This window comes from Ovis aries, chromosome 11, assembly GCF_016772045.2.
Source record: "Ovis aries strain OAR_USU_Benz2616 breed Rambouillet chromosome 11, ARS-UI_Ramb_v3.0, whole genome shotgun sequence".
NCBI classification, from domain to species: Eukaryota; Metazoa; Chordata; class Mammalia; order Artiodactyla; family Bovidae; genus Ovis; species Ovis aries.
Genome location: NC_056064.1, coordinates 9,166,021 through 9,406,598, shown reverse-complemented (window position 1 = coordinate 9,406,598; position 240,578 = coordinate 9,166,021). Strand labels below are relative to the sequence as shown.

General features: G+C 43.8%; 5 protein-coding genes, 1 long non-coding RNA gene, 11 other non-coding genes and 3 pseudogenes across 31 annotated transcripts; 16 read left to right on the top strand and 4 right to left on the bottom strand.

The window, feature by feature from the left end:
* Nucleotides 1–15,660: 15,660 nt before the first annotated feature.
* Nucleotides 15,661–44,188, bottom strand: RAD51C (RAD51 paralog C). The gene is made up of 9 exons (XM_004013178.6): nt 44,007–44,188; nt 41,774–42,032; nt 40,296–40,462; nt 38,028–38,161; nt 30,240–30,371; nt 24,393–24,459; nt 23,623–23,683; nt 17,902–17,962; nt 15,661–17,294 (listed from the first exon to the last, which is right to left on the bottom strand). The coding sequence occupies exons 1-9, from the start codon at nt 44,122–44,124 to the stop codon at nt 17,178–17,180; spliced, it is 1,116 nt and encodes a 371-aa protein (XP_004013227.1). The 5' UTR covers nt 44,125–44,188; the 3' UTR covers nt 15,661–17,177.
* A 12,074-nt stretch (nt 44,189–56,262) lies between these two features.
* On the top strand, nt 56,263–56,427 carry LOC114117093 (U1 spliceosomal RNA). The gene has a single exon (XR_003590884.2). It is a non-coding gene; the product is annotated as a U1 spliceosomal RNA (small nuclear RNA).
* Nucleotides 56,428–57,674: 1,247 nt separating this feature from the next.
* On the top strand, nt 57,675–57,838 carry LOC114117060 (U1 spliceosomal RNA). Its single transcript, XR_003590852.1, has one exon. It is a non-coding gene; the product is annotated as a U1 spliceosomal RNA (small nuclear RNA).
* Nucleotides 57,839–74,916: 17,078 nt separating this feature from the next.
* Nucleotides 74,917–201,429, top strand: TEX14 (testis expressed 14, intercellular bridge forming factor). Of its 8 annotated transcripts, none has more exons than XM_027975350.3 (33): nt 74,917–75,093; nt 88,499–88,635; nt 136,302–136,416; nt 140,268–140,433; nt 141,212–141,345; nt 143,238–143,319; nt 143,873–144,003; nt 145,110–145,223; nt 146,136–146,259; nt 147,547–147,725; nt 153,638–153,789; nt 154,901–155,091; nt 155,868–156,018; nt 165,996–166,921; nt 169,798–169,904; nt 172,476–172,601; nt 172,803–172,891; nt 173,747–174,016; nt 174,860–174,960; nt 177,042–177,170; nt 178,577–178,643; nt 183,037–183,118; nt 185,038–185,100; nt 185,619–185,746; nt 186,771–186,979; nt 188,229–188,325; nt 189,654–189,728; nt 192,625–192,702; nt 193,662–193,761; nt 197,300–197,392; nt 199,278–199,387; nt 200,597–200,648; nt 201,065–201,429. In XM_027975350.3, the coding sequence occupies exons 1-33, from the start codon at nt 75,038–75,040 to the stop codon at nt 201,099–201,101; spliced, it is 4,671 nt and encodes a 1,556-aa protein (XP_027831151.2). In that variant the 5' UTR covers nt 74,917–75,037; the 3' UTR covers nt 201,102–201,429. The 8 variants fall into 8 exon arrangements, with proteins under 8 accessions (XP_027831151.2, XP_042111237.1, XP_042111243.1 ...); XM_042255303.2 differs by having other exon boundaries at nt 165,993–166,921; XM_042255306.2 differs by lacking the exon at nt 74,917–75,093 and adding an exon at nt 84,618–84,753 and having other exon boundaries at nt 165,993–166,921.
* LOC114117105 (U1 spliceosomal RNA) lies at nt 75,370–75,513 on the top strand (annotated as a pseudogene).
* On the top strand, nt 81,406–81,569 carry LOC114117038 (U1 spliceosomal RNA). The gene has a single exon (XR_003590833.1). It is a non-coding gene; the product is annotated as a U1 spliceosomal RNA (small nuclear RNA).
* On the bottom strand, nt 83,809–84,584 carry LOC101102994 (DET1- and DDB1-associated protein 1-like). The gene has a single exon (XM_042255310.2). The coding sequence runs from the start codon at nt 84,303–84,305 to the stop codon at nt 83,988–83,990; it is 318 nt and encodes a 105-aa protein (XP_042111244.1). The 5' UTR covers nt 84,306–84,584; the 3' UTR covers nt 83,809–83,987.
* On the top strand, nt 84,848–85,011 carry LOC114117049 (U1 spliceosomal RNA). Its single transcript, XR_003590844.1, has one exon. It is a non-coding gene; the product is annotated as a U1 spliceosomal RNA (small nuclear RNA).
* Nucleotides 97,433–97,647, top strand: LOC114117126 (small nucleolar RNA U3). The gene has a single exon (XR_003590911.1). It is a non-coding gene; the product is annotated as a small nucleolar RNA U3 (small nucleolar RNA).
* Nucleotides 105,023–105,236, top strand: LOC114117131 (small nucleolar RNA U3). The gene has a single exon (XR_003590916.2). It is a non-coding gene; the product is annotated as a small nucleolar RNA U3 (small nucleolar RNA).
* Nucleotides 107,387–107,600, top strand: LOC114117127 (small nucleolar RNA U3). The gene has a single exon (XR_003590912.2). It is a non-coding gene; the product is annotated as a small nucleolar RNA U3 (small nucleolar RNA).
* On the top strand, nt 118,026–118,240 carry LOC114117125 (small nucleolar RNA U3). The gene has a single exon (XR_003590910.2). It is a non-coding gene; the product is annotated as a small nucleolar RNA U3 (small nucleolar RNA).
* Nucleotides 122,013–122,218, top strand: LOC114117132 (small nucleolar RNA U3). Its single transcript, XR_003590917.1, has one exon. It is a non-coding gene; the product is annotated as a small nucleolar RNA U3 (small nucleolar RNA).
* LOC114117129 (small nucleolar RNA U3) lies at nt 125,404–125,617 on the top strand. The gene has a single exon (XR_003590914.2). It is a non-coding gene; the product is annotated as a small nucleolar RNA U3 (small nucleolar RNA).
* Nucleotides 127,987–128,218, top strand: LOC114117128 (small nucleolar RNA U3; annotated as a pseudogene).
* LOC114117130 (small nucleolar RNA U3) lies at nt 135,303–135,516 on the top strand. The gene has a single exon (XR_003590915.2). It is a non-coding gene; the product is annotated as a small nucleolar RNA U3 (small nucleolar RNA).
* Nucleotides 159,339–164,465, bottom strand: LOC132657386 (uncharacterized). The gene is made up of 2 exons (XR_009595437.1): nt 164,175–164,465; nt 159,339–160,339 (listed from the first exon to the last, which is right to left on the bottom strand). It is a non-coding gene; the product is annotated as an uncharacterized LOC132657386 (long non-coding RNA).
* Nucleotides 201,430–213,151: 11,722 nt separating the features above from the next.
* LOC114117021 (serine/threonine-protein kinase VRK2-like) lies at nt 213,152–214,190 on the bottom strand (annotated as a pseudogene).
* A 1,699-nt stretch (nt 214,191–215,889) lies between these two features.
* On the top strand, nt 215,890–220,889 carry LOC106990625 (serine/arginine repetitive matrix protein 1). The gene is made up of 3 exons (XM_027975538.2): nt 215,890–217,453; nt 218,098–218,198; nt 220,779–220,889. The coding sequence occupies exons 1-3, from the start codon at nt 215,890–215,892 to the stop codon at nt 220,887–220,889; spliced, it is 1,776 nt and encodes a 591-aa protein (XP_027831339.2).
* A 6,621-nt stretch (nt 220,890–227,510) lies between these two features.
* SEPTIN4 (septin-4) lies at nt 227,511–239,121 on the top strand. 8 transcript variants are annotated; one of them, XM_060395118.1, is made up of 13 exons: nt 227,511–227,634; nt 228,304–228,397; nt 232,495–232,788; nt 233,177–233,270; nt 233,929–234,015; nt 234,486–234,609; nt 237,266–237,400; nt 237,514–237,631; nt 237,721–237,822; nt 238,022–238,118; nt 238,212–238,374; nt 238,534–238,633; nt 238,899–239,121. In XM_060395118.1, the coding sequence occupies exons 4-13, from the start codon at nt 233,261–233,263 to the stop codon at nt 238,956–238,958; spliced, it is 996 nt and encodes a 331-aa protein (XP_060251101.1). In that variant the 5' UTR covers nt 227,511–227,634; nt 228,304–228,397; nt 232,495–232,788; nt 233,177–233,260; the 3' UTR covers nt 238,959–239,121. The 8 variants fall into 8 exon arrangements, with proteins under 8 accessions (XP_060251101.1, XP_014953942.1, XP_014953943.1 ...); XM_015098456.4 differs by lacking the exon at nt 228,304–228,397; XM_042255302.1 differs by lacking the exon at nt 232,495–232,788 and having other exon boundaries at nt 227,548–227,634.
* The last annotated feature ends 1,457 nt before the right edge of the window (nt 239,122–240,578 follow it).

Here is a 240,578-nt window from a genome sequence, read left to right as displayed (position 1 = left end):
AGTTGAGTGTGACTTAGCTATTGAGTAACAACTCTATTGGTCAAAGCAGTTACAGGCACATTACTTTCAATAAAAGGGGACAAAATACACCCCATCTCCTGATGGGAGGGGTGTCAAAGAATTCATCTTGAAACTACCATAGTGACATTTACCTGTATAAATTTATGATAAAATTTATCAATTTAAACTTGGAAGCTCAGGGCACTTCCCTGGTGGTCCAGTGGTTAAGAATCCACCTTCCAATGCAGGGGACAGGGGTTTGATCCCTGGTCAGGGAACCAAGATCCCATGCAAATGAGCTTGTGTGCCTCAACTAGAGAGCCCACCTGCTGCAAACTAGAGTCCATGTGCTCTGGAGCCTGCATATACCACAACTAGAGAGAAGCCTATGCTGCAAGGAAAGATCCCACATGCCACAGCTAAGACCTGATGCAGCCAAAATAAATAAATAAATATTTTAAAAAATAAAATCAACTTGGGAGCTCAGAAATTTGAGCGTCCTAAAACCAAACAGATTATTGGATGAAGAAGTCGTGATATATATACACACACACGTGTATGTATTTATACACACACACACATACATACATACAATGAAATATTATTCAGCCGCACACAAAAAAAATGAGGAAATCTTGGGAACTTCCCTGACAGTCCAGTGGTTAGGACTCTGAGGTAGGGGGCAGGTTGAGGAAATCCTGCCATTTGCAACAGTATTGATGGGCCTTGGAAGCATTATGCTAAGTGAAATATGTCACACAGAGAAACACACTGTACAGTCTCTCTATATAGAATTTAAAACAAACTCATAGAAAATGAGGTCAGATTTGTGGTTACCAAAGACAGAGTGTTGGGAGAGGGGCAATTAGAGAAAGGTGCTTGAACGGTACAAACTTCCAGTTACAAGATAAATAAGGATCAGGGAGATAATGCATAGCATGATTATAGTTAACACTGCCATATGATGTACATGAAATTCAAGAAAGTAAATCCTAACAGTTCTTGTCCCAAGGAAAAAATTTTTTCTTTGTGCTTTAATTGTATCTATATGAAATGATGGATGCTAACTAAACTTACTGCAGTAATTTACAATATAATGTAAGTCAAATCATTAGGCTGTAAACCTTAAGTTTATACATTGATGTATGTCAATTATATAAATAAAACTGGGACTCTTTTATTCTTTTTATTCCTACTTTCATTCCTCAGTAAAACAGGTAAAGGGACTTCCCTGGTGGCCCAGTGGCTAAGACTCCACACTCCCAATGTAGGGGGCCTGGGTTCAATCACGGGTCAGGGAACTAGACCCCATTACGAGTTCACATGCTGAAACTAAAGATCCTACATGCCACGACAAAGACTGGAGATCCTGGGTGCTCCAAGTAAGACCCAGCATGGCCAAGTAAATATATAAATTTGTTTTAATCTGGGGAAAAAGAAATTTGGGTGTTCAAAATTACTATGGAAGTATATTAACTGACACTAACAAATCTCAGAAGGAAATGATATATAAAAATCACAATGACAATATAGAAGTTTACAATGAGAACTATTACTTCCATTGAGACCAGACAATTCTATCCATCTGGCTATAACCAAAGTATTAATAATTGGGAAATCAAACTATCAACAGGTTGATAACTGATGTGCATAGAATCAGAGTTCATTATGATTCAAATATCTAAAGCATCATATTAGGACCCTCATTCCTGTGAACAGGGCTTGAGTGGTTAAATCAAAGTTAGCGCCATTTTGATCCTCCTTTTTCTACCGTACTGTATAGGATGTTAACACTTCTGATGGACACACTTAAAGAATATGGCCCCAGGCCATATTTTCTCAGGTTAGAGTTTCTAACCTAAGCGTTACTGATATTTTCAGTTCAGTTCAGTCCCTAAGTCGTGTCCGACTCTTTGCGACCCCATGGACTGCAGCATGCCAGGCTTCCCTGTCCATTCTGTGTTACTGGGGGCTGTAAGGTACATTTTAGGATGTTTGGCCATATACCTGATCCTTATCCACTAGAAGCCGGTGGCACCTGTTCTCAGCGTTGAGATGAGCAAAATATCTTCACAATGCTAAATGTCCCCTGGGAGGCAAAATCATTCCAAGTAGAGAACCACTTCATTCATATAAGAGCAAAGACTGGAGTTAAATAGGCTGTTTCCTAATAATAAGACTTTGAGCAAGTCATAAATTATAGTGTACATCCCTTGTTTTTGGTTGCCCAGCAGCTATATCCCTTTCCTAGCAGCATCTCCATCTCTTTTAGGCAATCACCCCTCTTCCACTGTAGGCAGTTTTGGTAAGCCTCTGGGCCTCCTCTTGCAGAAGCCAAAGATAACTGTACTGATTTTTTTCCCCAGATGCTATCACATCCTGGGGTCAGACACAGACCTAAGTTAGGTCAACAGAATACTCTCTCCCCAACTTTGAATCTTGACCAAGAAATAAGAATAGAGAAGGGTGATAGTTCATTCATCTCTGCGGACTCCTACAGTGAGACTCTCCCTGCTGTCTGGGGCTCTGGAACTAACCAGGTTTTACATTCCCAAGTGGGCTTATTCTGCCTTCCTATTGTTTCTGTAACATACAATTAATATTAGGGACTAAACAACAACTATTAGTAAGGGCTCTTGAAGATTACATAGTTTAATTCTGAGAGCAAATTTATATCTCTAATCTCCAAGTTCTTAGAGAACCTGCTGACACTTGAGCGTACCACTTAAGGAATTAATAATTTGGCAACTGACTAGATACATAGTCATTATGAGTTAGTCTTTGAGAAAGGTTCTGACATTAAGAGAAATGAAGCAGAAAAAGAAAACCAATTTAGGGGAAAATGGGTTTGGTTTTATATGTGTCAAATATTTGATAAAATCATGACACTGTTAATTTAAAATAGATTGCAGCAGGTTTGGAGCATGGGTGATAGAGCTTAATATGTTGATTTGGGACACAAAAAAGGATTTAACATGTCAAGCGAAATAAGGAACTACAATAATTCTTTTGAGGTTATAGAGACAAAAGTGGACATCCAAAGGGATTCATTCACTACAAACAGAAGCCAATTCAGGCTGATTTAAACAAAAAATATTTAATATTTATTAAATAAATGAATCAGAAAAAAACCAAAATTCAAGAAGAAAAATGCGTTAGCTATACTACTACCTACCATATTCCACCAATTGTCCGGTATACAACTAGCTTTTAGAGTTTGACTGATACAGGATGGAAAACAGGGACTTGCCCCGTGGTCCAGTGGTTAAGACTCTGCCTTTCAATGCAGAGGGTGTGGGTTCAATCCCTAGTTGGGCAACTGAGGTCCCACATGCCATGGAGTACAGCCAAAACTCAATCAAACAAACAGAGAGTACATTGACATTGTCCCCTAAATGTCTTCTGAGGTATCACCTAGTGCCCTCTTTAATCACAAGCCCTCTGCCAAACTCAAAACTCAAGGCCCTGGTTTACATATCAATAAATTCCAGATGGAGAGATTTAAATATAAAATAAAACTTGCTGACAGTTCCATAAGAAAAAAAAAAGAGAATTTAATAATCATGGAGTGGGAAGGTCGAAATAGGACACATAAACAAAATAAAAAGTAAAAAATTGACTACATAAAAATCTAATTTCTATGAGGCAAAAAAACAAGACAAACTGAGGAAAATATTTGCTGTATCATGAAGGCCAGTACCTTCCTTAAAATGGAAAGAATTCCCACAGATTAATAAGACCAACCACTTAATAAATAAATGAACAAAAAAATAAGAAGAGCAAGTTCATAGAAAAGGAAATATGAGTCAAAAAGCATTCAACCTCATTTTAAAAAGAGAAAAGAACAAGAAAATGTTAATATCACACTGTGCGATGTCATTTTAATAAACATCAAATCGGCAAAAAAGATAAACTACTATGTTGAGGGCATAAACAGCCTTTCTCAAACAACACTGGTAGAGGTATACATTAGTAGTATCTCTGGAAGATATGTGTGCAACATCTATCGAAATTCTAAATGTACATATACTCTTGACAAATTCCTTATATCCTCCCAAAAAACCTAAGTATCCATCAATTTCAGACTGATTAAGTAAAAGGATATTTGTACAATGGAATATCACACAGAAATTTTTAATTGAGAAAATTCTATATGTATCAGTACAAAAATAGGTGCAGATTTGAGTGTTGAAGTCTGGGGTTAAGATTTAGGTGTTGAAGAAAACTATATTTTAGATACATGTAATAGCTCTAGAAGGTCACACAAGAAACTGGTAAAATGATGATTGCCTCCTAAGAATGAACTGAGCAACTGAAATACAGGGGAGGAAAGAAGACTTACTTTTCACTGAATTTCAAATCTTCTACAAATACTTCTCAGTAAAAAAAAAAATAAATAAATAACAAAGACCAGAAAAACATTTTTCTCTTGAAGAACTAATGATAGCAATTATATTTCACATCATTAGACTATGAGTTATATAAACAGTTATGTTTTTCTCTTTGCCTTAGTTCATATGACTTAATATAAATTCTCTTTACTTTGCTACTTCACTTTTAAAAAATCTGTGTTCATTTTTAACTTTTGAAAGTAGGTAGGACATAATTTCCATAAGTTCTCAAGCTCTTCTGAGTGAATCCAACTTTTATGTTCTCACAAAATAAGCTACACGTAAAATCACTATCTGAGTATTGGTGTATTTGAAAAACCCCACATCTTACCATACATAATGAGAGTTAAAAGGACAGCTGAAACATAAAAAGGCCTAGGTGAACTAAATCTGAAAACAGACAACAGAATATATTATGGTCAAAAACACATGAAAACTCGTCAACATGTTTTATGCCAAAATCAGTTCTGAGGGAGCAAAATGTTCTATAAATTTTAACAGTAACAGTAAATTTAGGCATTGATGTTAACTAAAAATACTTATTATGAGCAGCCAGCTTCTCTCCTGTAACTCAATTTTTTTTTTTAAGTAATAGAACATTTCAACATCATGTCTCAATCCTGAAATGCCATGTATTGGAATGGAAACCCTAGAATTATTGATTTTGAAAATTAAAAATGTGTAAATGTCATTCTTCTGTATTTCCAGAATTGTTCATTTAAAGTGAATATTCAATAAACGCCTCTACAAAGACAGAAACCACAAAATTTTGACCGATGAATTTAACATTTAGTCCTATCTTGTTTTAAAAATAAAAGAAAGGAATGAGAAAATAAAGGTGTTTAAATTGATATGGCTTATTAATGTCTCAGTTAGAATTAGGCTCTAGGTCTTCTGACTTTAATCCTATGTTCTTTCTACTACACTGTATTGTAATTTTATCACTAGTAACTGGTTGTAAACATTTTTGTAAGAACATTATTAAAAAGAAAAAACAAGGTAATTAGAAAATTAAAATAGCTGACCTAGGAAATGAAAATAAGTCTACTAGGGTTAAAATTTAAGCTACTAGGAACAGCTTTAAAATATTTCAAGGACAAATCAACTGTCTTAAACTTAATAAACATTAAAAATCAATAAAAGTTTCAAGGAACAAAAAGTGTTGCTCATATAAACTTATAAACCATTAAAACACTATTAGAAACAACCCAAATGTCCATCAAACAGATGAACAGATAAGCAAAATACATTATATACATACATACAATGGGATATTACTCAGCCTCATAAAAAGAACTGAAGTTCTTCTACATGCTCCAACATGGATGAATCAAGAAAACATTAAGCCAGACACAAAAGGAAAAATATTGTATGATTTCATTTATATGAAATATGTATGATAAGCAAATCACAGAAATGGAAAGTAGATTAAAGATTACAAGGAGCTTGCTGCTGCTGCTGCTGCTAAGTCGCCTCGGTTGTGTCCGACTCTGTGAGACCCCATAGATGGCAGCCCACCAGGCTCCCCCGTCCCTGGGATTACAAGGAGCTTAGGGGAGGAAATAATGAAGAGCTATTGCTTAATGGGTAATCTGTTAGGGGTGATGAAAAATGTTTTAAAAATAGTGGTGATGTTCCTACAATTATTAAAAATGCCACTGAATTGTACACTTAAAAATGGTTAAAATGGCAAAATTTTAAGTACTATCTATTTTACTCCAGTTTTTAAAAGTAAAAAAAAATTTAACAGATGACTATTACACATATTTATTTTATAATTAAAAAATGTTTAGAAACACCATCCTATGTATGACCAAAGATTCTAAATCTTGTTTGAAGGACTTGCCTGCTGGTCCGGTGGCTAAGACCATACTCCCAGTGGCAGTGGCCCAGGTTTGATCCCTACTGAGAGAATTAGATTCCTGCATGCCACAACTAAGATTTCGAGTGCTACAACTAAGATTTCAAGTGCTACAACTAAGTGCCACAAAGACCTTTGTTGTTGTTCAGTTGCTCAATCACGTCTGACTCCTGGCAACCCCATGCACTGCAGCACGCCAGGCTTCCCTGTCCACATCTCCTTGGAGTTTGCTCAGACTCACGTCTGTTGAGTTGATGATGCCATCAACCATCTCATCCTCTGTTGCCCTCTTCTCCTCACGCCCTTAATCTTTTCCAGCATCAAGGTCTGTTCCAATGAGTCAGCTCTTTACATCAGGTGGCCAAAGTATTGGAGATTCAGCTTCAGCATCAGTCTAAGACCTGGCACACCCAAATAAATATTTTAATTTATTTGAAATATTTATTCATGCAACAAGTCATTGTGAAACATGTGTTATGCAGTAAATGGATGGCTGGATTGATGGATGAAAGGAACATAAGTACACAGGCCAGCTTATCACACCTACTTAGAGTTGACAAAAAGATCAAATTAAATGACGTAAGTGTTTCAAAAATCATAAGGCACTATATAAGTATGCTTTAAGTTATACATTGGGCCCCCAGTGTGGACGGGGGAGCCTGGCGGGCTACTGTCTATGGGGTCGCACAGAGTCGGACACGACTGAAGTGACTCAGCAGCAGCAGCAGCAGTGGCTCAGTGGCAAAGAATCTGCCTGCTAATGCAGGAGATGCTGGAGATATAGTTTCAATTCCTAGGTTAGAAAGATCCCCTGGAGGAGGAAATGGCAGCCTGCTTTCTTACCTGGAAAATTCCATGGACAGTGAGGCCTGGTGGGCTATGTCCACGGGGTTGCAGAGTCAGACACCACTGAATAAGCACATGCACACAAGTTATAAATCTCCAAATTGAAGCTAAAAGTCATCAGTTCAGCTCAGTCGCTCAGTCACGTCCGACTCTTTGTGACCACATGAACCACAGTACGCCAGGCTTCCCTGTCCATCACCAACTCCCAGAATTTACCCAAACTGATGTGTATTGAGTCGGTGATGCCATCTAACCATCTCATCCTCTGTTGTCCCCTTCTTCTCCTGCCCTCAATCTTTCCCAGCATCAGGGTCTTTTCAAACGAGTCAACTCTTCACATGAGGTGGCCAAAGTACTCGAGTTTCAGCTTTAGCATCATTCCCTCCAAAGAAATCCCAGGACTGATCTCCTTTAGGATGAACTGGTTGGATCTCCTTGCAGTCCAAGGGACTCTCAAGAGTCTTCTCCAACACCACAGTTCAAAAGTGTCAATTCTTCAGCACTCAGCTTTCTTTACATTCCAACTCTCACATCCATACATGACCACTGGAAAAACCATAGGCTTGACTAGATGGACCTTTGTTGACAAAGTAATGTCTCTGCTTTTTAATATGCTGTCTAGGTTGGTCAGAACTTTCCTTCCAAGGAGTAAGCGTCTTTTAATTCCATGGCTGGAATCACCATCTGCAGTGATTTTGGAGCCCCCCAAAATAAAGTCAGCCACTGTTTCCCCATCTATCTGCCATGAAGTGATGGGAACAGATGCCATGATCTTCGTTTTTTTGAATGTTGAGCTTTAAGCCAACTTTCTCACTCTCCTCCTTCACTTTCATCAGAGGCTTTTCAGTTCCTCTTCACTTTCTGCCATAAGGGTGGTGTCATCTGCATATCTGGTGATTGATATTTCCCCTGGCAATCTTGATTCCAGCTTGTGCTTCTTCCAGCCCAGCGTTTCTCATGATGTACTCTGCATATAAGTTAAATAAGCTGGGTGACCATAAGCAGCCTTGATGTACTCCTTTTCCTATTTGGAACCAGTCTGTTGTTCCATGTCCAGTTCTAACTGTTGCTTCCTGACCTGCATACAGGTTTCTCAGGAGGCAGGTAAGGTGCTCTGGTATTCCCAACTCTTTCAGAATTTCCACAGTTTATTGTGATCAACACAGTCAAAGGCTTTGGCGTAGTCAATAAAGCAGAAATAGATGCTTTTCTGGAACTCTCTTGCTTTTTCTATGATCCATTGGATGTTGGCAATTTGATCTCTGGTTCCTCTGCCTTTTCGAAAACCAGCTTAAAATTTGGAAGTTCATGGTTCACGTATTGCTGAAGCCTGGCTTGGAGAATTTTGAGCATTACTTTACTAGCCTGTGAGATGAGTGCAATTGTGCGGTAGTTTGAGCATTCTTTGGCATTACCTTTCTTTGGGATTGGAATGAAAACTGACCTTTGCCAGTCCTATGCCACTGCTGAGTTCTCCAAATTTGCTGACATACTGAGTGCAGCACTTTCACAGCATCATCTTTTAGGATTTGAAATAGCTCAACTGGAATTCCATCACCTCCACTAGCTTTGTTCGTAGTGATACTTCCTAAGACCCACTTGACTTCACATTCCAGGATGTCTGGCTCTAGGTGAGTGGTCACACCATCGTGACTATCTGGGTCATGAAAATCTTTTTTGTACAGTTCTTCTGTGTATTCTTGCCACCTCTTCTTACTATCTTCTGCTTCTGTTAGGTCCATACCATTTCTGTCCTTTATTGCACCCATCTTTGCATGAAATGTTCCCTTGGTATCTCTAATTTTCTTGAAGAGATCTCTAGTCTTTCCCATTCTATTGTTTTCCTCTATTTCTTTGCACTGACTGCTGAGGAAGGCTTTCTTATCTCTACTTGCTATTTTTTGGAACTCTGCATCCAAATGGGTACATCTTTCCTTTTCTCCTTTGCTTTTCACTTCTCTTCTTTTCACAGCTATTTGTAAGGCCTCCTCAGACAGCCATTTTGCTTTTCTGCATTTCTTTTTCTTGGGGATGGTCTTGATCCCTGTCTCCTGTACAGTGTCATGAACCTCCATCCATAGTTCATCAGGCACTCTGTCTATCAGATCTAGTCCCTTAAATCTATTTCTCACTTCCTCTGTATAATCATAAGGGATTTGATTTAGGTCATACCTGAATGGTCTAGTGGTTTTCCCTACTTTCTTCAATTTAAGTCTGAATTTGGCAATAAGGAGTTCACGATCTAAGCCACAATCAGCTCAGATAATATTCTGCAAAGCCGTAATATTCTGCCAAAAAAAAAAATTTCAATAAAGGATAAATGTTTGTAAAACCAAGAAAGAGTTACTTTTAAAAAGTGTTTGCATATTTGAACAATTACAGGCATATCTCATTTTATTTCATCTCGAAGATACTGCCTTTTTTACAAACTGAAGGTTTGCAACAACCCTTCATTGGGCAAGTCTATTGCAACACTTTCTGAACAGCATTTGTTCACCTTCTATCTCTGTGCCACATTTTGGCAATTCTTATAATAGCTCAAACTTCCTTATTATCGTTATGTTATGCTCAGTGATCTTTGTTAACTCTTGAGATATTATGACTTGCTCAAAGCTGGCAGTTTTTAGTAACAAAGTTTCCTTTTAGCAATAAAGTATTTTTGTGTGTGTGTCTTTTTAAGGCACACATTTCCCATTGAGAGTTTTGAACATAATTGTTTTCCAAAATATTTTTTATGTCAGTTACAGAACTTCTCCACTTGAAACCCCAGTTCCTGACCCAGAAATGCTCCTCTTTTCTGTGAGAATGAATGTGCCCCACAGGGACCTGGCGCATCATGCACTTTTCACAAGGCTGGGCAAGTACGAATAAATCAATCCTTGTGGGACGGGATATGCATTTGGAATGCACTTTAATTTTCAAGATATATATGAATACTCTTTCAACTTTGTCCTATAATACTAAAGGAAAGGAGAAAACCTATACATGAGCACTAAAAAAATCTGATCTTCTCCAGAAATCAAAACAAGTAAGTTATTCTTCAGAATCAAATATGTGACTGTTAGCTGGTGATACTTTTTTTTTGTTTCTCATTCTTTCTTTTGAAAGTTAGTCACTCAGTCCAGTCTGACTCTTGCAATCCCATGGACTAGCCCACCGGACTCTCTGTCCATGGAATTTTCCTGGAAAAAATATTGGAGTAGCTTGCCATTTCCTACTCCAAGCAATAAATTATTTTTAATTAAGGTATATCCATTGTATTTTTAGACACATGCTTTTGCACACTTAATAAAGTGTAAATAAAACTTTTTATGTACTGGGAAACTATAAAAGTTTGTGTGATTTATTTGCTTTATTGCAGTGGTCTGGTACCAAACAGGAAAAGGAGTACGTCAAGGCTGTATATTGTCACCCTGATTGTTTAACTTATATGCAGAGTACATCATGAGAAACACTGGGCTGGAAGAAGCACAAGCCGGAATCAAGGTTGCCAGGAGAAATATCAATAACCTCAGATATGCAAATGACACCACACTTATGCCAGAAAGTGAAGAGGAACTCAAAAGCCTCTCGATGAAAGTGAAAGAGGAGAGTGGAAAAAGTTGGCTTAAAGCTCAACATTCAGAAAACGAAGATCATGGCATCTGGTCCTATCACTTCATGGAAATAGATGGGAAACAGTGGAAACAGTGTCAGACTTTATTTTGGGGGGCTCCAAAATCACTGCAGATGGTGGCTGCAGCCATGAAATTGAAAGATGCTTACTCCTTGGAAGGAAAGTTATGACCAACCTAGATAGTATATTCAAAAGCAGAGACATTACTTTGCCAACAAAGGTCCATCTAGTCAAGGCTATGGTTTTTCCAGTAGTCATGTATGGTGTGAGAGTTGGACTGTGAAGAAAGCTGAGCGCCGAAGAATTGATGCTTTTGAACTGTGGTCTTGGAGAAGACTCTTGAGAGTTCCTTGGACTGCAAGGAGATCCAACCAGTCCATTCTAAAGGAGATCAGTCCTGGGTGTTCTTTGGAAGGAGTGATGCTAAAGCTGAAACTCCAGTACTTTGGCCACCTCATGCAAAGTGTTGACTCATTGGAAAAGACTCTGATGCTGGGAGGGATTGGGGGCAGGAGGAGAAGGGGACGACAGAAGATGAGATGGCTGGATGGCATCATCGACTCAATCGATGTGAGTTTGAGTGAACTCCGGGAGTTGGTGATGGACAGGGAGGCTGGTATGCTGCAATTCATGAGGTTGCAAAGAGTCAGACACGACTGAGTGACTGAACTGAACTGGTACCAAACTGCACGTTTGTTTTTTTTTTTTTTCAAACTGCACTATTTTAGAAGTATGCCTGTACTACATATTTTACAATTAAGAAAAAGTAATACTCTTCAAAAAATAAATAAATAAAGCTTTCAAAAACCTAAGAAAATATCCTCTTTTTTTTCAGTTTCATACATGGGAATAATCATCTATGAAAAGTTAAGAAAAGAGTAAAATATCCCAGTGGTTTTGAAATATTATGCATGACCCAAGGATCATGATTTCTTGAATCATGTTGCCACATAATTTAAAAGGGCTGAATAGTGGCTTCCCCCAAAATGTTTACAATCTAATCCTTGAAATTTGTAAATGCTAATTTACATGCCAAAAGAGACTTTGCAGATGTGATTAAGGACCTGGAGATGGGGATATTATCCTGAATTATCTGACTGGGCCCTAAATGTAATCACAGGTGTCCTTTTAAGGGGGAGGCAGGAAGAGACACTGTGAGAAAGACAATAGAAACCCAGAAATAGAGACTGGAAGATGCTATGCCGAAGTCTTTGAAGATGGACTATGAGTCAACGAATGCAGGTAGCTTCTAGAAGCTGGAAAAGGCAAGAAAACAGATTTTTCCATAGACCCTCCCAAAGGAATGCAGGCCTGCTGACACCTTGATTTTATCCCTTTGTGATGACCAACCTAGACAGCATATTAAAAAGCAGAGACATTACTTTGCCAACAAACATCCGTCTAGTCAAAGCTATGGTTTTTCCAGTAGTCATATATGGATGTCAGAGTTGGACTATAAAGAAAGCTGAGCGCTGAAGAATTGATGCTTTTGAACTGTGGTGTTGGAGAAGACTCTTGAGAGTCCCTTGGACTGCAAGGAGATCCAGCCAGTCCATCCTAAAGGAGATCAGTCCTGGGTGTTCATTGGAAGGACTGATGCTGAAGCTGAAACTCCAATACTTTGGCCACCTAATGTGAAGAACTGACTCATTGGAAAATACTCTGACGCTGGGAAAGATTGAAGGCAGAAGGGGATGACAGAGGATGAAATGGTTGGATGGCATCACTGATTCAATTGGCATGAGGTTGAGTAAACTCCAGGAGTTGGTGATGGACAGGGAAGCCTGGCATGCCGCAGTTCACAGGGTTACAAACAGCCGGACACGACTGAGTGACTGAACAACAAATGATTTCAGACTCATGTTCTTTTAAGCCACTAATTGGCAGTAATTTATGACAGCAGAAAAAGGAAATTAATACAAGTCATAATTTCAATTTCGTAAAAAAATTTTTTCATCATATTTATTTTGGCTGTGCTGGGTCTTTGTTGCTGTACAGGCTTTCTCTACTTGTGGTGTGTGGACTTCTGATTTCAGTGGCTTCTGTTGTTGCAGCCTCTGGAACAGAGGCTTAAAAGTTGTGGTCCATGGGCTTAGTTGCTACATGTGGGATCTTCCCAGCCCAGGGACTGAACCTGTGTCTCCTGCCTTGGCAAACAGATTGTTCACCACCGAGCCACTGGGGAAGCCCTAATTTCAATTTCTGTTAAAAGGAACATATATGCTTATTAGAAGTGTTGTTTATAACAGTAAAATTACAGTAATAACTAAAACTCCAAAAGAAAATTTAAAAGTACGTGTTAGTTGCTCAGCTGTGTCTGACTCTGTGACCTTTCAGAGTGTAGCCCACCAGGCTCCTCAGTCAATGGAATTCTCCAGGCAAGAATACTGGAGTAGGTAGCTCCAGGAGTTGGTGATGGACAGGGAAGCCTGGCATGCTGCAGTCCATGGGGTCTCAGAGTCAAGACATGACTGAGTAACTGAACTGAACTGAACTGAGGTCATAAAGGGTCTTCCCTGGTGGCTCATTCCATGAAGAATCTGCCTGCAATGCAGGAGACCTGGTTGGGGCTTCCCAGGTGGCACTAGGGGTAAGGAACCCACCTGCCAATGCAGGAGACGTAAGAGACATGGGTTCGCGGGTTGGGAAGATCCCCTGAAGGAGGCCATGGCAACCCACTCCAGTATTCTTGCCTGGAGAATCCCATGGACAGAAGAGCCTGGCAGGCTACAGTCCATAGGGTTGCAGAGTCAGACATGACTGAGGCGACTTAGCATGCACACACATGAGGTCGTAAGAGCAGTGTCCTCATGATCGGATCGGCACCCTTACAAGGACAACTGAAAGCTTGCTCACGTGTGCTCTCAACCTCCAACCGTCACGTGAGAATATAGTGAGAACAGGAGGTGGAAGAGATCTCTCACTACATCAGAAACAATGCAAGCCCCATGATCTGGGACTTCTAGCCTCTAGAACTGTGAGAAAATAAACTTGTTTTAAGCCACCCAATATATGAGATTTTGCAATGGCAGCACAAACTATCACTACAGATTTTAGTATTGAGAAGCAGAGCATAGCTTTAAGGAATACCTAAAATGGGCAAGAAGCTTTGGGAAGTAATGGAGGTTGGAAGAGTTTGGAGGTTGCAAGCTAGAAATATGGATATTAAAGGTGATTCTGGTAAGATGTCAAACAGAAATAAGGAATGTGTTATCAGGAACTGGAGAAAAGATGACCCTTGTTATAACACGGCAGGACACAGGCTGTATGGAATTTAGAACTTGCAGGTAATGAAACTGGCTGTTTAGCTGGGGAGTCTAAGCAAAGTATTGAAGAAGTGGCTTGATTCCTTACTTAATAATAAAATGCAAAATGATACACATGAATTGAAGAAGAAATTGATAAGCAAAAAGGAACCAGAACCTAAAGATTTGGAAAATTCTCAGCCTATCCATATTACAAAAAACTGGATAACATGTTCTGAAGAGGAACATCAGGGGTGTGGCTGGACCATCACCCCATAAAAAGCTTATGGGATTATAAGAGCAGAGACATCGCTAGTTTGAACTGTCAGGGGCAAAGATAGGACAAAATGAAGGCTGACTTCTTGGATTTGACAGAACTTGAGAGCTGTTTTGCTGCAAACATCAGGTATTCTTTAAGAAGGAAAACTAAACGTGAGGGTCATTCAGAGGCCATGAAGACTAGTGCCTCATTTTCAACAGGTCAGATGGCCTCTGGCCAGAGTTCAGGGGCAAAACTCCCACACAGAGCTGTGGGGTGATACTGCCATGCCAGCAGGGCTGGAAGGCAGAGTATCAAACCAAAAAGGATTGCTGTCAACCCTTAAGATCTAATGGAATTTACCTTGCTAGGCTTTGGACTTCCTTGGGACCCATCACCCTGCTTTTGCTCCTGTATTTCTCTCTTCAGAATGTCTATTCTATCATTGTCCTGTCACTGTATTTTGGAAACATGTGTCAGGTTTCACATGTTCACAGCTGGAGAATTTTGCCTCGTAAAGAATTATACCTGGGGACTTCCCTGGTGGTCAAGTGGTTAAAAATCTGCCTTGCAGTGCAGGAAACAGGGGTCAACCCCTGGTCAGGGAACTAAGATCCTACACGCTGCAGAGCTACTGAGCCTGCACGCCACAACTAGAGTTCATATGCTCAGTGAAGATCCCACGTGCCACAACCAAAACCCAATGCAGCCAAATAAACAAATTTTTAAAACTGTACTTGGAATCTCACATCTGTCTAATTTAGATGATATCTTTTAAAATGTTTATTTATTTCGCCATGTTGGGTCTCAGTTGCAACACGTGGGCTTACTTGCTCCACGGCATGTGGTACCTTAGTTCCCCAGCCAGGGACTGAACCCACATATACTGCATTGGAAGGCAGGTTCTTAACCACTGGACCACCAGGGAAGCCCCAAGAGGATATGTTAATGAGACTTTGTACTTTACAGTTGATGCTGGAATGAGTTGGGGCTATTGGGATGACATGTATGTATTCTGTGTCAGAAAGACATGAATTTGGGGGGACCAGGGGCAGAATGCTATGGACTGATTGCGTCCTCTCAAAATTCATATGCTGAAGCCCTACCTCCAATCTATTTGAGGACAGGACTTTAGGAGGTAATTAATGTTAAATGAGGTTCTAAGAGTGGATTTCTCATTAAGAATGGTGGCCATATAAGACAAGGAAGAGAGAATGATCTTTCTCCACACATATCCACCTAGGAAAATCTTTGTGGCACACTGTAAGAAGGCAACTGTCTGCAAGCAAGGGAGACAGCCCTCACCAGAACCAGACCAGGCTAGGACACTGAAAAACCATGAGAAAATTCTGTTGTGTAATTCAGTGGCATTTTGTTATTATAGCCCAGGCAGACTGAGTTTATAACTAGAAAGATAAATATCTTTTCAGCAATAGCAACAATTTTGAAAAGCTATGATATGTAAATTTTATTTTAAAAGTTGCAAACAAAAGAAATACACTTGGCTTTGTCTATATTCAGAGTCCTACAGTTCTTTTAAAGTACAGTGTTAATAATGCTTTATAAAATGAGCTCTTACAGTATCTGATGCCTGGTAACACTGATATTTATCACTTAACAACCCCCTTACTCTCCCCTTACTCTCCTAATGTTATGATTTGACTAGACAGAATATAAAATGACAAGTAAATTTTTACAATGACTGCATTAATTATAACAAAAATATATGCCTTAAAGTACTCAAAAATAAGATAGCTACACTCAGTTATCCTAAAGTAATCAATTGAAATTTGTCTTAGATAATTAGGATGCCCATAAACCTGATTTTCCTGGGATAGTCCTGATTTATGTCCTGGTATAATGGCTAGCAGTGCCTTCTTTTGCTTCTTAAAAAGTCTTTGCAAACTATAGTTAAGATTGTGTATAATCAATTACAGAATAATTACTTGTTCAAAATTTTATGAATTTAGTGTTCAGTCTGGGACAGGAAATACCAACTGTCACTAAAATCTGGAAAATATGGTTGTCACATTATATAATATTCAATCACTTAAATAATTTTCTTCTCTAGGAGTCAAAGTAAATCTTGTAAATGAATTAAGAAGTGCTAAGATGAACCAGGTACCAAAACATTTTTAGACTTTGAAACGACTCAAGAATTCAGATTTTTAATTTATTCAAGCAGTGTTAAGATTATTCAGAGGAAAATGTCAATACACCTAGAACTGGATCACATCATGTTTCAAAAATACAGAAAGAAATGACTGTGAGCTTATCAACCTGAATATTCTGGAAGATGTATGTTCCAGTCAATGTTCTAGATGGGATAACCTAAGTCTTTCCTTTAACATTATAAAATAACATTAAAAAATGAACCAATGACTTCAATTTTAGGATTGAGGTCACTAAAATCAGAGTGGTCAACTAAAATTTGTATCCTACCCATCAACTGAATGTAATAATATGCTGACTCATGGTGCTGGCTTTTCTTTATAATAGAAATAGGTCATTTTTAAGAGTTATCAAAGCTACATTTAAAGAGGAGAGCACAACGGTGATGTGAAAAAAAAAAAATCTTTTCTTCCTAGAAATGTCTAGGCAACTGGCAAAGAAATGAGGGAAAAAAACAGTCTGAATAATAAATTCAGATTAGCCACACGAGATCACCTTTCCACATTTGCAAAACACAATACCTGTAACATCTCTACTCAATGTTATTAACAATGAAAACAGGGTCACATATAACTATAGAACACTACTTAATTTAGAAGAACTCTTTCAGAGAATCATATTTGTTAAGTAGTTTCACTTAGTATAGACCTGATTTGTTCATTCACCATTCACTTAATATATAGACCTAACTCATTCACACCTTAGCGTGTTTATACTCTAAAGTAAGAGTCTACTACTTGTAAACATTGCATCTCTCATAGCCTTAATACATATGTATACTTTGAGACTACTCTTTGGATTCCTGTTCTTCCTCTGAGTCCCGCGATCGCTTCCGGGAATTCAATGAACCTTCTGTTTGCAATGAATATGCAGTAGCAACAACAGCATCTCTAAATCCCTGAGGCTGCAAGATGAAAAAGTATACAAGTATGCCTTAAGAACATCTGAAATAACAACTGGTCTTCCAAATACTTTAAAGTAATAAGAGACCTACTTTATTCTTGGGATAGAAGTTATCAACCACAGTGAGTGAAGAGGATAAACCTCAAAGACAGGTGTCCAAGCCAGGACTATACTATTTTTATCTAGAGTCTCTTATGTATTTACTTATACATACACATATGCAGAAATAATAGTGCATTATAAAAATAATCTCTAAAGGGCAATCCTAACAAACTTTATGGTAGCTTTACTGGAAGAAGTGAAAGGAAGTATCCCACACGCCACAAGGCACGGCTGAAAAAAATCTTTAATACCCTGACATTACCCAGGACATGGAACACACTATCCTACAAATAAGTATTTCCTCTGTTCTTAAGAATAAATTTCAGTTCAATTGTGACTATTCTTTATATATACTACTATTTTGGGGATAATGTTCTAAACATCAAAATCTGTCCTCAAATATGTTCACTGCCTACAGAAGTTAATAGAAGCAATTTGTAAATGCTTTCTTCAAATAATTACTGCCCACTAACACCAAAATCCCACTCTAATCAAGTAATACTGACTGTGATCTGAAATGGTACTGTAGATTCCTTCTGGCTTGGTGATTTGTACAATGTCGCCAACCTGCTTAGAGAAAAATAAATACAAACACATGTCTTAATTAATTAGTTCAGATGACTGAGTTCATAATTTAAATTTATAGTTTTTCATTATAATTCTATTATTTTGTTGTCTAAGAACACACAAAGAAATATAAAAAACATTTAATTAAAACAATAACTATGTATATAATATATATAACTATTACATGTAATAACAATAGAATTGTTTGCATAACTGAAATTTTAAAACAACCTAAAGACAATGACTAATTCAAATAAATTATTTTATGCACAAGATACTGTTACATGTAAAATAAGGTGGAAGAAAATATTTAATGAGATGGGAAAATATTAATAATATACAAAGTATAAGTTATACTGTATGATCCCACATTCATGAGTAAGCTTGCATACATATTTTACAGAGAAAAATTACTAGACGACTACAACCACAAAGTTAAGTTGCTATTACAAGGTAAAGGTTATTTTTTTGTTTGATTATCTGTATCTTTCAAACTTTCTACAGTAATTGTGTATTTTTCATGTATGAGAAGCATTAAGAATTTCTTGGTATGCAACTGAGGAACACATACTCATTATACTAATACAATCAATCTAGGAAAACACATTCTTTCAAAATGAGTATGTTCAGAAAAATCATTGTCATAACAGGACAAGGTCTGATTAGGTACAATTTTATTGTGTACTCTAAAACTGAAAGCTCAAAGTGGTTGAGAAATAAAATTCTAAATTCTTATTAACTATGCTCAAATACCATAACAGCAACAAATATAGCTGACCCATGAACAATGCAGGGTTAGGCATACCAATCCCTCTGCAATCAAAAACCTGAATGTGCACGCATGCCAAGTCGCTTCAGTGGCGTCCAGCTCTTTGCGACCCTATGGACCATAGCCTGCCAGGCTCCTCTGTCCATGGGATTCTCCAGGGAAGAATACTAGAGTAGGTTGCCATGCCCACCTCTAGAGGATCTTCCCAACCCAAGGATCAAACCGGAGTCTCTTATGTTTCCTGCTTTGGCAGGCAGATTCTTTACCACTAGTGCCACCTGGGAAACCCCCAAAATCCAAATACTCTGCTACAAAAATGAACTGATTGAGCTATCCAACAGCAGGAAGGTGAGAGAGACTTAGGACTCAACTCCAGTTCTTTTAATTCCACATATTGTGATCTCGCTGGCTTCCCTCATAGCTCAGTTGCTAAAGAATTGGCCTGCAAAGCAGGAGACCCAGGTTCAATCCCGGGGTCAGGAAGATCCACGGCAACCCACTGCAGTATTGCTGCCTGGAGAATCCCATGGACTGAGGAGCCTGGCAGGCTACAGTCCATGGGGTCACAAGAGGCAGACACAACTTAGTGACTAAACCACCACCACCAAAATGAAAATACAGAAATTATATTTATCGAAAAAAATACATCTATAAGTGGACCCATCCAATTCAAATTCCTGTTCATGGGTCAACTTTACGAGCAAAAACTTTTAAAGCGCCTTTAAAAAATTACTTTAGAACTGATATAACTTATTCACAAAAGCTCAGGGTAGAAGCTACAGCTCAAGTGTCTGACAGATGACTAGATAAACAAAATGTGGTATAAACATACTATGGAATATTAGTCTTAAAAAGGAAAGAAATTCTACCATCTGCTGAAATGAACCTTGAAGACATTACACCAAGTCAAATAAAGCCAATCACAACAAGAACAATATTGTATGCTCCCAATTATATTAATGAGTGCCTAGACTAGTCAAATTCACAGAGACAGAAGGTAGCATGGTGGTTGCCAGAGGCTGGTGTGGGGGGAGAACAGGTAGTTACTATTTAATAGGCATGGAGTTTCAGTATGGAAAGATGAAAAAGTTCTGGAGATGGATGGTGGTGATAGTCGTACAATAATATGAATGTACTTCACGCCACTGAACTGTACAGTTACACGGTTAAAATGGTAAATTTTATGTTATGAATACTTTAACACAATTTTTAAAAACTGATATAACTGTACACAATGAAGATTCTAAGTTAAAAGAAAAATCAGACTCTCTTAAAAGATTATTTGTTTACATATAATATAATGTTGATTTGTTTTCAAAGATAATATATGAAGGCCATTTTTGTTTATCGTCTGTTATTCTCTCAGTTTTGAAACTGCCCTGCTCCTCAGGCATAATTCAAAAAAGAAGCAATTAGAGACCATCATCCACTCACTAGTTTTTAGGTTTGTTTTTTCAGGATGAAAACAGAAGAATTAAAAATGTCATCTTTGTAATTTCAACTGTATGCATAAATAAAATAACTGCAAAGTAATATGTAACATAAGAATGTTATGTTAAGGAATTATGTTAGTTGTGTTAGGGAGTGAAATCATCAACTTTTATGATGCTTTAGGGTTGACTGTCTATCTTTAATGCAAAACAAAACAGGAAAAATAGAGGCACCTCCTTAAAATTAAAAAATCACATTTTGATCCAATAAAACAAAAATTAGCTAATCTTCTGAAAAATGAGTATCTAAATCACCTCATATCACCATATGCCCAAAAAGGTACCCAGTATATCCGACTTTCCTGAGAAAATTATTAAAAAGGAAATAAGCTTTTAAGAAGCATTTACAAGTTTTATTAAGAATACTAAAGTCAAAGGGACATTACGTATTCAGGTGGAAAAATCTTCCTCGAATTTCTAGGTAAAAACAAAATTTATTTCATGTCTGCATCTCAAGATATCTTTTTAAACAACACACTGAACTGAAGAATCACTTGGCTCATGGCCCCAGCTGAGATGAAGCTTAACATATGGCTGAACTGCATAGTTTAGGTCAGGAAGAAACAAGACAGAAGCACAGTTTGTGCTCTAAAGCTGAGACACATATGAAACAGTGTGTGGGGGTGTTGATGTATTACTCCACTCTACCACCAGATCTTCTTGGCAAAGCACAGTATAATTCTGAACAATCTTGGCCTCATATTATCATGAATATGCAAATTGGAGGAAAACCCACACAATATACAGGACAGAGACAAAAGTATTTCTTTTAATAACTGTTGAAATGTTATTCTGTTACTAGCCAAACGGTAAAAATTCCGGTGAAGAACAGGGACTGAGGCATGAGATGGGACACTGAAGTTCAATCTCAATATAAATCTGGCTAGTCAAGGTTTTCATTTTTCTGCTCAGACTAGAGGTGTTCATTTTTATAAACTATTTTCCCCCAGCATGAATTTATATTTCCATCCTTTTAAGATACTATATTTTAAAAAGTATACAAGATTTCATGCCACTTTAATAACTTAAAGATATCTAACTTCAAACAATGAATAAAACAATGTTGATTTTATTAAATGAAGTCAACTACTTCTGATTATAACAAAGTATGCATACTACTTATCATATATCCACAGCCCAGGAAAAAAAGGTTTGGAAAAAAAGGTTTTTACCTAAAATACTTAGTACAATAAAGAACAGTTAATATTCAAAAAATGGTAGCTGCTACTTTTTAATCTTCCTGGGCCTTGATCTTCTCACTGTTAATGATGATAGCTATAGAGCCTTCGAAGAGTTACTGAAGGACTCGCAGACACAGAGAAAAACTGAGTGGTTACCAGTGGGGAGGGGGAGAACAGCAGTATAGGAGTAGGGGATTAAGAGTACAAACTATTATGTACAAAATAAGCTACAAGGATATACTGTACAATACAACGAATATAGCCAGTATTTTACAATAACTTTAAATGGAGCATAACCTTTAAAATTTTTGAATCATTATACTGTACATCTGTAACATATAATATTGTATATCAACTATAGTTAAATTTGGTTAAAAAGAGATATTGAATGGATTATATGCAATGTTGTATATAAGGTACACAGTTAAACACCTAGCACAAGCAAGCCACTCATTAAAATAGTATGAGATATAAGAAAAACATTCCTAGAGCAGTAGATTTCCGTTAAATCTATCTATTCAATGTCAGCGTTCTACACCACTAATTTCTTGGGAAGGATTAGTAAGAGGCTGAAGCCATAAAATGGTTAACTCTGAAGAAAGTAAGCATGATTTTCCTACCATGCTCAGTTGTGTCCGACTCTTTGTGACCCCATGGACTGTAGCCTCCCAGGCTCCCCCTTCCATGGGATTCTCCAGGCAAGAGTACTGGAGTGGGTTGCCATTTCCTTCTCCAGGGGATCTTCCCGACCCAGGGATTGAACCCGGCCGGGTCTCCCACATTCCAGGCAGACGCTTTAACCTCTGAGCCACCAGGGAAGCCCATGCTAACTTCTAGGATTTGACAAAGGAAAACTTCTCCTTCTGATGAGTGCATAAACAGATGAAAGAAACAAAGAAAAAGATGGAAGAAGCATCTTTCTTTACTCCTATTTTTCTCTCTTCTTAGATGTATTCTGTTATTGAGTATTTTAATACTAGAACAGTAGAAGACCACTATAGTATACTTGCTCAGGGGGAATTTCTAAAAACATTTAAATAGTGAGATGTACTTTACAGAAAACCTCAATCTGGAAAAATATAAACAATACGTTCAAAAGACTCATCTGGAGAACTGTTGCCAAATCTTTACAATAGGGTTTGTCGCTGAGAAAAGAACTGCTTTTGTGAATTCAGTATACAATGACCTATTTATAGAGTTGGGGGATGGGAGTCAATGGCAAAGCACTATGCATTATGGAGGGAAAAAGTTACCTGAAGTCTTTGGAAATGCCATCTTTCAAAGCAACGAACTGTATGAACTAGTTACAAAAGATGTACAGAGATGTAATCAGTTCTGCTATGAGCTCAGGGTCAGTAAGACCTAACTTGGTCAGGCTTGATTTTTTTCACTTTGTACAAGAATGAAGAAATGCAGATAAAGAAATAGTATATCTGACCAAACCCAGTATGTGTTAAAGCAATCCTTTTTTTCTTTATCCACATGCTGTCTCAATTTCCCCATTTTACTGGAGCATTCCCAAACCAAGTTTTCTTGGTTATACCAATTAATTTCAAAGCAGAGAGGCTGGCATAAATCTGACATTTCTAGGCTTCACGGCTTTCAATTGCCTATTTTGAAGAAAATGAAAAGTGGTTTGTTCACTTGCTTAGTAGCTTTAAAAACAAACACAAAGGTTTCATGCTGCCATAGTTTTATTTTCAAGAATAATACTTGTGAAAGGCAAGTAAGTAACTGGATAACAAAAGTAGGATAGGGAAATAGAAAACGAGAATAGACATGATTTCATATAAGAAATATATTAAGAAACTAAGAAAAACCATCCTATTTTCCACATAAATTAAAGTCCTAAGGCTAACCTCAAAAGTTTTCCTTTTGTCCTAATTTTACTCTTCTTTCAATCCGTTCCAGGAACACAGAGTACTCACCTCCCTCTGCATGGTTAATAAATGGTACTTGATTTCAAAGAGCTTTAGAAGGTGGCATTCTTTGGCCACCTACTCATTTCAGGTGCACCCCATCATTTAAATATTCCAAAGAACTTCCTATGTAGCTAACTGTGCGGTATAACAACATGTTTTTATGCCTGCTTTGGGTGATGAAGGCAACAGAAGCTTTAGTTCATGGGGCACTGTAAAGAGCATCTAGCTCTAAGGAATTGATAAATGTTCAGTGTAATTTACCCAATATTTAGAATCACTAACCTGTTTCTATACTGACCTTTGCTTTTGGTCCCAATGAAAGATAATCCGTATTGTAGCAGCATGTCCCCAACTTTCCCCTAAGGGAAAAAGAACAGGATAACTGAGTAGATTGTAAGTCTCTCAGAACGCCTCTGACCAAAAACAAGTTTCCTTTACTCAATTTAACATAATGAAAGTATATTTAGTTTCAAAAAAGCCAGGTACATGGCTAACATCCTGAAATTAATAGATTTTTACCTATCCGTGGAAACACTGCAGAGCATTATCGCCACCCTCGACCTGCTTTCAGAAAACTCAATCTATTTGTCAATCTTCCTTATCAACAGGCTTACTGACATATTTTGATCACCAGAAGAAAAGCAAAACCTGACAGAATATTCTTGAAGATTTTAGTAGAAATAAATCTTGAAGCCTTGTGTCCTAATAAAACCATGAGTAAGGTTAGAGACAGAGTCATAACCTGAGTTATTCATTACAGTGTGATTTGTATTTAAATGGATTCACCCCTTCTCCTGCTTAAGAGTGTGTGATTTCTGAGAACAAGAATCATCTTATGAATATACTATGGACCTGACACAAGAGTTGCCAGAGAGTAGATGCTCAATAAATGTTAAACAATTGAAAGGATGAGTCAGTATCTCAGGGCACTGTGTTCCACGCTAAGATTTATCAGCAAATAAGAGAGAGTCTTCTCTGCTTTCATGGAACTTACAATACTCAATAAGCATCATACCAAAGAGGTAGAAAAAAATGTATTTAACTACAAATGTTGGATTAATTGCCTACCCAGTGCAGGAACCAGCAAGGCCTGATTTCTATCAAACTTTGTTGTCATCTGATTGGTTAAAATTACCTACAAAAGCAAAATATGAGAAAATTAGGTGAGTCTCCCCCCAAAATTACAAGGTCTAAAGACACCATGTGTAAAAACTTAATAACTAGGAGCAGTGGAAACAAGGGAATCTGTATTCTTTATCACTATTGCCTCTCTAGAATATATTTATTCAAAGGAATATAAAATCCTTAATAAGTCTCTGGCAGGCCAGTAGTTAAGACTCTGTGCTTTCAATGCATCTTGGCCACAGGTTTGATCCTTGGTTGGGGAACTCAGATCCCACATGCCGCATGGTGTGGCCAAATTAAAAAATAAAATCCTTAATAAAATTAACTCAGTGTTTATACTCTTAGGGGAGAGACAGTATTACCATTTATGATTTTACAGGAAAAAAAAAAAGGAGACCAAGGCAAAGAATGAGAAGAGATCTAAAATCATATAGAGAGCACAGTATAATTAAAAGAACTAGGAAAGAATAAAATCCAGTAACAGATCAAATGACCCCAAATTATAACTATACTAGACTGCTCAGATAATAGAGACACAGGTATTGTCTTATTCATAGGTGGCCTCAAGGCTAACGATATTGCTAATTCTTTTACATATAGTGGCCTACAGAAAAGATAATATATTTAAAAAGATATCAATTTTATTTTTTTGGTTTATTTTTTGGCTGCACCACATAGCCTATAGGATCTTAGTTCCTCAACCAGGAATCAAATCTGTGCCCCCTGAAGTGGAATCTCAATTCTTAACCAATGGACCACCAGGGAAGTTCCACAAGATAGCAATTTGAAACCAGAGACAAAAAGTGTTTAAGGCTAACTGAACACAGTTAAAAGTCAGATTATCTGGCACCTTCTCATCCAAACTTCTCCAGAAATGGTTATTTTAAATATTGTTCCAATATAGATCTTCTCTCCAGAAATAAGACAGATAACTACTGCAAGCTGAAACTGGTAAGAACTTCTAAAAAAGCCATGAGAAAAGATCAAAAAAAGTCACCAATTCTTTAAGAAAACTGAGAAAGAAAAGGCTATTTGGCTGTTCCCACCATAGTGATCAACACCCTAAAATTTTTATCTACAAAGGAGAAATCTGTGATCTGATTTCAGTCGGGTACAAACTGGATGACAGCACCTTCCTCTAGTCTCTCTCCTCTGAATGGCATAGTGGTCTTCCCATGTGTTACCTTACTCCAGGTATTTTAGAACAAGCTAAGTAGGAACTTAAATTGGTAATTAACTGAAATATATGTCTAACTGGCATCTACAACACGTTGCATAATACTCTTTACATACTACCAAGTGTTTAATCTTTAGCAAGTGGGATATTTACTTACACCAATATGCCAGGAGCCAGCATGGGAGATCCCACCCATGACAAGGTCATGCAGGACTCGAGGGACTCCCTGGGCCATCCCACCCATGACAAGGTCATACGGAAGAGTCCTGATTAAGCAAGGCCTCAGGACTTGACGGACCCACTGGACCTGCTCGAGCATCTACCCCCAAACCAGAATCTGTCTGTCTTACTATTCTATGTCTTTCACTAGCTCTTCTGACATTAGCAGAGGGCTGTCCCCCACCACCTTTCTCTGCTAAGAGTTAACTTAGGGCTTTAGTTAATAAATCTCCTGGGCATGAAAGGAGTGTTTCAGACCCCCTGGTAGCATTCTAGCTTACTTGGCAGGTTTATCTAGACTCTTGCAACATTGTTGAGCCTATGCTTGCTGCCAAGTTCTCACATCCCTTTTTCATTGTGTTCCTGGGAGTGCATATAGTTGAGATGTAGCAATAACAAGCAGTAGCTTTAGCATTAGCAACATTAGACTTTGAGTTAATAAGTTCTTTCTTTGCTGTAACCTGCTGAATCTTTGCTCCATAAAAATGTAACTCTGTACTTTAAGGGTGACGCAGGCTAAAAATTTAAGGGAAAATTATTGTTCTGGCTGACCAACATTTATCAAAAAGAGGTCATGGAATATCAATAGGCCTCCAGGACAGAAGATGATGTACAAAAAATAAGACTCTTATAAGAAGGAACCTGATACCGATAAAAGTTATTACTGATGGAATGTTGAGTTGACTCTGCATTTTTCACCTTGCTGTATGTACAACTCGGGGTATAAAAGCCCCGAGGAAAATAAAGTAAAATGGGCCTCGCTCACTGAAGGTTGGTCACCTCATGTTGTTCTTTCCTTATCTCTTTCTCTATCTTTCTTCATTCGCCGACGTCGTCCCTCCTGAGGATATCCCTGGACTCTGCTGAGGCTGGACCTCGGCACCAATACCTTTTGATTAAAGGTGCACTATTCAATTCTGCAACCATTAGCCATATAGCTTTTAAAAACTAAATTAATTAAAACTAGAAATTCAGTTCTTCCACAGCATTAGTCACATTTGAAGTGCTCAACAACCATGCAACTATTAAATCAGACTGAGCATTTTCATCTTTACAGAAAGTTCTATCGGACAACATTGCTTCACAGACTATTACACATCTTACACATTACCCACGACACACCTCGAGGCAAATGTAAACAGACATGTTGGCTTACCAGTTGTTCAACATCCCCGAATCAGAATTTGCATCACTAGCAAATATTTATAAAATAATTAATACTCCTTCTGCAAAAATGTTGGGTTTACCATGATACAAATGAAAGTTATTGTGTAATTATTCCAAGCTCTTAAAGAATGAGTCCTGGGACCTCCCTGGTGGACTAGTGGTCAGGATTCTAGGCTTTCCCGCAAACTGTGATGGATGGTGCCAAGAAGAAAAAAAAAATGCATCTTAAAGTAGTGAAGTAATAATCACTTTGAAATTATGAACTTCAGTGCTTTAAGAATACTTCTGCTGTCCAAATGTCCTTAAATGAATGAACAGATAAACAAAATGTGGTATACAAATCAAATCCAAAATTATTCAGTCATAAAAAGCATACTGATACATGCCACAACATGGTTGAACCTTGAAAATATTATGCTAAGTGAAAGAAGCCAGACATAAAAGATCACATATTGTATGAATTTATATAAAATATCCAAAGAAGACAAATCCATAGATACAGCAGACTAGTGGTTGTTAGTGGCTATAGAGAGGGTGCAATGGGAAATGATGGTGAACGGGTATGAAAGTTCTTTTTGGGGTAGTGGAAATGTTCTAAAATTAGATAGCTGTGATGGTTGCACAGTTCTGGATACACCCAAATGCACTGAGCTACACTTTAAAAGGGCGAATTTTATGGTATATTAACTATATCTAATAGGGCTGTTAAAATTTTTTCTGCTAAAAAATAAGTGTATCTCTAAAAGGTAAACTATACCTCAAGAAAAAAAAGTCTATCTTCTATTTTAGCCACACACACAAAAAAGGTATAACTGGAATCTAATCAGGAGGAAACATCACAGAAACCCAAACTGCAGAGATATTCTCTAAAAGTACTGGCTTGTATTCTTGAAACACAGCAATAGCACAAAAGTAAAGAAAGGCAACTAAAGCGATATGACAAGTTAAAAGCAATATGTGATTCCAGCTGGCAAACTGAACTGGGGAAAAAACTGTTATGAAGGACATCACTGAGATAAGTGACAGAACTAAAATATGGATTAAATATTAAAGTTGCATAATATTAAATATCCTGAATTTGATAACTATACTCTGGATACCATATGAGACTACTCTCATTCTTAGGAAATATATACTGAAGCATTATTAGACAAGTGGGTATGATGTGTGCATATATTTTTAACAGTTTAGAAAAATATACACATAAACTCTGTGTGTGTGTGTGTGTGTGTGTGTGTGTGTACAGAAAGAGAGTGGGGAGAGAGAATAAGAATGAAAAAGCAAATCTTGGGAAATGTTATATGGGAATTCTTTATACTACCCAAATCAGCAAAATTAATTTTATCTTTTCCCCACTGAACTATAAACAACAACAAAAAAGAATTCCCATTCACTGATGTACAGAACATACTTTGGAATACACTTTCTGGGAGCAATTTGCTAATACATAACAAAATGTTTAAAAATAGAGATATCCCTTTTGGCTTAATATTTTCAGAAGTAATTGGACACATGGACAAAGAAGCATATATTAAGTTGTTGACTCTAAACAACGGGTGACATTTCATGTTGTCTAGACTACTCTTTTTTTTGCAGTGGTGGCAGGGAGGAGCTGCACTTCACAGCTGGCGGCACCTCAGCAACCTGACCAAGGAATGAACCTGCGCTAAGGCAATGAAAGCCTAGAATCCTAACCACTAAGCCACTAGGGAACTCCCTAGATTACTTTTTTAATCAGAAAAGATGAAGCTCTCTCTTAAAAAACAAAAGCAAAAACCTAAGCAACTATACAACCCATTATCCTTGAGTGCCCCCTACTGGGGACTCTTCACTAACACAATGCTAAATTACAAATTGGGCTTCCCAGGTAGCTCAAGGGGTGAAGAACCCGCCTGCCAGTGTAGGAGAATGGTTTGATCCGTGGGTTGGGAAGATCCCCTGGAGGTGAAAAGGGCAACCTTCTTCAGTATTCTTGCCTAAAAAAACATCCCTTGAAAAGAGGAGCCTGCCTGATGGGCTACAATGGGGTCACAAAGAGCTGGACACGACTGAACATGCAAGAAATTAGAAATTAATGACAAGAAATAATTCAAGACAGGACACCATGTTCTGAGCATATGCAAAGAAAAAAAAAATTCAAAATTCAAAAAAAATGTACATTTTTGAAGTGTGTGTGTGTGTGTATCAGTTGTGGGATGAAGCTGCAGAGAGGGAAGTGCAAAAAGGCAGTTAAAAAATAAGTTTTTACCTCACTCCTTTTTTATCTCTTTACTTCTGAGCTCATCTTTACCTCTCTCCTGACATTACATATCTGGAAGAGTTAGCTCCTCCTCTAAATATCTAGGCCGTTTACACAATTTTTCTACCCAACTGAGTGTGTGATTCTACATTATGTATTAATCAAAGACTCAAGAATAAAAGAAAAATGGCAATGTTGGAAGAGCTTACCTGAGAAACATCAAGTATATTACAAAGCAAACAATGTAATTATCAAAGGTGGCATTTCTTTATCAAACAAAGTCCATTTTTATAATTCAGCATCTTAATTATGCTTTTTACTTCCCAGGAAAACTGATACACAACACTCCGACTAGATTTAACTTGTTTTACAGAAACCAAACTGAAACAAAACTACATTCACAATTGTACACTGGGGCTTCCCTGGTTGTCCAGTGATTAACAATCCACCTGCCAATGCAGAGGACACGCATTCAACCCCTGGTTTGGGAAGATTCCACATGCTGTATGGTAAGTTAGCCAAAACTACTGAGCCAGCACTCTAGGGCCTGCAAGCCACAAGTACTGAAGCCCACGCACTCAGAGCCTGCGCTCTGCAACAAGAGAAGCCACCACAATGACAAGCCCTCACACTACAATGAAAAGTACCCCTGCTTGTGGCAACTAGAAAAAGCCCATGTGCAGCAACAAAGACAGCCAAAAATATGTATAAATATTAAAAAAAAGAACTGTACGTCCATAGTATTTGCTGTCAGTCAGACAAATTTTATATTTTGCTATTTCTAGATTTTAACATTTAATTTTTGGGTTTTTTTTAGTCATATTGCACAACATGCAGGATCCTAGTTCCCTGACCAGGGATCAAACCTGTGCTCCCTGCACCAGAAAAGTAGAATCCTAACCACTGAACCACCAGGGAACCCCTTACATTTGAACATTTTATATAATCGCGACCTTATAACAAAACTTCCTTTACTAATAATACTTACAGCTAATCTGTGGTTGTTTGCAAGGCTGATCATCTGTTGGGCTAGGCCATTTAATAATCGAGTACGAAGGGACAAGTCATCTAGGTCATGACGAAATGGAAAAGCGATACCATCCACTATCACTAATCGAACCTAATTACAAAAGAGATAATGATATTAGGTTTGGTATTTAAAATAAAATAATAAATGGCAATCACAAAGCAGAGTGCATTACAGAGAAAAAGAAACAAAATTTTAAAGTTCAGCGTTGTATTTCCTACTTTCCAAAGACTTTATTTTGGTCAGGTAGAAAGCTATTCAGTGCTTTCTGCATTAGTCACCAAAAGTTAGAATAAACTCTAGTTTGATAATTTATCATCTTAAAAGAACAATTCAATTAAAAAAAGCAATTACAATTTTCTCATAATTTGCCACTATACCCAGTTTTCACAGAGGTGGACCAATAAAAAATACTTTTAAAATCTTAGTAAAATCAATTTTTCAATTAAATGTCAATTTTATCTTCAGGATTCCTTTTATGTTAAAAAAAACCCTCTCAAATATCAAATTATTAAAGATTTTTCAAATGCTTAATTTTTGGTATATTTTTCTTTAATTTAAAATACACTATAGGGCAACTAACCATTATAGAATTCAGCAAGAGGCAAGTTTGTTTTGAATTCTAATCAACAAAGTTTACTTACAGATGATAAACATTTTCATGACAGTTTCATTTCTAATAGGATCTAAATAATGGCTCCTATGGTGAAGTTAGAATAATATATAACCTAAGATCCAAGAACAAACAGAATCTGGAAACCAATCCAATTGTAAACAAAATATGACAAAACTATGTATTTTTTATAAGGACTAGGCAAAAGGAGCAGCTTTTGTGAAGCACTGTCTTAGTAAGCTGTTTTTATATATTTCATTCATTACTTCATTCAACAAATATTTGACACCTACTATATGCTAGTCACTGTTCCATGGACTGGGGAACAAGAGACAAGATCCTTGATCTTTTGGAGCTTATGTTCCAGTGCAGTAAGTAAGTAATTTGTATGCAAACAAAAATATGAATAATTTCTTTTTTTAAACTCAATAGATTACAAAGGATATAACTCAGCACCATATGATCCAGCAATCCCACTCCTGGGCATGTATCTGGAGAAAACTGTAATTCAAAAGACACATGCATCCCAGTGTTCATAGCAGCACTATTCAAATAGCCAGGACAGGAAAACAGCATAAATGTCCATCAACAGATGAGTGGATAAAGAAACTGTGGAGTATATATCCGTGTATAATGTGTAAACATATACATTCAATGGAATATTACTCAGCCATAAAAAATGACATAATGCCATGTGCAACAATACAGATGGAACTAGAGATTATCATACTAAGTGAAGTAAGTCAGAAAAAGACAAATATCATATGCTATCACTTATATGTATAATTTAAAACATGACACAAATCAACTTATTTACAAAATAGAAACAGACTCACAACATAAGAAAAAACATGGTTACTCAGGAGGAAAGTAGTGGAGAGATAAATTAAGAGTATGGGATTAGCAGATACAAACTACTATATATAAAAATATTTAAACAACAAGGTCCTACTGTATAGCACAGGGAATTAAATTTACTATCCTGTAATAAAACATAAACAATAAACTGTGGAAAATTCTGAAAGAGATGGGAATACCAGACCGCCTGACCTGCCTCTTGAGAAACCTGTATGCAGGTCAGAAGGCAAGAGTTAGAACTGGACATGGAACAACAGACTGGTTCCAAATAGGAAAAGGAGTATGTCAAAGCTGTATATTGTCACCCTGCTTATTTAACTTACATTGCAGAGTACATCATGAGAAACGCTGGGCTGGAAGAAGCACAAGCTGGAATCAAGATTGCCGGGAGAAATATCAATCACCTCAGATATGCAGATGACACCACCCTTATGGCAGAAAGTGAAGAGGAATTAAAAAGCCTCTTGACGAAAGTGAAACAGGAGAGTGAAAAAGTTGGCTTCAAGCTCAACATTCAGAAAACGATGATCATGGCATCCGGTTCCATCACTTCATGGGAAATAGATAGGGAAACAGCGGAAACAGTGGCTGACTTTATATTTTGGGCTCCAAAATCACTGCAGATGGTGACTGCAGCCATGAAATTGAAAGACACTTACTCCTTGGAAGGAAAGTTATGACCAACCTAGATAGCATATTCAAAAGCAGAGACATTACTTTGCCAACAAAGGTCTGTCTAGTCAAGGCTGTGGTTTTTCCAGTAGTCATGTATGGATGTGAGAGTTGGACTGTGAAGAAAGCTGAGTGCCGAAGAACTGATTCTTTTGAACTGTGGTGTTGGAGAAGACTCTTTAGAGTCCCTTGGACTGCAAGGAGATCCAACCAGTCCATCCTAAAGGAGATCAGTCCTGGGTGTTCACTGGAAGGACTGATGTTGAAGCTGAAACTCCAATACTTTGGCCACCTGATGTGAAGAGCTGACTCATTTGAAAAGACCTTGATACTGGGAAAGATTGAGGGCAGGAGGAGGACGGGACGACAGAGGATGAGATGGCTGGATGGCATCACCGACTCAATGGACATCAGTTTGGGTAAACTCCAGGAGCTGGTAATGGACAGGGAGGCCTGGCATGCTGTGGTTGATGTGGTCGCAGAGAGTTGGACATGACTGAGCGACTGAACTGAACTGAATAAACCATAATGGTAAAGAATATGAGAGAGGGTATGTATATATATGCATAACTGAATTACTTTGCTCTACTCCAGAAACTAACACAACATTGTAAATCAACTACGTGTCAATTCGAAAAAATGTAAAGGACATAATTCAGGAATAGTCAGATGGAACAGATGCATAGAGAAGGTATGGGGAAGGGACACAGAGCTTCCAAGTTCTCTTACAGGTTCACCAACTCAGAAGTTCTGTATAAGATAATTTATGATAATGACAGGGGCTATAAAGAAACTCAAACCAGGTGAAATGACAAATAAATAGGTGGTGGGTTGAGGCAAACTTAAGACTAGATGTGAGGAGACATCAATAAAAAGGCAGGCAATAGAACTGACTTCTGGTGGAGAAGGAAATGGCAACCCACTCCAGTACTCTTGCCTGGAGAATCCCCTGGACAGAGGAGCCTGATGGGCTACAGTCCATGGGGTCGCAGAGTCGGATACGACTGAGTGACTGACACACTAAATTGAGGACATACTTGATGGTGCAAGAGTACACTGTATCTACTCTCCCATCTCCTGCAGAAAGCAGAATGGGGCAGGCAGCACCTAGAAGGCAGGATGGCGCCCCCCACCCTCATCCCTTCTGGAAGTCTTGGGGCCTCAGTGCCTGCAACAGCTGGCCTCGGGCAAACAGAAGACTAAGTTGTTTATAAAAAATTATTATTTTAATATATTAATATATTTTAATTATTATTTTTAATAATAACATTATTATTAATTAATTATTAAAACAAAAAAAAAAGAACTGACTCCAGGATACGGACCTCTAGGAGAGAAAGACAACTCACATATATTACGAACAGGAAGGTCAAAGGCTCTAAGACACAAACAGGTTTGGTATGTTTAAAGGGTCAGAAAAAAAGTAGTGAGGAGGAGCGATAGGAAGTGACAGAAAGGAATAGTGGTGTGCTGAGGCCAAATGCTACAGCTCTTGAGCCAAGAGCTAAATTTTTACAAGTTTTACAAATCCATCATCAAATATAGTCTTCTGTAACAAACTATACAAATTTATGAGTAAATGAATTACATTAAAATATGGATGATAAATACTGAAAACCCACCCCTCCTACATTTTACTATTATCTATGCTCTTAAGGTTACTTACATCTGTTTTACCTTTATAGTGGAAACACTACATAATGATGCGCATGGTTTCTTCTCTACTCCATGTCCAGTGACATACTTGAAATCAGCTATGATAGGAGTATTTTCTACATGGAAACCAGCAAGCAAATAAGCTACAGATCAAGATTTGATTTGTTTTGCTATCTAGACTTCTAATAAAGTGATGGAAAAAAATGTCATAATCAGATTGATCTTAAAAATGTGTCTGTAGGGAACAGACTAGTGGTTGCCAAGGGGGAGCAGGATGAGGGAGGGGTGGTCTGGAAGTCTGAGACTGGCAGATGCAAACTATCAACATTATACGTAAGATGGATAAACAATAAGGTCTTATTGTATAGCACAGGGAACTATATCCAATATGCTTTAATAAATCATAATGGAAAAGAATATGAGAATATGTACAAGTGAATCACTGCAGTACAGCAGAAATTAACACATTATAAATCAACTATATGTCACTAAAACTTTTTCTAAATTATTGTGCCTATATCTATTACACTGCGAACTACACTAAAGAATTGAGGAAATATGCTACTACTTCTGGAAAATGAATTCAATAACTAGGAGTCATCATTAAATCAAAAGAAGGAAAATGCTGCACAGGAAAATACTATATAATTACATGTTTGTGTTCTGGGGTATTTGTAAGGAGTCCCAAATACCAAGGGCATCCAAAGACCTCTCTGCTCAAATCAGAGCAGGTACATATCCTAATCTATAATGGAAGAATAGAAATAAGTCTATTTCCCTCTCCACAGTACAGATTTTATTGAAACTGGCTGAATTACAAACATCTGGACCTTCTGCTAAGTAGTAACTGTCACACTGATGACTTTTCTCCTCCAAGTTTAGAGAGCAAGTTCCTGAATACACTCTGGTGAGTTTCCTTGATCTATCAATACGGAGATTATACTGAATAATGGAAAGTCAATGAATGACAGAGTTTGAGAGGGTAGGATAAAACAAGCACTGTCAAAAAACAAAAAAAAAACCCAACTCAAGTTGTCATTCAACAGCTGAAATTAAAAAGTTACCAACGTGAATTTCTTTTCTTTTTGGCCTCACCCTGTACCTTGTGGAATCTTAGCTTCCAAACCAGGGATTGAATGTTAGCTTTCTTAGCAGCAGAAGGGCAGAGCCCTGACCACTGAACTGCCAGGAATTCCCCAGAAAATAATTTATAACCAGAAATAAATGGTAACTAGAGCTTATCAATGAATGTGGTTAAGCTGCAAGATAAGAGATTAATACACAGAAATCTGCTGAATTTCCATACACTAACAACCAAAGATCAGAAAGAGAAACTAAGGAAATAATCCCATTTGCTGTCTCATCAAAAGAATAAAATACATAATAATAAACCTACCAAAAAAATAAATAAATAAACCTACCTAAGGAGGCAAAAGATGTATACTCCAAAAACCATAAAATGCTAATGAAAGAAACTGAAGATGACACAGATGGAAAGATATATCATGTTCTTACACTGGAAGAATCAATATTGTCAAAATGACTACGCTATCCAAGGTCATCTACAGATTCAATGCAATTCCTATCAAATTACCAAGGGCATTTTTCACAGATCTAGAAGAGAAAAAATTTTAATGTGTAAGGAAACAAAAAAGGCCTCAAATAACCATAGCAATCTTAAGGAAAACAGAGCTGGAGGAATCAGGCTCCATAACTTCTGACTCTACTATAATGATACGGTAATCAAAAACGTGTGGTGCTAACACAAAGACAGACTTATAGATCAACGGAACAGGACAGAAAGCTCAGAAATAAACCCATGCGCCTACAACCAATTAATCTACCATAGAGGAGGCAAGAGTATTCATTGAAGAAGATAGTCTCGTCAATAAGTGGTGCTGGGGAAACTGGGACAGCCACATGTAAAAGCATGAAATTAGAACATTAACACCACACACAAAAATAAACTCAAAGTGGATTAAAGATCTAAATGTAAGACCAGATGCTATAAAACCCTTAGAGGAAAGTACAGGCAGAACACTCTTTGCCATAAATCGCAGCAATGTCTTTTTGGATCATTATACCTCCTAGAGCAATGAAAATAAAAATAAACAAATGGGACCTAACTAAACTTAAAAGTTTCTGCATACCAAAAGAAACCATAAACAAAATGAAAAGACAACACACAGAATGGGAGGAAATATTTGCAAACGATGTGACCAAAATATATTTATCTTCAAAATATACTAACAGCTCATGCAGCTCAATATTAAAAAAAAAAAAATCAAAAAATGGGCAGAAGATATAAGTAGAAATTTCTCCAAAGAGGACATAAAGATGGCCAAAAAGCACATGAAAATATGCCCATTACTAGAGAAATGTATATCAAAACTTCAATGTGGTAATCAGCTCACACTGGTCATTATCAAAGTCTGCTGCTGCTGCTAAGTCGTTTCAGTCGTGTCCGACTCTGTGCGACCCCATGGACGGCAGCCCACCAGGCTCCCCCGTCCCTGGGATTCTCCAGGCAAGAACACTGGAGTGGGTTGCCATTTCCTTCTCCAATGCATGAAAGTGAAAAGTGAAAGTGAAGTCGCTCAGTCGTGTCCGACTCTTAGCAACCCCATGGACTGCGGCCCACCAGGCTCCCCCGTCCATGGGATTTTCCAGGCAACAGTGCTGGAGTGGGGTGCCATTGCCTTCTCCTTATCAAAGTCTAGGAAAAATAAATGTTGGGGAAGATGCAGAGAAAAAGGAATCCTCCTACATTGTTGATGTGAATGTAAATTCCCATCCTAAACCAATATCCTAAACTTGTACTCTAAAGAACTAGAAAAAGAACAGCAAACTAACCCTAAAGAAAGTAGAAGAAAGTAATACACATTAAAGTGGAAATAATAAAAACAGACAAAAGAGAAACAATTGGAAAAATCACTGAAATCAAAAGCTGATTCTTTGAAAAGATCAACAAAATTGACAAGCCTTTAACTAAAATGACTAAGAAAAACAGAGACGATGCAAACCACTCCAATCAGGAATGAAAATAGGGACATCACTACCAACCTTATAAAAATAACAATTGAAGAGAATATAGTGAACAACTGTATGCCAAAAAATTAGATAACCTAGATGAAATGGACAAATTCACTGAAAGAAACAAACTACTAAAACCTGCTAAAGAAACAGAAAAATCTGAATAGATTTACAATAAGTAAACAGACTGGGAAGTGACAGTCACTCAGTGGTGTCCAGCTCTTTATAACCCTATGGAGTCTAGCCCACCAGGCTCCTCTGTCCATGGAATTCTCCAGGCAAGAAGACTGGAGTGGGTAGTCATTCCCTTCTCTGGGGGATCTTCCCAACCCAAGGCTCAAACCTGGGTCTTCTCCATTGCAGGCAGATTCTTTACCATCTGAGTCACCTGGGTAGCCCAAAAGAGACTGAATCAGTGATCAAAAGCCTTTCAATAAACAAAAGAGCAGGAACAGATAGCTTCATCAGTGAATTCTATAAAATGTTTAAAGAATTTATACCAATCCTTTTCAAACTACTCTGAAAAGTAGAGAAGGAAACTTTCTAACTCATTTTATGAATCCAGTATTACACTGATACCAAAGCCACAAAAAGACATCCCTAGCAAAGAAAACCAAAGAGACCGGTGACAGACACAAAATTCTCCATAAAATACTAGCAAATGCAGTCCTTTAGTATACTGAAAGGATTACATACCATCATCAAGCGAGATTTAGCCTTAGGAGTACAAAGGTAGTTTAATACGAAAATCAATCAATGAAACACGCCAGATTGACAGAGCAATGGCAGGCGGGGGGAACCCACATGATAGTCTCAACTGACTCAGAAAAAGCATTTGATAAACTCTAACACCTTTCATGATAAAAGTAATCAACAAATTAGGGATAAAAAACAGCCTGATGAAGATGGAGCCATACCTTTGAGTGTTCTGAAAGGAAGTCTGAAAGCAGATAAACTTGCGCCAGTAGTTCTGTGTAGTCACGACAACGAAAATAATAAATATGGGAAAGAATATTTTCAAGAGTGAAATCCTGCAAAGCCTTTGGGTGCTCTGAAATAAGTAACAAAACAATCTTAAAATAATTAGTTTTACCTGTCATCTCACAAACTATAATTTCAAAATTCCTGACCTCTTATTTTCACCTTTTCCACTGTTTCCTTATATATTATGCTATCCAGAAATTGTTTGTACATATAAAGACTAGAGTTTTAACATCTATGTTTCCGTATTTGTTACTGCCTTCCATTGAATAGAAGTATCATAATGGAATTTCTTTCTTGTTTTTTGCATAAGACTCCAAATTAAGAGTTAAAAGGAAAAATGTTCAAAGGAAGCATAATTTTCCCTTAAAAGCCATATCACAATTTTATATTTAAGTAGAAACAATGATATAAAATTTCCTTAGATTGGATTTTTAAAAATAACCATATTGGTTCTGTACATATTTCAGAGAGAAACTAGCTAAAAATCACTGCATTTTAAAATGTACTTAAGTTTTAACACTGAAATAAAAAACAATAAATTAAATTTCAGAGAACACTGCCTATTACAAATATATATTTAAGAAATTAATTTTTAACCAAAAAGTTAAAAACTTAAATTACATACCAGTCGTTAAGAACTATATTCCAGTGCTATATCCACAATATTTACAATAAGATCCTAAGACACTATTACAAATTACACCTGTGACATGGATAGCTTGACGGACTTTCAGTAGACATATTGGTCACTGGTTAAAAAGGACACCTAGTACTCCAATGCAAATAAAAATATCCAGCTGATTATATTCATTTAAAGGGAATACAAACATTTTATGAAAAACATTATGTTTTTTAACATTTCTAGAGAAAATAATAAGGACCACACATTCAAAAAATAAAATACAATAAACCAAAAGAAAACAGTCAAACCAGAAACCATGTAATTTTATGAGTAACTCCTTGGACTGCAAGGAGATCAAACCAGTCAATCGTAAAGGAAATCAGTCCTGAATATTCATTGGAAGGACTGATGTTGAAGCTGAAACTCCCAATAGTTTGGCCACCTGATGCGAAGAACTGACTCATTGGAGAAGACCCTGATGCTGGGAAAGATTGAAGGCAGGAGGAGAAAGGGACGACAGAGGATGAGATGGTTGGATGGCATCACCGACTCCTTGTATGTGAGTCTGAGCGAGCTCCGGGAGTGGTGATGGACAGGGAAGCCTGATGTGCTGCAGTCCATGGGGCTGCAGAGTTGGACACGACTGAGCAACTGAACTGAACTGAATACAAGAACTCGAATACAAACTACCTTTAAAAAAACTTTTAAGCAAAACACTGTATTTCCACATAATAAGGACAAAAAGTCTTCCCAACACTTTAACAGTACAATTAATACAGTCGAAAGTCAATTACATACTATGCAGAGCCCTATAAGGTCAATTGGCTTAATGTTCCAAACATTTCCAGACATGATTTTTCAGGGTCACCCTTGGTTTTCGGAAAAACCAGTACAAAAGTCAACATACACTGAATACATTCAGACAACCTTTACTTATATTAAGGTGTCCAACAACACTAGCTTACACCTGGCAGGCCAGAGCATGATGATTTGAAGTCATACATTAACATACACACAGGTTTTCTCCCAGAGCTCCTGCAGTAAAAAGTGAGGGCCATATAAGGTGAAGAAGAGGCAACTCCAGGTGCAGCATTTTCAATTTGTAAGAGAAGTATAAGTTTTTTACTAGTACACAGTCAAGTTATTAAGCTTCATGTTCTAAAGTGAAAGTGAAAGTGAAGTCGCTCAATTTTAAGACTCTTTGTGACCCTATGGACTGCAGCCTACCAGGTTCCTCAGTCCATGGAATTTTCCAGGCAAGAGTACTGGAGTGGGTTGCCATTTCCTTCTCCATTCATATTCTAAGTGGTCTCTTATTAAGGCTTAAAAGTAAAAGCCCCTCAATCCTGCCCGACTCTTTGCAACCCCACGGACTATACAGTCCATGGAATTTTCCAGGCCAGAATACTGCAGTAGGTAGCCTTTTCCTTCTCCAGGGGATCTTCCCAACCTAGGTCTCCCGAATTGCAGGCGGATTCTTTACCAGCTGAGCCACACGGGAAGCCCTATTAAGGCTTGAGATGGATACAAATGCAAATTACTTTCATTATACTGAAAAAAGAGCACTTGGCTAACTTACCTTCTCCCATTTGTGTTCCTGCTATAAGCTGCAGGTGCTGAATGCAGGCAGTAGCAAGGTCTACCACTCTATCAACCATAAAACTCCCCTCTGTATCAATAAAAACTGCTTCACCTTCCACTCCTCCAAAACATTCTGGTATCTGCACATCTACTGCCAGCTGCATACTGTCAAGAGAAAGAACTGAAATGACCAAATCATTATCATAATCATCAAAGCAGTGCTGTTCAAACTCCAGATCACTAACCTTTAAATACCAGTAAATATTTTATAGGCATAAATATACTCTGCAAGGCAACAGAGATGGTTGACTCTCCATAGTTCCAAACATATGTCAATTAGTTGACGCAAGGATTAGGGGGAGGGTGTACCTATAAAACCACAATTAAGGATTCTTTAGTGGGTTTTCTTAGGCTTCTGGGTACAGACTTTTTTCTTCTAAGAAGTCTACTTTCAAACATCTGGCTTTCAAATATATTCTCAGGAGTTAATTCTATAATAAAGTAGAAGACTGCCTGTTTACCCCACTGACCACACTATCCTGTTCCAAAAAGAAACCCTTTTTAATATCAAAATAATTGTATCAATTTATCAAGACGGGGTGAAGTAATCCAAATACTGGTTTGTTTGATGCACATATACATAAAATTAAGAGCACATATATGCTGGGCTTCCCTGGTGGCTCAGTGTTAAAGAATCCGGTTGCCAATGCAGGAGACACAGGTTCGATCCCTGGTCGGGGAAGATCCCACATGCCGCTGAGCAACTAAGCCCATGCACCACACTATTCAGTCTGTGCTCCACAGCCCGGGAAGCACAACTACTGAGCTCTCGAGCCACAACTAGTGAAGCCCACACACCCAGAACCTGTGCCCCTCAATAAGAGAAGCCACTGCAATGAGAAGCCCATGCACTGCAACTAGACAGTAGCCCCTGCTTGCCACAGCTAGAGAAAAGTCCGAGCAGCAGTGAAGACTCAGTTCAGTCGCTTAGTCGTGTCCGACTCTTTGTGATTCCATGAATCGCAGCACGCCAGGCCTCCCTGTCCATCACCAACTCCTGGAGTTCACTCAGACTCACGTCCATTGAGTCGGTAATGCCATCCAGCCATCTCATCCTCTGTCGTCCCCTTCTCCTCCTGCCCCCAATCCCTCCCAGCATCAGAGTCTTTTCCAATGAGTCAACTCTTCGCATGAGGTGGCCAAAGTACTGGAGTTTCAGCTTCAGCATCATTCCCTCCAAAGAAATCCCAGGGTTGATCTCCTTGCAGTCCAAGGGACTCTCAAGAGTCTTCTCCAACACCACAGTTCAAAAGCAGCACAACCAAAAATAAAATAATTTCTTTAAAACAGAACTTACCATAAAAAAAAGAGCACATACATGCCTTTTCTGGTCTCCTAACTGTATACCTGCCACACAATACTCTGCTATTTTCATAAAATGTTAGTAAGCCCACCCTTAAGGGGAGAACATTTTACCATAGTTGTGTTTTTCCAACACCTGGTGCGCCACAAATTTCTGTTGTTTTGGTTAAGGGTATTCCACCCCCAAGAATATTATCCAGTGCTGAACAGAAGGTAATTATGAAGTTCTGGGTATGCTCCTGTTCAAGAAGTTCCAGTGCTGTACACTTCCTGCCTGACTCAGCTGTAACAGAATAACTTGTTTTATTTGTAAGACATTCTCTTCTTATAATTTGCAGAGTTTCTAAGGCTTCTTCTTTAGATATCCCAACTTCTGAAAGAAACAGAAACAAAAACACTTGATTTTAGAGATTTAAAACAGTCTAATACACCATTGTCTTTATTAATTTTAATTTTTAAATAGCAAGAGTGATGCCAAGAGTAGAGAAACATAAAAATGAAACATTTGATTATTTAATTTTTCAAGTTAATAAAGGCATTTATCTTTGTTTTCTTAGTCTTCACATACTTAAAAGATTTATCTATTACCTCAGAAACAGAATTCAAAAACCTAAACCCCTAAAGCATTTCTGAGTACCTACAAGAGTATCTCAAAGGTAGAAATAAAAATGTCCTTTTTCCCCTTTTGGTCCTTTTACTATCTCTTTGGTCTTTTGCTATTTCTTTGGGTTTTATGAAGCCATAATAAACTTGTTCTCATAAGGTATACAAATTATTTTTTAGGAAATAATGAAGATGGCCTTTTTGCCTAAAACTAGAAGCATATTTAAGAAGTGCATGTGTGTGTATTATTCATAGTGAAAATTTTTCATGAAAAATTCATGGATCACTGCAAACTGTTTAATAGGGGAAAGTTATCTGATGCACAAATAGTTCAAACAACAATACACTTATGCTTCCTCAACTACACAACTTCATTCCTGACAACATGACCTGAAAATGCAAAGTACAAAACAAGCTGCTTATAGAAGAAATAATTGTGAGGATGGTATCACTCATGAGTGTGATATAGCAGTGCTTAACTGGGTAAGGCTATGAACTATCAATCTGATGCTAACAAAAGACAAAAATGGTGGCCATTCTGGAGCGGTTAGGACTCTGCGCTCTCACTGCCAAGGGCCGGACTGAATCCCTGGTGGGGAAACTAAGATCCCACAAGCCCTGTGACCAAAAGAAGGAAAACAAAGACAATAATGGTGCTGAAGAAGTGAATGTTCTATACAATCTAAGAGCCTTAACTCTGGATTTCTTAGGTCTGTCAATCCTGACTGCATCACAATGTAGTCATTATGCATAGGCAAGTTACTTTTTTATGCCTCACACTTTTCTTCTAAAAAACGGGAATGAAATACACATAAAACCTTGGTAGAATGCGGAGGCCATCCAAAATGCTCAGTAATTGTCAGCTATTACTATCGTTTAGATTTGCTCAGATAAAAACCAACCTGTTGAGAGAAAATCAGCCCATCAAAGGTTGAGGGATACAGTCTTCGGTGTAATATTTAAGACAAACAGTAACACTGGATCTATAACATTTGTTTTCAAGTGGAGAGTTGAAACCTTATTTTCCACTGTTAAGGGTAATGACTGTTCCATCTCAGGAACAGTTCTGCGCATACTGTAGTGTAAGGCGCACAGCGAGAGCAGAGTGACAGCAGCTTCACTTCTGTTTACCTCGCGGGGCAGTGGTTCCCACCAATTTATAATCTACAGGGTTCCGTAATATGAGGTTTGGGTTTTTTCTCAGTGAATTACATGAAGAAAAGTGATGTCTTTTTCTACTGCTTTCTCCAGGTTCTGGTGATTCTACTCCCTTTCTCTTAATTTATCTCATCCTGTCACGAATCGTGCATTCCTTAAATTGAATCCCTGCCCCCTGGATTTTGGAACAGTGAAAACAGCCGTTTGAATTCCAATCCTGGCTGCACAACTTCCTAGCCCGCTCATGATGAAAAGTTACTAAGCGTCCCCTAGCATCAGTTCCTTTCCATACATATTGGATATAATAAACCACGTTAAATGGGTTCTTTCGAGTGTAAATGAGAGATTCCTCGGAACTTTCAGCAGGCGCTGGTAGAGAAAGCAATTGGTGAATATTTCCAAGACCACAGTTCTAACCATTCAAGTCACTCTTAAGCGAAATCGAGGCGCTATTTCGTGCTGTAAACGCGGCGGGAGACGGCAGAAGACTCTGACCAAGATAGTGCTTAAGCCTGAAGACCGAACAGAGATGGAGGAGGCACCGACGGCGGCCTGCGTGCCTCAGCTTGTCGTCAGGAGTCGTTACCTTTGCTGAGCTCGGAGGGTTTCACCTCTAGGAGTTCCTCAGCAGTCTGGAATCCTGCAGACACCAGCTTCACTCGCACGGCCGGGGACAGCGGCAAACTCACTAAATCCCGCTGCATTTCAAAGTCAAACCACCTCCGCGCGCATTCGCGCGCTCCCAGAGCTCGCCCAGCCGGGACACCCGCGTCGGCCGCGCCCTGTGACGTCAGACGGCAGACGGAAGGGGAGGCGTCCGCGGCCTGGCTGCACGCGGCCTCGGGCTCTGGGACCTTGAGGAACTCGGATACACTTTGACTCACTTGTCCCGCTTCTTCCGTGATTCTTTCAACTTTCAATTAAAGTTTGCACATCAAGCGTGTATCCTGACAGTAAAAAAAAAAAAAAAAAAAAAAGATGGATGGAGCCCACAGGATGCAAAAAGCCCAGGCTCAGTGGGTCTTACCACATTTCTTCACCTCTGCCGTGACCCTCTGGGTGGAGACCTCAGCGTTGTTAGTAGGAATGATCTCTCCAATGGGTGTTACACACACACACACACACACACACACACACACACACACACGCACACACAGTTTCGAACAGTCGAATAAAGATTAGCCCCAGTCCAGGGTGCCAGTGTTTTGGCTCTTCTTGCGGCTGTCCCCCCTTGCTAGGCCCCCTTGCTAGGCCCCCTCACCTTTCCCGCCCTCGCCCTCGCCCTCGCCCTCGCGAGGGATTGTGGGCCAGCCCCCCACAGCCGCGGGGCGCGCTCGCCGCGCGATCCTCGCGCCCACCTACGGCTTCCCGCGAGTCAAGTCTGGAGCGTGGTGCTTTCTGAGACCGTTAGTTCTTCACAGCCTGCCCAGAAGTAACTGGAAAAGTAAGCAAGTCTTGTCCCCCGAGTGGGCTGGACATGGGCTCCCCTGGTCGTCGAGAGGGAGGCGTCGGGTTACGCAAGAGCTCCAGTTCGTCGGGTACAGGGTTTCTAAGGGACCGCTTACTAAAAGAGAAGTTTGAGGAAATTGAGGGGCGGTTTGGAAGCTTAGGAAGTCTTCCCTTGCCTGCTGCTGCTGCTCCTAAGTCGCTTCAGTCGTGTCCGACTCTTAGGGACCCCATGGACTGCAGCCCACCAGGCTCCTCCGTCCATGAGATTTTCCAGGCAAGAGTACTGGAGTGGGGTGCCATTGCTTTCTCCCCTTCCCTTGCCTAGGAGAGTATAATTTATTTAAGGGAGTAACTCATTCCTTACTTTTAGGGGAAAATTCTTATCCTTGACTTTTCTTCCTAACTTAAAGGAATTCGCTAAATGTTGCGAATCAGAGCCCTTTAAGTACGGAAGATCTAAGGAAGGCAATGTGCTGACCACTTTAGCAAATCCTACGCATTTCCAATGCTCACAGCCACGCCACGAGGAAAATAGGACTGAGACGGACTCATAGAGCATAGTTTTCTTCAAGCTACAGTTAATACCTAGTACCTTTTTTTCTTACCGGAGCTACCTTCAGATAGTGAGGTAGCTGTTGGAGTGCGGGTGGGGGGAAAATTCGAGAAATATTTGTTCCCCATTTGGTAGGGCAGGGAAAGTCTGGTAGGACTAATCAAGATGCAGTATATTTGCCACTCTACATTGCTTACCTTCTAGTATGATCCACATGTGGACATGCAGGGGGCATTACATAAATGTTGTCCGCTGGGAGAATTCGGGCCTATGCTTATCAAGTAACCAGAGTCTTGGGTGAAGAAGAGATGGTGTTAACATATTCAGGGATAGCACTTCAGGTAGTTTGGTCAAATTCAGCGGAATCGGATTGTGTTTAGAATTTTCGTTAGCAGAATGGAGTTAAGAAACCAGTCCACTCTAGCCATTCTGTTATTTATTATTATTACCTTATTCGGAACATTGAGTTGCTATTGTTGTTATTGTTTTCATCCTCATTCTTAAGATTTCTTAAATGCAGTTTGCTCGATAGTCAGGCTTTCAAACTGGTATACTAAATTTTCCTGGGAGTGTGTTATTATTTTCCATTGCGACACGGGGTTACTTGACCTTGAGAATACTGTTACGGCGGGATTTCCCTGGAGGTCCAGTCGTTAGGAATCCGGGATTCTACTGGGGTTAGGGAGTAGAAGGTGGCGGGGGTATGGGTTGGTTCCCATGTCAGAGGGGGGTAAAAAAAAAGCAGTATTTTTATTAAAAATCAAACTTGAGCTTTGGAGTCATACAAATTTGGGTTTGTATCACATCTTGGGAAATTAACCAACTGAGACTTTAGCAAGTTAGTTTCCTCACCTGCAAATGGAAATTAATAATATTTCACGGGGTTGTAGGAAAGATTAAATTATCATATACAAGCTAACCCAGAAAAGGTGCATAATCTTGATTTTTCTCCATTTAAAAATATTCTAACGTGTATACAGTTGAATAAAGCCTTATTGAACACTTAGCTCAGTAGAGTACTAATGGTGTGAGCCTCAAAAAAAAAAAATTCCTACAATTGTAAAGTGCCAAAGAAAAGTGCTTTTACGTATTTTATTTTATTTTACTTGATCCTTATAGTAATCTTGTGAACAGTTTACCAAGGTGTCCCATTTAAAATTTACACGTTGAAGATTTGAATACTTAAGCAACATTAAATATTTAACCACTAGTTTTGTACAGAATAACATGGCAAATAAAAGAATCTATGCCTTCCTGGAGCCTGTGTTTTATTCCCTAAGTCGTGTCCCACTCTTGCAACCTCATGGGCTGTAGTCCATCAAGCTCCTCTGTTCATGGGATTTCCCAGAGAAGAATACTGGAGTGGGTTGCCATTTCCTTCTCCAGGGGATAGTCCCAACCCAGGATTGAACCAGCATCTGTGCTGGATCAATGTTGGCAGGCAGGTTCTTTACCACTGAGCCACCAGGGAAGCACCATGGAGCCTTAGTCAATGATTATTACTGGGTTGTGTTGCATTTCTGACTTGTTATCTAGGTACAACTAAGGGTAGGAATGAGCTACCAAAATGCTGTCAATATTTATAATTGATCTAAGTAATCAAATACAGACACATTTTCATGCAGAATGGGGCTGTTTTCTAAAGATGTGGGAGAGGAATAATAATATTTGTTATAGCCGAGCAGTTTACTTTATTTTAGCCTAAAAACATAGAACTTTTAAAACTGGTGACTTTGTGTGTTCAAATGAATGAGAATAGGAAAGATAAATGAGTGCTGGTTGGACTAAGAAAAAACTCTGAATCAAAGTTCAGCTTTAGAGATGGTTGTGGTAAAGCTTTGCACACAATGGGAGCTCAAAATATTTGTTATCCACAAACTCTTGAGACAGTATTCTCACTTGACTTCTGTGATCCCACACTGATTTCCTTCCTAGGCATCGGGCTTTTCTGTCTCCCTTACATTTTTATCCTTTGTAACTAGGGCAGGAAGTGTTCCCATTCTTTTAAGGCCCCATAACTGACCTTTCACCCACTGCGCTGTTCTCTTCTCCCCTCTCTGGTTCTCTCCTTCTCTCTCTGCTATCTTATTCACGTTCACAGTTCAGTGACTATATGCCAGTAATTTGTAAATTTATTTTTCTAGCTCTAAGCCGTTCTCTGACCTCCTGATGGAAATACTAACTGCATACAGCACTGTGCTAAATCTCCAACTCAGCCTATCTTAAACCTAACTCATTTTCTTCAGCACACCAAAAAATCTTTGTCCTCTTCCTGCATTCCTTGCCTCTGTGAGCTGAATATCCATCCTTCCATCTACACAAACCAGAAACCTAGAAATCTTCTACACCTCCTCTAACTCTCCACGTTCAATATAACCACAAACTCTATCTATCAATTTTCTCTCTAAAATATCTTGATTATGTTCATGTCTCCTTTTTTTAAGCCAAGCTGTTACCATTTCTCTTAGAGGTATTGCAAGAGCCTTTTACGTGGTCTCCCTGCATCTTGTCTTTCCCTCCTCTCTAGTCTGTCCTTCCATGCTGCAGGGAGGGTGGACCTGCTGAGACAGGGTCCTTTCTTGAGTGCATTTCATTTTATGTAACTCCCTATTTTGCTCTTAGGATAAAAACCAAATTTCTTAATAAGACAAAAAGTCTTGCACGTTCTGGCTCCTGTTTACGTCTTTGCTGCTAAATCGCTTCAGTCGTGTCCGACTGTGCAAGCCCGTGGACTGCAGCCTACCAGGCTCCTCCGTCCATGGGATTTACATCTTCAGCTGTATCTTTTTCCTATCTCCCTTTTACTCTTTAGACTCCAGCCATTCTGGCGTTAATTTCTTGTGGGTGCCACAACAGAACCTTTGTGCATACCTCTCTGCTATACCCAGTTAACTACTATTTATCCTTCAAATCTTAGCATACATTGACCCCTCACCTGGCTTTTAACCTCTACTTCCAACAAACCCCCTCAAAACTAGATCAGATCTCCCTGCTAAAGATCTCATAGCACCAGATGTCTTTGTGTTTATTTAGCATATGTCCCCCCAACTAGAATGAGATTCAGTCAAATGGGGACCATGTGGATTTTACTTGTTTTCCTGGAACCCCTAGCACGGTATATGGCTTATAGGAGGTGTTCAGTATATATTTGTTAAAAGAATGGATGATTAGATGACTGACCTCCTCTCTCCCATTTTTTTTGTTTCGTACTCTAAAATAGGTGGAAAATATCTATGTATCGGAAGTAGAAAACAAAATACAAAAAAATACAGACTATAAAACTTATTCATAGACCTTTTTATTTTATTATTTAAATATTTTAATTAACGTATCATTGATTTATAGAATATAGCGAAGTAATTCAATTATACATATTTTTTCAGATTCTTTTCCATTATACACTATTACAAGATAACTGAATATAGTTCCCTGTTGTTTAACGATTTTATATTTAGTAGTGTGTATCTGTTAATCCCAATTTCCTAATTTATCCCTCCCCACCACTTTTCTGCTTTGGTAACCATTAGCTTGTTTTCTCGGAGAAGGCTATGGCACCCCACTCCAGTACTCTTGCCTGGCAAATCCCATGGACGGAGGAGCCTGGAACTCTGCAGTCCTTGGGGTCGCTAGGAGTTGGACATGACTGAGCGACTTCATTTTCACTTTTCACTTTCATGCATTGGAGAAGGAAACGGCAACCCACTCCAGTGTTCTTGCCTGGAGAATCCCAGGGATGGGGGAGCCTGGTGGGCTGCCGCCTATGGGGTCGCACAGAGTCAGACACGATTGAAGCTACTTAGCAGCAGCGGCAGCAGCTTGTTTTCTATGTCTGTGACCCCATTTCTGTTTCATAAATAAGTTCGTTTGTATCCAGTTTTTTACATTCCACATATAAGTGATATTGTGTGATATTCATCTGTATCTGACTTACTTCACTTGTATGATAACCATAGGTCCATCCATGTTGTGCAAATGGCATTATTTCATTCTTTGTTACGGCTTTGTAACATTCCATTGTGTGAGTGTGCGTGTGTGTACACCAAATCTTCTTCTTCATCTGTCAGTGGACATTTCCATGTTCCTAGATCTTTTCTTCAGTTCTTGTTACTGAGTCAAACCTGGGTCAACTCACCATGCACAGTAAAGCAAGTCTACTGACAGTGGGTTGTGCTGAAGGAAAGTACAGCATTTATTGCAAGGTCAAGCAAGGACTATGGGCAGCTAATTCTCAGAAGACCCAGACTTCCCTATGGGTTAATGACAGGGTGAGGGAGAGAGTTGTGTGGTACTTGATCAGCTCATGGATTTTATTCTCATTGGTTGGTGCTGAGGTAATCGGGAGTCAACATCATCAACCTTCTGGTTCCAACCTGTGTGGAGTCTCCGTACTTGTGGTCAGAGTGCTGTTAACGTCTTCCACCTAGTGGGGGTTTCAATATCTGCAAAACAACCCAAGGATATGGCTTGGAATATTATCTATAGCTCTTATGGAGGAACTAACTTAACTTTGTTTAATGGCTAAACTATTACTATTTTGTTTGGCCTGTTTTCCTTTCTTTCTGTGTTTTCTCACTTCTCTGATTAAATGCTCTTTGGAACTTAAAGAAGGCCTAGGAGGCTAAAGTTTTTCTACAGACGAAAGACAGGTGGGCTGTGTCCTGGGAAGGCCCCATAGGGTCCTGCTCAGAAACAATTTCCCCCTTTTCTTGATATTCCTGTCTTGAGTGGGAACAGGTACAGGAAAGGAAAGGGAACAAAGTTCTGGATTGAGAGGTTAATCATAAACTCAGCAGAGGAACTTGGTTTTAAGGGGGCTCAATTTCATTCAAAGATAATAATGTTAACATTTCAGTTTATTTTAATGTCCCTACAACTTCATATACATATATTTGAGTTATGATGAAATTGTGAAGAAATGTATATATCTTATGTATCTTTTGTTTTTCACTTAATATTTTGTCAAAAATTTTCTCTATATGATTAAAAACTATTTTAAAATTAAGTTTGGAACTTCCATGGAGGTCCAGTGGTTAAGACTGTGCTTCCACTGCAGGGGGCATGGATTTGATCCCTGGTCAGAAGCTAAGAGGAGAGGGCAATGGCACCCCCACTCCAGTACTCTTGCCTGGAGAATTCCATGGACAGGGGAGCCTGGTAGGCTACAATCCATGGGGTCCCTAGGAGTCGGACACGACTGAGCGACTTCACTTTCTCTTTTCACCTTCATGCATTGGAGAAGGAAATGGCAACCCACTCCAGTGTTTTGCCTGGAGAATCCCAGAAATGGGGGAGCCTGGTGGCCTGCCGTCTATGGGATCCCACAGAGTCGGACACGGCTGAAGTGACTTAGCAGCAGTAGCAGCAGCAGCAGAAGCTAAGATCCCACGTGCCACATGGCAGTGGCTCCCCCAAAAAATTAAGTTGCATGGTTCGATACTATTCTGTCTTGAGGCCCATCTTTCTAATCAGTGGCCTATAATTGGACAGTTATTAATAACTGAAATTATGTCCTGTTTTTTTACTGTGATGAGGTAGTGTGTGCTTTGGAGCTCACTTGTTCAAGCATGCCCATCTGGGCTCTTGAGCTTGCTTGTGCCCTTCTTTTCTCTCAATACATTTCTGGTAGTAGAATTCCTAGGTCAAAAAGCACACACATTTTCATTTTGAATCTTCTTTTTTTTTTGAACCCCAAGCCACGTTAGTGGAAGCCCTGAGTCCTGATGGCCAGGGAATTCCCCATTTTGAAAATTCTCGCCAAGTGTTTGTGCCACTTAGAGTCTACTGACAGTATATGGGAACTGGTTTCCCAGCCCCCACCCTGGCACTGGCCTTGTATGTAGTGTGTATATGTGCTCAATCGTGTCCCAGTTTTTGAGGCTCCAAAGACTAGCCAGACAGGCTCCTCTGTCCATGGAATTCTCAAGGCAAGAACAATGGAGTGGGTTGCCATTTCCTACTCCAGGGGAATCTTCCCAACCCAGGGATTGAACCCTCAACTCTTGTGTCTCCTGCATTGGTAGCCGGGTTCTTTACCACTAGCGCCACATGGGAAGCTCAGCGCTAGCCTTTAGCAGTCTTTAAATGATTGGTGGTTGTTTTTCTTGACTGAGATATAATTGACTTTAAATGGCTATTATCATTTATTATGACTAAGAGAGGTTAAAAATCTTTTCATATAACTTTATTGGCCAAGTGTATTTTATTATTGTAACTATCCCATTATATCCTTTGCCCACTTTTTATTTTTAATGGTGGTGAAATACACATGGTAAAATTTACCATCTTTGGGAATTCCCTGGGATTTCAGTGGTTAGGACTTGGTGCTTTCATTGCAGTTGCCTGGGTTCAAGATCCCGAAAGCTGTGTGACATGGTCAAAAGAAATTTACCGTCTTTAAGTGTAAGTCTCAGTGGTATTAATTATATTCACAGTGTTCTGCAACTTATGTCCACAACTTTTTTATCTTGCACACCTGACACTCTGTACCCTTTGAACAACTCACCATTTTTCATTTCCTTATACAAATGGCATCATATAGATAGAGTTTATCTTTTTGTGCCTGATTTATTTCACTTAACATAATGTTTTCAAGGTATAATACACTCATGTTGTAGCACCTATCAGAATTTCTTTCCTTCTTAAGGTTGAACATTCCATTGTATGCATTTACATTCATCTGTAGATGGACACTTGAGCTGCTGCTACCCTTCGGCTGTTGTAATACTGCTACAGACATGGGTGCGTGTTCCTTTCTCACTTTTTTACTAGGCTACTTTTAATTTAAAATATGTATTTGCTTTATTATCAGAAATGATAACTAACATTTATTATGGTAGGCCTAGCATTCTGCTCAGTTTTGTCTGGCATTAAAACCCCAAATTCTTAAGCTGCCAACTCTCTCATGTGCATATTCTATTATACAGGCTATTTACCTAATCACTAGATTGCAGATATCTTCCCACTTTGTCACATGTATTTAGACTTTATGAGGTTTTCTACTTTATTGATGTTATGTATATGCAAACTTTATATTTAATTCTTACATTGGTAACATGCTTAGAAAGTCTTTTCTTGTTAATTCCCTAGTGGCTCAGTGGTTAGGACCCCACTGCAGGGGCCACTGGGAACTGAGATCCCCCAAGCCCTTTGGCACGGCCAAAAAGAAGTCTTTATTTTCGTCAAAATTATTATAAACATAATCATCTGTATTTTTTATATATGGTTTATGATTTAATTTGAATATTTTAATCTATCTGATTTTTTTTAAATGTAGGAGGAAGAAAGCATTTTTTTCCCTTCTCTCCAGTGGTAAGACAGTTTTGTAAATAGTCTTTATAAGGCAATCGATCTTTTCCCCCACCTATATAAAATGCTGTCTTTATCATATGCTTTTTTTTCTTTTTGGCTGAGCCAAGCAGTTTGTGGGATCTGAGTTTCTCAAACCCTTGCCCCCTGCAATGGAAGGGTGGGTTCTTAAACACTGGACTGCAAAGGAAGTCCCTAACATACTTTTATATATGTAGGTCCTGTATACCTGGTATAAAACCTATTTGGTTATTGCGTACTGTTCTTTTATTTACTTATTTTTGGCTGCACTGTGTGGGCTTTCTCTAGTTGCTGCCAGTGGGGGCATTTAGTTTTGTTCATAAATGAGATTAATCTGTGAGATAATTACATCTACTTTGGTTTTGGCAACAAAGTTTTGAAACATTTGTAAAATGAACTAAAGCTTCTTTACTTTTTCTGGCTAACATGTTTGTATTTAATATAAACTTATGTAAGTATTTCCTTGTATTTTTCTAAGGAATGTGTGGCTTTCCTCAAAGGAAAGCCCTTTCCTCAAAGGGCTTCTATGAGGATATAGCATTAAAGTTTTAACCTGCTTGAGCTATAAGAGCATGAAGGACAGTCATGCTTTTGCCCTAAGGCAGATTGCCTTGGACATATGTTTGGATAACTGGGCCGAAAACAATGAAGTTCCCATGAAACAGTGAAACTAACCTTGTGAAGGGCTCTGTGTTATTTAAGAAAGCACCACTAGGAAACTCCCTGATGGTCCAGTGGTTAGAACTTGGCGCTTTCACTGTTGAGGGTTCAGGTTTGATCTAAGGAGGTAAGATCCAACAAGACTCATGGTCAAAAAAGAAAAGATAAAAAGAAAACACTGTTAGTACTGTTTACAGTAGTAAACACCTGGAAACAATCCAAGTGTCCAATGATTGGTTTAAGATGTGGTGTGTGTATATACACACACCATGGAATATCACTGTCATAAAAAAGAATGAAATATTACCTTTTATAGTAATGTGGACAGACCTAGAGAATATCATACTGTGTGAAGTAAAAGACAAATACTATATGATATCACATATATGAAATCTAAAAAATAATAAAAATGAATCTATATAGAAAAACAGAAGCAGAGTCGGCCAGAAAACAAACTTATGGTTACCAAAGGGGAAACGGAGGTGGGAAGGGATAAATTAGTAGTATGGGTTAACAGATATAAACTACTATACATAAAACAGAGAAGCATTAAGGACTTAGTATATAACACAGAGAACTAAATTCAATATCTTGTAACAACCTATAGTGGAAAAAAGTCTGAAAAAAAAAATAACTGAATCACCTTGCTGTACACCCACACGTGACACAATACTGTAAATCAGCTATATCTCACAAATAAAAAGGCAGTGGCAGTCACCAATCTTCTGAAAATGGCATTTTGAATTTAAGAGTTGTTTGGTGATAATAGTAGTCTAGTTCACAGATACCATTTTCCCCTTACAAGTGTGGTTCCCAGCCAGATTTCAAGATCTCTAACTTTAGAAAAAAAAAATTATCAATCTTTTGGCTGCGCTGGGTTTCTGTTGCTGTGTGTGCGCTTTCTCTGGTTTCTCTGCTTTCTCTGGTGAGCGGGGGCTGCTCGTTGTGGCGTCGCCTCTTGTTGTGGAGCACAGGTTGTGGGGCGTGCGGGCTTCAGTAGCTGTGGCACACTGGCTTAGCTGCCCCTCGGCCTGTGGGCTCATCCCAGACCCGGGCTCAGACCTGCGTCTCCTGAATTGGCAGGAGGGTCCTTAAACACCGGACTACCAGCAGGCCCCAAGATATCTGACTTTCATTTCACAGACACACAGAATGTTTCCAGATTACACATGCAGGCATGTATGTATATGTGAGTATATGTTTTATATATGTATTACATATAATAGTTCTTTTTTTGGGGGGAGAGAGTTTATAACAAACTGGTAGGGTGTCAAAGGTCAGACTTCAGACTTTATGATCTCCCTCTTCCACCCCAGTATTTTTTTCCTCTCTCTCCATCTCATTTACCTCTGTTCTCAGTTATTGCTTGTTAATTTTTAATATGATTTTTACAAATAGCATTACTTCTTCCTGTTTTAAAGATACAAAGCTTGGGAATTCCCTGGTGGTCCAGTGGTTAGGACTCCATGCTTTCACTGCTGTGGGCCCATGTTCAATCTGTAGTGGAGGAACTAAGATCCTGCAAGCAGCCCAATGTGGCCAGAAAAAAAAAAAAAAAGATATAAAAGCTGGCTGATTTATGTTGGTGGAGGAGACAATATTAGAAGAGTCCTTCTGTAAGATAAAACTGTGAGAAATAGGTTGGTTCTAGTGTGATCTTGGGCAACTGAAGAATAGTTAAACATGGGAACTCCAGTTCTAACATACACTGAGGCAGAAAGGAGAGGACTGAGAAGTCTGATGATAATTATGTGAACATGTAATACATGAAGTACTAACCGTTGCCTAAAATGGGATTTGCTGTTTTCAAAGGATCTGAGATAGTCTTGGAGAGGTCAGGAATTTCTTGTAGGATGGGTTGAAACTCTAGTAGTCTTGTGGCTTTCAGACGCCCATGAAAAAGCAAAAGAATGACCCTGTGCTTATAGTGTTGAGCACAAGAGAGTTTAAGGATAAGTCAAAACACAGCTTAGTCTCGATGAGGAGAGGAGAAACTCTTAATCACAAAAGTGATTTCCAACGGTGAGGATCATCACATTCCAGCTAATGGACCCCTACAACTTACCCAAATATCTGCTGTACGAGGGGTTGCTGCAAGAGCTTTCCACTAACTCAGTTCAAAATTAGAATTAGTATTTGTGCAGCTGTTCTTGTAAGGGTGATCATTTGCTTCCACATTTGAAAAAGAACTTATTTTGTACTTGTGCTCGAAGCTTTGAACACTCAAGTTATTTGCAGCTCTAACTACGTCGACTGAATTTTCAAACGTACTTTTACCAAATTTCATCTTTTCAGACTTGCTATTTCTGTTGCGTAGATACTGGCTTGCTGAACTACACCAGAATCACAGCGAGGCCATTAGGTCCAAGCCCTTGAAGGAAGGAATGAATTTCTTACGTTTATATCTGTAGAGTCTTTGCCTTTAAGTTTCATTCCAGTAACTATACCAGGAAAGTGAAAGTGAAGTCGCTCAGTCGTGTCTGACTCTTTGTGACCCGTGGACTGTAGCCCACCAAGCCTCTCCGTCCAAAGGATTCTCTATCCATAGGATTCTCTAGGCAAGAATACTGGACTGGGTTGCCATTTCCTTCTCCAGGAAAAGGACACGCTAAATGAGATCAGCAAAAGGGGTGTGGAACATGTAGATGAGTGACTGCCATAATGTTTACACTAGGCATTTATTTCCTATGATTTGCAACATTGAGATCTACAAAGTATTCCTTCTTTGTAATTATAGTTTGAAGGCTTAATTCCAGAAGTGGGGGGAGAGGTCTGTAAAATACACGAAAAAAGTGACCCTCTCTTTAGAGTGATTAGAATATGGGGGTGACATGGCAGAGGCCGATAACAACTCACACTTACCTGGCAGGGGAAATACCATGATCACGAAGGTGGTTTTCCCAGGGTGAGGCTGGGAAACACAGCACTCAGGATGTGCTGACCCTGCGATTTCCCCAAATGTGGCAAACTCAACTGCACAATTTGTCGTAGTGGGGGACTTCGTTCGCGCTCTCCCCTGATGTGGCTTGTCTTACGAGAAGGCAGTAATTGAGACTATGGGAATTAGTTCGGCTCCATAAGAGGATGTGAAGACATACAGATTATCTTTTTCTGTTATGGTTGCTTACAGGATTTTTGGTATTTCGGTTTTCCAGCAGGGGTTAAGCCTGGGCATCTTTGTTTTTTTTTTTTTCCTTTTTTTGGGGAAAAAATATTGGTCTCTTTCATCGCTGTTGTAGACTTCAAAGAAATTTCTTAACTACTGTGGAAATAGTAAGTTATCTATAAGAAAGTGGTCTCTTTCTTCTAGGTGAGGTGAAGTCGCTCAGTCGTGTCCGAATCTTTGCGACCCTGTGGACTGGAGTGGGTTGCCATTTTCTTCCTGACCCAGAGATCAAACCCAGGTCTCCCTCATTGCAGGCGGACGCTTTAACCTCTGAGCCAGAGGATCCTTTTATGACCTTTTCTTTCTTCACGAGTAGGTATAGAAGGGGAACCTCTTGAAAGCAACCTGTCCTTGCTTTGTGGTCCGTTTCTCCATTTTCAGGTGGCTTCCCTGGTGGCTCAGACGGTAAAATGTCTGCCTGTAATGCGGGAGACCCGGCTTCGATCCTTGGGTCGGGAAGATCCCCTGGAGAAGGAAATGGCAACCCACTCGAATCAGTACTCTTGCCTGGAAAATTCCATGGGCAGAGGAGCCTTGTAAGCTACAGTCCACGGGGTCGCAAAGAGTCGGACACGACTGAGCCACTTCCCCTCTCCATTTCCAAAGCCACCATTTAGTGTCCTCGGTCAGTTGATAACGTAACTCCTCTCCATAAGAGCCTTTGATTACATTAGGCGCACCTGGATAATTCGGACTGTTCCCGCCCCACCCAGTCGCAAAGCTCATCGCCTCCCTACAATCTCTTCTGTCACAAAGGTGGGTCACATTCCCGGCCCCGGGGATTAGGCCCCGAGCGCCTCCGTGGCCGTCAGTCAGCCTATCACGAGGCCCCGGTACAGTCGGCGCTACGGAGTGACGTCACTACGGTGCGCGGAGTATGTAAATGAGCTCGGCGTCGGCTGGCCCTGTTCAGCATGTACTATGAAGCATTTGTATTATTTTGCAAATATTGCGGTACTGGCAACGTGCTCGTCAGGCCTTTATAGTTGGGAGAAGCCGTTATTTCGTAAGTGAGGGTGTAGAGTTGCGGTGAAGAGAGTGACCGTAAGTGCGAAGTGTTTGGAAGGTGAGGCTGAGTCGGCAGGCAGAGCGAGCAACTCATACTTACCTGGCAGGGGAGATACCATGATCACGAAGGTGGTTTTCCCAGGGCGAGGCTTATCCATTGCACTCCGGATGTGCTGACCCCTGCGATTTCCCCAAATGTGGGAAACTCGACTGCATAATTTGTGGTAGTGGGGGACTGCGTTCGCGCTCTCCCCTGTTTCGTTTTTGTTAAAAAGTAGGTACCATTTTTTTCTGTAGGTTAAGTGTATATAGTAGTTTGGTGTGGCTTGATTTATACTAAATGTTAGTTTAGTGCTAGTCAGTCGTGTCGGGATTGTTTGCGACCCCGTGAATCGCAGCACGTCAGGCCTCCTTATCTATCATTTCCCGGAGTTCACTCAGACTCACGTGTCCATTGACTCCGTGATGCTATTCAGACGTCTCATTCTGGGTTGTTCTCTTCTCCTGCCCCCAATCCCTCCCAGCATCAGAGTCTTTTCCAATGAGTCAGCGCTTCTCATGAGGCGGTCAGAGTACTGGAGTTTCAGCTTTAGCATCATTCCTTCCAAAGAAATCCCAGCGGTCATCTTCTTGCAGTCCAAGGGACTTTCAAGAGTCTTCTCCAACACCACAGTTCAAAAGCATCAATTTTTCGGCGCTCAGCCTTCTTCACAGCCCAACTCTCACATCCATACATGACCACAGGAAAAACCATAGCCTCGAGTAGACGGACCTTAGTCGGCAAAGTAATGTCTCTGCTTTTGAATATACTACCTAGGTTGGTCATAACTTTTCCTCCAAAAAGTAAGCGTCTTTTAATTTCATAGCTGCAATCACCATTTGCGGTGATTTTGGAGCCCAAAAAATTAAAGTCTGACACTGTTTCCACTGTTTCCCCATCTATTTCCCACAAGGTGATGGGACCGGATGCTATGATCTTCGTTTTCTGAATGTTGAGCTTTAAGCCAACTTTTTCGCTCTCCTCTTTCACTTTCATCAAGAGGCTTTTTAGCTCCTCTACACTTTCTGCCATAAGGGTGGTGTCATCTGCATATCTGAGGTGATTGATATTTCTCCTGGCAATCTTGATTCCAGCTTGTGTTTCTTCCAGTCCAGCGTTTCCCATGATGTACTCTGCATATAAGTTAAATAAGCAGGGTGACAATATACAGCCTTGACGTACTCCTTTTCCTATTTGGAACCAGTCTGTTGTTCTATGTCCAGTTCTAACTGTTGCTTCCTGACCTGCATACAGATTTCTCAAGAGAAAGGAAAGTCTTAAAAAGCAGTGTTGAGGTGTACAGGTGGATAGTGTAGATCTAGGTATATTTTCGGGGAAGGCAGTGGCACTCCACTCCAGCACTCTTGTCTGGAAAATCCTGTGGACGAAGGAGCCTGGTGGGCCGCAGTCCGTGGGGTCGCTGAGAGTTGGACACGACTGAGCGACTTCGCTTTCACTTTTCACTTTCATGCAAAATGGCACCCCACTCCAGTGTTCTTGCCTGGAGAATCCCAGGGCCGGGGGGCTCGTGGGCTGCCGTCTATGGGGTCGCACAGAGTCGGACACGACTGAAGCGACTTAGCAGCAGCAGCAGCAGGTATATTTTATGCTTTATGGCTTGAACATTGATTTTGCCTTTATTTTCAGAATATCGCGCTTAGTCGCTCAGCCTGTTTGACTCTTTGTGACCCTGTCAGGCTCTTTTGTCCATGGGATTTTCCAGCTGAGAATACAGGAATGCGTTGCCATTTTTTCCCCCAGGGGATCTTGCCCACCCAGGAATCAAACAAGGGTCTCCTGCATTGCAGGTGGATTCTTTACCAGCTGAGCTAAGTGGCTTGATGTATGTGGCATCAAGTAGCAGTGAAGTGAACGTTAATCTTGCTTCTTTTCTGATTTTTACCTCTGGTAGAAAAAGAGGATTAATGTTTATTTTTGACTGCTCTGTTGTTCTCTTAGGTCAGTTTGAAATCTGGATTTTTGAGGCTGTTGAAATATCCTCATAAGTAGCCATTTTTCTCTCCAGCACAGTCAAAATTTGGGACTTCTATACTGTTTTAGGGGGCTCTTCTGTTAATCCTTTCTACTTCAGAAAGTTAAATTGAACAGATTGGTTTCTTCTTTATTACCTAAGGAATGCTACATCTGGATTGAATGTGGGTATTTCTAAAGGTCCCCAACCAGTGTCTTTGAGAACCTGTTCTGTTGCTGAAAACTAGAATGTGTCTGCAGGTAACCGACTCCTGTATATGCTGCTGATTCACTGAATTTCATTTTCAGGATATGGTATATTCTGGTTCTGCCTAGTTTCCCAATGTAGCTATTTAGATTTCTAGTGACCTTCACACTCGTGCTTACCTGTCTTGCAGAAGCAGTTCCTGCTGCTTCTCTCCTAGAACAGATCTTGTCCATCTGTATTTAGTCCCTTCCTGACCCTTAGCAATGGGACAGGGTAATTTACAGTGTCTCCAGGGGCCTGATACATAAAAATATGATTTCTCACTTGGCTTCTAAGTTTAAGTACTCACCTGGTAATTAACAATAGTCACCTGAGTTCTGGAGCCTTTGTTTGAAAGGGAACACGAGAGACACAAAGTACATATATTTTGCAGCATGTTTTGAAAATTTGTATCAAAATAACACATATATTTCAAATAGTTCTTTTAGGTTTTTTTATTTTTAAATTTATTTTTATTATTTAAAATTTTCATTTATTTGTTTTTGGTTGTGGTGGGTCTTCATTGCTGCACTGGGGCTTTCTCTAGTTGCTGCCAGACGGGCTACTCTTCACTGCGGTGCGAGGGCTTCCCATTGGCGGATTCTTAGCCTCTGTACCACCAGGAAATCCAGTCCTTTTAGGTTTCTAAACTGAGTTCTTCTGCTTCTTCCCGTTCTCCAGGTCCCCTTCAAAGGGAGACACTTTCCACTCTAAAAACAACTAAAATTTTATTCTTGTGACATTTATGAACCTCTTTGTTTCTAAATTAGTGTGCAGGATATTATTCTGTAATGCAGGGGTCTCCCCTTCCCTGGACCTACAGAAGGAGGTGATTGGTGAGCAAGCAAAGCTTCATTTGCCCGCTCCCTATTGCTCTCATTACCGCCTGAACCATCCCCACACAACCCCGCAATCTCCCCAACCCTGGTCTGTGTAAAAATTTTCTTCCATGAAACCAGTCCCTGGTATCAAAAAGGTTGCGGGCCTCTGCTTTAATGCATCCATTCTTTTTTTATTTTCCAACTAGTACCGAGTGGCCAAAATGTGTTCTGATGTTATTATTACTTAATGTAATACATTGTAACTGTGCAGTTGGGAAAGATTTCTTTTTTTTTTTTTAATTAAACTTTTTATTTTGTATTATAGTATGGCCAGGTAACAATTTTTTTTAAATTTATTTTAATTGGAGGCTAATTACTTTACAGTATAGTAGTGAGTTTTGCCATACATTGACATGAATCAGCCATGGGTGTACACGGTGTGTCCCCCATCCTGAACCTCCCTCCCACCTCCCTCCCCATCCCATCCCTCAGGGTCATCCCAGTGCACCAGCCCTGAGCACCCTGTCTCATGCATCGAACCTGGACTGGCGATCTGTTTCACATGTAATATACATGCTTCAATGCTATTTTTGACGTTGTCTATGTTTGATAATGGTAAATAAAGATTTAGATCTCTTGCACCGCCATTTCTTCTCTATTTTTCCTAATATAGTTTAAAAACCATTTGGTTAAATCAGTATTCAGTTTATATTATTCTTAGGCAGACATTATTCGCAGCACAGCATTGTCATTGAATATCATTGTTTCCTTTAATTTTATTGTTCTTCTGGTTAGTGTTTTTTTTTTTTTTTTCTTTTCCTTCTTTTTCTTTTCTGTTTCAAGGCATGCAGGATCTTAGTTCTGCCACCTGGGATTGAACCCGTGTCCCCTGCCGTGGAAGCACAGAATCCTAACCACTGGACTGCAGTGGTGGTGGTGGATTAGTTACTACGTCGTGTCCAACTTTTGCGACCTTGTGGACTATAGCCTGCCAGGCTTCTCTGTCCATGGGATTTTCCAGACGAGAATACTGGAGTGGGTTGCCATTATAGCCTCTTGTTTTCCACAAGGCCAATCATATCAAGTAATCTTATTAGTTTAAATGTTGTTTTGTTTTGTTTTTTTCCTGGAGGTCTATCTACTTCTGTTTTTCCTCTACCTAAACCCATTGTTCTTTCAGACTGCTGCATAGGTGAAATAGTTTAAATGGGTATCAAATTCTACTGGTTGGAGTTAAAATTTTCTTCATGATTTCAAAGGCATCACTTTTTGACTTAAAACCTCTGGAAGCTATTGAGAAGAATTTCTGATTCTTTACGCTATTTATGTGATATGTGTGACTGATCTTTTCTTTCTTAGAAAAAATGAATTATCTTTATTTTCATTTTTCTGTAATTTCCTAATTTTGTGCCTTAGTGTATCTTACAGCCATTCATTGTATGGGGCACTTAATGAAAGCCCTTTCGACCTTTAGAAAGCCTTTCTGTGTTGGGAAATTGTCTTGAATTTTTTCTTTGGTGATTTCCTCCCCTTGATTTTTAATTTTTCAAAAACTTTCCATATTGGATATTAGAGCTCCTACAGTGGTCCTCTGATTAGGAAAAAAAAATGTATCTGTTTTATATACATATATGTATATAAAACATATATATTCATCTTTTTTGCTGAACCTGTGTATTCAGTTTTTTATTTCTTCAATCATATCTTTAGGACCTCTTTTTTCTTTTGTTCTAAGTTTCTGCTTTGTATAGCTTCTTTTTTCTATGTTTTTTTCCTCTGGCTGTGCTGGGTCTTTGTTGCTTTGCACGGGCTGTCTCTAGTTGTGGTGAGCCGGGGCTGCTCTGCCTTGTGGCGCTCCGGTTTCTCATTGCAGCAGCTTCTCTCGTGGAGCACGGGCTCTAGGGCACTCAGGCTCAGTGGTTGCGGCCCATGGACTGTAGTTGCTCCAAGGCGTGTGAGATCTTGCCAGGCCAGGGACTGAACCTGTGTCCCCTGCACTGGCAGGTGGATTGGTATCCACTGGGCCACTAGGGAAGTCCAGCATGGCTTCTGATACTTGTTTTTCTGATGCAAAATCTTCTTTTATATCTCTGAAGATTTTAATGATTATGTTTTATTTTCTTTTTAAGTTTTCTTCTTTTTGCATAGCCTGTCTCCGCCATATTGTCTTCCTTTGGCTGGTTGGCTGAGCTGCTGTTACAATTGTCTCCTCATGTTAACAAATAGGGGGCTGGCTGGAAGCTCTGAGTGCCAAGGTGAGGCTGTATGGTCTCTCCGCTTCCCTGCAGAGTGATCTCCCTATACCTTTGTAGGGGACGCCCATGTCGACATCTTTGGGACTTTCTTCTAGGGTGTTTACATTTCTCAGAGGAACCTTTCAGTATCCTGGAAGTAAAGGCTTAGTTACCAGTGTTCTGGAAACCAAATGAAGGATGAGAGGGAGGAGGTGTCAGCATTCTGCCTTTGGAATGCATATGTACATCCTCTTTTCAGTAACTGTTTGAACTTTTACCTGAGTTTCAAGACTTCTCCAGAGAGCCTCAGATGTACCTTCTTCCATTATCACCACTCTGAATAGTGCCAACGTGGGCTGGTTATCCAGCAGCATGTGAGAGAGAAGTCTGGCCATCTCTTCTGAAACAGCTTTCCATCAGCTTGGTTTATCTCCATTTCACCTAGCTCTAGAGGCTCTGATACTGTTAAATCTGGAGTGTTTTGAGTATTGAGTATTTTGCAGTCTCAGCTGGGTATTCTGCAGTATCAATTGGGTTAGTTTTCAGCTTTATCTAGAACTGGCTTAAGAGTTGGGGGTTCCTGGTCTAGTTCAGTTATTTCTCATTTGTAACTGTCAAAAATATGCCGCTGTTGTCCCTTCTGTCCTCTCCATTCTTGAAAACTGTTGCCTTTTAAAAATTGCTTTTTTGCAGTTTCCATGGAATTTTGAGAGAGAGTGAAATTTATAGATATTCAATATACCATCTCTTCGTAGAACCCAGAATTATTTACAGTAGAAAAACTGAACCAACTTAAATGTCCAGCAGCAGAGGAATGATTGTATGAGTTATAATGCAGTCATCAGATGGACTGTTATGAAGAAATTGTATGCTTTCTATAAGCTTTTAATGACTGTTTGAAGTTAATGGGTAAAGTAATACACACAGTAGTTACATGTTGTATTATTTCGCTGTTTTTTTTTCTTTTTATTTGGCTGAGTGGCTTGTTTAGTTCCCCAACCAGAGATGGAACCCAGGGCCTCTAAAGTGGAAGTACAGAGTCTGAACCACCAGGGAATTCCCGTATTTTGACTATTTTAAAAGAAACAAACAAGAAAAACCCTGATCTAGAGGCATGCAGTCTAGTCGGTGAAGTAGCTCTGAATGCCAGTCAGAGAAAAAGTGAGGCAGTAATATAGGTACAGGGCTTCCCTGGTGGTTCAGTGGTAAAGAACCCACCTTCAGTGCAGGAGACGTGAGTTCGATCCTGGGTTGGAGTAGGAACTGGCAGCCCAGTCCAGTATTCTTGCCTGGAAAATCCCATGGACAAAGGAGCCTGGCAGACTACAGTTCATGGGGTCGCAAAAGAGCTGGACACGACTGAGTGACTGAACAATACAGGCATGGACTAGACTATGCTCAAGGTCACAAAGAGGTATTATTGCTTCCTAAAATTGACTGACAGAAACCAGGCCAACCTCTCTTTCACCTCCCAAGTGATTTTACCAGGGTTACATTGCTGTTTAGTAGTTTTGGTAGCTGCTTTGCACCCTATTTATGTCAGTCTCGTTAGCTCCGTGGACGAGCGAGGATAAAGAAGTAGGCTCCGGTGACTGAGGCAGTGTTGGCCCATAACCTAATGTAAAAAACTTCACACAGGCACAACATAGAGAGACGGAAGTCTGAAGAGACATTTTCTCTGAGTTGTGGTGGAGTTGTTTGTCCTACTGGGGATAGATGTTTTCCTTTGTTCATGGGATCAAGAATACTGGAGTGGGTAGCCATTTCCTTCTCCAGGGGATCTTCCCAACCCAGGGATCAAACCCCGATCTCCTGCATTGCAGATGGATTCTTTACCATCTGAGCCACCAGGGGAGCCCCTTAACTTTGCTAGAGTATGAAAACAATCTGTGTGCTTTTATATTTCCCCTTTAAAAAAAAAAAAAAGAAAACATATCAGAACCTAAGCTGATCCATTGGGTTGCAAAGAACGACTGAGTGACTAACTGAACTGAAGGCTGATCCGTTCAAAACTATCACTTCAGACCTGAAACCAAAGAGCTCCTAGAAAAAAACATAGGCAGAACACCCTGTGGCATAAAGCATAGTGATGTTTTTAAGATCTGACTCCTAAGGCAAAAGAAACAAAAGCAAGAATAAATAAATGGGACCTAACTAAGCTTACAGACTTCTGCACAGCAAAGGAAACCATCAGCTATTAAAACAAAAAGACACCTGGAGAAGGAAATGGCAACCCACTCCAGTACTCTTGCCTGGAAAATTCCATGGATGGAGGAGCTGGTGGGCTGCAGTCCATGGGATCACAAAGAGTAGGACACGACTAAGCAACTCCATTTTCACTTTCACTTTCAATGAGTCTATTCAACACATTAAGGTCTTTAAGGGTGCAAAGAAGAGACAGGCTCAGATAGCATTTAAAATAGAAATTTATTGAAAAAGTATATGGAAATCTAGGAAAATAAAATTTTATTTTTTAACCACATGGCCACTCTGAGTCCTAGGTATTCTAACCCTGTACGTAGCCAAGCTACCATGGAGTACTAGAGCATTATCTCAGAACCTTGTAAGATATATACCAATTTTTCTTAATTAAAGTTTTTTTCTTTATTCTTTAATATTTATCATGAACATTTTTTAAAATTTATTTTAATACAAGGATAATTAGAACAATATTTTAATTGGAGGATAATTGCTTTACTATATTGTGATGGCTTTTGCCATACATCAGTATGAATTGGTCATGGGTATACATGTGTCCCCTCCATTCTGAACCTCCTCCAACTTCCCTTCCTACCCTATCCCTCCAGGTTGTCGCAGAGCACTGACTTTGGGTGCCTGCGTCATACATCAAACTCCCACTAGTTATCTATTTTACATATGGAAAATTTTGATATGTGGAACTAGTTTAATGACCCCATATCTTCATCACACAGCTGCAACAGCCATCAAGTCATTGCCACTCTTGCTTCATTTCTGTTTGCTCTACTGGCCTTTGCCTCTTTGGATTATTTTGAAGAAAGTCCTAGACACTGTGTCATTTCATCTATGCATATTTATAGATGCGACATGTTAAAGTTGGCAAGTTGGATGCGACGAAATTTTGAAACTGCCTGGTTAAATCAATATTTTGTCATTTTTTTTTCTATTGGATTGTCTTCTATTATTGAATTATAGGAATACATTATATGTTGTATGTATGAGTCCTTGGGTTTTATGGATTTGTGTTTATATTTAAGCAATATCTTTTCACACTGTATAATATGTCTTTTGAATCTGTTTATGGTCGAACAAGACTGAAACAACTTAGCATGCATGCACATGGTGAATTTGAAAAATAAAATTTCTTATTTTTATTGCAAAAAAAAAAAAATAAATAAAACAAAAAGACAACCTAATGAATAGGAGAAAGTATTTACAAATAATGTGACTGATAAGAGGTTAGTATCCAAAATATACATAAGCAGCTCATATAACTCATATCAAAAAACAAACCTAATTTAAAAATGAGCAGAAGACCTGAATAGATATTTTTTCCGAGGAAGATGACACAGATCAGCTCAATGTTGCTAATCATCAGAGAAATGCAGATCAAAATCACAGTGATTTTCACAGCTGTCAGAATGGTTATCATCAAAAAGACTACAAATAACAAATGTTGGGGAGAATGTGGAGAAAAGGGAACCCTTGGACACCTTTAATGAGAATGTAAATTGGTGCATCCACTGTGGAAGATAGAGGGTCCTCAAAACATTAAAAATAGAACTACTATATGATAGAGCAATTCCATTCCTCAGTGTATATCCAAAGAAAATGAAAACACTCATTCAAAAAGATAGCATGCACCCCAGTGTTCATAACAGCATTAATTACAGTAGCTAATATATAGAAGCAACTTAAGTGTCTATCAACAGATGATGGATAAAGATTTATATTTTTGTATCTATATAGAGATAGGTATATACACACACAATGGAATATTAATGAAACATAAAAAAGAATGAAATTCTGCAATTTGCAACAACATAGATAGACCTAGAGTATACAATGCTAGTGAAGTAAATCCAATGGAGAAGGACAAATACTCTGTTATCACTTATATGTGGAATCTGAAAAAATAAACTAGTGTATATAACAAAAAGGAAGCAGACTCACAGACACAGAGGAAAAACTAGTGGTTACCAGTGGGAGAGGGAAGGAGGGAGGGGCAAGATAGGTATAGATGCGAGTACAAATTCATACGTATAAAATAAATAAGGATAAATTGTATGGCGCAGGGGCAATATAGCCACCGCTTTGTAATAATCTTTATTGTTGGGCTTCCCCGATAGCTCAGCTGGTGAAGAATCCACCTGCAATGCAGGAGACCCCAGTTCTATTCCTGGGTCGGGAAGATCCCCTGGAGAAGGCTTGGGCTACCCTCTCCAGTATTCTTGGGCTTCCTTCGTGGCTCAGCTGATAAAGAATCTGCCTCCAATGCGGGAGACCTGGGTTCAATGCCTGGTTGGGAAGATCCCATGGAGAAGGGAAAGGCTACCCACTCCAGTATTCTGGCCTAGAGAATTCCATGGACTGTATAGTCCATGGGTCACAAAAAAGTCAGACACAACTGAACGACTTCCACTGTCCTTTTTGTTGTTCAGTCACTCAGTCGTGTCTGACTCTTTACGACCCCATGGATTGCAGAACCACAGGCTTCCCTGTCCATCACCAACTCCTGGAGCCTGTTCAGACTCATGTCCGTTGAGTCAGTGACACCATCCAGCCACCTCATCCTGTGTCATCTCCTGGTCCTCCTCTCCTCAATCTTTCCCAGCAACAGGGTCTTTTCTAATGAGTCAGTTCTTTGCATCAGGTGGCCAAAGTATTGGAGTTTCAGCTTTAGCATCCGTCCTTCTAATGAATATTCAGGACTGATTTCCTTTAGCATTCACTGGTTGGATCTCCTTGCTGTCCAAGGGACTCTCAAGAGTCTTCTCCAGCACCACAGTTCGAAGGCATCAATTCTTCGGCACTCAGCCTTTTTTATTGTCCTGCTCCCACATCCGTACATGACCACTGGAAAAACCGTAGCTTTGACTACATGGACCTTTGTAGGCAAATTAATGTCTCTCTTTTCAACATGCTGTTTAGGTTTGTCATAACTTTTCTTCCAAGGAGCAAGCATCTTTTCATTTCATAGCTGCAGTCACCGCCCACAGTGATTTTGGAGTCCAAGAAACTGGAATATAATCTATAAAAATATTGAATCACTGTGTTGTACACCTGAAATTAATATAATACTATAAAGCACCTATTTGTTGTTGTTCAGTCACTAAGTTCTGGCCAACTCTTTGCAACCCCATGGACAGCAGCATGCCAGGCCTCCCTGATCCTCACTATCTCCTGGAGTTTGCCCGAGTTCATGTCCATTGACTCCGTGATGTTATCCAACCCTCTCATCCTCTACTGGCCTCTTCTCCTTTTGTCTTCAATCTTTCCCAGCATCAGGGTCTTTTCCAGTGAGTTAGTTGCATGCGTCAGGTGGCTAAAGTACTGGAGCTTCAGATTTACTGTCAGTCCTTCCAGTGAATCTTCAGGGTTGATCTCCTTCTTGCAGTCCAAGGGACCCTCAAGAGTCTTCTCCAACACCACAGTTCAAAAGCATCAATTCGTCAGCGCTCAGCCTTTATAGTCCAACTCTCACAGCCGTACATGACCACTGGAAAAACCATAGCTCTGACTAGACAGACCTTTGACGGCAACGTGATGTCTCTGCTTTTTAATACGTTGTCTAGGTTGGTCATAGCTTTTCTTCCAAGGAGCAGGCGTCTTTTAATTTCGTGACTGCAGTCACCATCTGCGTGATTTTGGAGCCCAAAAACACAAACTCTGTTACTCTTTCCATTTTTTACCCCCATCTATTTGCCATGAAGTGGTGGGACTGGATGCCATGATCTTAGTTTTTTGAATGTTGAGTTTTAAGCCAGCTTTTTAATTTTATCACCTTCATCACCTTGAATTCCTCTTTGCTTCCTGACGTTAGGGTGGTGTCATCTGCACATCTGAGGTTGTTGATATCTCTCCTGGCAATCTGGATTCCAGATTGAGCTTCATTCAGCCTGGGATTTCGAATGATGTACTCTGCGTACACGTACAGATGGTAAAGAATTTGCCTTCAATGTGGGAGACCCAGGTTCGATTCCTGGATTGGGAAGATCTCCCAGAAAAGGGAATGGCAACCCACTCCAATATTCTTGCCTGGAGAATCCTTCTGGACAGAGAAGCCTAGCGGGTTACAGTCCATGGGATCACTAAGAGTCAGACATGACTGAGTGACTAACACCACCACTCTGCACAGAAATTAAATAGGCACGGTGACAATATACAGTCTTGACATACTCCTCTCCCAATTTACAACCAGTCTGTTGTTCCATGTCTGGTTCTAACTGTTGCTTCTTGACCTGAATACAGGTTTCTCAGGAGGCAGGTGGGGTGGTCTGGTATTCCCATCTCTTTAAGAATTTTCCACAGCTTGTGATCCACACAGTCAAAGGCTTTAGCGTAGTCTATGAAAAAGAAGTTGATGGTTTTCTGTAATTCCCTTGCTTTTCCTATGATCCAACGGATGTTGCTAGTTTGATCTCTGGTTCCCCTGCCTTTTCTAAATTCAGCTTGTGCCTCTGGAAGTTCTTGGTTCATGTACTGTTAAGGCCTAGCTTGAAGGATTTTGAGCATTATCTTGCTAGCATGTAAAATGACTGCAGTTGTGCAGTAGTTTGAATATTCTTTGGCCTTGCCCTTCTTTGGGACTGGAATGAAAGCTGGACTTTTCTTTCTTTGGGATTAGAATGAAAAACTGACCTTGTTCATCGTTATTGTCCAGTTGCTAAGCCCCATCTGACTCTCTGCAGCATGCCAGGCTTCCCTGTCCCTATCTCCTGCAGTTTGCTGAGACTCATGACCCTTGAATCAGTGATGCATCATGTGGTGTCTTCTCCAGCACCGCAGTTCAAAAGCATCAATTTTTCAGCCCTCAGCCTTCTTTCTGGGTCTTACTTCTGCTGCTGCTGCTGCTAAGTCGCTTCAGTCGTGTCCGACTCTACGCAGCCCCATAGACGGCAGCCCACCAGGTTCCCCCGTCCCTGGGATTCTCCAGGCAGGAACACTGGAGTGGGTTGCCATTTCCTTCTCCAATGCAAGAAAATGAAAAGTGAAAGTGAAGTCGCTTAGTTGTGTCTGACTCTTAGGGACTCCATGGACTGCAGCCCACCAGGCTCCTCCGTCCATGGGATTTTCCAGGCAAGAGTACTGGACTTACTTAGGTCTCCTTTTATTATGATTTTTTCCTTTATGTTAGTCTTTCTCCTTCCGAGCTTTTCACTGGCTAGTCACCAGAATAAAGAGGGCAGGGATTTTCTTTTTTATTTTTTTTCTACTTTGGATTTTCTAGCTCCAAAGAAAATGCCTTGAAAACAGTAAAAGAAGGCTCAATAAGAGGATGTTGGATGAGTGAATACTGTGATTATAGTGTAGGATGGATAGCCTAGTCTTATTTTTTTTCTTTAAAGTTAAAAATATATCATAGTTTATGTCTAGACATTTATGACTTAATTTTTAAAGCCTTCAGGATTTAACACCACATTGCAAATAAGCTATACTTCAATAAAATTTTTTAAATGGCGGGAGTGGGGGATGAAATGGTAATAAATGAATAAACTACAGGGGTGGGGGAGGGGAAAATTTTTTAACACCATAAAATACATATTTACAATGATTTTTTTCCTTTGAACTCTTCAGTTTTCCCAAAGACTGAATGGTAACTTTTAAAATCAAAACTTCTTTCCCAAAACATGTTTTTCTGTTTTGACTCTTGTTTTCCTATCTTTTAAATTCAAGGTCAGATGGGAGCTTGTGATTTCATTATGTAAATGAAAGATTGTATGAGTTTAAAACTTACTTTTAGGATGACATCCCTACTTTAAAGGGCTTCCTGGGTGGCGCTAGTGGTAAGAACCTGCCTGCCAGTGCAGGAGACATAAGAGAGCCAGGTTCGATCCCTGGATCGGGAAGACCCTCTGGAGAGGGCAGAGGAGCCTGACGGTCCACAGGGTCACAAAGACGTGGACGCGACTGACGAGACTGAACATGCACGCACGCACCCTACTTTAAAAATGTGCTGCTGTTTAAAGGAGTGGTGCTGCTTTACTTGGAGAAGTAAATGCAAGAACAAGTATTTTGGGAAGTGAGAAATAAACGCGGATGGGTAGGCCAGGTATGGTGATTACCGAGGTCATGCAGTGTAAAGCCCAGGTCACGCAGCTGTGTCTGTGAAGAGCTCGCGAGTGGCTTTCACAGTCTGCAGCTCGTCGCCCGACTCTCCTGAGTGGCGGTCCGTGGCAGCAGAGGCCTCCCTTTGGCCTCGGTCAGTGGGGAGTCTAGTCCAGAAGACGCTCTGCCATTCCCACTCCCTGCAGTGTGTGGTTAGCGGTCACTCTCGCTTGTCTGGAGTCTGCTCTCGGCTGTTTATGCTGGAGAGATGGCGGGCCATTCAGGTACCCAGCAGCCCAGGCCGTGGGTGTGGCTGCCCTGCCTCTGCTGGGGCTGAGACGTAAAGGTATGAAATGATGATGTGGAAGCAAGCTATAGAACGGGCCTCGCTGAATAGTTGCTATTTGCTGTTTTGTTGCTAAGTCACGTCTGACTGTTTTTGCGACCCCAGGGACTATAGCCCACCAGGCTCCCCTGTCCATGAGATTTGTCAGGCAAGAATACTGGCATGGGTTGCCTTTTCCTTCTCCAGGGGACCTTCCCAACCCAGGGATCGAACCCATTTCTCCTGCACTGGCAGGTGGATTCTTTACCACTGAGGCACCAGGGAGACATCTGGGAGGTGGGATCAGTTTCTGAAGAAAGAGCATGCACGCTGAGAAATACAACAGTCAAGGACTGGGCTTTGCAGAATTGCCCCAATTAGGGAACACGAGAGGAGAACAAACCTTCCTGAAGAAAAGCTGGAGAAAGAGCAGAGGTGAGCACTTTCAAAATCAGTAGGCAGTAGTGACCTTTGAAAAAAAGGCAGTCATTTTCTGCTTTTGATAGAGGAGGGGGAAATGGCAAGAAAACAAGTATAATATGTGTTGGCCACATTAATTCCTCATGGATGGAGTGAAGGCCAAGGTGATCAGTTTGAAGACTGCTTCAAATTAAGCGATCAGTATATCTTGGAAACTCCTCTTGGTCCCACGGCTTGAGAATACCTTCCTTTGTCTCACTGACCACATCACATTGCTGCTGCTGCTGCTAAGTTGCTTCAGTCGTGTCCAACTCTGTGCGACCCCATAGATGGCAGCCCACCAGGCTCCTGTGTCCATGGGATTTTCCAGGCAAGAGTACTGGAGTGGGGTGCCATTGCCTTCTCCGCCACATCACATTGAGAGGATCTTAATCTTTTGTTCTCCTAGGTTCTCTGATGCCAAAGAGAACTTTTGGTAACTTTTGGAGGATTTTCCAGTTTTGCTCTGGGGAGATGAATACTCCCAGTTTTTCTAACCTGGTGTTCTCTACAGGTTAGTAGCCCCTAACTGTAATGAGGGTTTGACCCTTGAAAATGTGAGGGGCAGAGGCACCAACCCTCCATGCAGTCAAAAATCTGTGTATAATTTATAGTTAGCTCTCTGTATCTGCAGTTCTTCTGTATCCACACCCTCAGGTCCTGTAGTACTGTGGTACTTATTTATGGAAAAAAATCCACATATAAGTGAACCCCATGTTGCTCAAGGGTCAACTGTGTATCAGTCTATAAACCACTGAGTGTAGAGGTTAAGAGCATGAACTCACTAGTTCTGCTACTGTTTAACTGGGTGGTTTTAGGTAAATTAGTTAACTGTCTTCTGCCTCATTTTCATCTCTAAAGTGGACAATAATAGTGCCTATAGAAAGAAAAATGCACAGTGTAAGCACTGTGAGTTAAATTTGCACCAGGGTCTTACTGAGGGCTATAGCCAAGGAAGCAGCTTCTCAGTAGCTCTGAGAAACTGCTCTGAAGAGTCAAGAGAGAGGCTAGTTTATGTTTTTTGGTGGGGAATGCAGTCAAGTAGGTATCTTGGTAAAGGATTACTGCTGGTTTACAAAGAACAGATATCACAAATTAATGACTTCAGGGCTTTTCTCTGTATGGGAAGACAGCAAGAAGCTGGGTTTATTAAAATTCTTCCTGAGATACACCTATCTCAGGGCCTGTTTGCCCAAAGCACAGAGTATCCTCTTGCTGTCTTAATTTCCTAGGTCCTGAGCACAGAGTGCTTCATCCTTTTATCGCCTTAATCTCTTCTGATACACAGAGTGCACTGTTGGTCAGTGATTGCAGCAGGTTAATAACATCCTTGTAGAATTCACTGATGAGCCAAAGACTCGCTACTCTTTTTTGTTTGTACAGCCTACACAGTAATTGTTGAGCATTAAATGAGATAATATCTGTAAAGCCACAGAATAGTGTCTTAACAGGTAGGAGCTCCTCCATAAATGTGATGTTAAACCAATGAATTCTTTTTTTGTTTGTTTTATTTTTTAATTTATTTATTTTAATTGGAGGTTAACTACCGAGTAAACCAATGAATTCTTAACTCTTAAGATCCAGGGAAGAAAAATAAGAGAATAGTACTGCAGGGGGACTGTGGAATTGAAAAAAGTTCATTTTCTCGATAAGGGACACTTGTATATGTTTGAAAGGAGAAGTGCTAAAGCCAGGTCAGCGGAAAGGGCTAAGATCCTAGAGGAGGGAATTGGGAGCGAATGTGGAATGAGGGGCTTCCAAGGTGGCGCTAGTGGTAAAGAACCCGCCTGCCAATGCAGGAGACATAAGAGATGCAGGTTTGATCCCTGGGTGGGGAAGACCCCTCTCGATCCCCTGGAGGATGGCACGGCAACACTCAGATCTCATAGCCAAACATTGGTTCAGTAGATGATGTTCATGCTTTCACTTTGAGAAACACTGGTGGGAAAAGCATTCATTTGTACTTTTGAAATAAAGGAGAAGCTAAATTGTTCTCACTCCTATAAAAAGAATGGGTGTGATTGGATTAGGATTGTGGTTCTCAATTCTGTAAAACCTTAGGGTCCCTTTCTATAACAAATAGTAATATTTCCTTTACTATTCATAGTATATTCATGGAAAATATGAATATTCAAGATGTTTCTAGAAATGTAATTTATATAAGTTCTCCCACAATTGATATAAATGTTCTAACTAATATATAGGAGACAAAATATTATAATAAAGTGTTTTAATATGCAAATGCTTGGCCTGGCTACCCAAGGAAACCGAAATGTCCCCACAAACTTTCAAAATCACCCCTTGAGAGCAGTGACATAGTCACTGAGAAGCACTGATTTAGGTGGAGGTTTAAAACATGAGGGTAGAGGGGACTGAAAAGATGTGTATAAGAAGAATGCCAAATAGCAGTGAAGATGTGACTGCAGTTCACGTGAATTTGGGGTAGGAGGATCACAACTTCCTCCAGCAGTGCTGGGGAGACCAAGAGTAGGATCTGGGACCACATGCAGGAATTGTGCTCTGCTGAAGCAGGAGGAAGATGAGATGGTTGAGGGGCTAGTGGGTCACATGGTATCTAGAGTCTGAAGAATCTAGAGACCTGAAAGGTCAGACTCCCCTCTGTCAATAAGTAGTCAGGAGGCAAGAGAAACTTACCTTGGTTCAAAACATAAAATGCTGGGAGAATAGAATAGCAACAAAACAGGATATATATATATAACTTAGCCAAACACAGAGATGAGGAGAAAGGAAAAATACAGAGGGCAACGGTAGGGATGGACTCCGTCTATTCCCTGAGGATTCTGCCCATTCTGAGAGGCGGATGGGGGATGTGAACAGAGCAGGGGCAGGAGATAAAGCCTGGGTGAGGCCTGCGCTCAGTGAGGGATCTCACTAGCTGTTTCCTCTTCATTCTGCACAAACTGATTCTGAGAGGAGAAGCTTATCTCGAATCGTGCAGCTTGAACACCGGAGTCCAGCCTCAAGCCCGTAGCCAAGATATTCTCGCGTCGGATGCCCGGCTCCTCTCCCTGATCTGGTCTGAAGCGTTGGGAGCCAGGCAAGGATGAAGTCGACTGACGACTGAACAATTCTTCCGCGTGGGTGTGCCCCATGGGACTCCACACTGGGAGATCCGGAGACCTTCAGTTAGCCTGCCTTGGGACGCGGTGGGTTTCTGTCGGGAAAGGATCCGGGCGCGGCGAGTTGTTGGAGGAGGCGGCCGGCAGGGGGCGCGGTGGTGTAGGCACAGGGATGGCTCAGGGCGTTTGGAACGGCTTTCCCCGGAAATACGGGGTTATCTATTAACAATAGTAAAATACAGTTCGAAACTATGTTTATTTGGATCGCTAAGATAAAGGTCAATTGGAATCGTTTCAGGAGTGACCCAGACCTTAATATAGTGGTGTGCGCAGCAGCGGGTAGTGCCAAGGTCAGCCTCGGGGAAGATAACCAGGGTCGGGTGGTTTTCCCGGGGCGAGGCTCATCCATTGCACCCTAGATGAGCTGACCCCAGCGATTTCCCCAGATGTGGATAACTCGGTTGCATAATTTGTGGTAGTGGGGGACTGTGTTGGTGCTTTCCCCTGTCCTCTTTGTATCTTAAAGGGGTCTAGTGGCTCATCTCTAATGCTGAAGGGGTTATCACATAAAAGTAGGTGGGTAGTGGTGAGTACAATACACAGACGTAGTGAAATAGAGATCTTAAATACTAAACCACTATGGAACGTTCTTCTGCCAGGTACAGGCCTTTTGGGTTTTGTCAGGATTATTTATTTAACTTCAGCTGTCTGAGCTTTAGGACCTGAGTTTACCTGAATGGTTTTGAACGTTTTTAGTTTTGGAGTGTTACAATATCTCAATTTTTTTTAGGCTGGTTATATTTTGCAGTTATATACCATTTTGGGTGTATGGGGATAAGAAAAGCATGTTATTAAAACTGTTTTCAGTTCTTTTAGCCTTTTATATGTGGTTACCAAAACTTGTAAAATTACATGTTGTTCACATTATATTCTGTTGGCCATCATTTCTCCCTTATTTTGAAAAAGTCTCCAGGAGGTCTTGCTGTATTACTTCTATAACATGCTTCCCCTTCCTGGAATGCCCTGCCTTCCCTCATCAATCTTTGACACTCAGCTCTCACTTGTAGCTGCCTGGGATCCACCCAAACTGCCACAGAATCTAAGATGGACTGAAACATTACTCGGTACTGAAGGCACAGTGCTGCATAAGGTGCTTCTTTTAAAATCAGAAGAAAAAAAGATGAATTTTTAGGTGGAAGAAAATGTATATAACAATGTAATCTTTTTATATTAATACGTTTTTCATGGAGGAAGGGTCCACAAAGACAAAGGTGTATAGGATCCTTCAGTCATAATGTGGTCCTTAACCCTTTGATTGGTGCTCATTACTTTTTTCCTCTAATTCTGGCAGGTCTATTTCCTCTACAGTTTGTGATCTTATTTATTACAGGGAGACTCTATCTCCACATGATTACCCTTAGTATCTCCAATGCCTTAGGCTAGTTGCTGGCACCTTAAGTTTAGGTGGCTGTAAGTGACTAGTTTCATATGAGTAACAACTTGAGACTGAGAAGGCGATGGCACCCCACTCCAGTACTCTTGCCTGGAAAATCCCACGGACAGAGGAGCCTGGTAGGCTGCTGTCCATGGGGTCGCACAGAGTCAGACACGACTGAAGCGACTTAGCAGCAGCAGCAGCAACCTGAGAACAGGTTTTTTTTTTTTTTTTTTTTTCATTATGAGTAGCACTCATAGAAACTCATGGATACTTTGTGAATGTTGAAAATACTGGAGTAGGCAGTGTGGTCATCAGAAATAAAGTTCCCATGAGGATTTATTGTATAACACAGGGAGCTCTCCTCAATACTCTGTAATGGCCTATGTGGGAAAATAATCTTAAGAAGAGTGGATCTATGTATATGTATTACTGAGTCACTTTGCTGTACAGTAGAAGCTAATACAACATTATAAGTCAACTATATGCCAATAAAAAATATTTTTTTAATTTTAAAAGAAAAAATTTAAAAAGAAAAAGACTTCCTCAGCATAGCAAGAACAGCCTTAGAATGTCTGCGAAAGCATACCTTGGGGGGACACAGCCATAGAGGACTCAGCGCTGTGGCCAGCCTGGCATTCATGGAAACAGCAATGCCATGGACAGCAAACCATCTGGAGTGAAATTAGAATGGTAGATCAATAATGAAATTATAACATATAACTGAGGTGGGCTGGGTCACACTTTATGGATGACAGTATCTAGCAGGTGGCTAAGTAGAGTGACTGTGGTTTATACTGCAGAGCCCTGTGGATGGGAAATGTAAAACCAGGGCCAGTGTTACATCCGAAGTGCCTCGGAATGGGTCTGGCTCCCCGAAACATAGGGTGTGTGTGCGTAGAGTGTCTATAGAGTTGCTCCGGCTGGTAAGAGACATTTAGATTCCGTTGTCAGCACCATGGACTTCTTAACTGTCAGACCTGCTCAGTGAGCTTATATAACAAAAGGCAGCTTTCAGAAATTACTGCCACACAGTATATTTCTGAACACACTCTCTCCTTGACTCCCATGAGGCAAAGATACGAGTGGAAATTCAGAGATAGGGTGAGACTCACAGAATGAGCGCCATGTCTCTTGGGACAGAACGTCTTAGTTGGCAGAGGCAACCGTGGTCTGAGAGAGGTGGGTGTGTGCTGGTGCTGCCCCTCCCCAGGAGTGCAGGAGCTCCAAACACCGGCTCTGCGGAGGGGCGGGCTGCGCCTCTCCACCCTGGCTTATCTGGGGCCTTGACGTAGTTGGTCACGAGCTGTTTTATTCCGTGTATCAATATATTAATATGTGTATATATATACACACACATATGGACATATATTCACTATAATTATTATTATTGTTGTTCAGTTGCCCAGTCATGTCCAACTCTTTGCGACCCCATGGACTGCAGCACCAGGCTTTCCTGTCCTTCACCAGCTCCCGGAGCTTGCTCAAACTCATGTCCATTGAGTCTGCGATGCCATCTAACCATTTCATCCTCTGTTGTCCCCTTCTTCTAGCCTCAGTCTTTCTCAGCATCAGAGTCTTTTCCAGTGAGTCATCTCTTTGAATCAGGTGGCCAGAGTACTGGCTTCAGCATCTCACTTCAATGAATACTCAGGGTTGATTTCCTTTAAGATTGATTGGTTTGATCTTGCAGTCCAAGGGACTCTCAAGAGTCTTCTCCAACACCACAGTTGAAAAGCATTAATTCTTTGGTGCTCAGGCTTCTTTATGATCCAACTTTCCCATCCATACATGACTACTGGAGAAACCATAGCTTTGACTATACAGACCTTTGTAGGCAAAGTAATGTCTCTGCTTTTAAATACACGGTCTATGTTTGTCATAGCTTTGCTTCCAAGGAGCAAGCATCTTTTAATTTCACGGCTGCAGTTAGCATCTGCAGTGATTTTGGAGCACAAGAAAATAAAGTCTATCATTGTTTCCATTGTTTCCCCATCTGTTTGCCATTAAAGATGGGACCAGATGCCATGGTCTTAGTTTTTTGAATGTTCAGTTTTAAGCCAGTTGTTTTCGCTTTACTTCTGTCACCTTCATCAAGAGGCTCTTTCGTTCCTCTTCGGTTCCTGACGTTAGGGTGTTGTCATCTGCATATCTGAGGTTGTTGATACTTCTCCTGGCAGTCTTGATTCCAGCTTGAGCTTCATTCAGCCTGGCATTTCGAATGATGTACTCTGCATAGAAGTTAAATAGGCAGAGTGACAATACACAATCTTGACATACTCTTCTCCTAATTTTGAACCAGTCTGTTGTTCTATGTCTGGTTCTAACTGCTGCTTCTTGAGCTGCATATGAGTTTCTCAGGAGGCAGGTAAGTTGGTCTGATATTCCATCTTTTAAAGAATTTTCCACAGTTTATTTTGATCCACACAGTCAGAGGCTTTAACATAGTCAGTGAAGAAGAAGTAGATGTTTCTCTGGAATTCCCTTGCTTTTTCTATAGTCTCGTGGATGTTGGCAATTTGATCTCTGGTTCCTCTGCCTTTTCTAAATCCAGCTTGAACATGGAAGTTCTGGTTCATGTATTGCTGAAGCCTGGCTTGGAGAATTTTGAGCATTACTTTGCTAGCGTGTGAAATGAGTGCAATCGTGCGGTAGTTTGAGCATTCTTTAGCATTACCTTTCTTTGGGACTAGAATGAAAACTGACCTTTTCCAGTCCTGTGCCACTGCTGAGTTTTCCAAATTTGCTGGCATGTTGAATGCACTAATAATTATCATTGTTTTGAGAGGGTAAAATCAAGCACAGATACCTAAAATATGGTAAAATCACAATTTGAACCTAAGAGTATCTGATACTAAAGCCTGTGTTTAGAACTAAATATGGTGCCACATATTTCTTATAGTGGTTCCACCAGGACTTGGTCTTCTCATTATGAAGAAAAAAGAGTCTAACAATATTATTGAAAGTCTGCCCCCTGTATTTCACAACCTGTTACATCGATATCGTTTCAGTGCACTTCTTTACAGTACTTTTCCTTAAGGATATACATTTTTACAAAATTGCAGTCATGGTATACATACCATTTCCTATCTTTTTTTCCTCTTAACCTTTTGTCTTTCATGTTGTTCACTATAATATAATGTGCCTTTCATGTTCTTACTATTGTATATTTAATACTCCACTTCCCTGCTGCTTTGATTCTAGAATTTGGGGGTGATTTTGATTTTTTGTAATTATATAATAAATACCATGTGCACAGGACACTGTCTTTCTCTTACTTTCTACAGTTAAATGACATTTCCTGATCAAAATGTACGAACATACTTTGGGCAATAGATGTATATAATTAGGGTTAAAGTTTCCCTGAGCCACCAGGGAAACCCAATATTATAGTCATGTTTCAGAATATGTAGGAAAAACACATTAATCCATTCTTGTGTGTTATACTAACATATGTTACTTTGCATTTTGATGCATTTGCTTTAAGCATCTTAAATGCTTTTCTGTATTTTCCTGATTACCTTCAGGGGAAATTTTATCACTATTGTAATAAATAAAAATACCCTCCCAAAATACAAAACAAAGCACTTATAAAATCATACAGACTAAGAGGAAAATAACTTCCAAGAGGTTGCAAAATATGCCACTCCCAACTGTGTCACTGTGGCATAAGGATTATTTTTAAGCCCAAAGCACTAAAAAACAGCAAATATGTAAGAAGAGTGGTCTGGCCTCCCTTTCTAACACAGGGGAAAGAAATATTCCAGAGAAGAGGGATAACGCCCAGAGATGTCTGCACAAACCAGTCTTGTTAAAATCATTATCTTTTTTAACCTCCGCATGTATGCTACGTGCTTCTCCACAATTGTCTCTCTCTTGTTCAACTTAATATAAAAACATTTAGGTTTCCACTTCTTTAGGTCTTCATTTCCTTATGAGGGCTCTTGTGTCAGATAAACTTCAGTTAAATAAAAGTATGGTTTTGTCCTGTTAAACTGTGTGTTCCAATGTAATTTTCAGGCTGGGCCAGAGACTCTAATAGAATAGAGGAAAAGGTTTGCCTCCCTTGCACTACTAAACCCTTAACACTATTTTTAGTTGCTGCAGAGTTGTTTTGCCCAGAGCGCCTAGTCAGCGAGGGTAGAAAGAAAAACACAGTGCCTTGTCAATTTTCGCTGTCTAAAAAGAACAGAGGAGCACTCGCTTTGTTACTCAATCCAGGCCAGATGCTGCTTGCCTTTGCGCTGAGAACTGCAAGACTTGAATCTTGTAGACGTCGTATTTGTGACCCCAACGACACGGACGCCTGTCCCGGAGAGCAATGGCTTGGGTGGGGTGGCAAGGCTGGAGGTCGCATTTGACGCGCATTCTGTTCAGCTCTCACAGAAACCCTGTAAGGCAGGCATGCAGTATTATTCCCACTTCACACTTTTGGGAAACGGTGATTGAGAGAGACTTGTGGGTATCACCTAGTTACAGAGTGGAGCGGCGATTCAGACTCAGCAACCGATCCTGCGACCCTCTTCCTGTGAGGCCCGCGCCCCCGCCGTGCCCTGCTCTGCCCTCCGCACGCTGCTCAGACTCCACACCCGTAACGAAGCTCCACCGAATTTTTCGTCTGTCTGTGAAGACGAAGAATTGAAAAATCTCAGCTACACTTGGTCTTTGGGGTCGGCGCCAGGCAGAGCTAGAACGAACTAGACGCTTGTCCGAAAGCAGTGACGTCAAATGACAAGGGACAAGAGGTGGGGATATGTAGATGAGGGGAGCGGTGGCTGCTGGCTGGATTTCGTCTTTCGCCGGGTAGAATTTCCCCTGAACGTCCAAAGGATGTATCTTGGTCACTGTCAAATAAATAATCCTTCAGGTTCCCATCGAAGGCCGAAATAGCTTGGAATATAATTGACCATAACTCTGTTGTGTGCTGAGTTCGAGGGTGACGTCCCAGACTAAGCTTACAACTCATACTTACCTGGCAGGGGAGATACCATGATCACGAAGGTGGTTTTCCCAGGGCGAGGCTCATCCATTGCACTCCGGATGTGCTGACCCCTGCGATTTCCCCAAATGTGGGAAACTCGACTGCATAATTTGTGGTAGTGGGGGACTGCGTTCGCGCTTTCCCCTGGCGTGGTTTGTGCAAGGAAAGACATAGATGCTAAGTTTGGAGCTCTGCTAATTTTCCTGTTTTTGTAGTCGTTTTCGGGTTTATGAGGCAGAGGCAGTAAGCAGTTTTCCTGCAACATGGATAAGCTAGTTTGGACTTTTGTGTGTTAGCTGGTAAAGGATTTTTTTGTAATGTGGGAGACTTGCTTTTGATCCCTGGTTTGGGAAATTCTCTTCGAAAAGGGATAGGTTACTCCATCTAACTCTGGCCTGGAGAATTTGGGTCTAAAGAGTTGGACACGACTGAGTGACTTTCACTTCACTTGGAAGCAAGGCAGCAGCCGATTTCTAGTATCAACTGAGGAATATTATGTGGATAGACAAATCTGCTGGGCTAATCCATGCACTTTCAAAGAGTTCAGTTCAGCTTCCCGTGTATAGAATCTGCCAGCAATGCGGATAGACCTGGGTTCAAGTCCTGGACAGGGAAGATCCTCTGGAGAAGGAAAATGGCTGCTGCTAAGTTACTTCAGTCATATCTGACTCTGCTCGACCCCACAGACGGCAGCCCACCAGGCTCCCCCGTCCCTGGGATTCTCCAGGCAAGAATTACCTTCTCCAATGCATGACAGTGAAAAGTGAAAGTCGTGTCCGACTCTTAGCGACCCCATGGACTGCAGCCCACCAGGCTTCTCAGTCCATGGGATTTTCCAGGCAAGAGTACTGGAGTGGGGTGCCATTGCCTTCTCCAGGAAAAAGGCTACCCACTCCTGTATTCTGGCCTGGAGTATCCCATCAACTGTATAGCTCATGGGGTCACAGAGTCAAACACAACTGAATAAATATTTTAAAAATGGTTTAAAAGTAAACTTTCACTATTCTAAGAATGAAATGAGCTGTTTTCTTTATTCTGTGGGAAAGACTGTAGGAGGCTATTTCGATACATTCTGGCCTTATGGTCCTCTTTCTGTGTTTTCAAAACCAGTAATTTTTCATCTGCTGACATCAACCTTCCATCCACCATCTTTTTTAATTTTTTCCAGATGAGAAAGCTCCTTTTATTAGGGTGGAAATGGTGCACCAAACTAGTCCCTGACAAAAATACTTAGATCTTCAAGATATGGAGATGATACTTAACTATAATGATCAAAGTGATCACATGGATCACAGCCTTGTGTAAATCAGTGAAGCTATGAGCCATGCTCTGGCCACACAAGATGGCCAGGTCATGGTGGAGAGTTATGACAAAACGTGGTCCACTGAGGAAAGGAATGGCAAACTCCTTCAGCCTTCTTGCCTTGAGAACCCCATGAACAGTATGAAAAGGCAGAAAGATAGGACACTGAAAGATGAACTCCCCAGGTTGGTAGGTGCCCAATATGCTACTGGGGAAGAGTGGAGAAATAGCTCCAGAAGGAATGAAAAGGCTAAGCCACAAAATTAAAAGACACACTCCTTGGAAGAAAAGTTGTGACAAACCTATACAGCGTATTTAAGAGCAGAGACATCACTTTGCTGACAAAGTTCGGTATAGTCAAAGCTATGGGTTTTCCAGTAGTCATATGTGGATATGAGAGTTGGACCATAAAGAAAGCTGAGCGCCGAAAAATTGATGCTTTCAGACTGTGGTGCTGGAGAAGACTCTTGAGAGTCCCTTGGACAGCAAAGAGATCAAACCAGTGGATACTAAAGGAAATCAACTCTGAGAATTCATTGGAAGGACTGATGCTGAAGCTGAAGCTCCAGTCCTTTGGCCACCTGATGCAAAGAACTGACTCATTAGAAAAGACCCTGATGCTGGGAAAGATTGAAGGCGGGAGGAGAAGGGGACGACAGAGGATGAGATGGTTGGATGGCATCACCAACTCAATGGATGTGAGTTTGAGCAATTTCTGGGAGATAGTGAAGGACAGGGAAGCCTGGCATGCTGCAGTCCATGGAGTCGGTGCCTTAGCGACTGAACAAGAGCTGACTTCTCCCACTTAGTCAAGTTCAGAGCAAGGTCTGGGCAGAGTAAGTCCCTGAGGAACTTGTGACAAGGCGAAGTGTTTAAGACCCGGACCAGTAGATGGAAACCAAGAGAAGAGCCCCCACCCATGAGGACCAGCTGCAGCAGGGCCCGGAATCTAGACCCTGGAAGAGAGGCTCCAGTTTTCCAGAGGAGGACTAGGGAACAAGAGGAGGGGGAACTGAAGGAGGTGGCAGTGAATAACAATTTGTTTGTTTAAAAAAAAAAAAAAAACCTACCAACATCACACTAGTGGGTCTGACATCCCCTTTAATCATAAGTTGCTAAATTTACAACATCAATAAAAACACAAGGAAAATAAATACATTGGCTTTATCATATTGGAAGTGGTGTGAACGGTAGGGCGTGGGCAGGCCGGCGGGCAGGCGAGCAGCAGCCAGCACAGGAGGCGTCTGAGTGGGGCCGTGAGTTTCAAGGGTCCTCGTCCCAGTCGTCCCAGTCCTGGCTGTAGATCCGTGGGATCTTGCACGGGGACGCCCAGCTCTCGGCCTCGAGGTTCACTTGCTGCTGGTCTTTCTTCTCGGCGGCATTCTTTTTGTCCCGTTGCTGTTGTAGGTAGCGCAAGAGAATGTTTGTTTTTTCTGTCAAAATTATCTGTTCAGACGGGTACTCCTGAGTGGGCAGGTAGACTGGTGGACGTCGGTTCGAGGCTTTGCAGAGACAGTTGGCATGGAAGCTACTAAAATTGCTTTTGTTGTAGACAGGCAGCCCTTTCAAGAAATCAGCCATCTTCTGTTTCCTCCGTCTCTGTCACCGTCGTCGCTGTTGTTGCCGCCGCCACCACAGCTGCCTTAACTGCCTCCTACCTCCTGCTTCCTCTTTATAAGGGCCCTTGATTACATTAGGCGCACCTGGATAATTCGGACTGTTCCCGCCCCACCCAGTCGCAAAGCTCATCGCCTCCCTACAATCTCTTCTGTCACAAAGGTGGGTCACATTCCCGGCCCCGGGGATTAGGCCCCGAGCGCCTCCGTGGCCGTCAGTCAGCCTATCACGAGCCCCGGATTCAGTCGGCGCTACGGAGTGACGTCACTACGGTGCGCGGAGTATGTAAATGAGCTCGGCGTCGGCTGGCCCTGTTCAGCATGTACTATGAAGCGTTTGTGTTATTTTGCAAATATTGCGGTACTGGCAACGTGCTTTTCAGGCCTTTATAGTTGGGAGAAGCCGTTATTTCGTAAGTGAGGGTGTAGAGTTGCGGTGAAGAGAGTGACCGTAAGTGCGAAGTGTTTGGAAGGTGAGGCTGAGTCGGCAGGCAGAGCGAGCAACTCATACTTACCTGGCAGGGGAGATACCATGATCACGAAGGTGGTTTTCCCAGGGCGAGGCTTATCCATTGCACTCCGGATGTGCTGATCCCTGCGATTTCCCCAAATGTGGGAAACTCGACTGCATAATTTGTGGTAGTGGGGGACTGCGTTCGCGCTTTCCCCTGATATATATGGGTTTAAAGGAGAAATCATGTGGTTTTAGAAAGTATCAGAGACACAGTATGGAGAAAGTAATGGTATCCCACTGTAATGCTCTTTGCACGGAGAGGTTTGAAAGGGTGTAGTCGATTACTAAGCCGGACACGACTGAGTGACTTCACTTTAACGCACTGGAGAAAGTGGCAACCTGCTCTAGTGTGTTTATCTGGAACAGTCTCACGCATGGGGGAGCTTGGAGGGCTGCTGTTTCTGGGGCCGTACAGAGTCAGAGACGACTGAAGTGACTTAGCAGTAGAGGTTCAGTAAGCCTTTGCATCTATGTGATTAAGATTACGTATGGATTGGAGAAGGCAATGGTACTCTAGTACTCTTGCCTGAGAAAATACCAGAGATGGTGGAATCTGGTGGGCTGGTGTTTGTGAGGTCTCACAGAGTCGGTTACAATTGAAGTGACTTAGCAGCAGCAGATATGGAGTAGTGACTCCATGTACTATAATCAGTGGGGTTTTTCAGGCGAGTTTACTGGATGGGTAGCATTTATCATTTTCTAGGGGATTTTCCAAATCCAGATATCCTCTATTGCAGGTGGATTCTTTACCAACTGAGCTACTAAAGAAAGCCCAAGGATACTGAAGTGGGTAGTCTATTTTTTCTCCAGCGGATCTTCCCAGCCCAGGAGTCCAACCAGGGTCTATCCTCATTGGGGGCAGATTCTTTCCGTCTGAGCCACCAGGGCAACTCGAAATGCGTTCAATTATTGGGTTCAGTTCAGTCGCTCAGTCGTGTCCGACTCTTTGCAACCCCATGAATCGCAGCACGCCAGGCCTCCCTGTCCATCACCAACTCTCAGAGTTCACTCAAACTCACGTTCATCGAGTCAGTGAGGCCATCCAGCCATCTCATCCTCGGTCGTCCCCTTCTCCTCCTGCCCCCAATCCCTCCCAGCATCAGAGTCTTTTCCAATGAGTCAACTCTTCGCATGAGGTGGCCGAAGTATTGGAGTTTCAGCTTTAGCATCAGTCTTGGTGGCTCAGAGGTTAAAGCGTCTGCCTCCAATGCAGGAGACCAGGTTTTGATCCCTGGTTCGGGAAGATTCCCTGGAGAAGGAAATGGCAACTCACTCCAGTATTCTTGCCTGGAGAATCTCATGGACAGAGGAGCCTGGTAGGCTACAGTCCATGGGGTCGCAAAGAATCGGACACGACTGAGCTGAGCGACTTCACTTTCACTTTCCGAAAGAACACCCAGGACTGATCTCCTTTAGGATGGACTGGTTGGATCTCCTTGCAGTCCAAGGGACTCTCAAGAGTCTTCTCTTGAGTCTTACTGGGTTAAACGGCCAAATTTACAGTACTGAAATGTTTGTTTAGCTGCAGTTTTCAGGGGGAATTACCGATTAAATAGTTGCAGGAGCTGGTTGGTTGCGAATATGCTTTAGTAATGTTCAGAACCGTTTTAAACGCTATTACTCCACAATGGTATTTTTTTTTTTTTTAAGAGAATCTCTGAGGGTGACTGGAAAAGAATTCTAAAAGGAAGTAAACTGAAAAATATACAGGAAGTGGAAGTTAGCATAAACATGATTAACAGTCGACGCTTAATTTTTGCAGCTTTAGGAAACGTATGAAACAAGCAGGTCTGAAGATTTGAATATTTTATGTCAAAATGTCATATATTAGTGTAAATGCAAATAAATAAAAATTTTTTAAAGGTCAATGTTAAAATCACTTTTAAAATAATTATTTTTGCCAGCACTGGGTCTTAATTACTGCTGGAGGTTTTTCTCTAGTTGGGGAAATGGGGGCCACTTTGTTGCAGTGGGAAGGTTTCTCGAAGAGTGTGGGCTCAGTAGTTGTTGCCCAGGGACCTAGTTGCCCCAAGGCATGTGGGATCGTCCCAGACCAGGGATCCAACCCAGGTTCTGTGCATTGATAGGTGGATTCTTGACCACTGGACCATCAGGGACGTTCTAAGATGACTATTATTTAAAGAACAAAACAAGAATTAAGTATTGATGAAGATCTGGAAAAATTGGGACCCTTTTTCACTGCTGGTGGTAATGTGAAATGGTGCAGTTACCATTCTAGTGTGCATAGGTTCTAGTGTGCATAACAGCAGCTAACAGCTATAGACAGTTCCTTGGTTCCAGGCAGAGTTCTAAGCACTTTACAGAGTACTCCCATTTATAGATGAGGAAATTGAGGTCCATGAAAGGTTAAATAATAATTTCAAGGTCACGCAGGGAAGTGACACAGCCAGGCTGAGAACTTCAGAGTCTGAACTCTGAACCCAATCCACAGACTGTCTACCCTCTACATAAATGTCTGCATTTGTATACTGCTTGTTCTTTTTTGGACAAGAGTTATTGTGGTGCAGAATTTTTTAAATATTTATTTATATTTATTTTGGCTGCACTGGGTCTTATTTGCAACATGCGGGATCTTCTGGTCTTGGCATGTGAGATCTAGTTCTCCTACCAGGGATTAAACCTGGGCACCCTGCATTGGAAGTGCCAAGTCTTAGCCACTTGACCCCCAAAGAAGTCCCCTAACTTTTCAAAGTGAATGCCCTCCTGGGAATTCCCTGGTAGTTCAGCAGTTAGGACTTCGCACTTTCACTGGGAAGAGTTCTAGTTCAATCTGTGGTCCGGGAAATAGGATCCCATAAACCTCAAGGCCAAAACAAAACACACACTCACAAGTTAATACTCTCCTAATGGTCTTGATGATGCAATAAATGTGTATTTCTAATTCTACTTCTTGATATCATCACTTTTTCACTCCCTGCTGCTGCTAAGTCGCTTCACTCGTGTCTGACTCTGTGCGACCCCATAGACTGCAGCCCACCAGGCTCCCCCATCCCTGGGATTCTCAAGGCAAGAACACTGGAGTAGGTTGCCATTGCCTTCTCCATTTTCACTCCCAGGAATTGACAAAAATATTGAGTTCTTCAATTTCAACAGTAACATTGAGAATAAAATTTAATCTTTTAGAATTTATTTTTATTTATTTAACTTTGGCCATGCCTCATGGCACCCCACTCCAGTACTCTTGCCTGGAAAATCTCATGGACAGAGGAGCCTGTAGGCTGCAGTCCATGGGGTCACTGAGAGTCTGACACGACTGAGCGACTTCACTTTGACTTTTCACTTTCATGCATCGGAGAAGGAAATGGCAATCCACTCCAGTGTTCTTGCCTAGAGAATCCCAGGGATGGGGGAGCCTGGTGGGCTGCCGTCTTTGGGGTTGCACAGTCGGACACGACTGAAGTGACTTAGCAGCAGCAGCAGCAGCAAGGTATGCAGGATTTTAGTTCCCTGACCAGAGATCAAACCCAGGTCCCCCGCTTCAGGAGCTCGGGGTCTTTGTCCCTCAGTCTTATTCATTATAAATGAAAATGGACAAGAAGTGAAAGAAATGTGAAAGAATCGAACCTTTTTCCTTGTGTTTCTGGTTCAGTTAGAAATAAATATGTTGCTTTCTTTTGAAACAGGATGTCTCGGGCTGTTCACCTTCCAGTCCCCTGTCCTGTTCAGCTTGGTTCCTTAAGAAATGACTCCTTGGAAGCACAGCTTCATGAGTATGTCAAACAGGGGAACTATGTGAAAGTGAAGAAGATTCTTAAGAAAGGTAGGCATCATATTAAAATACCACATGCAACTTGATTCACATTACTGAATAGCATTGGAAGGAAAACCAGGTACATCATAAGACTATGAATTCTTGGGGGAATTGGAAGTTAAGTTTAGAGATGAGCTGTTCTCTACCAGTGCAGTTGGCTTGCTCAACAGAGATCATAAATCGCTGGACGCTGTTATGTTATGTTTTGTTTTGTGCTAAGAAACCATGAAGTCTTCCGTTCTTTAGGCCCCTAAAGGTTTCACCTCAGGCCGCAGCCACCCACTTTAGATTCTGCCTGTTTCTCTTTTCTCCTTCAAATCTACCCCATCTACTGAGTCTTCTGAGGTTTGTGGTGGAGTGAGAAGGCCAGTTTTCATGGCTCTCTTCTTGCTTGCTCCTTACAGGCACTTGATATTTTGTTTTCAAGGTGTTTCTGTTTGTTTTGTTTTATAATCGGTGTATAATGGCTTTACAGTGTTGTGTTAGTTTCTGCTGTGTACAACAATGTGAATCAGCTATGAGTAAACATATATTCCTTCCCTCTTGAGCCTCCTTCCCACCCCAAACCCCTCCTACGCCTCCAGGTCATCACAGCGCGAGGAGCTGAGCTCCCTGTGTTGCAGAGCTGTTCTCCCACTAGGTATTTTATGCATGGTAGTGTATATATGCGGAGAAGGCAGTGGCACCCCACTCCAGTACACTCGCCTGGAAAATCCCATGGACGGAGGAGCCTGGAAGGCTGTAGTCCTTGGGGTCGCTGAGGGTCGGACACAACTGAGCGACTTCCCTTTCACTTTTCACTTTCATGCATTGGAGAAGGAAATGGCAACCCACTCCAGTGTTCTTGCCTGGAGAATCCCAGGGATCAGGGAGCCTGGTGGGCTGCTGTCTATGGGGTCGCACAGAGTCGGACACGACTGAAGCGACTTAGCAGCAGCAGCAGCAGCAGTGTATATATGTGTCCATGCTGCTCAATTCATTTCACCCTCTCTTTCCCCTGGTTTGTCCAAAAGTTTGTTCTCTGCTTCTTCATCTGTGTTCCTGCCAGCAAATAGGCTCATCTGTGCCATTTTTCCAGATTCCATATGGATATATATATGTGCTTGATTTTTTCTTTCTGATTTGCATCACTCTGTAACAGACAGACTCTAGGTCCATCCATGCCACTACAAATGACTCAATTATTTTCAAGGTGTTTTGTTTTTGTTTTGCTGCTGGGCAGATAGAAACAACAAACATAGCTCAGGGAATCTTCAAAAGAACAAACACACAGAAAATCATACTCAAACGAAAACTCTGTTGGTATTTGCTCCTGATCTAGAGATCCAGACCTGCTTTTTCAAGAGTAACCAGAAGTAACCAGTATTAAAAAGAAGGCTTAGAAAGTTTCTCTCAGCTGGTTTATGGAGCAGTCAAGGTGACCTAATTTCTCTACAGTGTTTCTCCATTTGCCTCAACAGTATTCCTGACAACTTCCAGAAGGGTAGCACCCATTTTTTAAGGACTCAACTATCTCCAAAATACTTCTCTCAAAAAATTCTGAAGTGTTTCCATGTACCATCCCTAGAATCTGTAGATAAAGTGGCTGATGGTAAACTAAATTTATTTAAAAGCTTCTGTTTTTTACCCCCTCCAAAATTGTTCAGTTTACTTCATAACAGATCTGTGTGTGTTTTAATATGAAAATTGATGTTCAAGATGGGTATGCTATGACTTCTAGTGTCTGTCTATCCATATCCTCCAACATGAGAAGCAGAGTTCTGTGACTTTTTTAAATCTGTCTCCTAGACATCTCCTGAGTGTTCTGTATCTTCATATTCCTTTTTTTTTTAACTTTTTTTTTTTTGAGGTATAGTTAATGTGGGCTTCCCAGGTAGCACTAATTGTAGAGAACCTTCCTAACAATGCAGGACATGTAAGAGATCCACATCTCTTTGGTCCCTGGGTCGGGAAGATGCCCTGGAGGAGGGCACGGTAACCCACTCCAGTGTTCTTGCCTGGAGAATCCCCATGGACAGAGGAGCCTGGTGGGCTACAGTCCATAGAGTCACAAAGAGTCGGACACAATCGAAGTGACTTAGCACGCATAGTTAATGTACAGTCTGTAAGTTTCAAGTGTACAACATAGTGATTTACAATTTTTAAATGTTATACTCTACTCCAGTTATAGTTACCATAAGCTATTGGCTATATTCCCTGTGTTGTACAACATATCCTTGTAGCTTATTTATTTTATCCATGTAGTTTGTACCTCTTAATTCCCTCCGCCATTCTGTCCCTCCCCCTTCCCTCTCCTCACCAGTAACCACTAGTTTGTTCTCTATGTCTCTGTGAGTCTCTGTCAGATTCACTTGTTTGTTTTTTAGCTTCCACATATAAGTGATATCATACTTGTCTTTCTCTGTCTGACTTCTTAATGCATCTTCAAATTCTTCATATTAAACTAGAGCAGGCAGTGAGGTTGACAGGTATAACTGGATACAAAGCAGGACCTCATCTGTGCCTGGCAATTTTGTCTAAAGCCTCAGAGTGAAAAACAGGGAGTGATAAATATCCCCACGATCTAAAGCAACACTTCTTAGGAGATGGCCAAAATGATCTTGGACCTTCAACTCCATTACCCACCTCAGGCTATCTAAGAGAAGGTGATGGGGCAGTGGTGTGAGTGTCAGAGGAAAAGACTGTTCCAAAGGCATTCACAGGAAACCAAGTAAGAGGCCCTTCAGGTGAACCTTCTGGAGAGAATTCTGGTGCCGGGAGCTGGGAGCCTATGGCTCAGCCTGGTGAACAGTAGAAACATGCCAGCTGACCCCAGCTGCCACTAAGGTGGCATGAATTGAGCCTGACACGTTACCTGGAATTTAGAGATCAAGAGGACTGCCATCTGCCTCCTACCTGGAGCAGCGCTTGATGGCCGAATGAGCACGAGAGACCAGCAGTTGGAGTAGCCGTACTTTCATCAGCTGTGGGATAGTTAGACTCTGGAGGGTAGCTGAGCATCTGAAGGGACTTCAGCTATGAAGGAAGGGAGAATTCCAACGGAGAGGCTGGAGCTATAGCAAGAAATCAGCAGAAATGTAAATCAGAACTACAATGAGGTATAACTTCACACTGGTCAGAATGGCCATCATCAAAAAGTCTACAAACAATAAATGCGGAAGAGGGTATGGCGAAACGGGAGCCCTCCTGTATTGTTGGTGGGAATGTAAATTGGTACAACCATATGGAGAACAATAGGGTGGTTTAGAAAACTAAAAATACAACTGCCATTGTTGTTGTTTAGTCGCTACGTCATATTCAACTCTTTTGTGACCCCATAGACTGTAGCCTGCCAGGCTCCTCTGTCCATGGGATTTCCCAGGCAAGAATACTGGAGTGGGTTCCCGTTTCCTTCTCCAGGGGACCTTTCTGACCCAGGGATTGAACCCGCATCTCCCACTTGGCAGGCAGATTCTTTACCACTGAGCTACCTGGGCAGAACTACCATATGACCCACCAATCCCAGTCCTGGGTATATATCCAGAGAAAACTCACTTAAAAAAGATCCATGTACCCTGGTGATCATAACAGCACTGTTTACAATAGCCAAAACATGGAAGCAACCTAAACGTCCATTGAGAGGTGAATGGATAAAGAAGATATAGTACTTACATATAATGGAATATTACTCAGCCATAAAAAGAATGAAATAGTGCCGTTTGCAGCAGCATGGATGGACCTAGAGATTATCACACTAAGTGAAGCAAGTCAGACAGAGAAACAGATACCGTATTATATCACTTACATGTAGAATCTAAAAAAAAAATGATACAAATGAACCTAACTTACAAAACAGAGTCACTAATACAGAACTTACGGTTACCAGTGGGGAAAGGGATTGGAGGGATAAATTGGGAGACTGGGATTGACATATGCACACTGCTATATATATATAATAAATAATAAGAACAGGGAACTCTACTCAATACCTATAATGTCCTTTATGGGAAAATAATCTAAAAAAAAAAAAGGGGATATACGTGAAATTAAAAAGATGCTTGCGCCTTGGAAGGCAAGCTATGACAAACCTAGACAGCATATAAAAAGCAGAGACCTCACTTTGCCAACAAAAGTCTGTATAGTCAAAGCTATGGTTTTTCCAATAGTCATATATGGATGTGAGATTTGGACCATATAGAAGACTGATTGCTGAAGAACTGATACTTCTGAATTATGGTGCTGGAGAAGACTCTTGAGAGTCCCTTCAACTGCAAAGAAACCAAACCAGTCAATCCTAAAGGAAATCAGTCCTGAATATTCAGTGGAAGGACTGATGCTGAAGCTGAAGCTGCAATACTTCAGCTACCTGATGCAAAGAGCCGGCTCGTTGGAAAGACCCTGATGCTGGAAAAGATTGAGGGCAGGAGGAGAATGAGATGATTGGATGGCATCACCGACTCAATGGACATGAGTTTCAGCAAACTCCAGGAGATAGTGAAGGACAGGGAAGCCCATTATGCTTTGATCCATGAGGTCACATGGACTTAGTGACTGAACAACATGTATGTGGATAACTGATTCACTTTGCTGTACAGCAGAAGCTAACACAACATTGTACATCAACTATACTCCAATAAAAATAAAAAACAAAAAGTCAGGAGAAGAGTGCAGTGGCCTGCATTAGGGCAGTATGTAGTAAGGTGGAGATCCCTGAAGGACCCACTAACCTCTCCCACAAAAGAGCAGGCATTAGGACAAAGCCAGAGGCCAGAAAGAGCATCAGCTAAGTACAAAGGCCTTCGCCCCTTGTCATCTCATTGGTCCTCTCCCTACTTCAGCTCCGGAGTTGTCAGAAACAGCTTTGAGATTAGAAGAGTGGAAGAACAAGGAAGAAGTTTTGATTTCAAAGGATAGAACAACTTATTGCCTGAAATGAATCTGTGCTTAGAGTGCCTCAAAGGGACTAAAAGAGTGTGGTATCTACCTGAGGTGCCTCTCAGGAGAGGGGAAGAGAGCACTAACTGACAGGGTGTCCTGGAGGGCAGCAGAAGGAGAAAAACTGTCTCCTGACGGTGTCCTACTTAGTTCGTCCCATTCAGAAGACCAGATACTACAGAGTATGAGTTCTAAAACCCAATGGATGAGTTCCAGAACCTCAGCCCAGACCTTATTCATTTTTTTAAAGAATTTTTGTGTGTGTGGACCACTTTAAAAATCTTTATAGAATTTGTTATATATTACTTCTGTTTTGTGTTTTGGTTTTTTGCCCACAAAGCAGGCATATGGGATCGTAGCTCCCCGACCAGGGTTCAAACCCACACCCCCTGCATCGGAAGACAGAGTCTCAACCACTCACCACCAAGGAAGTCCCTCATTCCTCATGTTTTTAATTATATGTATAGTAATTGAGCCTTGGGATTAGAGCAGCCAAGAAAAAATGTACAGTCCTGGCTTCCACGAATATAATCCAGCAGGAGACAGAGACATGAGATAGCAATTCAAGTCCTGAGATGGGCAGCGGGTGAAGGAAGCACAAGTGTATTTCAGCCTCCTGTCTGGGAGGCAGTCAAAGGAAAATTCTTAGAGAAAGTGATATTTAGGCTCAGACCCTAAAGAAGAAAAGTTGAAGTGAGAGAAGTAAAAGGTGAAAGTTGGAAGCAAGAGAGGATTAAAGTGATGCAGAGCTCAGAGGATGGGAAAGTGTGTGCATGATTTGAGCTAGAGAAGAAGGCAAAGTGGCAGGAGAGAATGGCACGGGGTGAAGTTGTCAAGGTAAGCTGCAGCTCGAGGAGGCTTCATGGGCTGTTGGAAGGATTTTAGTAATAGGTGCATCCGTATTTAGGATTGTTACATCTTCCTGGTGAATTGACCCTATTATCATTATGAGATGTCTCTCCTTATCTCTGGTAATATTTGTTGTCTTGAAGTCTAATTTTTCTGATATTAATACAGCCACTTTAAGCTCCTAATGCTTACAGCTGATAAAATATCTTTATAGAGTTAAAATATGTCTTCTGTAGAGTGCATTGAGTTGAGACTTGTATTTTAAAATGCATTCTGATACTCTCTGCCTTTTAATTGGAGTGTTTAGTCCATTAACATTTAATGTAATTATCGATATGGTTTATTACAAAGAACACAATTCAGGAACAGCCAGGTGGAAGAGGTGCATAGGGCAAGGCATGGTGTGTGTGTGTGTGTGAGAGTGCTTGGAGCTTCCATGCCTTCTTTGAGTATACCACCCTTCCAGCACTTCAATCTGTTTACCAACCTGGAAGTCTCCAGACATAATCAGTTAGGGTTTTATGAAGGTTTCATTATTCAGGCATGATTGATTCAACCATTGGTGATAGATCTCAGTCTTCAGCCCCTCTCTCCTGCTGGAGGTGGGACAAGATTTGAAGTGGAGGGCTGTGGCAGAGCTGAAAATCATGGTCTTTCTCGTGACCAGCCCCATACTGAAGCTGTCTCAGAACCCCTCAGACAAGAGTCATTTCAGCAGCATACCAAAGACACTTGTCATTCCTAATGCTAAGGACATTCCAAGGATTTTAGGAGCTCTTATGCCAAGTACCTGAGAGTAGGTTGCTACGTTCTAAACGATTGCTCTGGCTGCAGAAGGCTATGACGTATTTAAGCGGAGAGAAAAAAAAAAAGAGTAGGATGTGGCTTCCCTAGTGACTCAGTGGTAAAGAATCCGCCTGCCAAAGCAGGAGACCCAGGTTCAATCCTTGATCCGGGAAGATACCACATGATGCAGAGCAACTAAGACTGTGCGCCACAACTGTTGAGCCTGTGCTCTGGAGCCCAGGAGCCACAGTTACGGAGCCTGTGTACCCTAGAGCCTGTGCTCCACAGGAGAAGCCACTGCAACGAGGAGCTTGCACACCGCAACGAAGAGTAGCTCCTGTTTGCCACAACTGGAAGAAAGCCTGCGCAGCACAGAAGGCCCAGCACAGCCAAAAATAACAATAAATACATAAATGAATAAGTAAGATTAAAAAAAAGAAAGGAGTAGGATGACTTGTTTTTTGGTTTGAGCAACTGGGTTGAATGTGGTATCCCTGCCTGAAAGAGGAGTAGGTGTGGGAAGAAAGCTTTTGGGAGTCAGTCTGGGCCACCTGAGTTAGACACCTGAGATTTAGGCAAGTGGCGTGTCAAATGGAAGCGGAGTATATGAGCCCGCAGCCCAGAATAGACCTGTCTGCAAATCCATGCTGAAACCAAGGATGATCTAGAGAAGATGGCCAAGAACCGTGCTGGTAGGAACCCCACTCTCTTATAGACAGGTTGCCCTTATTGGAGCAGGAGTAGAGAAAAAGGGAGGGGAAAACCAGGTGGTTTGCAATAGTTATGTCAGTAACCAGGTTGAGGGAAAGAATGATACATACATTGATCCAGCATTCATTCAGTAGTATGCATTTGCTGGGCAGCTACAGTGGCTGGCAACTGGCTGGAGGTGCAGAGAGCAATATGACCTGCTTCCTGCTTTTAAAGACCTCACAGTTGAGTAGGGGAAATAAATGCATTTATAACCCAGAGAGCTATGTACACAAAGCACAGTGTGGTCACTCTTAGCTGGGAAGCTGAAAGGAGGCATCCGGGAGAGATGAGAAGAACTGAGAATCTGCTCATAGGAGGCCAAGATTGGCATGCATAGCAAGAAGTCCCCAGAAAGGCTGGAGGAGCAGAGAATGGATATGGAAGGGCTGAGACGAGAGACAAGGGGCTCCTGTGTGAAAGTGACTGGAAGGGACCTTATCTTAAGGAACTGCTCAACTAGAGGTGATAGGATGAGATGAAATGATAGTCACCTTATTCATGTTACTGTGATGCAATGAAAAAATGTGGTTGATTCAGAAAACCACGGACTGCCTGCTCACAGAGCACTGTGCTTTCTGGCATGCTGGAAAACCTGGGGCAGAAAGGTCTGTACAGCAGGAAGTTAACTGACAGTTACACAGCATGGTAGGTAAGGTGTGTTCTTTGAGGAGACGCCTGGATTAACTTTTGCCACAAGTAAATGGTTGGCTTCCTCTGAGATGTGGAAGCCAGGAAGATCAGTCATTGACGACCAAAGTTTGAGATGGTGTATGTAATGCTTTCTTAGAGAAATGAACTTGACTGGAGCTCAGACCGCCTGATGAAGACACCGTGGTTTTCTAGAAAGAACGGGGCCTGATCAAGTGCCACATGTACCTAGTAGCACCTGTGGTTCCCTTGAGGAGCTTTGTGACAGGTGCTCCAGCCAGCCTGTGTGAGAGTGGGGACATAACCACACCCTTTCCCTTTAGAGGAGGAAGTGAGACCATGGGTTAAAATGCCTGTCGTGGAGAAGACGTTCATAAACCACATGGGTGCCTTTGTTATTATGCAGGAGTAGACTAGTTCTCTGTCTTTTTCCCTCCCTCCTCGCCCCCACCTCTCTTTCAAGACAAAGGAAATCTGGCCTGTCCCAGCAGGCGGACTTGAGCAGGCAGAGGCCGTCCACGCGGACCCGTGGCAGGAAGCGTGTGCTCGGCCTGCAGAGGGCTGCAGGGCTCGGGATGCGGTGGCTGGGGCGACGGCGGGCTGGAGTAGGAGTCGGAAGCGGCCGCCTGTGATTGGGTGCCAGGAAGCCGTATGCTAATGAGGCGTCCTGCGGCTTTGACGTGTTTCTGGGCTATTTCCGAGCGAACATGATATTTTGAAGTTTGCCGTTTTACCAAGTTACGGGATGGAATATGGAAAAATGTTTGTGAGGCAGCGAGGGGAGCGACACAAATGTGGCCGTCACTAAAAAGTGAGCGGCTCCCGCAGACCCAGCCGTGGCTGGCGGGTGGAGGCTAAGACTATACTTTCAGGGATCATTTCTATAGTTCGTGACTAGAGAAGTTTCTCTGATCGTGTAGAGCACCCGAAACCACGAGGAGGAGACGTAGCGTTTTCTTCTGAGCGTGAAGTAGGCGTCTGGTGCTGCTTGTGCAGCTGCCATCTGCCGTTGATGATCGTTCTTTTCTCTCGTTTGAGAGAATAAGAGGGAGAAAACGCCGTCTGAGTGGTTTCTTCGTTTCTATTTTATGCTCTGAAAAGTGAGATTTAAGGTTAGTTTTTTAGCTATTTGGAGGATTAAGTTTGGTTCTGTATATCGCTAAGATTTTTTTGGGTTCATGGAGGTCTGGCGTGATGCGATTTATGGGGTTGCCAAGAGTCAGTCACCATCTGCAGTGATTTTGGAGCCCAAAAGTACGAAGTCTGACACCGTTTCTACGTTTCCCCATCTGTTTCCCATGCAGTGATGAGACCGGATGCTATGATCTTCGTTTTCTGAATGTTGAGCTTGAAGCCAACTTTTTCACTCTCCTCTTTCACTTTCATCAAGAGGCTTTTTTAGCTCCTCTTCATTTTCTGCTATAAGGGTGGTGTCAATCTGCATATCTAAGGTTCACCTAATGAGTCCCCGGGTCATTAGGTGCCCAATATGCTACTGGAGATCAGTGAAGAAATAACTCCAGAAAGAATGAAGGGATGGAGCCAAAGCAAAAACAATACCCAGCTGTGGATGTGACTGGTGACAGAAGCAAGATCCGATGCTGTAAAGAGCAATATTGCATAGGAACCTGAAATGTCAGGTCCATGAATCAAGGCAAATTGGAAGTGGTCAAACAAGAGATGGCAAGGGTGAACGTTGACATTCTAGGAATCAGCGAACTAAAACGCACTGGAGTGGGTGAATTTAACTCAGATGACCATTATATCTACTACTGCGGGCAGGAATCCCTCAGAAGAAATGGAGTAGCCATCATGGTCAACAAAAGTCCGAACTGCAGTACTTGGATGCAATCTCAAAAACCACAGAACGCTCTCTGTTTGTCTCCAAGGCAAACCATTCAGTATCACAGTTATCCAAGTCTGTGCCCCAACCAGTAAAGCTGAAGAAACTGAAGTTGAACGGTTTTATGAACACCTGCAAGACCTTTTAGAACTAACACCCAAAAAAGATTTAGGAAGTCAAGAAACACCTAGAGTAACAGGCAAATTTGGCTTTGAAATGCGGAATGAAGCAGGGCAAAGACTAATAGAGTTTTGCCAAGAAAAAGCACTGGTCATAGCAAACACCCTCTTCCAACAACACAAGAGAAGACTCTACACATGGACATCACCAGATGCTCAACACCAAAATCAGATTGATTATATTCTTTGCAGCCAAAGATGGAGAAGCTCTATACAGTCAGCAAAAACAAGACCAGGAGCTGACTGTGGCTCAGATCATGAACTCCTTATTACCAAATTCAGACTCAAATTGAAGAGGGCGGAAAACCGCCAGACCATTCAGGTATGACCTAAATCAAATCCCTTATGATTATAGAGTGGAAGTGAAAAATAGATTTAAGGGCCTAGATCTGATAGATAGAGTGCCTGATGAACTATGGAGTGAGGTTCGTGGCATTGTACAGGAGACAGGGATCAAGACCATCCCCATGGAAAAGAAATGCAAAAAATCAAAATGGCTGTCTGGGGAGGCCTTAGAAATAGCTGTGAAAAGAAGAGAAGCAAAAAGCAAAGGAGAAAAGGAAAGATATAAGCATCTGAATGCAGAGTTCCAGAGAATAGCAAGAAGAGATAAGAAAGCCTTCTTCAGTGATCAATGCAAAGAATTAGAGGAAAACAACAGAATGAGATAGACTAGAGATCTCTTCAAGAAAATTAGAGATACCAAGGGAACGTTTCATGCAAAGATGGGCTCGATAAAGGACAGAGAGATGGTATGGACCTAACAGAAGCAAAAGATATTAAGAAGAGGTGGCAAGAATACACGGAAGAACTGTACAAAAAAGATCTTCATGACACAGATAATCATGATGATGTGATCACTAATCTAGACCCAGACATGTTGGAAAGTGAAGTCAAGTGGGCCTCAGAAAGCATCACTACGAACAAAGCTAGTGGAGGTGATGGAATTCCAGTTGAGGTGTTGTAAATCCTGAAAGATGATGCTGTGAAAGGGCTGTACTCAATATGCCAGCAAGTTTGGAAAACTCAGCAGTGGCCACAGGACTGGAAAAGGTCAGTTTTCATTCCAATCCCAAAGAAAGGCAATGCAAAAGAATGCTCAAACTACCGCACAGTTGCACTCATCTCACATGCTAGTAAAGTAATGCTCAAAATTCTCCAAGCCAGGCTTCAGCAATACGTGAACCATGAACTTCCAGATGTTCAAGCTGGTTTTAGAAAAGGCAGAGGAACCAGAGATCAAATTGCCAACATCCAATGGATCACTGAAAAAGCAAGAGAGTTCCAGAAAAACATCTATTTCTGCTTTATTGACTGTGCCAAAGCCTTTGACTCTGTAGATCACAATAAACTGTGGAAAATTCTGAAAGAGATGGGAATACCAGACCACCTAACCTGCCTCTTGAGAAATCTGTATGCAGGTCAGGAAGCAACAGTTAGAACTGGACATAGAACAACAGACTGGTTCCAAATAGGATAAGGATTACGTCAAGGCTGTATATTGTCACCCTGCTTATTTAACTTATATGCAGAGAACATCATGAGAAACGCTGGACTGGAAGAAACACAAGCTGGAATCAAGATTGCCGGGAGAAATATCAATCACCTCAGATATGCAGATGACACCACCCTTATGGCAGAAAGTGAAGAGGAGCTAAAAGCCTCTTGATGAAAGTGAAAGAGGAGAGCGAAAAAGTTGGCTTAAAGCTCAACATTCAGAAAACGAAGATCATAGCATCCGGCCCCATCACTTCATGGGAAATAGATGGAGAAACAGTAGAAACAGTGTCAGACTTTAATTTTTTGGGCTGCAAAATCACTGCAGATGGTGACTGCAGCCATGAAATTAAAAGACGCTTACTCTTTGGAAGAAAAGTTATGACCAACCTAGATAGTATATTCAAAAGCAGAGACATTACTTTGCCGACTAAGGTCCATCTAGTCAAGGCTATGGTTTTTCCCATGGTCATGTATGGATGTGAGAGTTGGACTGTGAAGAAGGCAGAGCGCCAAAGAATTGATGCTTTTGAACTGTGGTGTTGGAGAAGACTCTTGAGAGTCCCTTGGACTGCAAGGAGATCCAACCAGTCCATTCTGAAGGAGATCAGCCCTGGGATTTCTTTGGAAAGAATGATGCTAAAGCTGAAACTCCAGTACTTTGGCCACCTCATGTGAAGAGTTGACTCATTGGAAAAGACTCTGATGCTGGGAGGGATTGGGGGCAGGAGGAGAAGGGGACGACAGAGGATGAGATGGCTGGATGGCATCACGGACTCAATGGACGTGAGTCTGAGTGAACTCTGGGAGTTGGTGATGGACAGGGAGGCCCTGCGTGCTGCGATTCATGGGGTCGCAACAAGTCGGACACGACTGCGCGACTGAACTGAACTGGAGTCAGACAAGCCTGAGCGACTGAGCTGGAGTATATACCATTGAGGTTTAGGCCTCAATTCTGGTTTCAGGAAGTAAGCTTTCTCAGCATCACCGTGTTTCCTAAGAGTCAGTTTTTTATATCAGCTGACCAAACTATTGGAGTTTCAGTTTCAGCATCATTCCTTCCAACGAATATTCAGGACTGATCTGCTTTAGCATGGATTGGTTGGATCTTCTCTCAACAGTCTCCTCCAACAACACAGTTCAAAAGCCACAATTCTTCGGTGCTTAGCTTTCTTTATAGTCCAACTCTCACATCCAATCATACGTGACTACTGGAAAAACCATAGGTTTTATTTAGTCTCGTCCAATTCTTTGCTACCTCATGGGCTGCATGTAGTGTGCTAGTCTCTATCCATAGGGATTCTCCAGGCAAGAGTACCGGAGTAGGTAGCTGTTGCTCTTTTCCAGGGGATCTTTCCAAGCCAAGGATTGAGCCCACGTCTCCCATGTTGCAGGTATATTTTTTTATTGTCTGAGGCATGAGGGAAAGCCACACAGTGTGCACCCCTCCGAGAAAAAGAATCTGCCTTTATGTGAGAAATGTTACTATCTGTACAAAGTGTGCAGCTGCTGTGACCCCTAAAGGAAATAAGTCCTGAATATTCATTAGCAGGACTGATGCTGATGCTCAAACTGAAATTCCAGTACTCTGGCCACTTGGTGAGAACTGACTCATTGAAAAAGACCCTGCTGCTGGAAAAGATTGAAGGCAGGAGTAGAAGAGGACGACAGAATGAGATGGTTGGATGGCATCACCGACTCAATGGATGTGAGTTTGAGTAAACTCGGGGAGTTGTTGATGGACAGGGAGGCCTGGCGTGCTGCAGTGCCTGGGGTCACCGACAACCAGACACGACTGAGCAACTGAGCTGACTGCCATGACCCCAGCAGAGGTTCTGGGGTTAAAGCAATTGTGTTTTAAGAGATTTCTCTAGGTTGTTACTGGAAAGTTTCTGTGTGGAGTCGTCAAAGGCCACAAGGAGGCAGGTTTTTTTCCAGAATGTGAAGTCAGCTTTTCATGTTGCATTTGTAACTACCTTTTTGCCTTTGATGACTCTTCTTTTCCCCTGAAGGAGTAAGAGGCAGGGAACACTGTCTGTGATTTTTCCAATGAAATGAGAGGGGAGTTTCTGTGATGCAGTTTTGAGTTTTTGTTTTCTGATTGGATTTACAGGTCATGAGCTCCTTCACACATTAGGGGTGGCCCAAGGGTATTAAGGGCTTCCCTCACAGCTCAGTTGGTAAAGAATCTGCCTGCAATGCAGAAGATATCAGTTCGATTCCTGATTCCTGGGTTGAGAAGATCTGCTGGAGAAGGGATAGGCTACCCACACTAGTGTTTTGGACTGTATAATCCTGTACTCTCTTGTCAGTCAAGTCAATCTTCTGAAACATGTAGGCAGACATCACTTCCTGTCCTCTATAGTGATTTCTTTCTCTGTATCTCAGTCTAAGGAGGGGCTTAGGATTTATAGGACTTTAGTCCAGAGGAGGAATGAAAGAAGGCAGATTTTGGCCAAAGCATGGTGGACAGAAAGCTAAGGGCAGCCATTGAAGGAGAGTGACTGCATCTGCTGTGCATTTTAGGGTCACTCTAAAAGCTCTGTGGCTTTTCGGGAGGGGTGAGTTTGCACAGAGGAACCTGGCGGGCTACAGTCCATGGAGTCAGAGTAAGACATGACTTAGTGCCTAAACAACAGCAGTGAGGGCCAGTTAGGCACCTGCTACATTCATCTGCCTGGGAGAAGGTGAAGTGATGATAAAGAGATCTGTGAGATACATAAGTGGTAAAGTTGACGGGAATTGGGGTTGATTTGTTGACAAAATTCAACTAACAAGAAGAAGCGGGAAAAAATGGGAGTTTTATTTGAGCTAATCTGAGGATTAGACTCTCAGAAAGCTGTTAGAAGTTGAAGACTGTCATACACATTTTCCAAAGAATTGTACATCAAAATGACATACTGATATTTTACATAAAGTTCACCAAGGAACCAGGTAGTCCCAGTGAAGTTGTACGAAGTATGCAGCAAGTCACCATGCCCTCCTACAGAGGTGAGAAAGAATGATATTCCTTTAAGAAACCCCATTGCTAGTGTCAAAAGAAAGAAAGAAAAAAATTTATGGTTGACCAGCACTCCCGTCTTTGAGGGACTCTGAGTAATGTGCAATGATCCACACTGCATTTGATGGAGGAAGCCCAAACAAACACACAGAATTTTAGGTTTAATTTTTTCATGTTCTGCTTTGACATATAAAACATAAATTTTATTTCATCAGGATCACTGAAGACATGAGTGAGGGGAGCTGTCAAGGATAACTGTCGGGTCTTCTGACTGGATCAAATGTGTGGATAATGATTCCTTGTGTTAATAGGGGGAATGGAGGAGGAACTGAATTAGGTAGAGCAATGGGGAGGGCAGTGATGACAGAGTGCAGTTGGGGCAGGTTTAGGAGACATTTCTGACCTTCAGCGAATGAATGGCAAAGGAGTTAGAACTCCCACAGCAGACCCTGAAGAAGCAGACTCCACAGGCCTTGGCCTTACCTAGAAAATCCTCAGACGTTGGCCTGCCTGCCCTCCCCTCTTGCTCCTACCCTGTGTTCTCTAGCTGTCTTCCTGTTGCTGGAACACACAACCTTGTTCTTTTCTTTGGGTCATTGTATTCATTGTTTTCTCCACTTAAATGCAGCCTCCAAAAAGAGGCCTTTCCTGAGCACCTAAGTCTGAAGTGGCCGTCAAAATCCCTCTCTGTTTGAACTCTTATCCTCTGCATGCCTCATCATCTCATCCTCTCAGGTAATTGTTTTCATCTCTCTCCCCTACCAGAGTGTAAGCTTTCTGTGAGAGTAGGGACCTCTGTTTGCCCAGTACCTAGAGTAATCTGTAGCACATAGAAAACAAAGCTGGGTGAAACCTATCAGCTCTGCTATTAACGGACCTCAACAAGTTACCTAATCTTTCTGTGCCTCAGTCCCCCTGTCTGTAAAAATGGGATGATATTTGTATAATCACTTAAAATGATGACTGGTGGCTGGCAAGCTGATGCAAATACTAGGTAGCGTTTTTATAGTCTCACTCTTTCTAATTGGGATGCTGGAGAAGACTCTTGAGAGTCCCTTAAACTGCAAAGAGACAAAACCAGTCAATCCTAAAGGAAATCATCCCTGAATATTCATTGGAAGGACTGATGCTAAAGCTGAAGCTCGAATACTTTGGCCACCTGGTGTGAAGAGCCAACTCATTGGAAAGACCCTGATGCTAGGAAAGATTGAAGGCAGAAGGAGAAGGGGGTGACGGAGGATGAGATGGTTGGATGGCATCACCGACTCAATGGACAGGAGTTTGAGCAAGCTCAGAGAGAAAGTGAAGGACAGGGAAGCCCGAGGTGCTGCAGTCCATGGGGTCGCAAAGTGTCAGACATGACTTTTAACGACTGAACGATAACAACAGTTCATAGTTAGCACTAATTATTTGCGGAGGGAAGAAGGATGTCAATGCAACAACTAGCTTTGTTTTAAAAACTGATAAACTGTGAACTGATAGTGGAGTCTAAGGGCAAAACCCCCAAAGGTTCTGTTTTCCAGCTCTGGCTTGAATGCAGCCGCTAAGGTTGAGTAATCAGTGGAATCAGCTAGGTTCCCAGGAGCAAAGGCAGAGACCCGCCCTTTCCTTTACCGCTTTCAGGGGCGGGGCGGCGTTAGTCATTCTGTGCAGCAAATGCCTCCTGGGCTTTAAAGACTGGGGTTGTGATTGGCTGTCACTCTGTATTATGTAAATTAAGTTTGATTTTTAAAAACAGTTAAATTACATTTTCAGTGAAAATGTTCAAATGAATTAATAAGTGACAACATTTGAAAGCTTATTGCAAGATCTCTTCCTGTTTTTTTCCCAGTAGAAGGAAAAAATGGCAAAATGGTGGGGACATGGTTGCCCTCAGTGAAAAGTTCACAGCTAGCACAGGCCTGGCAGCGGCAGGGGGTGGAGGATAAGACTATACTTTCAGGGATCATTTCTATAGTTTGTTACTAGAGAAGTTTCTCTGATCGTGTAGAGCACCCGAAACCACGAGGAGGAGATGCAGTGTTCTCTCCTGAGCGTGAAGCCGGTCCTTGGTGTTGCTTCTGCAGCTGCCATTGGCCATTGATGATCGTTCTTCTCTTCCTCTGGGAGAGTAAGAGGGGGAGGACACCATCTGAGTGGTTTCACTTACAATTGATGTTTTCCTAAGGGAAGTTAGTCATTTATAGTTTTTGTTGTTCTGTTCAGTCATTTTGTTTATGTTTTAAATACCATGCCAGTGGCCTTTGTCACAGCACTGGAGGGTTTACCTTTTATAGCTTTGTGTGTGTTGAGTCATTCCATATTTGTCTGTGTGTCATGTGAACTGTGTGTTACGTGACAGGTTTCTCTATCATGGGTTCCCTAGGCAAATACACTGAAATGGGTTGCCATCTTCTTTTCCAGGGTATTTTTCTCCAGCCAGGGATTGAACCCGCATCTCTTTTAGGTCTTTACCACTATCGCCATTATTAGTCAGTGTTAAACCTCTTTTACTCTCATTGCTATTAAATCTATGTAGTTGTTCCATGAGTTTCTCTTTATGGATCTATAGTGGCCAAGCTTTCATTGTAGGCCTAAATTAGTTCTCTGTCCTCTTTAAATATCGGGAGCGGTGAGAGGAGCCGTTTATGCTCTGGAATATGCCTTGGTCTGTTATTTACTAGTTGTGGGTTCCTGGGAAGTTCCTTGACCCCAACCTGTCTCTCTATGTAAATGTAATACAAATAGCATCAACACACAGAGCTGTCATTAAGGGTGAAATTAGATAAAGCAAGGACAGTAGGTGAGCACTCCTTTCCCCCTTTGTGAGAATGCCCCTCCTTTAAATGAGAAATCCCTCTTTCTCCAGTCTTTACTGTAGCAGCACCACCCCCTGAATTGTTCAGGTGCAAACCAACATGTCAATCTTTGAAACCTCTTTCCCTGACACCCCACCCCTCCTCCTGCAGCAAGCCCACCAGTGAGTCCCATCCTACCAACTGAATTTCCAGAGCAGCCCCGGTTTCTCCTTCTTCCTTGCAAGCTACCATGATCTCTCCTTCAGACACCTTGCTTGCAGTGGCCTCGGAACTGGTCTTCACAGCTTCCAGCCTTTCAATGGCATCCCCCACACTCAAAATCCAGACTCCCCGGGAGTTGGACTTGCCCAGAAGATCCTCAGACATCGGCCTGCCTGCTCTTGCTCCTACCCTGTGTTCTCTAGCTGTCTTTCGGTTGCTGGCACACACAACCTTGTTCCTTTCTTTGGGTCATTGTATTCATTGTTTTCCCCACTTAAATGCAGCCTCCAAAAAGAGGCCTTCCCTGAGCACCCAAATCTGAAGTGGCCGTCAAATCCCTCTCTGAACTCTTATCATCCTCTGCATGCCTCATCATCTCATCCTCTGGGTAATTGTTGTCACCTCTCTCCCCTACCAGGGTGTAAGCTTTTTGTGAGAGTAGGGACCTCTGTTTGCCCAGTACCTAGAGTAATCTTTAGCACCTAGAAAGCCAAACCGGGATGGTGGTTAAGGTGACACCTACCAGCTCTGCTATTGACAGACCTCAGGCCTTTCTGTGCCTTAGTTCCCCCATCCCTAAAAATGGGGTGATTGTACTTGTATTGGTCTCATAGTTAAAGCAGTTAAAATGATGAATGGAGGCTGGCAAACTCACAATAAATAGTAGCTAGTATTGTCATAGTTGGCAGTCAGGCATTTTTTGGGAGAAGAAATGATGTCAAAGGCAGCAGTCAGCTTTATTTTAAAAATTCAGAAAGTGTGAACAGGTAGTGCAATCCTATGGCAAAACCCCAAAGGTTCTGTTTTCCAGCTCTGATTCTCACCCACCCAGCCCCCATCTCTGCTTTAGTCATGGTCACCTCTTATGAGAGTTTGAAACTCTAACTTCTTCCACAGCCTTGAATGCAGCCGCTAAGATTAAGTAATCAGTGGAATCAGCTAGGTTCTCAGGAGCAAAGGCAGAGACCCGCCCTTTCCTTTCAGGGGCGGGGCACCTTTAGTGATTTTGTGCAGCAAATGCCTCCTGGGCTTTAAAGACTGGGGATGTGATTGGCTGTCACTCTCTATTATGTAAATTAAGTTTGATTTTTAAAAACTGTTAAATTACATTTTCAGTGAAAATGTTCAAATGAGTTGATAAGTGACAACATTTGAAAGCTGTATTATTGCAAGAGGTCTTCCTGTTTTTTTCCCAGTAGAAGAAAAAATGGCAAAGTGGTGGGGAAACGGGTTGCCCTCACTAAAAAGTTCACAGCTAGCACAGGCCTGGCAGCGGCAGGGGGTGGAGGTTAAGACTATACTTTCAGGGATCATTTCTATAGTTTGTTACTAGAGAAGTTTCTCTGATCGTGTAGAGCACCCGAAACCACGAGGAGGAGATGCAGTGTTCTCTCCTGAGCGTGAAGCCGGTCCTTGGTGTTGCTTCTGCAGCTGCCATTGGCCATTGATGATCGTTCTTCTCCTCCTTTGGGAGAGTAGGAGGGAGAGGACACCATCTGAGTGGATTTGTTTATAATTGACTTGCCAAAAGTAGCATACTGTCACTTTTGCACAATGAAACTAGGTTTGTTGATTTCTGTTTTAAATGTTTGTCAAGTGGGTTTTTAAATTCTTTTCTTTATGATCAGTTTGGTCTTATTCCCTTGTGTTGTTGGATGAGTCCGGTGTGTTCTCTTGGCAAAATTCTCTTAGCCTTTGCCCTCTGTACTCTGGCCAAATTTGCCTGTTAACTATAGAGGAATAGTCCTCTATAATGAAAAGGACATTTTTTTTTTTTTTTTTGAGTGTTAATTCTAGGCGGTCCTGTAGGTCTTCATAGAACCTTTTAACTTTAGCTTCTTCAGTATTACTAAGTTGGGGGGCATAGACTTACTTGGATTACTGTGATATTGAATGGTTTATCTTGGAAATGAACAGATCATTCTGTCGTTTTTGAGATTGCATCCATGTACTGCATTTTGGACTGTTTTGTTGATTATGATGGCTACTCCATTTCTTCTAAGGGATTCTAGCCCACAGTAGTAGATATGATGATCATCTGAGTTAAATTCCCCCATTCCAGTCCATTTTATTTTGCTGATCTTAAAGTGTTAATGTTCACTTTTGCCATCTCCTGTTTGATCACTTCCAATTTGCCTTGATTCATGGACCTAACTACCCAGGTTCCTATGCAATATTGCCCTTTATAGCATCAGACCTTGATTCCATCACCAGTCACATCCACAACTGTGTGTTGGACACATGGACATCACCAGATGGTCAACACCGACATCAGATTGATTATATTCTTTGCAGTCAGCGATGGAGAAGCTCTCTACAGTTGACAAAAACGAGACTGGGTGCTGACTGTGGCTCAGATCATGATTACTTATTGCCAAATTCAGACTTAAGTTGAAGAAAGTAGGGAAAATCACTAGACCATTCAGCTATGACCTAAATAAAATTCCTAACAATTATACAGTGGCAGTGAGATGCAGATTTAAGGGACTAGATCTGATAGAGTGACTGATGAACTATAGATGGAGGTTTGTGACATATACAGGAGACAGGAAGCAAGACCATCCCCAAAAAAAAGAAATGCAAAAAAGCAAAGTGGGTGTCTGAGGAGGCCTTAAAATAGCTGTGCAAAGAGGAGAAGCCTAAAGCAAAGGAGAAAAGGAAAGATGTACCCATTTGAATGCAGAGTTCTAAAGAAACAATAGAATGGGAAAGACTAGAATAGAATGGGAAAGACTAGAGCTCTCTTCAAGAAAATTAGAGATACCAAGAGAACATTTCATGCAAAGATGGGCTTAATAAAGGACAGAAATGGTATGGACCTAACAGAAGCAGAAGATAGTAAGAAGAGGTGGCAAGAATACACAGAAGAACTGTACAAAAAAGATTTTCATGACCCAGATAATCACGATGGTGTGATCACTCACCTAGAGCCAGACATCCTGGAATGTGAAGTCAAGTGGGCTAATGGAGGTGACGGAATTCCAGCTGAGCTATTTCAAATCCTAAAAGATGATGCTGTTAAAGTGCTGCACTCAATATGCCAGCAAATTTGGAAAAGTCAGCAGTGGCCACAGGACTGGAAAAGGTCAGTTTTCATTCCAGTTCCCAAGGAAAGACAATGCCAAAGAATGCTCAAACAACAGCACAATTGCACTCATCTCAAACGCTAGCAAAGTAATGCTCAAAATTTTCCATGCCAGGCTTCAGCAGTTATGTGAACCATGAAATTTTAGATGTTCAAGCTGGTTTAGAAAACGCAGAGGAACCAGAGATCAAATTGCCAACATCCGCTGGATCATCAAAAAAAAAGAGAGTTCCAGAAAAACATCTATTTCTGCTTTACTGACTATGCCAAAGCCTTTGACTGTGTGGATAACAATAAACTGTGGAAAATTCCTAAAGTGACAGAAATACCAGACCACTTGGCCTGTGTCCTGAGAAATATGTATGCAGGTCAGGAAGCAACAGTTAGAACGGGACATGGAACAACAGACTGGTTCCAAATAGGAAAAGGAGTACGTCAAGGCTGTATATTGTCACCCTGCTTATTTAGTTATATGCAGAGTATATCATGAGAAACGCTGGGCTGGATGAAGCACAATTTGGAATCAAGATTGCCGGGAGAAATATCGATCACCTCAGATATGCAGATGACACCACCCTTATGGCAGAAAGTAAAGAAGAACTAAAGAGCCTCTTGATGAAAGTGAAAGAGGAGAGTGAAAAAGTTGGCTTAAAGCTCAACATTCAGAAAACGAAGATCATGGCATCTGGTCCTATCACTTCATGGCAAATAGATGGAGAAACAGTGGAAACAGTGGCGGACTTTTTATTTTGAGCTCCTAAATCCCTGCAGATGGTGACTGCAGCCATGGAATAAAGACACTTGTTCATTGGAAGAAAAGTTATGACCAACTTAGCATATTAAAAAGCAGAGACGGATTCCGGCGCCCGGAGCTCAGCTAGGCAAACCATTGAATATCACGGTAATCTAAGTCAGTGCCCCAACCAGTAACGCTGAAGAAGCTGAAGCTGAACGGTTCTGTCAGGCTTCTCTGATGGCTCAGATGCTAAAGGATATGCCTGCAGTGCAGGAGACCTGGGTTTGATCCCTGGGTTGAGAAGATCCTTTGGAGAAGGAAATGGCTACCTGCTTCAGTATTCTTGCCTGGAGAATGCCATGGACAGAGGAACCTGGTAGGCTACAGTCCATGGGGTCACAAAGAGTCGAACACGACTGAACGACTAACACTTGCACTTTACTTAATATTGCTCTTCATCATTAGACTCTAAACTCCATGAAAACAGAGAAGCAGATCTTTTTCTCCTGTACACTATTATAACTTTAGTGCCAAGCACGGAGCCTACCACATAGTATATGCTCCATAATACTTATTCAATGAAAGAATTATTTAAAATGAGATACCAGTTTTCATGTACTCAATTAATAAGAATATTTTTAAATGATAGCACTGAGTATTGGCAAGGGTTGGAAAATAGGCAAAGTTAATAGTAAAGTTTGTTCTGGGAGACAGTTTTGCAATATTCATCAGAAACTCTAAGAATGAATGCATCCTTTAACTCAGCAGTATTGCTTCTAGTATTATTGGTATCCTAAGGAAATTGTCAAGGACATTCAAAGAGAACAAATAAGTTCAGTTTCAAAGATGTTCATTAGTACATTAATTATACAGTGGAAAATTTCAAACAATTTTATTATCCAACAGATGGAGATTAGCTAGATAAGATGTATTTACATGTTGAAATATGACTGAGAATTTACATAGGTAGTTGCAGTTTTTATTCAATCTATTCATTGCTAGTTTCTAAATATATTCTTTAATTTTTAGTCACAAAGAATAAAACAGAAAAGAAATGTTATAGAAATTATAGAAAATCACTGGAAAACTGTTAGCTGTAATAGACTTTCTTCATATCTATAAAATACCATTACAGGAACTTAGTGTGATTTCCTTTTTTAAAATTTCAATTTTCTTATCATAAAATAGGTGTATATTATTTTGCACAAAATACAGAGAAGCAAAAATAAGGATATAGAAATCACCCATACATACCACCTAAAAAAAAAAATCCCTATTGTCACATAGCTGTTTTCCCTTGAGTCATTTTTCCATGGATGTTTATTTATAGAAATGGAATGATATTAAACATGTTTTTATAATCTGTTTTTTACATTATCCTATATTATAGATATCTTTTTATGTCTTTAAGTAGGCTTCTTTGATATTATTTTTAATTCTCAGTCATATTTCAACATTTAATATAAGTATGTTTATTCCAAGAAACAAATACCATATTGAATGTACCATTTAAGGGGAAATATGCTGTATATTTATCATATTAATTATTTTAAAAACTAAAATAAGGATTTAATCATATCTTAAATATTTTGAAAAATAATTATATAAAAATAATCTCTGACTTAATATTTGTTTAGTGGAATAAATAAAAGCAAATAAAAAAAAAAAAAAGCAGAGACATTACTTTGCCAACAAAGGTCTGTCTAGTCAAGGCTATGGTTTTTCCAGTAGTCATGTATGGATGTGAGAGTTGGACTATAAAGAAAGCTGAGCACCAAAGAATTGATGCTTTTGAACTGTGGTGTTAGAGAAGACTGTTGAGAGTCCCTTGGACTGCAAGGAGATCCAACCAGTCCATCCTAAGGAAATCAGTCCTTGAATGTTCATTGGAAGGACTAATGTTGAAGCTGAAACTCCAGTACTTTGGCCACCTGATGCGAAGAGCTGACTGTTGGAAAAGAACTTGGTGCTGGGAAATATTGATGGCTAGAGGAGAAGGGGACAAGAGAGGATGAGATGGTTGGATGGCATCACCGACTAAACTCCGGGAGTTGGTGATGGACAGGGAGGCCTGGTGTGCTGCAGTCCATGGGGTCACAAAGAGTCAGACACTACTGAGCAACTGGAATGAACTCAACTGAATCTTATTCTCTGGGGTTTTTAAGCGTGTTAGTTTTTGTTTCTGAATGTTTTTATGTTTTCTTTGAAGGAGGAGAATGTTGTGTGAGTGGTTTCTGCATATATTTAAGCAGGTGTATTTTTCTTTACTTTTTTTTTTTTTTTTTGCTAGTCTCCTTTCCTGTTAATAGTTTTTCAGTGCTTTCTTTCATAGTATTTTTAAAGGTGATTTGTTGATTTGTGGCAGGTAAGCCATTCCTCCCCCCTACCCCCGACAAAGATGGTTTGTTCTCTTTCCCTCTCAGTATTATGATTTTTTTCTTTTATAATTATGTTGGCTTCAGTTCAGTTGCTCAGCTGTGTCCCACTCTTTGCGACTGCAGCATACCAGGCTTCCCTGTTCATCACCAACTCCTGGAGCTTGCTCAAACTCATATCCATTGAGTTGGTGATGCCATCCAACCATCTTGTCCTCTGTCATCCCCTTCTCCTCCTGCCTTCAATCTTTCCCAGCATCAGGGTCTTTTCCAATGAGTTGGTTCTTCCTATCAGGTGGTCAGAGTATTGGAATTTCAGCTTCATCATCAGTCCTTCCAATGAACATTCAAGGACTGATTTCCTTTAGGATGGACTGGTTGGATCTCCTTGCAGTCCAAGGGACTCTCAACAGTCTTCTCCAACACCACAGTTCAAAAGCATCAATTCTTTGGGGTGCTCAGCTTTCTTTATAGTCCAACTCTCAAATGCATACATGACTACTGGAAAAAACATAGCTTTGACTAGACAGACCTTTGTTGGCAAAGTAATGTCTCTGCTTTTTAATATGCTGTCTAGGTTGGTCATAGCTTTTCTTCCAAGGAACAAGCATCTTTTAATTTCATGGCTATAGTCACCATCTGCAGTGATTTTAGAGCCCAAGAATATAAAAGTCTCTTACTGATTCCATCATTTCCCCGTCTGTTTGCCGTGGAGTGATGGGTGAAAGTGAAAGTGGTGTCTGACTCTTTGAGATCCTTCTCCAGACCAGAATGCTGGAGTGGGTAGTCTTTCCCTTCTCCAGGGGATGTTCCCAACCCAGGGATAGAGCCCAGGTCTCCCAAGTTGCAGGCAGATTCTATCAGGGAAGCCAAAGTGACGAGACCAGATGGCATAATCTTAGTTTTTTGAATGTTGAGTTTTAAGCCAACTTTTTCACTCTGCTCTTTCACTTTCATTACGAGGCTCTTTAGTTCTTTTTCGCTTTCTGCCAAAAGGGTGGTGTCATCTGCATATCTGAGGTTATTGGTATGTTTTCTGGCAGTCTTGATTCCAGCTTGTGCTTCATCCAGCCCGGCATTTCTCATGATGTATTCTGTATATAAGTTAAATAAGGTGACAATATACAGCTTTGACGTACTCCTTTCCCAATTTGGAACCAGTCTGTTGTTCCATGTCCAGTTCTAACTGTTGCTTCTTGACCTGCATACAGATTTCTCAGGAGGCAGGTCAGGTAGTCTGGTATTCCCATCTCTTAAATTTTCCACAGTTTGTGGTGATCCACACAGTCAAAGGCTTTGGCATAGTCAATAAAGCACAAGTAGATATTTCTCCTGGAACCCTCTTGCTTTTTATGATGATCCAACAGATGTTGGCAATTTGATCTCTGGTTCCTCTGCTTTTTCTAAATCCAGCTTGAACATCTGGAAGTTCACAGTTCATGTACTGTTGAAGCCTGGCTTGGAGAATTTTGAGCATTACTTTGCTGGCGTGTGAGAGGAGTGCAATTGTGTGGTAGTTTGAGCATTCTTTGGCATTGCCTTTCTTTGGGATTGGAATGAAAACTGACCTTTTCCAGTCCTGTGGCCACTGCTGAGTTTTCCAAATTTGCTGTCATATTGAATGCAGCACTTTTACAGCATCAGGTTAGAATTTTCAATCACTCAGCTGGAATTCCATCACCTCCACTAGCTTTGTGCATACTGATGCTTCCTAAGGCCCGCTTGACTTTACACTCCAGGAAGTCTGGCTCTCGATGAGTGATCACACCATCGTGATTATCTGGGTCATGAAGATCTTTTTTGTACAGTTCTTCTGTGTATTTTTGCCACCTCTTCTTACTGTCTTCTGCTTCTGTTAGGTCCAGACCATTTCTGTCTTTCACCGTGTCCATCTGTACATGAATGTTCCCTTAGTGTCTCTAATTTTCTTGAAGAGATCTCTAATCTTTCCCATTCTATTCTTTTCCTCTATTTCTTTGCACTGATCACTGAGGAAGGCTTTCTTATCTCTCCTTGCTATCCTTTGGAACTCTGCATTCAGATGGATATATCTTTCTTTTTCTCCTTTGCCTTTCGCTTCTCTTCTTTTCTCAGCTATTTGTAAGGCCTCCTCAGACAACCATTTTGCCTTTTTGCATTTCTTTTTCTTGGGGACGGCTTGATCACTGCCTCCTGTACACTGTCATGAACCTCCATCCACAGTTCTTTAAGCACTCTGTCTATCAGGTTTTAATCCCCTGAATCTATTTGTCACTTCCACAGTATAATCACCTGTTGGTTAACTAAATGCAGTTTAAAATATCCTCCACCCAAGTATCCTGTGTTTTCCTTTTAGATTAGGCTAGGAACATGCCATAGGAATGGCTTCCTGAATGGCTAAGTGGGTAAAGAATCCACCTGCAATGAGGGAGACCTGGGTTCGATCCCTGGGTTGGGAAGATCCCCTGGAGAAGGGAATGGCTACCCATGCCAGTATTCTGGCCTGGAGAATTTCATGGACAGAGAAGCCTTGCAGTCTACAGTCCATGAGGTCCATGAGGTCGCAAAGAGTCAGACACAACTGAGGGACTTTCATTAGTTGTTTTAAGATGGTTTGTTCTTTCTCCCCTTCAGTGGTATGACTTTTTCTTTTATTATTATGTTGGTTTAACTAAATGCAATTTAAAATCAGCCAAGGAAAAATAAACAGCCAGTCTAAGATAGACTTACCAGGCTGTTCAGTGGTTAAGGCTTGAAACTTCTACTCCAGGGGGCCTGGGTTCAGTCCCTGGTCAGGAAACTAAGATCCCACATGTCTCCAAGTGCAGCCAAAAAAAAAATTTTTTTTCAATCTTAAGAAAGAAATGGACAATTTTATTCGCGCCATCCTGACGATTATAACCCAGGAGACAGTCTCTCAGAAAGTTCTGAGGACTGTTCTGCTATTAGAGGTCAGAGCACAGTTACAGAAGTTTTTGAGACAAAGGATTATACCTCAGATTAACACGCTGACAGTTTATATAGTCCAGCAAGGTGAATTGTGGGTCGTCATGACCCCTTACAGGATTGAGAAAAGGACCCCTAACAAGTTACCTTACTGGTGCCAGGAGGAAATCAATTTTTTTTAGGGGGGAGGTACATAGGAATTCTTGTGTCAAAGGCAATCTATTAACGTATAATACAGATACATAATGCACGCTAAATGGGAAGATAGTGGCTCAGATGGCAAGGAATATTTGGTACACTTTTCTTGTTCTGTCTTAAAAGTAATTTTTTTTCATCACCAATATGTACTGCTCATATCTACATTCAGGTGAGTAACCAACAGAGGTTTTAAAAGTAAGAGTCAAATCAAAATTCAGGATTTTAGAAGGTTAAATTAAAAATGACAGTGATAAATAACCTCATCCACAGATGCTTGGTGTCATATTTATAAGGTTAGAAAACTAATTTGATACATCCCAGCACACCTTGGTCTTATAGGAGTCAGGAAGAAGTGTTAGTGTCTTTTAGAGACAGAAGATAAGAGCTTCAGATTAAGTATTGATTTGTAATAGGCTAAGAATGTGAAGTCTTAGTTCCTTAAAGAAAAAATAAAAACTCTTACAGAGTATTCAGATTTTTAAAAGTCGTATATAAAATAGCATTTTGAAAATGCATTTATATGTTATTTCTGAAAAGAGAAGAATGTGGAAAAAATGCCACCATCAATAAAATGTGGGAGACTGCAGCAAGGTAAGGGGCTAGAGATACAGTGGTAAACAAGGCCTGAATCTGTTACTGAACTCAGGTCTGGCAGCCGGCTGCTTGAAAATCAGTGCTCAAGAGGCAGGTGTTGGTAGAAATGGAAAACATTGCTTTTAATCAGAATGCCAGCAATCTGGGGAGAAGTTGAACTCACATTCCTGAAAACCAGCTCCTAAGGTTCCGCTGAGCCATGAAAGTTTTTAACAGGGAAAAGGGAAATAATCTCAGTTAATCATTAGAGATAGGGGGTCAGAGTCATCATCATTATCCCCCCCGCTTGCAGGCTTGTTGGCTTCTTGTTTCTGTTTAGATGCTATCTTGTTTACACAGTTTGTTCCATACAGTTTGTTTGAAGATTACTGAAGGGGAAACTGGGGAAGAGATCTGGCCACCTGTTAATTACTTATTCTTCATTTCTACATCTTTGATATACAGAGAGAACCAACAGGTTAGGCAAGGTATTGTGTGATCAAAAGTTACGGAAGGGGGAAAAAAAAAAGATTTGGAAGGTGTGCTTGGGCCAGGAGATGAGTGGAGTGTGGGGACGTCTAGTTTAAGGTTACTTGCTGTATAGCTTTGCTAAAGTGACAAGACAAAGGGGACCTCCTGCAAAGAGCTCCTGCAAAGAGCTGCCAAAAGGTGCTCACTCTTTTTGCTTTAAACACCTCACAGTTGAGAAGGGAGAAGTAAATGCATTTATAACAGTAGGTAGAGGCACTTACAAAGGTAATTAGGGATACAAAACAGTGTGGTCACTGTTAGCCGGGAGGCTGAGGGGAAGCATCCAGAGGTAAGGAGAGCTGAGAATCTGCTTGAAGGAGGCCAAGGTTGGCATGGAATGTGAGGGGTCCCCAGAAAGGTTGGAGGGAAGGAGAACGGATACGGAAGGGCTGAGACGAGAGACAAGGGGCTCCTGTGTGAAAGTGACTGGAAGGGACCTTATCTTAAGGAACTGCTCAACTAGAGGTGATAGGATGAGATGAAATGATAGTCACCTTATTCATGTTACTGTGATGCAATGAAAAAATGTGGTTGATTCAGAAAACCACGGACTGCCTGCTCACAGAGCACTGTGCTTTCTGGCATGCTGGAAAACCTGGGGCAGAAAGGTCTGTACAGCAGGAAGTTAACTGACAGTTACACAGCATGGTAGGTAAGGTGTGTTCTTTGAGGAGACGCCTGGATTAACTTTTGCCACAAGTAAATGGTTGGCTTCCTCTGAGATGTGGAAGCCAGGAAGATCAGTCATTGACGACCAAAGTTTGAGATGGTGTATGTAATGCTTTCTTAGAGAAATGAACTTGACTGGAGCTCAGACCGCCTGATGAAGACACCGTGGTTTTCTAGAAAGAACGGGGCCTGATCAAGTGCCACATGTACCTAGTAGCACCTGTGGTTCCCTTGAGGAGCTTTGTGACAGGTGCTCCAGCCAGCCTGTGTGAGAGTGGGGACATAACCACACCCTTTCCCTTTAGAGGAGGAAGTGAGACCATGGGTTAAAATGCCTGTCGTGGAGAAGACGTTCATAAACCACATGGGTGCCTTTGTTATTATGCAGGAGTAGACTAGTTCTCTGTCTTTTTCCCTCCCTCCTCGCCCCCACCTCTCTTTCAAGACAAAGGAAATCTGGCCTGTCCAAGCAGGCGGACTTGAGCAGGCAGAGGCCGTCCACGCGGACCCGTGGCAGGAAGCGTGTGCTCGGCCTGCAGAGGGCTGCAGGGCTCGGGATGCGGTGGCTGGGGCGACGGCGGGCTGGAGTAGGAGTCGGAAGCGGCCGCCTGTGATTGGGTGCCAGGAAGCCGTATGCTAATGAGGCGTCCTGCGGCTTTGACGTGTTTCTGGGCTATTTCCGAGCGAACATGATATTTTGAAGTTTGCCGTTTTACCAAGTTACGGGATGGAATATGGAAAAATGTTTGTGAGGCGGCGAGGGGAGCGACACAAATGTGGCCGTCACTAAAAAGTGAGAGGCTCCCGCAGACGCAGCCGTGGCTGGCGGGTGGAGGCTAAGACTATACTTTCAGGGATCATTTCTATAGTTCGTGACTAGAGAAGTTTCTCTGATCGTGTAGAGCACCCGAAACCACGAGGAGGAGACGCAGCGTTTTCTTCTGAGCGTGAAGTAGGCGTCTGGTGCTGCTTGTGCAGCTGCCATCTGCCATTGATGATCGTTCTTCTCTCCCGTTTGGGAGAGTAAGAGGGAGAAAACGCCGTCTGAGTGGTTTCGTTTCTACTTGATGTTCTAAAAAGTGAGAATTCTGTGCTTTGGTAGTCTTCTTTATGTGAGATTCTCTTTTAATTCTGTTATGGTACTATAGCTGAAATAGGCTTGGCTCCGTCTTTGTTCGCGAAGTGTAGGATATGACATGTGTTCGCGGAGCACTGTGCTGGTTTTTCAGTAGTTGGAAAAGTTTCTCCGCTAAGTTTAGTAATTGCGTATTTAGTCTTTGCAGTCAATGTTCAGGTCTGCCGCGCTTAGCTTTGTTAGTAGTGGAACTCTCACATCCATATGTGACTACTGGAAAAACTCTTTCTCTGACTGGCTATACTTTTGTTGGCAAAGTTGTCTTTGTTTCCAATAATTATGTCTAGGTTTGTTATAGTTTTTTTTTCTTCAAAGAGTGAAAGTGTCTTAATTTCATAACTGCACTCACCATTTGCACTGTTCTTGGAGCCCAAGAAAATAAAGTCTATCGTTTCCATTGTTTTCCCATCTATTTGCCGTGAAGTGATGGGACCGGATGCCATGATCGTAGTTTTCTGAATGTTGAGTTTTAAGCCAGCTTTCACTCTCCTTTTTCACTTCGTCAAGAGGCGCTTTAGTTCCTTTTTGCTTTCTGCCATAAGCGTGGTGTTATCTGCGTATCTGAGATTGTTCGTGGCAATCTTGATTCTAGCTTGAACTTCATTCAGCCCACCGTTTCGCATGATGTACTTTGCATGTAAGCTAAATAAGCATGGTGACAATATACACCCTTCACATACTCTTTTCCCAATTTTGAACCAATCTGTTGTTCCATGTCTGGTTCTAACTTGCTTCTTGACCTGCATACAGATTTCTTGGGAGGCAGGTCAGGTGGTCTGTTATTCCCATCTCTTCAAGAATTTTCCAGTTTGTTGTGATCCTTAGCGTAGTCAATTAAGCAGATGTAAATGTTTTTCTCGAATTCTCTTGCTTTTTTTATGATCCAATGGATGTTAGCAATTTGACCTCTGGTTCTTCTGCGTTTTCTAAATACAGCTTGAACATCTGGAAGTTCTCAGTTCATGTACTGTTGAAGCGTGGCTTGGAGAATTTTGAGCGTTACTTTGCTAGAGTATGAGAGGAGTGCAATTGTGCAATAGTTTGAACATTCTTTGGCATTGCCTTTCTTTGGGATTGGAATGAAAACTGACCTTTTTCAGTTCTGTGGCCATGGCTGAGTTTTCCAAATTTGCTGTCATATTGAGTGCAGCAATTTAAGAGCATCATTTTTTAAGATTTGAAATACCTCAGCTGGAATCCCATCACCTCCACTAGCTTTGTTCGTAGTGATGCTTCCTAAGGCCCACTTGACTTTGCACTCCAGGGTGTCTGGCTCTAGATTAGTGATCACACCATCGTTATCTGTGTCATGAAGATCTTTTTTGTATAGTTCTTCTGTGTATTCTTTCCACCTCTTCTTACTATCTTCTGCTTCTGTTAGGTCCATACCATTTCTGTCCTTTATTGTGCCCATCTTTGCATGAAATGTTCCCTTGGCATCTCTAGTTTTCTTGAAGAGATCTCTAATCTTCCCCATTCTGTCATTTTCCTCTGTTTCTTTGCACTGATCACTGAGGAAGGCTTTCTTATCTCTCTGTCCTTTGGAACTCTGCATTCAGGTGGATATATCTTTCCTTTCTCCTTTGCCTTTCACTTCTCTTCTTTTCTCAGCTATTTGTAAGGCCTCCTCAGACAACCATTTTGCCCTTTTGCATTGCTTTTTCTTGAGGATGGTCTTGATCACTGCCTCCTGTACACTGTCATGAACCTCCATCCATAGTTCTTCAGGTACTCTATCAGATTCTAATGCCCTGAATCTTATTTGTCACTTCCACCATATTACTGTAAGGGATTTGATTTAGATCATACCTGAATGGTCTAGTAGTTTTCTGTAGTTTCTTCAGTTTAAATCTGAATTTGGCAATAAGGAGTTCATGATCTTAAGCGCTCTCTTAAGATTACTATTTTCAGTCTTATGTGCTAGTGTAGCAGCGGGGTCGTTCATCATGAAACTCATTTTTTGTTTTTTTAAACATATGTGTCATATATATAGGCAGTATATTTGTGTGTGTGTGTGTGTGTGTGTGTGTGAAGTCGCTCCAGTGTTTGACTGTGACCCTGTGGGTTGTAACCTGCCAGGTTTCTCTGTCCATGGGGTTTTCCAGGCAAGAGCATTGGAGTGGGTTGCCATGCTCTCTTCCAGGGGATTTTCACGAGCCAGGGGTCAACCATATCTGTTACATCTCCTTCATAGGCAGGCGGATTCGTTACCACTGTCGCCGTTCATTAATGCTGCTGTTGCTGCTAAGTCGCTTCAGTCGTGTCCGACTCTGTGCGACCCCAGAGACGGCAGCCCACCAGGCTCCCCCGTCCCTGGGATTCTCCAGGCAAGAAGACTGGAGTGGGTTCCCATTTCCTTCTCCAATGCATGAAAGTGAACAGTGAAAGTGGAGTCGTCAGTCGTGTCTGACTCTTAGCGACCCCATGGGCTGCAGCCCACCAGGCTCCTCCGTCCATGGGATTTTCCAGGCAAGAGTACCGGAGTGGGGTGCCATTGCCTTCTCCGGTTCATTAATGTTAAACCCCTTTTATTCTCTGTTACTATTCCTCATCCTCTGGGGTCTGGAAGGATTTTCATGGCTGTACTTTAAAAAAAACTTTTATCTATACCTTTTCAAGAGATTGTTGAACCTTCAAAGTTAATCCTTTAATCCTGTTTATCGCATATCCGTTTTCTAACATTTTCATTTATTTCATCAAGGGTATTTGGTTGATTGTATTTGCTTCTTCAAAAGTTTTGATTACTTTTATTTTACATAAATTTCCATTTCCTCTACTTTTAGGGTTATTTTGAAGATTAAATGGTGTGATCCATGTACATGGCCTGGAAGTACCGTAGAAGTAGTACTGTAGAAATACTATTAAAGTGCTATAGAAATAGTAGTTTCCTAATGAACAAGGGAAACCACATTTAAGTAGTTTTTTAATTTTGTTAGGAGTTGAGGTACATAATCTTTCTTACTTACCTGACAGCTTTTTTTTGTTCTTTTTACCCATGTCCGACTCTTTGGACCTTCATGGCCGGCAGCCTGCCTAGGCTGCTCTGTGCTCTGCTCTCTCCTGGAGTTTGCTCAAATTCGTGTCCATTGAGTCAGTGATACTCTCTGACCATCTCATCTTCTGCCTCCCTCTTCTCCTTTTGCTTACGGTCTTTACCAGCATCAAGGTCTTTTCCAATGAGTCGGCTCTTCCCATTACGTGGCCAGAGAATAGAAACTGCAGCTTCATCATCAGTCCTTCCAATCAATATTTAAAGTTGATTTCCTTTAGGATTGACTGGTTTGGTCTCCTTGCAGTCCCAGGGACTCTCGAGAGTTATCTCCAACACCACAGATTGAAAGCCTTTTTTCCTCGGGCCTCAGCCTTCTTTATGGTCTAACTCTCCCATCCGTACATGACTGCTGGAAACACCATAGCTTTGACTTGGACAGTATGAAAAGGAGGCCAGGTAGGCAGTGCTTAAAAGGCCCAAACCCCTTGGTCCTCTGGGATAAACCCTGTGCCTTTCTCCACCACAGCCTGTGTCAGTAGACTGGTTTTACTGCATGTGGACCCAAGTTTGGTTTGGTACCAACAGTTTGAAAATCATTTATATGGTATTTCTGAAATAAGAAGAATGTTGGAAAATGCTGCCATCCATAAAAAGTGTACGGCTGCCATGGACCCAATGGAGGTTGCCAGGTTAAAGTCAAGACTGGTTTTAGGAGTTATTATTTCTATAATTTGCTGTTACTAGAGATGTTTCTGTGTGGAGTCCTCAAAATCTGAAATCCACGAGGAGGTCCGTTCTCTTCTGAGTGTCAAGTCAGCTCTTGGTGCTGCTAATTGCCATTTGCCTCTGATGACTGTTCATTTCCTCGGGAGGAGTATGAGGGAAGGGACTCTTTCTGAGTGGTTTCGTCCCCTGTTACTGTCCCAGAAGGTAGATGAATATTTGCCATTAGGGGCTGTTTTCTATATTTTTTTTTCTTCACATGTTCAAATTGCACAATACTTTTTAACCTATGTAACAGATGTTGTGGTTTTTTTCCCTACCTAACTTTCGTGTAAGCTGTGGTTTTTCTTTCTTTTGACCACACCGTGCGGCCTATGGGATCTTAGTTCCCTGACCAGGGATGGAACCCACGCTGCCTGCAGTGGCAGTGTGGAGCCCTAACCACTGGACCACCAGGGACATCCTAATTTTTCTTTGAAATGAAGGAAAGTTTGTCTGATGCAGTTTGGTGTTTTAGTTTCCTGATTGAATTTATAGGTATTATGATTTGAGGGTTTATTTTCATGCTTGGGGTGGGCCGACCAAGGGTAATGAAACAGTTACTTTCCCCTTCTCTACTCTCCTGTTAGCCAGGTCACTCTTTCCTGACACATGTAGACAGACATCCCTTCCTGATATTTATTGTGATTTATTTCTCCATATCTCAGTTCAAGGTAAGGAAATAGGACCTGTGTGTGAATGCTAACTCACTTCAGTCCTGTATGACCCTTGGTGACACTATGGACTGTAGCCTGCCAGGCCTCTGTCCTTGGGATTCTCTAGGCAGGAACACTGGAGTCGGTTGCAGTTTTCTCCTCCAGGGGGATCATCCAACCCAACCCCTCGTTTCTGATGTCTCCTGCATTGGCAGTCAGGTTCTTGGCCGCTAGTGCCACCTGGGAAGCCCACAGGACTTTAGCCCAGAAGAGGAATGACAGAAGGCAGAGTTTGGCAAAAGGTGGTGGACAGGAAACTAAAGGTAGTGGGCACTGTTGAAAGAGAGTGACATCAGCTGTACATTTGAAGGTCACTCTAAAAGCTATGTGGCGGGAGTCCCCTGGTGGACCCGTGGTTAGGAACCCACCTGCCAATGTAGGGGACACAGATCCCACCCTTGCTCTGGGAAGACGCCACATGCCGCAGAGCAGTTAAGTCTATGTGCTCTGCAGCCTGCGTTCTTCGTCGGGAGAAGGAGGAGCCTGCACACCACAAGGAAGAATAGCCGCTGCTCATTGCAACTACAGAAAGCCCCCATGCTGCGAAGAAGACCCACACAGTCCAAAATGAAATGAATAAATAAATCAATAAAAATAAATAAAAGCTGTGTTGTGATTATATTTCTGGGGAGGGGTGGGGTTCCAGGTGTGAGGACCAGTGAAACACATACTGCGTTCCTCTCCCTGGGAGATGATGGTAGGGGCTGATAGAGAAAGACGGGATCTGCAAGAGATGTTAAGCGGTAAGGTTGACAGGACTTGGGGGTTGGTTTGTTGATGAAACTTCAATTCAATGTCAAGAAGAAACAAAAATTTTATTTTAACCAGTCTGAAGGTTATAACTTGAGAAGCAGATTCTCAGAAAGCAATTAGAAGGTAAAGTCACAATTACCTACCTTCTTCAAAGAATCGTACATCAAAATGACATACTGAGGGCTTCTCTGGTGGTACAGTGTACAGCGTTGGCAGGAGACACAGGTTCCATCCCTGGTCCAGGAAGATGCCTCATGCCAAGGGCAACTAAATCCTGTGTGCCCCAACCAGTGAACTCCGTACCCCCATCCTCCACAGGGTCCATGCTCTGAAACAAGAGACAATGAAGAGTAGACCCCACTCACTACATCTCAAGACCCTGATCATAGCAACAAATAACCAGCCAAAAATAAATAAAATGTTTAATGTTTTTTTAAAGTAAATATTAATATTTTACATAAAGTTCACCGAAGAACAGGTAGTCCAGGTGAACCTGTACAAAGTAAGCAGTAAGTAGCCTCTGCTATAGAGATGAGCAAGAATACGATTCTTTCAAGAAGTCTCGTTGCAGGTGTTAGAAGGAAAAAACATCACGGTTTTTTGCAACCTCCACAGAGCAACTAAGCCCAAGTGCTCCAGAGCCCGAGCTCTGCATCAAGAAAGAGAAACCTAAAAACCTAAACACCGCAGCGAAGAGTAGCCCTGCTTGTTGACGTGGTTTTCTCCACTTAAAAGCAGCCTCCAGAGAGAGGCCTTCCCTGAGCATCCAAATCTGAAGTGGCCTTCAAATCCCTCTCTGAACTCTTATCATCCTCTATATGCCTCATCATCTCATCCTCTGGGTAACTGTTGTCACCTCTCCCCTACCAGGGTGTAAGATTTTTGTGAGAGTAGGGACCTCTGTTTGCCCAGTACCTAGAGTAATCTTTAGCACATAGGAAGCCAAACCGGGATGATGGTTAAGGTGACACCTACCAGCTCGGCTATTGACAGACCTCAGGCCTTTCTGTGCCTTAGTTCCCCCATCCCTAAAAATGGGATGATTGTACTTGTATTGGTCTCATAGTTAAAGCAGTTAAAATGATGAATGGAGGCTGGCAAACTCACAATAAATAGTAGCTAGTATTGTCATAGTTGGCAGTCAGGCATTTTTTGGGAGAAGAAATGATGTCAAAGGCAGCAGTCAGCTTTATTTTAAAAATTCAGAAAGTGTGAACAGGTAGTGCAATCCTATGGCAAAACCCCAAAGGTTCTGTTTTCCAGGGCTGGTTGTCAGCTACCCAGTCCCCATCTCTGCCTCAGTCATGGTGACCTCTCATGACAATTTGAAAGTCTAACTTCTTGGAGAGGCTTGAATGCAGCCGCTCGGAGTTTGAGTGAGCTCCGGGAGTTGGTGATGGACAGGGAGGTCTGGCGTGCTGCGATTCATGGGGTCGCAAAGAGTCGGACAGGACTGAGCAACTGAACTGAACTGACTGAAGGTTGAGTAATCAGTGCTATCAGCTAGGTTCTCAGGAGCAAAGGCAGAGACCTGCCCTTTCCTTTACAGCTTTCAGGGGCGGGGAGGCTTTAGTCTATCTGTGCAGCAAATGCCTCCTGGGCTTTAAAGACTGGGGTTGTGATTGGCTGTCACTCTGTATTATGTAAATTAAGTTTGATTTTTAAAAACAGTTAAATTACATTTTCAGTGAAAATGTTCAAATGAATTAATAAGTGAGAACATTTGAAAGCTGATTGCAAGAGCTCTTCCTGGTTTTTTTCCCAGTAGAAGAAAAAAATGGCAGTGGTGGGAAAACGGTTGCCCTCAGTGAAAAGTTCACAGCTAGCACAGGCCCGGCAGCGGCTGGGAGTGGAGGATAAGACTATACTTTCAGGGATCATTTCTATAGTTTGTTACTAGAGAAGTTTCTCTGATCGTGTAGAGCACCCGAAACCACGAGGAGGAGATGCAATGTTCTCTCCTGAGCGTGAAGCCGGTCCTTGGTGTTGCTTCTGCAGCTGCCATTGACCATTGATGATCGTTCTTCTCTTCCTCTGGGAGAGTGAGAGGGGGAGGACACCATCTGAGTGGTTTCGCTTACAATTGACTTTTTCTGAAAAAAAGTGAGTCATTGGTAGTGTTTCTTATTCTATTTTAGTTCTCTAACATATATCTATATGTTTCAATGAGATGTACTTTATTTGCCTCCCTTGTAGTTCAGTCAGTAAAGAATCTGCCTGCAATGAAGGGGACCTGGGTTTGATTCCTTGGTAGGAAAGATCCTCCGGAGAAGAAAGAAATGGCAACCCACTCCAGTATTCTTGCCTGGGGAATTCTGTGGACAAAGGAGCCTGCCAGGCTACAGTCTAAGGGGTCCCAAGAGTTGGACACAGCTTAGCTACTAAACCACCACCACCTTATTGCCAGTGGCCTTTGTCACAGCACTGGAGGGTTTACCTTTTCTAGCTTTGTGTGAGCTGAGTCATTCCAGTCATTTGTCTGTGTGTAACGTGACAGGTTTCTCTATCATGGGTTCCCTAGGCAAACACACTGAAATGGGTTGCCATCTTCTTTTCCAGGGTATTTTTCTCCAGCCAGGGATTGAACCCGCGTCTCTTTTAGGTCTGTACCACTATCGCCATTATTAGTCAGTGTTAAACCTCTTTTACTCTCATTGCTATTAAATCTATGTAGTTGTTCCATGAGTTTCTCTTTATGGATCTATAGTGGCCAAGCTTTCATTGTAGGCCTAAATTAATTCTCGGTCCTCTTTAAATATTGGGAGCGGTGAGAGGAGCCATTTATGCTCTGGAATATGCCTTGGTCTGTTATTTACTAGTTGTGGGTTCCTGGGAAGTTCCTTGACCCCAACCTGTCTCTCTATGTAAATGTAATACAAATAGCATCAACACACAGAGCTGTCATTAAGGGTGAAATTAGATAAAGCAAGGACGGTAGGTGAGCACTCCTTTCCCCCTTTGTGAGAATGCCCCTCCTTTAAATGAGAAATCCCTCTTTCTCCAGTCTTTACTGTAGCAGCACCACCCACTGAATTGTTCAGGTGCAAACCAACATGTCAATCTTTGAAACCTCTTTCCCTGACACCCCACCCCTCCTCCTGCAGCAAGCCCACCAGTGAGTCCCATCCTACCAACTGAATTTCCAGAGCAGCCCCGGTTTCTCCTTCTTCCTTGCAAGCTACCATGATCTCTCCTTCAGACACCTTGCTTGCAGTGGCCTCGGAACTGGTCTTCACAGCTTCCAGCCTTTCAATGGCATCCCCCATACTCAAAATCCAGACTCCCCGGGAGTTGGACTTGCCCAGAAGATCCTCAGACATCGGCCTGCCTGCTCTTGCTCCTACCCTGTGTTCTCTAGCTGTCTTTCGGTTGCTGGCACACACAACCGTGTTCCTTTCTTTGGGTCATTGTATTCATTGTTTTCCCCACTTAAATGCAGCCTCCAAAAAGAGGCCTTCCCTGAGCACCCAAATCTGAAGTGGCCGTCAAATCCCTCTCTGAACTCTTATCATCCTCTGCATGCCTCATCATCTCATCCTCTGGGTAATTGTTGTCACCTCTCTCCCCTACCAGGGTGTAAGCTTTTTGTGAGAGTAGGGACCTCCGTTTGCCCAGTACCTAGAGTAATCTTTAGCACCTAGAAAGCCAAACCGGGATGGTGGTTAAGGTGACACCTACCAGCTCTGCTGTTGACAGACCTCAGGCCTTTCTGTGCCTTAGTTCCCCCATCCCTAAAAATGGGGTGATTGTACTTGTATTGGTCTCATAGTTAAAGCAGTTAAAATGATGAATGGAGGCTGGCAAACTCACAAAAAATAGTAGCTAGTATTGTCATAGTTGGCAGTCAGGCATTTTTTGGGAGAAGAAATGATGTCAAAGGCAGCAGTCAGCTTTATTTTAAAAATTCAGAAAGTGTGAACAGGTAGTGCAATCCTATGGCAAAACCCCAAAGGTTTTGTTTCCCAGGGCTGGTTGTCAGCTACCCAGTCCCCGTCTCTGCCTCAGTCATGGTGACTTCTTATGAGAGTTCGAAAGTCTGAGTTGGACAGGCTTGAATGCAGCCGCTGAGATTGAGTAATCAGTGGAATCAGCTAGGTTCTCAAGAGCAAAGACAGACCCGCCCTTTACAGCTTTCAGGGGCAGGGCAGCTTTAGTCAATCTGTGTAGCAAATGCCTCCTGGGCTTTAAAGGCTGGGGTTGTGATTGGCTGTCACTCTCTATTATGTAAATTAAGTCTGATTTTTAAAAACTGTTAAATTACATTTTCAGTGAAAATGTTCAAATGAGTTGATAAGTGACATTTGAAAGCTGTATTATTGCAAGAGCTCTTCCTGTTTTTTTCCCCAGTAGAGGAAAAAACGACAAAGTGGTGGGGAAACAGTTGCCCTCAGTGAAAAGTTCACAGTTAGCACAGGCCCGGCAGCGGCAGGGGGTGGAGGTTAAGACTATACTTTCAGGGATCATTTCTATAGTTTGTTACTAGAGAAGTTTCTCTGATCGTGTAGAGCACCCGAAACCACGAGGAGGAGATGCAGTGTTCTCTCCTGAGCGTGAAGCCGGTCCTTGGTGTTGCTTCTGCAGCTGCCATTGGCCATTGATGATCGTTCTTCTCTTCCTTTGGGAGAGTGAGAGTGAGAGTGAGAGTGAGAGGGGGAGGACACCATCTGAGTGGTTTTGTTTATAACTGTTCTATTATGTTAGATGTTGTTTACTTTTTGGTCTTACTTGAGGTTATTAGAGCTATAATTCTTGTGTTTGATTGTGTTATATTTTCTCTGAGAGGAAACTTGTGAGTGGTTCCCTTCAGGTCAGTCAGTCAGTCAGTTGTGTCTGACTCTGGAATTCCCAGTCCATTATCAACTCCCCACAGCTTGTTCAAACTGAAGTCCATTGAGCCATCTCATTCTCTTGTCCCCTTTTTCTCCTGCCTTCAATCTTCCCCAGCATCTGAGTCTTTTCCAATGAGTCAGTTTTCTGCATCAGATTGGAGTTTCAGCATCAGTTCTTCCAATGAATATTCAGGACTGATTTCTTTTAGGATCAACTGGTTGGATCTCCTTGAAGTCTAAGGGACCCTCAAGAGTTTTCTCCAAAAATAAAAAATAAAAAAAGAGTTTTCTCCAACACCACAGTTCAAAAGCATCAATTCTTTGGCACTCAGCTTTATTTTTAGTTAAACTCTCACATCCATACATGACTACTGGAAAACCTGTACCTTTGACTAGATGGGCCTCTGTTGGCAAAGTAATGTCTCTGCATTACTAATATGCTGTCCAGGTTGGACATAGCTCTTCTTCCAAGGAGCAAGTGTCTTATAATTCCATGGCTGCCATCACCATCTGCAGTAATTTAGGAGGCCCCCAGCCAAAAAAAAAATCTCTTACTGTTCCCATTGTTTCCCCATATGTGGACTCTGGAGATCCTTTGGAGAAGGAAATGGCAATCCATTCCACTACTATCGCCTGGAAAATCCCATGGACAGAAGAGCCTGGTAGGCTACAGTCCATGGGGTCCCAAAGAGTTGGACACGACTGAGTGACTTCATTTTTAATTTCCCCATATGTGGTTTCCATACATATGTTCTTTATGTGGTTAAGTAGATTTTTCTGCTAGTGTCTTGTTTTTTGGTTTTTATTTCATATATTTCTTGGAGGTGAAGTTTGTCTAGCTAGCAGCTGAGCCTGTTTTTCTCCCGCTTGTTCAATGGGTACTGAAGTATCCTTCATTTGATTTTTTTGAGTGAAGGGCTTTTGTGGTTCTGAGGTAAAGGATAAGCTTGCAATGCAGGCGGGTTCGATCCACAGGTGGGGAAGATCCCCTGGAGGACTTGGCAACCCACTCCAGGATTCTTGCCTGGGAACTGCCAAGGACAGAGGAGCCTGGTGGGCTACAGTCCGTAGGGTTGCAAAGAGTCAGACACGACTGAAGTCACTGAACATTTCCCACAGGCTGCAGGGAAATACATAGCAGTCTGGGCTTTGATACTCAATTAGCTGACACACCGATATTGTTATGTATAATAGGATAGGAAATTGCTTGGAAAATGGATTCAAAGTAGCTTTAAACTTAATTTTGATATATCCTTAGTTGTTTTAAGATGGTTTCTTTGCCCCCTCAGTGTTGATTTTTTCTTTTATTAGGTTAGTTTGACTAAGTGCAATTTAAAATCAGCCTTTTTAGTATAGTATGCTGATCTTTTTATTTTCTTCATCTAAATATTTCTCTTTTGAACCTCCCTTTTAAATTATTTCAGGCTAATAGATCATATATTTTTCCTGACATCTATCTTCGAAAGTTACTCTAGCTTTATGCTGGGGCTGTTAATACATTACACTTGTCATTGCACCCTGAGCTAGAGAAATCAGCAAAATCTCTTAATTCTACTGAATATTATATATTGTTCTCTTTAGGTAAAAGCAGGCTTAATTTCCTGTTAGAGGTAGTAATGCCTTTTGAAAACTGCCCTTATTTAAGTACTCATATTCAGGGAATTCCCTGGTAGAGATGGTTGGATGGCATCACTGATTCAATGGACATGAGTTTGAGCAAACTCCCGCAGGAGTGGTGAAGGACAGGGAAGCCTGGGGTTGCAAAGAGTCAGACACGATTGAGTGACTGAACAGCAACAACCACTGGTTAGGACTCCACGTTGCCACTGCCAAGGGTTCAATCCCTAGTTGGGGAACTAAGATCCTGCAAGTCAAGTGGTGCAGCCAAGAAAAGAAGAGAGATAAACAGTGAGAAATAAAGTATTTCCTGTCATATAAGTAAACAAGGATGTCACAGTCATCAGCAATCGCAGCCCCCCTAGATGTGAGCTGTGAGCCCTGAGGAAACTCAGGAAGAACATCTGCCATCCATTGAGCACTGTCAGACCGCAGCCACTCCCCATGGTGAGCTTTGAGGAGGCTCAGAACCGCAGCCACTCCCCATGGTGAGCTTTGAGGAGGCTCAGAACTGCAGCCACTCCCCATGGTGAGCTTTGAGGAGGCTCAGAACCGCAGCCACTCCCCATGGTGAGCTTTGAGGAGGCTCAGAACTGCAGCCACTCCCCATGGTGAGCTTTGAGGAGGCTCAGAACTGAGACTGCTGGCCCCCGTTCGCTGAGTATCAAAGGAGTGTTTCCGTGAGCCCAAACTCTTGCCTCATCCATAGACAAGCACTAAATTCCTTCACTTGAGATACCTGGTTTTCTTTAATTAAGAATAATCTTTTGACATTCAAACTACCTGCCCTTTGTTGCAACACTTCTATAGAACCTGGCTCCTCCCCTCGCCTCCTCAGAGCAGTTCTCTCAGGGTCACTTGAGATGCTATCTCCCAGGCTTGGAAGGCCTAAAATTTCCCACCACATAAAACAACTCTCCACTTTGAGGTTGTGAATATTTTTTTTAAATCCATAGCAACAGCATATATTCAGCCAATTCAATTTTCATACCAGTAAGTTAAGCCAGTTTCCCCTTGCAGTTTCACTTACCCTGGTCCCTGTGCTTAAATTTTTAATTATCACTTTTGTCCTATTTTCACTTTTCACTTGAGTTCATGGCTTTAAGAAATCACTTGTCAGGAAATATCTGGAACATGCTTTCTTGAGTGATTTTTTTAAAAACGTATTTTTCTGTTTAAAAAAATTGTTTTGTTTTGTTTTGTTTTGTTTTGTTTTGGATGCTGCACAGCCTGCAGGATCTTAATTACCTGACCAAAGATTGAACCCATGCCCCTCGCAGTGGAAGCATGGACTCCTAACCACTGGACCAACAGGGAAGTCCCTGTTAAAAACATTTTTATTATAAAAATTGGGACTTCCCTGTTGGTCCAGTTGGTGTAGGGACTTCCCTGTTGGTGTAGGGAGCCCAGGTTCTATCCCTGGTCAGGGAACTAGATCCCACATGCCACTACTCAGAGTTCAGATGCCTCAGCTAAAGATTCCATGTGCTGCTATGAAGACCTATTGTGGGTGCATACTCAGTCAGTCGGTCATGACCGACTCTTTTCAGCCCCCTGGACTGTACCCCACCAGGTTCCTGTGTCCATGGAATTTTCCAGGCAAGAAATACTGGAGTGGGTTGCTGTTTCTTCCTCCAGGGGATCCTCCCTACCCAGGGATCAAACCTAAGTGTCTTGCACCTCCTACATTGGTAGGCAGATTCTTTACCACTGTCCTACCTGGGAAGCTCCTGGTGCAGCCAAATAAATAAATATTAAAGAAAAAATGTTTTTATTGGGAAGCCCTGGTGGTGCAGTGGTAAAGAATCCTCCTGGTAATGTAGGAGACTCAAGAGATGAGGGTTTGATCCCTGGGCTGGAAAGATCCCCTGGAGAAGGAAATGGCAACCCACTCCAGTAGTCTTGCCTGGAGAATCCCATGGCCAAAGGAGCCTGGTGAGCTATAGTCCATGGGGTCGCAAAGATTCAGACACAGCTGAGCACACATTCCCAGTGCTTTGACAAAGCTGGGATGTCCTTCAGTCTTTTATTACAAAAAATTAGTTATTTTAACCAGTGGAATCAAAGATATACAAATATAGTCTAAAATTGCTAATCTGCCTTTATGAAATTGGTATCACACTATAACGTTCTGTAAGTTGCTTTTCTCATATTTTTGAAATTCATATATTTTAAGAAACAGGAAAACACAACAAAATCATTCAAAATCACTGTCAGCAGAAATTCAGAGCCGTCTCTGATGGTGTTTGTTTTGTCTTGTTTTGTTCTTAATGCTTAAGAAAGTAGTAGTGGATAAAAAAGTGGTAAGTTGATACTGTAAGTTTATTCATTTGGTTGTTCATTTAACAAACATGATCAAATGGACTTTATATCGGAGCAAACAATAAAGGAGTGAACAAATAGCAGTTAGTTTAGTGTGTGTGTGTGTGTGTGTGTGTGTGTGTGAAGGACAGAGTATGTACAAGATGTTACAGGAAGTAGGCACTGAAAGGCAAATTGGACCAGACTCTAGAATGCCATAAATTCCAGGCTAAAGAGCTTCTCCTGAAATGCAGTGGGGCCCCATAATCCTTGCCACTCATGTCTTCAGCCTGCCTTTTGTCTGTGGAAAACCTGTGTTACCTAGTGTGTGTGTGGGGGGGTCCAGCTGCTCGCTGCTCAAAAGCCAGTAAATAGGCCAGGTTGGTGGAAAGAAAAATTTGCTTTATTTCAGATGCCAGCAACTTGGAGGGTGGTGGACATCTAAAAGCACCTGTATCACTGGCACAAAATAGATTATCATTTGAAAAACTTTATATATTCATTTTTGGCTGTGCTGGGTTTTTGTTGCAGTGCCTGAGATTTCTCTAGTTGCAGCGAACAGGGGGCACCTCTCTAGTTGCGGTGTGAAGGTTTCTCATTGTGTTGACTTTTCTTATTGCGGAGCACCAGTGCAGTAGTTGTGGTGCAGGGACTTAGTTGCCCTGCAGCATGTGGGATCTTCCCAAACCAGGGACCCAACTTGTGTCCCCTGCATTGGCAGGCAGATTCTTAACCATTGGACCACCAGAGAAGTCCAAAACGGATTACTTTTTAAGCTTAAATCCCATTACTGGTTAAAAAAGTGTTGGAATTTTAATTTTTACTATTTATAGTTCAGTTCATTTCAGTCACTCAGTCATGTCCGGCTCTTTTCGACCCCATGAATTGCAGCACACCAGGCCTCCGTGTCCATCACCAACTCCCGGAGTTCACTCAGATTCACGTCCATCGAGTCAGTGATGCCATCCAGCCATCTCATCCTCTGTCATCCCCTTCTCCTCCTGCCCCCAATCCCTTCCAGCATCAAAGTCTTTTCCAGTGAGTCAACTCTTTGCATGAGGTAGCCAAAGTACTGGAGTTGAAGTAGGTGTTATTTGCTAAACTCTGTTAGATACTTCAAATCCGTCATTTTAGCTCATATCCACTCATTGATTGAACCCCCTAATGTTGCCTGCTTGCTTAGATTTTTGCTTTTCCCATTTAATAGTCCATTTTGTCTATCTGTATTCTAATTGATAGAGATCTAATTCATTTTAGTTAACTGCTTTACATTTTATTATGTTTTATCATAATTTATTCAACTGTGCCTGTACTGGTAGATATTAAGATTTCTTTATTGGCTGTTTGTTTTACTAGAAACAATGCTTTGATAGAGTACTTTGTAATAAAATTTTATATAATGGGTTTTTAATACTCAAAGTGGGATTTCTGGGTCAAATTTTTAATATATTTTGCTACATTGCTTTCCAAAGGCATTGTAACTGTTCACACTTCCAGTTGCATTTAGGAAAGTGTCCCGTGTTCCCACCTCTTCTGCAGCACTGAATATTTTCTCATTTTTCAATTTTTTTTCAAGCTTTGGAGGAAGTTTTTTCTTCTTCCCACTGTTTCAACTCAGACTTCATGTTGTATTGGTTTATTGAATATTCCAGAATAGGGTGAAATGTCCATCGTTTCCAACATTCCTGGCAGAACAGCTTGTGCAAAGGAACGTGATAAGTACGAGGGGCTGGGAGACTACAGTCCACAGGGTTGCACAGAGCTGGACACGACTGAAGTGACTTAGCACACATGCACACACATGGTTCATTATGGCTGAAGTGAGGGGGGATTTGGTGCAAAATAAGGCTGGATAGACTCGTGTGGGCCAGACCCTATGGGACTTGGTAAACTGTTTAGAGAAAGGCTATCTTTAGCCCGAGAGTTGGGAAGTAACACTGGACTAAAAAAAATGCACAACGTGAGAGTTACGACTCAAGTTTTATTTGGAGTAATATGAGGACTGCAGCCTGGGAGACAGGATTTCAGATAGCTGAGAAACTGTTCCATAGAGGTAGGGGGAAAGGTCAGTATATACGTGATTTTGGTAAAGGGAGGGTACATTCAATCAAGCACATTTTTTTTCTTAGAAAGTTTCTGCTGCTCTCGTGAAGCTTCTGCAAGTCACGAGAAAGTGTTGTCACCATGAAGGATTTTAGTGCTTTCCTAACTATGGAAGAATTGGGCTCATAAAGTGAGCTCCTAGAATATCTAACTGTCTTAGGACCTGTCCTGCCAGTTTTCTCCAAGCACAGAGTGCCTCATTTCTGCTCTCCGCCTCGAACTCCTTCAGGGTGTGTTGAAGATCAGCAGCATATGATTTAAACCTTGTAGAGGTAGGTAGCAAGCACCCATGGCAACCGCCAGATTGTAGCTGACACTACCAAAGCTTTAAGCAGGGGAATGACGTACTGTTCTGCTTATTTAAACGCAATTTTTATCTACATAAAAATTCCTTGGTTTGGAAAAAAAAAAAAATCCCAAACAATATTTTTATTTTGGCCTTTTGATCATAGCACAAAGCGGTTTGCAAATGTAATAGGTTTTGGCTTCAATTTGTTCCTTCCACCATCCATTTGGTCCTCTAGTGAAAGGCCTCCTTGCTTCGGCCGCCAATCTCAAAAGAGGCGGATGGCTGTCTGCCGCGCAGTCTGTAGTCGTCAGCTTTTTGCGTAATCCTGATGCTGCGGGCCTGCCCGGACAAACGGGGAGGGGTTGGAAATAACTGGCGTGTGATTGGCTGCTTAAAAACCGTATGTTAATTAAGTAGCAACTAGAAATGTCCTCTGAACCGGTGAGAGTGTTCCAAAAGCTTTGTTAGTCTTTGGTAATGCAACGATTCTTTAGAAAACACATGCCACATGCCAGTGTATATTTTGAAAGAAAAATGCGTTTAAAAAAAAAAACAACTCACCATCAGTACAATATGTGTGCCTTTTGTACACTTCCTGAATACCAGGAGTGTGTAGTTAAGACTATACTTTCAGGGATCATTTCTATAGTTCGTTACTAGAGAAGTTTCTCTGAACGTGTAGAGCACCCGAAACCACGAGGAGGAGATAAAGCGTTCTCTTCTGAGCGTGAAGTCGGCTTTTGGTGTTGCTTCTGCAACTGCCGCTAGCCATTGATGATCGTTCTTCTTTTCCTTTCGGAGATGAAGAGGGAGAGAACGTAATCTGAGTGGTTTCAGGTAATTTTTAAAGTGGTGTTATACAAGAAGCTTGTAAGTGTTTTATTTGGAGCATATGATTGGCTCTCTTTTTTTCTTTGGAGTAGGAGCGATTCAGTTCAGTTGCTTAGTCAAGTACACCCAAATGTCTTTCTATCGAGTTGACGTCATCCAACCGTTTCATTCTCTGCCATCTGCTTTTCTCCTGCCTTTAATCTAAAGCGTCGGGGTCTAATAAGTCAGTTCTTTGCATCAAGTGGCCAGAGTATTGGAGTTTTAGCTTCAGCGTCAATCCTTCCAAAGAATATTCAGGACGGGTTTTCTTTAGAATGGACTGGTTGGATCTCCTTGCAGTCCAAGGGGCTCTCGAAGAGTCTTCTCCAGCACCACAATTCAAAACCATCAATTCTTCGGTGCTCAGCTTTCATTATAGCCCACTTCTCACATCCATACATGATTACAGGAAAAACCATAGCTTTGACTAGATGGACCTTTCTTTGTTGGCAAAGTAATGCCTCTGCTTTTTAGCAAGCTGTCTAGGTTGGTCGTAACTTTCCCAAGGAACAAGCGTCTTAATTTTATGGCTGCAGTCACCATCTACAGTGATTTTGAGGATACTGACAAGTTTCAGTCCTTTGGGTCACAAACAGTCAGACACGACTGAGTGACTTTTAAACATTTTTCACTTATGTTACTATCAGTAATGAGGGCTTTCATTTTTCACTTTAATTTAAAAATACTGTATAAAGGAATTTTAATTTTTCTCTTGTATTTGCATTAATCCTGATACTTGTTTTGCAGGAATTTATGTTGATGCAGTTAACTCCTTGGGCCAGACAGCCCTTTTCATTGCAGCATTATTAGGCCTTACAAAATTAGTTGATGTCCTGGTGGATTATGGAGCAGATCCAAATCAGTAAGTATAATAAGATCACTATCTAGAAAATACACACTAAAGATGAATTGAAGTGTTTGGAAACTAACAAGATAGTAAAAGAAGCTTTACTAATTTATGTTGATGAACTACATTTGTACGCTTATATTGAAACATGCTTTATTTTATTTTATTGGTTGCACAGCTTGCAGGATCTTAGTCCCCTGACCAGGAATTAAACCCAGGCCCCCAGTGGAAAGTTAGAGTCCTAACCACTAGAGTGCTGTGGCTAGGATGGTAAAGCAGCTGCCTGCAATTTGGGGAACCTGGGTTTGATCTCTGGGTTGGGAAGATCCCCTGGAGAAGGAAATGGCAACCACTCCAGTACTCTTGCCTGGAAAATCCCATGGCTTGGAAAACCCCATGGATGGAGGAGCCTGATAAACTACAGTCCTTGGGGTCGCAAAGAGACACTACTGATCGATTTCTCTAAAAGTCTCTTTAAAAACCCACTAGACCACCAGGGAATTACCAGAAACGTGATTTTTAAACTGTTAATAGTTTTCTGAGCAGTTTTACTAGACCCTATGAAATAAGTGTGCCTCACTATTCATTAATTAATTTAGTCATTAACAAGTACTGCTTGTATAGTTCCATCCACATTATTGTTTGTATTTAAAAGCACTTTAACGTACCCCACAGCTAAGTTCTTAATCAGTGATACTTGGCATTGCTTTGTCAGGATGACATTTGTAGTTGTGGTTTAGAAGAATTTGAGTAATGGTCCAAATTTTAATATGAAAGAGCAAACACACTGTAATGAGGCAGCTAAAAGTGAACGTTTCTTCTGTCCCTGTAGGACTTTTTGCTTTGCCCAGGGCCTTCCAAGGTAACAGGCAAAAGCAGATATTTTTACAGTTTCCATTAAAAAAGAACTGGAAAAGGATTTTGAGTATTTACATGATTCCAGCTAATTTTCACAGAAATGCCAGAATATGTACAATCATAAGTCATAAAATAGCTTTCGTATCTAATATAAGGAGGCCCTGCTGCTGCGCGCTGCTGCTGCTAAGTTGCTTCAGTTGTGTCCGACTCTGTGCGACCCCATAGATGGCAGCCCACCAGGCTCCCCCGTCCCTGGGATTCTCCAGGCAAGAACACTGGAGTGGGTTGCCATTTCCTTCTCCAGTGCGTGAAAGTGAAAAGTGAAAGTGAAGTCGCTCAGTCGTGCCCGACTCTTAGTGACCCGGTGGACTGAAGCACACCAGGCTCCTCCGTCCATGGGACTTTCCAGGCAAGAGTACTGGAGTGGGTTGCCATTGCCTTCTCTAAGGAGGCCCTACTTAATGTATTTTTTTTTTTAAAGTACTGATTTTGGAAGTTTGTTGTTGTTGTTATAAGATTGTTTACTTAGAGGGGAGAAAAAATGGAAGCCTGGAGAAGTATAAGGGGAAAACTAGTCATTATGAGAATTCTGTAACCCAAAGATACCATAATGAACATTTTGCTTTGTTTGCTTCCAGAATTTTTCTGGACTCATATACACTCTGTCTCTACTGTATCAAAACTCACAAATAGCCCTGACTGCAGTTGTGCAGTGAAAATAAGTAAATAAAAAGATGAAATTATAATAGTAAAAAAGCAAAAGAAAAATAATCTTCAATACTCCTGATTAGGGGACTGACCCCCCAGAAAGTTTAAATGGCTGGTCCATAATGGTGCATTGTGTTAATGACAAGTATGAGACCAGTAGCACCTGAAGAATTCAGAAATTCCCTTTTTAGAAATCTCCATCTTAAGAGGAGGAGGTGAGAAAGGACAATATCAGGAGGAGGAAGGTAGGCCCCTTAGCTTTTAATTTTGTGATAGAAACACTTTCATGTACTTTAAAAATATCTTCCATCAAGGTGAAAGGAAATTTCTGGGGGGAGAATGTATTCCTAAGAGCTCCGTGGAAATGCCGTGTTGGCTTGGGCTTATTGAGGTCACAGAGTCAGATGCCTGCAGGATTAAGTGGGTTCAGTGGGTACAGGCTCTGTCTAAGTAGCATCTGATGCAACTGGGCAGAAAAGGAAGCCATGAAGGCCAGATTTTCCAAGAGACTAAAAATCCCAACTTTTATTGTGAAATCCCCAAAGTGTTAAATATTGTCTATTACTTTAAATTCTTGTTTAAAAATACTATATGGACCAAATAAAACATGCCTCTGGGTTGCCAAATCAGTCTGTGGGCCTCCAATTTTTAGCCTCTAGGATAAATTAACAAAGCAACACATTTTGATACCAGTTGAACCTGGATTCTCTTGTATGGTTCATTGGGCATAAGAAATACTATTCCTTTCTTCCTTAGCATTCATGAGAAATAAAAAATAATATCTTCTCTCTTCCTACCCAGCTCTCTTACTCTTTATGGGAAGAATGATTAGAAAGCTGTAAAACATTATATACAAATTTATTTTTAAAGCAAGGAGAATGTTACAGTTCCCATAGTACAGTGTGCTGGACTGCTCATCAGAGCTAAGAGTAGGAGAGAACTCACAATGAGACAGTCCACTGCCTCACTGGCATCCCCTGGGGAACTTGTAAAAGTACACATTCCTGAGCACCATGCTTGCAGATTCCGATTCAGTATGCTGTGTAGTCTGATATCTGTATTTTTGACAAATATCCCAATGACTTATTAAATAAATTATGGTATGTCTGTATATTGGAATACTCTGCAGCTATTAAAAAGGAATTGAGGTGGCTTGTATGTTTTCATATTGAAATTTCTCCTAGATATATTGTTAAAAGAAAAAATTTAAATGAATAACAGTTAATATAGCATTCTTTGTTTTGTTTTTTGGCCATGTTATATGGTTTGTGGGATCTTAATTACCTGGCTGGAGATTGAACCCAGGCTCTCAGCAGTGGTGAAAGTGCCAAGTCCTAACCACTGGACTACCAGGAAATTCCCAGTATTGCATATTCTTATTCCTACTTGTACGTGCATAAAAAAATTTCTGGAAGGATATGAAAACTGGTAACAGTAGTTGCCTCTAGGCAAGAGAATTGTGGATCTGGAATTGGGATACTTTCTTCTTCTTATCTTCTTCTTTTCCTCTTCCTTTTTTAATTATTTTTAAAATTTCTTCTCCTTTCTTTTCCCCTTCCTTCTCCCATTTCTGTTTCTTTTTAAATTAAAGAGAGCAAGCTCTGGAACTTCCCTGGTGGTTCAGACTCCATGCAGGGAGCTCAAGTTTGATCCCTTGGTTGGGAAACTTATAATCTTGCACGCTGCTTGGCATGGCCAAAAAAAAAAAAAAAAAAGCAAGCCCTGTAGGTGATCCTGATGTGCAACCATGTTTGGAAACCACAGCTGCGTATCACGTCTTCACATCTCATGAAGGATGTCCCTTCATGTCTCAGATAGTTTATTGGCTTTGGTTAAATTTTTCTGAGTTGTAGGTGCTTGACCACATTGCTGATGCCAAGGTTTGTGGGCCTCTACCATAGCACTTGGGAGATAGAGACATTCTCACATGAGATGATCTCTGGTTAGGCTGTGCTTCACCAGCCTGACCACGTGGCACTATAGACATGAAGGTTTCAGGGCAGCCAGCCAGCGTCAGGGGACAGTGGAGACAGAACACTGGGTTTTGAACCAGATCCATGCCTGGGTGTGAATCTTGGCTTTGCCCTTTTTGTTTCCTCATCTGTAAACTGAGGAATAATACTCCTTGAACGGTGGTGGTGAAGATGGGAGTGTTAACGGTGTTACTGGTGTGTCACTAATGGTGTTAATACAGTTCTCCTATTACCAAAGGTTGCCTTTGCAGTAAGGGAGTCCTGTGTTATCCATGGAAGGTGAGGGGTATTTCCATGGACACTCATTGTACCCCTCCCCTCCTCCAGCCGCTGCTTTGATGGGAGCACTCCTGTCCATGCAGCAGCATTTTCAGGCAACCAATGGATCCTCAGCAAACTGCTGGATGCAGGGGGTGATCTTCGACTCCATGACGAGAAGGGTCGAAACCCGCAGACCTGGGCTCTGGCAGCTGGGAAGGAGCGCAGCACCGTGGTAAGGGTGGGCCTGCTCTGCAGACGTGCCCGTGACAGAGCGCAGGGCCAGAGGCCGGTCTGGGGACAGCACAGGGCTTGCAGTGGCCTTGCCATCGGCACTGGGCACACACAGCTGGGGTGAAGCAAGTTAACCAACTGTAAAACCTAGGTCAGTTTTTCTGGTCATCCAGTCAGTGGGGAGAGAGGACAAATGTGATTTTGTCTGACCCTTAACTAGCACTTACCCTGCATCAGATGTTCTGAATTAAACTAGTTAAATACTAACTCATTTAATCTTTACAACAACTCTCGGGTAGGTCCTATTATTGTCTCCATTTTACAGATGGGGAAACGGAAGTGCATTGGCATTAAGTAACTTGTCTGTAGCCACATGCTGGCAGGCATGATGTATTTTAATAAGGGCTAAATAATCTAACAAATGGAAAGAATAAAAGACTTGCAGTGCTGGGCACATGGAGGGAAGGGGGAGATGGGCAGAGTCCCCTCCCTCTGGTTCTCCTGCTCATTAGCAACTGGGCCTTGGAAACAAGTTAAAATAATACTCCTGCCTCAGTTTCGTCATCTGTTGAATGAAGGATTTGGAGGAAATTATCGTCAAATGAGCTCCCTGAAAATGGAATAATCTCATTCCATATCTTTAGGCAATCTCTTGGCCCCTTCCCTTGCCAGAGATTTCCCTGTGGGGGGCTCCTGTCTCCTCAGACCATTCTGGTCCCACTGAAAGCCAGGCTCGCTGTTAGCCGTGTGGGGTTGACTGTCCCTGCCGTCTGTTGCAGATGGTGGAGTTCATGCAGCGCTGTGCTGCGCACATGCAGGCTGTCATCCAGGGCTTCTCTGACCTCCTGAAGAAGATTGACTCCCCTCAGCGGCTCATTAGTGGCGTGCCCCGGTTTGGGGGCCTCATGCCGGGGTGAGTGCTGCCTCAAGCAGACTTGAATGTTCTGCATCACCCAGCCTTCCCTGTGGGAGCCCTGGGACACCTTGGTCCCCCCACACTAGTTCTTCCAGCGCCTGCCCACCCAAAGGGGTGAGCGTCGCGGGAGAGGATGTGGCCTCTGAAATCCATCAGTGTGCCAACCACTCCTGCTCCCTGCTTCCAGGAATGTCGGGGGAAATGAGTTCTGGGCTCCAGTGGGAAGCACCATATGGTTAGGAGGGAAGGAAGGAACTTTTCTGGTCTAGGCTGCCCAGCAGAAAACCCTTTCTCAGCAGAACAGCTGGCTAGCTTTTTTTTTGGTCACCTCAGAATCGTGGAAAGCATGTTCCTTTATTACTAAGGTTGCAGAAGACTGCAAATGCTTAATATAAGTTTCCTCAGGCTGTTTGAAGCTGGCCTGAGACTTGCTGCCACCTGGGTGGGCAACCTCCCCAGCCTCCATCACAGCTGCTGGAGGTGGGCTCCATCCAGGCTTCTCCTCATGCTCAGGAGAGTTATTTTAAGTTTTCTGGGCTTTATTGACTTAGGATTTATATGTGGAAAATTGTGTCCCTTGTGATTTTCTCTGATGGCATCTTTTCCTGTTATCGGGGTGGCTGGACTTGTCACACTCTTCACAGGCTCCCGCATCTCATTCTATGCACATCAAGTCCTGGTTTTCTTCTCATGACCTGGATGCTTCTCATGAGAGAGAAGTTCATGATTCCCTTAAGGACCAGTTACTCCTAACTGCTCCTCTTGCTGGTACTCTTGCCCATCTTGGTTCTTTACTCAGCGTGGAGAATGACCTCTTAAAAATGAAAACTGAATTGTGCCACTCACTACTAAAAACCCTTTTAGGGTCTTCCCAGGGCTATCAGTGACTTCACTTTCACTTTTCACTTTCATGCATTGGAGAAGGAAATGGCAACCCACTCCAGTGTTCTTGCCTGGAGAATCCCAGGGACGGAGGAGCCTGGTGGGCTGCCGTCTATGGGGTCGCACAGAGTTGGACACGACTGAAGCGACTTAGCAGCAGCAGTAGCAGGGCTATCAGGTTTAAGCGCCTGAATCCCTCATCCAGCCTTGGAGCCCCTACTTGGTTCAGGTCTTCCACCTCCTCTCCTGCCAGAGTTAGGATCTTGGCAGACCAAATTTCTTCTATCAGAGCCGAAGCCTAGTCCCTGCTGCTGTTCTGTGACATCAGGCCAGCAGGTTTCCCCTTTCTGGCTCCATTTTTTCCCGTCTGTAAAATGAGAAAGTTGGACAAGATACTCTTTATGGTTCGTTCCAACTTTGACCATCTGTATTCGTTATCTGTGGCACTAAGCCCAAACTTAGTGACTTCAAACAACAGTAAATATCTCACACGGTTTCTGTAGGTCAGGAATCAGGGAGTGGCTTAGCTGGGTGGTTCTGGCTCAGGACATCTCATGACGATGTGGTCAGGAGGCAGCGTGGGCTGCAGCGTTCTGGGACTGGAGGGTCCAGTTCCAAGATAGTGGCTCGCATGGCTGGCAAACTGGTGCTGGGTGTTGTCGCCCCCATGAGGCTGCTGGAGCATCCTCCCAACACGGCAGCTGGCCTTCTCCAGAGCAAGGGCTGCAGGAGAGATCAGGGCAGAAATCCTGGGGGCCTAGCTTTGGAACTCACACCACTTGGTCATTTCCGCAGTATCCTGCTGGGTTAACAGGTCAGCCCTCTCTGACCTGCGAATCGCTACACAAGGGCATGGACACCAGGAAATGGGTATCACGGGGGTCCTTTCAGATGGCTGGCTGTTAAGTAGTAACAACGAAACCAGCTGCACATGCTGATAGCTTGGTTCAGCACTATCCTCTGGGTATGGTTCCTCCTTACTTTCCCCTCTTCTTTTCAATATTTAGAAACTCTAACGGCTCTCCTAACCGACCACTTAAGGCTGGAGTCATTTCTTCCCAAAATATCTACAGCTTTGGCTTTGGAAAGGTAAGAGGTTGCCACCAGCAGCCACTGTTTGTGGGACTCACTGGGGAATTCCCTGGCCCGGCTCTGGCCTCGGGCCCCATGATTTCGTCCAACACAGCCTCCCACGTCCTCCCCAGAGTGTTTTCTTCTTTACTGCTTTTGCAGGACAAGTACCCCTCCGTGTTTCTGTCCTTACTGGAAAATGATGAAAGCCCCAGAGAGTTCTTTTCAATGACTCTAGGCTAGATTTGGGGAGTTTTAGGAACTGAGCCTTTAATTCCCAGTGAAGGTCCCAGACAAGTTCTGTGGGTCCCTTGAGGCCTGGTGCTTCCTGTAGGCATCTGACCTCTTTCTGTGAGCCTCAGTTTCCTCACCGGCAAGAGGGAAAGAGTATCACAACCTTGCAGGGTTTCTTGGAAGATTAAAGATAATAAAAAGAATTACACCCAGTCCATAGGGGTATCCAGCAAATTGGTAAATAGCACCTACCTTTATTTTTAGCTAGCTGACAAGATTCTGGAGGTAGTTGTTTCTCCCTTTTCTCCCACTATTTGAAACTGGGCTTTGCTTTCAGTTTTATCTCACAGGAGGCACACAGCTGGCCTATCTAGGATCTCTTCCAGTAATTGGAGAAAAGGAAGTGATTCAAGCTGACGATGAGCCCACCTTCTCTTTCTTCAGCGGCCCCTACATGGCCATGACCAAGTAAGCGGGAGCTGGCCAGCGGAAGTCGGATTTAGTCCCACAGGAAGAATGGACTTTGTGTGACTTCCCTGTGTGGGGAGGGTTTCTGCCTGAACACAGGGACATACTGAAATACAAATGTCTCCATCAGGATTTCTCAATCTGGACGCCAGTGACATTCTTGTTCCCCTGGGATGTTGGGGGTGGTCCTGTGCACCGTAGGCTGTTTGGAAGTGTCCCTGGTTTCTCCTCACTAGATTCCAGTAGCAGCTCTGCCTGCGCCCCCAACCCCCTGCATTTATAACTGCGACAACCAGAATGCTACAGACAGGCCGGATGGCCCCTTGTTGAGAACAGCTGCTCTGAAAGATTACTTACCTCAGTGTTTCAGCCTCTCTGCTCTCTAGAGAGTGAGAGGCAGCATAGTGGTGACTAGCCTCTGATACAGGTCAAAGGGCACTGAAGCCCCGCAGGCATTGGCTGATGGCTCTCACCAGCTGATACAGCAGAGGTGGCAGTAATAGGATCAGACTCTGATGAAGTCCCTGGGGTGGGCTCAGTCTCCAGCGACCAGCGTCCTACAGGATCACCTGAGTTGTCCTGTCCAAGGTGTCTTGTTCCCCGTGGACCTGGCTGCTGCTTCCCTGCTTAGCAGTCACCCCCGTCTGAGAAGGCCTCTGCAGATCCGCACAGCTCCGCATCTCGTGCAGACATGCTTCTTGTTTTCCTGCCCGAGCCCCCGACTTGTCACGTCCTCTCTTCTTCTGTCCACCTCATGTCCCTCCCCAGACCAGCCTCCCAACTGGCCTCTCATTCTCCAGACACCCCGGCCCACCACTCCCCACACGGCTGGTGCCCCGGTCTTTCTAACATGCAAACCTGATCAAGTCACTCCCTCCCTTAAATCCCTCAGTGATTCTCTGCCACCTGTACTAAGTCCCCGAAGTGCTTTAGGCCCTGGGGGTAGGAGCGGGGAGGACACAACATTGCAGGGGCAGGGCGCAGGGTGGGGAGGGAGCTGTACAGAAGCTGTGTAAACACTGTTCCCTGATCACGTGTCTGCAGAGTGGCTGTTCACCCCCTCCTGCTCACACCCCTCCTGCTCACACCCTCTCCTGCCCCGGCAGCCTGGTGTGGAACGGGAGCAGGGTCACGGTGAAGGAGCTGCACCTCTCCACCCACCCGCACTGCAGCAGGCTGCGGCTGGCCGACTTGTTAATCGCCGAGCAAGAGCACAGCAGGCAAGAAAGAAAACCCAAGAGTGTCTCAGACCCAGGTTCAGGGCTATGCAGGGCTGTACCTGAGGGTGGAGACCAGCCTCCTTAGTCTTAGCATTTCCTCCTGGTGGGTTGATTTGACTTCCCAGGGCTGCCAAGAAGGAAAACAAAGCATTCTTGAAAAGCCTGAGTGCTGGGGATGGTGGTAGTGAGAGGCTCAATTCTGTCTGCTAATAGACTCCCTGCATGTCTCTGAGGTCCAGCCTCAGGCCTGGCTGGCTCATCTGCAGCCCTCAAGGCCCACCATCAGGACCGCGTGCGCTGTCTCTCCTTGGAAGACATGCCGATGCGTCTCAGTACCCTAGGTTTCCTGTGGCTCAGGGGTTAGTCCTTCAGGTCCTTCATGTCTTGCTGGGGCAGGAACTTCATCCTTGGTTGCATACCAGTGCTGCTGAGGCCTTGGAATAGTCTTGGCTCATCAGTTTCACTCAACTCCTATAAAGCCAAAGCCTTCGTTTTGGGGAAGTCAGCCTAAAGGGACTCAAGGAGGCTGGACAGGCTCGTAACGTGGATTCTGATGTGAGGCTGGGTGGGATGTGTGACCTTGGGCCTGACCTCTCCCTGGCCTTTGCTTCTTGATCTCTATGAGTGTAACTGTAATGGCACCTTTCCTGTAGCTAGTTGTTAGGATCAAGGTGATGTATGTCGAGTCCCTTTCTCAGTAGCTGTTAGTGACATTGTCATTGATGACCCTAAGCCTTCAGGTTCTGATCAGTGAAAAGCCGAGAATTCCATCGACAGAGAACTCAACCCCTACCCCATCCCACTTTCTTAGCAAAACATTGTGTGTAAATAGAATTTGTGTGGAATGTGTTCAGGGAGCCCAGAAGAAAGGAAAGCGCCCATCGTTCCATCCTGTCCTCTTTGCCTCTGCAGCAAGTTGCGGCACCCCCACCTGCTGCAGCTGATGGCTGTGTGCCTGTCCCCGGACCTGGAGAAGACCCGCCTCGTGTATGAGCGCGTCACGGTGGGCACGCTGTTCAGTGTCCTCCACGAACGGGTGAATGCCTGTTTCCCTGCATTTTCCCCTTGCTGCCTTTCCCCGCCACTCCAGCTCTCCTTTCCCTTTCTCTCTCTTCTTTTACCCCAGGAGCAGAGTTCCCATTCGTGCACGCATAGAAGAGAAATCTCCTAATTCTTTACTCTGAGGGGGGCTGTATAATGCACCGTTTAAAGCTAATCAGCACATTGGAACTAGTGTGATTTTATTATTGTTAGTCTGGCTTTTTAAATCACACATCTGAGAGCTCAGTAGACCCAGAAAACACACAGCCGCACTTGTAGCTCACAGTAACCAAACAGTCTCTGGCCTTGTTTCCTGGCATTTTCCCTTGTGCCCTAACGCAGGGGCCCTCAGCCTCCTAGAGCCTGATGGTCTACGATGGCGCTGATGTAATAATAGAGATAAAGTGCGCAGTGAATGTGGCGTGCTTGGAGCATCTGGAGACTTTACCTCCCCCGCCCCCATCTTGTGGAAAACTTGTCTTCCGCAAAACTGGTCCCTGGTGCCAGAAAGTTTGGGGACCGCTGCCCTCTGGGACCTTTATATGCAAGGTCTTGTCTGTCCCTTCCTACTTTTCAGCTTTCCTGGAGGAGGGTATGGGACACACAGACTCCTTGGGAGCTTGCTTTGGCCTGAAATGTGACTTCCAAAAGGTCCTGACAGATTGGTTTTTCTTTCTCCATGGCTTTGTTTTGAAGACCCTGGGTTGGAGTGAGAAAAGAGCCTGCAGGAAGGGCTCTTCCCTGAAACGGCTCATCCCTCCTCCTGCCTGGGTTTCGGTTTCGCCTCTCAGTGTTAGAGTTCCCTTTCCTCTCCTCGGGGGAGGGCGTTGACTTACAATGCCACTTCTGGGGAGAGAAGAGAGCTCCTGTGACTGGGTGTCTTAGTATGAGGGGATTTCTGTCCTCCTGGAGTGAACTTTCTAGGTCCTCTGACTGCAGCAGGGGCTGGATTGTCCTTTGTGTGTCAAGTTCTCCCGCAGCACAGGCTTGGCATTGCCAGTGGCGGTGGGGCCCACACTGGAGGTGCAGACCAGGTTTGAGGACTTTTCTCCTCATTTTTCTTGTAATATCAAGCAGCTTGGCTAAGGGAGAGGAACCCAGGTTTGGAGTCAGGGGCCCTGAGTCAGTGGGACCTCAGGCTGGTCACTTAACCTCATTGAATCTTAGGTTCCCCACCATGACAGCAGGTGGCTGTCATGACACCAGGTGGCTGTCATGAAGGTCAATACAAAAGACTGGAAACTGTGAAGCCCTTTGCAGCATTCTTTGTTCTTGCTTATAGCGGGCCCAGTTCCCCGTGTTGCACATGGAGGTGATCGTGCACCTGCTGCTCCAGATCTCCGATGCCCTGAGATACCTGCATTCCCGGGGCTTTATCCACCGCTCCCTCAGCTCCTACGCCATCCACATTGTCTCCACAGGGGAAGCGAGGCTGGCCAACCTGGAGTACATGATGGAAAGGTGGGCGCACCTCGATCATGACTTCCAAACAGGGTCTCCCCAGGGTGGGTGCTTTGCTGTAGAGAGAGAATCTGACCTGGGCAGGATCCCTCATTGGTGGGCTGAACTGCCTTATCAATGGAGGAAGAGGTTTCCCAGTGTCTTCCCCTGTCAGCCCAGGTTAGAGGGGCTTTGGGGAAGTTACTTCTGTTCATTATAATGAATATTTGACAGGCATGAGCACATGTTAGCCAGACTGTAAGTTTTCAGAATTTTCTGTGGCTTCACACAGCCCAAGTATTTCTCACTCACCTTGCCATGCAGCGTGTGTGTGTTGGGAAGGGGTGGCATTCACCGTGCTCTGCATTCCTCCCTTCCGGGGCTCCACTGGCCCCCAGGCCTCAGCCTCCCACTGTGTCCTCCGCATCGCTGCTCATTGAGAAAGAGCAAGCCTGGAGGGACGCGTGGAGGGATTTAGGGACTACCGGAAGTAGGTATATCATTACTTCCCACTTTACAAGGCCCAGCACCCAGTCACCTCTTCCCTGCAGGCAGGCTGGGAAATGCACCACAGCTGTGCATCCTGGAAGATGTGAGAAGGCGGTGGGTGCTGGTGAGCCTTATGATCCTGACCTGAGTAGGTGGGGCTCAGTGCAGGGAGGGAAGTAGAGATGAAAACATCATCTTTACTCGAGGTTTCGGGCATGGGCTTCATTTCCCATTTGGCAGAAGTCAGAGTCCTCCTGAGAGTGGAGGGCTGGCCCCCATCTCCTGCCCCTCAGTTCTGGGGGGCAGAGGATCTACCCTGTGCTTCCTTACCATCCTCCACAGCTCTGAGGCCCGGGCCCAGGGCTGCTCAGGTGCAGCTGTGAGGCCTGAGCCACGGGCAGACCCCTGGCTGAGACCTGCTCACCTCCGCTGAGCCTGGTCCTCACCCACCACCATCACTGAGGTTTTCTTTCTGAGTCTCTGGCAGGTCTTGCGTGCATACCTTCTAAGTCACTTCAGTCATGTCTGACTCTTTGCAATCCCATGGACTGTTGCCTGCCAGGCTCCTCTGTCTATGGGATTTTCCAGGCAAGAATGCTGGAGTGGGTTGCCATGCCCTCCTCCAGGGGATCTTCCCGATCCAGAGATCAAACCCTCATCCCTTATGTCTCCTGCATTGGCAGGCGAGTTCTTCACCGCTAGTGCCACCTGGGAAGCCCCTGGCAGGTCTTACATCTCATAATTTACTTCTTAGAAAAGCTCTATGAGGATAGGGATTTCTGTTTTATCTGCTGCCATATCTCAGATACCTAGAGCAGGCCTCCACACAGCGGGAGCTCTGCATGTTCTTTATTTTTTTAATTAAAAATTTTTTAAAAAATTTATTTTAAAACAATGTATTTATTTATTTGGCTGTGCTGGGTCTCAGTTGCAGCACACAGGATCTTTAGTCGTGACACGTGGGATCTTTAGCTGCGGCGTGTGGGATCTAGTTCTCTGAGCAGGGATAGAGCCCAGGCTCCCTGCATTAGGAGTATGGAGTCTTAGCCAGTGGACCACCAGGGAAATTCCTTTTTATTTTAAAAATTCTATTTTATTTATTTACAGATAATTTTGTTTATTTATGTATTTATGGCCATTCCATGCTGTTTGTGGAATCATAGTTCCCTGACCAGGGATTGAAGCCACACCTCCTGCATTGGCAGCGTGGAGTCTTAACCACTGGACCATCAGGGAAGTTCCTCAACATGTTTTTTAAATTGAATGAAGTGGAAAGACTGTCAGTTCCCTGGGCCTCATGTGTCCCTTGTCTCTGTCTGGAGAGGAGAGCATGAGTCAGATTGGGCTTCCCCTTGTGGGCCTTGGCAAAGGGTTTGAATTTAATCCTTGAAACACTGGGATACTGTGAAGGATTATTTTATTTTTTTTTTTTTGAGCAGAATGATGTTCTGGCTGATTTACAGGTTAAGAAGATCCTCCTCACTCTTGCATGGTGATGGGGCAGTGATGGGACGAGAGAGAAACAGGGGAGCAGTCAGCTGTGACTGGAGCCATTTTCCACTGGAAACCGGTGGAGGCCAGAGCTCTCGCCAGTTGAGTTGCTCAGTCTCAGATCTGGTCCATTCTCAACCCCAGTGTCTCCCTCTGCCTACAAGATTAAGTCCCCACACTTTGTAGAGTGGGAAGCCTTCCGTGGTGGGGGCTTCACCCGCAGTGTCACCCTCATCACCACTCCGCCTGGCCATCTGAGGACACTTGGCAGGCCATGCCATTTCTCAGGGCTGCTCCTCACGCCTGGAGTACCTGGCACTCCTGTTTATCCTTTTAAACTTATTTCTGACACCATCTTCCACCACACCCCCCCATGAAGCCTATAGTGAAGCCCTTTCCCCGAATCGCCAAGCATGCTTCATTGCCCAGTAGTCAAGTGTCGGCCCCTCCGAATGGTGAGCAGGACCCATACTATGGCTTGTTCATTTTTACCACCCAGCTCAGGGCCTGCCACATAGTAAGTGCTCAGGAAGCATTTGAAGTGAATCCTTGAAGTGATGCAGAACAAGGTTCACCACTTTGGCTATGTGTTCAAGAGCTGAAGGGTTTGGACATTTTTACCATTGACTTTTCAATAAGGTTGACAGAACCCAAGCTGTTTGCCAGTGATGCAGCGCCACCTGTGGTTCGCATGGCGGTATAACAGTTTCTTTGATGCGCTCTCCAATAGAAATATGAATCCTAGAGTGAAATGGGGATTTGGAGATGGCCAGCCTCAACCCTGGGCTTCCCTGGTGGCTCAGACAGAAAAGAATCTGCCTGCAGTGCAGGAGACCCGGGTTCTGTCCCTGGGTCAGGAAGATCCCCTGGAGAAGGGAATGACAATCCACTCTAGTATTCTTGCCTGGAAAATTCCATGGACAAAGGAGCCTGGGGACTACAGTCCATAGGATCAGAAAGAGTTGGACATGACTGAGCAACTAACACACACACACAGCCTCAACCCTGGGGCTTCCAGGTGGCTCTAGTGGTAAAGAACCCACCTGCCAGTGCAGGAGACGCAAGCGATGCTGGTTTGATCCCCGGGCGAGGAAGATCCCCTGGAGGATGGCATGACAACCCATTCCAGTATTCTTGCCTGGAGAATCCCATGGACGGAGGAACTCGGAGGGCTGTTTATTGTCAAGAGTAGCATTCCATCTCTTGATGTAAAAATGATACGGCAGTTTCTCCTATTCTTCAACTCCTTCTTAATGGAGTCTTTAGAGCTGGAATTGACCTTGCAAGTGGTATCATATAGCCATAGCCAAACGTAATTTTGATGATGTCAAAGCCGGAGCTGAAAAGAATTCCCTGGGACTTTCCTAGTGGTCCACTGGCTAAGACTATGTGCTTTCAATGCGGCAGCCCAGGTTTGATCCCTGGTCAGAAAGTAGATCCCACATGCTGTCACTAAGAGTTCACATACCTCAACTAAAGATCCTACATGCCGCAACTAATAATGGCTACCCAATGCAGCCAAATAAATAAATAAATATTAATAAAAAACTCCTTTCCTACATTCCACTAGCATTAACAGAGAAGGAAGAGGGGTTGTAAGAGAGGAAAATGAGTGGAAGTAAAAGAGAAAGGACATAAATTCCGGTTGTAAGTGATTGTCCCTTGCCTTAGGTAGCCTAAAAGGCCTGAGAAGGTCAGTAAGCATCTCCCTTGGACAATCACCCTACAATACGAAGAGCCAAGTGTGCTAGGTCCTTGGACTATATCTCTGACAATAAAACACTCCATTGCTTTTCCTGTGATACTAATGTAATATTTTGTATGTATATCCATGCTGTTCACACAACACCAGGCCACACTTGCCTATTCAGCAATATAACTACAGAGTCTAAAAATAGCATAGCTCCGTGGCTTCCTAAACTTACTGCCTCCAATCAAAAGTTCTGCTGAGAGCAGACTTCCCTGGTGGCTCAGTGGTAAAGAATCTGTCTGCCAGTGCAGGAGACACGTATTTAGTCCCTGGTCCGGACAGACTCCCCATGCCATGGAGCAGCTCAGCCTATGTGCCACAACTACTGAGCCTGTGCTCTGGAGGTTGTGCAAGGGAGACCACCACAATGAGAAGCTCACTCACCTCACCTGGAGAGTAGCCCCCACTCGCCACAACTAGAGAAAAGCCCGCACAACAATGAAGTCCCAGCACAGGCAAAAAGAAATAAAATTATTTCTTAAAAAAGTTCTGCTGGGAGAAGTATTACCTAGAGAAGTTTGTTCAAAGTCTGAGAAGCTCATCCCATCCTCTAAAAGCTTTCCTCTGTCAGCAAAAAGAACTTCTAGTTATTTGCTTTTTAAATAAAAACTTGATTCTTTTTCTGGCTGCCTTGCATCACTGGTGGTGGAATCTCTAGTTCCCCAACGAGGGATTGAACCTGGGCCTTGGCAGTGAAAGCACTTAGTCCTAACCACTGGACTGCTAGGAAATATCTAAACACTTAATTCTTAATTATCAACCAGTAGTCATCAAGTCTTTACCAAATGCTTATCATTTAAGTTCACATTGGGCTTTCCAGGTGGCTCGGTGGTAACGAATGCGCCTGCCAGTGCAGGAGATGCCGGTTCAATCCCTAGGTGGGGAAGATCCCCTGAAGAAGGAAGTGGCAACCCACTCCAGTATTCTTGGCTGGGAAACCTCATGGATAGAAGAGCCTGATGGGCTACAGCCTATGGGGTCACAAAGACTTAGCAACTAAACAACAACATTCGTATTAATTCCTTACTTGCTTAGTGCTTTATGGCTCACAGAGTGTTTCCGCACATGTGATCTCATTTGATGCTCATGACAGCTGTGGGCAGAAATCAGCGCTGATTTCATCCTGAGGAGTTTTGTTGGCCCAGAGGACATTTAGGACACTCTGACTTAGTTCTCAAGGAGCCTGGATGCAAAGTTGAGTTCTTCAAGCAAATCAGTGAAACTTTGAGTATAAACTGAGAGGGCTCATTTCCAAGAGGGCAGAGCTCAGAAAAGGAGCAATCACGAAGAGTTGGAAGAGTCCCAGAAGGCTTTGAGGGAGGCTTGAAAGGGTTCTTAAAGACGTCTTGCTGCTGCTAAGTCGCTTCAGTCGTGTCTGACTCTGTGTGACCCCATAGATGGCAGCCCACTAGGCTCCTCTGTCCCTGGGATTTTCCAGGCAAGAACACTGGAGTGGGTTGCCATTTCCTTCTCCAATGCATCAAAGTGAAAAGTGAAAGTCAAGTCGCTCAGTCGTGCCCGACTCTTAGTGACCCCATGGACTGCAGCCTACCAGGTTCCTCCGTCCATGGGATTTTCCAGGCAAGAGTACTGGAGTGGGTTGCCATTGCCTTCTCCGTGAAAAAGTCTTAGGTTCATTTATTCAAAAGTAAGCATTGAGGCCTTGGTGTAAGTTTAGAGTTCTGATGATATAAGAGTTAAGAGGCCTGCCTCATGGAGCAGATAATAGCAGATGATAAATAATAAATCAATGAACAAGAAATTCGGATAATAAATGCTCTGAAGCCAAGAAATTGGGACTACTTTAGGTGGTCTGGTAAGTCCTCTCTGAAGAGGTGATTTTTGAGCTAGTGTGTTAATTATAAGAAGCACGCAGTCATGCTAGGATCTGTGGGCAGAGCATGCTCTCAGAAGAAACCACCAGTGCAAAAACCTGAAGTGGTGATGTGTTTGGCACATTGGAGAAACTTCGAGAGGGCCCCGGTGACTTGTGGGGAAGAAGTGAGTGGGAGGGAGTGGCCAGCTGAGGTGGGAGGTGGGGCAGGGCCTGCTCAGGTAGCAGCAGGCAGTGTGAGCTGGTTCAGGGTCTAGCTGGGTTTCTAGAAGCTCAAGGAGGCCATCAGCAAGTGTTTCCCTCGTGTGCTGCGTGGGGATCACAGCGGCCCTTTTAGGCGCCAGCCCCACCTTGCATTTCCTTCTGTAGCCAGGATGGGGGTGCACACAGGGGCCTGACTCGAGTGCCGCTCCCCACCCAGCTGTACAACTGGGCCGCCCCGGAGGTGATCTTACAGAAGGCAGCCACTGTGAAGTCGGACATCTACAGCTTTTCTGTAATCGTACAGGAAATTTTAACAGGTGGGTCAGAGAGCACACCGGCAGTGACCGAAGTCCCTGTTCCTAGCTTGGGTTTCTTCCCCCTGAAGAGTCACGTAGTGTATTGAGAGTGCAGGACACAGGGGAAAAGACTTTAGGAAACCTCTTTGTGTCTATGTAAGATATGATCTCTCAGAAATCATTCTCTTTTAACCTGTTCTTCAAGATTCAGCAAAGCCCACCTATTGGCTTGTCAATGGTAGTGCATTGAATCCAAGGGGAGTTTTTAAACTGAATATTGCTGTCAGTGCCTAGGGGTCTCTGTGAGGTGCCCCTTGAGAACCTGTTTTCTTTTTCTTTTTTAATTTTTATTGAAGTATAGCTGATTTACAGTGTTGTGCCAGTCTCTGCAGAGTGGCTCAGTTACACATACGTGTGCATTCTCTTTTAATATTCTTTCCCATTATGGTTTATCGCAGGATATTGAGTAATGTAGCTTCTTGTGCTATACAGTAGGACCTTGTTGTTTATCCATTCCATTCTAAATGTGACAGTGTGCATTTACCAACCCCAAACTTCCCAGTCCATCCCTCTCTTTCCCCTCTCTCCATTGGTAACCACAGGTTGTTCTCTATGTTAAGAACTTACAAATGAGGGGAAAGGATTGGCCCCTGAGAAGTAAATGGAAATCAAACACACCCAGGATCCATTGTATGTGTAAGCAGTGTCACTTATAAGAAATAGAAGCCCTTCCAAACATACAGGTCTCTGAGGTGAAGGCATACAAACCACATTCACTGCCAGAGTGAGACTCAGCCCCGTGTAGTAGTGTTTTAGGTCTCAGAGGCAAAGCCTCACCTTCTGTGACAGGAATGCATTGGGCAGGCCAGCCTGACACCAGGAAACATTCCCTTGTGGTCCCCAGGTCTGCCGGCCAGAAGCCCACACCTACAGGGGTCTGACACTGCTTTATCCTGTCTCTGTGACAGGGATCTCCCTGCTATTTGGGTCAGATGGTTTCTCCTTTGTTACTGAGCTTCCAGTAGTTTTTCTACAGAGAGAAATTAATTTTAAAGAGGTTGAGCAAGTTGAGGAAAGTTAGCCAGTTTTATCTGATTTCTTAATGTTTCTTCTTCTGGCTTTTCCTTAACAGACAACATACCCTGGGATGGCTTAGATGGCTCAGTCATTAAAGAAACCATAGTCTTGGGAAATTATTTAGAAGCTGATGTCAGGCTTCCGAAACCTTACTATGATATTGTTAAGTCAGGCATCCAGGTCAAGCAGAAAGATAGAACTATGAACCTTCAAGATATCCGGTATATTATGAAGAATGACTTAAAGGTAAGCTCTAAAGTTGTTAAGGGTCTATTTTTGCTTACCTATCTCAGGGTAAATTAGGGAGTTAAGAGACCAAGACAAAGCTAGAGATCAAGTTGTAGGAAGTTTTGGAAATCCTCATTTCATGACACTCTTTCTGTGTTCCCAAGAAAAGCCTAATTACCTGATTTGGTTGAGGGCAGCAGGAAATTGCAGAGGGAGGCTGGAGAGGGTCAGTTTGTAAAAGGGGCACCCTGTAGGCACACAGTGTGATTCAGTGGATAGCAGCTTTAGTTACTTTGAAGCAAATCACTTTATCTATTTACTTTTGGCCGTGCAGGGTCTTCTTGCTGCACAGGCTCTCAGTCCAGCTGTGGCGAGTGGGGCTCCTCTGTAGGTGTGGTGCACCGGCTCCCACTGCGACGGCCTCTCGTTGCAGAGCATGGGCTCTCGGTGTGCGGGCTTCGGTAGTTGCAGCTCCCAGGCGCTAGAGCACAGGCTCAGAAGTTGTGGTGCTGGGGCTTCGTTGCCCCGTGGCATGTGGGATATCCCCAGATCAGAGACTGCATCCGTGTCTCCTACACTGGTAGGTGGATTCTCTACCACTGAGCCACCAACGAGGCCGCTGTTACTACTTTTCAAAGTATTGGTGATTACAGTGAGTTCGTTTATGAGAACTACAGTGAGTCTACCCAACAGGAGTAACAGGGAGTTTATCTGACACCTACATATGTTTCTAAAACACCAGTGACATTCAGATGATTGCAAATGTGTCCTTGACAGTATTTCCCTTGTTACAGGATTTTATTGGAGCCCAGAGAACTCAGCCAACTGAGAGTCCCAGGGTGCAGAGATACGAATTTCATCCTGATGTCAGTGTGTGTCTAGGACTAACTTCAGAACATCCTAAAGAGACCCCTAACTTGGAAATAAAAGAGCTGAAGGAAACAGGTATGGCCTTAACTCCAGGTTTTGACATAACTGTGTTTTGAGAGCTGCATCTAATCAACTCCTCCAAATTATACCCGAAACTTATACTGGGAAAGATGACTGCCTTAGGAAACAAACTCAAGATCCTTAAAACTAAGTTAAATTTTTATGGGCTCCATGTACACCTTTTCCAGAACTGGGCAGTAACAATCTATTTCTTTCTAGTGTGATTTAGGAAGGTATTCAATTATTTCTTAAGTAAATATGGTGATTTTTATTTAAAATTATTACCTGTTCATTGTTGCCTTAAAGGTCTGGGAGTGAGCAGCAAGAATGAGAGCAGAACACGAAATCTGGTGCAGTGGGTCTGGGGCCTGCAGCCTCTGTCGGACTGAGGTGCAGAGTCCACTCTGAGTCCAGCTGTTGCTCCTGACTGTAGACTACAAAACTTTCCTTGATCTGTCTTTCCCAAGGCACTGCATTGACATAGGCCAGATCTCCTTGTTTTTCCCCAGGCCGTTCCCTCTTGGGGTGGTCTCGGGAACAGTCAGCAAGTGTGTAGGCGGTGTTCATACCTGACCCCGACCCGCTGTTCAAAGGTCTATGCTTTCATGACCCCAGTCATACTCCCTTCTGGGTCTGGCCTTGGGATCTGTAAGAAGGCTGTTATTCTAAGGAAAACATGAAAAATGTTTTTGATCATTGTTGATACATCCTCAGCACAGCTTCTTGATATATGCTGTTTCTCCAGGTGCTATTTCTATGAAATTTCTCAAGGCTGTGAGTGTACATTATTAGAAATTCCCACTACATCTCCCCCCTTTTGTTTTTGCAGGAGTAGATACGCTGTCTGAGCAACTTCTTTCTTTATCATTTCTTGGATGATTTCTCTCGTGTATCTAAGGACTAGACACAAAACAGTTAAAAATATACATCTTGATATTATAGTACCAAGCGATCGTCCTCCTAAAGTTTTAATCCACATCATGGGGTTAAGTTTATGTAAGCTTTCCTCAGTTTCTTTAAATAAATCAGTTTCTGGGGGTTATTGTAAGTGAACATTCCGCATATTAGACGTAGTAGCCTGTAATTGGGAAATACCTAAGGATAGATGATTACGAATGTGCTCTCTCAGATGTGTAGATAATCGATCCCAAGTATATGCACTTTGATTATATTAATGAGGTGTGACACAAAATGAAGAGATATTCCAGTCGCACTTAAGATGAGTTTGTAATTTTAAATTTTGTATTTCGTCCCCTAGTAGGAGAACTGCGTTTTCTAAATCAGTCGATCGTTCATTAATTTCTTGGTCTGTGTGGGTTTGACTTTCCCAGGCAGAACTTGCATTTTGGTGCCACTACTGTACAAATGTAGTTGTTTGTATATTTTGATGCGGAGCCACCTCGGCTACTGCTGTGGTCATGGCTATCGCAATAATTCCCACAGTAGCTGTTATAAGGAGTCCAATAAACTGTTTAGAATGTTGCAGTACTTTATTTATAACCTGTAAAAGAGCATGTATTTCAGGGGAGCCTTCCCATGGTCTGGTTTGATTTACTGGAAGCTATATTCCCAATCTCTGTCTTAATATAACAAATGAGTGATTAGAATTATAAAGTGAAGAATTTAAGCAAGTATATAATTTGTAATCCTGGCAAGAAAGTTCTTGTACGCTTTCATTGATAGAAATTGTCCCTTTCAAGAGCACATAACAATCTCTCACACAAGCCTGAATATAAAATGCCCAGTTTGTACTGGTGTTAAATGTCAGTGAATCATTAGTTTTATCGGAATAATGTCCATCCCAAATGTGGAATTTTCTAAGTCTTGAAGCCAGTTTCCTTGCCCTCTTTCTTGATCCAGTTGTGGGAAGGAAGGTGACATGCCACTACCGTAATTGGATGGTCTGAATGAGTGGTAATATTAGTTTGGTCAAAGACTTTATGCACCTGCCAACACAGCCTTTTGTGAGCATTGCAGGAATGATTTTGATGAAAGCAATTAGAGACTGCATACCCCTTAGGGGACCAGTCCCATACAGTTCAATAGGAACCACTAATCAAAATTACTCCCTCAGTCCCACGGCAATTATCCCAGTGAATATGATCTTGTGTTTCAGTCCACAGCTTGCGATAGTCGCATAAAGGTCTGTCTGATTTGGTGTCATTATTGGATTCTGAGTCGTTATAAGCAAAACTCAGACCAGAGAGAAGATATAGTTGAATCTTAGTATAGTTATGATTTAAAGAATTAGTGAACAGCCAGGCTTGCATAGATAATTTAAGACATCCTGTAGCTGGTCCGACAAATTGGCCAGGATTCATACCCATAAGTAACACTGAAGGGAGTCCCTTTCTCTTTTTAAACAAAAGGAAGGCGTGTACCTTCAGGTCCTGGTCTCCTGGAAGAATCATTAACATAAATGGGAATCATAGAATCCCCCCAGTCAATGGGTTTTAGTAATGGGGAATTAGGTATATATGCCCAATAAGTATAATTCTTTGCTTCTGCCAAAACCAGGGGTATACTTACTGCGATAGTTACCAGGGCAAACATAACCATGATGAGGTTGTCTGGAGTCACTGGTTGTTTCTGCCCAGTTTGACTCTACCAGCTGGAATCCACTCAGGTTCTGGACCTTCTCCTGGGGAGATACAAGCAAACCCTCTTTCCCATGTAATTAACTTTCCTGGTGACCAAGCGTTTATTAGTAGATCTTGCCACCAAATCACAGGCTTAGTTGTATTTGTGGATGTAGCCTGAACATGTCACTCAGCTGTAGTTCCCATAGTTTGTGTGAAAATATTCAAAAATTGAGAGTAAATAAAGCTTTCATCAATATTGTTTATTGTCCTATGGCGTTTCCCCCTTTTTGTTTTTGTATTATGTGTTTAAGTGATTGATTAGCCCTCTCCATTATGGCCTGTCTTGGTGGGTTATTGGGAATGTCAGTAGAATGTTTTATAGATCAAATTTTAAGAAATTGTTGGAATATTCTACTGGTATAAGCAGGGCTGTTATCAGTTTTGATAGTTTTTGATAGTTTTATAGCAGCAAAAAATGCATATAAATGTCTTTGTATATGTTTTGTAGTCTCACTGGAATGAGCAGTGGCCCATATAAATTGAGAGAATGTGTCAATAGTCATGTGTACATAAGAGAGTTTACCAAAGGAAGATATGAGTTACATCCATTATAACTATGGATTTTATATGGAACTGCATACCATCATTATATCAGTGCCTCAGTCACATATTTGATAACGTAAGGGACAACATTTCTTGAAACAGGCAATATAGAAAACAGTATAGTTAGCAGTAATAGCAGAATCATAAGAATTTAAGTCAAGAACTTTTATTAGGTATAGCCCAGTGACATCTTTAAGTCATCTGACTTAAAGTCGTTTGTTAAACGACTATAGCTTGTTGTTAATTTCCTGGTTGTAGATCCTGGAGCATCTGATCTTTATTTAAAGACTAGTTACTGAGATAAGTTTTAGAAACAAACTTAGAGTGTCCTTTTTAATGAAGGACCTGTTTAATTTAACTTGTTGAATGTCTTTTTAAATTTAACTAATGAAGCCTCTTAGCAATGTAACATAACCATAAGGAATTATCTAAGAAGTGAGTCTTAGTAAATACAGATCTTAATTAACAAAACTAGAACTTAAGATTCAGTGAAACATTAGATGTCATAGGCCTGACATCAGTTCAGTTCAGTTCAGTCGCTCAGTCAGTCGTGTCCGACTCTTTGCGACCCCATGAATCACAGCACGCCAGGCCTCCCTGTCCATCACCAACTCCCGGAGTTCACTCAGACTCACGTCCATCGAGTCAGTGATGCCATCCAGCCATCTCATCCTCGGTCGTCCCCTTCTCCTCCTGCCCCCAATCCCTCCCAGCATCAGAGTCTTTTCCAATGAGTCAACTCTTCGCATGAGGTGGCCAAAGTACTGGAGTTTCAGCTTTAGCATCATTCCTTCCAAAGAAATCCCAGGGTTGATCTCCTTCATAATGGACTGGTTGGATCTCCTTGCAGTCCAAGGGACTCTCAAGAGTCTTCTCCAACACCACAGTTCAAAAGCATCAATTCTTCGGCGCTCAGCCTTCTTCACAGTCCAACTCTCACATCCATACATGACCACAGGAAAAACCATAGCCTTGACTAGACGGACCTTAGTCAGCAAAGTAATGTCTCTGCTTTTGAATGACATCAGTTGGTGGATATTTCTTTTACAGCTCCCCAGTATACTCTTGAGATTTTTGTATATGTCTGGAGACAGTCTTTTTTTTTCTTTTTACCTTGATGAGGCTGTTCAGAACCCAGATGTTTTTAATTTCTGGAGGGACGAGAGAGAGAGAGAAAAGAAAAATGTTTTAATTTTATCCGCAAGTGTAAATCACTAAATTCTTTTAAACCATCAGTGACTGGAGGAGATGAGCTTTTTTATACTTGAAAACAAAAATTAGAAGCCAGTAATATATCAGACAAAAAAGTCATGAAAATTGTACTCATGTTTAGCAGTTTGTTCAATCTCATGTAACCAATCCCTTTGATTTGTGGTCCTTGCCTGATGACTAAGGATGCCAGTAAAAACTATAGTCTCCAAGAAGTTTGTGAAGTTTTTCTCAATGTCTGTACGACCTGTCCAGCAAAATGGGTGTCCCAATCACTGGAGATCGCAGAAAATGTATTTTAAGCATTTTTTTTTTATTGTGAGATATTAACCCCACAGCCAGGAAAGGCTTTATCTTATCAAATAAAAGTGAGGTTTGTCAGGGAGTCGGGAAAAGCCAAGTGGCTGTCTTGGACTTCCCATAGCCCTGACTGGTTTATAGCCATTACTTATCCATTTTAAAGTTCCTTATGAGGGGTTAATTTTGTAGAAGCAGTATGAGCTTTGTCTATGTGTGTCATAGTCTCCATAGATCATTGTGAAGTAACATTCATTTTATCAAAGTAACAAAAGATTTAAAAAGCAAGTATGAATCACTTAAATACAAAGAAATTTATATAGTCTGTTATCAAAAAGCCATCTTCCAAGAAGACTTTGATTTTTAACAGGAAGAGAAAATCAAATTCCAGATTGGTACCAGCTTATATTCATTGTGAAACAACAGTTATTCACTAGTCAAAGTAACAGTAAAAGATTTCAAAGGCAGTTTAATGCCTTAAGAAACCTGTTTCACGCACAAAACTCTCTTCCACTTGAAACAAACCTTTTTTACGCTTCTGTATTCATCACGGTATTTGCCTATTCAGAGAACAACCACTTGTAAGTTCAGATGTACTTCTTTTTTCCTTAATAGAAAGTAATTCCATTCCTTATACCATTTTATTAAAAACACACATCTTACTTTTTCTTTAGCAACCATGAGCTGTCTTGTATATTAGCATCTTATAGATTGGTGAACATAAATACCAGTTTTAATTTTTTTTTAAACATTTGCTTTTTTTTTTTTAATAGAGAACATCTCAGGATGGCACCAAACATGTTTAGTAATAGTCCAAAATCTCTTTAGTTTTTCTGTAAGAGGAAGTTAGTGTTCAGTAATTAATGTTTTAAAAATCTTTTTTTATTTGGAAATGACCTAGCTATTTAATAAACTTTTATCATTTAGTTAAGTACAATTCTAGAAATTTAGGTTACCCTAATCCTCAGATTATTTTAGACATTTCTAAAATATAATTTAATAGAGTTTATCTAAAAGTTTTCATCTCATTTATATATATAAAGAGTTACTTTTTTGTTGATAAATTTAGTTTACCTTAAACCTAGGCACAATAAAAGTATTACAATATTGATGACTTAAGACATGTCTTAATTAGAATAGCAAACAAACATGACTGTTAGATATTTAATATTGAATATTTTTCAGTGTAAGTGAACCTGAATTTAAATAGAACTCATTTATAAATTAACCACATAGTATCCAAAATCAAAGACACACACTGAGACACAGTTGAATTTAGACAGACAGACAGAGATCTCATAGTTTTCCACTTGAAATTTAAAATATCTTTTTGCTCCTTCTTTTATTTTTTCCCTTGGTTTGAGTTCTACCAATTTGTTTATGGCTGCAGTCCCAGACAGAGTGGGCTGTGTATCCCAAGGACATGATAAGAGTTAGCTTAAGGTTTTCTCCCCAGGCCTGTTTTTGTTTCCCAGGCAGAATTGGAGCTCCAAAAGAGTATTTTAACAAGTCAACTTTTTCCTAACTGCACATGCAAGAAGAACTGGCTTTGCAATTTCAAAAAAGATTTTATTTTAGCTAGTTTTCTCCAGAATCTAAAGAATATCATGGCCATTCAGTGTCAAAAATGTCATCTCTCTTTTTTATAGTCATAGTATATCATCCATATAATGAATGATATATGCATGAGGGGATTGCTGTCGCACTGGGTATAAAGCCTTGGCTACAAAATTTTGACAAATAGTGGGACTGTTAAGCATACCTTGAGGTAATAGAGTCCATTGAAATCTTTTATGTGGCTCCTTTAAATTAATGCAAGGAACCAAAAAGGCAAATCTAGGTTGATTATCAGGGTGTAAAGGAATAGTGAAAAAACAATCTTTGAGGTCAATAACAAACAAATACCAATTTCTTGGAATCATACTAGGATTAGGTAGACCAGATTGTAAAGCACCCATTGGAACAATAACAGCATTCAGTTCAGTTCAGTTCAGTCGCTCAGTCAGTCGTGTCCGACTCTTTGCGACCCCATGAATCACAGCACGCCAGGCCTCCCTGTCCATCACCAACTCCCGGAGTTCACTCAGACTCACGTCCATCGAGTCAGTGATGCCATCCAGCCATCTCATCCTCGGTCGTCCCCTTTTCCTCCTGCCCCCAATCCCTCCCAGCATCAGAGTCTTTTCCAATGAGTCAACTCTTCGCATGAGGTGGCCAAAGTACTGGAGTTTCAGCTTTAGCATCATTCCTTCCAAAGAAATCCCAGGGTTGATCTCCTTCAGAATGGACTGGTTGGATCTCCTTGCAGTTCAAGGGACTCTCGAGAGTCTTCTCCAACACCACAGTTCAAAAGCATCAATTCTTCAGCGTTCAGCCTTTTTCACAGTCCAACTCTCACATCCATACATGGCCACAGGAAAAACCATAGCCTTGACTAGATGGACCTTAGTCGGCAAAGTAATGTCTCTGCTTTTGAATATGCTATCTAGGTTGGTCATAACTTTTCTTCCAGGGAGTAAGTGTCTTTTAATTTCATGGCTGCAGTCACCATCTGCAGTGGTTTTGGAGCCCCCAAAATTAAAGTCTGCCACTGTTTCCACTGTTTCCCATCTATTTCCCATGAAGTGATGGGACCGGATGCCATGATCTTCGTTTTCTGAATGTTGAGCTTTAAGCCAACTTTTTCACTCTCCTCTTTCACTTTCATCAAGAGGCTTTTTAGTTCCTCTTAACAGTTCTCAAATCAGTAAGCATTTTCCACTGACCAGATTTCTTTTGTATAATGAACACTGGAAAATCCCAAGGGCTAAAGGACTCAATGATATGTCCCTTGCTAAGTTGTTCATTAATTAATTTATGTAAAGCCTCCAGTTTTTCCTGTTGTTAGAGGCCACTGCTCTAGCCACGCAGGGTGACCAGTTTTCCAGTTACGAGATACAGGTGTGGGTGGAGGAAGAGTAACACAAGCAGCGGCCCCTGGTGAAAGTGGGGCGAGGGGGGTTGAAGTCTTGAGCAGTCAAAGGGTAAATTCTTCCTTGTTGATTTTTGCCCAGTTCCAATCTTGGTATATAACCTTGATTGAACATAATTTGGCGACTGGCCTCGCTATATTGATTTTGAGGTTTTTCAAAAGAGTCATCATCACTTTCATCAAAAGAATCAGAAGTCTGCAAAGATTCCAGTACTGACTTATTTAATGTCCATGTACTCCAAATAGAAACAAGGAGTGAAGTTCCTTTTGTCTGTTCTTTCTTTAACTTGGCTCCAACCTTTTCCCAGACTTTCAAATCTAAGGTTCGTGTTGACGGGAACCAGCAGCATTATTTATCCACGGCTTGTAACGATTCTAACAATTGCCCTTCACTAGCAGAAGCTCTTCCCACTTTCAAGAGCTGTCTTAATAAACAAATATATAGGCAATAGTGTTCTACATTCTCAACATTTCCCATTTTAACCCCAATTAAATGCCTGAGGACTTACCAGCAGGAATTTTCAGAGGCGTCTCAACCGACCCAGGTCCGCTGTGTTTTCATTTTTGCTCCAGCCCCACGTTGGGCCCAGTTGTTGCTGTAAAGGTCCGGGAGCGAGCGAGCAGCGAGAATGAGAGCAGAGCACGAAATCTGGTGCAGTGGGTCAGGGGGCCTGCAGCCTCTGTCGGACTGAGGTGCAGAGTCCACTCTGAGTCCAGCTGTTGCTCCTGACTGTAGGCTACAAAACTTTGCTTGATCGATCTTTCCCAAGGCACTGCACTGACATAGGCCAGATCTCCTTGTTTTTCCCCAGGCCGTTCCCTCGTGGTATGGTCTCGGGAGCAGTCAGCAAGTGTGTAGGCGGTGTTCATACCTGACCCCGACCCGCTGTCAAGGTCCATGCTTTCATGACCCCAGTCATACTCCCTTCTGGGTCTGGCCTTGGGGTCTGTAAGAAGGTCTGTTATTCTAAGGAAAACATGAAAACTGTTTTTCATCATTGTTGATACATCCTCAGCACAGTTTCTTGATATATGCTGTTTTTCTAGGTGTTATTTCTATGAAATTTCTCAAGGCTGTGAGTGTACATTATTAGAAATTCCCGCTACAGTTCATTATAGAAAATTTAAATAATATGAAGATTACTTAAGATTTTAATTTCTTAGAAATAATTTGTTAACATTTTGGTATTTCCTTCTAACCTTTTTCTTAAAGCCTTGCTACTTTTTAGTGTACTTGGAAACCTTTGAACTCAGAGCTGCGAAGAACCTTGCAGTCATCTGGTTGATGCCCTCATATTCCAGATGAGAAAACTAAGGTTCAGAGAGGTGTGATTTGCTCATGATTCCAGGCTGATTACACAGTTGAAATTCAGGCATTCGGATTCTAGCCAAGTGACTGTTCTCTTGACTCTCTGCCCAGGCTTGGAGGCCTCCAGAATGGTTTCCAAGGTCTCATAACTTTGACTTCTCCATCCTATTTTCTGCAAGCCATACACCGTCAACCAGGTGTGGTGGGCGGTCAGTCCTGGTGTTATTTTCTAAGGTATGATTTTTCTCACAGTGCAGTGGCTCCTTAGGTAGTGTCTTGGCTCGTTTTATCAGATGCTCACAAAGAGCATGACTTGAACTGACGTTAATATTCAAACACTTTTTGTGTAAAGAAAGTGTGAATTTAGTCCTAAGATTCAGGGGCCTGTAAATCACTTGTCCTGGTAGTTAGGCATGTTTTGAACATACTATGACTTAAGCATTTTTTCCTGGGTTTGATCCTTCCCAAATTTTCTTGTTTTTAAAATAATTTTATTTACCTATTATTTTTGGCTGTGCTGAGTCTTCATTGCTGGGTGGGGTTTTTCTTTAGTTGCGATGAGTAGAGGCCACTCTCCGGTTTGCGGTGTGCAGGCTTCTCCTTGTGGCGGCTCCTCTTGTTGCAGAGCTCGGGCTTTAGGGCTCATGGGTTTTCATAGTTGCTGTTCCTGGCCTCTAGAGCACAGGCTCAGTAGTTGTGGCACGCTCGCTTGGTTGCTCCTCGGCATGTGGGATCTTCCTGAATCAAAGGTGAAACTTGTGTCTCCTGAATTGGCAGGCAGATTCTTTACCACCGAGCCACGCAGGAAAGCCCTTCCCAAATTTTCTATCTCAACCCTCTTCAAAAGTTAGAAATACCCTCTCATTCTCTGTGAGTGTATCTGGCAGTCTTTGTAACTGAAAAGTGAGTGAGAAGATAAGAAACTTCTTTCTGTGTTCTCATGCCACTTGAGCAAGAAGTTGTAGGTGCTGAGCTGCTGCGGTCACTTTAATCAGCTGCATGTTGCTTTTCTTTTCAGCAGGTGGTCAGTTTCATTCCCCAAGAGGTCACTCTTCTCCCACCGGGAAAGCAACACCAGAGCCTCCTGTCCCAGACATAAGTCCAGTGGCCCAGCAGACTCACCGCCAAGACGCTGCTTCTCCTGCCTGCTCCGTGGCGGAAGAGGCCAGGAACCCCAGCCCAGATCGGACAAGCCTCTGCAGCTTCGAAATCAATGAAATCTACTCAGGCTGCCTGGACACAGCAGATGACCCAGAGGAGGAGCACCCAGGAACTGGCTCATCTCTTGAGGGGGCCACACCAAACCAGACAGATGAGCTGAAGTCCATGGAAGAAGAGCTGGAAAAGATGGAGAGAGAGGCGTGCTGTTTTTGCGATGAAGACGAGAGCTCTTCGGACGCTGACACGGAGCTCTCCTGTGAGGACTGGGAGTGGCAGAAGGGTGCGCTTCGTTCCCCCAGCCAGCCTGAGCCAGCCCGAGGAGCCCAGGGCACCGCGAACAACCGCTCCGTGACCGAGGAGTACATCAGTAAGTGTGTGCTGAGCCTGAAGATTTCGCAGACCTTAATGCACCAGAATACTGATTTGCTGAGGAATGTTCAGCAGAAGATAGAAAAGCTCGAGATGATACAGAAGGAGCAGGCGGAGCGCAGGTCACTGTGGGCTTCTTCGAGAGAGTTTGCAGGCATCCACGACTCACCTTCGGCCCTCGGCCCCCCAGCTTCCAGCTACCTTCCTCCTGTCGTGCAGCGGCCTGAGGACCAGCGGCCGGACCCGGGGGGCAGCGGTCTGACTCTAGCAAGGTCCCCAAGGACAGTGAAAGACTTTCGAGGAGGACATTTTGGCAAGAGGTCCAAGAAAAGAAGCAACTGTGGCTGGACACCTTTAGCTTCTTTCCCCCAGGTCACTGAAGAAAGCACGGGGGATCAGCTGGAGAAGGGCCGCCAGGTGAGGCTGAGACGTGGGGGCAGGGCAGCATGCAGGGTTTGGAACCGGCCTTGGCATACCCTGACTTACTTGCAAGGGCGGCGTCAGCACTGCCAACTCCTAGCGAGTCCTCTTTGCTTTGGGAAACAAGGCTTCTAGGTTCGAATTCCAAGGTAGATACTCTTCATCTCCTATCCCGAACCCAGCTCACAGGCCCTGTCCTCTGTAAAATTCTATGAACTATGTGAAATCGCTGTTTTGTAGGTCAAAATAATCAAGTATTGACAATTTTATATAGTTCAACTCACCAAATATGGTATCTTGGGCAGGTATTTAATCCCCATTCTGAATTGCTTATTAATTCATTCATTCACTCATTTGATAAGCATAGAGCCAGAGGCTGTTTATTAGACCCTGGGATTAGATGAATGAGCCACAAGCTCTGCTAGGAGCAGCTCAGACACCGATGGGGATGGGAGGGACTTGGTAGTCAAAGGAAATGCCTCAGAGGATGTGAGAAACCAGGGGCTGAAGAGTGGTTCCTCTGTGAGCTGCTGCTGTTTCTTCTTCTTTTTTTTTTTTTTTTTGACCACACCACATGGCTTGTAGGCTCTGGGCTTCTTAAGGACAGGTCCGTCCAGTAAGGCTGAGGAAAGGTCCCCACACATAGAAGGGGGCCTAGCAGTAGAAGGCACTCCATCATTGAGGGACTGAATGAATGGATGAATTTTAACAAGTTCACGCACGCAGAGCTGGCTGCCTGTTGAATCAAAACTTTAGAGATGGATCAAGCCCATCCTCTTCCAGAGTGTGAAGCTCAAGCTCAGAGACGTGAACTTTCTGAGATCCATGGATGTGACTGAGCACAGGGTGGAGTGGGAGAGGTCAGCACCACTGGAAGGAGGATTTCATTACTGAAATTATTTAGAGTTGCTGGCTCATGGTATTAAAAAAAAAAAAAAAAGCCGGCTTTTAGTGAGTTTTATTATTCTTTTAAAATCCTCCACCTAAAGTGCACCCTCTTGGCCTGCATAGGGCAGCTGACTCCCACTACCCCATCCCTTGCTGTGCCACTGACCGGCCCCAGCTGGGTTTCTGACTCCCAGGCTAGTGGTCTTGCACTGTTCCTTGCTGCATTTCAGTGAGACTTTAGTCCTCACTTAGAACATTTGGAAAAGCCTTGGCATTTGTTTTTATGTAAAGAGAAGGAAGGTGATTTTGGAGAACGAAATGGCAACTCACCCCAGTGTTCTTGCCTGGAGAATCCCATGGACAGAGGAGCCTGGTGGGCTACAGTCCATGGGGTCACAAAGAGTCGGACACAACTGAGCTACTAACACACACACACAAAGAGAAGGCACAATGAAAGTTAGAGTTTACTAGAAAACTACTGGAAATAACTTTTATTGTATACTGTGTGTTGATTACCTTTTGCTGCATAACATAAAATAACAATGTTTTATTACTTCTCATAATTCTGTGGGCCCTGAGTATGACAGGGCTAACCTGACTGATTCTTCCATTTTTTGTGGCACTGGCCAGGACCAGCCCCTCAACTGCGTTCAGCTGGAGTCTGCATTGAGCAAGAAGTTGCAGGAAGGCCTCAGTTACTGGGCTCCCCCAGGTGGCCTTTTTCCACACTTGGCTTCTTTTGATTGACTAAGTAGTCTCATCCAAGCTTCTCTGCAGCCTGGCAGCTGGCTTCCCAAGTGAAAACTGAAGCTGCCAGGTCTCTTAAAAACTAGGACAAGATCACTTTTGCTGCTTTTCTGATGGTCACAGGAAGCCAGCATGGATTCAAGGGAAGGAAAGTAGATTCCAGCTCTCCAGTGGCAATGTGGACAGGGAGGGAAGGAATTGAAGGCAGCCGTTGTTGGAAACCATCTACTAGTACATATGACTATGTGTAAAGCAACTATACCATATTTTAATTGTTCTTTAAAAAGCCTACCCTGGTTTTCTAGCATAATCAAGGAATAAGGCATTTTCACCTCAGTGAAATTTTCAAACATTTGAAATTCATTCTTTTAATTTCTCCATTCTTAAATTTTTAATCATACTGAATGAAAACACTACAGACTTGCCATTATTCTAAATGCCAGTTTAAATATATTCTAAATCTATTCTAGCCTTTCCTTGGTGATCATGAGGATTTTTTGGACATCTGTTACTGTGATACAATGTTGCCTCTACTCAACAGCCTCTGGAACTCATACTCCACAGAAACAGTGATCATGTTTATGCATCTCCTCACCTTAGGTGTCTTGCTGCCATTCCCAAATCTTTTATTTGCTGTAGGTTAGGAAATGCAATTAAACTTAGTTGAAATTGCAGTAAGCAGATCCCAGGTCTCCTTTTTTGGCTAAAGGGCATTGGCTTTAATTTATTTTACTTCTACTATTTTTGAAGTATTGTAGCCTTTTTTTTTTTGGTTGTGTTTTATTTTCATAGCACCCCTCTCCTCCCCCCACCGCCCGGTAGATTTAGGCAGATATTATTGTCCCTGTTTTATGGATGAGGAAACCAAAACATAAGGCTCACTTAGGTTAGTCTGAGTAAAGATCAGACGAGAACCCAGGGCCTGGGGCTCCTGCCATAAAACCTGCTGCCTTAATAATCATAGAGGGGAAAGTCTGGGGACTTTTGATGTCTATTTTGTCTGCTCATTTTCCACTTGCACCCTGTTCAGACTGAAGTCCTGAGGGCCAGCGTGTCTCTGAAGAGGCCTCCAGCTAAGAGATGAGTTAGTAGATGTGAAACGTGCAAACTGAAATTGTCTTGAGAGGTCTGGTTAGTTCTACATGCTGAGCAAGAATGACTTTAAAAACAGAATGTGAGAGTGAAGGGAAGCGGGATTCCTTCATCAAAGCACTGAAACATGTCTCCTGATTTTTAAGCTGCCCACGCTTTGTGGCCCTGGGAAACAGAGCAGAGGTGAGCAGTTTCAGCCCACTCACGGAGCCAAGGACAGCTTGGAGAGAGACAGGAACCAGAGCACCAGCAGGTGGGTTAACGTTTCATTGTTCTTTGTGTCATCATGTCTTCAGACACCCATGTGACCCTTAGGCCACTTAATGGTCTTCATGTTGCTGGTGACAAAGAGATTGTGAGCGTTGAGGGGTAGTAACACAAAAAGGGATGTTGGCAGTTTCTCTCCGTTGAGTGAGTGAGAAGAGCATTATAATGGAGACTCGCAGGAGACGTCAGAGGTGAAGCTGCTGCAGGTCAGCCAGACAGAACTCCTCAGCGGTCCAGAGCAGAGCACCCTGTCTTCCTGAAACTGTCTAGATCGCTTTCCTGAGAAAAGGAAGTGCCAGGCATCCCACGTGCCAGGGCTCCAGAAACCAAACTACATGAAAATCAGTGTTGTTCAAAATAAGTGTCACTGACTGGGGGGCAGGAGGAGGAAGTTGAGCAATATCATCATTACCTTTTAGACTCTGATTTTTAGCCAGATCGATAAAATGAATTGATTTCAGCACAAATCAATTTTCCTTCAGTATAAGGAAAGTGTATGCATATGCTGGGTTTTTAAGAACTTAGGAAAAACAAATTTTCTTTTGCATAGGAAGAATTATTAATGGAGCAGTAAATGTTTTTCAGGACAGAGTCGTATATGAACTTAGTTTTCCTTTTCTGTGGTTAAAAGACAGCATTAATCCACAGCTTTGAAGTCCATCTTCCTGGAAAATTTTTTTTTTTATTCCTACCCTCAGTGGTGACTGAGAATAATGACAAGAATTTGCTGTTCTCTTCACTTCAGTTAAATATGTACCAAAGGGAGAATCGAGGAACATGCCCAGGCATTTTAGATTAGTGTATTTTACCTTTACGAAGGGAATGAACTGAAGAACCACCTAATTGGCCTCAGAGTTTAGCACTCACGTCACTGACAGCGGCAGACAGGGCGACGGTACAGCCGCTGGGGGACGAAGCAGAAGCTGCAGCTGCGGCTGCCCTGCTCAGCGCCAAGGGAGAGGTTGAATACTTTGCTGCCAACCCACCTAGGCTTTTCGTGTGCTTTCAAAATAACCTTAATTATATACATGTAGGCATTTTTGTGGGCTTCCCGGGTGACTCAGTGATAAATACTCTGCCTGCCAAGGCAGGAGACGCTGGTTCGATCCCTGGTTGGAGAAGATTCCCTGGAGAAAGAAATGGCAACCCACTCCAGTATTCTTGCCTGGAGAATCCCACGGACAGAGGAGCCTGGTGGGCTATAGTCCATGGGGTCACAACGGGTTGGACATGATTGAGCGACTAAACAAGAAGGCAATTTTGTATCCCGAGTTTTTGCTTTACATTAGAACTTTTTTATCCTTTGTTATCAAAAACATCCTGTAAACTTACTTTGAAATTATAAGTTTGAAATGGGGAAAAATTGAATTCTCCCCATTATTCTTTTCCCCCATTGTTGAATTTTAGGTTGTTTTAGTCTTTCTTTTTTTCTGTTATGACTAGTGACTTGTCAGTAAATTTTGTTCTGCATTTTAGGTTATGTCCTTGATAGACTCCCAGAAGCAGAGTTACAGAGGGTTTGAACACTTTAAAGATGCTTGATGCTGCTGCTGCTGCTGCTAAGTTGCTTCACTTGTGTCGGACTCTGTGCAACCCCATAGAGGGCAGTCCACCAGGCTCCCCTTGTCCCTGAGATTCTCCAGGCAAGAACACTGGAGTGGGTTGCCATTTCCTTCTCCAATGCATGAAAGTGAAAAGTGTAAGCGAAGTCGCTCAGTCGTGCCCGACTCTTAGTGACCCCATGGACTGCAGCCTACCAGGCTCCTCCGTCCAGGGGACTTTCCAGGCAAGAGTACTGGAGTGGGATGCCATTGCCTTCTCTGACAGATGCTTGATAGCTGTTGCCAAATTGTTCTTCAAAGAAGCTGATCAGACATGACGTTTCTAATTCAACAGCCTCTCTTTGCACTCTGATACAGCAGGAGACTGGGCTGTTCCAGATAAAAGGGAATTCCTATGTATGCATAAATCACACATTTTCTTTTTCTTTATCTTATTTGCCAGGTCTTAAGTTGTGCCACACGGCATCTTCTAGTTGTGGCATGTGGGATCTAGTTCCCTGACCAGGGATCAAACGTGGGCCCCTGCATTGAGAGCATGAAGACTTGGCCCCTGGATCACCAGGGAGCTCCCCTAGACGATACATTTTCAAGGAATTAGTTTCATAGGTGATAAAGTATATATAGTCATGGGATATTTAGAGGAAAAAGAAGCTGCTTTGTTGTGCAGATGAGGAGACCTTGGCCCAGAGAGACTGACGTTTGCCACAGTCAGCTAACTAGTCGCAGGACATGGTCCACAACTCAGTGAAACTAGGGTGAAGATCTCTGAATGACTTTCAGAATCCCTGGTGCCTTAAGCCCATCTTTGTAAGTGTTAGCTGTTGTGCTATCACTGATGTGCAGGTGGGCCTGTTACCAGAGGATTCTGATCAAAGAAACTACAAGGAAACTACTGAACCATCACCTATGCTCTGCCCTGCTACAGCCCAAGGACCAGGGTTCTGTTTGTGAAGCTGAATTTCAAGATCATCTAACCCACTCCTTTCATTTCTTAGCCAGGGAAGGCCTAGGGAGTCCAGTCCTCAAAGCAGACCGACACAGCTCAGTAGTGTACTCCTCACCGAGCCAAGCCACCCACAGGGACCACCCGCCTCATCCAACCCTGGCCAGGACTCTACCAGGTAGTACAGCCTTGTGGGCTGAGTGTTGAGGGGGTCTGCTGCCACCTGGTGGTGCACAGGAGTCAGTGCAACCTCAGAACAGCTCAGAGAATAGGGACAGTCCTCTGGGTGGGCTCATGGACTTGGGGTTGTGTCAGGAACCTGAGTAAACTGATGTGTTTGTGTTCACTTGCCCTCTTCCCCCAAATATATGCAATTCAGGATCAGTATGCAATCTGTGTCTTCTGAAATCTATAACGCAAAGTCAAGAAATAACAAAGATGATGGAGAGATACACTTAAAATGGAAAAGTGAGTATAAAGCCATGGGTTCTGTTAGACAAAATGAAATTTAAAGTATCTTTCTAGCTTGGTTGTTATCTCAAAGTACACAGCCTTTACTGTCTTCTCATATTTTTTTCTTGTTAGATCATTCCATTTTGAAAAAAAACACCTTTCTGATTACAAACTGTAAAAGAGAAGTGCTTTTTTAAATCTCTGGACTAAATAGGAAATCTTTCTACACTCTGTATATGTGTATATATGTATGTTTTGTAACAAATGTAGTAAAAAAAAATACGCAGTATAGATTCTTATAATGTTGTTAAGGTAGAGAGCTTGCAGTGTCACTTTCACCTATCCTGTGGGCATGATCCTTTCGTATCAGTTTAATCTTACGAGCTTAAAAGAATACAGCATCTATGTTTTTTGATAGTAATGCTAAGTGACACTGAAAAAGGATAGAAAATTTTGAGAAAAACACATATACACACTTCCAAAATATGAGCTCAGTCTGGTCTAGAAAGGCTATACAAACTCAAATAGAATGCCTTCCATTAGTTTCTGCAGGCTAGGGGCTTCACATGTCATTTTCTTACAAAATCTTTACAGCAAGAAAGTCTGCCTACAAATTTCTGTTGCCTTTTAGTCTAATTCAGCATAAAGGGCTGTAACTAACTGAAAGTCTGCCTGTCCCTCACTCTGTTATTAGTTATCTCCTCTTTTCTGTTTCAAGCCAAGCAGGGCAAGCTAAGGATGATGCAGTTCTAAAAAGGGGATAATTGTGACAATGTAAGCTATGAAACATTACGTAACTCTTTAAGGAACTAAAGCTTTTGTTTCCAGCATTCACAGTGCTGTTTTAAATGCTGCTTTATCTTCACCCAGTGGAGGTGAAAGAAATGGCAGCAAAGGCAGCTACTGGACAGCTGACAGTTCCTCCTTGGCATCCTCGGAGTGGTGTGGCTTTAGACAGTGAGGCTGAAAATGAGCCTGACCCCCTGCCGCAGCTCCCCATTAAGGTCTCCGAGCATGTGGATTGGCAGCAAGCTGCAGAGTATCTCAAGAAAAGCGATGAGCCAGGAGGACATGACGAGTGTGGCCAAACAGACAGCAGTGACCAGCATGGCCGACAGTCGGGACCTCAGCGTTTCACCAGTAAGTTCAGATGGAGGAATTGGGGTAGGTGAGCTCTATCAAGTTGTCAGCTCTCAGCAATAAGTAAACCTCCTAGAATATTTCCTTTGGCTTCTCTCCTTTCCTGTCTATCTGGGGATCCTGAATTCCAGGCAAAAGTAGCACACCCATCTAATCCCACTGTCCTTTGGACAGATGAAAAAGCCCAGAGACTCGCAAGTTTCTCTATTACTGGAGCAGATTCCTTTGTCCAAAGGAAGTAAATAGTCTCCATGCGCTGACCCTGCTCCTGGATCTAACCTGGCAAAGAATTGAACCTCTTACCAGAGGGCATTGGTGGCAGGCCAGCCCCTACTGCCCACTTCTTTGCATTGCATTTTAGGCCAGAAAAATTCTACCGTCTATCAGAGGGTCTATGCCTGAGCAACCTAGGGACAAATGATGTTTACTGGCATCACTTTTATAGATTTGTGGGTGAAAGCTGCATGCTGTGTCTTTCTACCTGGTAATTTGCTTGCAGTCAGGACATGGGATATCATTTCACAGTTGTTTGAAAATCCAGGAAAGGTACATCTAAAGTTATTCGTCTTAGGTAGAAAAATATACTGTTTTGGATTTTTTTGTTATTTAAAATCTGTTCCTTGTCAAGCATCACTCTTGAATGGGTGGGCAAAAGGGAGAGTGATTCACGGCCGCGTGCTAGAGCGAGGCTAACCTAACAGTCTTCACTGTTTGGACAGAAGCTGACATGACACATAGCCGCATTCGGCAGAAAATGCATACATATCTTCTCTCACACTGTCCTTTGCCCCTTCATGTCATTTAAAAATTACTGAATGACAATTATTGTGTTATAATTTTTAGGTATCAGGCACCTGCCCCCCAGAAAAGATGAGCAGCCAGAGCACGGTGAAGTCTTTCAAGCAAATTCGGATGCATCTGTGGCTGTTGAGAAGTCTTACAGCGTAAGTCATACAGCTGGAGAGCCAACTCAAACCCAAAGACTAGTAGGGTAAAACTGAGTTGTTACGTATTATGACATTGAAGTATCTGTAGTAGTTCTTTTTTTGTTGGAGCATGTGCCCTCATGTGTCTGACATGAATGAAGAAGTCTCTCCTCCCTGTCTAATACTTTCTGAATTAGTTCAGCTCAAAGCACTGTGAATATTGGAGCTTGGGGAAAACACCGTGTTAGATTCAGCTCTGACCCTTGAGCTTTCTGTCTGTGTGTGTGCTCAGTAACTCAGTCGTGTTTAATTCTTTGCAACTCCATGGACTGTAGCCCACCAGGCTCTTCTGTCCATGGGATTTCCCAGGCAAGAGTACTGGAATGGGTTGCCATTTCCTTCTCTAGAGGATCTTCCTGACCCAGGGATCTAGCCCACATCTCTTGTGTCTCCTGCATTGTCAGATGGATTCTTTACTGCTATACCACCTGGGAAGCCCAAGCTTTCTGTCTAACTGTGTAGAAAAGACCACCTCGTAAAGCTCAGTGTGAGGTCAGTTACCAAAGTTCGTGACTGAAGTCAGATTGAAGTAGGAAAAGCAGGGGCAGGGTTGCAATGAGAGTACCTTCGCCTGGGATGTTATCTTAAGACCAAAATTCAGCTCTCAGCTCAGTGGAAGAAATGTGTTCATGCCTGAAATCTATGCCTCAGCAAGATCTCTAGGATTTGGTCATTTCCCAGCATTTGCACTGGGGTCACAGTCCTGCTTCATGGATTTAATGAATTCTTCAAGTGTGCAGTTGGGCCATGGTCCAGCCAGCATAAGGAACCACCATTGACATGGAAGAATATAAACAAAAATTGAGAATAAACAATGTAAAAAGCCAATTGTGATAACATTTGAGGCTTTCCAAAGAATATACCTTTGTGTTTTAATCAGTACACAGACCACTCACAGGGCAGCTTATTCTTTCTCTCCCGTGAGGCCTGGGAGGACGCACCACATTAAACATACTGGCTTGGCTGCAGAAGCAGGTCTGTCAGGGAAGTGGGGAAGGTGTGGGAGGCCAGGCTTGTCTGAGAAATTTCAGTTTGATATGAGAGGTTAAGGAAAGCAGCTGCTAAGTGCACAGAAGAGGAAGTGTGGCAAAGGCAGTGTCCAGGGAAATAAACCACAAAACCTCTTCAAAGAGATGATTGAAGGTAAGGAAAGGAGCCAGCTGTCTGGCCACGTGGTGATGAGGGCCTGGATGTAGAGAAGCAGCAGAAAAGGAAGGAGTAGAGCAGAGATGCTGACGAAATAACTTGCTTTTAATTAATTAATTTATTTGGCTGTGCTGGGTCTTAGTTGCAGCATGTGGGATCTAGTTCCCTGACCAGGGATAGAACCCAGGCCCCCTGCATTGGGAGTGTGTTTAGCCACTGGATCACCAGAGAAATCCCAGTGACTTACTTTAAACTATTTCATTTTTTAAATAGTTCTCCCTTTTTTCTAAATTAAAAAAAATTTTCTCGCTGCATGGCTGTGGGATTTTAATTCCCCAGCCAGGGTTCAAACATGCACTGCCTGCTGTGGAAGCATGGAGTCTTACCTGCTGGGCCACCAGGGACATCCCTGTTTCATTATTGAGATTGCATTGCTATTTTAAAAACCATGCTCCTTCTCTTGCCTTTAAATGGGAATACCTGAAGGAGTCCCAGGTCTGAGCAGCCTCAGCCTAGAGTTGACTCCAGCACATGGACTGTGTCTGTGCCCGTGGGGATCAGGGTGTTTAAATTCAGTCCCCAGCTTGAGTTATCTAGGGCCTTTCTTCTTCCTGTGAATTTCAGAGCAAAAAGGTCGCCCAGCCTCCTCTACTTCCACTGTGCAGGTAAGGAAGTTGAGATTCAGGACTGTGATTTGTCACACTTGCTCTGGGGTTCATGACTGGCTGTGCAGAAGGAGGGCAGAGGTGCACCCGTGGCGGGAGGGGCTCTGAGAGCATCAGCCCGACTGCAGGATGATTTTAGATGCGCTGTTACTAACACTGCAGCCACCTCTAAAGGGATTTATTTACAATAAACACCAACTGAAAAGTGATCTCCTACGTTATTAATAGGGTCAGTCTACACAATCAACTTGTTCACCAGAGTCTTCTGAAGACACTGAAGACATGACAGATGAATTTTTAACTCCAGACCATGAATATTTTTACGCCTCAATTGCTCAAGAAAATTTGGCTCTAGAGGTAAAAATTTACAAAGTTCAGGATAGTACATCTCCAGCTTCCTCTGTTGCTTTATTCCTTTAAAAGTATTTTTATTAAGAAAAATAGCTTATGCATAAAAGTATATCATGTCAATTTATCAGTGTTTTCATATGTTTTGAAAAAAAGTGTGAAAAATAAGATTTTTCATGATGAAGGTCTTACCACAGAACTGTGGTTCCTGCATTGGTGCAGCGCTTTGTACTTCTTTTTCAAAACCCATTCCTTCTTGTTGCTTAATGCACAGTCCTTTCTTGGGGGGAGAGAAGGCAGCCTGCTGTTACTGCTCTGTGTGAAGAAGCACTGGCGAGAGCAGCCTAAGGAGTTAGCCCAGGACTGACAGGCTTTAGTGGTGGGAGAGCCAGGAATAACGGCACGGGGTCCGCAGAGAACGTGAGGCTGTCCGGTACCCGGGCCTTTCTCTGGGACGTGCCTGGCTTTTGCAAGAACCTGTTTGTGCAGAGAGTATTTTCATTTATAAAAAGAAAATCTTAGGAGTCTTTTATTTACTCTTGTAATTTTTGCCTCTTCTCTCCCCTAACCTGCCACCTTTGGGGGCCCTTTTTACCAATATGAAAGGTAGAGTGGAGGAAAGAGAGATTGTACATGCCAATCACCACATTTGACTGACGGGAAGAATTTAGTGATGCATCAGAAAGCATAGTTCTCCCCTGTCGGCACTTCTGAAAACTCAGAGCGGTTTTCCATAATCAGTCCTTCAAGCATTCTTGATATTACTGTGGACTGGGACATTAAGAAAATGGTTAATAAAAAATAGAAAGTTTATATGCGCATATATGTACACACACGTAATATGTACACGTATATAAAAAGGGGAACAGGGAAAAGTACATGCATCTTTAGGGTACAGATCATGAACTTTTACGTGCTGAACACACTCATGGAGCCAGCACCCAAATCAAGAAATAGAACATTCCTGATCCCCTAGAAGGGGATCCTTGTGTTTCCTCCCACCCACTGCCTCTCCTCAAAGGAACCAGTGTTCTGACTTCTCACCCCATAGAGTAGCTTTAGAGCCTGGGCCATCTTTCCTACCTTTTTTGGCTTTTCTAGTAAAGCTCCCAGGGATTAAAACATCTTTGTTGGATGGTTGGAGTGAGGAGAGGGGATAATTATATAAAGAAGGGAAGAATAACCCAATCCCACCTCACAATGGGAGGTGGAGGAGGGCTTGCTGTTGAGGAGGAACATATAGTACAGATAAGTTCTTAACGTCTGCGAAGAAGGTTTGTTCTTTTTCTATAAGAGATGCAGGAACTTTTAACGATTTTCAAAGTTTAAGAACATCAAGAAATCCTCTCCCCATCTTTTGATGATGTATCTTCCTCGAGTGAACTTCCTTTCTTTGCTCTTTCTTTCTTTTATAGACCTCAAGTCCCATTGATGAAGACTTTGAAGGAATACAACATGCTTGCGCCCAACCTCAAGCCTCTGGTAATACACCCGAAGGGCAGATTCCTTTTAGAATCCCTCCTGTTCACTTTCTCTCTGTCAGGTCACACATGTTTAGAGCTGGAAAGGTCCTTAGAGATAACCTTCCAGGCCTTTCATTTCACAGATAAGAAAACTTAGGCTCAGTGATTTCCCCTCTTTAGAATGAATCCCCAGCTTCTCACTAGCCTCATGGCATCCATACATCATGTTACTTACATAATTCCCCTTGCATTCTTTTCTTTTTAACTTTGCTATTTATTTATTTATAAATATTTGTGTATGTATTTATTTGGCTGTGCCAGGTCTTAGTTGCGGCACATAGGATCTTTAGTTGCTGATTTGAACTCTTTAGTCGTGAAACATGGGATCCAATTCCTTGACCAGGGATGGAACCCAGGCCCCCTGCCTTAGGATTGTGGAGTCTTAACCGCTGGACCACCAGGGAAGTCCCCCCACCTTTCATTCATATAGCATACGTTACAGCAGTTGCTTCTTTTCTTTTCCCCTGTAGTCTCTTTCCCTAGATTTCAGGCTCTTTTGTGGCACATAGCAGGTGTTGAGTTGTCTGTGCTGAGCTGCCCTGACGGACTGGCCTGGGCCTCACAGCTGGTTATTGACCCGGGGACAACAGTACTAGGTTTCTGTGTCCTTCTCTACTGCAGAAGACTGAGTTTTACCATCATTTTCCTTTGCTTGCATGACATCTTAGCAAAGGCTTAATAATAACCAATACTACAGTCAGTATGACATCGTGCCCTTTCTGGGCGTTGGGTTCTGTATAACTTAGCAATGGCTTCCTGTTACACGGGAAGTTAACCTTGGATCAACAGCTGGGGTATGGCACAAGACGAGACATAAATGGACCACAGGTACTGATACAGACATTTCAAAAATTGTGCACTTTCACTCTTTTAAGGCGTGTAACCATCTGTTTTTAAAACCAGAGTTATCCGTCTGGTGAACCATGCAGCTCGGTCCATGGTCATGTCTCCACTGTCTGAACCCAGGCTGGGCAGGTTTAGGATCTGAACATACTCCCTTCCTCCTGTTGCATCCTCCAGCTTGTGTCTCTAACCTGATTCAAGCCTCCTTCACAGTTGCAAGTGTTTTAAGAAGCTGTAAGCATTTAGGTGGACAGTTAAATTCTCAGGAAAATGTGCATGTGAAGTTCCCACACCTGGGTCTCTGGCCTCTCAGTTCTTTCTGTGGAGTCTCTGCCCATGATCACTCACTCTCTGTGTGAGCCTGACCTGTGTGTGGCCACTTCACTTGTGTTTGAAAGAGGGGTGAGTAGGAGAGAGAAATTATGGGGCAGGCAGGTCTGAAAACCATGGTTAGTTGGCTGCAAACATCTGAAGTACATTAGAAGCCTCTCATTTCTACTCCATTTCCTCCTTTTAGCCCTTCTCTTCCAGCTTTCCCACTACGGTTCTGATATATATCCTCTCCATACCAGGCAGTACAACAGGGGTAACAGTTGGATACACACTGGGTTCCACGCCCAGTTCTGCTGCTGATTTTTTTTCTGCATGACCTTTGGCATCTTGGGCATGTCATTCCACCCCAGGGCCCCACCTTTCCTTCGTATGAAATAAAGGAGAGAGTTAGACTCTCAAATCTAACTTCCCCTCCAGCTCTGCATTGTGCTTATTAGGAATTCACTTATGCTTTCTAGGGCATTTGAAGAGAGTAGCAAGAAGGAGAACTGTGATGCTTCTCCACTGGTGGGGTTTCGGTGTCTTCAGTTCAGTTCAGTTCAGTCACTCAGTCATGTCTGACTCCTTGCGACTCCACGGACTGCAGCACGCCAGGCCTCCCTGTCCATCACCAACTCCTGGAGCTTGCTCAGACTCATGTCCATCGAGTTGGTGATGCCATCCAACCATCTCATCCTCTGTCATCCCCTTTTCCTCCATCCTTCAATCTTTCCCAGCATCAGGGTCTGTTGTAGTGAGTCAGCTCTTCGTAGCAGGTGGCCAAAGTCCTAGAGTTTCAGCCTCAGCATCAGTCCTTCCAATGAATATTCAGGAATGATTTCCTTTAGGATTGACTGGTTGGACTTCCTTGCTCACCAAGGGACTCTCAAGAGTCTCCTCCCACACCACAGTTCAAAAGCATCAATTCTTTGGTGCTCAGCTTTCTTTATAGTCCAACTTTCACATCCATACACAACTACTGGACTATTGGAAAAACCATAGCTTTGACCAGATGGACCTTTGTCAGCAAAGTAATGTCTCTGCTTTTTAATATGCTGTCTAGGTTGGTCATAACTTTTCTTCCAGGAAGCAAGCATCTTTTAATTTCATGACTGCAGTCACCATCTGCAGTGATTTGGGGGCCCCCCCAAAATAAAGTCTGTCACTGTTTCCACTGTTTCCCCATCTATTTGCCATGAAGTGATAGGACCAGATGCCATAATCTTAGTTTTCTGAATGTTGAGTTTTAAGCCAACGTTTTCACTGTCCTCTCTCACTTTCATCAAGAGGCTTTTTAGTTCTTTGCTTTCTGCCATAAGGGTGGTGTCATCTGCATATCTGAGGTTATTGACATTTCTCCCAGCAATCTTGATTCCAGCTGGTGCTTCATCCAGTTCGGCATTTCACATGATGTGCTCTGCATATAAGTTAAATAAGCAGGGTGACAATATACAGCCTTGACGTACTCCTTTCCCGATTTGGAACCAGTCTGTTGTTCCACGTCTGGTACTAACTGTTGCTTCTTGACCTGCATACAGATTTCTCAGGAGGCAGGTCAGGTGGTCTGGTATTCCCATCTCTTGAAGAATTTCCTGCAGTTTATTGTTATCCACACAGTCAAAGGCTTTGGCATAGTCGATAAAGCAGAAATAGATGTTTTCTGGAACTCTCTTGCTTTTTCAGTGATCCACTGGATGTTGGCAATTTGATCTCTGGTTCCTCTGCCTTTTCTAAAACCAGCTTGAACATCTGAAAGTTCATGGTTCACGTATTGCTGAAGCCTGGCTTGGAGAATTTTGAGCATTACTTTACTAGCGTGTGAGATGAGTGCAATTGTGCAGTAGTTTGAGCATTCTTTGGCATTGCCCTTCTTTGGGATTGGAATGAAAACTGACCTTTGCCAGTCCTGTGGCCACTGCTGAGTTTTCCAAATTTGCTGGCATATTGAGTGTAGCACTTTCACAGCATCATCTTTGAGGATTTGAAATAGCTCAACTGGAATTCCATCACCTCCACTAGCTTTGTTCGTAGTGATGCTTCCTAAGACCCACTTGATTGCGCATTCCACGATGTCTGGCTCTAGGTGAGTGATTGCACCATCGTGACTGTCTGGGTTGTGAAGATCTTTTTTGTACAGCTTTTGGTGTATTCTTGTCACCTCTTCTTAATATCTTCTGCTTCTGTTAGTTCCATACCATTTCTGTCCTTCACTGTGTTCATCTTTGCATGAAATGTTCCCTTGGTGTCTCTAATTTACTTGAGGAGATCTCTAGTCTTTCCTATTCTGTTGTTTTACTCTGTTTCTTTGCATTGATCGCTGAGGAAGGCTTTCTTTCTTTTTTTTTTTTTTTAATTTAAAAATCTTTAATTCTTACATGTGTTCCCAAACTGAGGAAGGCTTTCTTATCTCTCCTTGCTATTCTTTGGAACTCTGCATTCAAATGGTTTTATCAGTGTCTTGGCTTTTGCTAAAGGTGGTACTTTTATAGTGGGCCTGCCACTGCCTACCGGGCCACCTTCTGGACCTAAAGAATGGCAGGGGGATCGTGAGCATTTGCCAATAGGGCAGGCTAGTCTGTGTGTCCACTTCTCCATAAACCAGAGCTGTATAATGTGGGAAGGAAAATTGGATTCTGGTCCTGTGTGCCCAGAGGCCTACAAAGTATCTTCCTGAGAATTGGGGAGGACTTGAGATGCTTGAGGCCAACGAGAACAGAAGACAGTTGAATTAGCTCATTAGTACTCAAGACCCCACCCCCAGTCTTTAAGTGGTGTTTGGTGGCCAAGAGACACAGTTAGCATCCTGGGTCTTTTCTGCTTGGAATCGTCAGTGAACAAACAGTTCTTGGTTTCAACGCCCCCTGGTGTCTGTTGACAGGAATCAGGTCAGTTTGCCTTCCTGAAAAGACAAAACACCATTTGTCTCCGGAAGTAACTGTGAGGCTATAACTGAAAGGCCAGTAAATGGCTTGATTGTATTCTGAGTGTCAGAATATAGTTCTCCCCTCTGAGCAAGGAAAATAAACTTTCAGAGCGAAAACCTCTTCTATAGTACTCAATCCAAGCCCAATTAGGAAACTCTTTGTTTATGTAGATTATTTATTATTCTAGACCAGACCAGGAAAACTCCAGAGAATGAAAATCATAATCTGGGTTTGCAAAAATTTATTTAAAATGCTTTTACTTTATTCTTTCAGGTGAAGAAAAGTTCCAAATGAGAAAAAACCTTGGAAAGAATGCTGAAACTTTGACCAAGTCTCAATTTCAACCTATACGAAGGTATATGCCATTATTTTATTCACAGTTTCAGATTCATAGAAGTAATGTTAATTGATGGTAATGCCCCATATTTATATGTTGTTCTTCAAATATAATAGCCACCATGTTATAACCAAAAGCTTTAGGCAACTTAGATTTGTTAGGACTTGTTCAGCAGAATTGTGAAGGGTCATGAAAAGGAGCTGTCATCTGTATCCAGATCTTGACTCTGCTTTTCTAACTGTATGACTTTGGTCAAATTTCTCTTCTAGTTGTGTGTGTGTGTTAGTCACTCATTTGTGTCCAACTGTTTGTGGCCCCATGGGCTGTAGCCTTCCAGGCTCCTCTGACCATGGGATTCTCCAGGCAAGAATATTGGAGTAGGTAGCCTTTCCCTTCTCTGGGGATCTTACCAACCAGGGATCAAATCCAGGTCTCCTGCATTGCAGGCGGATTCTTTACCCTCTGAGCCACCAGGGAAGCCCAAGAATACTGGAGTGGGTAGCCCATCCCTTCTCCAGTGGATCTTCCCAACCCAGGAATCGAACTGAGGTCTCCTGCATTGCAGGCAAATTCTTTACCACCTGAGCTACTTAATGTTATATAGCATGCAGCCCCCAGATTCTAGTAATTTACGACAACAAAAACTGCTTTTGTGTTCATGTTCCGTGTCCATCAGGGATTGGCCAGAAGTGTTCTGTGCTGTATTACTTTCTCTCAGAAATCCACAGTGTGGGAGACTTCATCTTTATGCTTCCTTTATTGCTGAGGCAGGAAAGAGAGAACATAGTGAATTGTGCACTGGACTTTTAAAAGTTTCTGCCCCAAAGTGAATCACATCACTTTCACTTACATTTCGCTGGTTAAAGCAAGTCATATGGTCATTTATGTAAATTAGGAGGACCAGAAAGCACTGTCCTATGTTGTGCTCAGAAGAAGAAAAAGGTTTTGAATGAATTAATAGTCACAACCCAATCCAAAATCCATTCTCTTTCCTTTATACCACTGGTCTCATAGGGATTGCTACAAAGATTAGAAATGTGGGAACATTTGGGAGGATTTAGCATGAGATCTAGCTTATAGTTTGTGTTTGAGTATTGAAAATGTATCTTAAATATTGGTTAAAATAGAAACAAGTCAAATTTGTCTTCAGAATTATTTTCTAGCCTTTCTTTGATGCAAGCCTCTCATGGCCTCCCCTGATCCTCCATGCCAGGAAGCTGCCTCACAGTTGGTGAGGCCCCGTGGCTGTGCCTCTTGCTCCAAGCTCCATCCCCAGCAGAGTACTCCATTGACTTCCTCAGGAGCTTGCTCAGCCAGTAGCATCATAGGCTGATTTCAGGTGGGCTGACCTTTCAGTTCAGTTCAGTTCAGTCGCTCAGTCCTGTTCGACTCTGTGCGACCCAATGGACTGCAGCACACCAGGCCTCCCTGTCCATCACCAACTCCTGGAGCTTACTCAGACTCATGTCCATTGAGTCAGCGATGCCATCCAGCCATCTTATCCTTTGTCGTCCCCTTTTCCTCCCGCCTTCAATCTTTCCCAGCATCAGGGTCTTTTCCAATGAGTCAGTTCTTCACATCAGGTGGCCAAAGTATTAGAATTTCAGCTTCAGCATCCGTCCTGCCAGTGAATATTCAGGACTGATTTCCTTTAGGATGGACTGGTTGGATCTCCTTGCAGTCCAAGGGACCCTCAAGAGTCTTCTCCAACACCACAGTTCTAAAGCATCGAGAGTATTTAATCTCTAAAGAGGAAACAGAGGCCCAGATATGCATGTGCATATGTGGCCCATCAGTAGCAGAGTTAGGATTGGAGCCCTCCCTGTCCATTCTGGGCTCAGTGTCCTTCCAACGGCCTCTCGCAATGCCCTTGGGCTACGTTGTTACACTCTGCTGACAGAAGATTTATGTAATCTTCTCACTTTCTCTCTTAACAGTCCTGAAGGCGAACAAGAGGAGACATTAAAGGAGCCACCAAAGGAAGCGAAAGAGAAAGATATGTATGGCCACCAGAAATTGCTTAAGGATTCTGTGCAAAGTCTTAGTTTTAGGGGAATGGTGTTTTCTTGTTTGTAAGAGTTTCTGTGTTCTTCCTGTTTTTGTGTATACATGTAACGTGAGCGTGTTTCTCCTTTCACCAAAAAGCTGCTGTGATAATGTGATCTAAATTGATAGTATCTTACAATCAAGGGAATACAGTGATAATAAGAATATAATCTTATACTTAAGGTAGATTAAATCTGTTTCCCACATTAATATACTTTCACCTTTGGAATTTATTTTTAGCTGCTGAGATATGTTTGAAGTTAGTAGCTCTTTCTAGGATATTCTGATACTCTCTTTAAGATATCTTAAGTATCTTATAGATATCATATGGATATTCTAAAGTATTCTCTGATTTTGGCCTCTTGCCAAATAAAGATTTTTGTGAAGAGCATCTTTAAAAAGTACCTGTTAGGAGTATAGCGTTTGATTTTTCTAAGCATCTCCCAGTTACTCTGTGCTTTTAATACTTCAGATCATTGACAGACATTCAGGACCTGTCGAGTATCTCCTATGAACACGACAGTTCTTTCAAGGAAGTCTCCTGCAAAACACCCAAAATAAACCATGCACCTACTAGCGTCAGTACTCCGCTCAGCCCAGGTACTCTCTCACAGAGGGGTGTTCTGGGAGGGGAACTAACAGCCCCTGTCCCATTGGCTGTGGGAAGCCAGGTTGTGGGCGCAGACCCGCAGATGGGTGTTTTCCTCACAGTGCAGAGGGGTTTCTTTAGGGCCAGAGCGGAAGGGGATAATCCCATGGGAGGCCAGGTGGTGATGGTGATGGTGGTGGTGATTAACTAGTTATTGTTGTTACTGTTCATCACTCAGTCGTATGTCTGACTCTTTGCGACCCCATGGGCTGCAGCACACCAGGCTTCCCTGTCCTTCACTATCTCTCGGAGTTTGCTCAAACTCATGTCCATTGAGTTGGTGATGCCATCCAACCAGCTATAAGGAGATTTGTTTACTCTAGCAATAGAGACATGTGAATACCAAGTCTGCTTTGTACTTGAAGCACTGTTGAATTTTGGGCAAATACACTGGGTTCTCTACAAGCGCTTCCCTGGTGGCTCAGATGGTGAAGAATCTGGCTGCAATGCAGGAGACCCAGGTTTGATCCCTTAGTTGGAAAGATCCCCTGGAAAAGGAAATACCAACCCACTTTAGTATTCTTGCCTGGAAAATCCCATGGACAGAGGAGCCTGGTGAGCTATATAGTCCATGGGGTCACAAAGAGTTGGACATGACTGAGTGATTCACACTTTCACTTTCACATTGGATTTTTTATAGAGTTAGTAACTTAAAACAGTATCTTGTACTTAAGCATGCATAGTTTGAGTCCTGTAACCTCATACAGCCAGCATCAAATACCCTCTCTTTAGTGTCCTTATTTTCAGTATATTTGTGGTTCAAATGATCTCCCTTTATTTTGATGGCCAAGTTTAGAGACTATCATTTTGTATACCTTATGGAGCTTTGTCTCAAATCAGTGATTATTTCAGTTAGTGACAATTTGGGAAGTTCCTATTATAGATATAGAGTTTTATGGGGTTTGTGTGTGTGTTATTGTTGTTTTTAAATAATGTAAAGTATTCAGACACTGACTGCCCTCTTTTCTACAACAGGGTCAATTTCTTCAGTTGCTAGTCAGTATAAGGACTGCCTTGGAAGTATCCCATTTCAGGATACTAAAACAGGATCTGCCTCGTGCTGGACCAGTCAAGAATCTACTCAGACCTTGTCTGATAAATTTACAAGTGTCCGAGAGAAAGCAAAGAGCCTAGATTCCCTTCTTACTTCCTCTGAAATTGTCCCTGCTAGACTGGCTAATCTAGTAAGTATATAGACTGTGCGTTGCACCCTCATGGAGTGATTCCAAAGGTGTCGGTGATCAAAAGGTCAAGATTTCTCCATATCTATTTTACAGAGAAAGGAAGAAATAAGCTGGATCCTCCACAGGCTTCCCTGGGGCGCCTGTCTGATCTGTCTTGTAGATTGGATCCTGGGCTTCTGTACCCTTCCCTGTCCCCACCCCACCAGAGAGATTGTTTGGCGATTTCTCTGAAGAGCCGGCCTCTGCCATAGCTTATGATGCTCCCTTCGTCTGCATTGCTCTTTCAGTCTAACCATATTTACATTCCGCCTCTTCCCTGAAGCCTCCTCTGGTTAGTTCTCAGAGTTCTGACTGATCTGAACCTTGTTCCTGAACCAGTGATCTGCAGTAAAAACACTTCATGGTGCCTTCTCCTTGCTTCCTCCCCTTCCCTGTGCTGTTTGCTTGTTTGCTTCTCACTCTCCTTCATATTTCATATGTAGTCCTTTCCAGAAAACTGCAAGTTCCTTACTTGGTACTGCTCATTAAAAACCCGTTGACTAACCGTAGTGTCGCTTCCCCGGTGGCTCAAAGATAAAGAATCCACCTGCCGATGCAGGCGATGCGAGTTCGATCCCTGGGTCAGGAAAATCCCTTAGAAAAGGAAATGGCAGCCCACTCCAGTATTCTTGCCTGGGCAATCCCATGGACAGAGAAGCCTGGCGGGCTGCAGTCCATGGGTTTGCCAAAGAGTTGGACATGAGTTAGCGATTAAACAACAACAAACAGACCATTCTATAGGCAGATTGATTACTTGTTTGGCCCTCAATGAAAAAACCACTCTCATCTTCTTTGGGCATTTGACTCACAAAAAGTCTCATTCTGAAGTAGGGAATTTAAGAATTATATGCTTTTGTTCAATGTACTATCAATAGGGCAAGTTCTAAGGGCCAGGCACTATGCCAGGCCCTCTAATAGGCATCCAAAAGTGAGTAAAAAAAGTCCCTGCCCTGAAGGAGCTCAGAGCCTAGTGAGACGGCCTGGCATGATGTAACACAGAGTTTTCAGTAAAAACAGTGCTGTGGAGGCAAAGAGGGGTGGGAAGCTTCCAAGAGAAGGTGACATTTGAATGAGTTTGACTCAATCAACAAAACAAGTGGCTTCTTTCATGAATGATACACAAGCTTAATTCTGGAAATGACTGAGCTTAACATGCCTCTTTAGCTTAATAATGTGTGTGTAAATTACCATGTTTATGTCTTATTTATAGAAAAGATTGCCTGCCTTTACTGGGGCTGGTTCCTCCAGCATTACTAAGGCGCCTGACGCATCATGCCGTGCCACTCAGAGAAGGAGCCTGCCGAAAGGTACCCTGTGTTTAGTATTAAAATATAAGTGCATCATTAGTAAGCCCATTTAAGAGAGCCTTCACTCATCTTTGATGCTATAGTAGGTTTAAACAAAACTGCTATTTTCCCCTGGCTATACAAATTAAACATACTTGTTATAAATAACGTGGAGATTAAAGAAGAGCTTAAGGGACTTCCCTGGTGGTCCAGTAGCCAAGACGCTCCCAATGTAGGGGGCCCAGGTTCAATCCCTGGTCAGGGAACTAGATGCCACATGTCATAACTGAGTGTTTGCCTGCAGCAACTAAATACCCCACATGCTGAAACTAAGATTTGCTGCAGCCAAATAGGTAATTTTTTTCAAAGAACTTAAAAGAGAAAACTACCACCATTCTACCATCATTTTTTAACTTGGACTATTTTGGTACCTCTCTTTTTTATGTTTTTAGAACTATACCCCTCCATATATATATATATATGTATATATATATATATATATATTTATATGGCGTAGCTAACATAGTATATCAGCTCTGGCTGCTCCTTTTTCTTCAGTGATATATTTTAGAATTTCCACTCAACAGTAAAAATTATTCATAAGTATGAGATGACTGCATACTAGTTCATTCTACATCTGTTGCCTAACCTTGCTTTCATACTGAAAATTCATGTTGTTTTCTAATTTTTGCTCTTTGTACAGAAATCTTTATCTGGACCTCTGGTCTTTCTTTAGGATAGAGTCTTAGAAGACAATTTTCAGATCAAAGGGTCTGAGAGTTTTAACAGCTCTTGAGGCCTTTGCTCCACTAATCTTGTTGTCTTGTGCCTTTGGTATAAGTCTTAGAATTTCTCTCAAGGGGATAGAGTTATTTCAAACTGTGCTGAGGGGTCTTGGTTACTGTTATAATTGATCCCTTAGGTGAAGGTCCAAAATATGGTCTCCCATATCCCCTGGCTGGGTAATCTACACAGAAAGACCCCCACTTTGTGTTTTATTCATTTTGACGGGTCTAGAGCTTCTTTATTCCTCCAGCAGCCTTGGTTCAAATTGGACCCCTGGCCTTTTAGTAAGAATTTATACCTCACCTACCCCAAATATCCTTGGAGAGGGCCACAGATCAAGTGGTACTGAGGTGAGCAGGGAGGTAGGAGAGGGTTTAAAGGAAAAGGGAGAGTAAAGCCATTCACATATGAAGTCTTAATAGGACTGCTCATGTAAGAGGATTTCTCCTTGTCTTAGGTTATTTCAGCATTGAGAAATTCTAAGCCAAATCCGTATGGAAGCCTAGCAAGTCTAGTTCAGGTCCAGGAAGGTGTTCAGTCACTTTCCCTTTATCTTTCTTAAGAGCTCGTAGAAGCCATCTCGCAACATCACATCGACGAGCTACCACCACCATCTCAGGAGCTGCTTGACGAGATTGGTAAGGCATGCATGACCCAGAATATCCTTCATGGCCCTGCTTGTTGTGGTCACGGACCACGTGTGGTTCTTTGTTTCAGGCGTGAGCACTCGTACAGAAGGCCCTGTGAAGGTCTGACTGGATGGACAGAATTCAGAAGGGGGCAGTTTTCCAGTGATAGGCCTCAGACTACTGCTAAAGCCTGGCCAGCATATGTGGCCTGTGTCTGTGGCCATGTTGTTCCTTAAGGGTGTACGGTAGTGATTCTAAGAAGGAATGACAACATCCAAGTGGTTTATCATGATGAACTTCTTTTATTAAAGGAATTCTCACCTCCCTTTTGAACCAAACTAGCTATACTTCAGCACTACTGAATTCTGGCATCTCGGGCCAAAACATCCTGTGTTTTCCATTCTGCCATTAGCAGGAGATTTAAAGTATTGGCATTGTGGAAGAATCCCTTTCCTGAGGGCAGGGAAGTCAGTGGCACAAGATCTAATGAGACCAGAATTTTTCATTTGAGGCAGAGACTGAGGGACACCCGCTCAATTTTAGTGGCAGCTGATCCGTGGGCCCTGCCCAGCTGCGCTGCTGCTGGAGTAAACGGTGCAGGTGGTAGAAGTGTTTGGGCCAGGTGGTTTGTTTCCCCAGGCAGGGAGGACTGACTGCTCTCTTCTTGACAGCCTAGCTGACCAGCCCCTCACTCTCAGAGGGTACATCTCGTCAGACCTCTGATGGTCCAGTTCTTGGTACAGGACCAGTAGGGGGTCTCCTGAGGGGCATCTCTTGGTTTTCAGGGTCTCTGAAGTCTGGTGTCTCATCAGGAAGAGAGAGGTGAATGAGGCCTTACCTGATCTGACTCAATGGACAGATGCGGTCTAAGCTGCGCAACCCCTAACCCCCGGCCGCTGGCCTTGTGAATTTGGGTGAAGGCGGTCAGACCTGCCAGAACCTTCCCTGGCTTCTTTCTCCTTCTGCAGTCACAGGCCCTTGTTGCCCCGCCACAGCCCTCCCCCAGTGCCACAGGGCTGTACGGGCCACAGGGCTGTGGGGTCAGGCTCTTGGGCTCTCACCCCACTCCAGCTTTCATCCTTTGGAACCCACTGCAGCACCCTTGCAAATTCCTCCTCTCCAGTTGCTCTCCTTCGTATAATAATGGAACTGCTGCTGGTGAGAGGAGCGGCCACCCCCACGTGTCCTGCTCTCAGTGCCGTCTGGTTTCTGGCTGTGGGTGAGGACGGGACTTGGCGCTCCTGGGCAGTGTGACCTCAGTGATGCCCTTCCTGTGGATCCTGCTCTCTCTCTGCTGACTGCATGTGGACCGCCCCCTAATCTCGGCAGCTGTCACAGCCTTCCGCCTGGGCCCCAGCCTCTTGGCACTGCTGTACCCCTGTGCTCTCTACAGAAACTCTCCCTCATTTCACCTATAGTAATTTTCTGGGCCAGGTTTTTAGGTGATGTCTTATACTTTGAGATGGGTCAGTAATTTTGCAGAAAGATAAAGGGCAGAAGGCACCTGAGTAGTTTCTCCTAATAATGGGTGTGCCTACCTGATTATTGCTTATCATCATTGTCATCATTTCCTCTCAGGAGAGCTGTGGGGAGTGACCTGCAGCAGACACCTGCTCCTTTGAAGGGCATTTATGCAAAGCTCCAGGCTTCTGTCCAGGGCCTCAAGCAGGGGGTCCTTTAGCATCCTCTAAGATCAGCAAGGATTACTTTAACAAGGATAACAATAACAAGGATTTCTAAGTTTTAGATTATATTACATGAGCTTTGTGGGGCCCCTTGGTGCCCAGAAGCTGCCAGGTAGGGCTTGCTTCCTGACTTGCTAGGAGAGAGAGACTTGTGCCTGCACACAGCAGGGCCAGTGAGCCTGGGGGCCCATCTGTGCTGCCTCCCAGCTGTCTCTCTGCTGGGCTCTGGGGAGCACTTTGAGGAAAGGGAGGACCTAACACTTGTGAAGCAGTATACTGAGTTTAGGAGATACTTGTCTTGGTCTAGTGGTCAATTCTTTAGGAATTGTAAATTATATTCTTTGCGAGAGTATATAAAATAGAGATTAAGAGCGTAAACCTTAGAACTGGACTGCCTGTACTCAAATCCCAATTCCATCACATTACTATCTAATTCCTTTACCTTTCTTTTTTTCAATTTATTTTTTAATTGAAGGATAATTGCTTTACAGAATTTTGTTGTTTTCTGTCAAACCTCAACATGAATCAGCCATAGGTATAAATATATCCCCTCCCTTTTGTGATTCCTTTTCCTTTCTTTACCTTAATTTGCTCATCTGTCAAATAGGAATAACAATAATATGATCAATCTCATAGACTTGTTGTGAAGATTAATTCAAGACATTAATCTTGAATTAAGGAGATTGGCGGTGCTATTGGTAAAGAACCCGCCTGTCAATGCAGGTAGACGTAAGAGACATGAGTTCAGTCCCCGTGTTGGGAAGATCCCTTGGAGAAGGAAATGGCACCACTTTAGTATTCTTGTCTGGAAAATTCCATGGACCGAGGAGCCTGGCGGGCTATAGTCCATGGGGTCACACAGAGTTGGACATGATTGAGCATGCATGCAGGAAGGAATCTTGAATTAATGTATACAAATTGGAAATAGTACCTGCTCTGCAAGTGCTGCCTATCATGATCGTCATTTTCACGTTTATGTTTAGTGTTACCTGGGATTGAATACAGAGGTTCTCAAGCGCCATCAGGCATCAGACTCATCTGGAGGGCTAGGTCAAACATCCACACCCCCAGAGTTTCTGATTCAGTAAGTCTGAGGTGAGGCCTGAGAATCTGCATATATAGCAAATTCTCAGTTGATACTGAGGCTGTGGGTCTGAGAGCTACTCTTTGAGAACCGCTACCCCAGAGGATGACGTGACATCTGTTCTATGTTGTGACAGAGCACCTGAAGGGGCAGCAGGTCTCATCCACAGCCTTGGATGAGAACACAGCAAGTCGTCCAGGCAGCATTGCAAATGGTAAGCCAGATCCTCAGGTCTGTTTCGGGCTGCTCAGGTGGCTCAGTGGTAAAGAATCCACCTGCCAGTGCAGGGGACACAGAAGTTGTTGGTTTGATCCCTGAGTCAAGATACGCTGGAGGAGGAAATGGCAACCTACTCTAGCATTCTTGCCTGGAGTGTCCCATGGACAGAGGAGCGTGGCAGGCTGCAGTCCACGGGGTCCCAAAGAAGTGGATATGACTGAGCACACGCCGACTTTTCACCAGGTTTTGCTGTAACTGTCCTTGGCAGCATAGTGGTACACCTGGGGGGTGTGGACTTTGAAGTCAGGCACACTCCACTTCAATTCTGACTCCATGGCTTATTTTGGTCTGACAAACTGTTTTATATCCCTGAGCCTCAGTTATCCTCATTTGTCAAACGAGAATGTTAACTCCACCTAATGGTGTTCATGCACAGTGCCTGGTACGTTGTAAGATACTTAGCAAGTGTTAGTCTCCTTCCTCTCATAGAGCTTCTGGCAGGATGAAATGGGAAAGCATATGTAAAATGCCTGGCATACACTAAAGGGCTCTACCCTTCCCCACCCAAATTCCTTCCCTGGCTTCAATATGGAAACACCTAACAAGTGGGAAGAGGGTGGTCCCCCGAAATAAATCTGTAAAACTTGTCTTCTGGGTCTCTTGCGGCCTCTTTTATGTGCCCTTTCCTCTGCCTCTCTTGAGCCTTGGCACAGGCATGGTTTCCTATAGTTTCACCTGGCAGAGAGCTCCCCAGACCTCCGAAGCAGCTGCTGTGGATACGGGCACCCTGCAGATTGCCACCTGGCCCCCTGCTCTTCTGGGAAGAGGAGAACTTGTGCTTTGCAGACTTCAGGGTCCACTGATTAGCCTTCATTTTTTTGCACTCCATTTTTTAAGGCAGGTTTTCTCAAAAAAACTTTTTTTGCTCTAATAAAGTCTTTCAACTGTTTCTAGATCAAAGGCATTTAGAAGAACAAGAAACTCACAGTAGTAAAGAAGACAGCAGTATGCTTTGGACCAAAGAAACCCAGGATCTAGAAGAGGACACAGAGAGGTAACAGAAAAAGCTGGATTTTTCTTAAGGGTTTAGAAAACTGTAGTGTTAATGTATGTTAGTTTTTCTTCTGATATTGACAAATTAGGAAAAAGGTGTCTTTTTTTCATGTTATCCTTATAGCCCCTATTCCTAAAAGTTTTTTTTTTTTTTTAACCAAGTTTTTAATTGTGGTAAAATACATACAACATCAACATTTTAAGTGTACAATTCAGTAGTGCTAAGTATATTCACATTGTTGTGCAACTGATCCTTTTCATCCTGCAAAACTGAAACTCTGTGCCCATTAAACCACAACTCCCCATTCCCTCCTCCCCTCATCCCCTAGCAACCGCAGTTCTGCTCTCTTTCTCTGAGTTGGACCACTCTTGATACCTCCTGTAGGTGAAATCATGCCGTCACTGTTGTCTTGTCACTGGCTTATTTCACTTAGCACAGTGTCCTCAAGGTTCATCCATGTGGCATGTCAGAATTTCCTTTCTTCTTAAGACTGAATTCCCTTGAGAGGGTGTATGTGTGTATCTCGTTTTGTTTACCCACTCACCTGCCGGTGGGCACTAGATTGCTTCCACCTTTTTCACTGTCGTGAGTAATGCTGCTGTGAATGTGAGTATACAAATATCTTTTTAAGATGCCCTGCTTTCATTTCTTTTGGATGTACATATGCAGGAGTGGTATGGCTGGATCATATGATAAATCTATTTTTATTTTTTTGCGGAAATGCCATCCTGTTTTCTGCAGCAGCTGCACCATTTTACATTCCCACAAACAGTGCAAAAGGGTTCCAGTTTCTCCACATCCTTACCAATACTTATTATCTTTTTTATAATTTGTTTTTAATTGGAGGATAATTGCTTTATTATTTTTTTATTGTTGTTAGTAGTCACCCTAATGGGTGTGAGGTGATATCTTATTGTGGTTTTGATTTGCATTTCTCTAATGCTTAGTGGTGTTGAGCATCTTTTTGAATGTGGATGGCCATTTGTGTATCTTCTTTGGAGAAACTGCCCAGTTTTAAAATAGGATTATTTGTTTTTGTTTTTTTTTTTCCTCAAGTTGTTTTTTGTTTTGGTTTTTACTTCATTTTGTGAGGCAAACATAGGTTTCAATTTCTTTCAAAACATTTAAAGAGAATTTTTAGGTCTTCCTAGCCAAATAAGAAAAGATGGGGGCAGTGATCCAGACAATTCAGTCTAAAAACACAAGTTTCCCTCAAGGGACCCAATTCTGTTCTTGACTTGGAGCTCTCCTTGGACCTGCATTGCAAGGTAAACCACCTCAGCTCAACTTCTCTAGCTTTGTCCAAGCTGTCAAACTTTGTCCCAAACTCAGGGCCAGGACTGGGGGGAGGTGAAGGCGACACCCTCCATGGGCACAAAATTGAAGGAGGCACCAAAAAACTCAGAAGTCAAGAAAGTACTATTTTAATGCCATATTTGTAAAAAATCAATACTAATGCAAAAAAATAAAATCCATATTTTGATGAACAGAATATTTACATTTTAAAGGAAGAGAGGCTGTGAATCTGCAGGTAACACCACTTGCCTCAACCTCCTCCTGGCCCAGCAGATACCTTGGGAAGCCACACAGAATACTTTCAGCTGCAAACATAAGAAAAATACACTTAAAAACGCTGCTCCTGTTTAGATGAGTTTGTCTCACCAGCGGTTGGCAGGGCTTGGCTGATGTAGCATCAGTGATGCCTCTGGAGACTTAGGCTCTTCTGATCTTTCTGCTCTGCCAGACATAGCAGGTTGGCTTTTGTTTTCAGACTTGTCAACTTTTGGACAAGGTAGCTTCTGTGCCTATTCCAGGCAGAAATAAGAGGGTAGGGCAAGAGTCTAGCCCACTCTGTGCTTGTTTATCTGGAAAGCAAAAAATTTTCCTAGAAGCCCTTTTCAGCAGATGTCTACTTATATCTTCTTGGCCAGATAGGACACATGGCCACCCTTGGTTGCCAGGGAGACTGGAAATTGAGTTTTTAGCTTTCAGCTGCTATAGAAGAGGAAGGCAAGGGAGGAGAAGGTTATGAACAACTTTTGGGTAGTGAATCCCGTTTCTGTCACAGTCCTCAAAGGCCAAACTATTCTTTACAAAGAAGGAAAAGAGAGAGACCTGGGTGGGAAGGTCTTATGAGGAGACTAGAGCCCTGGGATCTGAGAGGAAGGAAGGAGAGGGTGTTTTTGAGTGGGGAGACAAGAAAAAGAGGCAAAAGAGGAGGCAAGCTTTTGTCTATGATGTATGCTGTAACTCCATTCCTTCCATCTCCCTAGTGCATTTTCAGTAAAAGTCTATGCCTTTATTTAAGGCAGAAAGAGAGTATCCTAAGAAGGCTGAGTTACATTCAGTTATACAAATACAAACTGCTTTGCACCTGATCAAAAGTTAGCTACTGTTTCCATTGCCTGTTCCTTTTCCCGAAGGGCTGGCTGTGCTGGCTGCAGGTAGACGGCCACAGCTGCTCAGTCATCTCAGTCCTGCACCAAACCAGAGTGGAAGCTATTTTTTTCAGACAGGTAGGACTTTTCAGGCCTCTGCAAACACATCCTCATCCTGTAGCCTCAGAGGCAGTTCTTAATCTGGAAAACTTGCGGGAATGAGTGTGCAGTTCTAGCCCCAGGTGGAAGTTGACGTAATGACCTAGAATTGAGACAGAGTCTAGTATCGCACTTTGGGAGGCAGTGATATTGTGGGTGCTGAGGCTTTTTTTTTAAATTAATTTATTTTTGGCTGCGCTGGATGTTCGTTGCTGTGCGCACGGGCTTTCTCTAGTTGTGGGAGCGGGGGCTACCCTTCTTTGAGGTGCTCAGGCTTCTTATTGCCGTGGTTTCTCTTGTGGAGCACAGGTTCATGTGTGTGGGCTTCAGTAGTTGAGGTTCATGGGTTTAGTTGCTCTGTGGCATATGGGATCTTCTTGGACCAGGGATCGAACCTGTTTCCCCTGCATTGGCAGGTGGATTCTTTTCTGTGTATGTACTTACGCGTGTGCGTGCATGCTAAGTTACTTCAGTCGTGTCCGACTCTGCGACCCTATGGACTGTAGCCCCCCAGGCTCCTCTGTCCATGGGATTTTCCAGGCAAGAATACTGGACTGGGTTGCCATGCCTTCCTCCATGAGATCCTCCTGACCCAGGCATCAAACCCATGTCTCTTACGTCTCTGGCATTGGCAGACAGGTTATTTATCACTAGTTCCACCTGGGAAGCCTGTGTGTGCTTATAAACAACAGAAATGTATTTCTCACTGTTCTGGAGGCTGGAGGTCTAAGATCAGGTTGAGGCAGGTAGGTAGCATAACCACTGTACCGGTAACAGGGAAGTCTCGGGGCTGAGGCTTTTTGTCAAGAGGCTGAAGGAGGGTCCTGGTGCGCATCTACATGGGCTCTCAGTGACCTCCACAACTCAGGTGCTGTCTCACCGAGCTCTCATTTTCTCACGTGTGCAGTGTGAAGGTCCTTTCCTGCTTTCGAGAGCGTGCCTCCTTGTCAGGGGAGATGGAGAATGGTCGCTGTCTCATTCTCTTCCTTTGCCTTGGACAGAGCTCACTCTACACTCGACGAGGACCTGGAGAGATGGCTGCAGCCCCCCGGGGACAGCACTCAACTACCGGATCTGCCCAAGGGCCCGGCAAGGTTCTTGTCCTCCACCAGGGCATCCTTTCCTTCTTTCTCAGGAAGGGGCACGAGATTTTAGTTTCTTTTGTTTTCATATATTTTATTGTTAGGTCTTTAGAAAGTACAGCGACTTCTTGGAGAATGAATGTTTGGCCAGGGTATTATGTCACTGTAGATAAGCCGGCCCCACCTCCTGCCTGCCCCTCTCCCTCCAGCCACCTACCGTGCTCACAATGCTGACTAGCAGACTGATATCAGTACAGAGAGAGGCCTCTAAAATTGCTGTATCTTGGCCCTGTCACCTTCAACATTTTCATCGGTCATTTGAATTAAATCAGAAAAGGCGTGCTTATCAAATTTTTAGATAACACAGTCTAAGGATGAATGCTAATGTGATGGGCGATAGACTGTGTGTTCAAAATGATCTTGACAGGTGGAAATGTTAAATTTCTCCACAAGATGAAGGTGGACATTTGGATCCAAAAGTATTGAATGTGAGAGGGCTGACCTAATAGGGAATTTTTTGACCAGAAGCTCGTTCTCAACGGTAATTTCATTGAAGATGGGAAATACGTCTTATTTTTATACGCCCAGCATTTAACATGCATTTTGAGACATGGTAAGAATTCAAGACATTCTCCTTGAAGAAGACATGGACAGGGGCCCCCTGAGACCTCAGTCTGATAAGGCTGCTAAAAAGGTCTGTGCTGCACTAACAGTACTGTCCAGGTCAAGGTGACGTCTCAGACCGGCTAGAGGACTCCTAGAACTCCTCGAACTCTGGTTCACGGTGGGGCTCCTGGTGGGGTGTCATATTTTAAAAGGGACAGTCACAAACAGAAGATGGTGGCCACAGAACAGCTAGATGTATGGAAACCTTGTCATATGAGAACAGCTAAAGTTGCTGGGGAGGCTCAGTCTGAGAGAAGCATATGGAGTGGAGAATTAGATAGCTGTTCCCGAATACCTGAAATACTGTAAAGTGAAGAGAGTCAGCTTACTCTCCTCTGCCCCGAAGGACAGAGCTACTGACTAGAAACCGCAGAGCAAAAGACTTTTATTCAGTAAAGTACAAGTTTTCTAGTAGCCACAGCAATCAGAAAGAGAAAACAGCTGCCTTTACTTTAACAGCAGCTCCTCCCACCCAGGCATAAGCGGGATGACTCTGGTCCGGGGCATTTGGACAGAGGTAAGAGAACCTCCTCCAACTTTAGAGCCTGCGATTCTATTAGTGATGAGAGGTTAGGAAGAAAAAAAATCCTTTTCATCCTAGCTGGCTTTACTTTCTCTCTCACTTTGCATATTTTGTTTTGAATATCCACCAAGTGAAAGCAAGAAAAGTCCCTACACCATATCAGTTTGATTCTGCCATCATCTGTTCTGAGCATTTGAGGTGCAGAGCCATAGGAGATCTCTGCCCTTAGGGAGCTTAGAGCTGAGTGGGGGAGATGGTTTCTGCTTACTAGTCTGACAGATGTGGTCTTCAATTGTTAGACACTGCAATTAGAGATTTCACTTGAGAGTTTCAGGAAATGAAGATAAGGTAATAAAATATATGTGGTTGTAAAAAGGACATCAGTTACAACAGAAGTGAAATGTTTGTTTCCTTTGAGACAGTATAGCTCGGTGGTTGAGAGCAGAGTCCTGAGTCAGACTCTCCGGGTTGACCTCAGCTCTAGGACGTACTGGGCATGTAATTCAACCTCTTTGTACCTCAGTTTTCTCACCGCTCACTTACATAGTTGGGATGAGAATTAAATGAGTTAATACACATTACAGCACTTGAACACATAGGGAACCCACACAATTAGTGCTAGCTACTGCTATATTTCCTTGGGAGCACAGTCTTCTCCCTCAGGCCATTGTGCACATGATTTAATGACCAAAATCATTGTCATTGAAGGGAGGCAAGCAGCAAAGATCAAGAAGTTGGTGAAAAGAAGCGGAAAGAGGAAGAAAGCACGAAGCCAGAGAGAAGGAAATCGGAGAGCTTTTTAGGGACTTCTGAAGAAGGTATGAATGGATGGTCATTATAATGTAGCCCGGAGTCCGTGGGCTTCAACGAGCATCAGTTATTTAGAAATATTTCCCAGATGCTGTATACAGTCCTCCTACACTTTCCCCCTATAGTTCAGCCCAGGTTTTCTATTAATTGCCAATTATGTCTTCATCACAAAACAGTAGTGACATCCAATTTTATTTCTAAATCAAGTCTTCAGCTACTCTCATCATCCACATATACTGTCTGGAAAGATGTTTTGTTCCTAATGTATCTTCAAAAGAGTTCTAGATTTATCTCACGGGGAGGCTAAATAAGAATCCAGTAAGAAATCATAAATTGTGGAATTTAAGTGGTACCTACAAGTAATGTGAGAAGTATAAATTAACTTTAATTTTTGATAGAGCTTTAAGGGACCATCCACAAATGGTGCCTTCCTACATTTAAGATCCTCCTACTCAGGAAGTTATGGTCATTAATTCTTTCAGATCACCCAGTACCTCTTTCATCCCTTCCCCAAGCCCATTTTCATTCTCCTCCCGACCTGTGTGAACTGAATCTGCTGGGCTTGCTGGTCAGCCGGCTCCCTGTTGGCTAGTGAGAGGCTCTCGCAGATCAGAGGGCTGACAAGTAGCTGGATGTTACTTGCCTGCCTGACTGCCGCCTCTGCGCCTCGTGTCTATGTGGAAATGGTGTCCCTCCACAGCTTCTGTCCCATCCTTCCACTTCTGGCTTGCACTGGGTCCCAGTAACTGTCCTGCCCTACCGCTGCTCTCCCCTAGTCCCTTTAGACTTAGGGGTGACAAGGCTTCCCACTGCTGCTGGCCACTGGATGCTTTGCCATCCCTTGTTTGCACCCTTAGCTCTAACACCTCTGTAAGCAGGCACTTCATGAAAGAGCTTGGGGGTACATTCTGTTTCCTCCAGGACTCTGACTGTGTGCGCATTTAGCTAGTACTGAATTCACTGAGAACATGATGCAGGGACCCTGTGAAATTAGCATTATTGGTGTCTGTTGATATGACAGGGAGTTGTAGAATATTAGGAGTGGAAGCCTAGTAATTGTTTTTAGACATATTTCATCTCTGTAGAAGCAAACAGTTGTTAGAGGTAAAACAGTCCACCCTAGCCTGGAGAGAGTACTAGTGGGACTTCTCAACGCTGGCATCCTTTGATCCAGAGAATAATCAAGTTGTTTTTTCTTCCTCCTATATTTCATCAAGAGGAACTAAAACCCTGTTTTTGGAAGCGACTGGGTTGGTCTGAACCATCCAGGTAATGAGATACCAGATGTTTGTAAGTCAGAGTCCACTGTTTATAGACAACATGAACAGACTTTAAACATTTACCAGTATCTAAATAAACATTAACGACAAAGACTTGAATTCAGAATTGCTCAGTTTTGAAATGCTAATGTTTATAATTAATTAAAATAGAAGGGGAAACAAATGCCAACTTCGATTACATAATTGGTAGTCAGCACAAGAAGGTTTTATGTGGGGGAGTACAGAAGAGGCTGCTGTCACTTGCTTTACAGTCATTTTGCATTTCCATAATACACTAGTTTATCATAAGCTCTTTTGATGATGATCGAAGTTTCTTTCCGTTGAATTCAGTTGAATAGAAAGAGGCTGTTGTTTGTGTCTTTAAAATGCATACACACCAACTCGAAACTCCCTTTTTTTGTTCAGGATAATCGTGTTGGATCAGAGTGACTTGTCAGACTGACCGGAAGTGGACTCTAGGTGGACTCCTGCCTGAGTTTGAGTGTCCTGCTCGTGAGCTCCCGTCTTCCCTCGTCTGCTGCGGTCACCATTAGGGCAGTGGGTCTGTAGCTCACACTTTGTTCAGCTTCCACTGTAGACAGAATGGCTTGTTTGTTTGCAGCATATTTAACCATTTGTTTTCAGTCAGATTTCTGAAAAGTAAAAGGTGTTTTGATTGTAAAACTTTCTCATTGTGCCCCGAATGGCATTTGGTTTTTTTGATACAGATTTTCAAAACCTTTAAATTCATGTTATATCTAATAAAACGTTTCCTTTTAATACCAGTTAAATTTCACTTGTAAGATATATTTCTTGTTTAAAAGTCCTGTTTGTTTATTTGTTTTTGGCCCTGCCAGGTCTTGGTTGCTGTGGGCTTCCCCTAGCTGTGGTGAGCTGGGACTGCTCTCCAGTTGCCGTGCGCAGATTTCTCATGGTGGTGGCTTCTCTTGCAGAGCGCAGGCTCTAGTCGCGCGGGCTCAGTAGTGGCGCACGGGCTTAGTTGCTCTGCAGCACGTGGGATCTTCTCGGACCAGGGATCAAACCTATGTCTCCTGCATTGGCAGACAGGTTCTTTACCAGTGAGTCACCAGCAAAGCCCTGTAAGATATATTTCTGTATTTTAGTTATTGAGAAAGGAACCGCCGCCCAAAGAAGTTTTAATTTCTGTTATAAAATTTGACAAATAATTAACTATTGCTACCACCCATCATGGGCTTCCTGGGTGGCTCAGTGGTAAAGAATCTGCCTGCCATTGCAGGAGATTCAGGTTTGATTCCTGGGTTAAGAATATCCCCTGAAGGAGGAAATGGCAACCCACTCCAGTATTCTTGTCTGGAAAATCCAATGGACAGAGGAGCCTGGCAGGCTACAGGCCATGGGGTCACAAAAGAGGTGGATACAACTTAGCAACTAAACAGCAACCACAAACCATCATACAAATGGGCACCAGCCATCCATGCTTTTTCTTTTAAAGTTTTATTTATTTGCATCGTGTCTTAGTTCCGTCCCATGGGATCTTTGTTTCCTCATGTGGGATCTTTTGTTCGGGACACGGGCTCTCTTGTTGCAGAGCAAGGGCTCCAGAGTGTGAGGGCTCAGCAGTTGTGGGCACAGGCTTAGTAGCGCCTCAGCATGTGGGGTCTTAGTTCCCTGACCAGGGATCAAACCTGCATCCCCTGCATTACAAGGTGGATTCTTAACCATTGGACCACCAGGGACCCCATCTGTGTTTCATCATAGAAATGTTGCCCTCCTCTTTGCCAGGATTGCCATATTCCCATTCCAGCTATAATTGACTTACATGATAAAAGTATAGGTAGGAATAAAAGCCCAAGATATTTTGAACTCTAAATGAACAAACATCGTCTCTATATTTCAGTTTGTATACCTCACATCCTTAGTGTCTCAGAAAACTGAAACTATGGTAAGAAAGATCACAGTATTTTCTCTAATTTAACCTCTTGTACAGTGCTAGCCAGCTAACATTTTATTTGTAAGTAGTAGATCTTTTGTTTGTGAAAACTGGATAGTTCCTGTTGTGGATGGTCATATTCAATACAGTTCTTAGCTCCCTCAAATTTTATCCTACATAAATAAAGCAGGAAGGTACAAGTTAATATGACCATTTAAAAGCAAGGAAATAGTCGCTTGCCATTGTAATCAGAGGAAGACCAAGACAAATTACTTTACAAATAATACTAGGTATAAGAAACTTTGACTTACCTGGTGGCTCAAACGGTAAAGCTTCTGCCTACAACACAGGAGACCTGGGTTCAATCCATGGGCTGGGAAGATCTCCTGGAGAAGGAAATGGCAACCCACTCCAGTATTCTTGCCTGGAAAATCCCATGGCGGAGGAACCTGGTAGGCTACAGTCCATGGGGTCGCAAAGAGTCGGACACGACTGAGCGACATTTACTTACTATTTACTTACTATAAGAAACTTTGAGGAATACAGAGACTTGGTCGTATGCAGTACTTCCTCTCAAAAAATTTTGTGTATTGAGACAAAACCAACATATATAAAAATGTGAGAACTAATAGCAGACATATCATGATAAAGGATGAACATTATCTATTAGTATTCATAAAGGCTACAAGTCCTCCACAAACTTGCCTTGATGTGGTTTGTAATCTTCTTGTCTACAGAGTAGACTTTCTCTCTGGCCAGTGACTGCATAATATGGGCCATTAACAGTAATAATGTTGGTAAATGTTATTAGTTATGGAGCACCTATTATTATATGCCAGGTACTTTATATACTTGGTACTTTCCCTACACATGGCACTCTCATTGTATTTCTTTAGTACGCTGCTTTTCCTACTCTCACCAGCTATAATTGCAAACTTATTCTTCATTTCCTGTCACCAGTTAACAGACGACTTAACCCCAACTTTACAGAGAAATTAGAAGCCATTAGATGGGAACAAACTCAGCTTCCCACCACCAAAAGTACTAACAAGATCACATCTGTTTCTGTGACTAGGAGAGTTGTGAAGCGGTCTGCCCTGAACTCGAGGTGGACCTGTTCTACACATACGCTTTCTACTTCCCTCCATACTACCCTGAAGGAGGCATCTCTCTTCTTACCCAAGGCCAGTCTCATCTTTTGTCTGTTGAGTTATCCTTCTCAGGTTATCATCTCCCTTCTTAATAGCGTCAACGCCTTCTTTGTTAGCTTCTTTTCATCACCTGACACCCTTGGATTTTTCCCATCCTTAAAAAGTATTCCCTGGACTTCCTTGGGGGTCCAGTGGTTAGAACGCCATGCTTCCACTGCAAGTGGGGCTGGTCGATCCCTGAGTGGGGAACTAAGATCCCTCATGCTGTGTGGTGTGGCCAAAAAAACAGGAAACCCAGTATTCCCTGGATCCCACATCCCTTTCCAGTCACTGTTCCCTCTTTTTCCTCCCACAGCAGTTAGCATTCTCATTAAAAATTTTTTTTTTCTTAGGCTGCACTGGCTTTTTGTTGTGGTGCTCAGGCTTTTCCCTGGTTTCGGTGGGTGGGGGCTACTCTCTAGTTGTGGTACACAGACTTCTCATTGCTGTGCCTTCTCCTGTTGCAGAGAACAGACTCGAGGCACATGGGCTTCAGTAGTTGCAGCTTGTGGGCTCTAGAGCACAGGCTCAATAGCTGTGGTGCACAGGCTTAGTTGCTACTCAGCCTGTGGGATCTTCCTGGGATCAGGGATCCAACCGTTGTCTCCTGCATTGACAGGTGGATTCTTCACCACCAAACCACCAGGGAAACCCTGTGCCATATTTTATATCCCACATATAAGTGATGTCATATGGTATTTGTCTTTCTCTGTCTGACTGACTTTACCTTGTATGATAATTTCTGGGTCCATCCATGTTGCTGCAAATGGCATTCTTTCTTTTTTATGGCCGAGTAGTAATCCATTGTATACCCACGCACCACGTCTTCTTTATCCATTCATCTGTTGATAGATAAAATTATTTCCATGTCTTGGCTATTCTGAATAGTACTGCTGTGAATGTAGGAATGCATGTGTCTTTTGAATCATAGTTTTGCCTACATATATACCCAGGATTGAGAATGCTGGATCATACGACTACTTTCTTCTCAGTATTTTAAGGATCCTCCATACTGTTCTCCATAGTGGCTTCGCCAGTTTACATCCCCTCCAACAGTGAAGGAGGGTCCCCTTTTCTTCACACCAGCAAATGTCTCCAGCATTTGTTATTTGTCAACTTTTTAATGATGGCCATTCTGATCAACGTGAGATGGTACCCCATTGTAGTTTTGATTTACATTTCTCTAATAATTAGCCATGTTGAGCATCTTTTCATGTGTCTATTGGCCCTCTATGTCTTCTCTGGAGAAATGTCTATTTAGTTCTTCTGCCCATTTTCCAATTAGGTTGTTTGTTTTTTGTTATTGAGTTGTATAAACTGTATATTTTGGAAATTAAGGAAATTAAGCCCTTGTCAGTCACATCATTTGCAAATATTTTTTTTCTGATCTATAGGTTGGCTTTTCATTGTTTTATGTTTTCCTTTGCTGTACAAAAGCCAGTAAGTTTGATTAGGTAACATTTGTTTATTTCTATTGCCTTGGGAGACTGACCTAAGGAAATATTGGTACAATGTATGTCAGAGCATGTTTTGCCTATGTTCTCATCAAGAAGTTCTATGGTGTCTTGTCTTATATTTAAGTCTTTAAGTTATTTTGAGTTTATTTTTGTGTATGGTGTGAGGGTGTGTTCTAGCTTCACTGATTTACATGAGGCTGTCCAGTTTTCCCAGCACCACTTGCTGAAGATACCACTTGTTCTCCTTTGTTTCTTCTCTCCTTTGTTGAAGACTGACCATGGGTATGTGGGTTTGTTTCAGGGCACTCTATTCTGTTCCATTGATCCATATGTCTGTTTTTGTGCCAGTACCATGCTGTTCTGATTACTGTAGCTTTGTAGTATCATCTTAAGTCTGGGAGGGTTATGCCTCCTACTTTGTTCTTTTTCCTCAGGATTGCTTTGGCAGTTCTGGGTCTTTTATGGTTCCATGTAAATTTTAGGATTATTTGTTCTAACTCTATGAAATATGCCATGGGTAATTTGATGGGAATCACATTAAATCTGTAGATTGCTTTGGGTGGTACGGCCATTTTAACAATTCTTTCAGTTCAAGATCATGGGTTATCTTTCCATTTCTCTGAATCATCTTTAGTTTCCTTAATTAATGTTTTATAGTTCTGAGCATATAGGTCTTTCATCTCTTTGGTCAGGGTTATCATTAAGTTGTGGGGGTTTTTTATATGATTTTAAAAGGAATTGTGTTTTTTACCTTCCCTTTTACCTCTTCCTTTTCGTACTTGAAGCTTTCTTCCTAAGAGATTTTGCTCACATCCACTGGCTTAGCGTCTGTATGTTGACAACTCCCAGATACGTATTGGAAGTCTATGACTAGACTTCTCCTCTCAGCTCATCTACCCAAGTATTCAGTGTCTCCACTTGGGTTTCTTTCAGGTGTCTTACTGATAATACCCCAGACCAAACCCATAGTCTGAATCACAAATCTCCTTCATCTCCAGAATTTCCCTTCCAGCTCATGGTATTTCTGTTCACTCAGGCACTCAAACCGGAAACCCAGGAGTCATTCTTGACTCCTCCCATTCCTTTACTCCTTACATTGAAATATCAATCATTAAGACTTATTTGTTTCAGTGCAGGAGAGGATGTGGAGAAAAGAGAATCCTCTTATACTGTTGGTGGGAAGGTAAGTTGATACTGCCACTATGGAAAACAGTATGTAGGTTCCTTAGAAAATGAAAAATTGAATTACCATATGATCCATAAGTCTCATTCCTGGGAATATACCTGGACAAAACTATAATTCAAGAAGATATATGCACCCCTGTGTTCATAGCAGTACTATTCACAGTAGCCAAAACATGGAAATAACCTAAATATCCATCAACAGATGAAGGTTGAAGAAGATACGGTACATATGTATGGTGGAATAATACTCAGCATAAAAAAGAAAGAAAGAGAAAGAAAGAAAGAATGTCATTTGCAGCAACATGGATGCAACTAGGGATTATCATACTAAGTGAAGTAAGTCACAAAGAGAAAGACAAATACTATCTGATCTTACTTACATGTGGGATATAAAATATGCACAAATGAACCTATCTACAAAAGAGAAAAAGACTCATGGAGAACCGACCTGTGGTTGCCAAGGGGTAAGTGGGTGGGGGAGAGAAAAATTAGGAGTTTGGGATTAGCAGATACAAACTGCTATGTATAGGATTAGCACAGGGAACTATATTCAATATCCTGTGATAAACCACAATGGGAGAGAACACTAAAAGAGTGTGTGTGTGTATATGCATATATAACTGAGTCATTTTGCTGTACAGCAGAGATTGGCACAACATTGTAATTTTAAAAAATGAAGGAAAAAAAAAAGGTTTCTTTTGTTTCAACCCCCAAAACACATGTCCATTTTACCCATTTCTTTGTGTCTCTGCTGTTGCTACCCTCATCTGACCACTAGTAACTCTCACTTGGGCCATTGCAACAGCCTCCTCGATTGGCCTTCTGCATCCAGTCCCACATTCAACAAATAATTTTTGAGTGACTCCGCTGTGCCAGGCACCATTCTAGGTGCTGGAGAAATAGTGAACAAAGCAGAAATCCCGCTCTACTTGAGCCTACAGTCATTAAACAAATAAATAGATACTTTTGATAGTGATAAGTGCTATGAAGAAAATAAGTATAGGGATAATGACGGCACAGGGGGACACAACATTAGAAAGGATATTCAAGGGAAGGCTGCTCTGAGGAGTGACCTTTGAACTTCAACTGGGATGAAGAGAAGAAGCCTGAGAGATGAGCATTCCAGCAAAGAGAAAAGCAACTGCAAAGAAAAGCAAATGCTCCCCTACAGGAAGCATTATGATGGAGCAGCAAAAGGTCAGTGTGGCTGAGCAAAGTAAGTTGTGGGGAGAGTGATAGAAAGCTGGAGATTGATTAGGGGGTTATAGACCCTGCTTAAAAGTGATTTCCAGTGTTATAACATTATTAGGTTCAAATTTCCAGTAAAAAAAAAAAAAAGACAAAAAAATCACAAAGCATGCCAAAAAAATAAAAAAGAAAGTATGACCTAGTCAAAGGAAAGAAAGAAATTAACAGAAACTGTGCCTGAAAAGTACCTGATGGCAGATATACTAGACAGAGACTTTAAAATGACTTTTGAAAAATAAATGACTTTTGAAGAAGCTCAAAGAACTAAAGTGTACAGAAAGTCATGAAAATGATGTGTGAACAAAAGGAAATATTAGTAAAGAGATAGGAAACTGGAGCAGGCAGGCTTTCTAGTTGTGGTGTGCAGGCTTAGTTGCCCTGTGGTACATGGGATCTTAGTTCTCTGACCAGGGATTGAACCCACATCCCCTGGATTGTAGGACAGATTCTTAACAGCTGGAACACCAGGGAAGTCCCTTTAAAAATAGATTTTAAAAGATGGATATATGAAGTATCTTTTTTAACTACATTGGGATGAAGTTAGAAATTAATAACTAAAGGGAGACTGAAAAATTCACAAATTTGTGGAAATTAAATAATACATTGAAACAACCAATGGATCAAAGAAGAAATCACAAGAAATTAGAAAATACTATAAGATGCATTAAAATATAACACACCAAAACTTATGAGATGCAGAAAAAAACTGTGCTAACAGGGAGAAAATTATAGCTATAAATGTTTACATTAAAAAGAATAATCTCAAGTTAAATGTGTAACTTTATAACTTAAGAAACTAGAAAAAGAAGAACAAACTTAACCCAAAACTAGCAGAAGAAAGGAAACAATGAAGATTAGACCAGAGATAAGTGATATAGAGAATAGAAAAACAACAGAGAAAACCATTGAAACAAAAAGTTGGTTCTTCAAAAAGAGTAATAAAATTGACAAACCTTTAGCTAGGTGGACTAAGGAAAAAAAGAAGTCTCAAATTGCTGAAAGTCTCAATTGCTACTGATTCTACAGAAAGGAAAAGGATTATAAGAGAATACTACGAACAATTATATGCAACAAATTGGATAACCTAGATGAATGGACATATTCCTCGTAACATAAAACCCAGCCAGATTAAATCACAATGAAATAGAAAGTCTGAATAGACTTAAAATTTATGGAGATTGAATCAATATTCAGAAATCTCCCAACAAAGACAAGTCCTGGACCTAAAGGCTTCACTGGTGAATTCTACCAAACTTTTTTTTGGCCTCACCATGTGGTGTGTGGGATCCTGAGTTCCTCGACCAGGGATTGAAGCCATGCCCCTGCATTGGGAGTGCAGAGTTTTAACCACTGAACCACCAGGAAAGTCCTCTACCAAAAATTTAAAGAAGAACCAATATCAATCCTTCTCAAACTTTTCCAAAAAACTGAAGAGTAGGAGGCACTTCCTAACTCATTCTGAGGCCAGCTTTACCCTGACACCAAAGCCAGACAAAGACACTTCAAGAAAATAGAAACCAATATCCTTTATGAACATTGGTGGAAAAATCCTCAACAAAATCCTAGCAGATAGAATTTAGCATATTGAAAATGTTATACACCATTACCAACTAGGATTTATTCCTGGAATGTAAGGATGTTTCAATACATAAAAATCAGTGTAGAGCTTCCCTGGTGGTTTAGTAGTTAAGAATCTGGCTTGCAACGAAAGGTACACCAGTTGATCCCTGGTCTGGGAAGCTCCCACATACCACGGAGCAACAGCCTGTGCTCTGGAGCCTTCGAGCTGCAACTGCTCATCTCAAGCACCACAACTACTGAAGCCCACACACCCTAGAGCCCGTTCTCCATGACGAGAAGCCACCGCAAAGAGAAGGCGTTGCACTGCAACTGGAGTGCAGCTCCAGCTCCCCACAGCTAGAGAAAGCCCGCACACAGCAGTGAAGACCCGGCACAGCCCAAAACAGAAAGGTAACGTGCCATAGCAATATGATGAAGGAAAAAGCCACATGACTGTCTCAACTGAGACAGAAAAAACATTTGGCAAAATTCAACAGTCAATAAACTAGGAATAGAAGGAAACTGCCTCAATATAGTAAAAACCATATATGAAAATCCCATGACTAGCATCATCCTCTAGTATGGAAAGACTGAAAGCTTTTCCTCAAAGATCCGGAACAAGAGAAGGATTCTTGCTTTTACCACTTCTGTTCATAATTTTGGAAGTTCTAGCCAGAGAAATTGGGCAAGAAAAATAAAGCACGTCCAAACTGAAAAGGAAGGATTAAAATTATCTCTGAAGATGACATGGGCTTGTAAGTGGAAAACCCTAAAGAGCCCACAAAATCTGTTAGAACTAATCAACGAATTCAGCTAAGTAGCAGGATGAAAAGGCAACATACAAAAATAAATTGTATCTCTATACATGAACAATGAACCATCTAAAAGGAGAATTATAAAAACAATTCCATTTATAACAGCATCAAAAAGAATAAACTACTTGGGAATTAGCTTGACCTAGAAGGTAAAATGCTTGTACTGTGAAACCTATGTACTACAAAAAAAACTGCTGAAAGAAATTAAAGAAGACAAATAAATTGAAACACATACCATGTTCATGTAAGGGAAGAATAATATTGTTAAAATAATACTATCCAAAGGATCTACAGATTAAATGCAAAATCTCAGTCCTATAATTCATATGAAATCCTAGTGGGCCCCGAGAGAACAAAACTAGAGTACTCATACTTCCTGATTTCAAAACCTACAAAGTTACAGTGATCAGGACATACCGATCAATGAAAGAGACTGGAGAGCCCATAAATTAACCCTCCTGTATACGGTCAAATAATTGTTGACAAAGGGGGCCAGGACCATGGGGGAAGGAAAATCTTTTCAACAAATGCTGCTGAGAAAACTAGAAAAGAATGAAATGGGACCCTTATCTAACACCATATACAGAAAGGTTTTGGTTTTATTCATTTACTTTTATTTTTGGTTGTGCTGGGTCTTCATTGCTGTGCGCAGGCTTTCTCTGGTTGCGGCGAGTGGGGTTTCTCGTTGTGGAACACGGGCTCCAGGTGTGCAGGCTTTACTAGTTGTGGCGCATGGGCTTAGTTGCCTCATGGCGTGTGTAATCTTCCTAGACCAGGGACAGAACCTGTGATTCCTACTTTGGCAGGTGGATTCTTAACCATTGGACCACCAAGGAAGTCCCACCATGTACAAAAACCAACATAAAATGGATCAAGGGCCTAAATGTAAAACCGAAAACAAAACTCTTAGATAAAAATACAGGGTAAAGGCTTTATGACATTGGATTTGGCAATGATTTTTTGGTAATGACACCAAAGGCACTGGCAACAAAAAAAATAGGCATGTCGGACTTAATGAAAATGTAAAATTTCACTGTCCACAGAGTAAAGGGGCAACCCATAGAATGGGGAAAATCCAAGATACCAATGCAAAAGTTACAATGTCATTACGATCTAGTCTCAGCAACCACTTATCATCATTTCTGTTATATTCTACCAGTCACACAGGGAAAGCCCTGGTTCAGAACGGGGAGGGGCTGCTGTAAAAAAGCATGAATGCTGGGAGGTGAGGATCCTTGGAACCATCTCAGAGACTGGCTGTCCCAGAACCAGTTAACCAAGTGGCCATCCCTGAGCTCACTACATGTCTTCATTCAAAATAAAAGGGTATACTATAGCGTTTACACCTGTCATCGCCTTTTATCTTCATACTGCCAGTAGGGAGAGCAAGAAAAGTGGGGGTCACCCTCAAAAAACCCTTCTGTGTCTCAGGCTAATAGAAGCAAACATTTTGTGATGAGGAAAGTGTCAAGATTCTGTGTTGTATCTTGCAACATTTTTGCTAAAATCACCCTTTATCTTCACTTGTACCTAAATTGAACACCGAAAGGAAAATATTTATTTCTCCAACATTAAGAAAATGCAAAAAATTGTTCAAACAACCAAGCTGATTTTGGTAAGATCAGAAAAGTGGTAGCACACAATGTCACATGTTGATAGGGAAATTCAAATTCTAAACATGCAAAGAGAAGTATAATCTCCCTAGACAAACAAGTAAACCATCATATTTAAAGTAAAATTTCATGAGAAAGCTTTATTCAAGTCAACCAGTCTCAATTTTATGATATGACAAGATATCAAAGTAAGCATAATCAATAAGCTATCTTCACTTCAATCTGGTTTACCCTTAGTGGCCTCAAGATGGCTGACTTGTAAATACCCTTACACTTCTATCCTTTTCTATACAACAAGATATATAATGGCTAACCAAGCATTTTATTTATATATATATATATATATATATATATATATATATATATATATATAAATAACAAATTTGGGGCTTCCCTGATAGCTCAGTTGGTAGGGAGTCTGCCTGCAATGCAGGAGATCCTGGTTCAATTCCTGGATCGGGAAGATCCCCTGGAGGAGGGATAGGCTGCCTATTCCAGTTTTCTTGGGCTTCCCTTGTGGCTCAGCTGGTAAATAATCTGCGTGCAATGCAGGAGACTTGTGTTTGATCCCTGGGTTGGGAAGATCCCCTGGAGAAGGGAAAGGGTAACCACTCCAGTATTCTGGCCTGGAGAATTCCAAGGACTATATAGTCCATGGGGTTGGACACGACTGAGCAACTTTCACTTCACTTCAAAAGTATTTTATTTGGTATCTAAAGAGAAAATACAAAGAAGGACAGTAATATCAAAAGAAAAAGAATTAAGAAGCCATAATAATACACATCTGCCTTTGTCTCTTCATTAAGAATAAACGGGGAAATTGTAAGGCAAAATTCTTTAGAAATTTCTAATTCTGTGACTTCCACACCAGTTGCAGAAGTGTATGTGTACCCATGGAACTCTGCTCAATGTTATGTGGCAGCCTGGAAGGGAGGGGAGTTTGGGGGAGAATGGATACATGCACATGTGTGGCTAAATCCCTTTGCTGTCCACCTGAAACTATCACAACATTGTTCATCAGCTATACCCCAACACAAAAAGTTTAAAAAAAGTGTATGGATATCAAAATGGAGAACTTGACTGATTGAATACATCTGGACTGGTAAGCTCCTGATAGGGTTCATAAAATGAGTTTGGGAATTGTATACAGCTGGATTTTTTGGAGAACCTTTTACTTCAACAGTTCTTGAGACTCACCATATTTTTCTCATTCCTGAGCTCTTTCATTGTTAAGCAGTCCAATAAGCTTCTCCTCTTGCTCTTTTTTCCATGTTGCACAGGACTCAGCACTTCTCTCACTGTGGACTTTTTTCCATTAACCTATTTTGCATTTGATTAACTTGCTTTGGGCAGCCTTTCATGAATCAATTTTTTGACTGTTTAGAGTATGCAGTTACACCCTCTCCTCTAGTGGAAAAATTCCAGTGACCTTAAAGGTGTTCATTCCACTTGGGTTCAGAATTTTCTTGAGCAGTGATAGTTGGGCTTTTCCTCATATTCATCATATGGTGAGTTATGAGTATATGCCAAGTACTAGGCTATTTCACCTGTTCCTTTGTGAGCATCCAAGCTGATAAACTCTTAAGTCCCATTATGGCCTTTATTAGGATTTTCCAGATACTGTTTGTGGTTCTCAGTGGGACAATACCTGTAGGAAAAGCCATAATCTGTAAGATAAACCTTATCTGGATTTCTGTAACCCAGAAGTAGAGTCACTGCTTTTGTATCACCGTGAGCATATTCATTTTCATGTATATTTCCCAGTACATCCAACATTTGGATACCTAGCTGCAAGACAGTTGCCTTTTTTAAAGTACCATTTTAGTCTGAGATCTTCTATGAGTCCACTTCCCCTGGAGGAGGGTATGGCTACCCACTCCAGTATTCTTGCCTGGAGAATCCCATGGACAGAGGAGCCTGGGGGGCTATAGTCCATAGGGTTGTAAAGAGTCAGACATGACTGAGTGACTAAGCACAGAGCACACTTTCCATTACCATAAATCTGTAACTTCTTCCCTTGAATTCTGTAATACTAGATCTGTAAAACAGAGGAATTCCTAAATAAGGATGTAGTTTGGGTTCTATCCACCTTTTGATAGTATTTTTGGGGGAGCTCTTTGAAAAAAATTTAAATTCTGATAATAGCCATTTTCTTGATATTCTGGTTTTATTATGTATATCCAGTCTTTATCTGGTTTACTTGTGCATACATGCTCGGTCACTTCGATTGTATCTGACTCTTTGAGACCCTACGGACCATAGCCTGCCAGGCTCCTCTGTCCATGGGATTCTCCAGGCAAGAATACTGGAGTTGGGTTGCCGTGCCCTCCTCCAGGGGCTTTTCCCAACCCAGGGATCAAACTAATGTCTCCTGCATTGCAGGTGGATTCTTTACACACTGAACCACCTGGGAAGCCCAGTTTTTTTGTGGGAAAAGCTAAATATATCAAACCAAATTCCCCAGAGCCAGTCATCTTGCTCAGTACCCATTGTTCTCCTTCTATGTCATATAGAACCTTGCCTTTTGGAAATGGAACAGGCGTTTGTATCTCCCATTTCTTCTTGGTGGCATCACTTCAACCACGGAAGCAGGCACCGGGACAGAGCGTGGTGTCTCACTCCAGTGGAGCTCCTCCCTGAGTCTGGGGCACAGGCAGACAGCAGGGACCAGAAGTGAGAGAAGGACCTGGGACTCAGGAGTGAGAGGAGGCCAAGCGGTCCCTTGGGTCCCCACTACCAGGGGCCTGGCAGGCTTGAGGACCAGAATTTTATATTCTTGAGACCTGTGTGACTAGCTCAAAGTTTCTCAATCTATTGAGATACTTGATATGTAAAAACGTTTTTTTGTTTGGGGAATTCCCTGGTGGTCCAGTGATTAGGATTTGGTGCTTTCAGTGCCACTGCCTGGGTTCAATCCCTTAGATCCTGCAAGACCCACAGCATGGGGAAAAAAAAAATTTTTTTTTTTTAAATTTTGATTTTATGTCTCTAATCATTTCTGAATATAAAGATCCAGAAACTGTGATCCTAAACATCCAATAACTGTCATGACCCTTCAGAGTCAACAGTGAAATGCTGGATACCATGGGGTCTGTCTCAGAGAGGGGGAGAGAGAACCAGCATGCGAAAGGGAGAGAAAGATGACTGTGTTTCTCTCTTATCCAAAATGATCATCCAAGGACTTCCCTGGTGACTACGAATCCACCTGCCAGTGGAGGGGACACGAGTTTGAGCCCTGTTCCAGGAAGGTCCCACATGCTGTGGAGCAGCTGAGCCCACGCACCGCAACTACTTAACTCTGTGCTCCCCAACAAGAGAAGTCACCACAGTGAGCATAGCCACAAGTCGCTGCAGCTAGAGAAAGCCCACAGGTAGCAGCGAAGGCTCAGGGCCAGCAGAAATAAGTATGAATGAATAAATGGTCATCCAAGGTGGAAAGTCCTTCTTCAAATGAAGAAAGAACTGGAGTCTAGCTCATCAGGATAGCTGAGAGGAAGGGCTTGTGAGAAAGTACCATTTATTGTGTGACATGCGTCTACCAAGCAGTGGTTTCCGGATAAAGAAGCCAAGTCTCAGGCGAGTCAAGTAACTTGTCCAAGGTGCACAAATAGCCATTTGTGATTGAAACCAATGACTGACTCCTTCTACAATCCTACATGCACTCCTGGGCCAAGAACGTGTGAGAAGTTATGATTTGAGCAACCTGGATTTTCACCCCATGGCCAACCAAACCACCCACAAAATCTGTAGGAAGGTGGGATTCTATTTTGTGACTTATATTCAGTGCAGCTCCAAACCAAATTGGGACAGTTTTGTACTTTGCATCTTATTAAAATTGGGGCTAACGCAGTAGGATTGATTTGAGGAGCCCTGCCTTAGTAGGATATTCAAACTGGTTCCTTCTCTCTGGATGAGTCTCTGAGAGTTCCTAGAACCTGGGGAGAGTAAGGGAGGATCTAGAGCCTTCCTTCTACACCAGGAAATCCCGGTTTTGCTAAGAACTTGGTCAAAGCTTTGGTGGTGTCAACACGAAACACAATCCACAGTTGCTGTTTCTGCTTGATAGTCTGAAGAACTGTGTCTGTATGCCAGAATATTTAATAGGAGTCTCCTTCCTTTATGACATCACCAGGCAGGTAGCTAAGGGGACTAGGAGAGACACTTGGAGAACAACAGCCACTTTTGTGGGAGTGCAAGAACAGCAGCTTTTAAAACTGAGGATAAATATTCAGGCTTTGTTAGGACCCTGAATACAAGCCAGCCGGTAAAATATGGGCTCTACGCAAAGAGGCACAACATATCATGTGGTCAAGACAAATAAAACTGGGTCCAGGGTAGCAGTTTCAACACAGAAAGGGGCCGAGGTTGCTAGCATGACCCCTCAGCGGGGACAGGGGTACCTTGTCTCCTCAAACCAGCGGAGTGGCCCAGGCTCCACGATGCCGATAGGCCATCGAAGATCAGAAGCTGGGCACACCACTGCTGTCCATTTATCATCGGACTACTTTCGCTCTAGCTCCCCTCAGTCAGGGCCCGGCCACTCTGGAGCACCCAACCCTCGAACCGAGACCCGACCCAGAACTGATGCATCCCGCCGGGCCTCGCCTCCTCGAAAGCTGACTCAGGGCGAGTCGACGCTCTACACCGGTCAGATGCAGCGGAATGTCAGTCCGTCCAGAGAGGAAGCAACTAGAAGAGGGGTTGAGATCAGGCCAGGGCGTGACATCAGTAATCGTTTCTCGTTAATTCCAGAGACCAAATCTTCTCGCCGGTTGAGTTTTGTCGACCAGAAGGATGACTTCTTACTCGTAGAAGACGAGCCACCCTCCAAGGTCCAATACCCACAAGGGGTCAGAGTTCCCCGGAGGCCTTTGATTTGCCCAAAGGATGAAGCAGTCCAAACTGAGCCCATTCTAAAGAGTGTGACTGCTGGGGATATCAGATCTCCAAGGAGACCCCCTAGCCCAGAACGTGGCGGCAACCGCATCTATCCAGACTCTCGGTCAACCCAGAGAAGAATTCCTGGGCCAGAATCTGAAATGGGCCGTCAGAACTCAATTTATGCAGAACCTAAGGCCTTGCGTAGAAGTGTGAACTTGGAATCATCCCTCACACTCTCTGTCCTTAAAGATTTGAACAGTGGACACAAGGCTTCTATGCGCCCTGAGCCTGAGCCTGGCCACAGGCCCTCTGTGTACAACGAAATCAAGGTCTCCCCAAAGGTTTTAATACCATCAGAAGTGGAGCCCAGCATGAAGCCCTCAACTCGCGGAGAGAGTGAGGGTGGCCGCAGGGTCACCATCTCCCGCGGGGCACAGTTAGCTTCCTACAGAACGTCTGAGAGCCCCTGCAAATCCTCTGTCTTTGTCACTCCGGAGCCCGAATATAAGCAATATACCACAAAACCCTCAGACAGTATCTACGAGTTCCCACGACCCACACTTAGGCCTCCAGAGCCCTCTTCTAGAAAGCACTCTGACCACGTAGAGCTGGAACTGACCCCTCGGCCCTTGCCCCCTCGGTGCTTACCAAGATATGGGCCAGACTCCACATGGTGGGCCTTACTCAGCCCTGAAGGTGAAATGCCCAACAGGCAGCTGACAACACCTGATTTCGAGCCCAAGTCCCCTCCTCCCCCAGACCCTTCACTGCCTTTTTTTGAAATGGAAACCAGCCCTTTCTGTGAGGATCTGATGTTCCAGAGAGAGAAGGCAAGTCCATCACCACTATCATCACCAAAGGAGTCTCCGAGCCGGTCACCATTGAGGGAAGTGCCACAGGCCCCCAAGCACACCTCCAGACATCCCACTCAAAGGTTTAGTGTTTTCTTCATGGGTATGTTCAGAAGCAGACTGCCCAGGTGCAGCCCCGATTTAGTGAGGTGGGACGCTGGGGTGGGAGAAAGTCCCCCCTCCTCTTTCTGGGCCTCAGAGCTGCCCTCCCGCCAGTGCCAAAACTAAACCCATCCTTGAGCCCATTGCTCCCTTCCTTCCCCACCAGCTTCTCTGAGCTCCAAGCTAATGACGCTGATGACGATGCTTGGGCCGGCGTCAGGCATTGACTCTTCCAGGCAACGCTGCTTAACCTTTCAATGGAAGGTAGTAGAGAGTGGTCTGCAGGGTGGGAAGCTAATTCCCAGGGACAGAGACTGAGGGACTGAGCTGGGTGAGGGCTGGTAAAGAGAATAAAGGTCCTCAGGTAAATATTCTGGCAACCAAGTGGAAAAGGTGGGGCGTAAATGAGCTGGGACTTAGGCTTCCGAGAGGGGGCACGAGGGAGGGTGGGGAGAATGGGGGGCAGCAGAGCGGGAACACGGCATTTGGTCTTAGGTCGGAGGAGCTTCGTGGGGAGAGCGCCAAGGGCTGAGGGCAGCTTTGGGTGGAGAAAAGTAGAGCTAGGAAGGGAGCCGTGAAGTAGTGAGGGGCGGGGGACGCATCCCACAGAGAGAGAAAAAAAGCAACAATCTCTGTTACTTTCAGATGTCTCTGAGGAAATGTACAATCGTGTCTTCTGGTGGCTAAAAGGTCTGTGCTTTTCCCTCCCATGGGTCCGCTCTTGGGGGCTGGGGGCAGGAGGACAGGTGGGAGGGCGGCCTCTGAATCCCAGAGCTAGGTCTGTGAGCACGGTGCCTGCCTGCCGGGGCTCTGACCCCAGAGGCAGAGGAGCTCTTCACCTTGCCTAAAATCCTACCGTTGGAGTCATTCCTTTGGGACTTGGAATCTCTTATCATTTTCAAGAGTCTCCTTTTGATAGGAAGTAGTCACGTTGGGAATGGAGAATGATGTAAGCCCATGGCCTTTCAGACAAGCTGGTCTTAACCTATCGTGTGATTAAAAAGCAAATGTCAAAAGCTCCACTAACAGATCACGGTCTTACTCAGGACTAACTCCAAACTAATGCAGCTTGAGGGGTCTCCTCGTGTGCGTCTCTGCTTCCTCAGAACCCTCCTCAAGACCCCCACCCCAGGACCGGGGAAGTACTCACTGGCTGTGGGCGAAGCAGGATCTCCAGGGATGTCTAGGCAAAAGCCTTTAAGAACATCAGTGGGTCTTCAGCCAACTGGAGAACCCCCAGGAGCTGAGCCCACCCCCTATTCACTTTGTGCTCTTGACCTCTCTGGTGGGAGGGAAGGCCGGGGTCAATCTTAATACAGAGTGTCTTAGTGCCAAGGAATTCCTGCTTCAAGTGTTGTGGACAACAGACTCCAGCCTGTGAGCGTGAGGGAGGCCAGGGCTCTGGATGAAGACATTTCTAGAGAGGGGAGAGCCCTGGGATGCAGTCCCAGTCCCCACCGGCAGCTCTGCCCTCAGAGGGAGCAAAGCTCCACAAAGGAGAGGTTTTTAGAATAAGGACTTGAGCTATATTACTGGGTGTGAGCCCTGGTCTCTCTATTTTCTGACTGTGACCTTGGGTAAGTCATTTTACCTTTCCAGTCATTAGTTCCCCCATCTATTATTGGCTTCCTTTGAAGGTTCTTGCAAGGACTTGCTAAGCTATTACATGTAAAGCATAGTGCTCACTGTGCCTGGAAACACATGCTAGCTGTTTTTATTTGGGCCACTTTGGACTAGGAAGGAATTTGGGCCAGGTTATGCCCAAGTCCACTGGACGTCTTTAGTAAAATTCTCTTTTTCCCCTCCTGTTGGCACTCTCTGAATTCCATTTGCTGCCCCCTGGGAATGCCTGGCTTCTACTCTCTCCATTATGACAGATGAGGAGGTAAGAACGCCCCTGGGAAGTTACTTCCAGTCTTCCTGTGCTCCCCCTGATCCAAGTCCCCCCTCTCACCCTTTCATGGAAGCAGATATGAAAGGAGACAGACAGAGGTGCTCCCTGTGGTTGGGCAGGTTGCGCTCTGCACGCGGGTACCTGGCAGAGAGGCAGGGGCTGAAATTCAGCCTGTGTTCCACTGGCCAACCTGGGCACCTATGGGGTGGCATCTCCAGAGAGACATTCACACGAAGGCACCAGAGCTGGCTGCAACCCTGGAGAGAAAGAGTAGAGACCTTTTGGCAAACGACAAATCCTACCACGTTCTTTGTGGGACGACTGGGGAGCCATAGGTTGGATCCATCCCCACGTGGCTGTCCCCTCTCTGGCCTAGGGCTCTCCACAAAGGGGCTGCTTTTCTGGGTTACACACTATTTGAGTCCTTAACTTGGAAAGGGACAAGGTGATCTCTGCTCTCGGCAGCCCCGTGTCCTGAATTTGGCAAAGAGTGTCCTGATTTCACAGCCGTGTTGTTCCTCTAAGTACTTTCATCCTTCTAGACCCATGTTTGATAAGATAGTCCAAGCTCTCTTGCCTTTATTCTTTCTCTTGCCTTATCTCTCCCTTGTCCAAAGCCCAGCATGGCCTGTAATGGATCCCGTTCGTGGACTAGGCCAGGATGGACAGTTGACTGCAGATGGAGAACAAATGAGATGTGTGTGTATATAAAATTGCAGGGCAGAACAGCCTGAACTCCGATAACGGCACGGCTGCAGGGGAGGTGCCAGGAACGGGGCTGCCACCCCCTCTGCCATGCTGCTTATCTGGCCCTCTACCCTGAGCTCAGCTCTGGGTGGGAGCGGCTTCTTTTAGATTATCTCCATGCAAGACAGTACTCCTCTCTCTCCTACCTTTCTCCCTCCCTTCCTTCCATCAGCAGTTTTTATCAGAAGCTTAGCACTCTGCTAGGCACTGTTGGGGAAACCGTCGAAGCCACATAACACACACGTTCTTTGGCTGACTGTCTGGATGGGGAGATGAGACACGGACAGGAAATATTTCAGCAACAATACAAAATCATCTGTGCTCAAATGTCCAAAGAAATGCAACAGCCTGAGGAAGTGCTCTTGGGGGGTCTTAGGTGAGAGGGAGTCAGCAGGGAATTCGGGGGGAGAGGTGGTCAGGTTACCCACTCTTTCCCATAGCCAGGGTTCAGAGAGCTTAACAGCCAGCCTCTTGATCCCTCCTTGATGCGAATCTATACCTCTGGGAAGGGGTTATGTTTCCCCTTATTCTGGATAGGATGCTTCTGACAGAGCAAGTCCCTCCCTGTCGGTCTCCACCCTCACCCTCTTCTTTGTGCATCTTGTTTTAGTTTAGGAAGTCAAAAGCCTTGGCGGCACGATGGCTCCTTCCCAAAATAGCTCTTATCCTGTCTTCATAATTGCAGCTCTACAGCCCTGCTCAGCAGCAGAGCTGTCCCCATAAGCTGGCAAAAGAAGGCTTTCCGGCCGGCGGCAACAGGGCCTGCCGGTCTTCTCCGGACTCTGGAAGAGGGTGACACAGAGGTGGGCCTGATACTCTCCTCTCAGGACACGCACGACTGAGGCCGGCCTCAGACTGTCCCCCAGCGGCGTGGTCCCGGGGTGGAGACTCTGGGGAGCTGGTGTCCTCCGGCCCCTCTCCTTCAGAAGCCAGGCGGACTGTGGAGTCTGTTCCAGATTCCACTCCCGGCAGGAAGTCTCTGGTGGCCCCACCACGGCGCCGGGCTCGTGGACGGCAGCCTGTTGTTGAGCTTCATGAACCCTCCAGGGTCCATAGCTGGGGACAGAGCGTGATTCCGCCTATCTCTGTCTCTCCATGTCAGTCTCCTCCCAGGCAGTCCCTCAGAGCTTTTATCTAAGGAGCAGGACAGACAGATGCTTCTCATCCTTGGATCAGGACTTTAGGGATAGAGACTTTTCTTCCTGGAGGAGGTTATGCTGGACTAAGAGAAACATTCCTGAGGTTTTTTTTTTTTTTTGTATCAGCACTAGCAGCAGCTCAACAGGAAGGTCCTGAGGGTGCCTCTGGGGTCAGTGGGGGCTGTCTTCTCACACAACCCTGGAGGAATTCCCTGGAATAAAGCAGTTCTTGTTGGGAGAGGCTGCCCTGGTCCCAAGAGCCTGTGTCCTTGAGGCAGCTAACTGACTTGCCCTTGGATGTCCCTTCTCAGGCTGTCAGGGGATAAGGGGGTTTACTCCCTGCCACATCCATCAGTCAGGCGAGGAATCAACTCTGGAAAACAGGCCAGGAACCAGAGGAGGCTGTTTCCGGGTTCCCTACGGTAGACTTCAGTATCTTTAGGGAGCCGTGTCATTTGGCCTTGGGGATAGGATGGCTAGCCTCCCATTGGCTCTGGAGCCGTAAGGAAGCTTTGCTCAGGCAGAGCTGCACAGGAGGCTCTGTGTTCCCGGGGGCGTTAGTGGAATCCTCTGGAAGGAACCCCAGAACCATCTTTTTGCTCGCCTCATTTTCTCTTGCTGGGTACAGAGGCTCAGAGTTGAGAGGAAAGGGAGTTGTTGAGAGGATAGAGCAGAGCTGCTGAAAATGGGGCAGGACACCTCGGGAGGCTTTTTATGGCAGCCTGACCCTCACCACCCCACTGCTTTTCCTGTCAGATGTTACCCTGTTCGTTGCAGCTACCACGGGCAGCCAAATCAAGAGCAGGATGGGAGGGTGGTGACCTCCGGCCCAGACTCGCTATTCTGGTGACAGGCTAGGTTGACCAACTCCCAGGGTTTGCCCTGGCCGTTCCTGACTTTCACACTGAAAGTGCTGCATCCTGGGAGGTCCCTGAGTGCTGAGCAAACCTGGACAGTGGGTCGCCCTAGGACAGGTGGTGTGGCACCTCAGTGAGCGCCTCTGGCAGCACAGGGCGGGGGGGGTGGTGCTCCACCTCCTGTGGGAGACGCAGGCAGATCACTTCCTCTGCCTACAAAGTGAGGGCAGGAAGATGCTCTGCCTTCTTCCCCAGCTTGATGGCAAGGTCCTTTCGTTCTTATAGTTCCGCCCAGAATGAGCACACATAGGGAAGAATCTGCCGCATCCGTTTTGGGCTTGCTAGTGCCTTTCCAGAAGCTACTTCATTCCCTGCCTGGAACCCGTCTCCAACATCACACATTTCTGTTGGAGTGTTTTGGTGGTGTTTGAAATGGTGGGTTTTTCAAGGAAGATGAGAGGCAGTGGACCCCAGCCGACTAGGGAGCTTTGCTTCAGATGCCCACTTGGATGCGAAAGCAAGTCAGTAATGCAGAAGCCATCTGACAGCTGTTTAGCCAGAAGAAGGCTGCCCTGAGCGGCAGAAGTGACCATGCCCCTTCCCCCCCTCTGCTCAGCTGCCTTTGGCCCAGCTGCTGTCAGTGGGGGAGAAGCAAGAGACAGCTGCCCCTTGGGGGCTGAGGGCAGCCTAGAGGAGGGGGACAGGATGGAGGCAGTTCTTGAGGGGCATGCCGACTCCTACCCTGGGCGGGGGCGCTGGGCCAACCAAAGCCCTTTCTTCGGCACACCTACCGCTGGCAAAATCATCTCACTCCCAGGATCTCAGCGGTGGCTGTTTTGGGGAACTCAGTTCAGTAAGTCTGAAACCAAGACCTGTTCTCTAGAGATAGAGTGCTGGCTAACTGGAGAAGCTGACTCTGCAGTTGGTGGCAGTGTGGCCATTCCAGTGTCACTTGAAGGCTTTTCTCCCATCCCTCTACCCATTACACAAGCACACGCCTAATTCTTTGGAGGGAAGGCATTTGAAATAGTCACAGTTGACAGTTGCTGGTGTGGTGTTGATAATTTTGGTGTTAGCTGAGATAGTAGCCACCATTCATTTTAGTGATTCTCCCAACACTACGTGTGTTGTCTTAGTAACTCTTCATAGCAAACTTAGGTAGACTTTCTCTCCCTGTTTCAGAGATGAGGACACCAAAGCTCAGAGCTTGCTCAGTCTCTGGGGAGCATCTTGCCTCAAGGGCTATGTGGTATATAAACCCTTTTTCTGTAGTCACATATTCCTGGAAGATAACTGGTGATATTTCAGCAGCACCTTTACATATCAAGAACTGTGAGAGCAAAGGTTGTAGTAGGGGTAAGATCTGTGTCTCTGCATTTGAACCGAGAGGCTGGGAGGTGGGTGTGAGCTGGGAAACTGCCAGATTAAAGGGCAGGCTACGGGTCAGCAAAGCCCAGAGCCTTGGGGCTTGTCTGTCTCCAAAATCAGAGTGGAAACTAATCAGTGGATCCTCTCAGTCCATCCATATTGATCAGACATCTCTTGGGGGCAGAGGCCTGGTCACCTAGACAAACATCACATGACATATATGCTGAGTGGAAATGAGTAGAGGTTAAAATAGAAAACATTCTCCCGTCCTTGAGGGGCTTGTGGTTGACCTGGAGAGAAAAGCATACAGATGGGTCTCTTGAAAGGAACTGAATATCAAAGGACAAAGTCCAGGGCAATGATTCAGCAAAGCTTCTAGCACGGAGGCACTTGGAGGGGAACGACCAGGAGGAGGCAGATTTTGGCTCGGTAATGAAGACCTTGGTAATTCACCACCCAAAGATTGAAGGGCAGTTGTTAAGAGTCAGTGAGGGTTTGACCAGGGAAGATATTTAAGCAGAGGCTGGAAGGTCAAGGGAAGGGGGCCTTAGAGGGTGTCAGACACACAGTGGGTAGCAGCATTAGGAGGCGTGTAGGTCCCTTCCACCCCTGGGCCTCCTATGCCCTGCCCTGCTGCACAGAGAATGTTGGAAGGGCTCTCTGGCTGGCTCCTGTCCCTTGCTGCAGCCATTCAGCAGGTGCCAGGAAACACCATGTTCCCTGACCTTGCCGCCTACATCTCACGCCTGTCCCAGGATCATGAAACACTGGGGAACAATGAGAGGAGGAGTGGGGCTCAGGGTATTTTGGTTTCTTGCCTCTCTGTGCAGACCTTGATGTACAGACTGGCTAAGGTTTCCTTGAAAGATACAACCCAGAGATAGATAGACCTTCGGCTCCGCCAGGGCTCGCTGACTTAAATTATCACTGACTCAGCACCTCTGGGGCACGGGTACTATTAGCTCTTGCACCGCTTAAAGGAAACTGCTACCGAGAGACTAAAGTGGTCTTTGCTAGTCAGGCAGATCTGAAATCCTGATTTCTGGTGGTAATTACTCTTTAATCTTGGCTTTGAACCTGGGCCCTGCCTTGGCCCAAGTACAGCATCCCTGTTTGACATCTCTGGGCTGTACACCCTTTACCCAGGGTTGGGCAGCAAAGATCCAGTGGAGGCGGGGCTAGGAGGTTTCCATACAGACCACATTGGCCTGGCCTAAGTGGAAGGAGCCCAGGACAGCAGACTGGGGCTGTTTTTGCAGATACAAGTTTCCCAGAAGAGTTACCCCCTGTGCGAGACAAGTGTCTAATCTCCAGACACTTGGTTTGAATACCTCACTCCAGCAGTATCCAAGAAATGTTACTCTAGTCAAGGACATCAATGCCTGGTGGGATATTGGATTTCTTTTTCTTTTTTCCTGCCTGCATGGCTTGCGGGATCTCAGTTCCCCAACAGGGGTTGAACCCAGGCCCTAGCAGTGAAAGCATGGAATCCGAACCACTAGGCCTCCAGGGAACTCCTGGGATGTTGAATTTCAAGAGGGAGAGACAGCCAGAGCCCCAGGAGCTGAGGGTACTGAGGCAAGGTTGGCCAGGCTACCTGCTGGCTGGGGGTAGTGCCGAGCGCTCAGTGGTCAGTGACTCGTGTGAGGGCTGCTGTATCTCAGCCCTGCATCCAAGTGTCCAACTCCACCTGTCCCGACATAGAACATGAGAGTTGGTGTTGAGGGTAGAACAGTCCTCTCTTTCAGAAACACAGGGACGGGAAGGGAATTGCAGACACTGAGATAATTTTGGCAATTATCTCAGGGACTTATTCCCAGGCCAAGTTCTCACGGAGACTCCTGAATTTCAGCAGTGTGAGCGTGTGGAGTTGTGTAGGTAGAGTGACCCAAAGTCTGTCTTAGACTTTTAGTTTTGCCCAGCCCATGCCTCCTGCTGGGCCTGTGACCATCAAGTCCCCAAGATTCTTGGCTTAGGGATGAATTTCATGGTCCCCAGTCTCTCTTGGGACTTCGCTTCCCTCCAAGCAAGCGGGCACCAACATGTCTCATGAAACAGGGCTCTTTGGGGTCTGGGCAGCCAGTGCCAGAGCAAAGCCTGGGGTTCCAGCTGCAGCAGAGGATGAGCTGCTAGCTGAGTTGTGTCTGTGCTTGGGCAGCAGCCAGAACCGGGGGCAGGAGGCACATTATGATTGTGAAAAACAAGACTCTGTGACGGGGCCTGTCCTCCTTGATGTAGGCTTTCTCCTTTGGCCCCAGCACCCCCAGCCCAGGCCTCGAGGGCTGAAATACCCTAGAGGTTTCCTATGAGGAGTGTGGACAGGAGAACTAGGGGCTGCAGCTAGATCCCAACAGAGGGGCTTTGTGTAGCCCGAATTTGACATTTGGGTCCAACGGCAGCAAGTGCTGCTGTTTCTGCAGACTTCCAACAGACACTGGTTTCTCTCGAAAGGAACTCCTTTATGTGTTTGTTTTCCTGAGTAGAGCTTCATATCTCCTGATCTACCCTGGACCTTTTCCAGGAACCTCCTATATTTTCAGAGGTTGCCTCTCATTGGAGCCAATCTGCTGGTCTCTAGCTTAGTTTAATTCCCCCATTTTGAGGTATGGGAAGTGAGCCTAGAGAGGTGAAGTGAGGTTACCCAGATAAAAAGTTTTCTCTTTGACTTGCTGGCTCCTGAATGCCCTGACTTCTTTAAGGAATGACACCCCTTCTTTCCTCCCTTCCACCGCTGCCAGATATTTAATGGCAGCCCCATGTTTTCCGAATCTGATCTCACCCGGGGTACCCAGCTGAGTTTGACGGATCCCAACCAAGACCACCAGGCCGTGGATCAGATCCAAAGAGTGTAGGCAGGCCTCTGGCACTCCTACCAATAGAGGGGGCCATGTGTGGCCTTGCTGCTGCTGCTGCTAAGTCGCTTCAGTCTTGTCCGACCCTGTGCGACCCCAGAGACGGCAGCCCACCAGGCTCCCCCGTCCCTGGAATTCTCCAGGCAAGATCACTGGAGTGGGTTGCCATTTCCTTCTCCAATGCATGAAAGTGAAAAGTGAATGTGAAGTCGCTCAGTCATGTCCGACTCTTCGCGACCCCATGGACTGCAGCCTACCAGGCTCCTCTGTCCATGGAATTTTCTAGGCAAGAGTACTGGAATGGGATGCCATGGCCTTAGTTTTGTCCAGAATGTACTGGGGCCTCTCAGTCTGTCCTGGAAGAGGACTCTTAGATGTCACAGAGGGGCATGCTTCTGGAAACTTCTACAGAAGCCTGACCAGCTCAGACCAGTATTAGCTCAGGAAATCCCCACCAACTCCCCGCCCCAAGCATCTACTTTCTCTGAGCTTCTGCTCACCCTCCTGCACCACTAATGCTTCTAAAGCTGCTGGGGCATCTGTCTCCACAGCATCTCACCTGCTTGCCCAGCCTGGTCTCTCCTGAGGCCCCCTGCACCTTCCACAGCCCCAGGCAAGGCTTCACTGCCCAGAAAGGCTATTCGGCCTCTCCCTTCCACTCTTCCAGCAGATGATCCCAGGATAGTTTATGCAGCAAATCCTCTTTAATCTTTAATCTAGGGTCCTGCACGAAGGGAACCTGCTGCCTCTCCTTCACAGCTTGGCTGGAGGTGGGGAGTCTCTGACATCCACTTTAGGAGGTATACAGAGGGTATGGACGATCTGTACAATTCCCACAAACCTTGTGGACTCTCCAGGGTAACTGTTTCTCTCCAACCCATGGGGCAAACTCCCCTCTCCTTCCAAAGGCTTCTCTAGGCGGTGCCAGGTGGGCCCTTCCTTTTTCTTTGGGGACCGGCTCAAGCCCCCGCAGTGCCGCGCCGCCTGGGCAGGCCACTCTTGAGGGGCTCAGGGAGAGCCAGATGACCAGCGAAGCCCTGCCTGATTGCCTCTCCGCACCCTGCCTCCGGGGGTCGCGAGCTGCAAGGCCCACACACAGGCCGGCGGCCCCCGGCTCAGCCCGCGCGGGCCCGAGCGCCGCGAAGGTGCAGGCCCCGCCCCGGGGCCGCCCCGCCCCGCCCCCGCCGCGGGCCCCGCCCCCAGACTGTCCGCTCTCGGGGTGGCAGGAGGGGGCCGGCGGTGCGGCGAGGTCGGCGCGCAGCTCCGGCCGCCGGTCGCTCGGGCGCTGTCCAGGCGGAGCCGGCCCGGCCCGGGCTGCAGCCATGGTAAGGCGGGCGGGCGCGGGGCAGGGCCGGGCGCGCAGGGCCCGCCGCTCCCGGGCGGCTTCGCCGAGACCCACGGCGCTGCAGCCCTGGCTGCGCGGGGCTGGAGGCGCTGTCGCCCGCGGCGGGCACGGGCAGGCGCGGGTGGCGGACGACACTGCGTCGCTGCTCCCAAGTTTCTCCTTCTGATCCGAGCAGACACGGAGTGGGCCCCGGCCCCGGGGTGCTGCCCGGTTTTTGGACGAAGGGATGGGTTCGTGCAGGGTGGGGAGAAGGCGCCGGTCGAGACGCGCAGGTGGGCTGGGGCGAGCGAGTCCGGCAGAGGCGGAGTTGAGGGTCCCCGCCCTTGCCTGGGTCAGCTGTTACCTGGGTGACCCTTCCTCACCCCCACCTAGCCAGGGCTCAGGGACCAGCAGCAACTTCCTTTGGAAAATACACAGGAGGCTCACAAACACTGCCTGTCTCCCCCAGAGGGCTGGTGAGCCGCTTGGGCCCTCCTCCCCACCGCCTGGCAAGGGGCTAGGCCCTTCAAACAGCACCCTCTGCCCAGGGACCTCTGAGAGAGGGCGGCCACCCAGCACCCCACATCCCTCTGCTCCTGAGACAGGGACCCTAGGGAATCTTCCTCTTGCAGCATCCTACCTGTCCCCCCCACCCCCCTCCCCAAACCAGGTCCCTCTGCAGTGATGAGGGGTGGAGGGAACTCATTCCTGCCACCTGCCTGCCATGGGTGGAGAAGCAGCCCACCTCTCCGGAGACCCCCCAGGTAGGAAGTGTTGAAGTTTGACTGTGAGGGTGCCAGCTCTTGTCCTGCCCTCAAGGCCAGAGCCTGCCACAAACACGCTGTGCTGGGTGTCAGGCCTTCGGGCCTTGTGCCAGCTTCTGCTCCCGGTCTGGAAGCCCCCTCGCCTTTGGCCTCTGCGTGGGAGGCACAGGCTGTTTACAGGAGCAGGGGATCTGTTGCCAGCCTGTGGGGCAGGATGTTGGCTGTGGGCAGCCTCCAGAAAGGAGCTCCTTGGGCCCTGTGGAATTAGGAGCTTCCAGGTCTAGACAGGCCAACCTTTTGGTCTCTCCTCTGTCAAGCTGTGTCCAGGCTGAGGCCCAAGTCTTGGCCAGGAAGTCTGGGTGACACTGTGACCTTCCCCACGGGGGGTTCCTGGGAGAGACCAAGTGGTGCCTGCCTTTATCTCTGCCCGCATCCTTCTCCCCACGTGGGGACAGACAACTGATGGTATCGGGATGGGAGCCGAGGGGAGCTCTGATTGTTCCTAGTGCCAAGTGTCCCTAGGGCAGGGGCCGAGGAAGGCTTTTTCTGCCACACATTAAGTTCAGTTCAGCTGAGGTCTTGGGGCTTCAACTTGGCCGAGTTGTAATTGGCCTGTTCCTCTGTAATTAAAGACACCCTGTCACGACCAGAGTCCTCAGCCTCAGGCCCCTGGCCTCAAGCCAGCCCGGTCCTTAGGCTGACAGGTTCGTGACAAGCCAAACTTGTCTGTGAGGGTCTCTTTGTGAAAGGAGATGAGGGACCCAGGTGCTTGGGAGATCAGTGGGGAGAGCTCCCCAGCCTGGGAGCCCCCCAGCAGGGCTTAATTGGCATATAGAAAGAATGACCGGCTCATGTTAATAATCATCCTGTGACCTGAGCTGTCCCTCCTCTCTCCAGGTTCAAAGCAGCTTGAGGTGTACCTGTCATCTGGGAGTGCTTGCTTTCCTCAGCCTTCCTGGGATAGGGAAGGGCCACTCACATTTGGACATTAAGGCCCTGAAATTAAGACACTGTTCAGAATCACAAAGGGTGGTTCTAGCCAAACCAGAAACACTGGCCTGCTGTATGCCAGTCAGGTGCTCCATGCGCTCACTCCCAGCCAGGTCCCTCTTTATGCGTTTCCCGCCTGCCTGATCGGTAACTTGGAAGCCTCTGGGATGCCAGCCTCTCCTTCACCCGAGGTCACGCCCCACAGAGACCAAGTGTTAGCAGCTGACTCCCTGAGACTGATGGGGGGATGGAAGGGATTTGGCAGAGTTGAGAGGGCAGGTATCCCAGGATGGAAAGCGTCTGTGTGGCAAAGGCCCCGCTGCACCTGGGGCCCTCCACAGGGAAATCTCTGAAGGCGATTTCTGAGGGTAGTGCAGCTCTTTGCTGGGAGGAGCGCACAGCGACTCTGGGAAGAAAAGTGTGTCCATTCCCATAAGAACCTACACACAGGGGGCTGTGGGACACCCCACCCTACTGCAGCACTGCTTGAAGTTAAGGTGAAAGAGAGAGGTCAGAATCCTTTGGGGATGACGTCTCCTGGACCAGGTCACCTTGGGGACAGGGCTCAACCCCCCGACAGGCCTCGGCATCCTTGGGGGTTAACAAGAGAAGCCAAGTGGATCAGGAGCCTGCAGATGGACTTGGGAAGCTGGTGCTGTGCCCACCAGGGCAGGCAGCGGGCAGGCATCACCGGGGAGCCAATCAGAGGAGGATGGGACTGCAGAGGAAAGCAGCGGTCCCGCTGCAGCTGAGCTGTCCTTGGAGGGTGGGAGCCAAGGGAAGGGAGGGGGGAGGGGGTGGGGAAGCACATTCCACAGGCTTTTTTGGCCCCTGACAGAGACAGGGGGGTCAGAGAGAAAGGGAGAGGAGCAAGTCAGGACGCCGGGTTAGAAGAGCATCAAGACCAGGCTGTTTCTGTGCGTGAGGAACTTTGCCTGGCAGATAAAATTAGACCTAGAGTTTGCTGACAGGGAGTCTGAAGCGTGGGACATGGACCGTGTCCTGGGACGGCAAGGCAGTTCTGTCCCCGAGGAGAGGGCTGAAGCTGGGGTAAGGCTGCTCTGGGAAAGGGTGGACCTGCCTCGTCTTCTCCCTTGTGTTGGCTGGATCGGGGCTCAAAGGCAGAGAAGGATTGGCTCCGTGGCAGAGCCGGGGGCCGATGAGGTCCCTGGGGTCCTGACCCCTTGGTTGGAGCTCCTGTGGGTCCCTCCCGTGCCCGCTGGAGGAAGAGTGGTGCTGGCGGCTCTCCTGGAAGGTTTGCAGGAGGCTGGGGGTCTCCGGCAGGGCCTTCCCTCCTCCCTTCGCTGCTGCCCCTCTGGCTCAGTGCTCCTGGTGAAACCAGGCGGAGAATGTCCCCTCTCTCCCACCCTCAGTCTGCCCCCCAGACGGACTCTGGGTTCCTGTGGGGTTGTGCAGAGGGACAGGATTTCCCCAAATTCCCCAGACTCCTGGGCTGCCAGAAAACAAGACCTGTCACACACACTCCACCCACCTCCCACCCCCATCCGTTCCCCGTTGCTGTATAATTAATCGTCTGAGCTGGGACACTTTTAAGAGTAGAAAGGGGCAATTCTGCTAGAACAGCAAACATAAACCGGAATGAATGGTCACCCCACCGGCCCCCAAAGATACTGTGGGTGAGAAAAGGCCAGCTGGGTCAGGCCTGCCTCAGGACAGCCTCTTCTGGCCACTTGGCCCCCACACACTGGTTCCAGTTTCAGGCTAAGCGCCCCGTTTCCTGTCCAGGCAAGCCCTGGAGACTGTGGCTCTAAGCTGGCAGGGGCACTTGAGAGGCTATAGCCCAGAAGTAGCTCTTAGGCAGCTTTCCCCTCTAGCCCCCTTCTAGTCCCTTCCCTCTGCAGAAAGCTGGCAATGCATAGGACTGCATTCCTCCGTTCTTCCCGCTGTAGCCGGGAACCTGCTGAAGACGGTGGCTGCCTTATCTCCCCTGTCTGGGACTCCACAGTGGTCTGGGGTAGCCCCCACTAGCTTGGCCGATTCCCAGGGGGTGAGTCAGCCTGTGAAGCCAGCCCTTGTCCATTGTCTGGGGATGGCACGTGGGTATTGTAAGGCAGAGCTGAGCCCAGCACCGCCAGGCACTCCACGAAGGGGGCCGGCCCCCAAAGGAGAGAGGAAGCTTCAGGGTCTAGAACTGAGGGTCAGAGTAAGGGGGACGTGGCCTGTCTTCCCAGCTGGAGATGGTGGGGGAACAGGTCTCCGCAGAGGAGCCAGCCACCGTCTGCCCACCCTCCATGTGCTTCAATGTCGAGGCCAGACCCCTTCCGGTACTGCCAGCTGAAGCCTAGCTCGGGGCAGGGGGCAGGGCGCAGCCAGTGGTGCCTCCGCCTCTACAACCCTCACGGCTGGGGGCTTTCTGCAGTGTCCTCCCACCCTCCCTCACTCGGTCCCTCGCGAGCATCCCTGGCACATTTCCCCTTCGCCCCTGGAACCCAGGCTCAGGGTGTGGAATCAGGGGGCTCAGGTCAGCTGCTCTGCGCTCCCGGAGTGAACACCTCCGGGAGAGTCGGCTCCCGGTCCTTCCCGGTCCCGGAGCTCAGAGCTGCAGCGGCCGGAGGTGAGGAGCCCCCTGCTGGCTCCTGAGTCGCCCGGGGCTGGAGGCTCCTTTCTCCCCGCCCGGGCTCCCTCCCGCCTCCCGCCCCTACCCGTCCTGACGGTCTGCACCCTCCTTCCGTCCTGAGCCACGTACTCCTCTCCGCTCTAATGCCTCTGTCTGCTCCGCTCATTCGGCCTGGCTTCCTGGCCTCTAGGGCAGTCCTGGCCCTGGCGTGGAGGGGCAGCCTCGACCAGCACCCTGTAGCGAGGGAGCAAGGAGACCGGAGCTGCTGGGTCCCCAGAGCGGCTGCTGGGGCGCCGGGGGCTGCCGCTGCCTCCCTGGGGTCTCTCCTGCTGTCCCGGACCCTTGGGCCGGGAGGCCTGTGAGCAGGGGAGGGTGGCGAGCGCTTCCTCTGGCTTGGCCGCCTGTGCAGCTCCTTTCCCTTCTAACCACACGTGCTTTCCTCTCTCCCTCTCGCCTTCTCTTGTCTTGCTCCTTCCTTCTTCCCTTCCTGCCACCGACCCGCCTACCCCACCCCGCCCCTGACCCTCAGATCAAGCGCTTTCTGGAGGACGCGGATGACGCAGAACTGAACAAGTTCGTGACGGATTTCCCAGGAAGCGAGACCTACCACCCACCAGAGGCCAAGACCTTGGTGCCCAGGCCCCAAATCCAGGAGCCGAGGCCCCAGGCTTCAGACCTCTGCCAGGATGACCTGGAGTTCAAATCCCCCTCGTGGCCCCAGCCCTCTGACAGCCAGCAGTACTTCTCTGCCTCAGCCCCCCTCAGCCCCTCAGCCCGGCCCCGCAGCCCGTGGGGCAAGCTCGATCCCTATGACTCCTCCGAGGTAGAGCCTCCAGCCCCGTCTGTGCCGTGGGCTGATGCAGGAGGACCTGGGGAGGGAGCTGAGGGAGCCCCAGAAGTGTGTGCGTGTGCCTGTGTGCGTGTGTGCATGTGTGTGTGTGTGTGCGTGCATCCACACGTGGCTGGAGACGTGCTCTGTCCTGTGTTGGCCCCAGCTCTGTGGGGTCACCCCCGCACCCCCCATGCATTGGAACCCGACAGTCAGCAGGGACAGGAGCCCAGCTGGTGGCCCCACCTGGGGCCTCAGAGGAGTGTGGCAGTGATCCTGGAAGGCTGGGCAAAGACCCAAGAGGCGGGGAGAAGGCTGGCGTTGGGTCCCGGGGTCCTTCTGCCTCTGCCGTAATGCACTCTGCTTTCTCATCATCCTCTAGGATGACAAGGAGTACGTGGGCTTTGCGACCCTCCCCAATCAAGTCCACCGGAAGTCTGTGAAGAAAGGCTTTGACTTTACCCTCATGGTGGCAGGTAGAGCAGGGGCCGGGCAGAGCTGGGCAAGGGGCGTTTCAGCTGGGGATGGTCTGTGTGTGTGGGGGAGTATGGGTGTTAGTTGCTCAGTCGTGTCCGACTCTTTGTGACCCCATGGACTGTAACTCGCTAGGCTTCTCTGTCCATGGGATTCTCTGGGCAAGAACATTGGAATGGGTTGCCATTTCCTTCTCCAGGGGATCTTCCCAACCCAGGGATGGAACCCAGGTCTCCTGCATTGCAGGCGGCTTCTTTACTGTCTGAGCCACTGGGGGATGGCCAGGGCAGGAGAAAGCAGCAAGTGGCTGTGCCTTTTTGCAGAAGAGCCAGAAGCTGTAGGTGGCCCCAAATCCGTATCCTATCCAAAGTCCTTATCCTATGTGTTGTGGGGGAGGGGTCAGTGACAAGGTCCAGAGAACCCTTAACCCTCAGGTTCCTAACATTTGCTTTTTGCTGTGTGACCCTGAGGAATCCCTTATCCTCTCTGGGCCTCACTGGCTGGATGAGCTCTCATCTCTGCTTGCTTCCAGTTGTGCTGTGTTTGGGTTAGTCTCTTCCCAATGAGATAAGCAAGAAGGTCCCCCACACACTCTGCCCAGTGGGGTGGCCTCTTGGTGACCGCTGTGACTTGGTGCCTCTGTCCTGTCTCCCCCGTCAGGAGAGTCGGGCCTGGGGAAGTCCACGCTGGTCAACAGCCTCTTCCTCACAGATCTGTACCGGGACCGGAAGCTCCTCAGTGCAGAAGGTAAGGGAAGGAGCATGAGGACAGGCAGGCAGAGCTGACCTGAGAAATGGAGCTCACTCGGGGTCTGGGGGATGCAGGAAGCTGTGGCTTCCTAGAGAGCCTGCCATGTCTCTCCGGAGGGCTGTCCAGGCTGGCAGCCCACCAGCCAGCTCCCTAAAGACTTGGGTGCTGAAGCAGGGCAGGGGCCAGAATCCTCTCTGACCCCTCAAAGGATTCCAGGAATCCGAGAAAAGAGGCTGGAGCAGAGAAGAGGCTGGGGCCGGAGCCAACAGCCACCGGCATTTCCTGTGTTGGGAAATGTGCTCTTCGCTGGTTCCCAGAGAACAGACAGGCCCCCGGCAGCCCCAGGGGGCGGGGAGGGGGCAGGGAGGGTGAGGCAGCCTGGGCAGCAGGGCTGGTTGGGATGGGCCATGTCCTCCCAGTGGGCAGGTCCTTGCCCCGGCCCTGGCCTCAGTTTCCCCCTTCTCCAGAGCGTATCATGCAGACGGTGGAGATCACTAAGCACGCCGTGGACATAGAAGAGAAGGGCGTGAAGCTGCGGCTCACCATTGTGGACACACCAGGTTTTGGGGATGCCGTCAACAACACAGAGTGGTAGGTCTGACCGAGCACAGACCCTGCGCCCAGCCCACCCATTCCCTGCGCACGCACACAGAGGTGCAGACACACCCCCGATGTCAGGATGCAGGGCTGTGTGCCCTTGAGTGTGCCCCTGCCCCTTACTGGACAGCTGTCTCCTCTGTCAAGTGAGAGGGACAGCCGTGGTATAGATGACTTCTAGTGTTCCTTTGACTCTGACCTACAGTTCTAGAATAGGGGTGAGGGCACCCCTTCTTTTGAGGGAGGAGCCTCAAGAATCAAACATGTGAAAACATGTAGCAAAGGACCTGACATAGAGCAGGTGCTCAATAACGGCCCCCCTCCCTCCATCTACTCCTTTCACCAGCAACGTTTTAGGTGCTACAAGCAAGTTATTAAAGGGGTGGGAGTGCCTGGAGGGGTGGGGGAAGGTGAGAAAGAAGAGGCAAAGGGAAAGTGTGGGGGGAACCGCGCGTAAACTCCAAGCACCCTCTGGGCTACGTGCCAAAAGAAAAGTGGCTACTCGCCACTCCCCACCCCTCCGTCAAGCTTCCCTGGTGTCTCAGTGGTAAAGAATCTACCTGCCAGTTCAGGAGATGCGGGTTCGATCTCTGGGTGGGGATGGCAACCCACTCCAGTATTCTTGCCTGGGAAATCCCATGGATAGAGGAGCCTGGCGGGCTAAGTCTATGGGTTCTCAAAACAGTCGGACACGACTTAGTGACTAAACAACACCTCCCCACCTCCCCAGTCATCCCTGACATTTTTTTTTTTTTTCATGAACTAGAAAGATGCTTAGATAGTGGTCAGACCTAAGGGAGTAGATGAGAGGAGAACGGGGATAGAAACGGGGGAAAAGGTGGTGGTGCCTTTGTTAAGAACATTAGGTAGGGTGGGGCTGAGACTCCTGAACTGAGAATTCAGATCCTGATTTGGCATTTAGTAACTGCGTGATCTTGAGCAAATAACTGCATTCCCATTTCTTCAGCTGGAAAATGCTGGCTCTACCGGTTGATCTACAGATCATCCCAGAAAGATGCATGTAAATGTGCATTAAAAACTGGAAAGGGCTGTGTACACTACACTCACGAATTTAAAGACGATAATTGCAGGATCAGTGCAAAAAAAAAGTGTGGGGTCCCTTGTTCAAAATGATAAAGAATTTCAAGATGGCTACAGCAGAGAGTAAACCAGGTATGGGCCCTCTGAGCGCAGGGCCCGCTTGTGACTGCACAGGTCACACGCCCAGGAAGCTGACCCTGGATGGTTGCCTCCCAGACTGATCAGGATCTTACAGATCCTTCTGTGCTCTGATCCCGCGTTACATGCTTTAGCATTACAACATGAGACCTTGGCTCAGCACGCTGGTTCATCTTCAGCTTCGTGATCGAAGCCTTGAGGGGAGGACCACTTCGTACGTTCTTGCCATAGCGCTGGGTTAGTACGTAGTGCATGGTCTCCGTACATACTCCTGCTGGACTAAGGTGGCCTCCATGTCATCACCCTTCCTAATCTAGGACTATGTCTCAGCCAACTGGGCTTGCCTTGAAATTCTAGCCCCAACCAACGCCTGTTTCCTGCTTTAGCAAGTATCGCTTCCTCCTTCAATCAGTCTACTTACTTCCTCTGACATTCCACACTGTAGTAATAATTCCCCTCGCCTGGCACCTCCCAGTTTACGGTGTACCTGCGCAAGTGCCCATTTACTCAGCCAGCAGGAATTTACTGAGCACAGATTAGGTGTCCAGCCCATGCTGGACATTTTAAAGGATACAGAACAAGTATGAATAATCCTTGTCACTGGGAAGCTTACAGTCCAGTGGCAGTGGGAGTGGGGGAGGGGAGGGGGCAGGTCTCTGACGTGTGTGTCAATCAGGCAAAAACTCAGGTTAGTAAATGGGTTAGCGTAGTGGCAGACACACTGAACTGGGAGTCAGAGCCCAGGCACTTGGATGGGTAGAGAATTTGCTGGCCAAAATGATCTGCATTAAGTCTCTTAGCTGCTCTGGATTTAACTTCTTCATGTATAAGATGAGAACAATGATACATATAATGTCTACCTATCAGGGCATCTATCAGGACAAAACTCAGTAACCGAAGAGCAAGAGACCTGACAACTGAGGTTCTTGAATATATGTACTGAATATACGTATGGATGATATATACCATATATGTATATGACCTTCATGTGTGGTGAAGGGAAGGGAAAGCAGTGTGCCTTGGTGTAGTCACAGGAATCTTTGTGGAAGAGATGGTTCTTGGACATGGCTTTGAAGGACGGAGTGGGCTTGGAGAGGTGGAGGAGAGGCTGGACCCACCCGAATAAAGGCCCTGAGGCTGAACTGCGAACCTGACTTAGGGCTGCCTTGGCCTCCAGTTGGTTTTCACCGCATCTTGCTAGTCTTACTGCTTTGTTTGGTCACCTGGGCTCTCTTCCTCTCATCACACTAAGGGTTTAATGACCTCTGCCCATGTGCCTAGTCTGATTTTCTATTAGGATGTTTGAGATGTGCCATGACCCACCCAGGTACCTCCCTGAAGATGCGGTAAAGCAAGTCAGGGAAGAGCCAAGTCTTGAAAAGACTGCCCAGGGCGTGGGCTCCTTGTAGCCCCAGAGCTCCCTAGGCAGCCCTCACTCGCACAGTTTCTCTGCTTGTGTTCCCTGCCCCAGCTGGAAGCCTGTGGCCGAATACATCGACCAGCAGTTTGAGCAGTATTTCCGAGATGAGAGTGGCCTGAACCGCAAGAACATTCAAGACAACAGGGTGCACTGCTGCCTGTACTTCATCTCGCCCTTCGGCCACGGGTACGGTCCGAGCCTGGGGCTCCTGGCCCCACCAGGTGCTGCCGAGGGGGCAGGCCAGGAGCACCCGGGGCAGGGCTGCCACTAGCAGCTGGTCACAGGCTCCCGTTCCCCAGGCTCCGGCCACTGGATGTTGAGTTCATGAAGGCCCTGCATCAGCGGGTCAACATCGTGCCTATCTTGGCCAAGGCGGACACACTGACACCCCCTGAAGTGGAGCGCAAGAAACGCAAAGTGAGGGCAGCTGGGGGGCAGGGGAGCAGGTGGGCTTCTGGAAAAGTCGGAGTCCCCCCAGAACCATGAGCCCCTCGTGTGTTTGCCAGATCCGGGAGGAGATTGAGCACTTTGGAATCAAGGTCTACCAGTTCCCAGACTGTGACTCTGATGAGGATGAGGACTTCAAATCACAGGACCTGGCCCTAAAGGTGGGGCCACCCCAGGGATCCCTTTCCCAGCTTGTTTCTTCTGGGTGGAAGAGGGAATAGAATTCTATGTAATGGGGAGGGGCTCTTGGGGTGGAAGAGGACCCTGGTTTCCTAGAACGAAGCAGAGGAAGATGAAGATACAGGCGCAAAGGAGCAGGTGAGAATGGGGGTGTTGAGAGACACCCCTAACTTCTTCCAGGAAAGCATCCCATTTGCTGTCATTGGCAGCAACACTGTGGTAGAGGCCAGAGGGCGTCGAGTTCGGGGCCGGCTCTACCCCTGGGGCATCGTGGAAGGTAAAGCTCTGAGCTTGTGACCAGGGTATCTCCTTGCCCTCAACGGGTCTCCTCTACCCATGCCCCTGGCTGACCCCTAGCCTTGCTGTGCAGTGGAAAACCCAGGGCACTGCGACTTTGTGAAGCTGAGGACAATGCTGGTGCGTACTCACATGCAGGACCTGAAAGACGTGACGCGGGAGACACATTATGAGAACTACCGGGCACAGTGCATCCAGAGCATGACCCGCCTGGTGGTGAAAGAACGGAATCGCAAGTATGGCCAAAGGCCAGGATGGAGCTGGCAGGGGTGGGGTCCCAAGCGCCTCTGCGGTTGAGACCAAGCCCTTCCTTTGTTCCGCAGGCTCTGGGCTCAGTCCAAGTAGGTACTGGGGTTCCCCTAGCCTTACCAACCTCCTTTCCCTCTTCCCTGTAGCAAACTGACTCTAGAGAGTGGTACCGACTTCCCCCTTCCTGCCGTCCCACCAGGGACAGATCCAGAAACTGAGAGGCTGATCCGAGAGAAAGATGAGGAGGTGAGGGTAGTATGGGGTGGTAGGGGTCGCCAGCCTGAGAGGACCCCTATTTAATCATAAACCTCAGTCTCTCTTGGTTTGGGAATAGGAATATCCCTGGCCCTGGGACATCTGGACCCTGGATTGGTGGATTAATGGTTCTACCCAGGAACCCCATCACACCCCAGGGCTACCAAACGCCTGACTGAAGGGATTGGGGAGGGCACTTCCCTAAATCTGTAGGACTCTTGAGAGGCCCCCCCTCTGACGCATGTGCCTGTTCCAGCTGCGGCGGATGCAGGAGATGCTGCACAAAATCCAGAGACAGATGAAGGAGACCCATTAGCTGACTTTCAGCCCTGAATATTTAAACGCCGCCTCTTCATCCTGCCTATGTCGGCCCCTCCCAGCACCAGCTCTGCTCAGGCCCCTGCAGCTACTGCCACTTCGCCTTACATCCCTGCTGCCTCCCCAGAGACTCAGAGGAAATAAAGTTTAACAAATCTGTAGGTGGCTTCCGGTGTCACTGTCTGTATCTTTCCCATTTCACGGAAACCAAGATCCTAGGACCCAGTTTTGAAAGGTTGCTGGAGGAGGATGCTGGTTTCTGGCTTCTAGTAGGGGCAGGAGAATGGGAAAAACTTTCCCCTCCCATGACAAGAATTCAGTCCCTGCCCAGAATCCAGCCTGGCCAGTCTGTCTTCCTGTCGGTATCTGTCCTGCCTCTGTTATCTGGAGCCCATCATCTTTCCCACATATAGTACTAAGACTGCCATAGACATTTTAGAATTGATATCTGCCCTGAAGAAAACATGGTATTAATTGCATGCACCCTCCCAACTTCATATTTCCTCTGTTTTGGGGAAAGGGATATGCAGAATTAAACTCTGCACTCTAGGAAGCCTGTGATAGAGTACTGAACACAAGTTGAAACCCCTGTAATCACCAAACACTATAGAAAGTGCTGGGAATGGAAAAAGTACAATCGTCGTCCTGTAAGAATTAAATATTCATTTAACGAATATTTATTAAGTATCTGCTAGGTTGCAGACTCTAAACCTTGGGAGTTAACAGTGAACACAGGTAAGGTTCCAGTTCTCCTGGGATTTACTAAATACGGAGTAAAAGCTCCAATGTCCCTTGCAAAAGAGAAGTGAAGACATTTTGGCCCCGGGACCTGATATTAAAGCATTCAGGTCCACTCTAACTTAAGCTGTCGGTTGAGAATCTGAACCAACTGTTCTCCATTTCTGTCGGGTTGGTAGTATCTCGGGGCCAGGGCGACCTCCGGCGGCCATCCTCCGCCCTGCTGCCCGCTGTGGCTCCCCTGGGCAGAGAGGAAGGGAGGCGCCAAGAGCTGGATCGTCAGGGGAGTCCGACTCCCCACACCCTTTACAGACCAGAGAGTCGCAACTAGCTCGTGGCAGTCTCAGCCCCATCTCTCAGGTGAGAAAGCTTCTCAAAACGGAAAGCACCATTCATTCAGGTCACGAACAGGGCGGGCTCGCCGACGCAAAGGGAGGGTTGAAGACGTCAGGGTGCGGAAAAGGAGACTCTTCACCCCCACCAGTCGAAGACCGAGACGGAGCCTCAGGCCCAGATCGTCCCCCTTCTCTCTCAGCATTCAGAATCTTTTTCTCCCTTCTGGCTTTGCGCCGCACAACCGCAGAGAAACCAAACGGAGAACTGGATAAGGCTTAGGTGCCTCCCGGGACTTCTCTGAGAAGTACCCCTAAGGCGGGCTGGTCACCGGAAGTGGCTGTAAAGCCCGGGCCCCTACGAGGCTCCGCCCTCCACTGCGCTACCGGGAGGCCACGGGCCGCCCCCACTTCCGGTCCCTGGAGCCGTCGCCTGCAGCCCCCCTTTTCTGCTCTCCCATTGGCTACCGCAGGGACGCGCTGTGATTTCCCATTGGTTGCGTCTCTACCCCGGCGCCGCACCTCCTCCCTCCAGGCGCAGCCCCGTT

What these genes read in the sequence shown, in the direction of transcription:
- RAD51C (XM_004013178.6), bottom strand. Translation starts at nt 44,124, where the DNA reads ATGCAGCGGGATTTAGTGAGTTTGCCGCTGTCCCCGGCCGTGCGAGTG. An exon ending in ACCCTCCGAGCTCAGCAAAG is followed by an intron (nt 42,033 to 44,006) that starts GTAACGACTCCT and finishes TGTTTCTTTCAG; the next exon opens with AAGTTGGGATATCTAAAGAA. An exon ending in TCCTTTCAGAACACTCAAAG is followed by an intron (nt 30,372 to 38,027) that starts GTATGGCTCCAT and finishes TTTTGTAATTAG; the next exon opens with GTTCGATTAGTGATAGTGGA.
- TEX14 (XM_042255303.2), top strand. Translation starts at nt 75,038, where the DNA reads ATGGGACTCCACACTGGGAGATCCGGAGACCTTCAGTTAGCCTGCCTT. An exon ending in GGAAGGAGCGCAGCACCGTG is followed by an intron (nt 140,434 to 141,211) that starts GTAAGGGTGGGC and finishes CGTCTGTTGCAG; the next exon opens with ATGGTGGAGTTCATGCAGCG. An exon ending in CTAGAAGAGGACACAGAGAG is followed by an intron (nt 193,762 to 197,299) that starts GTAACAGAAAAA and finishes TGCCTTGGACAG; the next exon opens with AGCTCACTCTACACTCGACG.
- LOC101102994 (XM_042255310.2), bottom strand. Translation starts at nt 84,305, where the DNA reads ATGGCTGATTTCTTGAAAGGGCTGCCTGTCTACAACAAAAGCAATTTT.
- LOC106990625 (XM_027975538.2), top strand. Translation starts at nt 215,890, where the DNA reads ATGGGCTCTACGCAAAGAGGCACAACATATCATGTGGTCAAGACAAAT. An exon ending in GTTTAGTGTTTTCTTCATGG is followed by an intron (nt 217,454 to 218,097) that starts GTATGTTCAGAA and finishes TGTTACTTTCAG; the next exon opens with ATGTCTCTGAGGAAATGTAC. An exon ending in GGCTGGGGGCAGGAGGACAG is followed by an intron (nt 218,199 to 220,778) that starts GTGGGAGGGCGG and finishes TCATAATTGCAG; the next exon opens with CTCTACAGCCCTGCTCAGCA.
- SEPTIN4 (XM_012185173.5), top strand. Translation starts at nt 231,586, where the DNA reads ATGGTGGGGGAACAGGTCTCCGCAGAGGAGCCAGCCACCGTCTGCCCA. An exon ending in GCCGTCAACAACACAGAGTG is followed by an intron (nt 234,610 to 237,265) that starts GTAGGTCTGACC and finishes TCCCTGCCCCAG; the next exon opens with CTGGAAGCCTGTGGCCGAAT. An exon ending in GTGAAAGAACGGAATCGCAA is followed by an intron (nt 238,375 to 238,533) that starts GTATGGCCAAAG and finishes TCTTCCCTGTAG; the next exon opens with CAAACTGACTCTAGAGAGTG.